The 288,358-nt window shown below is 46.6% G+C and overlaps 2 protein-coding genes across 2 annotated transcripts; both read right to left on the bottom strand.

Annotated features, from left to right (window-relative positions):
* Window positions 1-51,707: 51,707 nt before the first annotated feature.
* Window positions 51,708-77,517, bottom strand: LOC138674771 (olfactory receptor 10P1-like). The gene is made up of 2 exons (XM_069762589.1): window positions 77,412-77,517; window positions 51,708-52,640 (listed from the first exon to the last, which is right to left on the bottom strand). Exons 1-2 carry the CDS (start codon window positions 77,424-77,426, stop codon window positions 51,708-51,710), a joined length of 948 nt encoding a protein of 315 aa, XP_069618690.1. The 5' UTR covers window positions 77,427-77,517.
* A 10,186-nt stretch (window positions 77,518-87,703) lies between these two features.
* LOC138677395 (NXPE family member 3-like) lies at window positions 87,704-264,090 on the bottom strand. The gene is made up of 7 exons (XM_069767487.1): window positions 263,937-264,090; window positions 117,667-117,772; window positions 112,808-113,293; window positions 96,613-96,833; window positions 95,112-95,185; window positions 94,619-94,822; window positions 87,704-88,648 (listed from the first exon to the last, which is right to left on the bottom strand). The coding sequence occupies exons 2-7, from the start codon at window positions 117,724-117,726 to the stop codon at window positions 88,116-88,118; spliced, it is 1,578 nt and encodes a 525-aa protein (XP_069623588.1). The 5' UTR covers window positions 117,727-117,772; window positions 263,937-264,090; the 3' UTR covers window positions 87,704-88,115.
* Between the last annotated feature and the right edge of the window lie 24,268 nt (window positions 264,091-288,358).

Raw genomic sequence — 288,358 nt, 5'->3', positions numbered from 1 at the left:
GCAGACTGGAGGCCATTGTCGAGCCTCTCGTGACTGCAACCAACCAATGTTGCACCATGATCGCACTGTGGAGATGCTGGGTGACTCTGGTGTCATCAACTTCCTCCTTTTTCAAAAAATTTGCGCAGGTGCCATCCTAGCTGTGTGTGGTGTATGTGCAGATTCATCCTCCAGCGGTGTTCAGTAGAATGGCAGTGTTGGTAGAGAAGGTTCAAATTCATGTCCCAGAGGTCTTCAGGAAAATGGCGCCGGTGGTGACCATGCACAGAGTGAGATCCTAGCTTTGGGAAAATGAAGTCAAAGCATTACTGGTATCTTTCTTTTCTCACCTTCTCTTACTCTCCCAGTTAAACGTATATCTGTCACCCCCTGGACGTATCTAACCTTACAGGTACTAGAACAACTAAAATAGTCATACATATATGCCTCAAATCTGAGGTCTTGTATTCAGAAATCCTCGTTTAATCCTTTATATTAATCCAGTCTTCCAGGCTCTGGGGAGCACGATGCCTGGAAGGAAATTCTTAAAATAATAGTAATGTATCTCCAATAAATACATGTAATAATCAATTCAATGAAACACTTAAAGAAGAAATCCAGCCTCGCTCTCCATTTCTGCATCCCACACTTACCTATTGTAATCCGTACTTCTGTTATGTATAGTGGATATACTTCCATTCACTTAACCTCCTTCTTCCTCTTGTCATAATCCTTCTTGTCATATTCCACCCTGCATTTTATTCCTGTATGTTCTGCTGTCAAGCCCACGATGCCTCAGTACAATATCAAAATCAAACATGCAAATGAGCTAACATTTCTTACATTTATAGTCTGGTGGCAAAATGTGTTCAAAAACTGCAAAGAAGTCACTCTGCGACTGCAGACTTGTGAATCCAACCAGAAGCAGTCTGGCGAATGTGGCATCACTCAATACAAGTGTCCTGAGTAAGGTCACACCCTGACTAGAGGGTGTGGCTGTCTAGTGGGCGTGGTCATCTAGTGGGTGTGATTATATAGTGGGCATGGCCTCATTATATACAAGTGTATTGAGTGAAGACACACCCACTAGACGGGTTCTGGCCAGGAGTATGCATATGGAATACTTGACCGTAGTTCCTGGTTCAGACAATGTTGAATCCTCACAGTTCACAGTATGCGCACACAAGTGATTCACAAGTCTACAGTCGCACAGAGTCACAAGTCTGCAGCCACACAGAGTGAAAAGATGAACTTCACTATTGCTGTGAACATTAAAAATAGAACGCTCTCAGTGTAACATTTGTCTGAGGTCACAGACTCAAAGAAAAGCAACCTCGACACTCTGGGCAGCAGCGGAGTAGAAAGGAGAATTAGGAGTGGGACGTGGGCTGCGGCAGTGAGTTAGTCAGCATCCATGCTGAGGAGAGAGAGGCAGCATGCAGGGACCCCGGAAATGCATGCCTAAGCTCCAATGGGTCCGGTTCTTAACCCCTCACCTGAGAGGCAAGGCCCGGGATATCTTTGGCTACAATAATCTAACAGGATATCAAGCAGGCTCTGGTCTAGCGGAACAACTTGACCCCTGAGACATACCGGAATAAGCTCTGAAGTATGCAGTGTGGTACTGCAGAAAGCTGGGCAGATCATATATTGGCCCTACTGAAAGCAGTCGACCAATGGAAAATGGGATTGGAGCTCACATCATAACTGAGCAGTTTTTTTGGAACTGCCATGAGGACATCTAGCAATATCTCCCTGACTGGAAGCTAAAAGGGGCCTCTGAAACAGATACACTTGAAGATCAGTATTGCAACAACAGGACTTTAAAGGCCAAGAAACCTGCCAGCTGGAGAGAGAGCAAGATGAGCATGGTGCCTGTTGTCCCTGCCTAAGGGGCACTGGCCCATGCTTCCCTGTCCATGTTGGTTGAGTAGCTCCAATTATGTCATCTCTGCTAACCGCCGAGACAGTTCAAAGGAATCTGTCCCCAGCTCTCGAAGGGCCCAACCCTTTTCTGGATACTGTCCACTGTTTTGCATTTGGGTGGCCATGGTGGGAGATCTCTTGACAACTTTCAGCCCCTCACCATAGGCCAGGCCCTGGCCATGGGACTGTGAGACACTGACAACGAGATGACTTTTGTGCAGCCTGAGCTGGTACCCCCACAGGATTTATACCTAGGAAAACCCTTGCTGTCTCCAGGAGTGGAGGAGTCAAATTGTCCCTGCCTGTCCCCAAGGTGTATTTGGACTGGGGTGCCGGGAAGCGAGTGCAGGATTTGGGGGTATCCTTGAATATTTCCTTCAGTATTTTGCTTGGGACAAACTTGGGATGGCTAGTTGTTAGGACTGGCGGAACGCACCAAGAAAGATGTAATAGATGCGTTCGCCGTCCGGGGTCCACCGTGCAGGTAAAAACCTGCTGCTAGTAAATGGCAGCGTAATATGGCGGTGGAAGCGAACCCGGTAAAGCCACAGGTCCGCAATACCGCACTAAAGAGTGCAAGCAAGGAGTCAGCGAACACAACCCCAAGACTCAGGATTGAAGTCCGATTAGACCACTTGCTGACACAACACCGCAACTGGGTGTGTTAGGTAACAATAATAATTAGAACACCGAAGTGGGTCAGGAAGCGCACTACTGGCGCGTGGCGCCGCACTGGCGGACACAGCAATAGACGCTGATACATGTGTGACACGTTGAGTGGTTAGTCGGGCGCTAGATAGCAGCCATACACCATACGCGAACAGTCAAACAATAGGGTAGGGGTATTTAATGAACGACTTGCACTCACAACAAACACACGTATACAATTGTACACTAGCGCATGGCCGAGCGGTCATGCGAAGCTTATATAGCTGTAGTACTTTCAGGACCTTCCAATAAAGGACCAATGGGCAGCTGCCACAGAAGTTAGCCCTTTCAGGACCTGCCAGGAGGACCAATGGGAACCACTGCAGCATCTGAGCATGTGACCCTTGATCTCCAACGGGAGATCTCACCCTGAGCATGCTCAGAAGGGAAAAAGGAGGACTTAGTCCCAAAAGCGTCCGCTCGCTGCTGCCCAGCACTGGCTTTAATGGCAAAAGCTGAAGAAGCAACAGCAAGCCTAAGCACAGAGTGAGACTGAGCCAGACGCAAGGACCGACGTCTCCGCTGAGCAGGTTTACCTGCGGCAGGAGAAGAATGGGAGACCGCAGCAGAAGCAGCCCGAGATTCCCCCTGTGCAGAAGCGGGAATTCGACCCCTAACATTACCCCCCTCCTAGGGCCCCCCTCCTTGGGCCTCACTACGTTCGAAGGCAGCAATGAGCTGCGGAGCCCGAATGTGCTCAGCAGGCTCCCAGGATCTATCCTCAGGACCGTAACCCCTCCAGTCCACCAAATAAAATTTTTTGCCACGAACCACCTTGTACCCCAAGATAGCGTTCACCTCGTAATCGTCCGTAGATGAACCCGACGTCCCAGTAGATGACTCAGAAAACCGGGACATGTACACGGGCTTAAGGAGTAGTGTTGAGCGATACCTTCCGATATCGGAAAGTATCGGTATCGGATAGGATCGGCCGATATTCAAAAAATATCGGATATCGCCGATACCGATACCCGATCCCAATGCAAGTCAATGGGACCAAAATATCGGAATTAAAATAAACCCTCTCTTGCCTTGTAGGTTCATTCTACATGAAGGAAAACAACTAAGAATAATGCCGGATGTATTTGGGGAGGTGGCGGAGACATTAAAGTCATAGAGGTTTATCCCAATCAAATAGAATAGCATGTTTTTTGTTTTTTTTTAAGACGTTCGGAGTGACAAAGATATTGACTATGTAAATTTTTTTTTTATTTTGTCAGATATTGATGTTTCACTATTCCACGCCCTTCCCCTTCTTTTTTTTCTTTTTTTTTTTTCTTTTCCCACACTTTCATCTTCATCATCATCAGCATCTTTGACATCAACTTCTTCTTCACCTTATTCATCTTCTTCTTCATCCTTTACCTTTTTTTTTTTTTTTTATTACATTCTTCATATTCATTTTATTCAACTATTATTATTCTTCCTATTCTACATATTCTTTTTATTCCACTGTTATTATTCTTCCTATTCTACTTCTTCATCATATTCTCATTTGTGACAGGCATTCCCGTAGTTGTTATCTATAAAAGTTGGAAGATTACACCTTCTGTTCTGCCAGTCACAAAAGTTACATTTGTCCGCGTTCAGTTTGGCCTGCAGCATCAGACTTTATCCAGGGGCACAACGAGGAGGAACGGACTCACCCCCATACACTGCTTAGTCTTCTTCTGCATATAATTTAGATAATATCTGTTGCTCTGATATTAAGTCTTATGCTAAATGTTCTTCTGCTCTTTGCTCTGCAGCCTCTTGTTCTTCTGCTTCTCGGTCTTCCATGTCGTCGTCTCCAAGGTCGTCGTCTCCAGTGTCGTCATCTCCGCCGTCGTTGTCTCAGCCATCGTCGTCTCCGCCGTCGTCGTCTCCGCCGTCGTCGTCTCCGCCATCGTCGTCGTCGTCATCGGGGTGGTCTTCCGGGTCGTCGTCATCGGGGTGGTCTTCCGGGTCATCGACTTTAGGGTCTTCAACTTGGAAATGTAGCAGAAGGTACAAGAAGGCTGAGAAAATGCCAAGAACCAGCTGATGGAACTGGAACTCGGATGGCTACCCGAAGGTTCAAGAGCCTATGGAACTACCGAGGACCAGCTGACGTTACTGGAACCCGGTTACTAAGCAGGAGGTACCCGTGCTAAAAAGCACTACCAAGGACCGCCTGACGTTGGCGGAACTCGGATACCCAGAAGGAGGCACCTAAGCCAAAGGCTCTGCCCGGAACCAGCTGACGTTACTGGAACCAGGATGGGGAGCAGAAGGTACAAGAGCAAAAGACACTGCCGAGAACCAGCTGACGGTACTGGAACCCGGATGGGTAGCCGAAGGTCCAAGAGCCAATGGAACTACCGAGGACCAGCTGACGTTACTGGAACCCGGTTACTAAGCAGGAGGTACCCGTGCCTGAAAGCACTACCAAGGACCACCTGACGTTGGTGGAACTTGGATACCCAGAAGGAGGCACCTAAGCCAAAGGCTCTGCCCGGAACCAGCTGACGGTACTGGAACCAGGATGGGGAGCAAAAGGTACAAGAGCAAAAGACACTGCCGAGAACCAGCTGACGGTGCTGGAACCAGGTGGTGGACCTGAAGGCCCACAGGAGAGGAGAGAACAGCTAGGCCGCGAGGCAGCCGCATTTACCGAACCCCAACAGTCCTACAGGGGGAGCTGGGCCTACTGGCACTACAGAACCAGCCTTGACTACCAGTTCACGCAGCCCACATAGGAAGCTCCTAAACTGGAGGCACCCTGGAGTTGGCTAACCCGACAGCACCACGACGGGGCAAGCATAGGCGTCTCAGTGAGCTTGACACAACCCGGAAACAGCTGACGGTGCTGAAACCAGGCTTGGCACGAGGGAGTACCTGTGTCAAAAACACTGCCGAGAACCAGCTGCCGTTGCTGGAACCCAGATGCGTTGCCCCAGTGTGCAAGAGCCAATGGCACGACCGAGGACCAGCTGACGGTGCTGGAACCCGGTTACTAAGCTGTAGGTGCCCGCGCTTAAAAGCACTACCAAGGACCGCCTGACGTTGGCGGAACTCGGATACCCAGGAGGAGGCACCTAAGCCAAAGGTTTGGCCCGGAACCAGCTGACGGTGCTGGAACCAGGAGGTGGACCCGAAGGCCCACAGGAGAGGAGAGAACAGCTAGGCCGCGAGGCAGCCGCAGTTACCGAACCCCAACAGTCCTACAGGGGGAGCTGGGCCTACTGGCACTACAGAACCAGCCTTGACTACCAGTTCACGCAGCCCACATAGGAAGCTCCTAAACTGGAGGCACCCTGGAGTTGGCTAGCCCGACAGCACCACGACGGGGCAAGGATAGGCGTCTCAGTGAGCTTGACACAACCCGGAAACAGCTGACGGTGCTGAAACCAGGCTTGGCACGAGGGAGTACATGTGACAAGAACACTGCCGAGAACCAGCTGGCGGTGCTGGAACCCAGATGCGTTGCCCCAGTGTGCAAGAGCCAATGGCACCGAGGACCAGCTGGCGGTGCTGGAACCCGGTTACTAAGCTGTAGGTGCCCGCGCTTAAAAGCACTACCAAGGACCGCCTGGCGTTGGCGGAACTCGGATACCCAGGAGGAGGCACCTAAGCCAAAGGCTCGGCCTGGAACCAGCTGACGGTGCTGGAACCAGGAGGTGGACCCGAAGGCCCACAGGAGAGGAGAGAACAGCTAGGCCGCGAGGCAGCCGCAGTTACCGAACCCCAACAGTCCTACAGGGGGAGCTGGGCCTACTGGCACTACAGAACCAGCCTTGACTACCAGTTCACACAGCCCACATAGGAAGCTCCTAAACTGGAGGCACCCTGGAGTTGGCTAGCCCGACAGCACCACGACGGGGCAAGGATAGGCGTCTCAGTGAGCTTGACACAACCCGGAAACAGCTGACGGTGCTGAAACCAGGCTTGGCACGAGGGAGTACATGTGACAAGAACACTGCCGAGAACCAGCTGGCGGTGCTGGAACCCAGATGCGTTGCCCCAGTGTGCAAGAGCCAATGGCACCGAGGACCAGCTGGCGGTGCTGGAACCCGGTTACTAAGCTGTAGGTGCCCGCGCTTAAAAGCACTACCAAGGACCGCCTGGCGTTGGCGGAACTCGGATACCCAGGAGGAGGCACCTAAGCCAAAGGCTCGGCCCGGAACCAGCTGACGGTGCTGGAACCAGGTGGTGGACCCGAAGGTCCACAGGAGAGGAGAGAACAGCTAGGCCGCGAGGCAGCCGCAGTTACCGAACCCCAACAGTCCTACAGGGGGAGCTGGGCCTACTGGCACTACAGAACCAGCCTTGACTACCAATTCATGCAGCCCACATAGGAAGCTCCTAAACTGGAGGCACCCTGGAGTTGGCTAACCCGACTGCAACACGACGGGGCGAGCATAGGCGTCTCAGCGAGTTTGACACAACCCGGAAACAGCTGACGGTGCTGAAACCAGGTTTGGCACGAGGGAGCACCTGTGACAAAAACACTGCCGAGAACCAGCTGGCGGTGCTGGAACCCGGATGCTTTGCCTATCAAACATGGTCTTCCTACAGCCCCAACTAGCGGTGTTGGAGCAAAGGGTAAGCAGGGGGAGCAGAGTGTAGGCCGAAGCCTGCACTGGAGTCAGCTTTGTGCCTGCGTTGCGTTTGCAGGACACTTTGCCGGCCACACAGTGGGGGAACAGCAGGCGGTGCTGAACCCCACTAACACATTGGCTGGTGTTTTTCTCTGTGCAGCTAGCACGTCCGGGCACAAACTGGCGGTGTTAGAGCCCAGGGTCAGCAGGAGGAGGAGAGGAGCAGAGTGTAGGCCGAAGCCTAGTTGAACCAATTTCAAAGGAAACCTTTAACCCCCCCTCAGGTGTTGCAAGGTACAAGAGCCACACCTTGTGCAGCATTAATGCTGCACAAGTAAAAGGTTGCTCTATTTAGTTTGCTCCTTGCACACGCTGAATAAAACACGTACACTATTTAGCCCATTATACTGTCAAACAGTAGTGGAGGCGTGACTTGTCTTTTTAAGGAGATGCAGCACAGGTGTCAAAATTTACACGTAGGTGCTGGGCGAAGATTCCTGAGTGTAGTTATTTGCTGTACAGGAGTCTGCGCTCTTGTTATCCCTTGGCCATGCGCTGTGAGCGATGCCTGTCTTCTCACCTCATTTCATGTTGGCCGGTGCGGTTAGCGATGGCCATGAAACCCAGACCCGCAGTGTCTTTTAATAAAGTCACACTGCAGAGCTGGGATTCGTGGCCTTGCGCAGTAAATTTTGTCGCCTGTCCCTCATGTCCTTACACCTGCATCAGACTGGGCGGCCTCATCTGATCCCTTCTCGCATGCCGCGGCTATGAGGCCGAATTTTCTTAAGAAGACGGAAGGAGAGGAGTAAAGACAGGCGAAGATATCCACTGCTCGTGCCCATCAATCACACCCTCGCAGTCAAAATAAGCAAGACAACGAGGAGCGTGGTTTCAGGCAGGGCGGACGCACAGCCGCAGCCAGCCAACCAAAGATGTCAGAAGACGGGCAGCGCTAACATGGGGGGTGCTGCGTGTCATTAAAAAGGAAAGTCACACCTCAGGGACATTGTAATGGTCTGTAATGAGACACATTTTTTCCGTGTTTAATTAAACGTGGGCAAGTAGACAAAGTCAGCCACCTTGTACAAAAGCAGCAGTACTGCTGTACAAGGTGGCTGTTATACATAGAAACACCTTGGGGTGGGTGGCAGGGTCCCTTTAATTTCAGTTCATGTGCCTGCTTGGCATTTGCAGGTCACGTTGCCGGCTACACAGCAGGGGAACAGCTAGCGGTGCTGAACCCCACTAACACATTGGCTGGTGTTTTTCTCTGTGCAGCTAGCACGTCCGGGCAAAAACTAGCGGTGTTAGAGCCCAGGGTCAGCAGGAGGAGGAGAGGAGCAGAGTGTAGGCCGAAGCCTAGTTGAACCAATTTCAAAGGTAACCTTTAACCCCCCTCAGGTGTTGCAAGGTACAAGAGCCACACCTCGTGCAGCATTAATGCTGCACAAGTAAAAGGTTGCTCTATTAATTTTGCTCCTTGCACACGCTGAATAAAACACGTACACTATTTAGCTCAGTCTACTGTAAAACAGTAGTGGAGGCGTGACTTGTCTTTTTAAAGAAAAGCAGCACATGTGTCGAAAATAACACCTTGGTGCATGGGCGCAGCTTCCTGAGCGTTGTTATTTGCTGTACAGGAGTCTGCGCTCTTGTTATCCCTTGGCCATGCGCTGTGAGCGCTTCCTGTCTTCTGACCTCATTTCATGTTGGCCGATGCGGTTAGCGGTGGACATGAATCCCAGACCCACAGTGTGTTTGGAAAAAATCACACTGCGTGGCTGGGATTCGTGCCCTTGTGCAGTTAATATGTTTGCAGCTCACACATGTCCTTACACCTACTTCAGACTGGGCGGCCTCATCTGATCCCTTATCGCATGACGCGGCCATGAGGCCGCACAGTCTGAAGAAGGCGGAAGGAGATGAGTTAAGACAGGCAAACATATGCACTGCACATGCCCATCAATAACACCCTCGCTGCCAAAATATATGAGACAACGAGGGGCGTTGTGTTGGGCAGGGCGGACGCACAGGCAGCCAACCATTGATGTCAGAAGACGGGCAGCGCTACCAAGGGTGGTGCTGCGTATCATTAGAAAGGAAAGTCACACCTCAGGGACAGTTGAATGGTCTCAATGAGACACATTTTGTACGTGTTGAGTTCCACGTGGGCAAGGAGAAAAAGTCAGCCACCTTGTACAAATGCAGCAGTACTGCTGTACAAGGTGGCTGTTATACATAGAAACACCTGGGGGTGGGGGGCAGGCTTCCTTCAATTTCAGTTCATGTGCCTGCGTGGCGTTTGCAGGACACGTTGCCAGCTACACAGCAGGGGAACAGCTGGCGGTGCTGAACCCCACTAACACATTGGCTGTTGTTTTTCTCTGTGAAGCTCGCATTTCCGGGCAAAAACTAGCGGTGTTAGAGCCCAGGGTCAGCAGGAGGAGGAGAGGAGCAAAGTGTAGGCCGAAGCCTGCACTGGTGGCAGCTTTTGGTCAGTTGTGCCAGCGTGGCTTGTGCTGGACACGATGCCGGCTACACAGCAGGGGAACAGCTGGCGGTACTGAACCCCACTAACACATTGGCTGTTGTTTTTCTCTGTGAAGCTCGCATTTCCGGGCAAAAACTAGCGGGGTTAGAGCCCAGGGTCAGCAGGAGGAGGAGAGGAGCAGAGTGTAGGCCGAAGCCTGCACTGGTGGCAGCTTTTGTTCTGTTGTGCCTGCGTTGCGTTTGCAGGTCACGTTGCCGGCTACACAGCTGGGGAACACCTGGCGGTGCTGAACCCCACTAACACATTGGCTGGTGTTTTTCTCTGTGCAGCTAGCACATCCGGGCAAAAACTGGCGGTGTTAGAGCCCAGGGTCAGCAGGAGGAGGAGAGGAGCAGAGTGTAGGCCGAAGCCTAGTTGAACCAATTTCAAAGGAAACCTTTAACCCCCCCTCAGGTGTTTCGAGGTACAAGAGCAACACCTTGAACAGCATTAATGCTGCACAAGTCTAAGGTTGCTCTCTTCATTTTGCTCCTTGCACACGCTGAATAAAACACGTACACTATTTAGCCCATTATACTGTCAAACAGTAGTGGAGGCGTGACTTTTCTTTTGAAGAAGACGCAGCACAGGTGTCAAAATTTACACCTAGGTGCTGCGCGCAGACTCCTTACCGTTTTTATTTGCAGTACAGGAGAGTGCGCTCTTGTGTTATCCCTTGGCAATACCCTGTTAGTGCAGGCCGTCTTATGACCTCATTTCATGTTGGCCGGTGCGGTTAACGATGGCCATAAATCCCAGACCCACAGTGCCTTTCCATAAAGTCACACTGCGGTGCTGGGATTCGTGGCCTTGTGCAGTAAATATGTTCGCCGCTCACACATGTCCTTACACCTGCTTCAGACTGGGCGGCCTCAGCTGATCCCTTATTGCCTGCCACGGCCATGAGGCCGCACAGTCTGAAGAAGGCGGAAGGAGGGGAGTGAAGACAGGCGAACATATGCACTGCTCGTGCCCATCAATCACACCCTCGCAGTCAAAATATATGAGACAACGAGGGGCGTTGTGTCGGGCAGGGCGGACGCACAGGCACAGCCAGCCAACCAATGATGTCTGAAGACGGGCAGCGCTAACAATGGGGGTGCTGTGTGTCATTAAAAAGGAAAGTCACACCTCAGGGACATTGTAATGGTCTCTAATGAGACACATTTTGTACGTGTTGAGTTCCACGTGGGCAAGGAGAAAAAGTCAGCCACCTTGTACAAATGCAGCAGTACTGCTGTACAAGGTGGCTGTTATACATAGAAACACCTGGGGGTGGGGGGCAGGCTTCCTTCAATTTCAGTTCATGTACCTGCGTGGCGTTTGCAGGACACGTTGCCAGCTACACAGCAGGGAAACAGCTGGCGTTGCTGAACCCCACTGACACATTGACTGGTGTTTTTCTCTGTGCAGCTCGCATGTCCGGGCAAAAACTGGCGGTGTTAGAGCCCAGGGTCAGCAGGAGGAGGAGAGGAGCAAAGTGTAGGCCGAAGCCTGCACTGGTGGCAGCTTTTGGTCGGTTGTGCCAGCGTGGCTTGTGCTGGACACAATGCCGGCTACACAGCAGGGGAACAGCTGGCGGTGCTGAACCCCACTATCACATTGGCGGGTGTTTTTCTCTGTGCAGCTAGCACTTCCAGGCTACAACTGGCGGTGTTATAGCCCAGGGTCAGCAGGAGGAGGAGAGGAGCAAAGTGTAGGCCGAAGCCTGCACTGGTGGCAGCTTTTGGTCGGTTGTGCCTGCGTGGCTTGTGCTGGACACGTTGCCGACTACACAGCAGGGGAACAGCTGGCGGTGCTGAACCCCACTAACACATTGGCTGTTGTTTTTCTCTGTGAAGCTCGCATTTCCGGGCAAAAACTAGCGGTGTTAGAGCCCAGGGTCAGCAGGAGGAGGAGAGGAGCAGAGTGTAGGCCGAAGCCTAGTTGAACCAATTTCAAAGGTAACCTTTAACCCCCTGTAGGGGGGGGGGACAGGTTCCCTTACATTTAGGTTGTTGTGCCAGCGTGACGGTCGCAGGACACATTGCCGGCTACACAGCTGGGGATCAGCTGACGTTACTGAAACCCAATAACACTGGGTCGTATGTTTTTACTGTGCAGCCTGCACTTCTGAGCCACAACTGGCGGTGTTGGAGCCCAGGAATAGCAGTTCAGGTGGTAGAAAGATGAATACAGCAGGAGACCTGGATGACACCCAATTACTTAATCAGGCAGAGGAGTGGCAAATTCCTGCGAGATCCAGGCCTGGTTCATTTTCAGGAAAGTAAGCCGGTCAACGTTATCGGAGGATAGTCGCATGCGACGGTCTGTTAGTACACCACCTGCGGCACTAAAGACACGTTCCGATAAGACACTAGCCGCAGGGCAAGCCAGCACCTCCAATGCATACTGGCTTAGCTCTGGCCATGTATCCAGCTTAGAGACCCAAAACTTGAACGGGGAAGAGCCGTCTGGGAGTACAGTAAGAGGGCAAGCCATGTAGTCTGTCACCATCTGACGGAACCGTTGCCTCCTGCTGACTGGAGCCGCCGGTGATGGTGTAGACATTTGGGGCGGGCACACAAAAGTGTGCCAGAGTTGTGCCATACTGGGCTTGCCTTGGGCAGAGGCACTGCTTCTGCTCCCTCTTTGGGCAGAGCCTCCCCCACAGCCTCGACGCACTGAGCTGCTTTGTAAAGCACTAGCAGCACTCCTCTCAGTTGGACAGGAGAAGATGATGGAATTAACCAGTGTGTCGTGGTACTCCCGCAATTTACGCTCCCGGGTCAACGCAGGGATGAGGTTTTGGACGTTGTCCCGGTAGCGAGGATCGAGGAGGGTGAACACCCAATAATCAGGCATGTTGAGAATGTGGTCGATGCGGCGGTCGTTTCTCAGGCACTGCAGCATGAAATCCACCATGTGCTGCAGAGTGCCAACTGGCCCAGAAACGCTGTCCCCTGCTTGAGACATGATCTCTGCCCGCTCGTCATCACCCCACCCTCGCTGTACACACTGACCACTGGACAATTGTGTCGCTCCCTCCTCTGGACGGAGCTCTTCCTCCTCCATTGACTCCTCCTCATCCTCCTCACAAATTGGCCCCTGCGTACCCCTTTGTGAGGAACCACGTGGTGCTGACTCTCCAGAAGCTGATGGAAAAGGTGACTCCTCATCCTCCACCTCTTCCACAACATCATCCCTTAACCCTTGCAAAGTTTGCTGAAGCAGGCAGATAAGGGGGACAGTCATGCTGACTAGTGCATCATCTGCACTTGCCATCCGCGTGGAATAATCAAAAGGATGCAAAACCTGGCAGACGTCCTTCATAGTGGCCCACTCTGTGGTTGTGAAGTCTGATCGGCGCTGACTGCGACTTCTTTGCGCCTGATGCACCTGGTACTCCATAACTGCTTGCTGCTGCTCACACAACCGCTCCAACATATGTAACGTGGAATTCCACCGGGTAGGTAGGTCACATATGATGCCGTGTTCCGGAAGGCGGAATCGGCGCTGCAGAGCAGCAATGCGGGATCTGGCCAAGCTGGAACGCCGCAAGTGAGCACACTCTAGGCGGACCTTGTGCAGCAGGGCATCAAGATCCGGATAGTCCCTCAGAAAACTCTGCACAACCAAATTGAGCACATGTGCCAGACATGGGATGTGAGTGAGGTTGCCAAGGGCCAAAGCTGCCACCAGATTTCGGCCATTGTCACACACTACCATGCCTGGCTGGAGATTCGCTGGCAGTAACCACACATCGCTCTCCTGCTTGATGGCATTCCAGAGCTCCTGCGCTGTGTGGCTTCGATGCCCCAATGAAACTAGTTTCAAGACGGCCTGCTGACGTTTGGCCACGGCTGTGCTCATGTCGGTCATAGGTAAACGTTCACGGGTCCATGTGGAGGTGGACTGTGACGGATCCTGCAGAGAGGAATCTGAGGAACTGGTGTAAGAGGAGGAGTCGATGCGTACAGACTGGATTCCTGCAATCCTTGGAGTGGGCAGGACACATCCTGCGCCACTCGCACGATCTGTACCTGGCTCAACAACATTAACCCAATGGGCAGTGAGGGAAACATATCGCCCCTGTCCATGCTGACTGGTCCACGCATCGGTGGTGAGGTGGACCTTGCTACTGACGGCGTTCAGTAGCGCATGTTTTATGTTTGCCTCAACATACCTGTGCAGGGCAGGGACAGCCTGCCTGCTGAAGTAAAAGCGGCTGGGCACCTTGTACTGTGGGACTGCCAATGCCATCAAGTCACGGAAGCTGTCAGTCTCCACCAGCCTGAACGAGAGCATTTCCAGGGACAACAGTTTGGCAATGCCTGCATTCAGAGCCTGTGCTCGGGGGTGGTTGGCCGAGAATGCCCGCCTTTTCTCCCATGCCTGTACTACCGATGGCTGTAGAGTAGACTGGGAGTGTGAGGATGACTGGGAAGGTGGTGCTGTGGGTGGAATTACACATGGTCTCTGGACAACAGTGCCAGAGGTTCTTCCATGGCGATCCTGGGAGGAAGCCAAACCAGCTGTGCGTGAGCTGGAGGAAGAGGCAACACGAGCTGAAGAGGTGGTAGCTGCCGCTGTTGGTTGGCCTACATCTTCAGTCTGTTTCTGTAACTCCACCGCGTGCCTGGTCCGCACATGTTTCCACATATTTGTGGTATTGAGGTTGCTGACATTTTTCCCTCTTTTTACTTTCTGATGACACAGCTTGCATTTGACAAAACAAATGTCATCTGCAACTGTGTCAAAAAAGGACCAGGCACTGCAAGTCTTGGGAGCGCCCTTTTTGGCTTTGGAAAGAGACAGGCTCCTAACGGGTGCCAAAGTGGAGGCTACAGGCTCCGCAGTCTTCCCCCTCCCTCTCCCTCTTTGGCCCGTAAGGGGAAGCTCTTCCTCAGAGCTGCTCCCACCACCTTCCTGTTCCTCACGCCACGATGGGTCAAGGACATCATCATCTCCACTACCCTCTGCCACCAACTGCTCCTCCTGGGTAGTCTCGGCAGCACAATACGCATCAGAAAGCGGCACCTGAGTTTCATCATCAGATGCGTACTGCGCTGTGGTCACCGGAGGCACTGGCCCACCTGCCTCTTCAGAGTCAGAGAGAAAAAGCTGTTGGGCATCACTGCACACTGCCTCTTCTTCCATTTCTCCAATGCTGCTTGGCTGGCCCCCTGTTTCCAAGCCAAGAGATTCAGAGAACAGAAGTAGAGACGGCTCCTGTCCTGGGCTCTCTGACTGCCTGGCCAATTTGGCAGGTGGTGAAGAGACAGATGGCTGCTCTCCAGTGCTCTGTGCCTGAGAGGATGTGGCACTAACTGAAGTCGATGCCGAGGCGTTAGCTGCCGTCCACCCGACAACGGCTTCAATTTGGTCTTCACGCAGCAGCGGTGCACGGCGCTCTCCGACAAAGCTGCGCATGAAGGACTGTTCCCTGGTCAAACTGAGTGACGACGAGTCACCGGCGCCCGCAGCAGGCACAGAATCACCACGTCCTCTCCCTGCTCCTCTCCCTGCTCCGCGCCCACGCCCACGTGCCTTACTCCCTGCCCTCTTCATCTTGGTTGACAGATAAAGATAAGCAGAAAAGTACTAAGGCCTTAGTGTGCTTATTCCTGAAATGCTCCTCCTAACAGGTGTAAGAAACACTAATGTTGTAAAGTGTGGACTAAACTTTATTATTTTTCAAATGTGGCCTACACAAGTGTTAAGTTGTGTTTGGTGAACTTTACTTTTTTTTTTGTGCAGATCAGGCTACAGAGCTAGTTTAAATCACACGGAGACCGTGCAGACAGCCGTAAACGGCGCTGCAAGGCCAAAAAACCCTCCTCTAGGTTATCCTATGTAGTGTTTTTCCACTATTTAGCTGGAGACGGGTGGAAAGACACTAATAGGAATTTTTTTTTTTAAATTTTAAACAGGCTGCACTATTTGAAAAAAAGGAAATTGTTTTTCAAGGTATGAGGCAGTAACGCACCCTGAGCTGAATCCAACCGGCTATAGCTGCACACAGACTACAGGGCGAGCTGCGCTCACACAGAGACCGTGCAGACAGCCGTAAACGGCGCTGCAAGGCCCAATAAACCCCCTCTAGGTTATCCTATGTAGTGTTTTTCCACTATTTAGCTGGAGACGGGTGGAAAAACACTAATAGGGAATTTTTTTAAAAATTTTTAAACAGGCTGCACTATTTGAAAAAAAGGAAAATTTTTTTCAAGGTATGAGCCAGTAACGAACCCTGAGCTGAATCCAACCGGCTATGGCTGCACACAGACTACAGGGCGAGCTGGGCTCACACGGAGACCGTGCAGACAGCCGTAAACGGCGCTGCAAGGCCCAAAAACCCCCCTCTAGGTTATTCTATGTAGTGTTTTTCCACAATTTAGCTGGAGACGGGTGGAAAAACACTAATAGGGAATTTTTTTTTAAATTTTTAAACAGGCTGCACTATTTGAAAAAAAGGAAAATTTTTCTCAAGGTATGAGCCAGTAACGAACCCTGAGCTGAATCCAACCGGCTATGGCTGCACACAGACTACAGGGCGAGCTGGGCTCACACAGAGACCGTGCAGACAGCCGTAAACGGCGCTGCAAGGCCCAAAAACCCCCCTCTAGGTTATCCTATGTAGTGTTTTTCCACAATTTAGCTGGAGACGGGTGGAAAAACACTAATAGGGAATTTTTTTTTACATTTTTAAACATGCTGCACTATTTGAAAGAAAGGAAAATTTTTCTCAAGGTATGAGCCAGTAACGAACCCTGAGCTGAATCCAACCGGCTATGGCTGCACACAGACTACAGAGCGAGCTGGGCTCACACGGAGACCGTGCAGACAGCCGTAAACGGCGCTGCAAGGCCCAAAAACCCCCCTCTAGGTTATCCTATGTAGTGTTTTTCCACAATTTAGCTGGAGACGGGTGGAAAAACACTAATAGGAAATTTGAGAAAAAATGTGCAGCAGGCTGCACTATGAGCAAAAAAGGACAACTGTGTGAGGCAGTGTGAACCCCCCCTGAGCTGAATACAACCGGGTATATGGCTGCACACAGACTACAGAGTGAGCTGCACACACACACACACAGAGAGACCTTGCAGAACACTGTTAAAACAGCGCTGCAAGGCAAGAGCAAGGTGAACAGTGAAGAACACACAGCGTTTTGCTAAATTAGCCTTTGGAAAGGAAAATAAAGCAATTAGCTAGCTCAACTGGCCCTCAGTTAGAACACAGCGTCCTGTCCCTAACTGAAATCACAGCAGAGTGAGCGCAAAATGGCGGCAGCGTTTTTTATAGTGCAGAGTGACATCATTTCAGCAGCCAATCACAGCCTTGCCAGTACTTACATGCCCACCATGCTAAACAGGATGTGCCCACACTTCCAATCATTCCTCATTGGCTGCTGCGTTCAGTTTGAATTCTGGGAACTTCCGATTCCGGTATCCGATACGCGTGAAGTATCGGAATTCGGTATCGCAATTCCGATACCGCAAATATCGGCCGATACCCGATACTTGCGGTATCGGAATGCTCAACACTATTAAGGAGGGACACATGAAAGGTGTCGGTGATACCTAGGCGTGGAGGAAGGGCTAGACGGTAAACCACAGGATTAACCTGTTCGAGGACCTTAAAAGGACCTAAGTAGCGAGGTGCAAACTTGGTAGACTCAACTCGCAGCCTGATGTTACGGGCGGAGAGCCACACTAAGTCGCCAGGAGCAAAGGTTGGAGCGGTGCGCCGATGTGCATCGGCGGAGGACCTCTTTCTCTCCTTGGAAGCCCGAATGGCATCCTGAGTGCGATGCCAAATGTCCTGTGCCTCCACAGCCCAGTCTGCCACCCTGGAATCGGCGGAAGACACGGGCATGGGCACAGGTACCCGCGGATGCTGACCATAGTTAAGGAGGAATGGGGTCTGTCCAGTGGAGTCAGCTACAGCATTGTTAAGAGCAAACTCCGCCCACGGTAGCAAAGATGCCCAGTCATCTTGCCTAGCAGAGACAAAATGTCGCAGATATGTGACCAAGGTCTGGTTGGCTCTCTCCACCAACCCATTCGTCTCGGGATGATATGCCGAAGAGAGATTTAACTCAATACTGAGAAGATGACAAAGCTCTCTCCAGAACCGAGACGCAAACTGGGGACCCCGGTCACTGACAATTTTGTCTGGCATACCGTGAAGGCGGAAGATGTGTTTAATAAACAACGCTGCCAAGGCCCGTGCAGAAGGTAGCTGTTGTGAGTTCTGTTTTTGGGCTCCCTCTGGTGGTTACTGATGGTACTGGGTGATTTGTGTTCTGCTGTCTCTGGTGTCCACCTGTTCTATTAGGATTTGGGAGTTTCCTATTTAACCGGGCTTTCTTGTCATTTCCCCGCCGGCTATCAAGGTTATCAGAGTGTTTTGTTACCTCAGCTTCTGGCTTCAGTAATCTTCAGGACAAGCTAAGTTTTTGATTTTCTTGTTCCACGTTTTGCTTTATTTTTGTCTTGTCCAGCTTGCATATAATTGTTTCTTTGCTGCTGGTTGCTCTAGCGGGCTGTAATTGCTCCTCATGTTCCATGAGTTGGAACATGAGTTCAAGTAATTACAGGATGGGTTTTTGAAGGGTTTTTTGCTGACCGCGCAGTTTACTTTTGTATCCTCTGCTATCTAGTTTTAGCGGGCTTCATTTTGCTGAATCTGTTTTCATACTGTGTATGTGCCTTCCTCTCATTTCACCGTCATTATATGTGGGGGGCTGCTATTTCTGTGGGGTATTTCTCTGGAGGCAAGAGAGGTCTGTGTTTCTTCTAATAGGGGAAGTTAGATCTTCGGCTGGTGCGAGACGTCTAGGATCAACGTAGGCACGTTCCCCGGCTATTGTTATTTGTGTGTTCAGGTTTAGGGTCGCGGTCAGCTTAGGTTCCATCACCCTAGAGCTCGTTGGTGCTTGTCCTTTTGTGATTCCCTGCCATTGGAATCATGACAGTATAGCCGGCCGCTAATGTTTGGGCTGAAGTAGGAGGAAAAGTAGTCTGAGGAAGTTTTTTTTTTTTTTTTCTCCTCAGAGGTTGCTGCCTAGCCCTAATTGCAGCCTGGCTGATTTTTTTTTCCTCCTCTTAATCCTTGAATGGCTCTGACCTTAGCTGTTTATCATGGACGTCCAGAGTTTAGCTTCCAGCTTGAATAATCTTGCTGCTAAGGTTCAAAATATACAAGATTTTGTTGTACATGCTCCTATGTCTGAACCTAGAATTCCTATTCCAGAGTTCTTTGCTGGAGATAGATCTAGTTTTCTGAATTTTAGGAACAATTGCAAGCTGTTCCTTTCTTTGAAATCTCACTCTTCTGGAGACCCTGCTCAGCAGGTTAAGATTATTATATCTTTCCTGCAGGGTGACCCTCAAAATTGGGCATTTGCATTAGCACCAGGGGATCCTGCGTTGCTTAATGTGGATGCGTTTTTTCTGGCATTGGGTTTGCTCTATGAGGAACCTAACCAAGAGATTCAGGCTGAAAAAGCTTTATTAGCTCTCTCTCAGGGACAAGATGAAGCAGAAATATATTGTCAAAAATTTCGGAAATGGTCAGTGCTTACTCAGTGGAATGAGTGCGCCCTGGCTGCAAAGTTCAGAGATGGCCTTTCTGAGGCCATTAAAGATGTTATGGTGGGGTTCCCTGCGCCTACGGGTCTGAATGAGTCTATGACTATGGCTATTCAGATTGATCGGCGTTTACGGGAGCGCAAACCTGTGCACCATTTGGCGGTGTCTTCTGAACAGGCACTTGAGACAATGCAATGTGATAGAGTTCAGTCTAGAAGTGAACGGCAAAACTATAGGCGGAAAAATGGGTTGTGCTTTTATTGTGGTGATTCAGCTCATGTTATATCAGCATGCTCTAAACGCACAAAAAAGGTTGATAAGTCTGTTGCCATTAGTACGTTACAGTCTAAGTTCATTCTGTCTGTGACTCTGATTTGTTCATTATCATCCATTTCCGTCGATGCCTATGTGGATTCAGGCGCTGCCCTGAGTCTTATGGATTGGTCATTTGCCAATCGCTGTGGGTTTAGTCTGGAGCCTCTGGAAGTCCCTATTCCTTTGAAGGGAATTGACTCTACACCTTAAGCTATGAATAAACCTCAGTACTGGACACAAGTGACCATGCGTATGACTCCCGTTCATCAGGAGGTGATTCGCTTCCTGGTATTGTATAATTTACATGATGTTCTAGTACTTGGTCTGCCATGGTTACAAACTCATAATCCAGTCCTTGACTGGAAAACAATGTCTGTGTTAAGCTGGGGATGTCAGGGGGTTCATGATGATGCACCTCCGATTTCTATCGCTTCATCTACTCCTTCTGAGGTTCCTGTATTTTTGTCGGATTATCGGGATGTTTTTGAGGAGCCTAAGCTCAGTTCACTTCCTCCTCACAGGGATTGCGATTGTGCTATAAATTTAATTCCTGGTAGTAAATTTCCTAAAGGTCGTTTGTTCAATCTGTCAGTGCCAGAGCATACTGCTATGCGGGATTATGTTAAGGAGTCCTTGGAAAAGGGACATATCCGTCCATCTTCGTCCCCTTTGGGAGCAGGTTTTTTTTTCGTGGCCAAGAAAGATGGGTCCTTGAGGCCTTGTATAGATTATCGTCTTTTGAATAAGATTACCGTAAAATATCAGTATCCTTTGCCTTTGTTGACTGATTTGTTTGCTCGCATTAAGGGGGCTAAATGGTTCACTAAGATTGATCTCCGGGGTGCGTATAATCTTATACGAATAAAGCAAGGTGATGAGTGGAAAACCGCATTTAATACGCCTGAGGGCCATTTTGAGTATTTGGTAATGCCTTTCGGACTTTCTAATGCTCCTTCAGTCTTCCAGTCCTTTATGCACGATATTTTCCGTGAATATCTGGATCAATTTATGATTGTGTATTTGGATGATATTTTGGTTTTTTCTGATGACTGGGAGTCTCATGTTCAGCAGGTCAGGAAGGTGTTTCAGGTCCTGCGGGCTAATTCCTTGTTTGTAAAGGGCTCAAAGTGTCTCTTTGGAGTCCAGAAGATTTCTTTCTTGGGGTATATTTTTTCCCCTTCTACTATTGAGATGGATCCCGTCAAGGTTCGGGCTATTTGTGACTGGACGCAGCCTGCATCTCTTAAGAGTTTGCAGAAGTTCTTGGGCTTTGCTAATTTCTATCGTCGTTTTATAACTAATTTTTCTAGTGTTGTTAAGCCTTTGACGGATTTGACTAAGAAGGGTGCTGATGTTGCTGATTGGTCTCCTGCGGCTGTGGAGGCCTTTCAGGAACTTAAGCGCCGGTTTTCTTCTGCTCCTGTGTTGCGTCAGCCTGATGTTTCGCTTCCTTTCCAAGTTGAGGTTGATGCTTCCGAGATTGGAGCGGGGGCGGTTTTGTCACAGAGAAGCTCAGATTGCTCGGTGATGAAGCCATGTGCGTTCTTTTCTAGAAAATTTTCGCCCGCTGAGCGGAATTATGATGTGGGTAATCGGGAACTTTTGGCCATGAAGTGGGCATTTGAGGAGTGGCGTCATTGGCTGGAGGGTGCTAGACATCGTGTGGTGGTCTTGACTGATCACAAAAATCTGATTTACCTTGAGTCTGCCAGGCGTCTGAATCCTAGACAGGCTCGTTGGTCACTGTTTTTCTCTCGTTTCAATTTTGTGGTTTCATACCTGCCAGGTTCAAAGAATGTGAAGGCGGATGCTCTTTCTAGGAGTTTTGTGCCTGACTCCCCTGGAAATTCTGAGCCCACTGGTATCCTTAGGGATGGGGTGATTTTGTCGGCCGTCTTCCCAGACTTGCGACGTGCTTTGCAGGAGTTTCAGGTGGGTAAACCTGATCGTTGTCCGCCTGAGAGACTGTTTTTCCGGATAGTTGGACCAGTAGAGTCATCTCCGAGGTCCATTCTTCTGCGTTGGCAGGTCATCCTGGAATATTTGGTACTAGAGACTTGGTGGCCAGGTCTTTTTGGTGGCCTTCCTTGTCGAGGGATGTGCGTTCTTTTGTGCAGTCTTGTGAGGTTTGTGCTCGGGCTAAGCCTTGCTGTTCTCGGGCCAGTGGATTGTTGTCACCTTTGCCTATCCCGAAGAGGCCTTGGACGCACATTTCCATGGACTTTATTTCGGATCTCCCTGTCTCTCAAAAAATGTCTGTCATCTGGGTTGTGTGTGACCGCTTTTCTAAAATGGTTCATCTTGTACCCTTGCCTAAGTTGCCTTCCTCCTCTGAGTTGGTCCCTCTGTTTTTCCAGAACGTGGTTCGTTTGCATGGGATTCCGGAGAACATCGTTTCTGACAGGGGATCCCAGTTTGTGTCTAGATTTTGGCGGACGTTCTGTGCTAAGATGGGCATTGATTTGTCCTTTTCGTCTGCATTCCATCCTCAGACGAATGGCCAGACGGAGCGAACTAATCAGACCTTGGAAACTTATTTGAGGTGTTTTGTTTCTGCTGATCAGGATGACTGGGTTACCTTTTTGCCGCTGGCCGAGTTTGCCCTTAATAATCGGGCTAGTTCTGCTACCTTGGTTTCTCCTTTCTTTTGTAATTCGGGGTTTCATCCTCGTTTTTCCTCTGGTCAGGTGGAGCCTTCTGATTGTCCTGGAGTGGACATGGTGGTGGATAGGTTGCATCAGATTTGGAGTCATGTGGTGGACAATTTGAAGTTGTCCCAGGAGAAGGCTCAGCAGTTTGCTAATCGCCGTCGCCGCGTGGGTCCTCGACTTCGTGTTGGGGACTTGGTGTGGTTGTCTTCTTGTTTTGTTCCTATGAAGGTCTCTTCTCCTAAGTTCAAGCCTCGGTTCATCGGTCCTTATAGGATCTTGGAAATTCTTAACCCTGTGTCGTTTCGTTTGGATCTCCCGACATCGTTTGCTATTCATAATGTGTTCCATCGGTCGTTGTTGCGGAGGTATGAGGTACCTGTTGTTCCTTCGCTTGAGCCTCCTGCTTCGGTGCTGGTGGAGGGTGAATTGGAGTATGTTGTGGAGAAGATCTTGGATTCTCGTGTTTCCAGACGGAAACTCCAATATTTGGTCAAGCGGAAGGGTTATGGTCAGGAGGATAATTCTTGGGTGGTTGCCTCTGATGTTCATGCTGATGATTTGGTCCGCGCTTTTCATAGGGCTCATCCTGGTCGCCCTGGTGGTTCTCGTGAGGGTTCGGTGACCCCTCCTCAAGGGGGGGGTACTGTTGTGAGTTCTGTTTTTGGGCTCCCTCTGGTGGTTACTGATGGTACTGGGTGATTTGTTTTCTGCTGTCTCTGGTGTCCACCTGTTCTATTAGGATTTGGGAGTTTCCTATTTAACCGGGCTTTCTTGTCATTTCCCCGCCGGCTATCAAGGTTATCAGAGTGTTTTGTTACCTCAGCTTCTGGCTTCAGTAATCTTCAGGACAAGCTAAGTTTTTGATTTTCTTGTTCCACGTTTTGCTTTATTTTTGTCTTGTCCAGCTTGCATATAATTGTTTCTTTGCTGCTGGTTGCTCTAGCGGGCTGTAATTGCTCCTCATGTTCCATGAGTTGGAACATGAGTTCAAGTAATTACAGGATGGGTTTTTGAAGGGTTTTTTGCTGACCGCGCAGTTTACTTTTGTATCCTCTGCTATCTAGTTTTAGCGGGCCTCATTTTGCTGAATCTGTTTTCATACTGTGTATGTGCCTTCCTCTCATTTCACCGTCATTATATGTGGGGGGCTGCTATTTCTGTGGGGTATTTCTCTGGAGGCAAGAGAGGTCTGTGTTTCTTCTAATAGGGGAAGTTAGATCTTCGGCTGGTGCGAGACGTCTAGGATCAACGTAGGCACGTTCCCTGGCTATTGTTATTTGTGTGTTCAGGTTTAGGGTCGCGGTCAGCTTAGGTTCCATCACCCTAGAGCTCGTTGGTGCTTGTCCTTTTGTGATTCCCTGCCATTGGAATCATGACAGGTAGCCGAGGAAGCGGCACCAAATGCACCATTTTAGAAAAATGGTCGGTGATTACCCAAATGATGGTACAGCCACGAGACTTGGACAAACCCACCACAAAATCCATCCCGACCATCTCCCAGGGCCTGTCTGCCACCGGCAGAGGGTATAACAAACCAGCTGGCCGTTGACGGAGAGACTTATTTTTGGCACAAGAGACACATGCCCGAACGTAGTCTCCGACGTCACGAACCATATGTGGCCACCAGTACATTCTCGCCAGCAACTCAGATGTCCTCTTTGCCCCAAAGTGTCCACCCACTCTGGACGAATGAGCCCAAGAGAGAACCTCCGGTCGCAAATTGATGGGAACAAAAGTCTTGCCCGGAGGCACAGACTCAAGCGAAACCGGAGCTACGGTTCTCAGACTCTCCGAAGGGACAATAAGCCGAGGCTCATCCTCCTCCTCAGTTGACACAACAGAGCGAGAGAGAGCGTCAGCACAAATGTTCTTCTCCCCGGCGAGATAATGTAGATTGAAGTGGAACCGGGAGAAAAACAAGGACCATCTGGCCTGACGAGAATTCAGCCGCTGGGCTGTACGCAAATAGACCAAATTTTTGTGGTCCGTGAAGACTTGGAATGGAAACCGAGCGCCCTCCAAAAGATGTAAAAAAGAGGGGAGAAGCCAGCGCAGCCTAAGGTTAAGACGCAATACATAAAGTGCAAATGCACATATTAATTTCTAACTGTATTTTCAAAATGAGACATTTAGCAAACAATTGATCAATTCTTTGAGCCACCCCACCTCTTCACGGCAATCTCATATTGGGGGAGTCCTACACTACGTTTTTTATATTCGCTGTGCCATAAAGGCCTCCTAAATGAACTAAATGCAAGACCACATTAAAAACATGCTGTACCTGGAGCATATACTGAGTCACCCCCATGGCGCCAGAGTAGGCAAGCGAGGATAAATGTTGACCAGGTCCAGACAGACATTTCGGATCCAACCTCCACACTGCCCATCCAGTACCACAGATGAAGAGTGAAACAGGCTGAGGCACAGGTGCATAATTAAACAAAGCCGGAGGCAGGGCAGGGCTGCTGTGTGTAGACAGCAGCCTATCAATCACTGAGACACAGAAAGAATGGCGCACATAACCAGGTGCGGCGCACGGCAACAGTGGTGGTCAGCCACTTACCAATAACAGAGCAAAAAAAGGGGAGAAGCCAGCGCAGCCTAAGGTTAAGACGCAATACATAAAGTGCAAATGCACATATTAATTTCTAACTGTATTTTCAAAATGAGACATTTAGCAAACAATTGATCAATTCTTTGAGCCACCCCGCCTCTTCACGGCAATATCATTTTGGGGCAGTCCTACACTACGTTTTTTATCTTCGCTGTGCCATAAAGGCCTCCTAAATGAACTAAATGCAAGACTACATTAAAAACATGCAGTACCTGGAGCATATACTGAGTCACCCCCATGGCGGCAGAGTAGGCAAGCGAGGATAATGGTTGACCAGGTCCAGACAGACATTTCGGATCCAACCTCCACACTGCCCATCCAGTACCACAGATGAAGAGTGAAACAGGCTGAGGCACAGGTGCATAATTAAACAAAGGCGGAGGCAGGGCAGGGCTGCTGTGTGTAGACAGCAGCCTATCAATCACTGAGACACAGAAAGAATGGCGCACATAACCAGGCGCGGCGCACGGCAACAGTGGTGGTCAGCCTGTTTCACTCTTCATCTGTGGCTCTGGATGGGCAGTGTGGAGGTTGGATCCGAAATGTCTGTCTGGACCTGGACAACCTTTATCCTCGCTTGCCTACTCTGGCGCCATGGGGGTGACTCAGTAATGCTACAGGTACAGCATGCTTTTAATGTGGTCTTGCATTTAGTTCATTTAGGAGGCCTTTATGGCACAGCGAATATAAAAAACGTAGTGTAGGACTGCCCCAAAATGATATTGCCGTGAAGAGGCGGGGTGGCTCAAAGAATTGATCAATTGTTTGCTAAATGTCTCATTTTGAAAATACAGTTAGAAATTAATATGTGCATTTGCACTTTATGTATTGCGTCTTAACCTTAGGCTGAGCTGGCTTCTCCCCTTTTTTGCTCTGTTATTGGTAAGTGGCTGACCACCACTGTTGCCGTGCGCCACGCCTGGTTATGTGCGCCATTCTTTCTGTGTCTCAGTGATTGATAGGCTGCTGTCCACACACAGCAGCCTTGCCCTGCCTCAGGCTTTGTTTAATTATGCACCTGTGCCTCAGCCTGTTTCACTCTTCATCTGTGGCTCTGGATGGGCAGTGTGGAGGTTGGACCTGAAATGTCTGTCAGGACCTGGTCAACCTTTATCCTCGCTTGCCTACTCTGGCGCCATGGGGGTGACTCAGTATATGCTCCAGGTACAGCATGTTTTAAATGTGGTCTTGCATTTAGTTCATTTAGGAGGCCTTTATGGCACAGCGAATATAAAAAACGTAGTGTAGGACTGCCCCAATATGAGATTGCCGTGAAGAGGCGGGGTGGCTCAAAGAATTGATCAATTGTTTGCTAAATGTCTCATTTTGAAAACACAGTTAGAAATTAATATGTGCATATGCACTTTATGTATTGCGTCTTAACCTTAGGCTGCGCTGGCTTCTCCCCTTTTTTGCTCTCCAAAAGATGTCTCCACTCCGAAAAGGCCAACTTCATTGCTAGCAACTCCCTATCCCCGATGGAGTAATTTCTCTCCGCTGGTGTGAAGGTCTTTGAGAAGAAGAAGCATGGATGCTTCCGACCTAGAGCATCCTTTTGATAGAGAACTGCTCCAGCACCAACGGATGAGGCATCCACCTCCATAAGGAATGGCTTTTCCACATCGGGACGATGTAAGATGGGAGCGCTAGCAAAATGGGATTTTATAGAAGTGAAGGCCTTGGAGACCTCTTCCGACCACAATTTGGGATTCGCTCCCTTCTTGGTGAGGGCTACCAAGGGAGCTACCAAAGTGGAGAAGTTGGGGATGAACTGGCGATAGTAATTTATGAACCCCATAAAGCGCTGCACCGCTTTAAGAGAATGGGGTTCTTGCCAGTCCATCACAGCCTGTAGTTTGGCAGGATCCATAGCCAATCCCTGGGCCGAGATGATGTAGCCCAGGAAAGGTAAAGACTCCTGCTCAAACACACACTTCTCCAACTTTGCATAAAGAGAATTCGCCCGTAAGAGTTCGAAGACTCTGCCAACATCTCTCCGGTGGGAGTCAATATCTGGAGAGAAGATGAGAATATCATCCAGATAGACTACAACCGAGGTGGAAAGCATATCCCGGAAGATATCGTTGACAAAGTCCTGAAAAACGGCTGGGGCATTACAGAGCCCGAAGGGCATCACCAGGTACTCATAGTGCCCATCCCTGGTATTGAAAGCCGTTTTCCATTCGTCCCCCTCACGGATGCGAATCAGGTTGTAGGCACCCCGCAGATCTAGTTTGGTGAATATCTTAGCTCCCCTTAGCCTGTCAAAGAGCTCCGATATCAGGGGCAACGGGTACTTATTTTTAATGGTGATAGCATTGAGACCCCTGTAATCGATGCAAGGACGTAATTCCCCGTTCTTCTTCTGTACGAAGAAGAATCCCGCCCCTGCAGGAGACACTGACTTCCTAATGAACCCTCTTGCCAAATTCTCCTGGATGTATTGAGACATAGCCTCCGTCTCAGGGAGAGAGAGGGGATATACCCTTCCCCGAGGAGGTTCAGCTCCAGGCAAGAGGTCAATAGGACAGTCATAGGGGCGATGAGGCGGTAGAGTCTCTGCTGCCTTTTTAGAGAATACATCTGCATAGCACCAATAGCACCTTGGAAGAGATGAAAGGTCTGCGGGTACCTCGGTAGTAGAGACCTGAACACACTCACTCACGCACCTGCCCATACAAGACTTACTCCAACCCAATATTCTCCCTGAGGACCACTCAATATGTGGGGAGTGGTAACGAGCCAGGGTATTCCCAGTAAAATCTCATCCATTCCCTCGGGAAGGACTCGAAGGGAACTAATCTCCTGGTGGGAAGGGGACATGGACAACGAGAATGGAACAGTCTGGTGTGTGATTTGTTGTGGAAGTGTCGACCCATTCACAACTCTAACAGTTACAGGTTTGGCGAGCATAACAAGTGGTACAGCGTGGCGCAGAGCAAAAGCAGAGGACATGAAGTTTCCCTCTGCTCCTGAGTCCACACAAAGCTCGACTGTTAGAGTGGATGAGTCAAACAGGATTGTCCCTTTAACCCCTTAGTGACAGAGCCAATTTGGTACTTAATGACCAGGCCAATTTTTGCAATTCTGACCACTGTCACTTTATGAGGTTATAACTCTGGAACGCTTCAACGGATCCCGCTGATTCTGAGATTGTTTTTTCATGACATATTGTACTTCATGTTAGTGGTAACATTTCTTCGATATTACTTGCGATCATTTATGAAAAAAACGGAAATATGGGGAAAATTTTTAAAATTTTGCAATTTTCAAACTTTGTATTTTTATGCCCTTAAATCAGAGAGATATGTCACGAAAAATAGTTAATAAATAACATTTCCCACATGTCTACTTTCCATCAGCACAATTTTGGAAACAAATTTTTTTTTTGTTAGGGAGTTATAAGGGTTAAAAGTTGACCAGCAATTTCTCATTTTTACAACACCATTTTTTTTTAGGGACCACATCACATTTGAAGTCATTTTGAGGGGTCTATATGATAGAAAATAATGAAGTGTGACACCATTATAAAAACTACACCCCTCAAGGTTCTCAAAACCACATTCAAGAAGTTTATTAACCCTTTACGTGCTTCACAGGAACTGAAACAATGTGGAAGGAAAAAATGAACATTTAACTTTTTTTTGCAAATATCTTAATTCAGAACCATTTATTTTATTTTCACAAGTGTAAAAACAGAAATGTAACCATAAATTTTGTTATGCAATTTCTCCTGAATACGCCAATACCCCATATGTGGGGGTAAACCACTGTTAGGGCGCACCGCAGAACTTAGAAGTGAAGGAGCGCCGTTTGACTTTTTCAATGCAGAATTGGCTGGAATTGAGATCGGACGCCATGTCACGTTTAGAGAGCCCCTGATGTGCCTAAACAGTGGAAACTCCCCACAAGTGACACCATTTTGGAAACTAGACCCCTTATGGAACTTATCTAGATGTGTGGTGAGCACTTTGAACCCCCAAGTGCTTCACAGAAGTTTATAACGTAGAGCCGTGAAAATAAAAAATCGCTTTTGTTTACACAAAAATGATCTTTTCGCCCACAAATTCTTATTTTCACAAGGGTAACAGGAGAAATTAGACCACAAAAGTTGTTGTGCGATTTCTCCTGAATACGTTGATACCCCATATGTGAGGGTAAACCACTGTTTGGGCGCACCGCAAAGCTTGGAAGTGAAGGAGCGCCGTTTTACTTTTTCAATGTTGAATTGGCTGGAATTGAGATTGGACGCCATGTCGCGTTTGGAGAGCCCCTGATGTGCCTAAACAGTGGAAACCCCCCACAAGTGACCCCATTTTGGAAACTAGACCCCTTAAGGAACTTATCTAGATGTGTGGCGAGCACTTTGAACCCCCATGTGCTTCACAGAAGTTTATAACGTAGAGCCGTGAAAAAAAAAATTGCATTTTTTCTACAAAAATGATCTTTTTGCCCACAAATTTTTATTTTCACAAGGGTAACAGGAGAAATTAGACCACTAAAGTTGTTGTGCAATTTCTCCTGAGTACGTCGATACCCAATATGTGGAGGTAAACCACTGTTTGGGCGCACCGCAGAGCTTGGAAGAGAAAGAGTGCCGTTTTAGTTTTTCAATGTAGAATTGGCTGGAATTGAGATCGGACGCCATGTCGCGTTTGGAGAGCCCCTGATGTGCCTAAACAGTAGAAATCCCCCACAAGTGACCCCATTTTGGAAACTAGACCCCCCATGGAACTTATCTAGATGTGTGGTGAGCACTTTGAACCCCCAAGTGCTTCACAGAAGTTTATAACGTAGAGCCGTGAAAATAAAAAATCGCTTTTGTTTACACAAAAATGATCTTTTCGCCCACAAATTCTTATTTTCACAAGGGTAACAGGAGAAATTAGACCACAAAAGTTGTTGTGCGATTTCTCCTGAATACGTTGATACCCCATATGTGAGGGTAAACCACTGTTTGGGCGCACCGCAAAGCTTGGAAGTGAAGGAGCGCCGTTTTACTTTTTCAATGTTGAATTGGCTGGAATTGAGATTGGACGCCATGTCGCGTTTGGAGAGCCCCTGATGTGCCTAAACAGTGGAAACCCCCCACAAGTGACCCCATTTTGGAAACTAGACCCCTTAAGGAACTTATCTAGATGTGTGGCGAGCACTTTGAACCCCCATGTGCTTCACAGAAGTTTATAACGTAGAGCCGTGAAAAGAAAAATTGCATTTTTTCTACAAAAATGATCTTTTTGCCCACAAATTTTTATTTTCACAAGGGTAACAGGAGAAATTAGACCACGAAAGTTGTTGTGCAATTTCTCCTGAGTACGTCGATACCCAATATGTGGAGGTAAACCACTGTTTGGGCGCACCGCAGAGCTTGGAAGAGAAAGAGTGCCGTTTTAGTTTTTCAATGTAGAATTGGCTGGAATTGAGATCGGACGCCATGTCGCGTTTGGAGAGCCCCTGATGTGCCTAAACAGTAGAAATCCCCCACAAGTGACCCCATTTTGGAAACTAGACCTCCCATGGAACTTATCTAGATGTGTGGTGAGAACCTTGAATGCCCAAGTGCTTCACAGAAGTTTATAATGCAGAGCCGTGAAAATAAAAAATATTTTTTTTTCCACAAAAAAGATTTTTTAGCCCCCAAGTTTTTATTTTCACAAGGGTAACAAGAGAAATTGGACTGCAATAGTTGTTGTCCAATTTGTCCTGAGTATGCTGGTACCCCATATGTGGGGGTAAACCACTGTTTGGGCGCACGGCAGAGCTCGGAAGGAAGGAGCGCCGTTTTGGAATGCAGACTTTGATAGAATGGTCTGCGGGTATTATGTTGCGTTTGCAGAGCCCCTGATGTACCTAACCAGTAGAAACCCTCCACAAGTGACCCCATTTTGGAAACTAGACCCCCCAAGGAACTTATCTAGATGTGTGGTGAGAACTTTGAATGCCCAAGTGCTTCACAGAAGTTTAGAATGCAGAGTCGTGAAAATAAAAAATATTTTTTTTTTCCACAAAAAAGATATTGTAGCCCCCAAGTTTTTATTTTTACAAGGGTAACAGGAGAAATTGGACTGCAATAGTTGTTGTCCAATTTATCCCGAGTACGCTGATGCGCCATATGTGGGGGTAAACCACTGTTTGGGCGCACGGCAGAGCTCGGAAGGGAAGGAGCGCCTTTTTGGAATGCAGACTTTGATAGAATGGTCTGTGGGCATTATGTTGCGATTGCAGAGCCCCTGATGTACCTAAACTGTAGTAACCCCCCACAAGTGACCCCATTTTGGAAACTAGACCCCCCAAGGAACTTATCTAGATGTGTGATGAGAACTTTGAATGCCCAAGTGCTTCACAGAAGTTTAGAATGCAGAGTCGTGAAAATAAAAAATATTTTTTTTTTTCACAAAAAAGATTTTGTAGCCCCCAAGTTTTTATTTTCACAAGGGTAACAAGAGAAATTGGACCCCAGAAGTTGTTGTCCAATTTATCCCGAGTACGCTGATGCCCCATATGTGGGGGTAATCCACTGTTTGGGCGCACGGCAGAGCTCAGAAGGGAGGGAGCACCATTTGACTTTTTGAGCGCAAAATTGGCTGTCGTGTTTGGAGACCCCCTGATGTACCTAAACAGTGGAAACCCCCCAATTCTAGCTCCAACCCTAACCCCAACACACCCCTAACCCTAATCCCAACCTGATCCATAATCCTAATCACTAACCCTAACCATAATCACAACCCTTACCCCAAAACAACCCTAATGTCAACCCTAACCATAACCCTAATCAAAACCCTAAATCCACAACACACCCCTAATCCTAATCTCAACCCTAACCTCAAACCTAACCCTAATCCCAATACACCCCTAATCACAACCCTAACCTTAACCCTAATCCCAAACCTAACCCTAATCCCAAGCGTAACCCTAATGCCAACCCTAACCCTAATACCAACCCTAATCCAAACCCTAACCCTAATCCCAGCTCTAACCCTAACTTTAGCCCCAACCCTAGCCCTAACTTTAGCCCCAACCCTAACCCTAGCCCTAAGGCTACTTTCACACTTGCGTCGTTTGGCATTCCGTCGCAATCCGTCGTTTTGGACAAGAAACGGATCCTGCAAATGTGCCCGCAGGATGCGTTTTTTGCCCATAGACTTGTATTGCCGACGGATCGTGACGGATGGCCACACGTCGCGTCCGTCGTGCACTGGATCAGTTGTGTTCAATGAAACGTTTTTTTGTACGTCGCATCCGCCATTTCTGACCGCGCATGCATGGCCGTAACTCCGCCCCCTCCTCCCCAGGACATAGATTGGGCAGCGGATGCGTTGAAAAACTACAGCTGCTGCCCACGTTGTGCACAATTTTCACAACGTGCGTCGGTATGTCGGGCCGACGCATTGCGACGGCCCCGTACCGACGTAAGTGTGAAAGAAGCCTAACCCTAAGTTTAGCCCCAACCCTAACCCTAAATTTAGCCCCAACCCTAACCCTAAATTTAGCCCCAACCCTAGCCCTAACCCTAGCCCTACCCCTAACCCTACCCCTAACCCTACCCCTAACCCTACCCCTAACCCTACCCCTTACCCTACCCCTAACCCTACCCCTAACCCTACCCCTAACCCTACCCCTAACCCTACCCCTAACCCTAACCCTAACCCTAACCCTACCCCTAACCCTAATTTTAGCCCCAACTGCTGTTCTCCTGCCGGCCGGCAGATGGAGACAGATGGCGGGCGCACTGGGCATGCGTCCGCCATGTTCTTCTGCCGGCGGCCAGGAGGAGCAGCAAGAGGATCCAGGGACCTAGGTGAGTATGCTAGGGTCCCCGAATCCCCCTATTTCTCTGTCCTCTGATGTGCGATCACATCAGAGGACAGAGAATTACACTTTACTTTTTTTTTTTTTTTTGCGGTCGCCGGTAAACAGTTAATTACCGGCGATCGCAAAACAGGGGTCGGTAATACCGACCCCGATCATGCTCTTTGGGGTCTCGGCTACCACCGGCAGCCGAGACCCCAAAGATTCTCCCGGTGCCGGCCGGCGGGCGCACTGCGCATGCGCCCGCCATTTTGAAGATGGCGGCGCCCACCGGGAGACACGAGGAGCATCGGGGGAGCTAGGTGAGTATTGGGGGGCCACCTGGGACCCCTTTTCTCTGTCCTCCGATGTGCGATCACATCGGAGGACAGAGAAATTAAAAAGAGATCGCTTTTTTTTTTTTTTTTTTGGCGATCGCCGGTAAACGGTTAATTACCGGCGATCGCAAATGCGGGGTGGGTTAAAAACCCCCCGAATCATGTTCTCTGGGGTCTCGGCTACCCTCGGCAGCCGAGACCCCGGAGAAAATCGGCCTCTGGGGGGCGCTATGGACTTTTTTCACAGCGCCGTTAATTAACGGCGCTGTGGTTTAAGTACCCTTAGCGGCCGCCGTTAAAAGGCGTATCGGCGGTCGCTAAGGGGTTAAAGGACAGTTTGGAGGAAAAAGCCGCTGTGTCTAGTGAACCTCCCCCTAAGGTTACTAGACGCGATCGTTTTCCCGACCGCCGTGGACATTTATTAGTGTAATGTCCTCGTTGGTGACAATTTTTACAAACCATGGGTACTCGAGCGGCCTGAGACTTAGGTCCCGCTTGAGAAACCTCCATGGCCTCATGGGAGTCAGACGCCAAAACGGAAGATTCAAGAGGTCTGGCGAAGGTGGGAGCCAGTCTAAACCTCTGCCTACACTGGGTCTGCTCTAACCTTCGTTCGTGAAAACGGAGGTCGATGCGGGTAGATAGAGAAATAAGCTCCTCCAGTGTGGCGGGTATCTCCCTCGTGGCTAAGGCGTCCTTCACGTGGTCTGCCAGTCCCCTCCAGAACACCGGAATTAGAACTTTATCCGACCACTCTAACTCCGAGGCTAGAGTCCGGAACTGGATGGCAAACTGGCTGACCACGGACGAGCCCTGAGTAATTGTCAATAACTGGAGCGCGGTATTGTGTGTAATACGGGGTCCCAAAAAGACCTGCTTCAGAGCGTCCAGAAAGAGCGGAGCACTCTGTAGCACACGGTCATCACGCTCCCAAAGTGGCGTTGCCCACTCCAACGCCCTGCCCGACAAGAGAGATAAAATAAATCCCACTTTCGCCCGTTCCGTAGGGAAACGCGCCGCCAGGAGCTAGAGATGTATGGAGCACTGGCTTACGAATCCGCGACATTGTTTACTGTCACCAGCAAACTTATCAGGAAGCGGGAGACGGGATAAAGTCGGGGCAGAGGTGGCAGCGGACAAACTGGCTGCGGCTACACTTGCAGCCTGAACAGCGACAGCAGTGACATCCACAGCTGAGGTTGAACGCTCTAGAGCCGCCAACCTTCCCTCCAGCTGCTGGATGTACCGCTGTAAACGCTGATCGTCTGCCATTTACTAGCCAGACCCTGGCGCTAGTGTTCTGTTAGGACTGGTGGAACGCACCAAGAAAGATGTAATAGATGCGTTCGCAGTCCGTGGTCCACCGTGCAGGTGAAAACCTGCTGCTAGTAAATGGCAGCGTAATATGGCGGTGGAAGCGAACCCGGTAAAGCCACAGGTCCGCAATACCGCACTAAAGAGTGCAAGCAATGAGTCAGCGAACACAACCCCAAGACTCAGGATTGAAGACCAATTAGACCACTTGCTGACACAACACCGCAACTGGGTGTGTTAGGTAACTATTATAATTAGAGCACCGAAGTGCGAACTGTGCCGTGCTGGCAGACACCACTAAGCACCCAGACGTGGGTCAGGAAGCGCACTACTGGCGCGTGGCACCGCACTGGCGGACACAGCAATAGACGCTGATTCGTGTGTGACACGTTGAGTGGTTAGTCGGGCGCTAGATAGCAGCCATACACCATACGCGAACAGTCATACAATAGGGTAGGGGTATTTAATGAACGACTTGCACTCACAACAAACACACGTATACAATTGTACACTAGCGCATGGCCGTGCGGTCATGCGAAGCTTATATAGCTGTAGTACTTTCAGGACCTTCCAATAAAGGACCAATGGGCAGCTGCCACAGAAGTTAGCCCTTTCAGGACCTGCCAGGAGGACCAATGGGAACCACTGCAGCATCTGAGCATGTGACCCTTGATCTCCAACGGGAGATCTCACCCTGGGCATGCTCAGAAGGGAAAAAGGAGGACTTGGTCCCAAAAGCGTCCGCTCGCTGCTGCCCAGCCCTGGCTTTAATGGCAAAAGCTGGAGAAGCAACAGCAAGCCTAAGCACAGAGTGAGACTGAGCCAGACGCAAGGACCGACGTCTCCGCTGAGCAGGTTTACCTGCGGCAGGAGAAGAATGGGAGACCGCAGCAGAAGCGGCCCGAGATTCCCCCTGTGCAGAAGCGGGAACTCGACCCCTAACAGCTAGTGTCCCAGTATGTGGCCACTGAACTCCCAAGGCGTGATCCTCCAGATAGCATGTCCAAAACTGTTGATGGCAATGTGGTTACAATGCCCACTGATGGAGATGTAGGGGCGAGTGAAGTACTGTGTTCCTCGGTGGGAGGGGGATCAATAAAGCAAACTGTAAAACTGCTAGCTGAGTGTGGCCAGCTGGCATGCTGGAATCATTAGTTCTGTGAGGTTGTCACAGAGGTGACAGACAGAGGGCAGATAGCGGTGGAAGGGGAACAAGCAATTGAGGGCTGAGCTGTTCCAGGAGAGGTAGGGCTCCACGGTAAAGCCTCATTGCAGGATTCCTTCACTACCGGGATGTCAGGGGGCCAGATTAGCCAATCTGGACAGTGACTTGTTCAGAAGCAGAGGGGAAGCCAGCAAAAACCACAGTTACAGCGGTTGTGGTCGCTGCCAAATGCAGTGGTAGAGTCGGGGCCATTGGGTGTCTGACAGCTTACCCCCCTTCAGACTAAGTGGCTCCAGGTTCAGACAGAGGCAAGGAGACAGGTCCCTGGGAACTGACAGAAGATGTTGCAATCTCATCTATGCTGGCCATGTCCATTAAGTGGTTTTAGCTCTCAAAGAGAAGGCAATACAGCCTCCCTCAGACTCAGACCTATGGCGGTCGGCCATACAGCGTAACAATCCTGCAGTGATCACTGGAAGCTTGACATACTGACTGTCAGTTAGTGGTACCCTATCTGTTCAGGGTGGAGTTGTTGTGGATAGCACATGAAATTCTGGTGGCATCTAAGGATTAGAGATGAGCAAACCTTTCAAATTTCAGTTCGATTTGCCGAACTTCCCTATGTTCGCAGAACAGATCGACAAATGTACCCAAATCCCATTAAATTCAATGGCAGGCCAAACTTTCACAGAACTTATGGAGTGACAAAAAACTTCCCAAACAGCTAAAATTAGGGGCAGACACCATTAAAAGTGTCATTAATTGACTCATAAAAGAAATGTGATAATGGCACAGCAACCGTCAGCCATTGGCCATGCATGAGATGTCAGGGTATGAACTTCATTTACAGTTTTGAATTGAAGTTTCAATGAAGACCTGGGGTTCAAGGGAGCAGTGTAAGCTATCTTTGCTGGGAGCCCTGATACCTCATGCAACAGCTCCAAATTTTTTTCCCAGATACTCTTAAATGGAACAAACATCAACTTCATAGAATACAATTGGTTGAAAAATGTAAGGAAAGTAACACAGGTAGTTGTCTGATTGATTGACCCACAATAGAAAATTTAAAATGGCACAGAACATGTCATATAAAGGCCATGCATGGGGTATGACGTCCTGGGCCAGCATTTAGAGCTTTGAATTGAAATTTCAATTAAGACGAGGTGGGTGAAGGAGTGGTGTGAGCCTTCTTTGCTGGGATCCCTGATACCTCATGCAACGGCTCAAACTGTTTTTTTTTCCAAGCCACACTCAGTTGGTACAAATGTCAGCTTGGTAGACCACTAATGTTAGAAAAATGTAAGGATAGTAACACAGGTAGTTGACTGATCAATTGACCCACAGTAGAACATTTTATAAAAGCACAGAAGTCAGTAATGAACCATGCATGAGGTATGAGGGTGTCAGCCAGCCTTAAGAGCTTTAAATTGAAGTTTCAATTAAGTTCTGGTGGTTAAGAGAGTGGTATAAGCCTTCTTTGCTGAGAGCCCTGATACCTCATGCAACAGTTGTTTGCTTTCTTTTCCAGCAACACTCTGATGGCAGAAACATCAGTTTCATAGAGTTGAGTGAAAGTAAGTGAAGGCATACCTGTCTGGGAGGCCTACTTCTACATTGAACACACATTAAGGAGACCTTACTTGGATTCTCCTAATTTCAATAAATTATTGTTACACATCACTAAAGTGGCATGAATTTTCGCAGAGTAGAAACAGTATAATAAGCATCTGACACACCTTCCACTAAAGGCAACCCACCAGATGGAGACTCAAATTCGAGTCTCCAAATTTTAAGAAATTACTGTCACACACCACTAGCATGGCATCAATTTCCACAGAGTCGAAACAATATTATAGTCCTCTGACACACCTTCTACTACAGTTAACAAACCAGATGGAGACCCAGCTTAGAGTCTCCACATTTCAAAAGAATATCGGCACACACTACTAACGTGGCATCAATTTCCACAGAGTAGAAACAGTATAATAGCTATCTGAAACACATTTCACTACAGGACACCCACCAGATGGAGACCCAACTTCGAGTATCCACATTTCAAAAAATTGTTTGTAACATCAGAGGCAGTAGCAACTCTGACTGCAATAACTCTAGATCAATGCATGATATTAAAATGACACCATCGCCTAGTCTGCCCAGTCTTCATCTGGGGCAAAAAAGTTATTGGAGATCTATGACTTGCTCATTTTTATGAAAGTTAGGCAGTCTACACTTTCAGGGGACAGCCGCATGTGTTTGTCCGTTGATCTACTAACAGCTAAATGTAATGGTCACTACTCCATGCTAATTCTCCTATATCTCTCTCCAGTATTCAACACTGTGGATCATCAGCTCCTCCTCACTATGCTCCACTCCATTGGCCTCAAGGACACCTTTCTCTCCTAGCTCTCATCATACCTCTCTGACCGATCCTTCACTGTATCTTTTGCTTTCTCCTTCTCCTCTCATCTTAGGTTCCTCAAGGATCAGATCTAGGCCCCCTCCGCTTCCCTTGAATACTGCCCCATTGAACAAACAATCAGTAGATTTGGTTTCCAGTACCATCTCTATGCTGATGACACCCAATTATACACCTCTGCTCCTGGCATCACGCCTGCATTATTACAAAACACCAGTGAATATTTTCCATGTCCTCCCTCTATATGAAACTGAATCTGTCAAAAACTGAACTCCTTGTGTTTCTTCCCTCTACTAATCTACCTATGCCCGACATTGCCATTTCTGTGTATGGTTCTACCATTGCTCCCCAGCAACATGCCCAATGTCTTGGCGTTATACTTGATTCATAGCTTTCTTTCACCCCCCCACATCCGATCACTGGCTCGCTCTTGTTATATTTGCACCTCAAAAACATTACTAGAATTCTACCTTTTCTTACTTTTGACTCTGCAAAAACTCATACTGTTGCTTTTATTCATTCTCGTCTGGACTATTGTAACTCTCAACCAATTGGTCTCCCTCTTACCAAACTCTCCCCTCTCCAATCTGTCTTGAATGCTGCAGCCAGGATCATATTCCTCACCAACCTCTACACCGATGCCTCTACCTTGTGCCAGTCACTGCACTGGTTACCCATCCATTCCAGAATTCAATATAAACTTGTCATTTTCACCCACAAAGCACTCCATGGTTTGAGCACCACTCTACATCTCCTCCCTGGTCTTAGTCTACCACCCTACCCGTGCCCTCCGCTCCGCTAATGACCTGAGGTTAACATCCTCAATAATCAGAACCTCCCACTCTAGTCTCCAAAGCTTCTCACATGCTACACAAATTTTTGGGAATGCATTACCCAGGATAATTTGATTAATCACCAATACCCACAGTTTTAAGCGTGCCCTAAAACCACATTTCTTCAGACTGGCCTACAGCCTCAACACATTAATCTATCTTTCCCTGTGTGGCCCATTCAAAATTTTTAGCATAATCAGGTTCCTCGTATCATATTCTCACATGTTTTATGCAGTTAATAGCCCTCTGTGTCTGTGCTGTTACATACAACCGGTTCATGCGGCTTTAAATGAACACTCAATTTCTTACATTATGGCCGGTCAGAACATTGAAAGCAAGTGTTATCATCCACTTTTCATGTCTACCCTATTTCATCATAGATTGTAAGCTGTCGAGCAGGGCCCTCATTCATCTTGGTATCTTGATTTATGTGATTATTTTTATGCTGTAATGTCTTTTGTCTGTGTAAGTCCCCTCTACAATGTAAAGTGCTGCGGAATATGTTGGCATTATAGAAGTAAAATTATTATTATTATTATTATTATTATTGTACCACCAGCAGAGCTGAAGACAAGTTCTAAGAGAATTCTGGCTGCGGGGCATGACAAAACCTCCATAGCGTGACAGGCGAGTTCAAGCCACTCTTCCATTTTTGAATACCAAAATGTAAAAGGATCAAAATTCCCCCTGATGGCATTGATTTTGAGCTGAATATACTTCTGCACCATCCTTTCTGTTCATTCGCAATGTGTCAGACTTGTACCCTGTTCTGCTGGTGCACAGACTGGTCTAAAAAAAAGTGTGAAATGACTCACAGAAATTACTTATGCCACTTACACAGCTGCTGCAAATGATTTTGCGATGACGCTTTAATGTCCACTGTGCGCTCAACAGCTGTCTTGGGGAAAACCACTCTTAAGATTGTCTACAAGCGTGTTTTTATATTCCAGCGTACGTGCTTCCCTTTCCAGGGGGTATGGATCTGGCTAAATTAACTCTTGTACCCTGGATTTAACAGAGTGGCAACCCAGTAGTTAGCACTGTTCCTAACCCTAAGAATACAGGCTTAATGTTGAAGATAAGCACTCAGCATGTTACTTCCATGAGGTCCAAGTTAATGGTGTATTGGTGGTGGGGTAACAATCAAGGTTACTTCCTCTGTCCACTCCCACCAACCATGGACAAAATAGAGGAGATCATAATCATCTTCATCTCCTTGCTGTTGTGCGTCCATCACTTTTTCCTCCTCATCCTCATCAGTTTGATCCTCGGCTCCTGCACATTCACTAACAGTTTTTCTGATACCATGAGCCCCACTTGAGAATTGCAATCAAGCTTTCCATGGCACCCGCCTGTGCATCTGGTGTAGTTGATTGGCAGCTCCACCTGGCCGGCTTGATCATTAAGTTAGAAAACTGCCAGCTGAGCAAGAGTGAGGTTCACTAACTGGGACACCGGGTAGGAGGCTGGGCTCTTAAGTTGGAGCCTGGGAATGTTGATGACATTGCATGATGGCCCTCCTGCATGTCAAAAAACAGGTGGTGTCCTTCCTTGGTGCAGCTGGGCACTATAGGAGGTTTTCCCTCTGCTATAGTATCATGGTGAAGCCCCTGATGGACCTTTTGAAGAAGAAGCTGCCCTTCAAAGTTGATTGGATAAACAACTGTGAGACAGCATTCCGAGCACTGAAGATCAATCTTTCCAGCTCCCTGATACTACAAGCCACCGATTTCACACAACTGTTTATAGTACAGAATGGCGCCAGTGACTTTGTCCTTGGTACTGTGCTCAGTCAGGTTGACTCTATGAGCTAGGAACACCCAGTCTTGTCCCTGAACCAGAAGTTTCATCTAAGGGAGGTGGCCTACTCCATGATGGCAATTATGTGGGCCCAATTTATTTCGAACACAAACCACAACCCGCTTATCTGGTTATACACTGTATATGGAATGAAAGAGAGGTTGTTACGCTGGAGCATTGCACTCTAGCTGTACTACTTCATCATTCACCACAAGAAAGGTCATTAACATAGTAATGCTGATGGGTTATCCCAAAGCGGGGAGGTTGTAGATGGTCACACAGAGAAACACCAAAAGTGCAGCCCATAGCTCTCTAAAGGGGACGTGTGAAGAATATGGAGGATATAATGGCAGCTTGCAATCCTACTTTAAGATGTGTAGCTGTATCAGGACACTTGACTCAGCAGGTGTTCCAGCCACACCAGCTAGTATCCAGGCTCATACAGGATGACCACCTGTGAAGCTCACACTGCATGACTGCTTCATTCAAACTTCCTCCAGTCAGATAGAATTTCATAAGGAGATTTAATGTAGAATTATTGTACATCCTAGTCACACATCGGTTACATTTTTGAGATCTGTGGAACGGGCCAAATGCCTTACAGGTGCTTGATCCGTTCTAGCACCTCAGGATGGGAAAATATGCAGAACAGCTAGTAGAATCCAGGAGGTAACGCCATTAGGGTTGAGCGACTTTTACTTTTATAGGATCGGGTCGGGTTTCCCGAAACCCGACTTTTTCAAAAGTCGGGTCGAGTGAAATCGGCCGATCCTATAAAAAAGTCGGGGTCAGGGTCGGCCGAAACTCGAAACCCAATGCAGTGCATTGGGTTTCCAATGGTTCCCAGGGTCTGAAGGAGAGGAAACTCTCCTTCAGGCCCTGCGATCCATATTTAAGTGTAAAATAAAGAATTAAATTAAAAAATATCGCTATACTCACCCTCTGACGTGCCCTGGTACTAACCAGGAACCGCAGGGCGCGTCCGAGGGTGAGTATATACCTAATAGGAATATACTCAGCCTCGGACGCGCCCTGCTTCTTTCCGGCAGCCTTCCTTCCTAAGAATCAACGCTTGCAGGACCTTGCGTGACGTCGCGGTGACGTCGCGGCTTGTGATTGGTCACGCGAGCGGTCACACTTAAATATGGATTCCGATACCGATTTCCGATATTGCAAACATATCGGAACTCGGGATCGGAATTCCGATACCAGATTCAGAAGATTGCCGACTTCATGGCCGACCCCACACAGGGGTCGGGTCAGGTTTCATGAAACCCGACTTTGCCAAAAGTCGGCGACTTCTGAAAATGGCCGACCCGTTTCGCTCAACCCTAAAAGCCATGTTTGGTCTCCAAGCGTAACGGGGGGCCTGGCCGAATACAAGGATGCCATAACCGGCCCCTATTATCTTTTGTTAGGAAGGTCTGATCTTTCCTAGGTTTTGGGAGTTTTAGCTACAAAGCTGAGAAGTCACATAATGTGCAAAAACAGGATTTTTAAGAATATTCAGAGAACACAAGCAGGGTCAAAACAAAGAGCAATTACACAACGAAGCACTAGCAGTACTTAAAAAGAGAAGCACAATACTATATCTGGCAGCTTCCAGCAGTAAGCTGGAAACTTTAGTAGGGTGCAGTGCCTTCCAATAGGCTGAAGTAAGAATCTCATAATTTGAGCTGGACAGCAGACACCTATTCTGTCAGACTAGACCTCATTACTGGTCCCAGTCACTCTAACCTTAGTGGCAGGACAGAGCTTGTACCATCAAGAGCTTCTATTTCTGACATCTCTTCAACCAAAAGCATGGCTGGCTGAGTGATGATAGAAAGACACATTGCAGGAGCAGGTTGTGGTGGAAATATCACAGTTAGTTGACATTTTTAATCAAAAAGTGAAAAAGCCTCTGACCACATCAAGGTATACCTAAGTACCTTTTCATGTGCCAAACCAACTTTAAATGAACTGGAGACGTGAAAAGGAAACAAGGTATCATTCGCAATTAAAAATCTGTATGGTTGAATAAGAGTGCTGGACCCTGAAAGGAGCCAAACTCCCCCAATATGTACTACAAAAAAAGGAAAAAAAAAGAGTAGGAGATTAGACATGAGGATATTAAATAGAGCTAGGACATTAGTGACATGGAGCAAACATTTCTAGGTACACCTTAACATGGTTGACTGGAATTTGCACTTTTTGATAAAAATATGTTAACCCCTTAACCCCCAAGGGTGGTTTGCACGTTATGGACCGGGCCAATTTTTACAATTCTGACCACTGTCCCTTTATTATGTAATAGCTCTGGAATGCTTCCATGGATCCTTGTGATTCTGATATTATTTTCTCGAGACATATTTTACTTCACGTGAGTTGTAAAATTTCTTTGATATTACCTGCGTTTATTTGTGAAAAAAAATTGAAATTTGGCAAAAATTTTAAAAATTTTGCAATTTTCCAACTTTGAATTTTTATGCCCTTAAATCACAGAGATACATCACACAAATTTCTTGATAACTAACATTTCCCACAGGTCTACTTTACATCAGCACAATTTTGGAACCAATTTTTTTTTGTTAGTGAGTTATAAGGGTTAAAAGTTGACCAGCAATTTCTCATTTTTACAACACCATTTTTTTTTTAGGGACCACATCACATTTGAAGTCACTTTGAGGGGTCTATATGATAGAAAATAACCAAAAGTGACACCATTCTAAAAACTGCACCCCTCAAGGTGCTCAAAACCACATTCAAGAAGTTTATTAACCCTTCAGGTGCTTCAGAAGAATTTTTGGAATGTTTAAAAAAAAATGAACATTTAACCTTTTTTCACAAACAATGTATTTCAGATCCATTTTTTTTTTATTTTCCCAAGGGTAACAGGAGAAAATGGACCCTAAGAGTTGTTGTCCAATTAGTCCTAAGTATGCTGATACCCCATATGTGGGGGGGGGTGAACCACTGTATGGGTGCATGGAAGATCTCGGAAGGGAAGGAGCGCTGTTCGATTTTTCAAACTAAAATTGGCTGGAATTGAGATCGGATGCCATGTGTTGTGAATTCTGTGGCTGAATTCACTCCTGTGGTCACAAGTGGTATTGCAGCCTCTGGGCTTCCTCCCTCAGGTGTTTTGGTGAGCTCGTTGGCTGCCTTGCTATTTAACTCCACCTGAGTCTGTCTTCCTTGCTCCTTGTCAATGTTCCAGTGTTGGTTCTGAGCTACTGCATCTTTCCTGTGGCCTGCTGCTCTGCTAGATAAGTGTTACTTTGTTTTTGTTTCCGTTTTTTCTGTCCAGCTGTGCTATTCTCTTTTGCTGGAAGCTCTGAGACGCAAAGGGTGCACCGCCGTGCCGTTAGTTCGGCACGGTGGGTCTTTTTGCCTCCCTTTGCGTGGTTCTGCTTTAGGGTTTTTTGTAGACTGCATAGTTCTCTTTGCTATCCTCGCTCTGTCTAGAATATCGGGCCTCACTTTGCTGAATCTATTTCATTCCTACGTTTTGTCTTTTCATCTTGCTAACAGTCATTATATGTGGGGGGCTGCCTATTCCTTTGGGGTATTTCTCTGAGGCAAGTCAGGCTTGTATTTCTATCTTCAGGCTAGTCAGCTCCTCAGGCAGTGCCGAGTTGCATAGGTAGTGTTAGGCGCAATCCACTGCTGCTTTTAGTTGTGTGAGGATAGGTTCAGGTATTGCAGTCTGCAGAGATTCAACGTCTCAGAGCTTGTTCTATTGTTTTTGGGTTATTGCCATATCACTGTATGTGCGCTGATTACTGCACACTGTGTTGCCTGATAGCACAGCATAACAGTACAAGGAGCCAAACCAATGATTCTCAATAGAGGGAAAAAAGAAGTCCTGACATCATTTTTTTTTTTTTTCCTCAGCTCTGTCTTCAGTTTTTTTTTTTTTTTTTTTTCCCCTAGACATTAGAGTGCTTCAGGACACAGCTGTGGACATGGATATTCAGGCTCTGTGCTCCTCAATGGATAATCTCGTTATAAATGTACAAAAGATTCAAGATACAATTGATCAGAAATCTATGCTAGAACCAAGAATTCCTATTCCTGATTTGTTTTTTGGTGACAGAACTAAGTTCCTGAGCTTCAAAAATAATTGTAAGCTATTTCTGGCCTTGAAACCTCATTCTTCTGGTAATCCTATTCAACAGGTTTTGATTATTATTTCTTTTTTGCGCGGCGACCCACAGGACTGGGCGTTTTCTCTTGCGCCAGGAGACCCTGCATTGAGTAATGTTGATGCGTTTTTCCAGGCGCTTGGATTGCTTTACGATGAGCCTAATTCAGTGGATCAGGCTGAGAAAAATTTGCTGGCTTTATGCCAGGGTCAGGATGATGTAGAAGTATATTGTCAAAAATTTAGGAAATGGTCAGTACTCACTCAGTGGAATGAATCTGCGCTGGCAGCTTTGTTCAGAAAGGGTCTCTCTGAAGCTCTTAAGGATGTCATGGTGGGATTTCCTATGCCTGCTGGTTTGAATGAGTCTATGTCCTTGGCCATTCAGATCGGTCGTCGCTTGCGCGAGCGTAAATCTGTGCACCATCTGGCGGTATTGTCTGAGAGTAAACCTGAGCCTATGCAGTGCGACAGGACTATGACTAAAGTTGAACGGCAAGAACACAGACGTCTGAACAGGCTGTGTTTCTACTGTGGTGATTCCACTCATGCTATTTCTAATTGTCCTAAGCGCACTAGGCGGTTCGATAGCTCTGCCGTCATTGGTACTGTACAGTCCAAATTCCTTCTGTCCATTACCTTGATATGCTCTTTGTCATCGTATTCTGTCATGGCGTTTGTGGATTCAGGCGCTGCCCTGAATCTGATGGATTTGGATTATGCTAAACGTTGTGGATTTTTCTTGGAGCCTTTGCGGTGTCCTATTCCGTTGAGAGGAATTGATGCTACACCTTTGGCCAAGAATAAACCTCAATACTGGGCCCAGCTGACCATGTGCATGGCTCCTGCACATCAGGAAGTTATTCACTTTCTGGTACTGCATAATCTGCATGATGTGGTCGTGTTGGGGTTGCCATGGCTACAAACCCATAATCCAGTATTAGATTGGAACTCTATGTCGGTAACCAGCTGGGGTTGTCAGGGAGTACATGGTGATGTTCCATTTTTGTCTATTTCGTCATCCATTCCTTCTGACATCCCAGAGTTCTTGTCTGACTTTCAGGATGTATTTGAAGAGCCCAAGTCTGATGCCCTACCTCCGCATAGGAATTGTGATTGTGCTATCAATTTGATTCCTGGTAGTAAATTCCCTAAGGGTCGTTTATTTAATTTGTCCGTGCTTGAACACACCGCTATGCGCAGTTATGTGAAAGAATCCCTGGAGAAGGGACATATTCGCCCATCGTCATCACCACTGGGAGCAGGGTTCTTCTTTGTAGCCAAGAAGGATGGTTCGCTAAGACCGTGTATTGATTACCGCCTTCTTAATAAGATCACTGTTAAGTTTCAGTATCCCTTGCCATTGATATCTGACTTGTTTGCTCGGATTAAGGGGGCTAGTTGGTTTACTAAGATTGATCTTCGTGGTGCGTATAATCTGGTGAGAATCAGGCAGGGAGATGAATGGAAAACGGCATTTAATACGCCCGAGGGTCATTTTGAGTATCTGGTGATGCCGTTCGGACTTGCCAATGCTCCATCTGTGTTTCAGTCTTTTATGCATGACATTTTCCGTGAGTATCTGGATAAATTCCTGATTGTTTACTTGGATGACATTTTGATCTTCTCAGATGATTGGGAGTCTCATGTGAAGCAGGTCAGAATGGTTTTTCAGGTCCTGCGTGCTAATTCCTTGTTCGTGAAGGGATCAAAGTGTCTCTTCGGTGTGCAGAAAGTTTCATTTTTGGGGTTCATCTTTTCCCCTTCTACTATCGAGATGGATCCGGTTAAGGTCCAGGCCATCCAGGATTGGACTCAGCCGACATCTCTGAAAAGTCTGCAGAAATTCCTGGGCTTTGCTAATTTTTATCGTCGCTTCATCTGTAATTTTTCTAGCATTGCCAGACCATTGACCGATTTGACCAAGAAGGGTGCTGATTTGGTTAATTGGTCTTCTGCTGCCGTGGAAGCTTTTCAGGAGTTGAAGCGTCGTTTTTGCTGTGCCCCTGTGTTGTGTCAACCAGATGTTTCTCTTCCGTTCCAGGTCGAGGTTGATGCTTCTGAGATTGGAGCAGGGGCGGTTTTGTCACAGAGAGGTTCTGGTTGCTCAGTGTTGAAACCATGTGCTTTCTTTTCCAGGAAATTTTCTGCTGCTGAGCGTAATTATGATGTGGGCAACCGAGAGTTGCTGGCCATGAAGTGGGCATTCGAGGAGTGGCGTCATTGGCTTGAGGGAGCTAAGCATCGCGTGGTGGTATTGACTGATCATAAGAATCTTACTTATCTCGAGTCTGCCAAGCGCTTGAATCCTAGACAGGCCCGTTGGTCGTTATTTTTTGCTCGTTTTGATTTTGTGATTTCGTACCTTCCGGGCTCTAAAAATGTGAAGGCGGATGCTCTGTCTAGGAGTTTTGTGCCCGACTCTCCGGGGTTATCTGAGCCGGCGAGTATCCTCAAGGAAGGAGTCATTGTGTCTGCCATCTCTCCTGATTTGCGGAGAGTGTTGCAGAAATTTCAGGCTAATAAACCTGATCGTTGTCCGGCCGAGAAACTGTTCGTCCCTGATAGGTGGACTAGTAAAGTTATCTCTGAACTTCATTGTTCGGTGCTGGCTGGTCATCCAGGAATCTTTGGTACCAGAGAGTTAGTGGCTAGATCCTTCTGGTGGCCATCTCTGTCACGGGATGTGCGTGCTTTTGTGCAGTCCTGTGGGATTTGTGCTAGGGCTAAGCCCTGCTGTTCACGTGCCAGTGGGTTGCTTTTGCCCTTGCCGGTCCCGAAGAGGCCTTGGACACATATTTCGATGGATTTCATTTCTGACCTTCCCGTTTCTCAAAAGATGTCGGTCATTTGGGTGGTCTGTGATCGCTTTTCTAAAATGGTCCATCTGGTGCCCTTGGTTAAATTGCCTTCCTCCTCTGATTTGGTGCCTTTGTTCTTCCAGCATGTGGTTCGTTTGCATGGCATTCCTGAGAATATTGTTTCTGACAGAGGTTCCCAGTTTGTCTCGAGGTTCTGGTGAGCCTTTTGTGGTAGGATGGGCATTGACCTATCTTTTTCCTCGGCCTTCCATCCTCAGACTAATGGCCAGACCGAACGAACCAATCAGACCTTGGAAACATATCTGAGATGTTTTGTTTCTGCTGACCAGGATGATTGGGTGTCATTTTTGCCGTTGGCTGAGTTCGCCCTTAATAATCGGGCCAGCTCGGCTACCTTGGTCTCTCCATTTTTCTGCAATTCTGGGTTCCATCCTCGTTTCTCTTCAGGACAGGTTGAGTCTTCGGACTGTCCTGGTGTGGATTCTGTGGTGGACAGGTTGCAGCAGATCTGGACTCAGGTAGTGGACAATTTGACCTTGTCCCAGGAGAAGGCTCAGCTTTTCGCTAATCGTAGACGCCGTGTGGGTCCCCGACTTCGTGTTGGGGATCTGGTTTGGTTATCTTCTCGTCATATTCCTATGAAGGTTTCCTCTCCTAAATTTAAACCTCGTTTTATTGGTCCGTAGAGGATTTCTGAGATTCTTAATCCGGTGTCTTTTCGTCTGACCCTCCCAGACTCCTTTTCCATACATAATGTATTCCATAGGTCGTTGTTGAGAAGATACGTGGCACCTATGGTTCCATCTGTGGAGCCTCCTGCCCCTGTTTTGGTGGAGGGGGAATTGGAGTATATTGTGGAGAAAATTTTGGATTCTCGTGTCTCTAGACGGAAACTCCAGTATCTGGTCAAATGGAAGGGTTATGCTCAGGAGGATAATTCCTGGGTTTTTGCCTCTGATGTCCATGCCCCAGATCTTGTTCGTGCCTTTCATGTGGCTCATCCTGGTCGGCCTGGGGGTTCTGGTGAGGGTTCAGTGACCCCTCCTCAAGGGGGGGGTACTGTTGTGAATTCTGTGGCTGAATTCACTCCTGTGGTCACAAGTGGTATTGCAGCCTCTGGGCTTCCTCCCTCAGGTGTTTTGGTGAGCTCGTTGGCTGCCTTGCTATTTAACTCCACCTGAGTCTGTCTTCCTTGCTCCTTGTCAATGTTCCAGTGTTGGTTCTGAGCTACTGCATCTTTCCTGTGGCCTACTGCTCTGCTAGATAAGTGTTACTTTGTTTTTGTTTCCGTTTTTTCTGTCCAGCTGTGCTATTCTCTTTTGCTGGAAGCTCTGAGACGCAAAGGGTGCACCGCCGTGCCGTTAGTTCGGCACGGTGGGTCTTTTTGCCTCCCTTTGCGTGGTTCTGCTTTAGGGTTTTTTGTAGACTGCATAGTTCTCTTTGCTATCCTCGCTCTGTCTAGAATATCGGGCCTCACTTTGCTGAATCTATTTAATTCCTACGTTTTGTCTTTTCATCTTGCTAACAGTCATTATATGTGGGGGGCTGCCTATTCCTTTGGGGTATTTCTCTGAGGCAAGTCAGGCTTGTATTTCTATCTTCAGGCTAGTCAGCTCCTCAGGCAGTGCCGAGTTGCATAGGTAGTGTTAGGCGCAATCCACTGCTGCTTTTAGTTGTGTGAGGATAGGTTCAGGTATTGCAGTCTGCAGAGATTCCACGTCTCAGAGCTTGTTCTATTGTTTTTGGGTTATTGCCATATCACTGTATGTGCGCTGATTACTGCACACTGTGTTGCCTGATAGCACAGCATAACAGCCATGTCACGTTCGGCGAGCCCCTGATGTGCCTAAACAGTGAAAGCCCCCACAAGTGACCCCATTTTGGAAACTAGACCCCTTAAGGAACTTATCTAGATGTGTGGTGAGCACTTTCAACCCCAAGTGCTTCACAGAAGTTTATAACGTAGAGCCGCAAAAATAAAAAATCATATTTTTTTTCACAGAAATGATCTTTTTGCCCCAATTTCTTATTTTCACAAGGGTAAGAGGAGAAACTGGACCCCAAAAGTTGTCCAATTTGTCCCAAGTACACCGATACCCTATATGTGGAGGTAAAACACTGTTTGGGGACACAGCAGAGCTCAGAAGGGAAGGAGCACCTTTTGACTTTTTCAACACAGAATTGGAACTGAGGTCGGACGCCAAGTCGCGTTTAGGAAGCCCCTGATGTGCCTAAACAGTGGAACCCCCCAATTCTAACTCCAACTCTAACCCTCATCCCAATCCTAACCCTAACTTTAGCCCCAATCCTAGTAATAACCCTAATGGGAAAATGGAAATAAATACAAATTTTATTGTATTATTTTTTCCTAAGGGGGTGATGAAGGGGGGTTTGATTTACTTTTATAGTGTTTTTTTAGCGGATTTTTATGATTGGCAGCCGTCACACACTAAAAGATGCTTTTTATTGCAAAAAATTATTTTTGCATCACCAAATTTTGAGAGCTATAATTTTTCCATATTTTGGTCCACAGAGTCATGTTAGGTCTTGTTTTTTGACGGACGAGTTGACGTTTTTATTGGTTGCATTTTCAGGTAAATGACAGTTTTTGATCGCTTTTTATTATGATTTTTGTGAGGCAGAATGAAAAAAAAAACAGCAATTCATGAATTTCTTTTTGGGGGTAAGGCATTTATACCGTTCCACGTTTGGTAAAATTGATAAAGCTGTTTTATTCTGCTGGTCAGTACGATCACAGCGATACCTCATATATATCTTTTTTATGTTTTGGCGCTTTTATACAATAAAAAATATTTTATATTGAAAATAATTGTTTTTGCATCACTTTATTCTGAGAGCTATAACTTTTTTAATATTTTGCAGATGACGCTGTATGGCGGCTCGTTTTTTGCAGGACAAGATGTTGCTTTCAGCGGTACCATGCTTATTTATATCTGTCTTTTTGATCGCGTGTTATTCCACTTTTTATTCTGCAGTATGACAATAAAGTGTTGTTTTTTGCCCTTTTTTTCGGTGTTCACTGAAAGGGTTAACTTGTGGGACAGTTTTATAGGTCGGGTCATTACAGACGTGGTGATGCTAAATATGAGTACTTTTATTGTTTTTTTTTACATACATAAAGAAATCTATTTATTGGAACAATATTTTTTTCTTTATTTAGGAATTTAAAAAATATATCTTTTTACACAGTATAATATTTTTTTTTTTTTACTTTTTTACATAGTTCCAGGGTAGGACATCACTGTATAAAGTCAGATCGCTGATCGGACACTTTGCACAGCAGTGTGTTAGATCAACGATCTGACAGTCAGTGATGGTTGCTTCTCAGGTAATGCTCTCAACAGGCAATGAGAAGTCACCACCCTGCAGGACCCAAAAGGACCCCGAGGCCATTTTGGATCGGGAGTCTGCAGGCAGGGAGAACCTCAAAACGTCTCGATCTTGTTTTATCACAGTGTCCCGGGGGTTAAAATGCTGGGAGTCGGGCGGTACTGTTGTGCATGGGCACTTATTAGATCTCAGTCTATAAAGGCACGGATGATTGACCTCTGCGTTGAGAAACACGTGATGGTGTCTCCGCAGCTCCTCTACATGCATTTGCATATTTGGGGGCAGTGTTCTGGATCACTGCGTTGAGAAACACGTGATGGTGTCTCCACGATGTTGGATGTTTTGGTCTCCACGAGGTCAATCATCCGTACCTTTATAGACTTTCTACTAGGCACTGCTCCTGATAGCCAGTTTCCTACTCCACACTGATGAGGGGCAAAAACCCCGAAACAGCTGTCTGTGGATGGATACCATGCTTGGCATAGGTGGTTTTCCTTTATTGGATATTTTCCTTTATTGGATGATGCAATTCCCTTGGTTGTTCCTTCCCGGGGAAAGGCCTGGCTATTCACTGCCTGCGTTGAGAAACACGTGATGGTGTCTCCGCAGCTCCTCTACATGCATTAGATGTCAGTGTCGGTGAGCTGAGTCCTCTTTGCCAATCAGTTTCCTGTGGTGGGCTTTGGAAAAATAGTTGCCGGAAGTGGCGCATGTTCATATTTAGATCTCGAGATATCCCAATTTTGGAGGAAAAAAGTATGTCTTATGGTCTGAAAAAATGTGGTATTTATTAATATAATAGTTAGAAGATGCTTAATTATGCTATATAATAGGGAAAATGTTGTAAGCATATACGTAGAAAATTTTTTTTTATGTGATTAGCTTTCTGTAGATAAATTATACTACTGTTACTAGTTGCACTTTCATTATTTCTTGTAGAGATTTTTTTATTTCCTTATTTCTCAGACTGTATATAATGGGATTGATCAGTGGAGTAAAGACAGTATATAGCAGTGAAAGGATCTTACTGAGGTTTAAAGTGTGTCCTTCTTTTGGGAAAAAATAAACGATCAAAATAGTGAAGTAGAATATGGAGACTACGGTGAGGTGGGAGCTACAGGTGGAGAAGGCCTTTTGTCTACTGAAACTGGACTGGAACCGTAAGATGGTGACAATAATTTTAACATAAGATACGATGATTGTGATGGGTATAAACATCACTAGGAGACACATGATATAAACCTCTAACTCTATTATGTAGGTACTGGAACAGGCAAGTTCTAACAAAGGAACAAGATCACAGAAAAAATGGTTGATGAAGCTTGGCACACAAAATGTCAGCATCGATAAGGTTAAACAGTAAATCAATGCAACAGAAAAACCAAACACCCAACACATGGTGGTCAATAATACACAACAGGCATTTGTCATGATCGAAGAATAGCGAAGCGGATTGCAGATGGCCACATATCTGTCATAAGACATCACTGTGAGAAGAAGACATTCAAACACTTCTGAGGCACTGAAAAAATAAAACTGAGTGATGCAACCAGTAAAACTTATGCCGGCCCCATCATTCATGAGAACGTGGAGTGTGTTCGGGACGATATCAGTTGTTAACACGATGTCACTGATGGACAGTTGTGAGATGAAGAAGTACATTGGAGTGTGGAGGTTCTTGCTGGTGGACACCAGGGTGATGATCAGGAGATTCCCACATACTGTACCACAGTAAATCATCAGAAGCAGGAAAAACAGGAAAATATTAAAATGCTGGATGCTTTGAAATCCCAAAAGGAAAAAATCTGGATTCACAGTCTCATTTTTCTCCTATAAAAAAATAATAATAACATAGAAAAAAAAAAGAACTTTGAAAAGAGAGATAATGATGCTTCTTATAATATCATACAGTATAAGGCTTTAAAACAACCCACACCAAGTAGTGCTGCACTCTTCACTTGGTTGTATGCTGCGCGGATTTGCCATCACTGTCCGAATTTTTTTCCAAATGGAATGCTGGGTTTGACACGTTTGGCAAAAATTATCGAAATGAAATGAAAGGGTTAATTCTGTGCCGACAGTAGATAAGGGAGGGAAGATGAAATGGTATTGAGAAATGTCTTTATTGGTCATCAAGTTTTGAAAATCAAAACTTCTTCATCAGGAGAACCTCAATGCTCTGATGAAGAAGTTTTGAACTTCGAATGCCGTTGACAAATTGACCGCATTTCTGGATTACCATTTTATCTTCCATCCTTAATCTACTAGAAGCGCAGAATTAACCCTTTCATTCCATTTCTGTTTTTTATCAATTGTGGGTCTGCAGCAGCCACAAGCTTACTAGTTGTTGAGTCCATCGCACCTATGGCAAAAACTGTGTAAATGTAGTCGTGGATGGGTCTGAGGCGGAAAGCGCTTTGGAGCATGTCCTACCATCACAGGCGCTGCTTTGAGTAATCCATCACTACCATGGTAAGCACTGATACTACCATCTTTAGTGCTGCTATCCCACTTCTATGCTTCCTAGAAAAAAAAGCTTAAGGCGATGATTCTTGAGGTGGTGGCAAAAGAGGAAAAGAAGGAGGAACAGGGACCATTCACATCATTATCAGGCAATCGTTTACACATGGCTCAGAGGTTCGGCTCCTGTACCAACAGCCAGGGGACAGTTTTGGAAGATGAGGATAAGGAGGAACTGTGTTCACAGCAGGATTGCACTCAAAGAATCTCATGGGCATCACTGGAGAATGGCTGGGGGATATAAAGGCCCCTGACGATAAGCTTATCACTGAGTATGCAACACCCGCTATGGCTGTGGAGCACTCGGAACCGGGTCACACAGCTCTTAAAGGGGTGGTCACAGCAGCCTTGACCCAGTCTGTCGCCCAGGGCTCGCAGTAAAAGGGATGAGGGAATGTTTGTAGGGGATTGTTCGTGACGCCACCTGTGGTATTCGGCAATAAATGGCTGACGCTGCTTAGGGAGTCCACTGGGGCCGATGGAGATGCAGCTGGGATGGTTCTGTTCCCCACAAGCAGAGAAGGGCTCCAAGGCTACCGGTACAGTTTATGAGGGATGGTGGATGTTGGGGTGCAGGACTAAGGGTGTGGGAAAAGGAGTAGAGGACACAAGGGCTTCAGTTTTCTTTACCTTTAATTCCTGGTCAAAGGTTCAGTCCGGAGCACAGGTAACAGGTGGTGTTGGAGATCCGGAAAGCCTGGTAGCAATTCGGAATTCTCCTAGCCAGGTGGGGATGGAAGCCTCCCTCCTGCACTGTTCTCTGTGTTCCTGATGCTTTATGCTCTATTCAAGTCTCTCTTACTGTCTGTCTATTAAATGGTACACTACCAGCATGGCAGGCAGCTTGAGCCTATTCAGGTGTCACTCCCTTATGGTGACTCTGGGCTCTGATCTGCTGCTGTGCCTTCAGGTGTCAGATGGGATTGGGAGACCTGCAATCTCCGGTCCTCCGGTTTTAGTTGCTGGGCCTGCAGTTCCCAAACAACAATGGACTCCGGTGTCCAATCTTTAGTGCTCAGTCCTGGGGTGAGCTCAGTCGCAGCTCCAATCCCAGGCGCTCTTCACTTGCTTCCTCTTCCTCAGACTAGCTCTGACTAACTAACCCCACCTTCAGCCCAGAACTTAGTAGGGAAGCTCCCCTAAAACTGGGTTTAGAGCTCCCCCTTCTGGCCTGGAGTCAGGAAAGTGTTGCATGCTGATGTTCCTGCTAAGGGAATCCCTTCTTGCTTCCATGCATGACCCCCTGTGAAGGAGGCATTGACAGTGGCATCCAGACTCCTGGGGTGCCACAAGTACAACTTGTTGTTGCTTCAGGGTAGCCAGGCACGTATGATGCAATACATGTTGCTGTGCTTCTGCAAAGACTGCCACATTGCCAAGATTGTTACCAGTGCTGATTATTCAGGGGCTACTCTGCTGGATCCCCATTATAAAGACAAAGTACCATTTTTACTCCTGTTACTGGGGCAAGTGTGGAAAATGCAGAAAATTAAATCACATGCTGATAGACACACCACTAACGGCGTTCCCACCTGACAGTGGGGGCTCAGTGGAAACATGAGGCAAGGTGCAGAAGGAAGTCAGTAATGCAGCTGGAACTCTGACACCACCTCAAAAGGAAGGATTAGCAGGGCCTAAATGTGGAAAACATTCCAGCACATTACAACATCCGGCAACACCATCTGATATTGTCTGTATTAGCAGGAGGCAGTGCTTCAACAATATAGCGGAAGAGTACGTGTTCACATGTCTTCAACATACTGATTGACGGGTCTCCACCATTTAACCCCTGAGTCTTCAAATTGGATATATGACCTGAGTTTGCCCTTACGTTTTTGAGGTGCTGGCCTGCCCTGCTGCAAGTGTTCTGTTGGATCGTGTGTTTAGCGTGGCGAGGAGTGATACCAGAAAGGCACATCTGTTTGTCCACAGCCAACATAAAATGTGACTAGGTGTGAATGACACAGGACTTGTCTGCACCTTTGGGTGACTATCGTTATTATTATTATTATTATTATTTACTTATATAGCACCATTGATTCCATGGTGCTGTACATGAAATTGGGTTACAAACAAATTACAGATATCACTTACAGGAAACAAACTAACAATGACGGACTTGTACAGAGTAGAGAAGAAAGCTATCCGCACCCAGCCATTGTTATACTATGTTGAAGACAAGATTTTCTCTCACTCGAGCCAACCTCAATTATAGCTATTCTTTGGCACTTAGAAATGGGAGAAATAAATCAGACAGACGAGCCATTGTCTTTCTAAGATACTCTGGTCTTTATTTTCAGGGCTGATCTTTTAAAGCCCCAAATCAAAAGGAAATATAGAGTTACATAATAAATTGGCAGACATATAAGTTATATGCAATAGTTTGTTCGTTCTATTTGCCATTCCAAATGTTTTGGGGCCTCCCCCCCATAAAAAAAAAACAGAAAACAGTGTGGGCTACTTATTCCTCTGCCTTTTCTAACTACACCGCCATGTCCACCTCAACCTCCTCAACCTCCTACTCCATAAGACCTTAGACTCGAGGTTCAAGATTATTTTTTTAATTTTTTTAATCTATCTCATTTTAAAGGGGTTGTCCCATGAACAAAGATGATTTTAATCATTGCATCTGGGAATAATAATTTCCAAAATTGAATGAACCCCTTCCTGACATGTGCTGTACTAGTACTGCTCTGCAGGAATTGCATTCACACAGTTCAAGGACTAGTACTAGTATGGCGGCACGATCACACGGCCTCACACTGAGCGCGATGGTGATTATGTGCGGGTGTCAACTGTATGTGACAGCTGACACCCCTGAGCAATGTCCACAATCAGTGCTAGCACCGATCGCGGGCATTGATGCCAATGTCAGTAGTGACAGTGAAATAGAGGGGCATCGCACAGGGAGGGGGCTACCTGCATGCTTCCATCTCCCTCCCTATGCCCTACCATCAGGAGAATGTGATGCAATTGAGACCCCCAGCACCAAGCTGGCCGAGGGGTCCATCCGGGTCCTGCAAGGACGGTGGCTTGTGAGCGCTTGCTGGGATCAGGACCCGAGATGCCTCCTTCCCATCCTGGGACAATGCAAAAAAGTAAAATCAAAAAATTACAAAGTGTAAAAATATTTTTTTTAAATCCCTAAATAAAGAGAAAAATGCATACATATTTTTCCAATAGATACATTTATTTTTAAAAAAAACAATAAAAGTACACATATTTGTTATCGCAGCTTCCATAACTACCCACTCTATAAAACTGTCCCACTAGTTAACCCCTTCAGTGAACAACGTAAAAAATAAATAATAAACAAGGCAAAAAAGCAAAGCTTTATCATCATACCACCGAACACAAAGTGCCATAAAACGCGTTCAAAAAGACAGATGTAAATAAAAATGGTACTGCTGAAAACGTTGTCTTGTCCTGCAAAAAGCAATCCCCCATACAGCTCCATCAGCAGAAAAATTAAAACGTTATAGCTCTCAGAATAAAACAATTGTGTAAAAAGCACCAAATCATAAAAAAATATAAATGAGTTATTACTGTAATCGTTCTGATCCGAAGAATAAAGTTGTCTTAACAATTTTGCCGCACAAGGAATGGTATAAAAAAAGAAAAAAAAGAAAAAGCAATTCCTGAACTGCTGGTTTTTGTTCATTCGCTCTCCCAAAAATCAGAATAGAAAGCAATCAAAAAATGTGATGTGCCCAAAAGTGGTATCAATAAAAATGACAACTTGTCCAGCAAAAAAACAAGCCCTCACATGATCCTGTAGTCAGAAATGTGAAAAAAATTTAGCTCTCAAAAAATGGTAATGCAAAAACTAGTTTTCACAATAAAATGCATCTTTTAGTGTGTGACAGCAACCAAACATAAAAACCCGATATAAATCAGGTATCGCTGTAATCGCACCAAATAAAGTCGCCTAATCACTTATGCTGCTCGAGGGACCGCGTAAAATATAATTAGAACCAATTCTTCACATGCTGTTGATTTTTTAATTTTTCCTCCAAAAGATCGCAGTAAGGCTCAGCGCACATTTATCCTGCTCTCTGCGCTGAGCGCTTACACCGGGGCTCTCACGTAAAGCTCTGAAATACATGATTCAAACAGGACCCCCTGCGGAAGATTCCCTACAATGACACAAATGGAAGTGCTGTGGACGCCTTCTGACCTGTGAGCCGGCGGTGTCCATCTTTTTAGGATTGCACAAAAGTGCTGTCGGCCACACTTGTGCACTTCTGAAAAGGACACCGCTGAACAGAGGCCAGACAGAATCCAGAGTAACTCTGCTGCTTCATTACAGTGAATTGATCCCTCAGGGGTTTCATCTGTCACATCACTCAGAGATTTAGATGGAAACCTCAAAGTAAGTGCTCAGCGTAGAGTGCAAGATAAGTGTGATCCCAAACATTATATCAAATGTTCCAAATAAAAGCTGCAACTCAATCCATAATTTTAACATGTTATATATTAAAGATTTTTGTTTTTTAAATAATGGATGGATCTGTTGCTGGATATCTTTCCTTCTTTGATACTGCGAGTTTGCTGCTAGCATGAACTTCTTTCAGAGCACGGCCATTGGATTCTACTGCAGTAATCTGGATTTTTTCTACAAAGTTTTTTGTTTTTACATCCACACATGGGGTATTTCTACATTTGGCAGAAACTGTGGGACAAATTCTGATGCCATTTTTTACCTAGTTTTCAGCGTGAAAATGTAAAACGTGGTGCTAGGACACAATTTTGTTGGTAAAAATGTAATTGATTTTTCTTCACTACCCAATAGTTTAAGAGTCTGTGACACACCTGTGGTGTCAATGTGATCACTGCACCCCTATATAAATTCATTGAGAGGTTTAATTGGTAAAATGGGGTCACATATGGGGGGGGGGTTCTGCTGTTCTGTCACTTCAGGGGCTCTGTCAATGTAACATGACACCCTCAAAAAAGTGCAGCAAAATCTTCACCGTAATATGGCGCTACTTCCCTTCTGAGCTTTGCACTGCGCTTCAAAAGGAGTTTTCGACCACATATCGGATATCCATCTACTCAGGAGAAATTGCACAACAAACATTGTAATCCATTTTCTCCTTTTGTCCTTGTGAAAATACAAAATTTGGAGCTAAATAAGATTTATCTGGGAAAAATGTGATTTTTTTTATTTTCACGGCTTAACGTTATAAACTCATATGAAGCATCTATGAGTTCAAGGTGCTTAATACACATCTAGGAAAGTTCCCTAAGAGGTCTTCTTTCCAAAATGGTGTCACTTGTGGGGGGTTTCCACTGTTTAGGCACATCAGGGGCTCACAACATATGACATCCCAACCGCTAATTTCGCCAGCAAATTTTACATTCAAAAAGTGAAATGGGGCTCCTTCCCTTCTGAGCACTGCTGTGTGCCCAAACAGTAGGTTTCCCCCACATATTGGGCAACAGCATGCTCAGTAGAAATTGCTCAACAAAATGTATGGTCCAATTTCTCCTGTTACCCTGGCAAAAGAAAAAAAATTAAGTGTGAAGGAAAATTTTTGGCAAAGAAAAGTAAATGTTTTACTTCCTGTGAAGCACCTGATGGGTTAATAAACTTCTTGAGGTTTTGAGTGCCTTGAAAGGTGCAGTTTTTAAATGGTGTAATTTGGGGGTATTTTCTGTCATATAGACCCCTCAAAGTAACTTCAAATGTGAGGTAGTCCCTTTGAAAAATAGTTTTGCACATTTTGTTGTAAAAATGAGAAATCACTGGTCAAATTTTAACCCTTATAAAAAAAGTTTTTCAAAAAATTTCAAAATTTCAAAATTTTCTCCACACTTCTGTTTTTTTTTTCACAAATAAACGCAAGTCATTTAAAATAAATTTTACCATTATCATAAAGTACAGTATGTTGTGAGAAAACATTTTCAGAATCAGCGGGATCCGTTGAAGCGTTCCAGAGTCAAAACCTCATAAATTGACAGTGGTCAGAATTGTAAAAATTTGCCTGGTCAGGAAGGTGAAAGCAAGTTTCGGTGTGAAGGGGTTAAACAAAAAATGTTTCTGTGCTGAGATAGTCTTGTAAATGTGTCCATGCTGTGTAATGTGTAAAACTATTTCTGCAAGGTTTTGCATCTCTTTGCAGGAAAAAGAGGCAGCAAAAACACGTTTTTGTCGTGATTTAGTGACACTCTCGCACCCCTCCAGTCCATCCTTAACTCTGCTGCCGGACTAACTAATCTCTCTCCTCGCTGCACTCCTGCTTCCCCTCTTTGCAAATTCCTTCACTGGCTACAAATTTCCCAGCGTATCCAGTTTAAACTACTAACGCTGACCTACAAAGCCATCCACAACCTTTCTCCTCCGTATATTTCCACACTAATCTCTCAATATCTTCCTCTGTTCCTCCCAAGACCTTCTCCTTTCCTCCACGCTTATTCGCTCCTCACTCAATCGCCGCCAAGACTTCTCCCGAATATCCCCCATCCTCTGGAATTCTCTGCCCCAACACATCCGGCTATCGACTACTTTTGGATCCTTCAAAAGAAACCTGAAAACCCACCTCTTCACGGAAGCTTACAGCCTGTAATGACCACACGGCCACCTCAACACCATCGGAGCTACTACAACCCCCGACCTACTGTCTTCTTCCCCACCATCCAGTAGAATGTAAGCCCGCAAGGGCAGGGTCCTCTTCCCTCTGTATCAGTCTGTCATTGTTAGTTCTGTTTACTGTAAGTGATATTTGTATTTTGATGTAACCCCTTCTCATGTACAGCACCATGGAATTAATGGTACTATATAAATAAATATTAATAATAATACTTTTTGAATGCATTTTTGTATAGCAATGAAGGCTTTTTTGAGCTAAATAAAGATATTTTGAAAAAAGTTTTGTGATGTAATTTCCTCGCTCAATGCCACCTTTTTCATGCTGACACATTGTGGCATCAGGGTAATGGGATTAGGGTAGCTCTAGGCGTAAGCTGGAGTCACACATAACGATTTCGTTAACGATATCGTTGCAACGTCACGCTTTTGGTGACGTAGCAACGATCCCGCTAACAATCTCGTTATGTGTGACAGCGACCAACGATCAGGCCCCTGCTGGGAGATCGTTGGGGAATGATCAGGACCATATTTTAGTGGCTGATCACCCGCTGTCATCGCTGGATCGGCGTGTGTGATGCCGATCCAGCGATGTATTCCCTTGTAAACAGGGTAAATATCGGGTTACTAAGTGCAGCGCCGCGCATAGTAACCCGATATTTACCCTGGTTACCATTGTAAAAGTAAAAAAAAAAAACAGTACATACTCACATTCTGATGTCTGTAACGTCCCCCAGCGTCCACAGGGTTAAAACTGCTTTCGGCAGGAGCGCTGCTAATGTGTCAGTGCCGACCGTAAAGCAGAGCACAGCGGTGACGTCACCGCTGTTACTGCCGGCGCTTACACAGTCAGTGCAGGGAAGCTCTCGGCAGCAGCGTGTGCATTAGCAGCACTCTTGCCGAAAACAGTTTTAACCCTGTGGACGCTGGGGGACGTTACAGACATCAGAATGTGAGTATGTATTGTTTTTTTTTTTACTTTTACAATGGTAACCAGGGTAAATATCAGGTTACTAATTTCGGCCCTGCACTTAGTAACCCGATGTTTACCCTGGTTACCTGGGTGCTGCAGTGGGACTTCGGCATAGTTGAAGACAGTTTCAACGATGCCGAAGTCGTTCCCCTGATCGTTGGTCGCTGGAGTGCTGTCTGTGTGACAGCTCCCCAGCGACCACACAACGACTTACCAACGATCACGGCCAGGTCGTATCGCTGGTTGTGATCATTGGTAAGTCGTTTAGTGTGACTAAAGCTTTAGACACCCTCATTACTAAAAATATAAGTCAACAAAAACACTCACAAACACACACACATTGTCACCAGGGTATGTAGGAGGATTAGCAGAGTGAATGCACATAGGTTGTAACAAGAGAGCAACTGTTAAAAAAAAAAATTTGATTGGGCTACGCGTAATTTTAATAAATAAGAGAGGGAAAGTCGATCACTGGGGGAGATGTTTATAGCCTGGGAAGGTGGTAATACCCATGGAGCTTCCCAGTCTATTATGCTATGCCAACGGAAAATGTGCATGATTTGAATGGAAACATGCATGAGAAAATGGATTCGGAGGCCGGATAAATCATTTCCCATCTCAGTTTCATCCGTTTTTTGCTGGATCCGTCGCTGTGCGTTTTTTCGCAGGACAGAAAAACCGTTCTTCTGTATGTGTTTTCCGTCTGCCGGAATCAGCTTTTTTGATGGATCATGCAAAAAACGGATGAAACGTGTGGCCATCAGGTGCAATCCATCGCTAATACAACTCTTTGAGAAAAAAACGGATCTGGCAGAAAAAACGAATCCTGCAAATGTGCTTGCAGGGTGCGTTTTTTACCCATAGACTTGTATTAGCGACGGATCGCGATGGATGGCCACACGTCACGTCCGTCGTGCAATGGATCCGTCGTGTTTTGGCGGACCGTCGGCACGAAAAAAATGTTCAAGTGAACGTTTTTTTGGCCGTCGCGTCCGACATTTTCTACCACGCATGCGCTGCCGAAACTCCGCTCCCTTCTCCCTGCACTTCAGAATGGGCAGCGGATGCGTTGAAAAACTGCACCTGCTGCCCACGTCGTTCACAAATTTCACAACGTGCGTCGGTACGTCGGCCCGACGCATAGCGATGGACCCGTACCGACGCAAGTGTGAAAGAGGCCTTAAAGAGCAGTTAATAAAAAAAAAAAAAATGAAAAAATTGCGAGGGCTCCCGTGCAATTTTCTGCGCCAGAGGGGGAAAGCCGACGGCCGGGGGCCAATATTTGTAGCCTGCTATGAATATCAGCCCGGAGCTGTCTGCGTAGCTTTTACTAGGGGGACCCTCCTCAAAAAAATGACGTGGGGTCCCCCTTTATTTTATAGCAGAAAGGCTACGCAGACAGCTGCGAGCTGATATTCATAGCCTAGAGAGGGGCCATGGATATTAGCCCCGCCGGCTACAAATACCAGTCCGCAGCTGCCCCAGAAATGGCACATCTGTAAGATGCGCCAATTCCGGCACTTAGCCCCTCTCTTCCCACTCCCGTGTAGTGGTGGGATATGGGGTAATAAGGGGTTAATGTCACCTTGCTATTGTAAGGTCACAATCGGGTTAATAACGGAGAGGCGTCCATAAGATGCCTATCCATTATTAATCCAATGATGTCACTGCTCTATAGGACACTCAGTGACACACTGACAGGAGACAATGGTTCCTGCAGTGTGTCACTGAGGTTACTAAAGTTCAAAGTCTCACTTTATGGCAATTGCTGCATGGGAAAATTTCTCACCCAGCAATGCCATAACTGAGACTAGGGACTATTTTTTTTTTTACAGCGGTGGAGGAATACAGTGAGGAAGGATACCTTCCTCCCATCATTGTGTTCCTGGAGCCCCTATAGAGCGGTCGCATCATCAGATGCTGCTGCTTTCCACGGGAGATCGTCGTGGGACACTTGTGGATTTCTGCGGACAGGGAGTATATTGGTTGTTTGTTATTTTAATCTTTTTTACAGGTTGACACTGGCTTCGGGGAACAAAGTGACAAGTAATGGTGAGTATGTACTCTATGTTATATGTACTGTATGTCTATATATATGTAATATATGTAATGCATGAATGTATTGTATGGAGTATGTATAGAGTATGTATGGAGTATGTATGCACAGAGACCGAGCACTCTGCATAGAGCTCCGGCACGCCGCATACATCCCCGGCAGGCCCACATACAGCCCCAGCACCCACATACAGCCCCGGCATGCCCGCATAGAGCCCCGGCAGGCCCGCATAGAGCCTTGGCAGGCCGAATAGAGCCCTGGTAGGCACGCACAGAGCCCTGGCAGACACGTACAGATCCCCGGTAGACCCGCACAGACCCCGATCGCACACAGAGACACGCACAGTGTCCGCCCACGCACCGCCCACACTCTTCTCCCCTCCGGACCAGGATGTAGAAGGACAGAAAGGGCTTATTTATGTTCCGATATATGTGTCCAATTGACTTGCATGGGTATCGGTATCGGCGATATCCGATATTTTTTGGATATCGGCCGATCCAATCCGATACCGATACTTCTGGATATCGGAAGGTATCGCTCAGCACTAGTTGGAATCGCTTCTTGTCTACCTAAATGCAATAGACTGTTATGAAGTATGTCCCTGCATGGTGGTTAGACATGACCATTACACACTGTACAGAGGGATACATTTTTTAGATTATCTCAGCACAGGAACATTATTTTAAACACATCCAATAGTGGAAATTATTATTATTTCAAGATGTATTGATTAAAATCATGTGGAAAAAAAAAACCTTTAAATCATTTTCTTATCCACATTCTGTTCATCTCCAAAAAATTCAGAGTATTACACGGCCTGCGCACCATGAGAATACCGTATATGGCTAGCAGACTATTACACTGCTTGTTTGGAGAGTGCCCCCACATAGCCTGTTTTCAAAGTACCCCCCCAAAAAATAAACAAAGCATAAACAAACAGCACTGGCTACCTTTTCCATTTACACTGCCATATCCACCTCAAGCTCCCCCCCAGCTTCTTCCTCCAGTTGGATCTCAGCTTCTTCCTCCGGTTGGATCTCTACCTCCTGATTCAAGATTATGATTATTATTACATTTTAGTCTTTGTTATTTTGTTATTTTCCTATCCACATCTGTTTGCAGGGCAATTGTCCTGCTCTTATCCCCATTTATATTCCTTTTGGAGCCCCCTAATCCTTACTATGACCATTTTATTGCCATTTTAAAGTACAGATGTTCAGGTCCCCATTGACTTCTATTGGATTCAGGATCATGTTCATGGTCTGGCTCAGATGCCGAACTAAATTTGAAACAACAGTTTGGCAGAACCAGACATAATCGAACATCAGCAGGTCTGCTCATCCCTAATCGTAAGGAAAAGATCAAAATTTCCATTAAAAATGTATTACTGTACAAGCAAACAAAATGGGAAGGCCGTCAGTTCACAAATGTCTACCTCATACAGACTTGGCACTGGCCACCAGCCTTCAGACTTTAACCTCTTTAACTTCTATTTCCCGATCTGTAGCTATAATTGTGGGTTTAAGTATGATAGGACACTGGCCCACTTGACTGAGCAGGAACTGATTGAAAGGTCTCCAAACCTGGGAGAAGGAAGCCGTACCAAGTCTACAACATCAAACTGCTGAAACTGTGGTGAGAGAGGGATCCAGTGGAAGCAAAATGCCTAGCGGCCCATCCTGGAGCCAAGGTCGAGCATGTCACACTTGGCTGAGACTATGTTGCTGGTCCAGAAAAAACAGTGTCGTGAGCTGTGTTAGCGGAATCAAGACCTATTTTTGGAGTTCCCAGGATGTCCATAGGTGGTGGTGCATGATATCCTAACTGAACCACATGTGAGGGTGAACAAAAGGTTGTGTCAGATTCCCGAATCTCACCGTGAAGTGATCTACCAGGAGGTGAAGAGAATGTTGTGCTTGGGTGTCATCGAGGAGCCAAAGAGCAGCTGGTCCATCCCTATTGTCCTGGTGCCGAAGCCAAATGGAGAGTTGTCTACCTCAGACAGACTTGGCACTAGCCACCAGCCTTCAGTCTTCAGACTTCAACCCCTTTAACTTCTATTTGCCGATCTGTAGCTACAATTCCGAGTTTAAGTTAGATGGGACACTGGCCCACTTGACTCAGTAGTGGTTAGAATTGTTGAGTCGCCAGATTGTGCCTTACCAAGACTCAGCCTTACCAGTTTTCCTAGCTGGACAATACCTTTGATGCCCATACATTTGGCTATGATGGCACACCATGAACAGCATCACTCACAGAATGAATTTCATATTTACATGGTATAGCACTGCAAAGTGTAGCTTTATTTGTGTGTTATGTATTTGGATCGCCCCCAGGTAAGGACAATGGGGTACTCGGTACCGGGTCCTTTAGTTCCCTCAGCGAGAATGTCACTGTGGCCCGACCCGGACCGTGGCCCTATGAGGGGTGCCCAATAATAGGCAGAGTTCGTAGATAACGGTAATGTTTGTGATGCCACCTGTGGTATTCGGTCAGAGTGACCGACACTGCTCAGGGGTCCGCTGGGGTGGTGTTATCGCAGCTAGATGGTGTACCTTCCCACAGGTGAAGTATTTCCCCAGGGCTTCCCAGAAGTGTAGATGATGATGGTGGAGGATGTAAGGCGTAGCAAATAATGAGGACACACTGGTTGCAGTCTCTTTACCTTTACTGAAGGCTTCAACATCCACAGTCCAGAGTGCCGGATGACAGGATAGGCAGGGTCTGGCCATCTGATGGCAATTCCAGAGTCCCCTTATCCAGGTGGAAATCAGTCGCCTTCCCCCTGCGCACAGTAACATAGTAGGTCCCTACTTGCATATGCTACCATAATTATTATTATTATTATTATACATTTTTATAGCGCCATTTATTCCATGGTGCTTTACATGTGAATACGGGGCAAATATAGACAAATACATTAAACATGAGCAGATAACAAGGCACACGAGTACATAAGGAGGGAGGACCCTGCCCGCGAGGGCTCACAGTGTGCAGGGGGTGGGTGAGGATACACTAGGAGAGGGAAGAGCTGGCTGTGCGGCTGTTCAGTAGGTTGAGGATCACTGCAGGCTGTAGGCTTGTCGGAAGAGATGAGTCTTCAGGTTCTTTTTGAAGGTTTCTATGGTAGGCGCAAGTCTGATGTGTTGGGGTAGAGAGTTCCAGAGTATGGGGGAAGCACGGGAGAAGTGTTGGATGCGGTTATGGGAAGAAGAGATGAGAGGGGAGTAGAGAAGGAGGTCTTGAGAGGATCGGAGGTTGCGTGTAGGTAGGTACCGGGAGACCATGTCACAGATGTATGGAGGAGACAGGTTGTGGATGGCTTTGTATGTCAGTGTGAGGGTTTTGAACTGGAGTCTCTGGGCGATAGGAAGCCAGTGAAGGGCTTGACACAGGGGAGAGGCTGGGGAATAGCGGGGGGACAGGTGGATTAGTCGGGCAGCAGAGTGTAGGATGGATTGGAGTGGTGCCAGAGTGCTAGAGGGGAGTCCAGAGAGTAGGAGGTTGCAGTAGTCGAGGCGGGAGATGATAAGGGCATGCACTAGCGTTTTTGCAGTGTTGCGGTCAAGGAAAGCACGGATCCGGGAAATATTTTTGAGTTTGAGACGACAGGAGGAGGCAAGGGCTTGGATATGTGGCTTGAAAGAGAGGGCAGAGTCGAGGATCACCCCGAGGCACCGGGTGAGTGGGACTGGGGATAGTGAGCAGCCATTGACATTGATGGATAGGTCTGGTGGAGGGGTAGAGTGAGATGGGGGAAAGATGATGAATTCTGTTTTGTCCATGTTCAGTTGTAGAAAGCGAGCAGAAAGAAGGCTGAAATGGCAGACAGACAGTGCGGGATTTTGGTAAGCAAGGAGGAGAGGTCAGGTCCGGAGAGGTAGATCTGCGTGTCGTCAGCGTAGAGATGGTACTGCATACCGTGGGATTCTATGAGCTGTCCCAGGCCGAAAGTGTAGATAGAGAAGAGTAGGGGTCCTAGTACAGAGCCTTGAGGAACACCGACTGACAAGGGGCGAAGTGAGGAGGTGGTGTGGGGGAGGGAGACACTGAATGTTCGGTCTGTTAGATATGACGAGATCCAGGAAAGGGCCAAGTCTGTGATGCCAAGGGATGAGAGGATTTGTAGCAAAAGGGAGTGGTCAACAGTGTCAAAGGCAGAAGACAAGTCCAGGAGAAGGAGGACAGAGTAGTGTCGCTTGCTCCTGGCAGTTAATAGGTCATTGGTGACTTTAGTTAGGGCAGTTTCAGTTGAGTGATGGGAACGGAAGCCTGATTGTAACCGATCAAAGAGGGAGCAGGAGGAGAAGTGGGAGGACAGTTCAAGATGGACGTGTTGCTCCAGCAATTTGGAGGCATAAGGGAGAAGAGATATTGGGCGATAGCTAGACACAGAGGATGGGTCGAGGGAGGGCTTTTTGAGGATGGGTGTGATCTTGGCATGCTTGAAGGATGAGGGAAAGACACCTGTTGTGAGTGAGAGGTTGAAGAGGTGCGTTAGGGTTGGAATGAAGACCGTGGAAAGGTTAGGGATGAGATGGGATGGGAGCGGGTCAAGCGTGCAGGTGGTGAGGTGTGATCTTGACAGGAGGGTGGAGAGCTGATCTTCTGTCATGGTGGAGAAGCTGGTTTTGGAGGAGCAGGGTTGAGCAGCTAAGAGGGGCAGTGGGCGCTGTGGGCCAAAGCTTTCTCTGATCGTATCGATCTTCTGTTTAAAGAAAGAGGCAAAGTCATCAGCAGAAATGAGGGGGGAGGGAGGAGGTGCGGGGGGACGGAGTAGAGAATTGAAAGTGTTGAAAAGCTGTTTAGGGTTGTGGGACAGGGAGGATATGAGGGATGAGAAGTAAGTTTGTTTTGCGGCAGTGAGCGCAGACTTGAAGCTGGCGAGGGACTGCTTGTATGCAGTGAAGTGGTCGGCAGAGTGGGATCGCTTCCATCTCCGCTCAGCAATCCTGGAAGCCCGTCTCAATTCTTTGGTCAGGCTGGTCAGCCAGGGCTGCCTGTTAATTGTACGAGTTTTACTATGCATGAGTGGGGCGGCCGAATCGAGTGTTGTTGTTATTGTGGTGTTATAAAAAGTGGCAGCAACATCTGTGTCGTGAAGGGAAGCTATGTCTGTGAGAGGGAGAAGGGACTCAGAGAGTGATTGTAAGTTGAGATGTTTGAGATTTCTGCGAGGGTGAGTGAGTTTGTGGAGTGGGGGTTGCACACTAGGAGAGGAGAGGGACGAGAATGTCAGTAGGTTGTGGTCAGACAGGGGGAGGGGTTTGTTAGTGAGATTAGTAAGGGAGCAGAGGCGGGTGAAGATGAGGTCCAGCGTGTGGCCATCTTTGTGAGTGGCCTCAGAGGACCATTGAGTGAGGCCAAAGGAGGCAGTCAGGGATAAAAGTTTAGAGGTAGCTGAGGTGAAAGTGTCAATGGGGACATTGAAATCACCCATGATGATAGTGGGGATGTCAACAGAGAGGAAATGAAGTAGCCAGGTGGTGAAGTGGTCGAGAAAGGTGGAGATGGCTAGTTCTGGGGGGCGGTAGATGACAGCCAGCTGGAGGTTGGAGGGGGAATAGATGCGGACAGAGTGCACCTCAAACGAGGGAAGAGTAGCGGAGGGTGGTAGCGGGATTGGAGTGAAGGAGCAGGTGTCGGACAGGAGCAAGACAACTCCTCCACCGCGTTTGTTGCTGGGGCGAGGGGTGTGAGAGAGGTGGAATCCGCCATAGGAGAGCGCAGCTGGAGAGGCTGAGTCAGAGGGGGTGAGCCAGGTTTCGGTGAGGCCGAGGAAGGAGAGTTTGTTGGTGATGAAGAGGTCATGGATAAATGTCAGTTTGTTGCAGACGGAGCGTGCGTTCCATAGTGCTCCAAGTAGGGGGAGCGGGGGAGTGGGGGCTGGATGAATGGGTATGAGGTTGTCGTGGTTGGGAAAACGTGCGGAGGATCGTGGCAGGGGGTTAGAAATGAGTGTGGGGATGAATTGGGGAGGGCCGGGATTTGGGGATATGTCACCAGCAATGAGGATTAGCAGACAGAGCATTAGAAGGTCCTCTCTGTTGTTACTTCTCTCTCTCTCTGTCCCCCAGATGGATATGACAAACCCGTATGATGGTGGTGGCCTGAGGCTATTTTATAGGGACCCTAGTGATGCCCCTCCTCCACAATTGCCACCATGTCTGCTTAGGTGTTTAGGTGAGACAGCCAACATGCCGCATGGGTTGCAGGCTGTTATGACCTGGTGGTCAGGACAATAATGGACCTGGTGGTTAAGAGCACACGGAATGACCTGATAGTTACTGATAATAAAGGACGAGCTCTGGGACGTGGGAACTCTGCTGACCGCAATCCCTAATTCTATCAAACACACTAGAAATAGCCGTGGATTGCTCCTAACGCTCCCTATGCAACTCGGCACAGCCTAAGGAACTAGCTAGCCCTGAAGAAAGAAAAATTAAGCCTACCTTGCCTCAGAGAAATTCCCCAAAGGAAAAGGCAGCCCCCCACATATAATGACTGTGAGTAAAGATGAAAATACAAACACAGAGATGAAATAGATTTAGCAAAGTGAGGCCCGACTTACTGAACAGACCGAGGATAGGAAAGGTTACTTTGCAGTCAGCACAAAAACCTACAAAAAGACCACACAGAGGGTGCAAAAAGACCGACTCACGGTGCGGAGGCGCTCCCTCTGCGTCCCAGAGCTTCCAGCAAGCAAGACAACAATAAAAATAGCAAGCTGGACAGAAAAATAGCAAACCAAAGAAATACAAGCTGGAACTTAGCTTCTGCTGGGAAGACAGGTCACAAGAACGATCCAGGAGTGAACTAGACCAATACTGGAACATTGACAGGTGGCATGGAGCAAAGATCTAAGTGGAGTTAAATAGAGCAGCCAGCTAATGAATTAACCTCGTCACCTGTGGAAGGAAACTCAGAAACACCCACCAGAGGAAGTCCATGGACAGAACCAGCCGAAGTACCATTCATGACCACAGGAGGGAGCCCGACAACAGAATTCACAACAGTACCCCCCCCTTGAGGAGGGGTCACCGAACCCTCATCAGAGCCCCCAGGCCGACCAGGATGAGCCAAATGAAAGGCATGAACCAGATCGGCAGCATGAACATCAGAGGCAAAAACCCAGGAATTATCTTCCTGACCATAACCCTTCCACTTGACCAGGTACTGGAGTTTCCGTCTCGAAACATGAGAATCCAAAATCTTCTCCACCACATACTCCAACTCCCCCTCAACCAACACCGGGGCAGGAGGATCAATGGATGGAACCACAGGCGCCACGTATCTCCGCAATAACGACCTATGGAACACATTATGGATGGCAAAAGAAGCAGGAAGGGCCAAACGAAATGACACAGGATTGATAACCTCAGAAATCTTATACAGACCAATGAAACGAGGCTTAAACTTAGGAGAGGAAACCTTCATAGGAACATAACGAGACGACAACCAAACCAAATCCCCAACACGAAGTCGGGGACCCACACAGCGCTGGCGGTTAGCGAAACCTTGAGCCTTCTCCTGGGACAATGTCAAATTGTCCACCACATGAGTCCAAATCTGCTGCAACCTATCCACCACAGTATCTACACCAGGACAGTCTGAAGACTCAACCTGCCCTGAAGAGAAACGAGGATGGAAACCAGAATTGCAGAAAAACGGCGAAACCAAAGTAGCCGAGCTGGCCCGATTATTAAGGGCGAACTCAGCCAACGGCAAAAAGGACACCTAATCATCCTGATCAGCAGAAACAAAGCATCTCAGATATGTTTCCAAAGTTTGATTAGTTTGTTCGGTTTGGCCATTTGTCTGAGGATGGAAAGCCGAGGAAAAAGACAAATCAATGCCCATCCTTGCACAAAAGGATCGCCAAAACCTCGAAACAAACTGGGAACCTCTGTCAGAAACGTTGTTCTCCGGGATACCATGTAAACGAACCACATGCTGGAAAATTAATGGCACCAAATCAGAGGAGGAAGGCAATTTAGACAAAGGTACCAAATGGACCATCTTAAAAAAGCGATCACAAACCACCCAAATGACCGACATCTTTTGAGAGACGGGGAGATCCGAAATAAAATCCATAGAAATATGCGTCCAGGGCCTCTTCGGGACCGGCAAGGGCAAAAGCAACCCACTGGCACGAGAACAGCAGGGCTTAGCCCGAGCACAAGTCCCACAGGACTGCACAAAAGAATGCACATCCCGTGACAAAGACGGCCACCAAAAGGATCTAGCCACCAAATCTCTGGTACCAAAGATTCCAGGATGCCCAGCCAACACTGAACAATGAATCTCAGAGATAACTCTACTAGTCCATCTATCAGGGACAAACAGTTTCTCCGCTGGGCAACGGTCAGGTCTATCAGCCTGAAATTTTTGCAGCACCCACCGCAAATCAGGGGAGATGGCAGACAAAATTATCCCCTCTTTGAGAATACCCGCCGGCTCAGGAACACCCGGAGAGTCAGGCACAAATCTCCTTGACAGGGCATCAGCCTTCACATTCTTAGAGCCCGGAAGGTGCGAAACCACAAAATCAAAACGGGAGAAAAATAATGACCATCGAGCCTGTCTCGGATTCAACCGTTTGGCAGACTCAAGATAAGTCAAATTCTTGTGATCTGTCAAGACCACCACGAGATGCTTGGCTCCTTCAAGCCAATGACGCCACTCCTCGAATGCCCACTTCATGGCCAACAACTCACGATTACCAATATCATAATTACACTCAGCAGGCGAAAACTTTCTAGAAAAGAAAGCACATGGCTTCATCACCGAGCCATCAGAACTTCTTTGCGACAAAACAGCCCCTGCTCCAATCTCAGAAGCATCAACCTCAACCTGAAACGGGAGCAAAACATCTGGCTGGCACAACACAGGGGCAGAAGAAAAACGACGCTTCAACTCCTGAAAAGCCTCTACAGCTGCAGAAGACCAATTGACCACATCAGCACCCTTCTTTGTCAAATCAGTCAACGGTTTAGCAACAGTAGAAAAATTAGCGATGAAGCGCCGATAAAAATTAGCAAAGCCCAGGAACTTTTGCAGGCTCTTCACAGATGTCGGCTGAGTCCAATCGTAAATGGCCTGGACTTTAACGGGGTCCATCTCGATAGTAGAAGGGGAAAAAATTAACCCCAAAAATGAAACCTTCTGAACTCCAAAGAGACACTTTGACCCCTTCACAAACAAGGAATTCGCACGAAGGACCTGGAACACCATTCTGACCTGCTTCACATGAGACTCCCAATCATCCGAAAAGACCAAAATATCATCCAAATACACAATCAGGAACTTATCCAGGTACTCTCGGAAGATGTCATGCATAAAGGACTGAAATACTGATGGAGCATTGGAAAGCCCGAATGGCATAACCAGGCACTCAAAATGGCCCTCGGGCGTATTAAATGCTGTTTTCCATTCATCGCCTTGTTTAATACGCACAAGATTATACACCCCTCGAAGATCTATCTTGGTAAACCAACTAGCCCCTTTAATACGAGCAAACAAATCAGACAGTAACGGCAAAGGATACTGAAATTTGACTGTAATTTTATTAAGAAGGCGGTAATCAATACAAGGTCTCAAAGAGCCATCCTTCTTGGCCACAAAAAAGAACCCTGCTCTTAACGGTGATGATGACGGGCGAATATGGCCTTTCTCCAAGGATTCCTTTATATAACTCCGCATAGTGGCGTGTTCTGGCACAGATAAATTGAACAAACGGCCCTTAGGAAACTTACTACCAGGAATCAAATTAATTGCACAATCGCAATCCCTATGAGGAGGTAGGGCACTGGCTTTGGGCTCATCAAATACATCCCGATAATCCGACAAAAACTCTGGAACTTCAGAAGGAGTGGAAGACGAAATAGACAAAAATGGATCATCATCATGTACCTTCTGGCAACCCCAGCTGGACACAGACATAGATTTCCAGTCCAATACTGGATTATGAACCTGTAGCCATGGCAACCCCAAAACGACCACATCATGCAGATTATGCAACACCAGAAAGCGGATATCCTCCTGATGTGCAGGAGCCATGCACATGGTCAATTGCGTCCAGTACTGAGGATTATTCTTGGCCAAAAGCGTAGCATTAATTCCTCTCAATGGAATAGGATACTGCAAGGGCTCCAAGAAAAAACCACAGCGCCTAGCATACTCCAAGTCCATCAAATTCAGGGCAGCGCCTGAATCCACAAATGCCATAACAGAATAGGATGACAAAGAGCAAATCAGAGTAACGGACAATAGAAATTTAGACTGTACTGTACCAATGGTGGCAGACCTAGCGAACCGCTTAGTGCGCTTAGGACAATCGGAGATAGCATGAGTGGAATCACCACAGTAAAAACATAGCCCATTCCGACGTCTGTGTTCTTGCCGTTCAGCTCTGGTCAAAGTCCTATCACATTGCATAGGCTCAGGCCCATGCTCAGATAGTACCGCCAAATGGTGCACAGTTTTACGCTCACGCAAGCGTCGATCGATCTGAATGGCCAAGGACATAGACTCATTCAGACCAGCAGGCATGGGAAATCCCACCATGACATCCTTAAGGGCTTCAGAGAGACCCTTTCTGAAGATTGCTGCCAGGGCACATTCATTCCACTGAGTGAGCACAGATCACTTTCTAAACTTCTGACAATATATCTCCGCTTCATCCTGACCCTGACACAGAGCCAGCAAGATTTTCTCTGCTTGATCCACTGAATTAGGTTCGTCATAAAGCAATCCAAGCGCCAGGAAAAACGCATCAACATCACGCAATGCCGGATCTCCTGGCGCAAGGGAAAATGCCCAGTCTTGAGGGTCACCACGTAACAAAGAAATAATGATCTTTACTTGTTGAACAGGGTCACCTGAGGAGCGAGGTTTCAAGGCAAGAAACAATTTACAATTATTTTTGAAATTCAAGAACTTAGATCTATCACCAAAAAACAAATCAGGAATTGGAATCCTAGGCTCTGACATCGGATTCTGAACCACAAAATCTTGAATGTTCTGTACCCTTGCAGTGAGATTATCCATCCAAGAGGACAGACCTTGAATGTCCATATCTACACCTGTATCCTGAACCACCCAGAGGTAAAGGGGAAAAGAGAGACAAAACACACTGCAAAGAAAAAAAAATGGTCTCAGAACTTCTCTTATCCCTCTATTGAGATGCATTAGTACTTTGGGCCACCTGTGCTATTATGACCTGGTGGTCAGGACAATAATGGACCTGGTGGTTAAGAGCACACGGAATGACCTGATAGTTACTGATAATAAAGGACGAGCTCTGGGAAGTGGGAACTCTGCTGACCGCAATCCCTATTCCTATCAAACACACTAGAAATAGCCGTGGATTGCTCCTAACGCTCCCTATGCAACTCGGCACAGCCTAAGGAACTAGCTAGCCCTGAAGAAAGAAAAATTAAGCCTACCTTGTCTCAGAGAAATTCCCCAAAGGAAAAGGCAGCCCCCCACATATAATGACTGTGAGTAAAGATGAAAATACAAACACAGAGATGAAATAGATTTAGCAAAGTGAGGCCTGACTTACTGAACAGACCGAGGATAGGAAAGGTTACTTTGCGGTCAGCACAAAAACCTACAAAAAGACCACGCAGAGGGCGCAAAAAGACCCTCCGCACCGACTCACGGTGCGGAGGCGCTCCCTCTGCGTCCCAGAGCTTCCAGCAAGCAAGACAACAATAAAAATAGCAAGCTGGACAGAAAAATAGCAAACCAAAGAAATACAAGCTGGAACTTAGCTTCTGCTGGGAAGACAGGTCACAAGAACGATCCAGGAGTGTACTAGACCAATACTGGAACATTGACAGGTGGCATGAAGCAAAGATCTAAGTGGAGTTAAATACAGCAGCCAGCTAACGAATTAACCTAGTCACATGTGGAAGGAAACTCAGAAACACCCACCAGAGGAAGTCCATGGACAGAACCAGCCGAAGTACCATTCATGACCACAGGAGGGAGCCCGACAACAGAATTCACAACAGCAGGCGCAGCTCCGTGTCCTTCTTTCCTTCCTCCTCAGACTTCAGTCTGGATCTGACCAGGGATCACCCCAGCCAGCTCGACCTGGAGACCTTTCCTCGTCGGTCCCCGGCCAGGAACTCTCCTCTCCTCCTTCTGACTATCTCCTTCTCCCTCCAGTCAGCTTCTGTCTAACTTCTTTCCCAACCCACCAGTTTTACCCTATTTGAGGAGTGGCCTAGTGGATAGAACCCTTAGCTCCCCCTGGTGGACCGGAGTGTGAAGTGTGTGTGTGGCTGTGATACCTGGCAAGGTGAACTCCTTTGGTGCCATCAGACGTAACATCACTCCCCCTGGTGGAAGAATGACATTATTGCAACGACCAGGACTCTGGGGCGCTGCATATTACTAGAGAGACCTACAGTGCTCATATCCAACCTATATTACTAGGAGAATCAAACAGACATCATATTATGACTTTAGTACTGTGATAGACACGCAACTCCCATATTCAGCCACTATTACCAAAAGAGATACACAGACTCAATATTAAGTCAATATTATTTGGACACACAATGACCTCATATCCAGCGTATATTACTAGGAGAGACACACAGACTTCACATGTAGCCAATATTATTAGGGCACACACTGACCTCACATCCAGCCTGTATTACTAGGAGAGGCACACAAACCTCACATCCAGCCTGTATTATTAGGGCACACACTGACCTCACATCCAGCCTATATTATTAGAAGAGACACACAGACCCCACATGTAGCCAATATTATTGGTACACACACTGACCTCACATCCAGCCTATATTACTAGGAGAGACACACAGACCCCACATGTAGCCTATATTATTAGGGCACACACTGACCTCACATCCAGCCTGTATTTTTAAGAGAGACACACAGACCCCACATGTAGCCAATATTATTGGTACACACACTGACCTCACATCCAGCCTGTATTACTAGGAGAGACACACAGACTTCACATGTAGCCAATATTATTAGGGCACACACTGACCTCACATCCAGCCTATATTACTAGGAGAGACACACAGACTTCACATGTAGCCAATATTATTAGGGCACACACTGACCTCACATCCAGCCTGAATTACTAGGAGAGGCACACAAACCTCAAATCCAGCCTATATTATTAAGGCACACACTGACCTCACATCCAGCCTATATTACTAGGAGAGACACACAGACGTCATATGTAGCCAATATTATTGGTACACACACTGACCTCACATCCAGCCTGTATTACTAGGAGAGACACACAGACGTCACATATAGCCAATATTATTAGGGCACACACTGACCTCACATCCAGCCTGTATTACTTGGAGAGACACACAGACCTCACATATAGCCAATATTATTAGGGCACACACTGACCTCACATCCAGCCTGTATTACTTGGAGAGACACACAGACCTCACATATAGCCAATATTATTAGGGCACACACTGACCTCACATCCAGCCTATATTACTAGGAGAGACACACAGACTTCACATGTAGCCAATATTATTAGGGCACACACTGACCTCACATCCAGCCTGAATTACTAGGAGAGGCACACAAACCTCAAATCCAGCCTATATTATTAAGGCACACACTGACCTCACATCCAGCCTATATTACTAGGAGAGACACACAGACGTCATATGTAGCCAATATTATTGGTACACACACTGACCTCACATCCAGCCTGTATTACTAGGAGAGACACACAGACGTCACATATAGCCAATATTATTAGGGCACACACTGACCTCACATCCAGCCTGTATTACTTGGAGAGACACACAGACCTCACATATAGCCAATATTATTTGGACACACACTGACCTCGTATCCAGCCTATATTACTGAGAGAAAAAGTCCCACAAGAAAAGAAAATATATCATACTTTGACCAAACTGCAAAATGAATATCAGAAAGTGTGAAATTAATTAAAAGAATAAAGATTGCAGAGTGATGATTGGTGCAATTAACTAAATGTAGCCAGAAACATGTAAAAAAACATCCATGTCAAAGTGAAGAATAATTTTTAAATACAATTGGATTTTCTGCATAGGCTTTTAAAATGACAGAAGAGTATGGCGGACAGGACATGCTATTATATTACTATGTGTAGATGTGCAGGTTTCTTATGGTTGGATTTATGAAATATCTATTTCTCTCTTTTCTGTCTTGTACTATTGTACTATTGTTCTCAGTTCACACGCAGAATGATCTAAATCTGGATATGTAACCTGTGTAATTTGCCACAGATCTCATTGTAATTTGGGATAAAAAATAATTTATAAATTCTATAAGAGATACATGTTAAAATGCCTAAATTCCAATAATTATTTTATACAATGTATTTAATATGGTTGAATACTGTAGAATGTTAAAGCCTTTTTATGTCAATCCAGTCTTCCTTGTGCCATCACTTACCCCAGTTATATTCATGCTCTATGTCCTACTAATGAAAATGAATGTGTTCTAATATTCGTACGAAAAAAATGAATCTGAAGTTTATAGATGATGACGTCAATAATATGTGAGAACCTGGAATACAAGGAGCTGCCATCAACAATAACCTTAATAAGAAGGAATTGACCAAATACAAGCGAACATATAAGCGGAACGCGAAGACCAAGGAGGAAATCAAATCTGTAGAGAGTTCATTTCCATTGTCTCATGTGAGGGAAAAAAAAGAATCTAACGAAAAAACAACAATGCTGGTAATCAGTGACCGAATACACAGGGCAATTTATTAAGACAGAAATAGAATCGTACTACTAATAATAATAATCATTTTGTCTCTGTAAAATTCATTTGATGCTGACACAGTTGTGTCCATGGTGTTGACCCAAGTGTTTTGTCTGAGCGGAATCAGTTTAACCTCTTTACAACCTCAGGCCTCCTTCACACGTCACTATTTTCTCATCAAGATTTTTACGTCAAAACCAGGAGTGTCTCCAAAACACAGAACTGTCGTCAATCTTTCAGCTATAGTTTTTTTTATACTGTATGTTCTACTCCTGATTTTGGCATATTAACACGGATACTAAAATACTGACTTGTGAACGAGGCCCGAGACGTATCCATAGATCCAGGTCAGCTGGTTCTTACCGAGCTTGAATGAATGGATACGTCATGGTGATTATACGCGCACCAAGGCTGTATGCAAGCGATCGCCACCGGTTGTGGTTGTGCCAGGAGCTGTCCACCATAAAAAAAAAGAAGGCAAAAAACGATGCTTCATCATCCTACTGCATAACGAAAAGTGGAATAAAACGCAATAATAAAAGACTATTGTAAATAAAATTGGTATAGAGGAAAAGATCATTTTGTCCCGCAAAATAAAACTGAAGGGCGTGAATACAAATGCACATCACAGTTTTCAGATTTAGACTTTTATAATATTTAGAGAACCTTGTATTATTTTCTTTACACTTCACAAATGCTTGTTTGTGTTGACATCACATAAAATGATATAAAAACTTTATATAAAAAACTTTAAAGTTCGTGGGTTTAAAATGACAAAATGTGGAAAAGTTCAAATGACACACCCACCGGGGCCGTAGGGTACTCGGAACCGGATCGGACAGTTCTTTGGGGAAGTCACGGGGGCATGACCTGTCTCCGTGGCCCTGGTTGTGCCTTAAAATGGGAAATATGTATATGGAATTTAACGTGATGTCACCTGTGGTGTTCAACAATGGATAGCCGACGCTGCCAAAGGAGACTGCTGGGGAGGATGGTGAGGCAGATGGGATGGTTCTGTTCCCCACGGCTTCGTGTACCGTGTACTTTGTGGTGCAGGACTCCGGATGCAAGATATCACTGAATGACACAAGGGCTGTAGTTTTCTTGTCCTTTACTTGATGGTTGATAGTACAGATCTGGGGTCCTGTAACAGATCGTAATGGAGATCCATGCAGCCTGGAAGCAATTTTTGGATACACCTGGCCAGGTAGTTACGGAGTCCTTCCTTATGCGCTGTCCTCCCTTTTTCCTTGCTGCTTAACAGCTCACCCTCCTGTTGCTGTCTCTCTCTGTTTTTAAAAACTAACCATTGCCCGCATGACAAGCAACTTGAGCCTTTCACAGGTGCCGCTCCTTGTGAGCTGCAGGCTCGGGTATGCTGCTGTGCCGCCGGGTATTAGGTCGGGCCAGGAGACCTGCAGTCCCCTGCCCTCTGGGCACTCAGCTCTGGGGTGAGTTTAATCACAGCTCCACTCACCAGGTTCTGCTCTACTTCTCTCCTACTGACAAATGGTAAGAGGACCCCTCCTTGCTTCCAGGCATGACATTACATCCTGTGAGGGAGGCAATGCCACTGTGGCAACCAGACTCATGGGGTGCCACACATGGGGTATGAAAACTTTTTCAAGGAGCAGTGCAAATAAAGTAAGTCAGCACATACAATACATGAAAACATGTACAGATCTTTTTTTTTAATTTCACGCATGCAGCAGTAAAATAGCCATAACATGCCCAATCACTTATGTGTCCCAATCAGGCAGCGCATTGCAAACTGCAGTTTCAAGTCCACTGGCCTGACTGCTGGACCTGAATCCAACCTTTAAACACACAGTCATCCTTTCATCAAAATTCAGGTCAAAGTTGAGGAGAAGACCAGTGAGCGCTGCCAAGTGCTGTGTCTTCTCCTAAATGGTGGCGGCACTCACTGGTCTCCTCCTCAACTTTGACTTGAATTTTGATGAAAAGCCCAGAACTTGCAGCTGAGCTCAGTTAGCCAATCCGATTCCTGTTATAATCTGGGCTCTGATGCTAATTCATGTAAGAGCTAGCATTTGCTGCATGGCTTCAGGAGGGAGAGGTGTTCATATGAGAAGAAGTGTTGGAGGAGTTATCTGTGACTGTTGCATGATTAGTAAGTGTTGTAACTCCCTCCCTTCCTCTATTTTTGTGTTTTCCCCTAGCTTCACACCCCTGTGCATTCCTCTGTTATATGTGAGTAAATGTTTTGTATGCCTGGAGTTTCCTGTTAGCTCTTATTTGTTTAGCCTTGTTTGTCCGGTTGGTGTACTGCAGTGTATAATAGCGTCCCTCTTCCCTGCATGGGGGAAGAGAACAGACAGAAGGCTAACTCAGGAGACAGGGCAAGGGTGGCGGCCCCGACACCTTCACCTCCAGAAGTATCCTGGAGAATAGGGTGAGCTAGGTTGATCCCTAGACATAGAGACAGAGAAGGAGCCCCTGGTCCTGGTTCATCTCCTAACACAACTAAACAGCTGATGCCAATTATTTCTTTCCCAGGCTAATCAGAAACACACAATAGTCCAGAAAATGTCTTTTTGGGCCTAGAAATTGGGACGAGATGGCTGATGTGATCTATTGATTTGCAAAACTACTAGAAAACACACAGTGGTCGTGAAAAATGATTTATTTGGCCTACTAATGACAATGAGGTGGCTGACACCAATTATTTATTTATCAGACTACTAGAAAACACACAGCGGCTTAAATTAACAGCTCTCAACCAGGAAGAGGGAGCAGAGTACGCACAGCAGCTAAAAAAACAGTACACCCAAAGATGGATTCAGAGCACAAACAGAGGCTTAAAGGACAGTATTCCCAGAGGCAGGGGTGTGCTGAGTACACATGTGAAGGAGAGAGTGGCTAATGAAACCAATTCTTAAACCTTATATAAGCTAGTTCAGATATAGTGTAGCAACATGGTGTCTGTGTCCTGGAACCACCCTGGAAGGAATGTTTGGAATACAGACTTGAAGACACTGAATACCAAATAAGGAGTGACGATGAAATCGACCTATTGTAGACTGGCACCATAGTTGTTCAGAAGTTGCACAACACTCAATTCCTGCCTGTTTCAAGATTCTTTTGCTCTAAGAATAAAGTGCAGTTATGTGCGTGCCTTTGCTGAGTAAGGAGTGTACATCTAAATCTGTGTTCGATATGTCTCTTTTAAGCTAGCACTCGGCTCATATTTTGGTCAGGAACAGGCAATCATAAAAGGACTCACTTTAGGAGATCACCACCCCGACACACAGCTGCTTAAAGGACAGTACTCCCACAAGCGAAGGGTGCAGAGGACACACAGCGGCTTAAACGCCAGGACTCCCAGAAACAGGGGGCTGCTGCGTACACACAGACGCTTATATGATAGTGCTCCCACAGGCAGGTGAGTGCAGAGTAGGCAGAGAGGCTTTTAACCTAGTACTACCACAGATATGGGTTACAAAGTACACACAGAGGCTTTTTTTTGCAGAGCACTTAGTTGCTATCTGTCCTTCACTCCAGCTGCGTACTATCCCTACACAAATGAGAGCATAGTAGCGGTTGCACTTGTGCAGTGCTGGCCACTCACGGTGTTGCTTATACTTAGCATGGCTGTGATGGCTCCAGAAGTGACCACAGTCTAAAAGCTTGTTGATTAACTATGCTGCAGCCTTTCAACAAGCTTTTTTAGACTGGCCTGACAAAGAATGCATGTCCAAAATGCTGCTACACTTCAGCATGCTGTGTAATAATTTTTTGAGATGTGAGGTGAGAAAAAAGTGAAAACCATTAAAACATGGCCTATTTGTGCCATCTCTGATTGGAGATGAGTGGATCGATCTGGAGAATCAATCTTAAGTCAAATTTTCTAAAATTCCTGGTCTCACGTGAATTAGAACATTTTGCGATTTGATTCGCTGTTTGCAAAATAAAAGCTTTGAACAATTTTCCACATTTCTGAATCATCAGAGAGAACACATTTTGTAATGCCTTCCCATAATTCCCTACAAGCTCTTATAGATGATCATACCTTGTATAGAGGGACCAGTACTTGGACCAACATTAATTAACGGCACCCAGTTGAATACAGTTTGTATAACAAAGTCATCTTCCATCTCCAAAATCAGTAAGTTAATCTCTCTCACCTGTAGAGTGTAAGCCCTTATGGTCAGTGGGGTCCACCCCCTCCTGTAGAGTGTAAGCTCTTATGGTCAGTGGGGTCCACCCCGTCCTGTAGAGTGTAAGCTCTTATGGATGGTGAGGTCCTCTCTCTCCTGTAGAGTGTAATTTCTTATGGTCAGTGGGGTCCTCTCTCTCTGTAGAGTGTAAGCTCTTATGGTCAGTGGGGTCCTCTCTCTCCTGTAGAGTGTAAGCTCTTATGGTCAGTGGGGTCCTCTCTCTCCTGTAGAGTGTCAGCTCTTATAGTCAGTGGGATCCTCTCTCCTGTAGAGTGTCAGCTCTTATGGTCAGTGGGGTCCTCTCTCTCCTGTAGAGTGTAAGCTCTTATGGTCAGTGGGATCCTCTCTCTCCTGTAGAGTGTAAGCTCTTATAGTCAGTGGGATCCTCTCTCTCCTGTAGAGTGTCAGCTCTTATGGTCAGTGGGATCCTCTCTGTCCTGTAGAGTGTAAGCTCTTATGGTCAGTGGGGTCCTCGCTCTCCTGTAGAGTGTAAGCTCTTATGGTTAGTGAGGTCCTCTCTCTCTCCTGTAGAGTGTAAAATTCTTATGGTTAGTGAGGTCCTCTCTCTCTCCTGTAGAGTGTAAGCTCTTATGGTCAGTGGTGTCCTCTCTCTCCTGTAGAAAGTAAGCTTTTATGGTCAGTGGTGTCCTCTCTCTCCTGTAGAGTGTAAGCTCTTATGGTCAGTGGGGTCCTCTCTCTCTCCTGTAGAGTGTAAGCTCTTATGGTCAGTGGGGTCCTCTCTCTCCTGTAGAGTGTAAGAACTTATGGTCAGTGGGGTCCTATCTCTCCTGTAGAGTGTAAGCTCTTATGGTCAGTGGGATCCTCTCTCTCCTGTAGAGTGTAAGCTCTTATGGTCAGTGGGGTCCTCTTTCTCCTGTAGAGTGTAAGCTCTTATGGTCAGTGGGGTCCTCTCTCACCTGTAGAGTGTAAGCTCTTATGGTCAGTGGGGTCCTCTCTCTCCTATAGACTGTAAGCTCTTATGGTCAGTGGGATCCTCTCTCTCCTGTAGAGTGTAAGCTCTTATGGTCAGTGGGGTCCTCTTTCTCCTGTAGAGTGTAAGCTCTTATGGTCAGTGGGGTCCTCTCTCACCTGTAGAGTGTAAGCTCTTATGGTCAGTGGGGTCCTATCTCTCCTGTAGAGTGTAAGCTCTTATGGTCAGTGGGGTCCTCTCTCACCTGTAGAGTGTAAGCTCTTATGGTCAGTGGGGTCCTCTCTCACCTGTAGAGTGTAAGCTCTTATGGTCAGTGAGGTCCTATCTCTCCTGTAGAATGTAAGCTCTTATGGTCAGTGGGGTCCTCTTTCTCCTGTAGAGTGTAAGCTCTTATGGTCAGTGGGGTCCTCTCTCACCTGTAGAGTGTAAGCTCTTATGGTCAGTGGGGTCCTCTCTCACCTGTAGAGTGTAAGCTCTTATGGTCAGTGAGGTCCTCTCTCTCTCCTGTAGTGTGTAAGCTCTTATGGTCAGTGGGGTCCTCTCCTGTAGAGTGTAAGCTCTTATGGTCAGCGGGTCCTCTCTCTCCTATAGAGCAAAAGCTTTTATGGTCATTGGGGTCCTCTCTCTCTTCCGTAGGGTGTAAGCTCTTATGGTCAGTGGGGTCCTCTCTCTCCTGTAGAGTGTAAGCTCTTATGGTCAGTGGGGTCCTCTCTCTCCTGTAGAGTGTAAGCTCTTATGATCAGTGGGGTACTCTCTCTCCTGTAGTGTGTAAGCTCTTATGGTCAGCAGGGTCCTCTCTCTTCTGTAGAGTGTAAGCTTTTATGGTCAGTGGGGTCCTCTCTCTCCTGTAGAGTGTAAGCTCTTATGGTCAGTGGGGTCCTCTCTCTCTCCTGTAGAGTGTAAGCTCTTATGGTCAGTGGGGTCCTCTCTCTCCTGTAGAGTGTAAGCTCTTATGGTCAGTGGGGTCCTCTCTCTCTCCTGTAGAGTGTAAGCTTTTTTGGTTAGTGAGGTCCTCTCTCTTCTGTAGAATGTAAGGTCTTATGGTCAGCAAAGCCCTATTTCTTTCTTGTAGGGTGTAAGCTCTTATGGTCAGCTGAGTTCTCTCTCATCTCACCGAAGTATGTATTCCAAGCATCTACAAGCTTTCCACCACTGATAGTCCCTCAAATTTAATCAACGCAAACAATATTTTTGAGAGGCATATGTGATTCGCTTCTGTGGATAAGCACCCAATCTATTTTTTTGCCTATGGGTACAAATCATGTGTAATAGGGCTTAATCAAATATTCAATATATAAATATAGTAATACTGCTAACCTAATACGGTTGTGTGAGAAACAGCACTAATTAGGTTTTGTCAAAGTTTTTCCAGCTACTGTAGGAACACAGATCTAGCTTGAAAATTATGTAGGAGATGTGGATAACCTGTGCTTCTGGTTGTGTGTCCACGAAAAAAATCCAGCACGCATTAAAAAAGATCTCAGTGCGGTTTATTTTCGATGCATTTTGAAGTTACCAATTTTTCTTTACATGCGGCTCTAAGAAGAGGTTTGAGAACTTCATACCCCTGGATATTCTGGTTCGGCGGGTTTGGCCTAACATTTAAAAAAATTGATTTGGGTACCAAAACATTACATGAAACCCAAACCTGGAACCTAAACATATGTTGTTTGCCACAATGTCATCTGAATGACAGTGCAGCAAGCAGTGCTTCTGATCAGCGGTAAGATCATTACAATCAGTCAGAGACCTGTGATTCCCATGCTGTCACATGACAGCGTGAGCCAGCAGCTGTGACCAGCGGTAAAACGTTTACCTCCAATCTCAGGCACCAACTGATGAGAGGGTACTACTCCCATGAGTCTGCTATCGTTGAAAACAGCAAGAGCAGGTGCTGCTGATGGGATTATTTATCGGCTAGCGCATTTGCTATAAATAAATACATTTAAAAAAAGTTGTGGGATTTGTTCTATTTTTCATAACCAGCATGGCAAATCAAACAGCATCAGTTTTCAACCCTTTGCTGTCAGCTTTATCATGCTGCTTGCAATAATCTCTTTGAGGTCAGTACAGTTCATTGTGTCATTCATTTGAATTTCCACAAAAATGTAAAATAGCCAAATAAATTTCGTTCAACTTCACAATTATGTTCCACTTGTTGTTCATTCTTCACCAAAATTTACATTTGGTATCTTTATGTTTGAAACATGAAATGAGAGAAAAGGTTGAAAAGTTCCAGGGAGCCAAATACTTTTGCAAGTCACTGTATGTTAGCTGACTTGATGGGCAAAGACTTCCTCCTAAATCCACTCATTCAAGTCATATTCTCTTCTCTGTGACCTCACTGAGTGGGCTGAACCCTGGAGTGCACACCACTTTTCAAAGCCACTAAAACGTTATTAATTTCATAACTCGGTGGGTGGGAGGGGGCTAGTGGTGTATTGACAAGACTATCATTGATCTTGTTTTAAAATTAGCATTCTATTAAGTCTAAACATGGAGTGCAAGTATGACTCGGTTAAGCAGAAATCTATTTCTCTTATTCTGCTGGTGTAGGAGCTTAGAAAACTAAAGGGTGAGTAGCTATATCGAAGCAAATACCAAAAGTGTAAGTTTCACACCTTTATCACCATTTGGGGTCGAGTTATTTCATCTTGAATAACTATCATGCAACAAAGAAGCACATGTTTCAGACAAAGGACCGAGTTTCCCATATCTACTACGCAGACCTCAACACTCTGGGATATATCCTGTAATTACCCCATTGTTTCTCAAAACCATGTACACATTCTGCCTGGTTGTGTAGGTTTTCAGATGATGTGCATAGGCTTGTGCAGATTGGTCAATGGCCCTCCTGTCTCTTTCCCTTGAGGAGGCTGCTTCCAAGTAAAATGAGGCTTGTACATGTTCCTGACACGGGTTTCGGCCTGACACACTGACCACAATACAAGCCCTCGCTTGTTACACTGGATTCAGAATTTAATTCTATTGCTTTTGGTGTCTGGTGGAATCCATTTTCCTCACATTGATCATACAGCTCCCCCAACTCCTGTATTATATTCACCTTACAGAGGCTTCACCCGCTATGACAGTGGCTCCATTGGGATCTGGTGGCAAAAATGAACCGTGAACTTTACAAACTGCAGGTTTCACAGCACACGGTGGCCCTCTGAAAATGAAAAGCGAAGGCTGCATAATGACATGGCGGTGGACACGGTGATGGAGGTGGGCAAAGCCCAAAATTCAAATCTACATGTTTGAAATGGCATTGTAAAAAGATGGGGAATATGGTTTCCAATCTCTGGCTAACTATATGGCATGATGGAGGGACCTCTCAAATGTAGGAGTGAGAGCCCTCACAAACGTTAAAGGAAAAACTAAAGTCAAAACACTCCATGTGAGCATATGCTAAAGGGCAGGTATAATTTATTTATATATATGTAATTATGAAGGAAAACATGTTTCTCAGCATTTTTCCCTTTAAAAAATGTTTGGCTTGGCTTAAGTCTTTTTAAAAATCAGTAAAACTGGTGCAATAGTCTGACAACATTATCCCCATATGCCATATGTGACTCAGAAAGACATGCAGGCATCTTCTCCATGATGTTCCCATTTAGTTTTAGTTCTTTTCCGTCCATTTCAGCTTATCCCTCAGGCCCCCAGAACTGTTTGTTGGGTCCAGTAGAAAAATATTCGGCTTTCCCATTGACTTGCCTTGGATTCCTTATTCGGTACGAATACACGGATATTATTTGTGCTGATTTTCCCGAATCTGAATAGTTCACTATTCAATTATCACTAATAATCATTCAAAGTTTGAAAATTGCAAATTTTTAGAAATTTGTCAAATTTTTGATACAGGAAAAATATATGTCTTTGTACGGTGTTAGTAGATGAAAAATATTAAAGTTTGAGAGTCTGCAGTGGTTGCCACCTTTTTATGGCTAACTGTAAAGGTCGTAACAAATAGCAAGCTTTCGAGACTACTCAGTTTTAACTTCCATTTAATACCGAACAGATTGATTTTCCCTTTCCTTCGATCACACATTTGCTACATATTGTAGTGCTGTTTTATACTCATGGAAAAACATCTTCAATGGCAAAGCAACAGATTCAGCTAGACGCATAACTTACAGAAGTTGCCCTCTACTTTGGCATTGATGACCTATCTCTAGGATAAGTCACCAATGTCTGATTGGTCGGGGTCTGACGCTCGGAAACCCCAGTGATCAGACATACTCGATATCGGTGACTGCCGGCCTGAAATACTTTTCTTATGGTAGTGGCTGGGTCCTACATGTCCACCTTTTATTGATTTGAATAGGAGGCAGATGTGTAGTACCCTGCCATGGCCATTATCAGAAGACTACCAGTGAGCATCTCCAGCTTTCGGCCACCGCCACTGATAACAGCTGATTGGAGGGGGTGCAATGTGTCAAACCCCGACCAGTCAAACATTGATAACCTACCCTAAGAATTGGTCATCAATAGGGTTAAGCGACCTTTACTTTTATAGGATCGGGTCGGGTTTCACGAAACCCGACTTTTTCAAAAGTCGGGTCGAGTGAAATCGGCCGATCCTATAAAAAAGTCGGGGTCGGGGTCGGCCGAAACTCGAAACCCAATGCAGTGCATTGGGTTTCCATGGTTCCCAGGGTCTGAAGGAGCGGAAACTCTCCTTCAGGCCCTGCGATCCATATTTTAGTGTAAAATAAAGAATTAAAATAAAAAATATCGCAATACTTACCCTCTGACGCGCCCTGGTACTAACCGGCAGTCTTCCTTCCTTAGAATCAGCCTTCCAGGACCTGGCGGTGACGTCGCAGTGACATCGCGGCTTGTGATTAGCCGCGCGGCCGCCCATGTGACCGCTCGCGCGACCAATCACAAGCAGCGACGTCACCGCGACGTCACCAAAGGTCCTGGAAGGGCTGATTCTTAGGAAGGAAGGCTGCCGGAAAGAAGCAGGGCGCGTCCGAGGGTGAGTATATTCCTATTAGGTATCCTATTAGGTATTAAATCTGAATTCCGATACCAATTCCCGATATCTCAAACATATCGGGAATCGGTATCGGAATTCCGATTCTAGATTCAAAAGATCGCCGACTTCATGGCCGACCCCACACAGGGGTCGGGTCGGGTTTCATGAAACCCGACCTTGCCAAAAATCGGCGACTTTTGAAAAATTTCGACCCGTTTCGCTCAACCCTAGTCATCAATGCTAAAGTAGTGTAGAGGACAACATCTTTAATGCCACTTATGTCACTGTACTTCACATTATTTAGGACATATAAAGGACAACATTAGATCCACTTCATTTTTGATAATGACCCTTTTTGGGTGAAGATCCTCTGGTTCTCGATGGCAAGAGGTCATTTGCCAGGTATCTAATACGGTGACAGGCAGCTTGGAAAATATGGCTCTCATCACTGTGTCCAACTGATAGGACAACCAGTCATTAACAAAAGGAAAATTGTATCCAGTGTTGGCTGACTTAATAATAATCTTTGTGTCAGGGCTACGTTCGAAAAGTCTAGCTACAGCTTCGCGAATGTGCCAGAGACGTTGAATGTACAGTCCTAATGGATAGGTGGAAAAATGAGCCCAGCAATTCAGGACGATCACCATTCCTTCCCGAGGTCCCAGTCCATCCAGCTCCGTAGCAATGTAATGTAGCTCTTTAACTCCAGTACGGACAATACGCAGAGGCTTCTGATGTGCTCTCCAGTGTACGAGATAGTTATTCTCTGCATCTGTCGCCAGTAATGGACCTGCATAGTGGGGCACATGGAGGTCTATTTGCTTGAGAGCTGTAGATACATATTTTTAAGATAGACAATTTAGCCATTACTGAATAAAAGAATTACGCTTTTTTTTATAACAGCGAAAAGGATAAAGCATACATTTTGTTATCATACAAAAACTTGAGGGGCACACAAATGTGTTAACTATTATAATGCAGCAAGCTTCTAGAAAGTTAATCGCCTCGCTTCTAAACCGGATCCATTGCATTATTTGAAGTAATGTCCCATGCATCTCTCCACAAAACTTTGACATTGACAAATAAATACCGTTTCAATATCATTATGTTTTTTTTTTTTTAATAATTTTCACATAGACCAATGAGAATATCATTTTAATAAAGTAATGAACTGGGAAGAAATTTGACGGACACTTAAGGTACCGTCACACTTTAGCGACGCTGCAGCGATACCGACAATGATCCGCGTCGCTGTTTGGTCGCTGGAGAGCTGTCACACAGACAGCTCTCCAGCGATCAACGATCCCGAGGTCCCCGGTAACCAGGGTAAACATCGGGTTACTAAGCGCAGGGCCGCACATAGTAACCCGATGTTTACCCTGGTTACCAGAGTAAACGTTAAAAAAACAAACACTACATACTTACCTACCGCTGTCTGTCCCCGGCGCTGGGCTTCTCTGCTCTGGCTGTGAGCACAGCGGCCGGAAAGCAGAGCGGTGACGTCACCGCTCTGCTTTCCGGCTGCCCGCCGCTCACAGCCAGACCGGAGAAGCAGAGCGCCGGGGACAGACAGCGGTAGGTAAGTATGTAGCGTTTGTTTTTTTTACTTTAACCATGGTAACCAGGGTAAACATTGGGTTACTAAGCGCGGCCCTGCGCTTAGTAACCCGATGTTTACCCTGGTTACCAGCGAAGACATCGCTGAATCGGCGTCAAACACGCCGATTCAGCGATGTCAGCGGGACCTCAACGATCAAAAAATGGCCCAGGCCATTCCGACACGAGCAGCGATCTCACGGCAGGGGCCTGATCGCTGCTACGTGTCACACATAGCGAGACCGCTACTGAGATCGCTGTTGCATCACAAAACTTGTGACTCAGCAGCGATCTCGCTAGCGATCTCGCTATGTGTGACGGGGCCTTTACAAATAGAGGTGAATTGGGAGCTTAAAGTGGCCCTAAAAAACATATCAAAAAGTTTCCTCTTAATATGTCTTTCCCCAACAATTGCATTCCTGGACTCTAATGTAATTATGTAAGTAACCTGTCTCCTTTCCACAAGAATTGTGTACCTGGACCTTAATTTAATTCAGGCTTGTGCCAACAGCCAGGGGAGTTCCCTCATTGTTTTCGTAAACAGAATATAACTCTAAATACACATACTTCTAGACACACCGGAGCATACCATTCTAGAAGCTTCTGATGAACCCTCCTCCCCTACACACACATGGGGCACAGACAAGAGACCCATGTGTGATCTAGCCAGTTGTGTGTTGGATACTGGAAGAGAAGGAACTGAAGCTGTCTGAGGAAGCAATCGGTATTCGTGTAATTGTGGTGGATCTGTTGGACTTGTGGAAGGACAATTGTTTCATTTATCGGGTGCGGGATTACTGGAAAGCACCTCCAGATCTGTTTCTTTACTTGGACTTATTGTGGACTTCTCGTGGTCTTGAAGGACATTATGGATATTTAATGTTGTATGTTCCCTGCTTTAATAAATCTCGTTGAATCGTCAAAAAAAACAAAAAAAAATTTCCTCTTGTAGGAGGCGGATCAAAATTGGCAGCAAAAAGGACTCTAAAAAATAGGCAGTTGGGGACAAATCAATTTACAGGGCCAATGTACAAGTAAGCAAAACATTGCATTGATAAAGAGGGGCAGTTCAACACAATGGCAGCAAAGCAAACATGATTAGGAGACATTTCAAATGTATAACTGGTGTATTATTGCAGCTTACGGAGGGAGCAAATTGATAAACATGTCGTAATATCACAGGTCCAGCTATTAACTTCACAAGAGGTTTCACAGTCCGGCACCCACATTCAGACTGGAAAAACCACACCATCTGTAGAAAAATCTTCAAAAAACTTGAAAACTGTAATTTCGTTTCCTGACACTGAACTCGTGAGAGCTGGCGACTGTAAACGTAAGTGACCTCAGTAAGGTTACCGCAGTTCATCGGCTATAAACTGCGGTAACCTTAATGACGTTATTGCTCATCACAGCAGACGGATTCACACGCTACTGTCATTGTGTTACGGCTGCTCATGCTAAGCGGTCACATTACTATTGTCACAGCTCAGCACTGCTTCTGGACGGAGCAGTCAGGGATCACCGTGGGACCTCATCATTGTGGATTAACGTGGACAGGTAAGGATTATTTTTATTTTTTATTTTAATTTTATCTCAATAAATCGGTAAAAGAGGGGATTTGTCAGGGAGTGTTTTGTTCAAATAAAGGACTTTTTTCTGTGTATGCCTTTCCTATTTTTTGACTATAATGTTAGTAATGGGGGTGCCTTATAAACATAAAAACACAATGGAGCAACCATCAGCATACTGAGTTGAGAAATTCCTATAATAGTGGTGCGGTGCACGGAGACTCCAGGCTGGTTTCCTGAGTAAGTGAACTGTGAAAAAAATTGGAAAATCCAGTCACCGCAAAAGTCATAAAACATCACATTTATTAGTAGATTAAAACATGAAAAGGAAAAATGTAATAGTTAGCTAGTGAAGCTCGAAACACGTTGACCGTTATTTTATTTTTTTTTATTTTTTATATTTTAATCTACTAATAAATGTGATGCTTTATGACTTTTGCGCTTGCTGAATTTTCCAATTTTTTTTTTACATGTTTTATAGACGCCTCTCCATTACTAACCCCTGGGCTTGATGTCAGGGGACATAAAACAGTTGTCATCATCCCAAAACCATTACTCCCCTTACCAACGTACTAGGACAAGGAGGTATAGCTGAGAATAAGCGTCCAAAATTTCATCATTTCTAGAGCCGCTTAGGGTTGATGTTATTAATCTGGGATGGGGGCCAATATCCATGGCCCCTTCTCAGGCTATTATCAGCCTAATATTTGCTGTTTATTAAATATAGTAGGGACCCCACGTCAATTTTTTTGGAAGGTCCCCCTTTTAATAACTGTTAAAGCTATGCAGACAGTTATGAGCTGATATTATTAAAATAGAAACTTTTATGGATATTTTACCATTCCCAGTTTAATAAAACCAGCTCAAAGCTGTCTGTTTTCCCTCAGCTGGTTTTAAAAATATGGGAACTGTACATTTTTTAAAACTATTTATTTTACTCAGTCCAGGTCATGTGTTGCGCCATTACTTGATATGGCAGTGGTGTAGTTGGAAGTGCCCACAGCCTTAAACCTTGTTGATTGGCAGCACAGCAGCCTTTTAAGACGCTTTATTAGGATGATGACCCTGAACAGGAAACCTGACTTATATTAAGTAGTCCGTGTTCAGAGTCGGGTACCAGACACTAGAAGTTCGGGACGAACACTGAACTTTCCAGTTCAAGTTCGCTCATCCCTACATATTACTAGTGATGTCTAACCCAAATGATAAAGTTCGGCATCAGAACTGGACACCTAGTGTCCTTGCAAGGACTCTGATTACGGTCTTCTCACAAAAGTCTGTGTTACTGTTTGGGTTCAACAGCCCAAACAATGCTTAAAGAAAGGCTGTAGCGCAGCAAAACAAGCTTTTCCAGTGTGGATACTTCCGGTCCTATCACAGCCATGCCAAATTTTTGCATAGCTGGGATTGGCAGGCGCAGCATGTAAACAAATAAATAAATAACAATAAAAAAAGACATGGGGTACCACCTATTTTGATAACAAGCATAGGAAAAGAAGACAGCTGAGGATTAGCATTTTCATGTTGGGAAGGTCCATGGATATTTAGCACTCCTCAGCCTAAAAATAGCAGCCTACACCTGTCCCAGAAAGGCACATCCATTGGATGCCCAAATTCTGGTGCTTTGTGTGGCTCTTCCCACTTGCCCTGGTGCATTGGCAAGCAGAGTAACATTCTAAGGTTGATGTCAGCTGTGTAATGTCAGCTGACATCAAGCCCTTAGGTTAGTAATGGGCGAGACATCTATCAGACTCCCCATTACTAATCCAGTAAGTGAACAGTTAAAAAAGCACACACACGGGAAAAAATCCATAATTTGAAAAAAGACTCCCCCCATTCTCCCTTGTATACCAATTTGTTAATTTAAAATAAATTCAGAAAGTTCCAACTGTAATCCAAGAGTGTGATATCTCATGATGTCCATCGAATCCTATTGAGCTTCATTTTGAGAAAGCGGTCGATCATTAGCCAGCACTCTCACTGCCCTCGTGAAAATTGGCCACTGTGAACTGAGATAACCTTAACGATGTCACCTCAGTTCACAGCAGTCAGTTTTCACAAGCACCCAAGTGACCAATTCTGATGCTTAGCCTCAGCTCTTCCCAAAATTGGAGCGATTGTTTTTGAGGTTAGTAATGGGGAGTTGTCAGTCAGACACCCTCATTTATAACTCAATAGCAAAAGTAAATACACACAGAAAAAAAAACTTTATTTGAATAAAGACTTCCCCACACTAGCCTGCGTTCACCAATTTATTAATAACATGATCCCACTAAGTAATCCACGTTCATTTTCTTGGTCTCTGGTGCCGGATAGCAATAAAGCTATGAATATGCACAGGTGCCAGCTTATGAATACTCTCATCAGCATCACCTGATCTTGTTGCTATCAGTGACAGCAGGTGATGCTGATAACAGTAGAAGTCATCAGCCATCTCCTAACCGGCGGTAACCTCATCACCGTTGGTCATAGCCATTGGTTAACACACTGTCCTCTGTGTCAAAGATTGGAAACCCACAGCAGTCCATGATAATTAGCAGCTGTTACCGGTGGTGACTTCCATAAGGTTACCACCAGTCAGAGCAACATAGAGGACCATGTTGGAACTACTGGCTGTCTGGGTACCCAAACTGAACTTTTTGTAAAGTTTGGCTGAACCCGACGGACCTGAACATACATGAAACCACCCATACCTACTTATTAAAATGCTGAACTAGGATGACCTGAAAGAGTGGCAAGTACTGTTCCATGCTACGGGTGGTGACAAGGACACTAGCAAAATAGAAGACTAGAGAAAAATCAATTACAAAGTATAAGGCCTTATTCAGAAGTCAGTTGAATACGATTTTCATCAGTATCATCAGAGTTTTGTCAGAGTTGCATTAGTTTTTTTTTCTTGATGAGAAAACAAAATATTTTTTTACCTTCTTCCGTATAACGCACAGTGAACAGAGATGGCATCTGATTGCTGTCAGATTATCGCACAGACCCATAGACTTTCATTGCGGAGTTTCAGATGAATATCGGTCATGTTTCCGCAATTTTACAAAGACGGCTCCTTCTGCATCAAATTATTGAAGTGTGAACAGCTCAAAAGACTATCATAGGAATGAGTGTTCTTTGTGAAAAATATCCCTATCACCTGTACGTGTAAAACTGACATACGAGTGAGCCCTACGGGAGGCAAGATTGTCTGTGGCCACCACCTACGAATAAAACATTCTCCCTTTTTGAGGTCATATTGCCGCTTCCTCTCCAATGCTCCTGGTATCACATTTGTTTGCGGCAAAGTAGACGTCTGACATCCAACATTGATTCACAATCACTTCTGCTTCTGACCTGGACAGATTGAAATCCCCGAAGTATTATTGACATAGTTTTTTATATTGTGATGTGCAAGTGATCATTTAACTTGTTATCGTGATGGCATCAGAAATGTTGGCTTTGCTGGATCTTTCACATGATAGATGGAGTTAGATGGACTTGATTCACATTAAAAACCATAAAATATTTGCCAGTATTTATGATGGAGTCTAAGGTGGAAGCCCTGACACCGTTGTGATCCTTCCTAACCCTTTTGATCGTGACGGTGCTATCTATCAAACTATAGAATGGATCCAACTATAGCTACTTACTTGGTACAAACATCACCAAATAATCCCACCAGCCTCGGATTGTGGAGTCTCCGAACATGTAGACCATCTTTCCAGAAAGACATTGGGCCACATTGTTGGAATCATTGAAATGTTGATTAGAACAGACGAGAGAATTCCAGACGTCCTGGTAATAAAATCCTGATGGGTTTGGATTTTTAAGTTCTGACGTGCACGGTTTTGTGGCTGCAAACATGGGAACAATTTTATTTATTAGATAGATGATAGATAGAGATAGATAGAGATAGATAGATATAGATAACAGATAGATCAATAATACATAGATAAAAGATAGATGATAGATAAATAATATATAGATAATAGATATAATATAAATAATAGATAGATGATAGATAGATGATAGACAATAGATAGAATATAGATAATAAATAGATATTAGATAGTTAATAGATAGATGATAGATAATATATCATAGATGGATAGATAACATACAGATAGATAATAGATACTTTACCATTACTGAGATGTTTTTGGGGAAGTACATTGAAGGGCTTCATACTTGTTGAAATTTCTTGATCAATAAGATCTCTTAAAGAAAATGACAAAACACGATATGATACAATAATACAGTGAGAATGGAATAAGGAGGACAGTGAATGTTCTCTGTCAGACGTTATTTATCCTGTGCATGACTGTGTGGCACACAGTGGTTGAGAATTGAACAGCTGTCTGTCAGAAGATTTCCTGAAAGATCTTAATATTGTAGTAAATGTGTGCAACCTCTTAACCGACATTCATCGTACATGTTCGGCACAAGTAGGTAGCGGGTGTATGACGCAGGCTCAGGGGGTGAGCTCGCCCAATGTTCTGCAGGTGATGGGGGCGTTATCTGTTAAATCCCGATATTAAACTCTAACAGCGGCAATAACAGTATGTCGGCAACAGGGCACATCATACCGTGACGTAATCACCGGTCACCGATGGGTTGCTATACTAGCAGGGGGTGTGCTGAAGACCCCCAAGCTTGTCATTACAGGGCTCCATTGAAAGCTAGCCTGTGGCCGGACTTCAATGGAGATCATGATCTTTCCTATATACAGCAATGCAATGGCATCACTGTTTTTAGCACGAGCGATCAGATGATCACTGATTCTAGACCCTAAGGGGACTAACAAATACAGCGAAAAGTAAAGAAAATGTTCAGATTACTCCTGTTTTAACCCAATTAAAAATAAAGATAAGTAAAACTACGCAGATATGATATCACCGGATTTTGAAAAGTCCAATCTATCAACATAGAAAAACAATTAACCCATTCATTAAATACTATAAGCGGAAAAAAAATCAAGAACGTCAAAATTAAGTTGTCTTGGTCAGTGCAATATCACATAAAATTCTGTAACAAGCGATCAAAATATCATATCTATCCCCAAAAAATATAAATAAAAAGAGATTTAACTCCGCAAAAAATGAGCCATCACTCAGTTCCATTACCCGAAAAATGATTGGGGACACAATCCACCAAAATATATATTTTTTTCAAAATTATGATTTGTTTTTCACCACTAAAATATAATTTTAAAAATGGACATTTTTGGCATGGCCGTAACCGTACTGCTGGGCAGAATCATAATGCAAGGTCGTTTTTGCCATAATTGTACGTCATAAAAATAATTCCCAGAAAACAATGTCAGAATTGTGGGGTTTTTTTTCCGCAATTTCACAGCAGTTGGACTGTTTTTCTCATTTTCCAGTACACTATATGGTGAAATGAATGGTGTCATTGAAAAGTGCAACTCGTTCTTCAAAAGAACGAGTCCTCTTGTGAGTATGTGTATCTTTTATGCTGCAATAAATGGCTCATTTTTTATATCTAAATTGGCCTCATTATATTAATTTGCTTCCTGAGCCTTTTACGTCTTCGCTCACTGTTAGAGGGGAAGATAAGATAACATAGTAAATTCAGTAAATGATGAGCGTTAATTCGAGTCTGATAAGTAATGATGAACAGTTACTTTGCGAAGAACTTTTTCTCTTTTTTACTAAAGACATCCCGGAATCCCCCGGAGGAATGGTCCCGATAGGCGTCACACGGCAGCGTTTTTGGTCTCTGACACACCCATTTTTCTTCATTGTGTTCATCATAATATTCACAAACATCTTGCCCGGGAAGATCGAGGTTACATTCCACCACTTCTTCTGTTCCATTTTTCACGAAAAAGCCATGGAAGAAAAGCTGAACAAAAACAGTCACCGATCAGAAGACCATGACACATGGGGTTAACTTTATTATTCGTGGTGAATTAACCAATAAAAGCAAAACGAATATGTTTATATTGGTGAATTAGGTAAGATGGGAATTACGCGAGTAGCAGACAAGAAATGGCGACTGTATGAATGAGAATTTGGTTTCTATGGAATGTGGGGTAATGACATCACATAGAGGAGTATGCATGAAAATGTCATCAATAGCAAGGAATATATAAGTAACTATGTCTGTCTTAGCCGATTCCTAAGACGCTAAATACAATATAATATCAAAATAGCTGTAAAATTCATTTAGTCCTTCTTTCCTCCCTCATCCCTTATATTTCGTTTTTCTTTTTTCCTTCCTTTTAACTCCATTCATTCATTCTTTCCTTCATCTCTTCCTTCCTAACTACAATTATTCCTTCCTTCTACTCTCCTTTTGTTCCTTTTATCACTTTCATCCTTTTATCATTCCTTTCTTCTTTCCCCCATACACTATTTCCATCCTTTTATTTATAATTCCTTCCTTACTTACTTTCTATTTCTCCATACCTTCCCCTCTAGGGTTGAGCGAAACGGGTCGTTCATTTTCAAAAGTCGCCGACTTTTGGCAAAGTCGGGTTTCATGAAACCCGATCCGACCCCTGTGCGGGGTCGGCCATGCGGTACGCGACTTTCGCGCCAAAGTCGCGTTTCAATGACGCGAAAAGCGCCATTTCTCAGCCAATGAAGGTAAACGCAGAGTGTGGGCAGCGTGATGACATAGGTCCTGGTCCCCACCATCTTACAGAAGGGCATTGCAGTGATTGGCTTGCTGTCTGCGGCGTCACAGGGGCTATAAAGGGGAGTTCCCGCCGACCGCCATCTTACTGCTGCTGATCTGAGCTTAGGGAGAGGTTGCTGCCGCTTCGTCAGAAGCAGGGATAGCGTTAGGCAGGGTCCATTAACCACCAAACCGCTTGTGCTGTAGCGATTTCCACTGCCCAACACCACCTTCGGTGTGCAGGGACAGTGGAAGCTACATTTTTTTTTTCCCCCTCAGCGCTGTAGCTCATTGGGCTGCCCTAGAAGGCTCCCTGATAGCTGCATTGCTGTGTGTACGCCGCTGTGCAAACCAACTGCTTTTTTCAAAGCACAAATCCTCTTGTTCCTTCCTTTCTGCACAGCTATCTTTTTGGTTTGTCCACACTTTTTATTTAATTTGTGCATCAGTCCACTCCTTATTGCTGCCTGCCATACCTGGCTGAGATTACTGCAGGGAGATAGTAATTAAAGGACACTCCCTGTTGTTTTCTTTTTTTTGTGGGAGATTAAGATTGACATTTCTGCTAGAGTGCCATCCCTGTGTGTGCCATCTCTCACTCAGAGGGCCATAGAAAGCCTATTTATTTTTTTGCTTGATTTTGGTTCTAAAATCTACCTGAAAAAATCACTACATCAATCAGTGGGAGAAAAATATTGGCCTCAGGGCTTGTGTGCCACTCCTGACTCCTGTGTGCATCATCACTCACTCAGTGGGCCATAGAAAGCCCATTTTTTTTTTTTTTTGCTTTATTTGGGTTCTAAATTCTACCTGAAAAAATCAATAAATCAATCAGTGGGAGATTAATATTGGCCTTTGGGCTTGTGTGCCAGTCCTAAGCGTGCCATCTCTCTCTCTCAGATAGTGGGCCATAGAAAGCCTATTTATTTATTTATTTTTTTATTGGGTTTATAAATTTTCCCTGGAAAAAAAAAAAAAAGTGGGAGATTAATATTGGCCTCTGGGCTTGTGTGCCAGTCCTGAGCGTGCCATCTCTCTCACAAATAGTGGGCCATAGAAAGCCTATTTATTTTTTTTTTTTTGGTTTTATAAATTCTCCCTTAAAAAAAAAAGGGAGATTAATATTGGCCTTTGGGCTTGTGTGCCAGTCCTAAGCGTGCCATCTCTCTCTGTCTCTCAGATAGTGGGCCATAGAAAGCTTATTTATTATTATTTTTATTGGGTTTATAAATTTTCCCTGGAACAAAAAAAAAAAAGTGGGAGATAAATATTGGCCTCTGGGCTTGTGTGCCACTCCTGACTCCTGTGTGCGTCATCTGTCACTCAGTGGGCCATAGAAAGCCTTTTTTTGTTTTATTTGTTTTCTAAATTCTCCCTGAAAAAATCATTTTATTTTATTTGGTTTCTAAATTCTTCCTGAAAAAATCATTTTATTCTATTTTTTTTTTCCTAAAGTCTCCCTGAAAAAAAAAAAAAAAAAAATCAGTGGGAGATTATTATTGCCCTTTCTGCTTGTGTGCCAGTCTTGACTCCTGGGTGTGCCATCTCTCTCTCTCTCTCCAATTGTGGGCCATAGAAAGCCTATTATTTTTTTAGCTTGATTTGGGTTCCAAAATCTACCTGAAAAAATCACTACATCAATCAGTGGGAGATAAATATTGGCCTCTGGGCTTGTGTGCCACTCCTGACTCCTGTGTGCGTCATCTCTCACTCAGTGGGCCATAGAAAGCCTTTTTTTGTTTTATTTGTTTTCTAAATTCTCCCTGAAAAAATAATTTTATTTTATTTGGTTTCTAAATTCTTCCTGAAAAAATCATTTTATTCTATTTTTTTTCCTAAAGTCTCCCTGAAAAAAAAAAACAAAAAAACAAATCAGTGGGAGATTAATATTGCCCTTTCTGCTTGTGTGCCAGTCTTGACTCCTGGGTGTGCCATCTCTCTCTCTCTCTCCAATTGTGGGCCATAGAAAGCCTATTAATTTTTTTAGCTTGATTTGGGTTCCAAAATCTACCTGAAAAAATCACTACATCAATCAGTGGGAGATAAATATTGGCCTCTGGGCTTGTGTGCCACTCCTGACTCCTGTGTGCGTCATCTCTCACTCAGTGGGCCATAGATAGCCTTTTTTTGTTTTATTTGTTTTCTAAATTCTCCCTGAAAAAATCATTTTATTTTCTTTGGTTTCTAAATTCTTCCTGAAAAAATCATTTTATTCTATTTTTTTTTCCTAAAGTCTCCCTGAAAAAAAAAAAAAAAATCAAATCAGTGGGAGATTAATATTTACATTTGTGCTTCAGTGACAGTCCTGCGTGTGTGGCATCTCTCTCATTTGTTGCCACCAACAACAGAGTGTGTAACATTGTGCCTGATTTTCGTTGTGGTCTCACTCACCTGTAAAGGGGTAGCTAAATCATACTGAAGTTATAGCTCACCGTGTAATTTGTGTGACAGCAACAAATACCGTTAGTTTGTTTACGTTTTTAAAACAATGAGGAAGTATGGTGGAAGAGGTCGTGGCCTGGGGCGTTCATTGTCAGCTGGTAATGAGGGTAGTGGTAGTGGTGGAGCATCAGCTGGTCGTGGGAAAAAAAATATTGCACCTAAGTCTGGAGCTGTGGAGCCAGGTTCGTCGTCTGGCTACACAAGGCCTCGAACGCTCCCTTTTCTGGGAGTAGGAAAACCGCTTTTAAAGCCGGAGCAGCAAGAGCAAGTTTTGTCTTATCTTGCTGACTCAGCCTCTAGCTCTTTTGCCTCCTCTCGTGAAACTGGTAAATGTCAAAGCAGCGCGTCGTTAGTGGATGTTCACGGTCAGGGACAAGTCGCTTCCTTGTCCTCTTCAGCAAAAACAACAACAGAGAAGAATGCAGCAGGCGACACAACGGGTTACTCCATGGAGCTCTTTACACATACCGTCCCTGGCTTAGAAAGTGAAGCAGTTAACAGTCCATGCCCATTACAAGTTGAATCTGACATGGAGTGCACTGATGCACAGCCACAGCCAGACTACTATGCTGGTCCTTTGACTCAGACCATAACATTGCCCTCGCAGGGTGCTGATCAAGAATCAGACCCTGATGAGACTATGTTGCCCCAACACGAACGCTATACCACCGACCGACACGGTGACACAGACAAAGTTGCACACGAGCTACAAGAAGAGGTAATAGATGACCCAGTTCTTGACCCCGATTGGCAGCCATTGGGGGAACAGGGTGCAGGCGGCAGCAGTTCTGAAGCGGAGGAGGAGGGGCCGCAGCAGGCATCAACATCGCAACAGGTTCCATCTGCCGGGCCCGTATCTTGCCCAAAACGCGTGGCAAAGCTAAAACCTGTTGGAGGACAGCGTGGCCATCCGGTTAAAGCTCAGTCTGCAATGCCTGAAAAGGTATCCGATGCTAGAAAGAGTGCAGTCTGGCATTTTTTTAAACAACATCCAATTGATCAGCGCAAAGTCATCTGTCAAAAATGTTCAACTACCTTAAGCAGAGGACAGAATCTGAAAAGTCTCAATACAAGTTGCATGCATAGACATTTAACCACCATGCATTTGCAAGCCTGGACTAACTACCAAACGTCCCTTAAGGTTGTAGCACCCTCGGCCAATGAAGCTAGTCAGCAACGCAACATCCCTTCCGGCAGTGTAGGGCCACCATTTTCCGCACCACCTGCAGTATCTGTGCAGGTTTCTTTGCCAGGCCAAAGCCGTCAGGGTCAGGGAATCACCAGTTTCGTAGTAGGAAACACTGCATCTAGGGCACTGGTGGCAACAATGCCATCTCCCACCGTCTCTCAGTCTGCCATGTCCACCGGCACCCCCGCTAGTTCCACGATCTCCAGCTCTCCAGTCCAGCTCACCCTACATGAGACTATGGTTAGAAAAAGGAAGTACTTAGCCTCGCATCCGCGTACACAGGGTTTGAACGCACACATAGCTAGACTAATCTCGTTAGAGATGATGCCCTACCGGTTAGTTGAAAGCGAAGCTTTCAAAGCCCTGATGGACTACGCTGTACCACGCTACGAGCTACCCAGTCGACACTTTTTTTCCAGAAAAGCCATCCCAGCCCTCCACCAGCATGTTAAAGAGTGCATCGTCCATGCACTCAGGCAATCTGTGAGCACAAAGGTGCACCTGACAACAGATGCATGGACCAGTAGGAATGGCCAGGGACGTTACGTGTCCATCACGGCACACTGGGTAAATGTGGTGGATGCAGGGTCCACAGGGGACAGCAAGTTTGGGACAGTTCTGCCTAGCCCACGGTCTAGGAAACAATTGGCTGTAGCCGTTCGCACCCCCTCCTCCTCCTCTTCGTCCTCCTGCAGAAGCGAGAGCTCGTCCACAGACCGCAGTCGCACAACCACTCCATCCGCAGCTGCCACTGTTGCACACCAGGTCTCCCATTATGGGGCAGCTACTGGCAAACGTCAGCAGGCTGTATTGGCTATGAAGTGTTTGGGCGACAACAGACACACCGCGGAAGTTCTGTCCGAGTTCTTGCAGAATGAAACGCAGTCGTGGCTGGGCACTGTAGATCTTGAGGCAGGCAAGGTAGTGAGTGATAACGGAAGGAATTTCATGGCTGCCATCTCCCTTTCCCAACTGAAACACATTCCTTGCCTGGCTCACACCTTAAACCTGGTGGTGCAGTGCTTCCTGAAAAGTTATCCGGGGTTATCCGACCTGCTCCTCAAAGTGCGTGGACTTTGCTCACATATCCGCCGTTCGCCCGTACACTCCAGCCATATGCAGACCTATCAGCATTCTTTGAACCTTCCCCAGCATCGCCTAATCATAGACGTTGCAACAAGGTGGAACTCAACACTGCACATGCTTCAGAGACTGTGTGAACAGAGGCGGGCTGTTATGTTTTTGTGGGAGGATACACATACACGGGCAGGCAGTAGGATGGCAGACATGGAGTTGTCAGGTGTGCAGTGGTCGAAGATTCAAGACATGTGTCAAGTCCTTCAGTGTTTTGAGGAATGCACACGGCTGGTTAGTGCAGACAACGCCATAATAAGCATGAGCATCCCCCTAATGCGTCTGCTGATGCAAAGTTTGACGCACATAAAGGATCAGGCGTCTGCAGCTGAGGAAGAGGAAAGCCTTGATGACAGTCAGCCATTGTCTGGCCAGGGCAGTGTACAGGACGAGGTAGCAGGCGAAGAGGAGGAGGAGGACGAGGAGGATGATGGGGATGATTATATTTTTAATGAGGAAGCTTTTCCGGGGCCACTGGAAATTGGTGGCGCGGCAATGCCGGGTTCTGGTTTTTGGAGGGACACAAGTGACGTGGATTTGCCTGAAACTGCCCCTCAACCAAGCACAACCGCAGATTTGAGAACTGGAACTTTGGCCCACATGGCGGATTATGCCTTACGTATCCTCAAAAGGGACACACGCATAACTAAAATGATGAATGATGACGATTACTGGTTGGCCTGCCTCCTTGATCCTCGCTATAAAGGCAAATTGCAAAATATAATGCCACATGAGAACTTGGAACTAATATTAGCAACCAAACAATCAACTCTTGTTGACCGTTTGCTTCTGGCATTCCCTGCACACAGCGCCCGTGATCGTTCTCACACGAGCTGCAGGGGCCAGCAGACCAGAGGAGTTAGAGGGGCAGAAATCAGAAGTGGCGTTGGCCAGAGGGGTTTTCTGACCAGGTTGTGGAGTGATTTTGCTATGACCGCAGACAGGACAGGTACTGCAGCATCAATTCAAAGTGACAGGAGACAACATTTGTCCAGTATGGTTACAAACTATTTTTCATCCCTTATCGATGTTCTCCCTCAACCGTCATTCCCATTTGATTACTGGGCATCAAAATTAGACACCTGGCCAGAATTGGCAGAATATGCATTGCAGGAGCTTGCTTGCCCGGCAGCTAGTGTCCTATCAGAAAGAGTATTCAGTGCTGCAGGTTCAATACTAACAGAAAAAAGGACTCGTCTGGCTACCCAAAATGTAGATGATCTAACCTTCATTAAAATGAACCACAACTGGATTTCGAAATCTTTTGCCCCACCTTGCCCGGCTGACACCTAGCTTTCCTATGAAAAGGTCTTGCCTGTGGACTATTCTGAATGCCTTTTCCAATCTCGTAATTTTCTGCACCTGATTGTCCAGCATACGACATGTTTACACCTCACTAAATGGCCAAACTCCCCACACGGGGCCGTGGTATCGCCACTTGGCGACAGCACCCGTGAGAGTGCAGTTTGTCTGAAGAGGTGGGTGAGCCCGCTTTTGGTCGACGGCACTGCCACTGGGTCCCTCCTAGTATAATAAAGTGTCTCTGGCGGTGGTGGTGCGCACCCAACGTCAGACACACCGTTGTAATATGAGGGGCCCTGGGCCTGTACCACAAGACAGTTTCCCCCCACCCCAGCTCAAACAGTGCTCTACCACTTGCAAAATTATCTCACAGCTCCACCAATGTTTAGTCTATGCGCTGACATCCTTCAATGCCTGCCACTGACAATACCATTGTATTGACATTTTTGTTATGTTAGGCCTTCGATGCCTGTCTGTGGTCACTCCTTCCACTAGGCCTCCACTGACCACACCACTGCTGCCCGTGTACCCCTGTAACCAATTTAAAATTGCCTACAGCCATGTGTTATTATTTTAGGCCTTCGATGCCTGTCTGCGGTGACTCCTTCCACTAGGCCTCCACTGACCACACCACTGCTGCCCGTGTACCCCTGGAACCAATTTAAAATTGCCTACAGCCATGTGTTATTATTTTAGGCCTTCGATGCCTGTCTGCGGTCACTCCTTCCACTAGGCCTCCACTGACCACACCACTGCTGCCCTTGTACCCCTGGAACCAATTTAAAATTGCCTACAGCCATGTGTTATTATTTTAGGCCTTCGATGCCTGTCTGCGGTCACTCCTTCCACTAGGCCTCCACTGACCACACCACTGCTGCCCGTGTACCCCTGTAACCAATTTAAAATTGCCTACAGCCATGTGTTATTATTTTAGGCCTTCGATGCCTGTCTGCGGTGACTCCTTTCACTAGGCCTCCACTGACCACACCACTGCTGCCCGTGTACCCCTGGAACCAATTTAAAATTGCCTACAGCCATGTGTTATTATTTTAGGCCTTCGATGCCTGTCTGCGGTGACTCCTTCCACTAGGCCTCCACTGACCACACCACTGCTGCCCGTGTACTCCTGGAACCAATTTAAAATTGCCTACAGCCATGTGTTATTATTTTAGGCCTTCGATGCCTGTCTGCGGTCACTCCTTCCACTAGGCCTCCACTGACCACACCACTGCTGCCCGTGTACCCCTGTAACCAATTTAAAATTGCCTACAGCCATGTGTTATTATTTTAGGCTTTCGATGCCTGTCTGTGGTCACTCCTTCCACTAGGCCTCCACTGACCACACCACTGCTGCCCCTGTACCCTGGAACCAATTTAAAATTGCCTACAGCCATGTGTTATTATTTTAGGCCTTCGATGCCTGTCTGCGGTCACTCCTTCCACTAGGCCTCCACTGACCACACCACTGCTGCCCGTGTACCCCTGTAACCAATTTAAAATTGCCTTCAGCCATGTGTTATTATTTTAGGCCTTCGATGCCTGTCTGCGGTGACTCCTTCCACTAGGCCTCCACTGACCACACCACTGCTGCCCGTGTACCCCTGTAACCAATTTAAAATTGCCTACAGCCATGTGTTATTATTTTAGGCCTTCGATGCCTGTCTGCGGTGACTCCTTCCACTAGGCCTCCACTGACCACACCACTGCTGCCCGTGTACCCCTGGAACCAATTTAAAATTGCCTACAGCCATGTGTTATTATTTTAGGCCTTCGATGCCTGTCTGCGGTCACTCCTTCCACTAGGCCTCCACTGACCACACCACTGCTGCCCGTGTACCCCTGGAACCAATTTAAAATTGCCTACAGCCATGTGTTATTATTTTAGGCCTTCGATGCCTGTCTGCGGTCACTCCTTCCACTAGGCCTCCACTGACCACACCACTGCTGCCCGTGTACCCCTGGAACCAATTTAAAATTGCCTACAGCCATGTGTTATTATTTTAGGCCTTCGATGCCTGTCTGTGGTCACTCCTTCCACTAGGCCTCCACTGACCACACCACTGCTGCCCGTGTACCCCTGGAACCAATTTAAAATTGCCTACAGCCATGTGTTATTATTTTAGGCCTTCGATGCCTGTCTGCGGTCACTCCTTCCACTAGGCCTCCACTGACCACACCACTGCTGCCCGTGTACCCCTGGAACCAACATCAGAAAATATAAAAATAAGTATTTTGCTTATAAAAAAGAAAATACTGGAGAGATATCAAATGCAGACATTTTAACATTAAAAACAAACACATACAACAAAAATCTGGTACAGTACTAACAATGGCCACCAGCTACAAAAACTTTCTCCTGCAAGTAGTTAACTGAAAGGTTTTTTCAATTTTAAACACAGATATGGCATCCACCGAGTGTTGTCCTGTCGCGTCTTCTTTATATTATTGCCAAGAAGATGCAAAACAATGAAACTAATAAAATCATTATTTACCAAAAAAATAGAGTAAGTCAAAACCACATTGCAAATAAACATTCATTACAAATAAAGAAGCAGGGCGCGTCCGAGGGTGAGTATATACCTAATAAGAATATAATCACCCTCGGACGCGCCCTGCTTCTTTCCGACTGCCTTCCTTCCTAAGAATCAGCCCTTCCGTGGTGTAGAGAGAGGGTTTGTTACACTCCAAGGTGTTCCCCAGGTTGCCTTTTCTGAGCTTCGATCTTCCGGCTCTCGTTTAGTAGTTGTTGGAAACTACGCTGCATTGGGCCTACAAATTGGGTATGGGGTGTAGAGAGATGGTGTGTTCCACTCCAAGGTGTTCCCCAGGTTGCCTTTCCTGAGCTTCGATCTTCCGGCTCTCGTTTAGTAGTTGTTGGAAACTACGCTGCATTAGGCCTACAAATTGGGTATGGGGTGTAGAGAGATGGTGTGTTCCACTGTAGAGAGATGGTGTGTTCCACTCCAATGTGTTCCCCAGGTTTCCTCTCCATTGCTTCGATCTTCCGGCTCTCGTTTAGTAGTTGTTGGAAACTACACTGCATTAGGCCTACAAATTGGGTATGGGGTGTAGAGAGATGGTGTGTTACACTCCAAGGTGTTCCCCAGGTTTCCTCTCCATTGCTTCGATCTTCCGGCTCTCGTTTAGTAGTTGTTGGAAACTACGCTGCATTGGGCCTACAAATTGGGTATGGGGTGTAGAGAGATGGTGTGTTCCACTCCAAGGTGTTCTCCAGGTTGCCTTTCCTGAGCTTCGATCTTCCGGCTCTCGTTTAGTAGTTGTTGGAAACTACGCTGCATTAGGCCTACAAATTGGGTATGGGGTGTAGAGAGATGGTGTGTTACACTCCAAGGTGTTCCCCAGGTTTCCTCTCCATTGCTTCGATCTTCCGGCTCTCGTTTAGTAGTTGTTGGAAACTACGCTGCATTAGGCCTACAAATTGGGTATGGGGTGTAGAGAGATGGTGTGTTCCACTGTAGAGAGATGGTATGTTCCACTCCAAGGTGTTCCCCAGGTTTCCTCGCCAATGCTTCGATCATCATGCTCTCGTTTAGTAGTTGTTGGAAACTACGCTGCATTAGGCCTACAAATTGGGTATGGGGTGTAGAGAGATGGTGTGTTCCACTCCAAGGTGTTCTCCAGGTTGCCTTTCCTGAACTTCTATCTTCAGGCTCTCATTAAATTGTGGTTAAATGGAACAACTGCATTTGGCGTACTAGTTGGTTTGGGGCCTACTATCGGTGTCTGCCGCTCCTTGCTGTTCTCCTGGTTTCCTGTCCTGAAATTCCGTTTTCAGGCGCTCGTTAAGTAGTTGTTAATGTTAGACTGCATTTGGCCTACTAGTTGGGTTGGGGCCTACTATCGGTGTCTGCCACTCCTTGCTGTTCTCCTCCACTGAACAAAGCTGTGCCGCCTGTTTACTACTGTTGCCAATTTTGAACTGCATTTCGACTACTTACTGATTTGGGCCTACTCTCTGTGTCAGCCTCTCATTCCAGTTGTCCTCCACTGCAATGCCCCCTGATTAGTCCTGTGTTACCAATTTTGAACTGCATTTAGTCCACTTTTTCTTTGGGCCTATATCTGTGTTTCCTCCTCATCCTGCCCATTGCCCAGCCAGTGATAGATGAGTCTGCTGGTACATTGACCCATAACGCAACATTTCCCGTGCACGCTACACTGCAAGATTGTGACCCTGCTGAAAGTCAGGTCCCCCTTCCCGCATACCATACCACCTTACACGGGGACAAACAGGAAGGTGCAGATGAAAGTGCAGGTTCCTTCATCAGGTGGGGGGAGGAATACTAGTTGGCGACGTCACTGGCACAGGGCCTCTCATGGTACGCAAAAGTGTTGCTGCCGGTGGGAGGCGCCCCCGCCGTGCAAACACACCGCTGTACTTTGAGAGGCCCTGTGCCAGTGCCAATGCCAACGAGTGGGCCCCCCCTGCTTGCTCAGGTTCACAGCACTTGCAAAGTTGAAATACTTACCTCTCCCTGCTCCACTGCCGTGACGTGGTCCAGATTTCCTGGGCCCACTAATTACTTGAACCAGCCCTACCCACCAGAACTTTAGCCAAATGACCCCCAATTTCAAATGCCTTCCAATTATTATAAGGTAAATTACGCTTGACAAGCTTCATTAAGAAGAATGGATGGTTTTGACATTAAAATGGGCACTCTAGGTGTTTTCCTGGCCCCCACTCACTGCCGACTATGCTGCCCCATTGACTTGCATTGGGTTTCGTGTTTCGGTCGATCCCGACTTTACGTCATAATCGGGCGATTTCACTCGACCCGACTTTTGAGATAGTCGGGTTTCGCGAAACCCGGCTCGACTCTAAAAAGGTCAAGGTCGCTCAAATCTATTCCCCTCCCTATCTTTTTAGATTCTTCCTTCCCTTCGTCCTTTCATTTTAATGTGCGCTGCTTCCTTACTATTTTTCTTATTCATTCTTGTTTGCACTACCACAACTCTCTTCTAATCGGTTTCCCTATTCCTAAACTCCCCCTCTCCAATCCATCCTGAATGCATCAGTCAGTATTATATTCCTCTCCAACCTCTACACCGATGTCTCTACCTTTTGCCAGCCATTGCACTGGTTGCCCATCCACTACAGCATCCAGTATAATTCTCTCTCTCTCATCCACAAAGCTCTTCACAGTTCTTCACCGCCCTACATCTCGTCCCTCGACCCATACCCTCCATTCCATTAACGACGCAAGACTAACATCCTCAATAATCTGAACCTCCTACTCCTGTCTCCAAGACTGCTCGCTAGCTGAGCCACTTCTCTTGAAGGTACTACCCAAGATAATTCAATTATTTCACAATACCCACAGTTCTCAGGGTGATCTAAAAATGTAAATTTTTAGACTGGCCTATTGCCTCACCTCATGTAAAGGTACCGTCACACATAGCGACGCTGCAGCGATACCGACAACGATCCGGATCGCTGCAGCGTCGCTGTTTGGACGCTGGAGAGCTGTCACACAGACAGCTCTCCAGCGACCAACGATCCCGAGGTCCCCGGTAACCAGGGTAAACATCGGGTAACTAAGCGCAGGGCCGCGCTTAGTAACCCGATGTTTACCCTGGTTACCATCCTAAAAAGTAAAAAAACAAACGCTACATACTTACCTACCGCTGTCTGTCCTCGGCGCTCTGCTTCTCTGGTCTGGCTGTGAGCGCCGGGCAGCCAGAAAGCAGAGCTGTGACGTCACCGCTCTGCTTTCTGGCTGACCGACGCTCACAGCCAGAGCCGGAGGAGAGCAGAGCACAGCGCTGGAGGACAGACGGCTGTAGGTAAGTATGTAGTGTTTGTTTTTTTACTTTTAGGATGGTAACCAGGGTAAACATCGGGTTACTAAGCGCTGCTCTGCGCTTAGTTACCCGATGTTTACCCTGGTTACCAGCAAAGACATCGCTGAATCGGTGTCGCACACGCCGATTCAGCGATGTCTGCGGGGAGTCCAGCGACCAAATAAAGTTCTGGACTTTCTTCCCCGACCAGCGATCTCCCAGCAGGGGCCTGATCGCTGCTGCCTGTCACACTGGACGATATCGCTAGCGAGGACGCTGCAACGTCACGGATCGCTAGCGATATCGTCCAGTGTGACGGTACCTTTACTATTCCAGTTTTCCTTAAAAATGTTGACCCTGTTCACACACCCTCCATACACTTCTAGCCCTCTGTGTCTGTACTGTACACACACTGGCTGTTGGCCGCTTCATGCAGCTTTATGTGAACTCTCTATTTATTACATTAATGCCTGGATCGTACAATTCCAGAACTTTTTACCGTTTATCTTTTGTACTTTCACTATTTCCTCATAGATTGTAGCTTGTAGTCAGGAACCTCACTTCTCTTAGTATCTGCTATTATGTGTTAGGCCGGGATCACACATGCGAGAAACACGTCCGTGTCTCACATGTGAAACCCAAGCTCTGGTGCCGGCACTTGGGAGCGGAGCGTGTGGCCGCATAGGAAAACATGGAGCTGCACGTTCCGCTCCCAAGTGCCGGCGCCAGAGCTTGGGTTTCACATGTGAGACACGAACGTGTTTCTCGCATGTGTGATCCCGGCCTCACTCTATTATTTCTTTATTCTCTGTACAAGTCCCCTCTGTAACATAAAGTGCTGTAGAATGTGTTGGCGCTATAGAAATAAAAGTAATTAATATTATAAAAACATTATTTTATTACTCCTCACTCTTTCGCCTTTTACTCCCTGCCTTCCTTCTTCCTTCCTTTTTTATCCCTCATTACCTTTCTTCCTTCTTTACCACCTTTCCTGTTTCCTTACCTTCTTTCCTCTCTCCCTTCCTTTTTCACTTTCTCTTCTCCTTTCATCCCTCCTTATTGTCCTTCCTTTCTTAAAACCTTCCTTCTTCTATCATTCCCTGAATGAAACCATGTAGGGTTAAGTAGTGATAAAGGGCTATAATCGGTCATGCCCCCTGAGGAAGCAGCGAAACGTGGCTTGGCGTATCGGAGCAATGCGCCATTTCTGTCATAATGGGTCTGACCTTACTTTCTCCAGCCTCCCTCCTCCGGTGACTTTTTGCATATACCCTATCTTCATTATGGGTTTTGTATATATTCCACATATGGAGTTATGGAGTCTGGTGTTACATATCTGCGGCTCACCCACTGATGTATATGGGTCTCATTGGGTTACTTATAATTATGATCCTGTGGTCTAGGCACATGTATAATTGTGGCTATATATTTGGGAACCCTTTCAATTATAGACAGTTTTGGCACTGCCTGAATGCATTGTCGCATTACTCACCTGTCCTAATTTATTATATGTTTATTTTTTGTGTATGTTTCTGTGTTAATGTTTCAATAAAACTTTGCAATTTTTTATGAAGATTTCTCATGGTATATGTTACATATTTGTATAGGTAATTATACTTGGGATTTTCTTGGCTCCTTGTTTTTTTCGTATGATTACTAATCGGTCATGTTAGTAGTTTGAAAAAATCTCCAATACTCCAAAATAAAAGTACAAACTTGCCTGATTTTACATAAAACTCGGTTCTAGAAATAAAAAAGCCAAATGTTATAAATAATAGGGTCAATAATAATAGCAATGAAACAAAATGATGTCATCAATCTAAACTTTAGCTTCTCCCAAATAGAGATGAGCAAGTATGTTCGGAAACTATTGCCAAATACGAATTTGCCATATTTGTACTCTATTTGTACTGAATTTATGTTTGATGATTGTTTCCGAACATATTCGCTCATTTCTTCTCCCATTCACTCCAATGACGTTCGGCTGTGTTCGGCGAATATAGCAAATACCATATTCGCCAGCGATCGTAATCTGAACCGAATATAGAAAAATTAGATCAACTCTTGTTAGGATTGGCAGAACGCACAAAAATAAAATAAAGATAAGGTGCATTTGCAACTTGGGGTCCACCGTGCAAAGATTGTAACTGCTGCTCATTAATGACAGATGCTATACGGTGGTACAACACCAAGCACACGCAGGTTGACCGTCACCCCGTGTGAACTATGGCAAACTCTGTTGCCTCACAGAGCCCCTGTAAATTAATAAAAGGGCTCCGTACCCTGTTAGCTGTCTCAGGTCGCAGCAGATTAGGTGCAAGTGTAGTTTCTAGACTCAGTCCCTAGAACACGGGGGTAAGAGTCTGTCTAGACCCACTATGCGCAGAGCATCGCCTGGCGATGCCTAAACAGACACTAATTACATAGATTTAGCGCATCAAGTGCACGCAGTGTCGCACTGACGAACGCCACTACCAGATGCTAACTATCGGGTCTTGTGCAAAGTGAGCGCATGGCTTCGCATTGGCGATGCCTCTACTAGGCGCTGTCTCTAACTTCAATCTCCCAGACACATTCACAACACGAGGGTAGGGGAACATTAGGAGCTAGCACCAGAGACAAACACACTTGCACACACACCACAATTTTAGAATATATTAGCGCATGGCCATGCGACCGTGAGATCCTTTTATAGCTGCTGTCTTCCAGGACCTTGCTAATGGACCAATCCGAGCTGCTTGAGGACCTGGCCATGTGACACCTGACCACCAATGAGTGGTCATCTCACGGGCATGCTCAGAAGGCAAAAAACAGGACTTAGTACCGGGAGCGTCCACTCGCCGCTGACTAATGCTGGTTGCTATAGCCGTACCTGGGAAGGCAGCAGCAACCAGAAGCACAGCATTAGCCTGAGCAAGGGACCGATGTCTCTGCTGAGCATGATCTTTTGTGGATGAGAAAGAATGGGAGACCGCGGAAAACATGACTTGAGATTCCCCCTATGCAGCGGTGGGATCTCGAAGCCTAACAACTCTACTCCCGAATCACCTAAAACATTACATCTTACAGGAACTTGGCTATGTCAGTAAGAAAAACTCATTTTTCTAAGTAAAGTAAAGGCTTCACAGTAATTTATTTAATTTTATCCAGCTTAGTCATTATAAGGACAGAAAAAAAATATTTAATTAAAAATGTTGCTAAAATGTGATTCAAAATTCAAGTTTAGGTAAAATTTTCTTTTACATTTTCTACTTTTGAAAATTTTGGCAATAGAAAATCTCATTGGACACCAAAGGAATGATTTCATTAGTTCTCTGTATTACTTTACCTTGTCTGGTCGTGTCTCTCTTTTTTCATGTAAAATTGAAATGGCTTCACTGGAATACATGAGCTTTATGGAGACCATGGTCTCACCCGGCCACTGGAGAATGAAGGAAGCTGTGTAGGAGCCGTTCTTGTTGTCCGTCACAGATCCACTCACTCCAGCTTTCAGTCTTGGGGAATGAAGCTTTGCATGGAAAAAATCCCCACCATAGCTCTTTGCACGACCTTTATGGTCCTTGGCTATGATGAATACCTCCAATTTTTCTCCCTCAACATAGGTAGAGCGGGGATTGAGTAAAGAAAATGATGAAGTTTTTGAGTGGGTAGAAAATTCCAAACTGGGAATGTTAGGTGGCAGTGGCCATTCTGCCAGCTTCAAAAGCGTGTGAAGTTCTTCATCCAGTTGGGTTTTCTTTGGGAATTTTCTAGGTATTGAAAACTGCATGTGAACTTTTGTAGAGTCTGGTCTCCAAAGAAATCTGCAGGTAAACTTGGAAAAAAATAACATGGGGAAAAAAAGTAAGACACATAACTGGAGATATAGCTTTAATAAACCCAAATTCAAAGCATCTATTTAGTTAGTAGAAGCCATGTTGTAACCACAGTTAATACACTTCAGAGATAAGCTGTACAGCTAGGATGAAAATTCTATCGCTCTCTGACCACTTTGGTCTAGTAAATAGTTTTTTGTTGACCCTCATTTGACTTTCTTACTCATAGCTACAAGTTTGCAAATTGATGAGAGAAGAATACACTCCTTGGTCCCTCATCTGTCCTGGAGCTACTATTATGTCACAAAAAGACAAATGCCATGGATTTTATTGAGCAAGCAATGAAGAGAGTTTAAAATGGAAGAGAAGATTGAAACCAGAAGAAAGAAGAAAGCCAGCATAGGACCGAGAGGGAAGCTGCGGCACCGACACAGGTCAAGGTCAAGGTGATCATAATATTACTTAATTATTGACCCCTATTTTCTTAGATTTTGGCATCTGGAGAGACCTTTATAGCACAATAAATGGATTTTACTAGCAGTTCAATTTACATTAAATACATATGAGCAAATCTGGAGAACCAAATTTTGTCAGACTCGTTCATCTTTCCTCATAACCCTCTCCCTTGACACCTGCATCAGTTACGCAAAGACCTGAGTATTAGGATCTGCCACAGTCTCTGATTTGAATTTTTTGTATGCAACAGGCGGCCACGAGAGGTGGTGAGCTCTTCTTCCATGGAAGTCTTCAAACAGAGGCTGGACAGACATTTGTCTGAGATGGTTTAGTGAATCCTGCATTGAGCAGGAAGTTGGACCCATTGACCAAGAAGGACCTTTCCAACTCCAACATTAAATGATTCCATGATTCTATGACCACACTGTTAAGGGTAGGCTCACATCGCGTCAGTGCCATCCGTTTAACGGATCCGTTACTAAGCGGAACTAATGCAATATAATGGATCCGTTAATGCACCCATTGCAATCCATTATCGTAACTCATCCTAACGCATTTCAAAATCGTCATGCGTTAGCGATGGTCCGTTACTTTGTGATGCCCCTTCCAACTTGGTCTACCACATTTTCGGGTACATTAGGTCTAACGCACAGTGAACGGATGCATTCACTGTGCACAGACCTTCATTACTAACGCATGCGATAGCGCATGCGTTAAAGCGATTGTAGAAAAAAAGACATTTTGGACATCAGCGTTAGCGCATCCGTTTAACGGATCCATTAAACGGATGGCACTAACACAATGTGAACCTAGCCTAAGTCTTAAGTATCATAGATCAAAGTTCTTTAGCCCCAACAATTATAGGTGCAACGCACAGGTTGATAGTAGAAATTAAAAGAACAATTGCAGGGTTTACAGATGTTTGGTGGTAATGGCAGGATCATATTTGTGCATTGCTTACCTCACACTAGTGATCAACAACCAACATTAAGTATTAGTATTTCAAGGTTCTTAAACTATCTATGGCCAATGACATATTATGACTGTAATAGGTGTGAACATAGCACATCTTCTCGACAAGCATAGCACAGATGCTCATTTACGTTGTATTTCATTATGCAACTTTTCCTCCCAATGATGGTTCATAGTGTAAAGAAAGTTAATTTGACAAATGCTACATCTGTATTTCATCAGGGTGCATGAAGAATTTAAAGAGGATTTTGAAAAGTTATGGCGTGCTTTTAGAATATGCCAATACTTTATGATGGGTGTCACTTCAACTTTGGTACTCATTACTGGTTCTGAGAATGAGGTTACCCTGTAGCTGTCAAACTTTTCTATGTCCTTTCAAAAACTATCGTGACTCTCAGCTCAAGGATGAAGTTATGGATACAGAAATGACAGAGTAAAATCAAGCACTTAAAAAATGCAGAAAACAACGAACTGCAGTAAATTGGCCAAAAGACGATGCTCGTGACATGGGAGAGGTAAAAGAAGTCTGGAATTTCCATTTAAAATTCATGTAATGCACCATGTGTATTTGAATCTTGGCTGATTCTATTATCTCTATTTAAGACAGAGACATAAATCATGAACCTACTTGACATTAATGAAAGTTAGCCCACAGATGATTGCCCAGTATATACAACTGCACTGGTTTAAGATTGAATTTCCAATATGTTATTTTCACTAACAGCACGCAGCTGTCACAAATCTGTTGTCGGGTATCCGGAACCAGGAGCTCCTTCCCTGTCCCTAACATTAGGGGCGCCCTAGCTCACCCTGTTTCTTGGATCACCTTTGATGGTGAAGACGCCAGAGCCACGTGCCTTGCCTTTGATTCTGAATCCACCCTCAGTCTATACCCTTCCCCCACCTAGGGAAGAGGGGAGTAGTAGTGTGCTGCAATACACCATCCAGACTAACAAGGTAATACAAACAGGGATAAAGGAAAATAATCATACAAATTTACTCACACAAACAACAGAGTTACACACTGGGGAGTGGAAGATTGGGGTCAAGCAAAAGTAGGAGATGGAGGAGAATAAGCACACACCAAAAACCTAGCAACAGTCTTGGATAAATTCATCAAGCTCCTTCTCAAACAACAACCTCCTGCCACCATATATTAACCAAGCAGCATAAGCTATATCTGTCAATGAGTGCTAACCAGGGCTAATGTTATGTAGGAGATGGGAGTAGCTAACTGTGAACAGCAGGTAGCCTTAATGCAGGATGTCACGATATGGTATAAAATATCATATAAGTTTAGTTGCTCTTCAGCTCATGAGGTGGGCTAAACCCCCAGCCCTTCTCTAGCTGACTCTCCTTGTTTCTCTCTGGGCTACGGACTTTATGCTAGAAGGGGGTTTTATTGCCCTGGGGTCATAAATTTCAGGCTCGACGAAAGTCACTCGCCCCTCCCACCTGCACTAGCTGGAACTGGAAAAATGGCTCCAAAATTCATGGAAGTTCTTTGTTTTGTTTTTGTAAGATATTACACAAACCGTTTACATAAAGAACACGACAATATATATTCTTTACATCCCTCGGTGGATCTACTCACCACGGTAAACCTGAGCTTCTAGCTCCATCTAGTAAAGAAGTAGGTATTTCTCTGTAAATATGTATCCCAGATAGGACATATTTGATCTCATTAGAATGCCCACGTTAATCCGAGATGAATGCTGGGTTTGTTATGACTATGACATGTTTTGTAGCAAAGTTATAGAAAGTAGATAAATTTAAGATTGGAAGTACTCAGAATGTAGAGAGAGGAGGGTCTGGATAAGCCAGCCTTTCTGTGATGTCACTAGCTGCAGGTCTTAAGTTTGTGGCAGGCTCTCAGCAGGCACTTCTACTTGACTTCTCGTCTCCTCCTGAAGCCCTGAGCACGTCCAATGAGCTGGGACGTATGGTTGCCTGCCATGCAATGAACTGAGAAATTGTGAGTGTTACCTTTTCTCATTTAATCCCTGTTTATTTTATAATTACCCTTGTACATAATTGCAATTGTCTCATTTGTAACATCTTTATAAAATATTTTTGATAAAGCACTGCCTAATTTTTATGGGATATAATATTTAATATTAGTTCATTCTCCATGCTCTAAACGTACCCTGACTCCCGAAGGGGATTACGCTACTGTGTTGGGTTAGCTTCGGACCCGTTTAATCGAAGCTGGTGGCAGTGACACCGTGTGCTGACTTTTGGGCTATGTTGTAGCGACTGCGGCGTTGATAATTATTGTTCCTGCCTGAGTGGGAGTAGTTTATCATGTCGCTGCAGCGTGCCCAATAGCCAGTACATAGCAGGCAGCCTTTCTGGCGACTAATTACCCAGGGTGCAGTACCTAATCTGACCTGAGAGTAAGGGGGGGCGCCAGAGAGCTGCAAGTGTTAAGTGGAACTGTAAGCCGGATATACATAAATCCCTGCAGTTCGTGGTATATAGAAAAGCAGTGGGATACCTAAAATAAGCCCCTGCTGTAACCTAAGAGGTCAATAGCCTTGTGTGTGTTTTTTCATCGCATTGTTAGCAGTGGAGGGATAACTAAGATAAGCCCCCCTGCACATGTGATAGCCGTCTGTTGGCCTAAAGTCACCCCGACCCGTGACGTAGGGGTGATGGTCACGGTGTGAATCGTGACAAATTGGTGGCAGCGGTCAGGGGAATCCTGACTCAGGAAAACTTCCAAGAGCTCTCAACTGAGGAGATTAATTCCTGCATTGCCAAAAGAAACCTGCACCATTTAATAAGAAGGTGAAGTGCTTCTAATCAGTGCAGGAGTAGCAGAAATTAGATGCTGCAGTCTTCTGGCTTCTGAAAATAAAATACACAATATATCTAGAGTACTTTTCACTATACAGGAATTTATGCTGTAATTTATGTCCACCATCAGTACACTGCCTCTTACCATTGTGATGAAAGAGAAGATGCAGAGTCCAGCAAGGAAGAACAGCTGCATCTTCTTCATGGTCCCTGCGAGTCCTGACAGTATTTATTATGGAGGATGCTGGAATCTGTATGTAGAAAATGAACAGTAAGAAATATTCAGTTATCAGCAAACAGAAAAACAATACTGAAAAAGGTGTAACATAATAAAGATATCAGCTCAAAATTAACAGGAAATCAATGGATTATAGCATCTTCAGAAAATAATATAATACCCTGATTGTCACATGTTCCTGTTATTTGTAGGACCACCATTCGCTGCACTTGCCACTGACAATCTTCTGGGGTCTGTCTCTAATAGCTTAGCACGTCCAGAGGTGACATTTTTGCTCCTTATTCTTTGCTCGCTCACCCTCGCTCAGTGATATTGGATAGATACGTCTGTGACCAACAATTTTCAAGTCTTGTCCCAGATTCTCAGTGGGATTTCGGTCTTGACTGTGATGGCGCCATTCACACCCATAAATATGCTTTGATATAAACCGTGCATTTTATGTTTAGAGTTATTGTCTTGCTGGAAGGTGACCCTACTCCATAGTCTCAAGTCCGGTTTTCTTCCAGGATTGCCCTGTGTTTAGCTCCATTTATCTTCCCATCATCTCTGACCATCTTCCCTATCTGTGCTGAAGAAAAGCATCACCACATCATGATGATGCCACCACCATGAGTGATGGTGGGTAGGGCATTTTCACAGTGATGTGCAGTGTTAGTTTTTCACAACACATAACATTTAGCATTTAGCCCAAAAAGTTCTACTTTAATCTCATCTGAAAATAGAGAACTAATTATGTGACTTTTGGAGGCAATTGGTCACTCAGGATTTTATTTAGGTGTATAAGATGTTATGTTTATATATCACATAATATCCGAATAAAATACAATTAAATTTGTGGGTGTAAAGTAAAACAAATGTTGAAAAGTTCACGAGGTATGAATACATTTTAAGCCAATAAATATATTCAGTGAGTAGCAATTACACACTATTTTGCATTAGCTATATATAGACATTCAGCTAAACCTGTATATCAGAGGATATGGGTCAATGACTTGAGCATTCTCTATGTTGAACCTGTCAAATCTTGGAGAAGGCAATTTGAAGAGCTTTAATCTCGCTCCTCATTGCTCCCAGGTGTGTTAAAGTGTTCAGAAATTATATGGCTGTGCACAAATATATCCATTGTATCAGGCTCAGCTTGATAACAACTTATGCATAAAATACATGTTGCCACCAGCTATTTTTCCCATTTACATTCAGGTCCTGATCACCACGTTACATGAAACATTGTAATTGGGCCCTCCGAGTACAACAACTGCAGACATGGGATTTTTTCCTTCATCACATCCGTTAGCATTTTGTAGTACTCAACACTGGACATGAATGGATTCAGTCTAAAAGATGCCAAAAGTCCACCACTCACTGTGTCCTAAATGCAGTGAGTAACAGCTCAGCCGTCCAATCTAAGACAGGGGCATGCTCAGCTGCCAGTATTGAGAGTGACAGCTCAGCCGTTCAGTCGTAGGTACCGATGTGCTGAGCTTTGTTAGTACTGTGACAGTATAGTAGTCCAATTGGAGCTGGGGTGTGCTGAGTAGAGTTGAGCGACCTTGACCTTTTTAGAGTCGAGCCGGGTTTCGCGAAACCCGACTATCTCAAAAGTCGGGTCGAGTGAAATCGGCCGATTATGACGTAAAGTCGGGATCGACCGAAACACGAAACCCAATGCAAGTCAATGGGGCAGCATAGTCGGCAGTGAGTGGGGGCCAGGAAAACACCTAGAGTGCCCATTTTAATGTCAAAACCATCCATTCTTCTTAATGAAGCTTGTCAAGCGTAATTTACCTTATAATAATTGGAAGGCATTTGAAATTGGGGGTCATTTGGCTAAAGTTGTGGTGGGTAGGGCTGGTTCAAGTAATTAGTGGGCCCAGGAAATCTGGACCACGTCACGGCAGTGGAGCAGGGAGAGGTAAGTATTTCAACTTTGCAAGTGCTGTGATCCTGAGCAAGCAGGGGGGCCACTCGTTGGCATTGGCACAGGCACAGGGCCCCTCAAAGTACAGCGGTGTGTTTGCACGGCGGGGGCGCCTCCCACCGGCAGCAACACTTTTGCGTACTATGAGAGGCCCTGTGCCAGTGACGTCGCCAACTAGTATTCCTCCCCCCACCTGATGAAGGAACCTGCACTTTCATCTGCACCTTCCTCTTTGTCCCCGTGTAAGGTGGTATGGTATGCGGGAAGAGCAACCTGACTTTCAGCAGGGTCACAATGTTGTTGTGTAGCGTGCACGGGGAATGTTGCGTTATGCGTCAATGTACCAGCAGACTCATCTATCACTGGCTGGGCAATGGGCAGGATGAGGAGGAAACACAGATATAGGCCCAAAGAATAAAGTTGGCTAAATGCAGTTCAAAATTGGTAACACAGGAATAACCAGGGGGCATTGCAGTGGAGGACAACTGGAATGAGAGGCTGACACAGAGAGTAGGGCCAAATCAGTAAGTAGTCGAAATGCAGTTCAAAATTGGCAACCGTAGTAAACAGGCGGCACAGCTTTGTTCAGTGGAGGAGAACAGCAAGGAGTGGCAGACACCGATAGTAGGACCCAACCCAACTAGTAGGCCAAATGCAGTCTAACATTAACAACTACTTAACGAGCGCCTGAAAACGGAATTTCAGGACAGGAAACCAGGAGAACAGCAAGGAGCGGCAGACACTGTTAGTAGGCCCCAAACCAACTAGTACGCCAAATGCAGTTGTTCCATTTAACCACAATTTAACAAGAGCCTGAAGATAGAAGCTCAGGAAAGGCAACCTGGAGAACACCTTGGAGTGGAACACACCATCTCTCTCCACCCCATACCCATTTTGTAGGCCTAATGCAGTGTAGTTTTCTACAACTACTAAACGAGAGTCGGAAGACCGAAGCAATGGCAAGGAAACCTGGTGAACACCTTGGAGTGTAACACACCATCTCTCTCCACCCGATACCCATTTTGTAGGCCTAATGCAGTGTAGTTTTCTACAACTACTAAACGAGAGTCGGAAGACCGAAGCAATGGCAAGGAAACCTGGGGAACACCTTGGAGTGTAACACACCATCTCTCTCCACCCGATACCCATTTTGTAGGCCTAAAGCAGTGTAGTTTTCTACAACTACTAAACGAGAGTCTGAAGACCGAAGCAATGGCAAGGAAACCTGGAGAACACCTTGGAGTGTAACACACCATCTCTCTCCACCCGATACCCATTTTGTAGGCCTAATGCAGTGTAGTTTTCTACAACTACTAAACGAGAGTCGGAAGACCGAAGCAATGGCAAGGAAACCTGGGGAACACCTTGGAGTGTAACACACCATCTCTCTCCACCCGATACCCATTTTGTAGGCCTAATGCAGTGTAGTTTTCTACAACTACTAAACGAGAGTCGGAAGACCGAAGCAATGGCAAGGAAACCTGGGGAACACCTTGGAGTGTAACACACCATCTCTCTCCACCCGATACCCATTTTGTAGGCCTAATGCAGTGTAGTTTTCTACAACTACTAAACGAGAGTCGGAAGACCGAAGCAATGGCAAGGAAACCTGGGGAACACCTTGGAGTGTAACACACCATCTCTCTCCACCCGATACCCATTTTGTAGGCCTAATGCAGTGTAGTTTTCTACAACTACTAAACGAGAGTCGGAAGACCGAAGCAATGGCAAGGAAACCTGGGGAACACCTTGGAGTGTAACACACCATCTCTCTCCACCCGATACCCATTTTGTAGGCCTAATGCAGTGTAATTTTCTACAACTACTAAACGAGAGTCTGAAGACCGAAGCAATGGCAAGGAAACCTGGGGAACACCTTGGAGTGTAACACACCATCTCTCTCCACCCGATACCCATTTTGTAGGCCTAATGCAGTGTAGTTTTCTACAACTACTAAACGAGAGTCTGAAGACCGAAGCAATGGCAAGGAAACCTGGGGAACACCTTGGAGTGTAACACACCATCTCTCTCCACCCGATACCCATTTTGTAGGCCTAATGCAGTGTAGTTTTCTACAACTACTAAACGAGAGTCGGAAGACCGAAGCAATGGCAAGGAAACCTGGGGAACACCTTGGAGTGTAACACACCATCTCTCTCCACCCGATACCCATTTTGTAGGCCTAATGCAGTGTAGTTTTCTACAACTACTAAACGAGAGTCGGAAGACCGAAGCAATGGCAAGGAAACCTGGGGAACACCTTGGAGTGTAACACACCATCTCTCTCCACCCGATACCCATTTTGTAGGCCTAATGCAGTGTAGTTTTCTACAACTACTAAACGAGAGTCTGAAGACCCAAGCAATGGCAAGGAAACCTGGAGAACACCTTGGAGTGTAACACACCATCTCTCTCCACCCGATACCCATTTTGTAGGCCTAATGCAGTGTAGTTTTCTACAACTACTAAACGAGAGTCGGAAGACCGAAGCAATGGCAAGGAAACCTGGGGAACACCTTGGAGTGTAACACACCATCTCTCTCCACCCGATACCCATTTTGTAGGCCTAATGCAGTGTAGTTTTCTACAACTACTAAACGAGAGTCGGAAGACCGAAGCAATGGCAAGGAAACCTGGGGAACACCTTGGAGTGTAACACACCATCTCTCTCCACCCGATACCCATTTTGTATGCCTAATGCAGTGTAGTTTTCTACAACTACTAAACGAGAGTCTGAAGACCGAAGCAATGGCAAGGAAACCTGGGGAACACCTTGGAGTGTAACACACCATCTCTCTCCACCCGATACCCATTTTGTAGGCCTAATGCAGTGTAGTTTTCTACAACTACTAAACGAGAGTCTGAAGACCGAAGCAATGGCAAGGAAACCTGGGGAACACCTTGGAGTGTAACACACCATCTCTCTCCACCCGATACCCATTTTGTAGGCCTAATGCAGTGTAGTTTTCTACAACTACTAAACGAGAGTCGGAAGACCGAAGCAATGGCAAGGAAACCTGGGGAACACCTTGGAGTGTAACACACCATCTCTCTCCACCCGATACCCATTTTGTAGGCCTAATGCAGTGTAGTTTTCTACAACTACTAAACGAGAGTCGGAAGACCGAAGCAATGGCAAGGAAACCTGGGGAACACCTTGGAGTGTAACACACCATCTCTCTCCACCCGATACCCATTTTGTAGGCCAAATGCAGCCTACTTTCCGACAACTACTAAACGAGAGCATGAAGATCGAAGCTCAGGAAAGGCAACCTGGGGAACACCTTGAAGTGTAACACACCCTCTCTCTACACCACGGAAGGGCTGATTCTTAGGAAGGAAGGCTGTCGGAAAGAAGCAGGGCGCGTCCGAGGGTGATTATATTCTTATTAGGTATATACTCACCCTCGGACGCGCCCTGCTTCTTTATTTGTAATGAATGTTTATTTGCAATGTGGTTTTGACTTACTCTATTTTTTTGGTAAATAATGATTTTATTATTTTCATTGTTTTGCATCTTCTTGGCAATAATATAAAGAAGACGCGACAGGACAACACTCGGTGGATGCCATATCTGTGTTTTAAATTGAAAAAAACTTTCAGTTAACTACGTGCAGGAGAAAGTTATTGTAGCTGGTGGCCATTTTTAGTACTGTACCAGATTTTTGTTGTATGTGTTTGTTTTTAATGTTAAAATGTCTGCATTTGATATCTCTCCAGTATTTTCTTTTTTATAAGCAAAATACTTATTTTTATATTTTCTGATGTTGGTTCAAGGGGTACACGGGCAGCAGTAGACAGGTCAGTGGAGGCCTAGTGGAAGGAGGGACCGCAGACAGGCTTCGAAGCCCTAACATAATAAATTGGGCTGGCTGTAGGCAATTTAAAATTGGTTCCAGGGGAACACGTGCGGCAGTAGACAGGTCAGTGGAGGCCTAGTGGAAGGAGGGACCGCAGACAGGCTTCGAAGCCCTAACATAATAAATTGGGCTGGCTGTAGGCAATTTAAAATTGGTTCCAGGGGAACACGGGCAGCAGTAGACAGGTCAGTGGAGGCCTAGTGGAAGGAGGGGCCGCAGACAGGCTTCGAAGCCCTAACATAATAAATTGGGCTGGCTGCAGGCAATTTAAAATTGGTTCCAGGGGAACCCGGGCAGCAGTAGACAGGTCAGTGGAGGCCTAGTGGAAGGAGGAACCGCAGACAGGCTTCGAAGCCCTAACATAATAAATTGGGCTGGCTGTAGGCAATTTAAAATTGGTTCCAGGGGAACACGGGCAGCAGTAGACAGGTCAGTGGAGGCCTAGTGGAAGGAGGGACCGCAGACAGGCTTCGAAGCCCTAACATAATAAATTGGGCTGGCTGTAGGCAATTTAAAATTGGTTCCAGGGGAACACGGGCGGCAGTAGACAGGTCAGTGGAGGCCTAGTGGAAGGAGGGACCGCAGACAGGCTTCGAAGCCCTAACATAATAAATTGGGCTGGCTGTATGCAATTTAAAATTGGTTCCAGGGGAACACGGGCAGCAGTAGACAGGTCAGTGGAGGCCTAGTGGAAGGAGGGACCGCAGACAGGCTTTGAAGCCCTAACATAATAAATTGGGCTGGCTGTAGGCAATTTAAAATTGGTTCCAGGGGAACACGGGCAGCAGTAGACAGGTCAGTGGAGGCCTAGTGGAAGGAGGGACCGCAGACAGGCTTCGAAGGCCTAACATAAGAAAAATGTCAATACAATGGTATTGACAGTGCCAGGCATTGAAGGATGTCAGCGCATAGACTAAACATTGGTGGAGCTGTGAGAGAAAATTTTGCAAGTCGTAGAGCACTGTTTGACCTGGGGGGGGGACTGTCTTGTGGCCGGCGGGACAGGCCCAGGGCCCCTCATATTACAACGGTGTGTCTGACGTTGGGTGCGCACCACCACCGCCAGACACTTTATTGTACTATGAGGGACCTAGTGGCAGTGCCGTCGACCAAAAGCGGGCACACCCACCTCTTCAGACAAACAGTACTCTCACGGGTGCTGGCGCCAAGTGGCGATACCACGGCCCCGTGTGGGGACTTTGGCCATTTAGGGAGGTGTTAACATGTCGGATGCTGGACAATCAGGTGCTGCAAATTACGAGATTGGAAAAGTCGTTCAGAATAGTCCAAAGGCAAGACCTTTACATAGGAAAGCTAGGTGTCAGCCGGGCAAGGTGGGGCAAAAGATTTCAAAATCCAGTTGTGGTTCATTTTAATGAAGGTTAGATCATCTACATTTTGGGTAGCCAGACGAGTCCTTTTTTCTGTTAGTATTGAACCTGCAGCACTGAATACTCTTTCTGATAGGACACTAGCTGCCGGGCAAGCAAGCTCCTGCAATGCATATTCTGCCAATTCTGGCCAGGTGTCTAATTTTGATGCCCAGTAATCAAATGGGAATGACGGTTGAGGGAGAACGTCGATAAGGGATGAAAAATAGTTAGTAACCATACTGGACAAATGTTGTCTCCTGTCACTTAGAATTGATGCTGCAGTACCTGTCCTGTCTGCGGTCATAGCAAAATCACTCCACAACCTGGTCAGAAAACCCCTCTGGCCAACGCCACTTCTGATTTCTGCACCTCTAACACCTCTGGTCTGCTGGCCCCTGCAGCTCGTGTTAGAACGATCACGGGCGCTGTGTGCAGGGAATGCCAGAAGCAAACGGTCAATAAGAGTTGATTGTTTGGTTGCTAATATTAGTTCCAAGTTCTCATGTGGCATTATATTTTGCAATTTGCCTTTATAGCGAGGATCAAGGAGGCAGGCCAACCAGTAATCATCATCGTTCATCATTTTTGTTATGCGTGTGTCCCTTTTGAGGATACGTAAGGCATAATCCGCCATGTGGCCCAAAGTTCCAGTTGTCAAATCTGTGGTTGTGCTTGGTTGAGGGGCAGTTTCAGGCAAATCCACGTCACTTGTGTCCCTCCAAAAACCAGAACCCGGCCTTGCCGCGCCAACAATTTCCACTGGCCCCGGAAAAGCTTCCTCATTAAAAATATAATCATCCCCATCATCCTCCTCGTCCTCCTCCTCCTGTTCGCCCGCTACCTCGTCCTGTACACTGCCCTGGCCAGACAATGGCTGACTGTCATCAAGGCTTTCCTCTTCCTCAGCTGCAGACGCCTGATCCTTTATGTGCGTCAAACTTTGCATCAGCAGACGCATTAGGGGGATGCTCATGCTTATTATGGCGTTGTCTGCACTAACCAGCCGTGTGCATTCCTCAAAACACTGAAGGACTTGACACATGTCTTGAATCTTCGACCACTGCACACCTGACAACTCCATGTCTGCCATCCTACTGCCTGCCCGTGTATGTGTATCCTCCCACAAAAACATAACAGCCCGCCTCTGTTCGCACAGTCTCTGAAGCATCTGCAGTGTTGAGTTCCACCTTGTTGCAACGTCTATGATTAGGCGATGCTGGGGAAGGTTCAAAGAACGCTGATAGGTCTGCATACGGCTTGAGTGTACGGGCGAACGGCGGATATGTGAGCAAAGTCCACGCACTTTGTGGAGCAGGTCGGATAACCCCGGATAACTTTTCAGGAAGCACTGCACCACCAGGTTTAAGGTGTGAGCCAGGCAAGGAATGTGTTTCAGTTGGGAAAGGGAGATGGCAGCCATGAAATTCCTTCCGTTATCACTCACTACCTTGCCTGCCTCAAGATCTACAGTGCCCAGCCACGACTGCGTTTCTTTCTGCAAGAACTCGGACAGAACTTCAGCGGTGTGTCTGTTGTCGCCCAAACACTTCATAGCCAATACAGCCTGCTGACGTTTGCCAGTAGCTGCCCCATAATGGGAGACCTGGTGTGCAACAGTGGCAGCTGCGGATGGAGTGGTTGTGCGACTGCGGTCTGTGGACGAGGTCTCGCTTCTGCAGGAGGACGAGGAGGAGGAGGAGGGGGTGCGAACGGCTACAGCCAACTGTTTCCTAGACCGTGGGCTAGGCAGAACTGTCCCAAACTTGCTGTCCCCTGTGGACCCTGCATCCACCACATTTACCCAGTGTGCCGTGATGGACACGTAACGTCCCTGGCCATGCCTACTGGTCCATGCATCTGTTGTCAGGTGCACCTTTGTGCTCACAGATTGCCTGAGTGCATGGACGATGCGCTCTTTAACATGCTGGTGTAGGGCTGGGATGGCTTTTCTGGAAAAAAAGTGTCGACTGGGTAGCTCGTAGCGTGGTACAGCGTAGTCCATCATGGCTTTGAAAGCTTCGCTTTCAATTAACCGGTAGGGCATCATCTCTAACGAGATTAGTCTAGCTATGTGGGCGTTCAAACCCTGTGTACGCGGATGCGAGGCTAAGTACTTCCTTTTTCTAACCATAGTCTCATGTAGGGTGAGCTGGACTGGAGAGCTGGAGATCGTGGAACTAGCGGGGGTGCCGGTGGACATGGCAGACTGAGAGACGGTGGGAGATGGTATTGTTGCCGCCGGTGCCCTAGATGCAGTGTTTCCTACTACGAAACTGGTGATTCCCTGACCCTGACTGCTTTGGCCTGGCAAAGAAACCTGCACAGATACTGCAGGTGGTGCAGAAAATGGTGGCCCTACACTGCCGGAAGGGATGTTGCGTTGATGACTAGCTTCATTGGCCGAGGGTGCTACAACCTTAAGGGACGTTTGGTAGTTAGTCCAAGCTTGCAAATGCATGGTGGTTAAATGTCTATGCATGCAACTTGTATTGAGACTTTTCAGATTCTGCCCTCTGCTTAAGGTAGTTGAACATTTTTGACAGATGACTTTGCGCTGATCAATTGGATGTTGTTTAAAAAAGTGCCAGACTGCACTCTTTCTAGCATCGGATACCTTTTCAGGCATTGCAGACTGAGCTTTAACCAGATGGCCACGCTGTCCTCCAACAGGTTTTGACTTTGCCACGCGTTTTGGGCAAGATACGGGCCCGGCAGATGGAACCTGTTGCGATGTTGATGCCTGCTGCGGCCCCTCCTCCTCCACTTCAGAACTGCTGCCGCCTGCACCCTGTTCCCCCAATGGCTGCCAATCGGGGTCAAGAACTGGGTCATCTATTACCTCTTCTTGTAGCTCGTGTGCAACTTCGTCTGTGTCACCGTGTCGGTCGGTGGTATAGCGTTCGTGATGGGGCAACATAGTCTCATCAGGGTCTGATTCTTGATCAGCACCCTGCGAGGGCAATGTTGTGGTCTGAGTCAAAGGACCAGCATAGTAGTCTGGCTGTGGCTGTGCATCAGTGCACTCCATGTCAGATTCAACTTGTAATGGGCATGGACTGTTAACTGCTTCACTTTCTAAGCCAGGGACGGTATGTGTAAAGAGCTCCATGGAGTAACCCGTTGTGTCGCCTGCTGCATTCTTCTCTGTTGTTGTTTTTGCTGAAGAGGACAAGGAAGCAACTTGTCCCTGACCGTGAACATCCACTAACGACGCGCTGCTTTTACTTTTACCAGTTTCACGAGAGGAGGCAAAAGAGCTAGAGGCTGAGTCAGCAAGATAAGCCAAAACTTGCTCTTGCTGCTCCGGCTTTAAAAGCGGTTTTCCTACTCCCAGAAAAGGGAGCGTTCGAGGCCTTGTGTAGCCAGACGACGAACCTGGCTCCACAGCTCCCGACTTAGGTGCAATATTTTTTTTCCCACGACCACCTGATGCTCCACCACTACCACTACCCTCATTACCAGCTGACAATGAACGCCCCCGGCCACGACCTCTTCCACCAGACTTCCTCATTGTTTTAAAAACGTTACCAAACTAACGGTATTTGTTGCTGTCACATAACTTACACGGTGAGCTATAACTTCAGTATGATTTAGCTACCCCTTTACAGGTGGGTGAGACCACAACGAAAATCAGGCACAATGTTACACACTCTGTTGTTGGTGGCAACAAATGAGAGAGATGCCACACACGCAGGACTGTCACTGAAGCGCAAATGTAAATATTAATCTCCCACTGATTTGTTTTGTTTTTTTTAAAAGGGAGACTTTAGAAAAAAAAAAATAATAAAAAAAAATGATTTTTTAAGGAAGAATTTATAAACCAAATAAAATGAAATGATTGTTTCAGGGAGAATTTAGAAAACAAATTAAAAAAAATAGGCTTTCTATGGCCCACTGAGTGAGAGATGACGCACACAGGAGTCAGGAGTGGCACACAAGCCCAGAGGCCAATATTTATCTCCCACTGATTGATTTAGTGATTTTTTCAGGTAGATTTTGGAACCCAAATCAAGCAAAAAAATTAATAGGCTTTCTATGGCCCACATTTGGAGAGAGAGAGATGGCACACCCAGGAGTCAAGACTGGCACACAAGCAGAAAGGGCAATATTAATCTCCCACTGATTTGATTTTTTTTTTTTTTTCAGGGAGACTTTAGAAAAAAAAAATACAAAAAAATGAATTTATCAGGAAGAATTTAGAAACAAAATAAAATAAAATGATTGTTTCAGGGAGAATTTAGAAAACAAATAAAAAAAAAATAGGCTTTGTAGGGCCCACTGAGTGAGAGAGGAAGAACACAGGAGTCACGAGTGGCACACAAGCCCAGAGGCCAATATTTATCTCCCACTGATTGATTTAGTGATTTTTTCAGGTAGATTTTGGAACCCAAATCAAGCAAAAAAATTAATAGGCTTTCTATGGCCCACAATTGGAGAGAGAGAGAGATGGCACACCCAGGAGTCAAGACTTGCACACAAGCAGAAAGGGCAATATTAATCTCCCACTGATTTGATTTTTTTTTTTTTTCAGGGAGACTTTAGAAAAAAAAATACAAAAAAATGAATTTTTCAGGAAGAATTTAGAAACAAAATAAAATAAAATGATTGTTTCAGGGAGAATTTAGAAAACAAATTAAAAAAAAATAGGCTTTGTAGGGCCCACTGAGTGAGAGAGGACGCACACAGGAGTCAGGAGTGGCACACAAGCCCAGAGGCCAATATTTATCTCCCACTGATTGATTTATTGATTTTTTCAGGTAGAATTTAGAACCCAAATCAACCCAAAAAATAAATAGGCTTTCTATGGCCCACTATTTGTGAGAGAGATGGCACGCTCAGGACTGGCACACAAGCCCAGAGGCCAATATTAATCTACCACTTTTTTTTTTTTTTCCAGGGAAAATTTATAAACCCAATAAAAAAAATAATAAATAGGCTTTCTATGGCCCACTATCTGAGAGAGAGAGATGGCACGCTTAGGACTGGCACACAAGCCCAAAGGCCAATATTAATCTCCCACTGATTGATTTATTGATTTTTTCAGGTAGAATTTAGAACCCAAATTAACCAAAAAAATAAATAGGCTTTCTATGGCCCACTATTTGTGAGAGAGATGGCACGCTCAGGACTGGCACACAAGCCCAGAGGCCAATATTAATCTCCCACTTTTTTTTTTTTTTTCCAGGGAAAATTTATAAACCCAATAAAAAAAATAATAAATAGGCTTTCTATGGCCCACTATCTGAGAGAGAGAGATGGCACGCTTAGGACTGGCACACAAGCCCAAAGGCCAATATTAATCTCCCACTGATTGATTTATTGATTTTTTCAGGTAGAATTTAGAACCCAAATCAAGCAAAAAAATTAATAGGCTTTCTATGGCCCACTGACTGAGAGATGGCACACACAGGAGTAAGGAGTGGCACACAAGCCCTGAGGCCAATATTTTTCTCCCACTGATTGATGTTGTGATTTTTTCAGGTAGATTTTGGAACCCAAATCAAGCAAAAAAATAAATAGGCTTTCTATGGCCCACTGACTGAGAGATGGCACACACAGGAGTAAGGAGTGGCACACAAGCCCTGAGGCCAATATTTTTCTCCCACTGATTGATGTAGTGATTTTTTCAGGTAGATTTTAGAACCCAAATCAAGCAAAAAAATAAATAGGCTTTCTATGGCCCACTGAGTGAGAGATGACACAGACAGGGTTGGCACTCTAGCAGAAATGTCAATCTTAATCTCCCACAAAAAAAAAAAAAAAAAACAGGGAGTGTCATTCAATTACTATCTCCCTGCAGTAATCTCAGCCAGGTATGGCAGGCAGCAATAAGGAGTGGACTGATGCACAAATTAAATAAAAAGTGTGGACAAACAAACAAGATAGCTGTGCAGAAAGGAAGGAACAAGAGGATTTGTGCTTTGAAAAAAGCAGTTGGTTTGCACAGCGGCGTACACACAGCAATGCAGCTATCAGGGAGCCTTCTAGGGCAGCCCAATGAGCTACAGCGCTGAGGGGGGAAAAAAAAATGTAGCTTCCACTGTCCCTGCACACCGAAGGTGGTGTTGGGCAGTGGAAATCGCTACAGCACAAGCGGTTTGGTGGTTAATGGACCCTGCCTAACGCTATCCCTGCTTCTGACGAAGCGGCAGCAACCTCTCCCTAAGCTCAGATCAGCAGCAGTAACATGGCGGTTGGCGGGAACGCCCCTTTATAGCCCCTGTGACGCCGCGGACAGCAAGCCAATCACTGCAATGCCCTTCTCTAAGATGGTGGGGACCAGGACCTATGTCATCACGCTGCCCACACTCTGCGTTTACCTTCATTGGCTGAGAAATGGCGCTTTTCGCATCATTGAAACGCGACTTTGGCGCGAAAGTCGCGTACCGCATGGCCGACCCCGCACAGGGGTCGGATCGGGTTTCATGAAACCCGACTTTGCCAAAAGTCGGCGACTTTTGAAAATGAACGACCCGTTTCGCTCAACCCTAGTGCTGAGTATCTTCCAGGTGTCTCCGATTCTGGTTGATTACCTGTCTATTTAGCTGGCTGTCTGTGTATGATTACTGCAAGTTGTAGCATTAGCTCATTGGGGTGTGTGAGCGTTTTGTTTTCCAGGGCTCTGTTTCTGATATTTTTCTGCCTGACCTTGGACCTTGACTTTGACCATCCATCTGCCAAGCCCCTTTGCCTAGATCCACTACGTTCCTGGAATTCTGACATAGGACTGGGACCGGATTATGCCTTTGTCTTACCCCTCTCTTTATGATGAGCTCTCTTTGTATCTTACCCCGGACTTCTTGAAAACCCTGTCTTGTGACTTGTCCGTGAGTAGTGACACAGCGTCACATTTGTGACTCAGCGTCAGATTTCAACTGGCCGTATACTTTTTTCCCCACCAGCATGAATTCAATTTGCATGTTTTGTGATCAGATGACAAATATGACCCAGCTGATTTAGTATCTGGCCAAGGAACACCAGAATCATCACAGTCCCAGTTGCAGAGTTATTTTAATAGCGTGATGAGTGCTTCCTAGAGCCCTTCGCTGACAGCAGTAGCTTCTGGCATGCAGTTGGCCTCTCCTGAGCCACTAGTGGCCCTTCCTAACAAATTTTCAGGGGAGAAAAAACAGTTTAGGCTGTTTAGGGAGAGCGGTAGGCTATTTTTTACCCTGTGACCCTGATCATCATTGTATGAATCACAGCGATTGGGTATAATAATTTCCCTACTGTGAGTGGGCCCTCAGACTTGGGTATTTTCTTTGTTCCCACAAGACCCACACTGATCTTCTGTTGACACCTTTGGGTTGATCTATGAGGAACTTGACAGTATTCAGGTCACGGAGGCAAGATTCATGATCCTGAGACATGGAGGCTGCCCAGAAGAGGACTATCGTAACAGATTCCAGCAATTATCCATTAAAGTTCTGTGAAATGATGTAGCTCTCAGGTTCCATTTCCGTAGAGGCCTTCCCAAAACAATTAAAGACTCCCTGCCTCTGCATACTCCACCTTGTTCCTTGGGGAGGCCATGAATCAGGACATTCAAATGGATCACAGAATTCGGGAGAAGAGTGGTGAATGCCAGGTTTTTTTGGTAATTTCCCTCAAATCTGTCCACTCACCTGAGGTGGAACTGATAAAAGTTACGGGTCACTGTGACGGAACGTCGGCGCAATCTAAGACTCTACCTATACTGTGGTTACATTTTCTTAAGGACTGCTCGATTACGACACAAGCAAGCAAGTCGTCCTTAAACATCTATGTCTGGGTGATTGTCGAGGGGGTAATCTAGACTAAAAGATACCTTCTTACTTCTCAGATAAAGTACTACTTTTCAAGAGCTAGTTTTTCTAAGAGTTAGATTTCGCTGACTGCTGGTCCAACTTGATTAATTCAGGGCTGGTTCTGAAATTATAATAAAACCATCCCACAATGGACAACAATACTCTTGATCTCTCACACATAGTATTGTGTTAGAAAGATTGCCAAGATCATATATCACTATTGAGGACACTCCAATAACGCATTGAGAAAACCAGAGAATAACACACGGAGTATAAGTCCCATTTTGAAAAAATATAAATACATATCTTTATTCACAGAACAGTCAAATGCAATATTAATGGACAATTAATCATTACAGACATAATGTAAACAGCAAGGAACCTAAGGAAAACACTGAAAAAATCTACAAGGTGGCAGCACCTGTGAGTCCCTGATTATTTACCATCTCAAAGTGCCAATAGTGCATGTTAAGGTAAAAGATGCTACATAGACCAGGTAACTAAAAGTCCATCCATATACTTCCCACAGTGGGGTACCGATCAACGTATTCGGCGAATATCATGCTTAGCCCGGTTCAATAGCTCTTACCCATTGGACAGGTACACAGGGGTCACCGCCGAGGCGGTTACCTGGTCTATGTAGCATCTTTTACCTTAACATGCACTATTGGCACTTTGAGAAGGTAAATAATCAGGGACTCACAGGTGCTGCCGCCTTGTAGATATTGTCAGTGTTTTCCTTTGGTTCCTTGCTGTTTACATGATGTCTGTAATGATTAATTGTACATTAATATTGCATTTGACTGGTTCTTAAATTAGGATTAGGGACAGTTAGGTTGGAAAGACCCATTCAAATTTTAGCCATTGACAGAACTTGTCACTGCGAAATCTTGTCCAGCTGATAACAGAAAGTTTACCCAGCGAATTGGAAAACTTCACTCTGAGTCCATCTCCTGCTTTGTTTTGGATAATTATACTGCTGGGTTAATATTGGGGTTTCCATGGCTGCTTATTCAAATTCCTGTTATTCATTGGTGTTGGAAGGATATTGTTAAATGGAGCTTGAATTGTCATAAGAGATGTCTTAGGTCTGTACACATTTTCTCTGCTGGTCTTAACGGTCTGCCAGGGAACCTGAAAGACTTCAGAGATGAGTTTTCAGAAAAGTGGGAGAGATATTACATCCCCTTTATCTTTATGATTGTTTTATTAATCTTGTCCCTTATGCCAAATAACTTAAAACTCACAAGGACACAAGGATGGGGATAAGGAGCCATGGATACAAGGATGGGAAAAAGGAGCCATGGATACAAGGATGGGAAAAAGGAGCCATGGATACATGGATGGGAAAAAGGAGCCATGGATACAAGGATGGGAAAAAGGAGCCATGGATACATGGATGGGAAAAAGGAGCCATGGATACAAGGATGGGAAAAAGGAGCCATGGATACATGGATGGGAAAAAGGAGCCATGGATACAAGGATGGGAAAAAGGAGCCATGGATACATGGATGGGAAAAAGGAGCCATGGATACAAGGATAGGAAAAAGGAGCCATGGATACATGGATGGGAAAAAGGAGCCATGGATACAAGGATGGGGATAAGGAGCCATGGATACAAGGATGGGAAAAAGGAGCCATGGATACATGGATGGGAAAAAGGAGCCATGGATACAAGGATGGGAAAAAGGAGCCATGGATACATGGATGGGGATAAGGAGCCATGGATACAAGGATGGGAAAAAGGAGCCATGGATACATGGATGGGAAAAAGGAGCCATGGATACAAGGATGGGAAAAAGGAGCCATGGATACAAGGATGGGAAAAAGGAGCCATGGATACATGGATGGGAAAAAGGAGCCATGGATACAAGGATGGGAAAAAGGAGCCATGGATACATGGATGGGAAAAAGGAGCCATGGATACATGGATGGGAAAAAGGAGCCATGGATACAAGGATGGGAAAAAGGAGCCATGGATACATGGATGGGAAAAAGGAGCCTTGGATACAAGGATGGGAAAAAGGAGCCATGGATACATGGATGGGAAAAAGGAGCCATGGATACATGGATGGGAAAAAGGAGCCATGGATACATGGATGGGAAAAAGGAGCCATGGATACATGGATGGGAAAAAGGAGCCATGGATACAAGGATTGGAAAAAGGAGCCATGGATACAAGGATTGGAAAAAGGAGCCATGGATACAAGGATTGGAAAAAGGAGCCATGGATACATGGATGGGAAAAAGGAGCCATGGATACAAGGATGGGAAAAAGGAGCCATGGATACAAGGATGGGAAAAAGGAGCCATGGATACATGGATGGGAAAAAGGAGCCATGGATACAAGGATGGGAAAAAGGAGCCATGGATACATGGATGGGAAAAAGGAGCCATGGATACATGGATGGGAAAAAGGAGCCATGGATACAAGGATGGGAAAAAGGAGCCATGGATACAAGGATGGGAAAAAGGAGCCATGGATATAGGATGGGAAAAAGGAGCCATGGATACATGGATGGGAAAAAGGAGCCATGGATACAAGGATGGGAAAAAGGAGCCATGGATATAGGATGGGAAAAAGGAGCCATGGATACATGGATGGGAAAAAGGAGCCATGGATACAAGGATTGGAAAAAGGAGCCATGGATACATGGATGGGAAAAAGGAGCCATGGATACATGGATGGGAAAAAGGAGCCATGGATACATGGATGGGAAAAAGGAGCCATGGATACAAGGATGGGAAAAAGGAGCCATGGATACATGGATGGGAAAAAGGAGCCATGGATACAAGGATGGGAAAAAGGAGCCATGGATATAGGATGGGAAAAAGGAGCCATGGATATAGGATGGGAATAAGGAGCCATGGATACAAGGATGGGAAAAAGAAGCCATGGATACAAGGATGGGAAAAAGAAGCCATGCTGACAGACAAAGATGGCAATAAGAAGCCATGCATACAAGAATGGGGATGAGGAACCGTGCATTTAAGGATGGGAATAAGGAGCCATGAATAAAAGGATGGGAATAAGAAGCCATGCAGACTAGGATGGGATATGGAGCCATGGATACAAGGATGGAGATGATGAACCACGCTTGAATTGATTAGAATAAGGAGCCATGCAGACAAAGATGGGGATAAGAAGACATGCAGACAAGTATGGGGATAAGGAGCCATGCAGACATGGATGGGGATAAGGGGCCATGCAGACAAAGATGGGGATAAGAAGACATGCAGACATGGATGGGAAAAAGGAGCCATGGATACAAGGATGGGAAAAAGGAGCCATGGATACAAGGGTGACAATAAGGAGCCATGCATACAAGGATGGGAATAAGGAGCCATGCAGACAAGTATGGGGATAAGGGGCCATGCAGACAAGTATGGGGATAAGGGGCCATACAGACAAGGATGGGAATAAGGAGCTATGCATACAAGGATGGGAATAAGGAGCCATGCAGACAAGAATGGGGATAAGGAGCCATGGATACAAGAATGGGGATAAGGAGCCGTACAGACAAGGATGGGAATAAGGAGCTATGCAGACAAGGATGGGAATAAGGAGCCATGCAGACAAGAATGGGGATAAGGAGCCATGGATACAAGAATGGGGATAAGGAGCCGTACAGACAAGGATGGGAATAAGGAGCTATGCAGACAAGGGTTACATAGTTATTAAGGTTGAAGGAAGACTTTAAGTCCATCTAGTTCAACCCATAGCCTAACCTAACTTGCCCTAACATGTTGATCCAGAGGAAGGCAAAAAAAAACCATGTGGCAAATAGTAAGCTCCACATTGGGGAAAAAAATTCCTTCCCGACTCCACATACGGCAATCAGACTAGTTCCCTGGATCAACACCCTATCAAGGAATCTAGTGTATATACCCTGTAACATTATACTTTTCCAGAAATGTATCCAGTCCCCTCTTAAATTTAAGTAATGAATCATTCATTACAACATCATACAGCAGAGAGTTCCATAGTCTCACTGCTCTTACAGTAAAGAACCCGCGTCTGTTATTATGCTATTATGCATGACAAGGGTGACAATCAGGAGCCATGCATGCAAGGATGGGAATAAGGAGCCATGCATACAAGGATGGGAATAAGGGGCCATGCATACAAGGATGGGGATAAGGGGCCATGCATACAAGGATGGGGATAAGGAGCTATGCAGACAGGCAACGATTGGGATAAGGAGCCATGCTTAGAAGGATGTGAATAAGGAGGCACGGATACAAGGATGGCAATAAGGAGCCATACAGACAAGGATTGAAATAAGCCCTCCATGTGCTTGCCAGAAGTAGCCTGACTACCATGGGGTACCGATATGAGATCCTCAGACCCCTTGTGAGTCCATATGCTGGTGCAGTTGGCCACGGGTTCTTCCAAATGCAGGACAAAGCCAGACCTCATGTGGCTGGAGTGTCAGCAGTTCCTGTAAGATGAAGGCATTGAAGATATGGACTGGCCGGCCCATTCCCCAGACCTGAATCCGATTGATCACATCTGGAACATCATGTCTTGTACCATCCACCAATGTCACGTTGCACCACAGACTGTCCAGGAGTTGGTGGATGCTTTAGTCCAGGTCTTGGAGGAGATCCCTCAGGAGACAATCCACCACCTCAACAGGAGCATGCCCAGGCACTGTAAGGAGATCATACAGGCATGTGGAAGCCACATACACTACTGAGCATCATTTTCTTGTCTTGAGGCATTTCCACTGAAGTTGCATCAGCCTGTAACCTCATTTTTCACTTTGATTTTGAGCATCATTCTAACTCCAGACCTCCGTGGGATATTAGTTGTGATTTATGTTGATCATTTTTAGGTTTTCTTGTTCTTAACACATTCCACTATGTAATGAATAAAGATTTACAACTGGAATATTTCATTCAGTGATATCCAGGATGTGGGATTTTAGTGTTCCATTTATTTTTTTGAGCAGTGTATATTGAGAAATAATCATATATACTGTATATATACAGTACAGACCAAAAGTTTAGACACACCTTCTCATTTATAGATTTTTCTGTGTTTTCATGACTATGAAAATTGTAAATTCACACTGAAGGCATCAAAACTATGAATTAACACATGTGGAATTATATACTTAAGCCTGGTTAATAATGGAGAGGTGTCAATAAGACACCTCTCCATTAGGGTTGAGCGACCTTGACATTTTTTAGAGTCGAGTCGGGTTTCGCAAAACCCGACTATCTCAAAAGTCGGGTCGAGTGAAATCGGCCGATTATGACATAAAGTCGGGATCGACCGAAACACGAAACCCAATGCAAGTCAATGGGGCAGCATAGTCGGCAGTGAGTGGGGGCCAGGAAAACACCTACACTGCCCATTTTAATGTCAAAACCATCCATTCTTCTTAATGAAGCTTGTCAATCTTAATTTCCCTTATAATAATAGTTAGGCATTGGAAATTGGGGGTCATTTGGCTAAAGTTGTGGGGGGTAGGGCTGGTTCAAGTATTTAGTGGGCCCAGGTAATCTGGACCACCTCAGGGCAGTGGAGCAGGGAGAGGTAAGTATTTAAACTGTGATCCTGAGCAAGCAGGGGGGGCCCACTAGTTGGCATTGGCACTGGCACAGGCCCCTCAAAGTACGGCGGTGTGTTAGCACGGCGGGGGCGCCTCCCACCGGCAGCGACACTTTTGTGTACTATGAGGGGCCCTGTGCCAGTGACGTCGCCAATGAGTATTCCTCCCCCCACCTGATGAAGGAACCTGCATCTTCATCTGCACCTTCCTCTTTGTCCCCGTGTAAGGTGGTATGGTATGCGGGAAGGGGAACCTGACTTTCAGCAGGGTCACAATCTTGCAGTGTAGCGTGCACGGGGAATGTTGCGTTATGGGTCAATGTACCAGCAGACTCATTTATCACTGGCTGGGCAATGTGCAGGATGAGGAGGAAACACAGATATAGGCCCAAAGAATAAAGTGGGTTAAATGCAGTTCAAAATTGGTAACAGGACTAACCAGGGGGCATTGCTTTGTTCAGTGGAGGACAACTGTAATGAGAGGCTGACACAGAGAGTAGGCCCAAATTAGTAAGTAGTCTAAATGCAGTTCAAAATTGGCAACAGTAGTAAACAGGCGGCACAGCTTTGTTCAGTGGAGGAGAACAGCAAGGAGCGGCAGACACCGATAGTAGGCCCCAACCCAACTAGTAGGCCAAATGCAGTCTAACATTAACAACTACTTAACGAGAGCCTGAAAATGGAATTTCAGGACAGGAAACCAGGAGAACAGCAAGGAACGGCAGACACTGTTAGTAGGCCCCAACCCAACTAGTAGGCCAAATGCAGTTGTTCCATTTAACAACTATTTAACAGAGCCTGAAGATAGAAGCTCAGAAAAGGCAACCTGGAGAACATCTTGGAGCGGAAGACACCGTCTCTACAACCCAGACCCAACTTGTAGGCCTAATGCAGTGTTGTTTTCAACAACTACTAAACGAGAGCTAGAAGCTCGAAGCTATGGAGAGGAAACCTGGGGAACACCTTGGAGCGGCAGACACTGGTAGTAGGCCCCAACCCAAGTACTAGCCCCACTGCAGTTATATTAAAAAAACTACTAAACGAGAGCCTGAAGATCAAAGCTTAGGAAAGGCAACCCGGAGAACACCTTGGAGCAGCAGACACTGGTAGTAGGCCCCAACCCAAGTACTATCCCCACTGCAGTTATATTAAAAAAACTACTAAACGAGAGCCTGAAGATCAAAGCTCAGGAAAGGCAACCCGGAGAACACCTTGGAGCAGCAGACACTTGTAGTAGGCCCCAACCCAAGTACTAGCCCCACTGCAGTTAGATGAAAAAAACTACTAAACGAGAGCCTGAAGATCAAAGCTCAGGAATGGCAACCCAGAGAACACCTTGGAGCGGCAGACACTGGTAGGAGGCCCCAACCCAAGTACTAGCCCCACTGCAGTTAGATTAAAAAAAACTACTAAACGAGAGCCTAAAGATCAAAGCTCAGGAATGGCAACCCGGAGAACACCTTGGAGCGGCAGACACCGGTAGTAGGCCCCAACCCACGTACTAGCCCCACTGCAGTTAGATTAAAAAAACTACTAAACGAGAGCCTGAAGATCAAAGTTCAGGAAAGGCAACCCGGAGAACACCTTGGAGCGGCAGACACCGGTAGTAGGCCCCAACCCAAGTACTAGCCCCACTGCAGTTAGATTAAAAAAACTACTAAACGAGAGCCTGAAGATCAAAGCTCAGGAATGGCAACCCGGAGAACACCTTGGAGCGGCAGACACCGGTAGTAGGCCCCAACCCAAGTACTAGCCCCACTGCAGTTAGATTAAAAAAACTACTAAACGAGAGCCTGAAGATCAAAGCTCAGGAATGGCAACCCGGAGAACACCTTGGAGCGGCAGACACTGGTAGTAGGCCCCAACCCAAGTACTAGCCCCACTGCAGTTAGATTAAAAAAACTACTAAACAAGAGCCTGAAGATCAAAGCTCAGGAAAGGCAACCCGGAGAACACCTTGGAGCGGCAGACACCGGTAGTAGGCCCCAACCCAAGTATTAGCCCCACTGCAGTTAGATTAAAAAAACTACTAAGCAAGAGCCTGAAGATCAAAGCTCAGGAAAGGCAACCCGAGGAACACCTTGAAGCGGAAGACACTGTCTCTACACCCCAGACCCAACTTGTAGGCCTAATGCAGTGTTGTTTTCAACAACTACTAAACAAGAGCTTTAAGATTGAAGCAATGGAGAGGCAACCTGGGGAACACCTTGGAGTGTAACACACCGTCTCTACACCCCAGACCCAACTTGTAGGCCAAATGCAGTGTTGTTTTCAACAACTACTAAACAAGAGCTTTAAGATTGAAGCAATGGAGAGGCAACCTGGGGAACACCTTTGGAGTGTAACACACCGTCTCTACACCCCAGACCCAACTTGTAGGCCGAATGCAGTGTTGTTTTCAACAACTACTTAAGAAGAGCCAGAAGATCGAAGCAATGGAGAGGCAACCTGGGGAACACCTTGGAGCGGAAGACACCGTCTCTACACCCCAGACCCAACTTGTAGGCCTAATGCAGTGTTGTTTTCAACAACTACTAAACAAGAGCTTTAAGATTGAAGCAATGGAGAGGCAACCTGGGGAACACCTTTGGAGTGTAACACACCGTCCCTACACCCCAGACCCAACTTGTAGGCCAAATGCAGTGTTGTTTTCAACAACTACTAAACAAGAGCTTTAAGATTGAAGCAATGGAGAGGCAACCTGGGGAACACCTTGGAGTGTAACACACCGTCTCTACACCCCAGACCCAACTTGTAGGCCAAATGCAGTGTTGTTTTCAACAACTACTAAACAAGAGCTTTAAGATTGAAGCAATGGAGAGGCAACCTGGGGAACACCTTGGAGTGTAACACACCGTCTCTACACCCCAGACCCAACTTGTAGGCCGAATGCAGTGTTGTTTTCAACAACTACTTAACCCCTCTGTGACCTTAGACGTACTATCCCGTCGAGGTGCCCTGGGCTTATCTGACCCTGGACGGGATAGTACGTCATAGCCGATCGGCCGCGCTCACGGGGGGAGCGCGGCCGATCGCGGCCGGGTGTCAGCTGCTTATCGCAGCTGACATCCGGCACTATGTGCCAGGAGCGGTCACGGACCGCCCCCGGCACATTAACCCCTGGCACACCGCGATCAAAGATGATCGCGATGTGCCGGCGGTGCAGGGAAGCACCGCGCAGGGAGGGGGCTCCCTGCGGGCTTCCCTGAGCCCCCCGCAGCAACGCGATGTGATCGCGTTGCTGCGAGGGTCTCCTCACCTCCCTCCCTGCTCGAGCCCCGGATCCAAGATGGCCGCGGATCCGGGTCCTGCAGGGAGGGAGGTGGCTTCACAGAGCCTGCTCAGAGCAGGCACTGTGAAGCCTGCAGCGCTGCATGTCAGATCAGTGATCTGACAGAGTGCTGTGCAAACTGTCAGATCACTGATCTGTGATGTCCCCCCCTGGGACAAAGTAAAAAAGTAAAAAAAAAATTTTCCAAATGTGTAAAAAAAATAAAAAAAAATATTCCAAAATAATGAAAAAAAAAAAAAATATATTATTCCCATAAATACATTTCTTCATCTAAATAAAAAAAAAAAACAATAAAAGTACACATATTTAGTATCGCCGCGTCCGTAACGACCCGACCTATAAAACTGTCCCACTAGTTAACCCCTTCAGTAAACACCGTAAGAAAAAAAAAAAAAACGAGGCAAAAAACAACGCTTTATTATCATACCGCTGAACAAAAAGTGGAATAACACGCGATCAAAAGGACAGATATAAATAACCATGGTACCGCTGAAAGCGTCATATTGTCCCGCAAAAAAAGAGCCGCCATACAGCATCATCAGCAAAAAAATAAAAAAGTTATAGTCCTGAGAATAAAGCGATGCAAAAATAATTATTTTTTCTGTAAAATAGTTTTTATCGTATAAAAGCACCAAACCATAAAAAAATGATATAAATGAGGTATCGCTGTAATCGTACTGACCCGAAGAATAAAACTGATTTATGAATTTTACCAAACGCGGAACGGTATAAACGCCTCCCCCAATAGAAATTCATGAATAGCTGGCTTTTGGTCATTCTTCCTCACAAAAATCGGAATAAAAAGCGATAAAAAAAGTCACGTGCCCAAAAATGTTTTCAATAAAAACGTCAACTCGTCCCGCAAAAAACAAGACCTCACATGACTCTGTGGACCAAAATATGGAAAAATTATAGCTCTCAAAATGTGGTATTGCAAAAAATATTTTTTGCAATAAAAAGGGTCTTTCAGTGTGTGACGGCTGCCAATCGTAAAAATCCGCTAAAAAACTCGCTATAAAAGTAAATCAAACCCCCCTTCATCACCCCCTTAGTTAGGGAAAAATAAAAAAAATGTATTTATTTCCATTTTCCCATTAGGGCTAGGGTTAGGGCTAGGGCTAGGGTTAGGGCTAGGGTTAGGGCTAGGGTTAGGGCTAGGGTTAGGGCTAGGGTTAGGGCTAGGGCTAGGGTTAGGGTTTGGGCTAGGGTTAGGGCTAGGGTTAGGGCTAGGGTTAGGGTTAGGGTTAGGGCTAGGGTTAGGGCTAGGGTTAGGGCTAGGGTTAGGGTTAGGGCTAGGGTTAGGGCTAGGGTTAGGGCTAGGGTTAGGGTTGGGGCTACAGTTAGGATTGGGGCTAAAGTTAGGGTTAGGGTTTAGATTACATTTACAGTTGGGAATAGGGTTGGGATTAGGGTTAGGGGTGTGTCAGGGTTAGAGGTGTGGTTAGGGTTACCGTTGGAATTAGGGTTAGGGGTGTGTTTAGATTAGGGTTTCAGTTATAATTGGGGGGTTTCCACTGTTTCGGCACATCAGGGGCTCTCCAAACACGACATGGCGTCCGATCTCAATTCCAGCCAATTCTGCGTTGAAAAAGTAAAATAGTGCTCCTTCCCTTCCGAGCTCTCCTGTGTGCCCAAACAGGGGTTTACCCCAACATATGGGGTATCAGCGTACTCAGGACAAATTGGACAACAACTTTTGTGGACCAATTTCTCCTGTTACCCTTGGGAAAATACAAAACTGGGGGCTAAAAAATAATTTTTGTGGGAAAACAAAAAGATTTTTTATTTTCACGGCTCTGCGTTATAAACTGTAGTGAAACACTTGGGGGTTCAAAGTTCTCACAACACATCTAGATAAGTTCATTGAGGGGTCTAGTTTCCAATATGGGGTCACTTGTGGGGGGTTTCTACTGTTTAGGTACATTAGGGGCTCTGCAAACGCAATGTGACGCCTGCAGACCAATCCATCTAAGTCTGCATTCCAAATGATGCTCCTTCCCTTCCGAGCCCTCCCATGCGCCCAAACGGTGGTTCCCCCCCACATATCGGGTATCAGCGTACTCAGGACAAATTGGACAACAACATTTAGGGTCCAATTTCTCCTGTTAACCTTGGAAAAATACAAAACTGGGGGCTAAAATATAATTTTTGTGGAAAAAAAAATATTTTTTATTTGCATGGCTCTGCGTTATAAACTGTAGTGAAATACTTGGGGGTTCAAAGCTCTCACAACACATCAAGATGAGTTCCTTAGGGGGTCTACTTTCCAAAATGGTGTCACTTGTGGGGGGTTTCTACTGTTTAGGTACATTAGGGGCTCTGCAAACGCAATGTGACGCCTGCAGACCATTCCATCTAAGTCTGCATTCCAAATGGCGCTCCTTCCCTTCCGAACCCTCCCATGCGCCCAAACGGTGGTTCCCCCCCACATATGGGGTATCAGCGTACTCAGGACAAATTGGACAACAACTTTTGGGGTCCAATTTCTCCTGTTACCCTAGGGAAAATACAAAACTGGGGGCTAAAAAATAATTTTTGTGGGAAAAAAATTTTGTTTTATTTTTATGGCTCTGCATTATAAACTTCTGTGAAGCCCTTGGTGGGTCAAAGTGCTCACCACACATCCAGATAAGTTCCTTAGGGGTCTACTTTCCAAAATGGTGTCACTTGTGGGGGGTTTCAATGTTTAGGCACATCAGTGGCTCTCCAAACGCAACATGGCGTCCCATCTCAATTCCTGCCAATTTTGCATTGAAAAGTCAAACGGCGCTCCTTCCCTTCCGAGCTCTCCCATGCGCCCAAACAGTGGTTTACTGCCACATATGGGGTATCAGCGTACTCAGGACAAATTGGACAACAACTTTTGAGGTCCAATTTCTTCTCTTACCCTTGGAAAAATAAAAAATTGGGGGCAAAAATATAATTTTTGTGAAAAAATATGATTTTTTATTTTTACGGTTCTGCATTATAAACTTCTGTGAAGCACTTGGTGGGTCAAAGTGCTCACCACACATCCAGATAAGTTCCTTAGGGGGTCTACTTTCCAAAATGGTGTCACTTGTGGGGGGTTTCAATGTTTAGGCACATCAGTGGCTCTCCAAACGCAACATGGCGTCCCATCTCAATTTCTGTCAATTTTGCATTGAAAAGTCAAACTGCGCTCCTTCCCTTCCGAGCTCTCCCATGCGCCCAAACAGTGGTTTACTGCCACATATGGGGTATCAGCGTACTCAGGACAAATTGGACAACAACTTTTGAGGTCCAATTTCTTCTCTTACCCTTGGAAAAATAAAAAATTGGGGGCAAAAATATAATTTTTGTGAAAAAATATGATTTTTTATTTTTACGGTTCTGCATTATAAACTTCTGTGAAGCACTTGGTGGGTCAAAGTGCTCACCACACATCCAGATAAGTTCCTTAGGGGGTCTACTTTCCAAAATGGTGTCACTTGTGGGGGGTTTCAATGTTTAGGCACATCAGTGGCTCTCCAAACGCAACATGGCGTCCCATCTCAATTCCTGTCAATTTTGCATTGAAAAGTCAAATAGCGCTCCTTCCCTTCCGAGCTCTCCCATGCGCCCAAACAGTGGTTTACTGCCACATATGGGGTATCAGCGTACTCAGGACAAATTGGACAACAACTTTTTGGGTCCAATCTCTCCTGTTACCCTTGGTAAAATAAAACAAATTGGAGCTGAAGTAAATTTTTTGTGTAAAAAAGTTAAATGTTCATTTTTATTTAAACATTCCAAAAATTCCTATTAAACACCTGAAGGGTTAATAAACTTCTTGAATGTGGTTTTGAGCACCTTGAGGGGTGCAGTTTTTAGAATGGTGTCACACTTGGGCATTTTCTATCATATAGACCCCTCAAAATGACTTCAAATGAGACGTGGTCCTTAAAAAAAAATGGTGTTGTAAAAATGAGAAATTGCTGGTCAACTTTTAACCCTTATAACTCCCTAACAAAAAAAAAAATTGGTTCCAAAATTATGCTGATGTAAAGGAGACATGTGGGAAATGTTACTTATTAAGTATTTTGTGTGACATATCTCTGTGATTTAATTGCATAAAAATTCAAAGTTTGAAAATTGCGAAATTTTCAAAATTTTCGCCAAATTTCCGTTTTTTTCACAAATAAACGCAGGTACTATCAAAGAAATTTTACCACTATCATGAAGTACAATATGTCACGAGAAAACAATGTCAGAATCACCAGGATCCGTTGAAGCGTTTCGGAGTTATAACCTCATAAAGGGACAGTGGTCAGAATTGTAAAAATTGGCCTAGTCATTAACGTGCAAACCACCCTTGGGGGTAAAGGGGTTAAGAAGAGCCAGAAGATCGAAGCAATGGAGAGGCAACCTGGGGAACACATTGGAGCAGAAGACACCGTCTCTACACCCCAGACCCAACTTGTAGGCCTAATGCAGTGTTGTTTTCAACAACTACTAAACAAGAGCTTTAAGATTGAAGAAATGGAGAGGCAACCTGGGGAACACCTTGGAGTGTAACACACCGTCTCTACACCCCAGATCCAACTTGTAGGCCGAATGCAGTGTTGTTTTCAACAACTACTTAAGAAGAGCCAGAAGATAGAAGCAATGGAGAGGCAACCTGGAGAACACCTTGGAGCGGAAGACACCGTCTCTACACCCCAGACCCAACTTGTAGGCCTAATGCAGTGTTGTTTTCAACAACTACTAAACAAGAGCTTTAAGATTGAAGCAATGGAGAGGCAACCTGGGGGACACCTTGGAGTGTAACACACTGTCTCTACACCCCAGACCCAACTTGTAGGCCTAATGCAGTGTTGTTTTCAACAACTACTAAACGAGAGCTAGAAGCTAGAAGCTCAGGAAAGACAACCTGCAGAACACCTTGGAGCGGCAGACACTGGTAGTAGGCCCCAACCAAAGTACTAGCCCCACTGCAGTTTGATTTAAAAACTATTTAACGAGAGCCTGAAGATCAAAGCTCAGGAAAGGCAACCCGGAGAACAACTTGGAGCGGCAGACACTGGTAGTAGGCCCCAACCCAAGTACTCACCCCACTGCAGTTTGATTAAAAAAACTACTAAACGAGAGCCTGAAGATCAAAGCTCAGGAAAGGCAACCCGGGGAACACCTTGGAGCGGCAGACACTGGTAGTAGGCTTTAAACCAAAAATTTAGGTCAATGGAGTTTATTAAATGTTCCAGGGGTACACAGGCAGCATTGGTGTGGTAAGCGGAGGACAATTTCTATTTGGGACTGCAGAGAGACTTAGTAGGCTGTCCCCTGTGGACCATGCATCCACAACATTAACCCAGTGCGCAGTAATGGACATGTAACCTTTCGTGGACATGCCTACTGGTCCATGCATCTGTTTTCAGGTGCACCTTTCTACTATTAGATAGCCTGAGAGCATGGACAATGCAGATTTTTACATGATGGTGGAGGGCTGGGATGGCTTTTCTCGCAAAAGAAGTGACGACTGGGTAGCTCTTACCGTGGTACAGCGTAGTCCATCTGGGCTTTATAATTATAAAATAAAGAAAAAAGTAGGCTGTATGCACTTTAAAATAGGTTCCAGGGGTACACGGGCAGCAGTGGTCTGGTCAGTGGAGGACTAGTGGAAGGAGGGACCGCAGACAAGCGTAGTAGGCCTAACATAACAAAAGTTGGCTGTAGGCACTTTAAAATTGGTTCCAGGGGTACACGGGCGGCAGTGGGCAGGTCAGTGGAGGACTAGTGGAAGGAGGGACCGCAGACAGGCGTAGTAGGCCTAACTTTTATGGACCTGATGGTTAGGAGCACCTGAAATGACCTGATGGTTAAACCGAAACAGGACAAGCTCTGGGAAGTGGGAACTCTGTTGACCGCAACCCCTGATCCTATCACACACACTAGAAATAGCCGTGGAGCGTACCTAACAGGCCTAGACGCCTCGACACAGCCTAAGATCTAGCTAGCCCTTGAGATAGAAAATAAAGCCTACCTTGCCTCAGAGAAATTCCCCAAAGGATAAGGCAGCCCCCCACATATATTAACTGTGAGTAAGATGAAAGTCACAAACACAGAAATGAAACAGGTTTCAGCAAAGGGAGGCCAGACTAACTAAATAGACAGAGGATAGGAAAGGTATCTTTGCGGTCAGCACAAAAACTACAATAGACCACGCAGAGTGATCAAAAAGACCCCCGCACCGACTCACGGTGCGGCGGTGCCACTCTGCAACCCAGAGCTTCCAGCTAGCAAGGCACAATGATGAAAGCAAGCTGGACAAGAAAAACAATGAACAGAAAATAACAATCAGGGACTTAGCTTCTTGCTGAGAAGACAGGTAACCAGAAAGATCCAGGAGTGAACAGAGCCAGTACTGAAACATTGACAGGTGGCATGGAGTAACGATCAAGGTGGAGTTAAGTAGAACAGCCAGCCAAAGAACAAACCAGGTCACCTGTGGAAGGAATCCCAGAACCAGCAGCTCCACCCACAGCCACCAGAGGAAGCCCATGGACAGAACTCGCCGAAGTACCATCCATGACCACAGGAGGGAGCTCCAAAACAGAACTCACAACAGTACCCCCTCCTTGAGGAGGGGTCACCGAACCCTCACCATAACCCCCAGGCCGAACAGGACGAGCCAAATGAAAGGCACGAACCAGATCAGCAGCATGAACATCAGAGGCAACAACCCAGGAATTATCCTCCTGACCATAACCCTTCCACTTGACCAGGTACTGGAGTTTCCATCTCGAAATACGAGAATCTAAAATCTTCTCCACCACATACTCCAACTCCCCCTCGACCAACACCGGGGCAGGAGGGTCGACGGAGGGAACAATAGGCGCCACGTATCTCCGCAACAACGACCTATGGAACACATTATGGATGGTAAAAGAAGCTGGAAGGGCCAAACGAAATGACACAGGATTAAGAATTTCAGAAATCTTATCAGGACCAATGAAACGAGGCTTAAACTTAGGAGAGGAAACCTTCATAGGAACATAACGAGACGACAACCAAACCAAATCCCCAACACAAAGTCGGGGACCAACACGGCGACGGCGGTTGGCGAAACATTGAGCCTTCTCCTGAGACAATGTCAAATTGTCCACTACGTGAGTCCAAATTTGCTGTAACCTGTCCACCACAGAATCCACACCAGGACAGTCCGAAGGCTCAACCTGCCCTGAAGAAAAACGAGGATGGAAACCAGAATTACAGCAAAAAGGTGAAACCAAAGTAGCCGAGCTGGCCCGATTATTAAGGGCGAACTCAGCCAAAGGCAAGAAAGACACCCAATCATCCTGATCAGCAGAAACAAAGCATCTCAGATATGTTTCTAAAGTCTGATTGGTTTGTTCTGTTTGGCCATTTGTCTGAGGATGGAAAGCCGAAGAAAAAGACAAATCAATGCCCATCTTAGCACAAAATGACCGCCAAAACCTCGAAACAAACTGGGAACCTCTGTCCGAGACGATGTTCTCCGGAATGCCATGCAAACGAACCACATGCTGGAAAAATAATGGCACCAAATCGGAGGAGGAAGGCAATTTAGACAAAGGTACCAAATGGACCATCTTTGAGAAGCGATCACAAACCACCCAAATGACCGACATCTTTTGAGAGACAGGGAGATCTGAAATAAAATCCATGGAAATATGCGTCCAGGGCCTCTTCGGGAGTGGCAAGGGCAAAAGCAATCCACTGGCATGAGAACAGCAGGCCTTAGCCCGAGCACAAGTCCCACAGTTCTGCACAAAAGAGCGCACATCCCGTGACAAGGAAGGCCCCCAGAAGGATCTAGCCACCAAATCTCTGGTACAAAAGATTCCAGGATGACCAGCTAACACCGAAAAATGAACTTCAGAGATAACTCTACTAGTCCATCTATCAGGGACAAAGCGCTTCTCTGCTGGACAACGGTCAGGTCTATCAGCCTGAAACTTCTGCAGCACCCGCCGCAAATCAGGGGAGATGGCAGACAAAATTACCCCCTCTTTGAGAAGGCAGACAAAATTACCCCCTCTTTGAGAATACCAGCCGGCTCAGGAACATCCGGAGAGTCAGGCACAAAACGTCTTGAAAGGGCATCAGCCTTCACATTCTTAGAGCCCGGAAGGTATGAAACCACAAAATCGAAACGGGGGAAAAACAGCGACCATCGAGCCTGTCTAGGATACAACCGTTTGGCAGACTCGAGATAAGTCAAATTCTTGTGATCCGTCAAGACCACCACGGGATGCTTGGCTCCCTCAAGCCAATGTCGCCACTCCTCGAATGCCCACTTCATAGCCAACAACTCTCGGTTGCCAACATCATAATTGCGCTTGGCATGCGGAAACTTTCTAGAAAAGAAAGCACATGGTTTCATCACCGAGCCATCAGAACTTCTCTGAGACAAAACAGCCCCTGCTCCAATCTCGGAAGCATCAACCTCGACCTGAATCGGGAGCGAAACATCTGGCTGGCACAACACAGGGGCAGAAGCAAAACGACGCTTCAACTCCTGAAAAGCCTCAACGGCCGCAGAGGACCAATTGACCACATCAGCACCTTTCTTGGTCAAATCAGTCAACGGTTTAACAACACTAGAAAAATTAGTGATGAAGCAACGCTAAAAATTAGCAAAGCCCAGGAACTTCTGCAGACTCTTCACAGATGTAGGCTGAGTCCAATCAAAAATGGCCTGAACTTTAACAGGGTCCATCTCGATAGTAGAAGGGGAAAAAATGAAACCCAAAAATGAAACCTTCTGAACTCCAAAGAGACATTTAGACCCCTTCACAAACAAGGAATTCACATGAAGGACCTGGAACACCATTCTGACCTGCTTCACATGAGACTCCCAATCATCCGAAAAGACCAAAATATCATCCAAATATACAATCATGAATCTATCCAGGTACTCTCGGAAGATATCATGCATAAAGGACTGAAACACAGATGGAGCATTAGAAAGCCCGAATGGCATCACCAGGTACTCAAAATGGCCCTCGGGCGTATTAAATGCTGTTTTCCATTCATCGCCCCGCTTAATACGCACAAGATTATACGCCCCTCGAAGATCTATCTTGGTGAACCAACTAGCCCCCTTAATACGAGCGAACAAATCAGTCAGTAGCGGCAATGGGTACTGAAATTTGACCGTGATCTTATTAAGAAGGCGGTAATCTATACAAGGTCTCAAAGAACCATCATTCTTGGCCACAAAAAAGAAGCCTGCTCCCAAACGGTGACGACGGGCGAATATGCCCTTTCTACAAGGACTCTTTTATATAACTCCGCATAGCGGCATGTTCTGGCACTGATAAATTGAACAGTCGGCCCTTAGGAAACTTACTACCAGGAATTAAATCAATAGCACAATCACAATTCCTATGAGGAGGTAGAGCACCGGACTTGTGCTCATTAGGGTTGAGCGAAACGGGTCGAACATTTTCAAAAGTCGCCGACTTTTGGCTAAGTCTGGGTTTCATGAAACCCGATCCGACCCCTGTGTGGGGTCGGCCATGCGGTACGCGACTTTCGCGCCAAAGTCGCGTTTCAATGACGCGAAAAGCGCCATTTCTCAGCCAATGAAGGTAAACGCAGAGTGTGGGCAGCGTGATGACATAGGTCCTGGTCCCCACCATCTTAGAGAAGGGCATTGCAGTGATTGGCTTGCTGTCTGCGACGTCACAGGGGCTATAAAGAGGCGTTCCCGCTGACCGCCATCTTACTGCTGCTGATCTGAGCTTAGGGAGAGGTTGCTGCCGCTTTGTCAGAAGCAGGGATAGCGTTAGGCAGGGTCCATTAACCACAAAACCGCTTGTGCTGCAGCGATTTGCACTGTCCAACACCACCCTCGGTGTGCAGGGACAGTGGAAGTTTTTTTTTTTTTTTTTCCCCTCAGCGCTGTAGCTCATTGGGCTGCCCTAGAAGGCTCCCTGATAGCTGCATTGCTGTGTGTACGCCGCTGTGCAAACCAACTGCTTTTTTCAAAGCACAAATCCTCTTGTTCCTTCCTTTCTGCACAGCTATCTTTTTTGTTTGTCCACACTTTTTATTTGATTTGTGCATCAGTCCACTCCTTATTGCTGCCTGCCATACCTGGCTGAGATTACTGCAGGCAGGGAGATAGTAGCTGCCTGCCATACCTGGCTGAGATTACTGCAGGCAGGGAGATAGTAATTGTAGGACATTCCCTGTTTTTTTTTTTTTTTTCTTTTGGTGGGAGATTAAGATTGGCAATTTGGCATTTCTGCTAGAGTGCCATCCCTGTGTGTGCCATCTCTCTCACATAGTGGGCCATAGAAAGCCTTTTCATTTTTCTGTATTTTTTTTTGTGGGGTGTATAAATTCTCCCTGATAAAAATACAGTGGGAGATTAATATTGGCCTTTGGGCTTGTGTGCCAGTCCTGAGTGTGCCATCTCTCTCACAAATAGTGGGCCATAGAAAGCCTATTTTATTTTTTTTTGGGTTTTATAAATTCTCCCTGAAAAAAAGGGAGATTAATATTGGCCTCTGGGGTTGTGTGCCAGTTGTGAGCGTGCCATCTGTGCCAGTCCTGAGCGTGCCATCTCTCTCACAAATAGTGGGCCATAGAAAGCCTATTTAATTTTTTTTTTGGTTTTATAAATTTTCCCTGAAAAAAGGGAGATTAATATTGGCCTCTGGGCTTGTGTGCCAGTTGTGAGCGTGCCATCTGTGCCAGTCCTGAGCGTGCCATCTCTCTCACAAATAGTGGGCCATAGAAAGCCTATTTAATTTTTTTTTTGGTTTTATAAATTTTCCCTGAAAAAAGGGAGATTAATATTGGCCTCTGGGCTTGTGTGCCAGTTGTGAGCGTGCCATCTGTGCCAGTCCTGAGCGTGCCATCTCTCTCACAAATAGTGGGCCATAGAAAGCCTATTTAATTTTTTTTTTGGTTTTATAAATTCTCCCTGAAAAAAAGGGAGATTAATATTGGCCTCTGGGCTTGTGTGCCAGTTGTGAGTGTGCCATCTGTGCCAGTCCTGAGCGTGCTATCTCTCTCACAAATAGTGGGCCATAGAAAGCCTATTTAAATATTTTTTTGGTTTTATAAATTCTCCCAGAAAAAAAGGGAGATTAATATTGGCCTCTGGGCTTCTGTGCCAGTCCTGAGCGTGCCATCTGTGCCAGTCCTGAGCGTCCCATCTCTCTCACAAATAGTGGGCCATAGAAAGCCTATTTTTTTTTTTTTTGGGGTTTTAGAAATTCTCCCTGAAAAAAAAAGGGAGATTAATATTGCCCTTTGGGCTTGTGTGCCAGTACTAAGCGTGCCATCTCTCTCTCTCTCTCAGTCAGTGGGCCATAGAACGCCTATTTTTGGTTTTATTTGTTTTCTAAATTCTCCCTGAAAAAATCATTTTATTTTATTTGGTTTCTAAATTCTTCCTGATAAAATCATATTTTTTTTATTATTTTTTTTTCTAAAGTCTCCCTGAAAAAAACAAAACAAAAAAAAAAACAAACAAAAAAAACAGTGGGGGATTAATATTGGCCTTTCTGCTTGTGTGCCAGTCTTGACTCCTGTGTGCGTCATCTCTCACTCAGTGGGCCATAGAACGCCTATTTTTTGTTTTATTAGTTTTATAAATTCTCCCTGAAAAAATCATTTTATTTTATTTGGTTTCTAAATTCTTCCTGATAAAATCATATTTTTTTTATTATTTTTTTTTCTAAAGTCTCCCTGAAAAAAAAAAAAAAAAAAAAAAAACAGTGGGAGATTAATATTGGCCTTTCTGCTTGTGTGCCAGTCTTGACTCCTGTGTGCGTCATCTCTCAGTCAGTGGGCCATAGAACGCCTATTTTTGGTTTTATTTGTTTTATAAATTCTCCCTGAAAAAATCATTTTATTTTATTTGGTTTCTAAATTCTTCCTGATAAAATCATATTTTTTTTATTATTTTTTTTTCTAAAGTCTCCCTGAAAAAAAAAAAAAAAAAACAACCAAAAAAAACAGTGGGAGATTAATATTGGCCTTTCTGCTTGTGTGCCAGTCTTGACTCCTGGGTGTGCCATCTCTCTCTCTCTCTCTCTCTCTCTCCAATTGTGGTCCATAGAAAGCCTATATTTTTTTTCCTTGATTTGGGTTCCAAAATCTACCAGAGAAAATAACTACATCAATCATTGGTAGAAAAATATTGGCCTCTGGGCTTGTGTGCCACTCCTGACTCCTGTGTGCGTCATCTCTCAGTCAGTGGGCCATAGAACGCCTATTTTTGTTTTTATTTGTTTTATAAATTCTCCCTGAAAAAATCATTTTATTTTATTTGGTTTCTAAATTCTTCCTGATAAAATCATATTTTTTTTATTATTTTTTTTTCTAAAGTCTCCCTGAAAAAAAAAAAAAAAAAAAAAAAAAAAAAAACAAACCCAAAAAATAAATGGGAGATTAATATTGGCCTTTCTGCTTGTGTGCCAGTCTTGACTCCTGGGTGTGCCATCTCTCTCTCTCTCTCTCTCTCTCTCTCCAATTGTGGTCCATAGAAAGCCTATATTTTTTTTCCTTGATTTGGGTTCCAAAATCTACCAGAGAAAATAACTCCATCAATCATTGGTAGAAAAATATTGGCCTCTGGGCTTGTGTGCCACTCCTGATTCCTGTGTGCGTCATCTCTCACTCAGTGGCCCATAGAAAGCATATAGTTTGTTACATTTGTTTTCTAAATTCTCCCTGCAAAAATCAATTTTTTTTTTTTGGGGGGGTTTCTAAAGTGTTCCTGAAAAAAATTAAAAAAAAAAATAAATAATAGTGTGACATTAATATTAACATTTGTGCTTCAGTGACAGTCCTGCGTGTGGGGCATCTCTCTAATTTGCAGCCACCAAAAACAGAGTGTGTAACATTGGGCCTGATTTTCGCTGTGGTCTCACCAACCTGTAAAGGGGTAGCTAAATCATACTGAAGTTATAGCTCACCGTGTAAGTTGTGTGACTGCAACAAATAACGTTAGTTTAGTTACGTTTTTAAAACAATGAGGAAGTCTAGTGGAAGAGGTCGTGGCCGGGGGCGTTCATTGTCAGCTGGTAATGAGGGTAGTGGTAGTGGTGGAGCATCAGGTGGTCGTGGGGAAAAAAATATTGCACCTAAGTCTGGAGCTGTGGAGCCAGGTTCGTCGTCCGGCTACACAAGGCCTCGAACGCTCCCTTTTCTGGGATTAGGAAAACCGCTTTTAAAGCCGGAGCAGCAAGAGCAAGTTTTGGCTTATCTTGCTGACTCAGCCTCTAGCTCTTTTGCCTCCTCTCGTGAAACTGGTAAAAGTAAAAGCAGCGCGTCGTTAGTGGATGTTCACGGTCAGGGACAAGTCACTTCCTTGTCCTCTTCAGCAAAAACAACAACAGAGAAGAATGCAGCAGGCGACACAACGGGTTACTCCATGGAGCTCTTTACACATACCGTCCCTGGCTTAGAAAGTGAAGCAGTTAACAGTCCATGCCCATTACAAGTTGAATCTGACATGGAGTGCACTGACGCACAGCCACAGCCAGAGTACTATGCTGGTCCTTTGACTCAGACCACAACATTGCCCTCGCAGGGTGCTGATCAAGAATCAGACCCTGATGAGACTATGTTGCCCCATCACGAACGCTATACCACCGAACGACACGGTGACACAGACGAAGTTGCGCAGGAGGTTCAAGAAGAGTTATTAGATTACCCAGTTCTTGACCCCGATTGGCAGCCATTGGGGGAACAGGGTGCAGGCGGCAGCAGTTCTGAAGCAGAGGAGGAGGAGGGGCCGCAGCAGGCATCAACATCGCCACAGGTTCCATCTGCCGGGCCCGTATCTTGCCCAAAACGCGTGGCAAAGCCAAAACCTGGTGGAGGACAGCGTGGCCATCCGGTTAAAGCTCAGTCTGCAATGCCTGAAAAGGTATCCGATGCTAGAAAGAGTGCAGTCTGGCATTTTTTTAAACAACATCCAATTGATCAGCGCAAAGTCATCTGTCAAAAATGTTCTACTTCCTTAAGCAGAGGTCAGAATCTGAAAAGTCTCAATACTAGTTGCATGCATAGACATTTAACCACCATGCATTTGAAAGCTTGGACTAACTACCAAACGTCCCTTAAGGTTGTTGCACCCTCGGCCAATGAAGCTAGTCATCAACGCAACATCCCTTCCGGCAGTGTAGGACCACCATTTAGCGCACCACCTGCTGTATCTGTGCAGGTATCTTTGCCAGGCCAAAGCAGTCAGGGTCAGGGAATCACCAGTTTCGTAGTAGGAAACACTGCATCTAGGGCACCGGCGGCAACAATACCATCTCCCACCGTCTCTCAGTCTGCCATGTCCACCGGCACCCCCGCTAGTTCCACGATCTCCAGCTCTCCAGTCCAGCTCACCCTACATGAGACTATGGTTAGAAAAAGGAAATACTTAGCCTCGCATCCGCGTACACAGGGTTTTAACGCCCACATAGCTAGACTAATCTCGTTAGAGATGATGCCCTACCGGTTAGTTGAAAGCGAAGCTTTCAAAGACCTGATGGACTACGCTGTACCACGCTACGAGCTACCCAGTCGACACTTTTTTTCCAGAAAAGCCATCCCAGCCCTCCACCAGCATGTTAAAGAGCGCATCGTCCATGCACTCACGCAATCTGTGAGCACAAAGGTGCACCTGACAACAGATGCATGGACCAGTAGGCATGGCCAGGGACGTTACGTGTCCATCACGGCACACTGGGTAAATGTGGTGGATTCAGGGTCCACAGGGGACAGCAAGTTTGGGACAGTTCTGCCTAGCCCACGGTCTAGTAAACAGTTGTCTGTAGCCGTTCGCACCCCCTCCTCCTCCTCCTCCTCCTCGTCCTCCTGCAGAAGCAAGAGCTCGTCCACAGACCGCAGTCGCACAAACACTCCATCCGCACCTGCCACTGTTGCACACCAGGTCTCCCATTATGGGGCAGCTACTGGCAAACGTCAGCAGGCTGTATTGGCTATGAAGTGTTTGGGCGACAATAGACACACCGCGGAAGTTCTGTCAGAGTTCTTGCAGCAAGAAACGCAGTCGTGGCTGGGCACTGTAGATCTTGAGGCAGGCAAGGTAGTGAGTGATAACGGAAGGAATTTCATGGCTGCCATCTCCCTTTCCCAACTGAAACACATTCCTTGCCTGGCTCACACCTTAAACCTGGTGGTGCAGTGCTTCCTGAAAAGTTATCCGGGGTTATCCGACCTGCTCCTCAAAGTGCGTGGACTTTGCGCACATATCCGCCGTTCGCCTGTACACTCCAGCCGTATGCAGACCTATCAGCGTTCTTTGAACCTTCCCCAGCATCGCCTAATCATAGACGTTGCAACAAGGTGGAACTCAACACTGCACATGCTTCAGAGACTGTGCGAACAGAGGCGGGCTGTTATGTTTTTGTGGGAGGATACACATACACGGGCAGGCAGTAGGATGGCAGACATGGAGTTGTCAGGTGTGCAGTGGTCGAAGATTCAAGACATGTGTCAAGTCCTTCAGTGTTTTGAGGAATGCACACGGCTGGTTAGTGCAGACAACGCCATAATAAGCATGAGCATCCCCCTAATGCGTCTGCTGATGCAAAGTTTGACGCACATAAAGGATCAGGCGTCTGCACCAGAGGAAGAGGAAAGCCTTGATGACAGTCAGCGATTGTCTGGTCAGGGCAGTGTACATGACGAGGTACCGGGCGAAGAGGAGGTGGAGGATGAGGAGGATGATGGGGATGAGTATATTTTTAATGAGGAAGCTTTCCCGGGGGCACGGGAAATTGGTGGCGTGGCAAGGCCGGGTTCTGGTTTTTTGAGGGACACAAGTGACGTAGATTTGCCTGCAACTGCCCCTCAACCAAGCACAACCGCAGATTTGACAACGGGAACTTTGGCCCACATGGCGGATTATGCCTTGCGTATCCTCAAAAGGGACACACGCATTACAAAAATGATGAACGATGACGATTACTGGTTGGCCTGCCTCCTTGATCCTCGCTATAAAGGCAAATTGCAAAATATTATGCCACATGAGAACTTGGAACTAATATTAGCAACAAAACAATCAACTCTTGTTGACCGTTTGCTTCTGGCATTCCCTGCACACAGCGCCCGTGATCGTTCTCACACGAGCTCCAGGGGCCAGCAGACCAGAGGTGTTAGAGGGGCAGAAATCAGAAGTGGCGTTGGCCAGAGGGGTTTTCTGACCAGGTTGTGGAGTGATTTTTCTATGACCGCAGACAGGACAGGTACTGCAGCATCAATTCAAAGTGACAGGAGACAACATTTGTCCAGTATGGTTACAAACTATTTTTCATCCCTTATCGACGTTCTCCCTCAACCGTCATTCCCATTTGATTACTGGGCATCCAAATTAGACACCTGGCCAGAATTGGCAGAATATGCATTGCAGGAGCTTGCTTGCCCGGCAGCTAGTGTCCTATCAGAAAGAGTATTCAGTGCTGCAGGTTCAATACTAACAGAAAAAAGGACTCGTCTGGCTACCCAAAATGTAGATGATCTAACCTTCATTAAAATGAACCACAACTGGATTTCAAAATCTTTTGCCCCACCCTGCCCGGCTGACACCTAGCTTTCCTATGAAAAGGTCTTGCCTGTGGACTATTCTGAATGACTTTTCCAATCTCGTAATTTTCTTCACCTGATTGTCCAGCATACGACATGTTTCCACCTCACGAAATGGCCAAACTCCCCACACGGGGCCGTGCTATCGCCACTTTGCGCTTGGACCCTTGAGAGTGCTGTTTGTCTGAAGAGGTGGGTGTGGCCGCTTTTGGTCGACGGCACTGCCACTGGGTCCCTCATAGTACAATAAAGTGTCTCTGGCGGTGGTGGTGCGCACCCAACGTCAGACACACCGTTGTAATATGAGGGGCCCTGTGCCTGTACCGCCGGCCACAAGACAGTTCCCCCCCCAGCTCAAACAGTGCTCTACCACTAGCAAAATTATCTCTCACAGCTTCACCAATGTGTAGTCTAGGCGCTGACATCCTTCAATGCCTGGCACTGACAATACCATTGTTTTGACATTTTTGTTATGTTAGGCCTTCGAAGCCTGTCTGCGGTCCCTTCTTTCTACAACTACTACACTGACCAGGCCACTGCTGGCCGTGTTACCCTGGAACCAATTTAAAAGTGCCTACAGTCAGCCCAATTTTGTTATGTTAGGCCTTCGAAGACTGTCTGCCGTCACTCCTTCCACTAGACTTCCACTGACCATACACTGCTGCCCATGTACCCCTGGAACCAATTTAAAAGTGCCTACAGCCAGCCCAATTTTGTTATGTTAGGCCTTCGAAGCCTGTCTGCGGTCACTCCTTCCACTAGACTTCCACTGACCAGACCACTGCTTCCCGTGTACCCCTGCAACCAATTTAAAAGTGCCTACAGCCAGCCCAAGTTTGTTATGTTAGGCCTTCGAAGCCTGTCTGCGGTCACTCCTTCCACTAGACTTCCACTGACCAGACCACTGCTGCCCGTGTACCCCTGGAACCAATTTAAAAGTGCCTACAGCCAGCCCAAGTTTGTTATGTTAGGCCTTCGAAGCCTGTCTGCGGTCACTCCTTCCACTAGACTTCCACAGACCAGACCACTGCTGCCCGTGTACCCCTGGAACCAATTTAAAAGTGCCTACAGCCAGCCCAAGTTTGTTATGTTAGGCCTTGGAAGCCTGTCTGCGGTCACTCCTTCCACTAGACTTCCACTGACCAGACCACTGCTGCCCGTGTACCCCTGGAACCAATTTAAAAGTGCCTACAGCCAGCCCAAGTTTGTTATGTTAGGCCTTCGAAGCCTGTCTGCGGTCACTCCTTCCACTAGACTTCCACAGACCAGACCACTGCTGCCCGTGTACCCCTGGAACCAATTTAAAAGTGCCTACAGCCAGCCCAAGTTTGTTATGTTAGGCCTTGGAAGCCTGTCTGCAGTCACTCCTTCCACTAGACTTCCACTGACCAGACCACTGCTGCCCGTGTACCCCTGGAACCAATTTAAAAGTGCCTACAGCCAGCCCAAGTTTGTTATGTTAGGCCTTGGAAGCCTGTCTGCGGTCACTCCTTCCACTAGACTTCCACTGACCATACACTGCTGCCCATGTACCCCTGGAACAAATTTAAAAGTGCCTACAGCCAGCCCAAGTTTGTTATGTTAGGCCTTCGAAGCCTGTCTGCGTCCCGTTCTTTCAACTACAACTACACTGACCAGGCCACTGATGGCCGTGTTCCCCTGGAACCAATTTTAACTTGCCTACAGCCAGCCCTATGTTATTATGTTAGGCCTTCGAAGCCTGTCTGCGTCCCGTTCTTTCAACGACAACTACACTGACCAGGCCACTGATGGCCGTGTTCCCCTGGAACCAATTTTAACTTGCCTACAGCCAGCCCAATGTTAGGCCTTTGATGCCTGTCTGCCGTCACTCCTTCCACTAGGCCTCCACTGACCTGTCTATTGCTGCCCGTGTACCCCTTGAACCAACATCATTAAATATAAAAAAAATTAATTTGATTATAAAAAATAAGATCGTGTTGAGATCTCAAATGCAGACATTTTAACAATCAAAACAAACACACAACAAATATCTGGAACTGTACTACAAAGGTCCAACAGCTACAATTTCTTTCTCCTGCAAGAAGTTAACTGAAAGTTTTTTGGAGTTGTTAACACAGATATGGCATCCACCGAGTGTTGTCCTGTCGCGTCTCCTTTAAATTATTTCCAATAAGATGTTAAACTATTAATTTAATAAAATCAATAATTAAAAAAATAATTGAGTAAGTCAAAAGCACATTGCAAATAAACATTAATTACAAATCAAGAAGCATGGCGCGTCCGAGGGTGAGTAGATACCGAATAAGAATATAATCACCCTCGGACGCGCAATGCTTATTTACAACAGCCTTCCTTCCTAAGAATCAGCCCTTCCGTGGTGTAGAGAGAGGTTGTGTTACACTCCAAGGTGTTCCCCAGGTTGCCTTTCCTGAGCTTCGATCTTCCGGCTCTCGTTTAGTAGCTGTTGGAAACTACGCTGCATTAGGCCTACTAATTGTGTATGGGTGAAACAGTGGCGCATCTGCGGTCCCTCCTTCCACTAGGCCTCCACTGACCTGTCTACTGCGGCCCGTGTACCCCTTGAACCAACCTAATAAAATATTTAAAAAATTAATTTGATTATAAAAAATAAGATCGTGTTGAGATCTCAAATGCAGACATTTTAACAATCAAAACAAACACACAACAAATATCTGGAACTGTACTACAAAGGTCCAACAGCTACAATTTCTTTCTCCTGCAAGAAGTTAACTGAAAGTTTTTTGGAGTTGTTAACACAGATATGGCATCCACCGAGTGTTGTCCTGTCGCGTCTCCTTTAAATTATTTCCAATAAGATGTTAAACTATTAATTTAATAAAATCAATAATTAAAAAAATAATTGAGTAAGTCAAAAGCACATTGCAAATAAACATTAATTACAAATCAAGAAGCATGGCGCGTCCGAGGGTGAGTAGATACCGAATAAGAATATAATCACCCTCGGACGCGCAATGCTTATTTACAACAGCCTTCCTTCCTAAGAATCAGCCCTTTCGTGGTGTAGAGAGAGGTTGTGTTACACTCCAAGGTGTTCCCCGGGTTGCCTTTCATGAGCTTCGATCTTCCGGCTCTCGTTTAGTAGTTGGTGGAAACTACGCTGCATTAGGCCTACAAATTTGGTATGGGGTGTAGAGACAGGTTGTGATACACTCCAAGGTTTTCACCAGGTTGCCTTTCCTGAGCTTCTATCTTCAGGCTCTCATTAAATTGTGGTTAAATGGAACAACTGCATTTGGCGTACTAGTTGGTTTGGGGCCTACTATCGGTGTCTGCCACTCCTTGCTGTTCTCCTGGTTTCCTGTCCTGAAATTCCATTTTCAGCCTCTCGTTAAGTAGTTGTTAATGTTAGACTGCATTTGGCCTACTAGTTGGGTTGGGGCCTACTATCGGTGTCTGCCACTCCTTGCTGTTCTCCTCCACTGAACAAAGCTGTGCCGCCTGTTTACTACGGTTGCCAATTTTGAACTGCATTTCGACTACTTACTGATTTGGCCCTACTCTCTGTGTCAGCCTCTCATTCCAGTTGTCCTCCACTGCAATGCCCCCTGGTTATTCCTGTGTTACCAATTTTGAACTGCATTTAGCCCACTTTCTTCTTTGGGCCTATATCTGTGTTTCCACTTCATCGTGCCCATTGCCCAGCCAGTGATAGATGAGTCTGCTGGTACATTGACCCATAACGCAACATTCCCCGTGCACGCTACACAACAACATTGTGACCCTGCTGAAAGTCAGGTTGCTCTTCCCGCATACCATACCACCTTACACGGGGACAAAGAGGAAGGTGCAGATGAAAGTGCAGGTTCCTTCATCAGGTTGGGGGGAGGAATACTAGTTGGCGACGTCACTGGCACAGGGCCTCTCATAGTACGCAAAAGTGTTGCTGCCGGTGGGAGGCGCCCCCGCCGTGCAAACACACCGCTGTACTTTGAGGGGCCCTGTGCCAGTGCCAATGCCAACGAGTGGGCCCCCCCTGCTTGCTCAGGTTCACAGCACTTGCAAAGTTGAAATACTTACCTCTCCCTGCTCCACTGCCGTGACGTGGTCCAGATTTCCTGGGCCCACTAATTACTTGAACCAGCCCTACCCCCCACAACTTTAGCCAAATGACCCCCAATTTCAAATGCCTTCCAATTATTATAAGGTAAATTACGCTTGACAAGCTTCATTAAGAAGAATGGATGGTTTTGACATTAAAATGGGCACTCTAGGTGTTTTCCTGGCCCCCACTCACTGCCGACTATGCTGCCCCATTGACTTGCATTGGGTTTCGTGTTTCGGTCGATCCCGACTTTACGTCATAATCGGCCGATTTCACTCGACCCGACTTTGGACATAGTCGGGTTTCGCAAAACCCGGCTCGACTCTAAAAAGGTCAAGGTCGCTCAACTCTAGTGCTCATCAAATACATCCAGGTAATCCGACAAAAACTCAGGAACTTCAGAAGGAGAGGAAGACGAAATTGACAGCAATGGAACATCACCATGTACCCCTTGACAACCCCAGCTGGACACAGACATAGATTTCCAATCCAATACTGGATTATGGACCTGTAGCCATGGCAACCCCAAAACGACCACATCATGTAGATTATGCAACACCAAAAACGAATGTCCTCCTGATGAGCAGGAGCCATGCACATGGTCAATTGGGTCCAGTACTGAGGCTTATTCTTGGCCAAAGGAGTAGCATCAATTCCTCTCAATGGAATAGGACACTGCAATGGCTCCAAGAAAAAACCACAGCGCCTGGCAAACTCCAAGTCCATCAAATTCAGGGCAGCGCCTGAATCCACAAACGCCATAACAGAATAGGATGACAAAGAGCAAATCAGAGTAATGGACAAAAGAAATTTAGGCTGTACCGTACCAATGGTGGCAGACCTAGCGAACCGCTTAGTGCGCTTAGGACAATCAGAGATAGCATGAGTGGAGTCACCACAGTAAAAACACAGCCCATTCTGACGTCTATGCTCCTGCCGTTCGGCTCTGGTCAAAGTCCTATCACATTGCATAGGCTCAGACCTATGCTCAGAGAATACCGCCAAATGGTGCACAGCTTTGCGCTCACGCAAGCGCCGATCGATCTGAATAGCCAAGGACATAGACTCTGTTATGAAAGGCAATTCAGTATCACAATGGACATGGAGGTCAGAGCACATACAGTGATCTGACAATAACCCAAAATAATAGAATGAGCTCTGAGACGTGGGAACTCTGCAGACCGCAATCCCTGATCCTCTCCAAACACAACTAGAGGCAGCCGTGGATTGCGCCTAAAGCTCCCTATGCAACTCGGCACAGCCTGAGAAACTAAATAGCCTGAAGATAGAAAAAATAAGCCTAGCTTGCCTCAGAGAAATACCCCAAAGGAAAAGGCAGCCCCCCACATATAATGACTTTGAGTAAGATGAAAAGACAAACGTAGGGATGAAATAGATTCAGCAAAGTGAGGCCCGATATTCTAGACAGAACGAGGATAGGAAAGATAACTTTGCGGTCTACACAAAACCCTAAAGAGAACCACGCAAAGGGGCAAAAAGACCCTCCGTACCGAACTAACGGCACGGAGGTACACTCTTTGCGTCCCAGAGCTTCCAGCAAAACAAATAGACAAGCTGGACAGAAAAAATAGCAACAAATAGCAAAGAAGCACTTAGCTATGCAGAGCAGCAGGCCACAGGAATGATCCAGAGAAACACAAGTCCAACACTGGAACATTGACAGGAAGCATGAATCAAAGCATTAGGTGGGGTTAAGTAGAGAAGCACCTAACGACCTCACCAGATCACCTGAGGAAGGAAACTCAGAAGCAGCAGTACCAGTTTCCTCCACAAACGGAAGCCATGGCAACCCCAACACGACCACATCATGCAGATTATGCAACACCAGAAAGCGAATATCCTCCTGATGTGCAGGAGCCATGCACATGGTCAGCTGGGTCCAGTATTGAGGCTTATTCTTGGCCAAAGGCGTAGCATCAATACCTCTCAATGGAATAGGACACTGCAAGGGCTCCAAGAAAAACCCACAACGCTTAGCATATTCCAAGTCCATCAAATTCAGAGCAGCGCCTGAATCCACAAACGCCGTGACAGAATATGATGACAAAGAGCAGATCAAGGTAACGGACAGAAGAAATTTTGACTGTACCGTACCAATGGTGGCAGACCTAGCGAACCGCTTAGTGCGCTTAGGACAATCAGAGATAGCATGAGTGGAATCACCACAGCAGAAACACAGCCCATTCAGACGTCTGTGTTCTTGCCGTTCAACTCTGGTCAAAGTCCTATCGCACTACATAGGCTCAGGTTTAAGCTCAGGTAATGCCGCCAAATGGTGCACAGATTTACGCTCACGCAAGCGTCGACCGATCTGAATAGCCAAAGACATAGACTCATTCAAACCAGCAGGCATAGGAAATCCCACCATGACATCCTTAAGGGCTTCAGAGAGACCCTTTCTGAACATAGCTGCCAGCGCAGATTCATTCCATTGAGTGAGCACTGACCATTTTCTAAATATCTGGCAATATACCTCTATCTCATCCTGACCCTGACAAAGAGCCAGCAAATTCTTTTCTGCCTGATCCACTGAATTAGGCTCATCGTACAGCAATCCGAGCGCCAGGAAAAACGCATTGATATTACTTAATGCAGGATCTCCTGGCGCAAGAGAAAATGCCCAGTCCTGAGGGTCGCCGCGCAAAAAAGAAATAATAATCAAAACCTGTTGAACTGGATCACCAGAGGAACGAGGTTTCAAGGCCAGAAATAACTTACAATTATTTTTGAAACTCAGAAACTTAGTTCTATCTCCAAAAAAACAAATCAGGAATAGGAATTCTTGGTTCTAACATAGATTTCTGATCAATAGTGTCTTGAATCTTTTATACTCTTGCCGAGAGCTGATCCACAAATGAAGACAGACTTCTAATGTCCATCGCTACACCTGTGTCCTGAACCACCCAAATGTCTAGGGGAAAAAAAAGACAAAATACAAAGCCAAGAAAACAAAAATGGTCTCAGAACTTCTTTTTTCCCTCTATTGAGAATCATTAGTACTTCTGGCTTCCTGTACTGTTATGAAAGGCAATTGAGTATCACAATGGACATGGAGGTCAGAGCACATACAGTGATCTGACAATAACCCAAAATAATAGAACGAGCTCTGAGACGTGGGAACTCTGCAGACCGCAATCCCTGATCCTCTCCAAACACAACTAGAGGCAGCCGTGGATTGCGCCTAAAGCTCCCTATGCAACTCGGCACAGCCTGAGAAACTAACTAGCCTGAAGATATAAAAAATAAGCCTACCTTGCCTCAGAGAAATACCCCAAAGGAAAAGGCAGCCCCCCACATATAATGACTGTGAGTAAGATGAAAAGACAAACGTAGGGATGAAATAGATTCAGCAAAGTGAGGCCCGATATTCTAGACAGAACGAGGATAGGAAAGATAACTTTGCGGTCTACACAAAACCCTAAAGAAAACCACGCAAAGGGGCAAAAAGACCCTCCGTACCGAACTAACGGCACGGAGGTACACCCTTTGCGTCCCAGAGCTTCCAGCAAAACAAATAGACAAGCTGGACAGAAAAAATAGCAACAAATAGCAAAGAAGCACTTAGCTATGCAGAGCAGCAGGCCACAGGAATGATCCAGAGAAACACAAGTCCAACACTGGAACATTGACAGGAAGCATGAATCAAAGCATTAGGTGGGATTAAGTAGAGAAGCACCTAACGACCTCACCAGATCACCTGAGGAAGGAAACTCAGAAGCAGCAGTACCAGTTTCCTCCACAAACGGAAGCTCCCAGAGAGAATCAGCCGAAGTACCACTTGTGACCACAGGAGGGAGCTCTGCCACAGAATTCACAACAAGACTCATTCAGACCAGCAGGCGTGGGAAATCCCACCATAGCATCCTTAAGGGTTTCAGAAAGACCTTTTCTGAAAATTGCCGCCAGGGCGCACTCATTCCACTGAGTAAGCACAGACCACTTTCTAAACTTCTGACAATATACCTCTGCTTCATCCTGACCCTGACACAAAGCCAGCAAGTTTTTCTCTGCCTGATCCACTAAATTTGGTTCACCATAAAGCAATCCAAGCGCCAGAAAAAACGCATGTACATCACGCAATGCAGGATCTCCTGGCGCAAGGGAAAATGCCCAGTCTTGAGGATCACCACGTAACAAAGAAATTATGATTTTTACTTGTTGAACTGGGTCACCAGAGGAGCGGGGTTTCAAAGCAAGAAACAATTTACAATTATTTTTGAAATTCAAGAACTTAGATCTATCCCCAGAAAACAAATCAGGAATTGGAATTCTAGGCTCTAACATTGGATTCCGAACTACAAAATCTTGAATGCTTTGTACCCTTGTAGTGAGATGATCCACACAAGAGGATAGACCTTGCATGTCCATCTCTACACCTGTGTCCCGAACCACCCAGAGGTAAAGGGGAAAAGAAAGACAAAACACACTGCAGAGAAAAAAAAATGGTCTCAGAACTTCTCTTATCCCTCTATTGAGAAGCATTAATACTTTGGGCCACCTGTACTGTTATGGACCTGATGGTTAGGAGCACCTGAAATGACCTGATGGTTAAACCGAAACAGGACAAGCTCTGGGAAGTGGGAACTCTGCTGACCGCAATCCCTAATCCTATCACACACACTAGAAATAGCCGTGGAGCGTACCTAACAGGCCTAGATGCCTCGACACAGCCTAAGATCTAGCTAGCCCTAGAGATAGAAAATAAAGCCTACCTTGCCTCAGAGAAATTCCCCAAAGGAAAAGGCAGCCCCCCACATATATATTAACTGTGAGTAAGATGAAAGTCACAAACACAGAAATGAAACAGGTTTCAGCAAAGGGAGGCCAGACTAACTAAATAGACAGAGGATAGGAAAGGTATCTTTGCGGTCAGCACAAAAACTACAAAAGACGACGCAGAGTGATCAAAAAGACCCCCGCACCGACTCACAGTGCGGCGGTGCCACTCTGCAACCCAGAGCTTCCAGCTAGCAAGGCACAATGATGAAAGCAAGCTGGACAAGAAAAACAATGAACAGAAAATAACAATCAGGTACTTAGCTTCTTGCTGAGAAGACAGGTAACCAGAAAGATCCAGGAGCGAACAGAGCCAGTACTGAAACATTGACAGGTGGCATGGAGTAACGATCAAGGTGGAGTTAAGTAGAACAGCCAGCCAAAGAACAAACCAGGTCACCTGTGGAAGGAATCCCAGAACCAGCAGCTCCACCCACAGCCACCAGAGGAAGCCCATGGACAGAACTCGCCGAAGTACCATCCATGACCACAGGAGGGAGCTCCAAAACAGAAATCACAACACCTAACGTAACAAAATTTGGCTGTAGGCACTTTTAAATTGGTTCCAGGGGTACACGGGCAGCTGTGGTCTGGTCAGTGGAGGACTAGTGGAAATAGGGACCGCAGAAAGGCGTAGTAGGCCTAACATAACAAAATTTGGCTGTAGGCACTTTAAAATTGATTCCAGGGGTACACGGGCGGCAGTGGACAGGTCAGTGGAGTGGAGGACTATTGGAAGGAGGGACCGCAGACAGGCGTAGTAGGCCTAACATAACAAAATTTGGCTGTAGGCACTTTTAAATTGGTTCCAGGGGTACACGGGCGGCAGTAGACAGGTCAGTGGAGGACTAGTGGAAGGAGGGACCGCAGACAGGCGTAGTAGGCCTAACATAACAAGATTCGGCTGTAGGCACTTTTAAATTGGTTCCAGGGGTACACGGGCAGCTGTGGTCTGGTCAGTGGAGGACTAGTGGAAGGAGGGACCGCAGACAGGCGTAGTAGGCCTAACATAACAAAATTTGGCTGTAGGCACTTTAAAATTGGTTCCAGGGGTACACGGGCGGCAGTGGACAGGTCACTGGAGGACTAGTGAAAGGAGGGACCGCAGACAGGCGTAGTATGCCTAACATAACAAAATTTGGCTGTAGGCACTTTTAAATTGGTTCCAGGGGTACACGGGGGTGGCAGTGGACAGGTCAGTGGAGGACTAGTGGAAGGAGGGACCGCAGACAGGCGTAGTAGGCCTAACATAACAAAATTTGGCTGTAGGCACTTTTAAATTGGTTCCAGGGGGACACGGGCAGCTGTGTTCTGGTCAGTGGAGGACTAGTGGAAGGAGGGACCGCAGACAGGCTTAGTAGGCCTAACATAACAAAATTTGGCTGTAGGCACTTTAAAATTGGTTCCAGGGGTACACGGGCGGCAGTGGACAGGTCACTGGAGGACTAGTGGAAGGAGGGACCGCAGACAGGCGTAGTAGGCCTAACATAACAAAATTTGGCTGTAGGCACTTTTAAATTGGTTCCAGGGGTACACGGGCGGCAGTGGACAGGTCAGTGGAGGACTAGTGGAAGGAGGGACCGCAGACAGGCGTAGTAGGCCTAACATAACAAGATTCGGCTGTAGGCACTTTAAAATTGGTTCCAGGGGTACACGGGCAGCTGTGGTCTGGTCAGTGGAGGACTAGTGGAAGGAGGGACCGCAGACAGGCGTAGTAGACCTAACAACAAAATTTGGCTGTAGGCACTTTAAAATTGGTTCCAGGGGTACATGGGCGGCAGTGGACAGGTCAGTGGAGGACTAGTGGAAGGAGGGACCGCAGACAGGTGTAGTAGGCCTAACATAACAAGATTCGGCTGTAGGCACTTTTAAATTGGTTCCAGGGGTACACGGGCAGCTGTGGTCTGGTCAGTGGAGGACTAGTGGAAGGAGGGACCGCAGACAGGCGTAGTAGGCCTAACATAACAAAATTTGGCTGTAGGCACTTTAAAATTGGTTCCATGGGTACACGGCGGCAGTGGACAGGTTACTGGAGGACTAGTGGAAGGAGGGACCGCAGACAGGCGTAGTAGGCCTAACATAACAAAATTTGGCTGTAGGCACTTTTAAATTGGTTCCAGGGGTACACGGGCAGCTGTGGTCTGGTCAGTGGAGGAATAGTGGAAGGAGGGACCGCAGACAGGCGTAGTAGGCCTAACATAACAAAATTTGGCTGTAGGCACTTTTAAATTGGTTCCAGGGGTACACGGGCGGCAGTGGACAGGTCAGTGGAGGACTAGTGGAAGGAGGGACCGCAGACAGGCGTAGTAGGCCTAACATAACAAAATTTGGCTGTAGACACTTTTAAATTGGTTCCAGGGGTACACGGGCGGCAGTGGACAGGTCAGTGGAGGACTAGTGGAAGGAGGGACCGCAGACAGGCGTAGTAGGCCTAACATAACAAGATTCGGCTGTAGGCACTTGCAATTCTCTTGCAGGGGTATACAGGCAGCATTGGTGTTGTCAGCGGAGGCCGATTGTAATGAGTATCTGCCAGTTAGTACTCCAAAAAAATAAATAGATGTTAATGTCTCACATTACAACAAAACCAAAACACAAAAGGGTGGAATACTTAGGTACAGGGGTGGGCTCCTCTACTGAGTTTTAGACCTACTAATTTGCCGCTAATTATTGAATGGTGTAAATTTAGGACACTGCCCCTGACTATGTTAAGTGATTTGCATAGCTCCACCTACTGCAAAGGATTCTGGGTAAACCTGCTATTCTTTGTATTTTGCTGCTTGCAAGTACTTTCCGTTTCAGGAAAGCATCCACTATGTATTTCCTTTAAGTAGAGGGCTTTTCGGTCTCTTTCGTCCCGCTACATTTAGCCCAACTTGGGTCTCTCCCTAAGGTGGCTAGCATGTATGTATGTTAAGTACCATCATACATGTCAACACAATGGTATTGTCAGTGCCAGGCATTGAATGATGTCAGCGCATAGACTAAACATTGGTGGAACTGTGAGAGATAATTGTGCAAGTGTTAGAGCAATGTTTGAGCAGGGGGGGAAACTCTCTTGTGGCCGGCGGTACAGGCCCAGGGCCCCTCATGTTACAACATTGTGTCTGACGTTGGGTGCGCACCACCACCGCCAGAGACACAATTTAATGTACTATGAGGGACCCAGTGGCAGTGCCGTCGACCAAAAGCGGGCACACCCACCTCTTCACACAAACGGCACTCTCACGGGTGCTTGCGCCAAGTGGCGAGACCACGGCGCTGTGTGGGGAGAGTTTGGCCATTTAGGGAGGTGTAAACATGTCGTATGCTGGACAATCAGCTGCTGCAAATTATGCGATTTGAAAAGTCAGTCAGAGTAGTCCACAAGCAAGACCTTTTCATAGGAAAGCTAGGTGTCAGCCGGGCAAGGTGGGGCAAAAGAATTCGAAATCCAGTCGTGGTTCATTTTAATGAAGGTTAGATCATCAACATTTTGGGTAGCCAGACGAGTCCTTTTTTCGGTTAATATTGAACCTGCAGCACTGAATACTCTTTCTGATAGGACACTAGCTGCCGGGCAAGCAAGCTCCTGCAATGCATATTCTGCCAATTCTGGCCAGGTGTCTAATTTGGATGCCCAGTAATCAAATGGGAATGATGGTTGAGGGAGAACATCGATAAGGGATGAAAAATAGTTAGTAACCATACTGGACAAATGTTGTCTCCTGTCACTTTGAATTGATGCTGCAGTACCTGTCCAGTCTGCGGTCATAGCAAAATCACTCCACAACCTGGTCAGAAACCCCCTCTGTCCAACGCCACTTCTGATTTCTGCACCTCTAACACCTCTGGTCTGCTGCCCCCTGCAGCTCGTGTGAGAACGATCACGGGCGCTGTGTGCTGGGAATGCCTGAAGCAAACGGTGAACAAGAGTTGATTGTTTGGTTGCTAATATTAGTTCCAAGTTCTCATGTGGCATAATATTTTGCAATTTGCCTTTATAGCGAGGATCAAGGAGGCAGGCCAACCAGTAATCGTCATCGTTCATCATTTTAGTAATGCGTGTGCCCCTTTTGAGGATACACAAGGCATAATCCGCCATGTGGGCCAAAGTTCCAGTTGTCAAATCTGCGGTTGTGCTTGGTTGAGGTGCAGTTGCAGGCAAATCTACGTCACTTGTGTCCCTCAAAAAACCAGAACCCGGCCTTGCCACGCCACCAATTTCCAGTGCCCCGGGAAAGCTTCCTCATTAAAAATATACTCATCCCCATCATCCTCCTCGTCCTCCACCTCCTCTTCACCCGCTACCTCGTCCTGTACACTGCCCTGACCAGACAATGGCTGACTGTCATCAAGGCTTTCCTCTTCCTCTGCTGCAGACGCCTGCTCCTTTATGTGCGTCAAACTTTGCATCAGCAGATGCATTAGGGGGATGCTCATGCTTATTATGGCGTTGTCTGCACTAACCAGCCGTGTGCATTCCTCAAAACACTGAAGGACTTGACACATGTCTTGTATCTTCGACCACTGCACACCTGACAACTCGATGTCTGCCATCCTACTGCCTGCCCGTGTATGTGTATCCTCCCACAAATACATAGCAGCACGCCTCTGTTCGCACAGTCTCTGAAGCATGTGCAGTGTTGAGTTCCACCTTGTTGCAACGTCGATGATTAGGCGATGCTGGGGAAGGTTCAAAGACCTCTGATAGGTCTGCATACGGCTGGAGTGTACGGGCGAATGGCGGATATGCGAGCAAAGTCCGCGCACTTTGAGGAGCAGGTCGGATAACCTCGGATAACTTTTCAGGATGCACTGCACCACCAGGTTTAAGGTGTGAGCCAGACAAGGAATGTGTTTCAGTTGGGAAAGGGAGATGGCAGCCATGAAATTCCTTCCGTTATCACTCACTACCTTGCCTGCCTCAAGATCTACAGTGCCCAGCCACGACTGCGTTTCTTTCTGCAAGAACTCAGACAGAACTTCTGCGGTGTGTCTGTTGTCGCCCAAACACTTCATAGCCAATACAGCCTGCTGCGCTTGCCAGTAGCTGCCCCATAATGGGACACCTGGTGTGCAACAGTGGCAGCTGTGGATGGAGTGGTTGTGCGACTGCGGTCTGTGGACGAGCTCTCGCTTCTGCAGGAGGACGAGGAGGAGGAGGAGGGGGTGCGAACGGCTACAGCCAACTGTTTCCTAGACCGTGGGCTAGGCAGAACTGTCCCAAAATTGCTGTCCCCTGTGGACCCTGCATCCACCACATTCACCCAGTGTGCCGTGATGGACACGTAACGTCCCTGGCCATGCCTACTGGTCCATGCATCTGTTGTCAGGTGCACCTTTGTACTCACAGACTGCCTGAGTGCATGGACGATGCGCTCTTTAACATGCTGGTGGAGGGCTGGGATGGCTTTTCTGGAAAAGAAGTGTCAACTGGGTAGCTCGTAGCGTGGTACAGCATAGTCCATCAGGGCTATGAAAGCTTCGCTTTCAACTAACCGGTAGGGCATCATCTCTAACGAAATTAGTCTAGCTATGTGGGCGTTCAAACCCTGTGTACGCGGATGCGAGGCTAAGTACTTCCTTTTTCTAACCATAGTCTCAAGTAGGGTGAGCTGGACAGGAGAGCTGGAGATCGTGGAACTAGCGGGGGTGCCGGTGGACATGGCAGACTGAGAGACGGTGGGAGACGGTATTGTTGCCGCCAGTGCCCCAGATGTAGTGTTTCCTACTACGAAACTGGTGATTCCCTGACCCTGACTGCTTTGGCCTGGCAAAGAAACCTGCACAGATACTGCAGGTGGTGCGGAAAATGGTGGCCTTACACTGCCGGAAGGGATGTAACGTTGCTGACTAGCTTCATTGGCCGAGGGTGCTACAACCTTAAGGGACGTTTGGTAGTTAGTCCAAGCTTGCAAATGCATGGTGGTTAAATGTCTATGCATGCAACTTGTATTGAGACTTTTTAGATTCTGCCCTCTGCTTAAGGTAGTTGAACATTTTTGACAGATGACTTTGCGCTGATCAATTGGATGTTGTTTAAAAAAATGCCAGACTGCACTCTTTCTAGCATCGGATCCCTTTTCAGGCATTGCAGACTGAGCTTTAACCGGATGGCCACGCTGTCCTCCAACAGGTTTTGGCTTTGCCACGCTTTTTGGGCCAGATACGGGCCCGGCAGATGGAACCTGTTGCGATGTTGATGCCTGCTGTGGCCCCTCCTCCTCCGCTCGAGAACTACTGCCGCCTGCACCCTGTTCCCCCAATGGCTGCCAATCGGGGTCAACAACTGGGTCATCTATAACCTCCTCTTCTAGCTCGTGTGCAACTTTGTCTGTGTCAACGTGTAAGTCGGTGGTATAGCGTTCGTGACGGGGCACCATAGTCTCGTCAGGGTCTGATTCTGGATCAGTACCCTGCAAGGGCAATGTTGTGGTCTGAGTCAAAGAACCAGCATAGTAGTCTGGCTGTGGCTGTGCATCAGTGCACTCCATGTCAGATTCAACTTGTAATGGGCATGGCCTGTTAACTGTTTCACTTTCTAAGCCAGGGACGGTATGTGTAAAGAGCTCCATGGAGTAACCCGTTGTGTCGCCTGCTGCATCCTTCTCTGTTGCTGTTTTTGCTGAAGAGGACAAGGAAGCGACTTGTCCCTGACCGTGAACATCCACTAATGACGCGCTGCTTTTACATTTACCAGTTTCAGAAGAGGAGGCAAAAAAGCTAGAGGCTGAGTCAGCAAGGTAAGCCAAAACTTGCTCTTGCTGCTCCGGTTTTAAAAGCGGTTTTCCTACTCCCAGAAAAGAGAGCGTTCGAGGCCTTGTGTAGCCAGACGACGAACCAGGCTCCACAGCTCGAGACTTAGGTGCTATATTGTTTTTCCCACGACCACCCGATGCTCCACTACCACTACCATCATTACCAGCTGGCAATGAACGCCCACGGCCCCGACCTCTTCCACCAGACTTCCTCATTGTTGTAAAAACGTCACCAAACTAACGGTATTTGTTACTGTCAAAAAACTTACAAGGTCAACTCTAACTTCTGTATGATTTAGATATCCCTTTATAGGTGGGTGAGACCGCAAGGAAAATCAGGCACGATGTTACACACTCTGTTTTCTGTGGCACCTGTTGTGAATTCTGTGGCAGAGCTCCCTCCTGTGGTCACAAGTGGTACTTCGGCTGATTCTCTCTGTGAGCTTCCGTTGGTGGAGGAAAGTGGTACTGCGGCTTCTGAGTTTCCTTCCTCAGGTGATGTGGTGAAGTCGTTAGGTGCTGCTCTATTTAACTCCACCTAGTGCTTTGATCCTGGCCTCCAGTCAATGTTCTAGTATTGGACCTGTTTCCTCCTGGATCGTTCCTGTGGCCTGCTGCTCTGCATAGCTAAGTTCTGCTTTGCTATTTTGTTTGCTGTATTTTCTGTCCAGCTTGTCTATTTGTTTGCTGGAAGCTCTGGGACGCAGAGGGTGTACCTCCGTGCCATTAGTTCGGTACGGAGGGTCTTTTTGCCCCCTTTGCGTGGTTTTTGTAGGGTTTTGTGTTGACCGCAAAGTTACCTTTCCTATCCTCGCTCTGTTCAGAAAGTCGGGCCACACTTTGCTAAATCTATTTCATCTCTACGTTTGTCTTTTCATCTTAACTCACAGTCATTATATGGGGGGGCTGCCTTTTCCTTTGGGGTATTTCTCTGAGGCAAGGTAGGCTTATTTTCTATCTTCAGGCTAGCTAGTTTCTCAGGCTGTGCCGAGTTGCATAGGGAGCGTTAGGCGCAATCCACGGCTGCCTCTAGTGTTGTTGGAGAGGATTAGGGATTGCGGTCAGCAGAGTTCCCACGTCTCAGAGCTCGTTCTCTGTTTTCGGGTTATTGTCAGGTCACTGTATGTGCTCTGACCTCTATGTCCATTGTGGTACTGAATTACCTAATCATAACAGTACTGGAGGCCTAAAGTACTAATGATTCTCAATAGAGGGAAAAAAGAAGTTCTGAGACCATTTTCTTTTCTCTGCACTGTGTTTTGCCTTTTTTTTCCCCTAGACATTTGGGTGGTTCAGGACACAGGTGTAGCGATGGACATTAATGGTCTGTCTTCATGTGTGGATCAGCTCACGGCAAGAGTACAAAATATTAAAGACTTTGTGGTTCAGAATTCTATGTTAGAACCGAGAATTCCTATTCCTGATTTGTTTTTTGGAGATAGAACTAAATTTCTGAGTTTCAAAAATAATTGTAAACTATTTTTGGCTTTGAAACCTCGCTCCTCTGGTGACCCAGTTCAACAAGTTAGGATCATTATTTCTTTTTTACGTGGCAATCCTCAGGACTGGGCATTTTCTCTTGCGTCAGAAGATCCTGCATTAAGTAATATCGATGCGTTTTTCCTGGCGCTCGGATTGCTGTACGATGAGCCTAATTCAGTGGATCAGGCAGAGAAGAATTTGCTGGCTCTATGTCAGGGTCAGGATGAGATAGAGGTATATTGTCAGAAATTTAGAAAGTGGTCCATACTCACTCAATGGAATGAATCTGCGCTGGCAGCTATGTTCAGAAAGGGTCTCTCTGAAGCCCTTAAGGATGTCATGGTGGGATTTCCTATGCGTGCTGGTCTGAATGAGTCTATGTATTTGGCCATTCAGATCGGTCGACGCTTGCATGAGCGTAAATCTGTGCACCATTTGGCGGTATTACCTGAGCTTAAACCTGAGCCTATGCAGTGTGATAGGACTTTGACCAGAGTTGAACGGCAAGAACACAGACGTCTGAATGGTCTGTGTTTCTACTGTGGTGATTCCACTCATGCTATCTCTGATTGTCCTAAGCGCACTAAGCGGTTCGCTAGGTCTGCCACCATTGGTACGGTACAGTCAAAATTTCTTCTGTCCGTTACCTTGATCTGCTCTTTGTCATCGTATTCTGTCATGGCATTTGTGGATTCAGGCGCTGCCCTGAATTTGATGGACTTGGAGAATGCTAGGCGTTGTGGGTTTTTCTTGGAGCCTTTGCAGTGTCCTATTCCATTGAGAGGAATTGATGCTACGCCTTTGGCCAAGAATAAGCCTCAGTACTGGACCCAGCTGACCATGTGCATGGCTCCTGCACATCAGGAGGTTATTCGCTTTCTGGTGTTGCATAATCTGCATGATGTGGTCGTGTTGGGGTTGCCATGGCTACAAGTCCATAATCCAGTATTAGATTGGAAATCCATGTCTGTGTCCAGCTGGGGTTGTCAGGGGGTTCATGGTGATGTCCCATTTCTGACTATTTCGTCGTCCACCCCTTCTGAGGTTCCAGAGTTCTTGTCTGATTACCGGGATGTATTTGATGAGCCCAATTCCGATACCCTACCTCCGCATAGGGATTGTGATTGTGCTATCGATTTGATTCCTGGTAGTAAATTCCCAAAAGGTCGACTGTTTAATTTATCTGTGCCTGAGCACGCCGCTATGCGGAGTTATGTGAAGGAGTCCTTGGAGAAGGGGCATATTCGCCCGTCATCGTCGCCATTAGGAGCAGGGTTCTTTTTTGTAGCCAAGAAGGATGGTTCTCTGAGACCTTGTATAGATTACCGCCTTCTAAATAAGATCACGGTGAAATTTCAGTACCCCTTGCCGTTGTTATCTGATTTGTTTGCTCGGATTAAGGGGGCTAGTTGGTTCACCAAGATAGATCTTCGTGGTGCGTATAATCTTGTGTGTATTAAGCGAGGCGATGAATGGAATACTGCATTTAATACGCCCGATAGCCATTTTGAGTATCTAGTAATGCCATTCGGACTTGCCAATGCTCCATCAGTGTTTCAGTCCTTTATGCATGACATCTTCCGAGAGTACCTGGATAAATTCCTGATTGTGTACTTGGATGACATTTTGATCTTCTCGGATGATTGGGAGTCTCATGTGAAGCAGGTCAGAACGGTGTTTCAGGTTCTGCGTGCTAATTCTTTGTTTGTGAAGGGATCAAAGTGTCTCTTTGGTGTTCAGAAGGTTCCATTTTTGGGGTTCATCTTTTCCCCTTCTACTATCGAGATGGACCCTGTTAAGGTCCAAGCCATCCATAATTGGACTCAGCCGACATCTCTGAAAAGTCTGCAAAAGTTCCTGGGCTTTGCTAATTTTTATCGTCGCTTCATCTGCAATTTTTCTAGTATTGCTAAACCATTGACCGATTTGACCAAGAAGGGTGCTGATGTGGTCAATTGGTCTTCTGCTGCTGTGGAAGCTTTTCAAGAGTTGAAGCATCGTTTTTCTTCTGCCCCTGTGTTGTGTCAGCCAGATGTTTCGCTTCCGTTCCAAGTCAAGGTTGATGCTTCTGAGATTGGAGCAGGGGCTGTTTTGTCGCAGATAAGTTCTGATTGCTCGGTGATGAAACCATGCGCCTTCTTTTCCAGGAAGTTTTCGCCTGCTGAGCGAAATTATGATGTGGGCAATCGAGAGTTGTTGGCCATGAAGTGGGCATTCGAGGAGTGGCGTCATTGGCTTGTAGGAGCTAAGCATCGCGTGGGGGTCTTGACTGATCATAAGAACTTGACTTATCTCGAGTCCGCCAAGCGGTTGAATCCTAGACAGGCTCGTTGGTCGCTGTTTTTTGCCCGTTTTGACTTTGTGATTTCGTACCTTCCGGGCTCTAAAAATGTGAAGGCGGATGCTCTGTCTAGGAGTTTTGTGCCCGACCCTCCGGGTTTATCTGAGCCGGCGGGTATCCTCAAAGAGGGAGTAATTGTGTCTGCCATCTACTCTGATTTGCGGCGGGTGCTGCAAAAATTTCAGGCTAATAAACCTGATCGTTGCCCAGCGGAGAAACTGTTTGTCCCTGATAGGTGGACGAATAAAGTTATCTCTGAGGTTCATTGTTCGGTGTTGGCTGGTCATCCTGGAATCTTTGGTACCAGAGAGTTAGTGGCTAGATCCTTTTGGTGGCCGTCTCTGTCGCGGGATGTGCGTACTTTTGTGCAGTCCTGTGGGATTTGTGCTCGGGCTAAGCCCTGCTGTTCTCGTGGCAGTGGGTTGCTTTTGGCCTTGCCGGTCCCGAAGAGGCCTTGGACACATATTGTTAGGAGTCGAGTTTCCTCTGCTGCACAGGGGGAATCTCGATCCGTCTCCACTGTGGTCTCCCATTCTTCTCCAGCCGCAGTGGAGTCTGCTCAGCGGGGACGTCGATCCCAGCGTCTCGCTCAGTCTGACTCTGTGCAAAGAGTTACTGCTGCTTCTCCTGCTTCTGCCATTGAAGCCAGTGCTGGGCAGCGGCGAGTGGACGTTTCTGGATCTAAGTCCTGCTTTTCTCTGTCTGAGCATGCCCAGGGCAGGGTCTCCCATTGGAGGTCGAGGGCCACATGTTCGGTCACATGCTCAGGTGCTGCAGTACATTCCATTGGTCCTTCTGGAAGGTCCTGAAAGGGCAAAAACTTCAGTAGCAGCTTCCTGTGCTGCAACTATATAAACTGCGCATGACCGCACGGCCATGCGCTAGTATTGTCTTGATATTATGTGTGTGTGTAGATGTATGTATGTCGATGGATGAAAGCTCCTAAGTATCCCTCCCTAGAGTTGTTGACTGCTCACGGATGATGGTAGCTATCTAGCGCCCGACTAACCATCTGCACGTAACACACATCACAGCGTCCTGTTGCTGTGTCCGCCAGTACGGCGCCGTGCGCTTCCTCTGCGCTTTCCTTATTCAAGCCTGGGTGGTTAGTGGCGTCCGTCAGTGCGGCACCGCACGCACTCTCGTGCCTATTGATTCTATTTTATAAGTTTCCTTACACACCCAGTTGCGGTGTTGTGCCAGCAAGTGTCTAATCGGACTTCAATCCTGTGTAGGGGTTGAGTTCGCTGACTTCTTGCTCGCGCTCTATGTGCGGTACTTCGCTCCTGTGACGCAACAGGATCGCTTCCTTCACGCAGGGTGAAGTTAACCCATGTGTGTATTCTTAGTACCGCCATATAGTCCGTCTTACTAGCAGCAGGGTCTTTTACCTGCACGGTGGACCTCGGACTGCGAACGCACCTAGTGTCATATCATCTATACTTGGTGCGTTCCGCCGGTCCTTAACATAATACTAGCGCCAAGGTCTGGCTAGTAAATGGCGGACGGTCAGCGTCTACAGCGGTACATCCAGCAGTTGGAGGGTAGGTTGGCGGCTCTAGAGCGTGCAACGTCAGCTGTGGACGTTACTGCTGTCGCTGTTCAGGCTGCTAGTGCAGCTGCAGCCAGTTTGTCCACTGCCACCCCTGCTCCGACCTTATCCCGTCTCCTGCTTCCAGACAAGTTTGCTGGTGACAGTAAGCTATGTCGGGGATTCGTGAGCCAGTGCTCCATACATCTCGAGCTGCTGGCTGCACGTTTTCCTACGGAACGGGCGAAAGTGGGATTCATTTTATCTCTTTTGTCGGGCAGGGCGTTGGAGTGGGCAACGCCGCTTTGGGAACGTGGTGATCGTGTGGTACAGAGTGCTCCTATCTTCCTGGACGCTCTGAGGCAGGTCTTTTTGGGACCCCGGGTCACCCATGATACCGCGCTCCAATTGTTGGCAATTACTCAGGCTTCGTCCATGGTCAGCCAGTTCGCCATCCTATTCCGGACTCTAGCTTCTGAGCTGGAATGGCCGGATAAAGTTCTTATTCCGGTGTTCTGGAAAGGACTGGCAGATCATGTAAAGGACGCCTTGGCCACCAGGGAGATTCCCGCCACACTGGAGGAGCTTATTACTATTGCTACCCGCATCGATCTCTGTTTTACCGAACGGAGGTTGGAGCGGACCCAGTGTAGGCAGAGGTTTCGGCTGGCTCCCACCTTTGCCAAACCTCTAGAATCTCCTGTAATGGCGTCCGACTCCCATGAGGCCATGGAGGTTTCTCGAGTGGGACCTAGGTCTCAGACCGCTCGAGTACCTGTGGTGTGTAAAAATTGCCAGCAACCGGGACATTACGCTAATAAATGTCCACGGCGGTCGGGAGAACGGTCGCGTCCAGTGTCCATTGGAGGAGGTTCACTGGACACAGCGGCATTTTCCTCCAAATTGTCCTATAAAGGGACAATCCTGTTAGGCTCTTCCACTCTTACAGTAGAGCTTTGTGTGGATTCAGGAGCAGAGGGAAATTTTATGTCTTCTGCTTTTGCTCTGCGCCACGCAATACCTCTGGTTATGCTTGCCAAACCAGTAACCGTTAGAGTGGTGAATGGGTCGACACTTCCGTTACAGATCACACATCAGACTGTCCCTTTCACGTTAGCCATGTCCCCATCCCACCAGGAGATTATTTCCCTTCTTGTCCTTCCCGAGGGAATGGATGAGATTCTGCTGGGAATACCCTGGCTCCGTTTCCACTCCCCACATATTGAGTGGACCTCTGGGAGGATATTGGGTTGGAGTGAATCTTGTAAGGGCAGATGTGTGAAAGAGTGCGTTCAGGTTTCCACCACTGAGATACCCACAGATCTCTCTACTCTCCCCAAATACTATTGGTCCTATGCAGACGTCTTTTCCAAAAAGGCCGCGGAGACCCTTCCGCCTCACCGTCCCTATGACTGTCCTATAGATCTCTTGCCTGGAGCAGAACCTCCTCGGGGACGTGTCTATCCCCTCTCTCTCCCGGAAACGGAGGCTATGTCCCAATACATCCAGGAGAATTTGGCAAGAGGGTTTATTAGGAAGTCAGTGTCACCAGCAGGGGCAGGGTTCTTCTTCGTACAGAAGAAGAATGGAGAATTGCGTCCTTGCATAGACTACAGGGGTCTTAACGCCATCACCGTTAAGAATAAGCACCCGCTGCCCCTGATTTCTGAGCTTTTTGATAGGCTACGGGGAGCTAAGGTATTTACCAAATTAGACCTGCGGGGAGCTTATAACCTGATTCGCATCCGTGAGGGGGACGAATGGAAGATGGCTTTTAACACCAGAGATGGGCACTATGAGTATCTGGTGATGCCCTTCGGGCTTTGTAATGCCCCAGCCGTTTTCCAAGACTTTGTCAACGACATCTTCCGGGATATGCTTTCCACCTCGGTTGTAGTCTATCTGGATGATATTCTCATCTTCTCTCCAGATATTGACTCCCAACGGAGAGATGTTGGCAGAGTCTTCGACCTCTTACGGGCAAACTCTCTTTACGCAAAGTTGGAGAAGTGTGTGTTTGAGCAGGAGTCTTTACCTTTCCTGGGTTATATCGTCTCTGCCCAGGGATTGGCTATGGATCCTGCCAAACTACAGGCTGTGATGGACTGGCAAGAACCCCATTCACTTAAAGCGGTGCAGCGCTTTATGGGGTTCATTAATTATTACCGCCAGTTCATTCCCCATTTCTCAACTTTGGTAGCTCCCTTGGTAGCCCTCACCAAGAAGGGAGCAAATCCCAAAGTGTGGTCTGAAGAGGTCTCCAGGGCCTTTTCTTCTACTAAGTCTCATTTTGCTAGCGCTCCCATCCTACATCGTCCCGATGTCGATAAGCCGTTTATAATGGAGGTGGATGCCTCTTCCGTTGGTGCTGGAGCAGTCCTCTTCCAAAAGGATGCTCAAGGTCGGAAGCATCCATGCTTCTTCTTCTCCAAGACCTTCACACCAGCGGAGAGGAATTATTCCATCGGGGACAGGGAGTTGCTAGCGATGAAATTGGCTTTCTCAGAGTGGAGACATCTCTTGGAGGGAGCTCGTTTTCCCTTTCAAGTTTTTACAGACCACAAAAATTTGCTATATTTGCAAACAGCCCAGCGGCTAAATTCTCGCCAGGCCAGATGGTCCTTATTCTTCTCCCGATTCCACTTCACCCTCCATTATCTCGCTGGGGAGAAGAACATTCGAGCTGATGCTCTTTCTCGCTCTGTTGTGTCATCTGAGGAGGAGGAAGGAGAGCCTCGGCTTATTGTTCCTTCTGAGAGCTTAAGAACCGTGGCTCCGGTGTCGCTTGAGTCTGTGCCTCCGGGCAAGACTTTTGTGCCCATAAATTTGCGACCGGAGGTTCTCTCTTGGGCTCATTCCTCCAGGATGGGTGGACACTTTGGGACAAAAAGGACATCTGAGCTGCTGGCGAGGACGTACTGGTGGCCGCATATGCTCCGAGATGTCAGAGATTACGTTCTGGCGTGTGTCTCATGCGCCAAAAATAAGTCTCCTCGACAACGGCCATCTGGGTTACTCTATCCCTTGCCGGTCGCAGACAGGCCCTGGGAGATAGTCGGGATGGACTTTGTGGTGGGTTTGCCCAAGTCTCGCGCCTGTACCGTCATTTGGGTCGTTACCGATCATTTCTCGAAAATGGTGCATTTGGTGCCGCTCCCACGGTTGCCTTCTGCACGGGCCTTGGCAGCGTTGTTCATAAGACACGTCTTCCGCCTACACGGCATGCCAGTCAAAATTGTCAGTGACCGGGGTCCCCAGTTTGTGTCTCGGTTTTGGAGAGAGCTTTGTCGTCTTCTCAGCATTGAGTTAAATCTCTCTTCCGCATATCATCCCGAGACGAATGGGTTGGTGGAGAGGGCCAATCAGACTCTGGTCACATATCTGCGACATTTTGTTTCTGCCAGGCAGGATGACTGGGCATCTTTATTACCATGGGCAGAGTTCGCCCTTAATAACGCTGTAGCTGACTCCACCGGTCAGACTCCTTTCCTCCTTAATTACGGCCAGCATCCGCGGGTTCCTGTGCCTATGCCCGTGTCCTCTGCTGACTCCAGGGTGGCAGACTGGGCAGTGGAGGCACGGGACATTTGGGACCGCACTCAGGATGCCATTCGGGCCTCGAAGGAGAGAATGAGGTCCTCCGCCGATGCACATAGGCGCCCTGCCCCGACCTTTGCTCCTGGCGATTTAGTGTGGCTCTCCGCCCGTAACATCAGGCTGCGTGTAGAGTCCACTAAGTTTGCAGCTCGCTACTTGGGTCCCTTCAAGGTCCTCGAACAGGTTAATCCTGTGGTCTACCGTCTGGCCCTTCCGCCACGCCTGGGTATCACCGACACATTTCATGTGTCCCTCTTGAAACCCGTGTATATGTCCCGGTTTTCCGAGTCATCTGCTGGGACATCGGGTTCATCTACGGACGATTATGAGGTGAATGCTATTTTGGGGTTCAAGGTGGTACGTGGCAAAAAATTTTATTTGGTAGACTGGAAGGGTTATGGCCCCGAGGACAGGTCCTGGGAGCCTGTTGAGCACATTCGGGCCCCGCAGCTCATTGCTGCCTTCGAACATAGCGAGGCCCAAGGAGGGGGGGGGCCCTAGGAGGGGGGGTAATGTTAGGAGTCGAGTTTCCTCTGCTGCACAGGGGGAATCTCGATCCGTCTCCACTGCGGTTTCCCATTCTTCTCCAGCCGCAGTGGAGTCTGCTCAGCGGGGACGTCGATCCCAGCGTCTTGCTCAGTCTGACTCTGTGCAAAGAGTTACTGCTGCTTCTCCTGCTTCTGCCATTGAAGCCAGTGCTGGGCAGCGGCGAGTGGACGTTTCTGGATCTAAGTCCTGCTTTTCTCTGTCTGAGCATGCCCAGGGCAGGGTCTCCCATTGGAGGTCGAGGGCCACATGTTCGGTCACATGCTCAGGTGCTGCATTACATTCCATTGGTCCTTCTGGAAGGTCCTGAAAGGGCAAAAACTTCAGTAGCAGCTTCCTGTGCTGCAACTATATAAACTGCGCATGACCGCATGGCCATGCGCTAGTATTGTCTTGGTATCATGCGTGTGTGTAGATGTATGTATGTCGATGGATGAAAGCTCCTAATTATCCCTCCCTAGAGTTGTTGACTGCTCGCGGATGATGGTAGCTATCTAGCGCCCGACTAACTATCTGCACGTAACACACATCACAGCGTCCTGTTGCTGTGTCCGCCAGTACGGCGCCGTGCGCTTCCTCTGCGCTTTCCTTACCCAAGCCTGGGTGGTTAGTGGCGTCCGTCAGTGTGGCACCACACGCACTCTCATGCCTATTGATTCTATTTTATAAGTTTCCTTACACACCCAGTTGCGGTGTTGTGCCAGCAAGTGTCTAATCGGACTTCAATCCTGTGTAGGGGTTGAGTTCGCTGACTTCTTGCTCGCGCTCTATGTGCGGTACTTCGCTCCTGTGACGCAACAGGATCGCTTCCTTCACGCAGGGTGAAGTTAACCCATGTGTGTATTCTTAGTACCGCCATATAGTCCGTCTTACTAGCAGCAGGGTCTTTTACCTGCACGGTGGACCTCGGACTGCGAACGCACCTAGTGTCATATCATCTATACTTGGTGCGTTCCGCCGGTCCTTAACACATATCTCTATGGATTTTATTTCAGATCTTCCCGTCTCTCAAAAGATGTCAGTCATTTGGGTGGTCTGTGATCGCTTCTCTAAAATGTTCCATTTGGTACCCTTGTCTAAATTACCTTCCTCCTCTGATTTGGTGCCATTGTTCTTCCAGCATGTGGTTCGTTTACATGGCATTCCAGAGAATATCGTTTCTGACAGAGGTTCCCCTTTTGTGGTAGGATGGGCATTGACTTGTCTTTTTCCTCGGCTTTCCATCCTCAGACTAATGGCCAGACTGAACGAACCAATCAGACCTTGGAAACATATCTGAGATGCTTTGTTTCTGCTGATCAGGATGACTGGGTGTCCTTTTTGCCTTTGGCTGAGTTCGCCCTTAATAATCGGGCCAGCTCGGCTACCTTGGTTTCGCCGTTTTTCTGCAACTCTGGGTTCCATCCTCGTTTCTCTTCAGGGCAGGTTGAGTCTTCGGACTGTCCTGGTGTGGATACTGTGGTGGACAGGTTGCAGCAGATTTGGACTCATGTAGTGGACAATTTGACCTTGTCCCAGGAGAAGGCTCAACGTTTCGCTAATCGCAGACGCTGTGTGGGTCCCCGACTTCGTGTTGGGGATTTGGTTTGGTTATCTTCTCGTCATATTCCTATGAAGGTTTCCTCTCCTAAGTTTAAACCTCGTTTCATTGGTCCGTATAGGATTTCTGAGGTTCTTAATCCTGTGTCTTTTCGTCTGACCCTTCCAGATTCTTTTTCCATACATAACGTATTCCATAGGTCATTGTTGCGGAGATACGTGGCACCTATGGTTCCATCTGTTGATCCTCCTGCCCCGGTTTTGGTGGAGGGGGAGTTGGAGTTTATTGTGGAGAAGATTTTGGATTCTCGTGTTTCAAGACGGAAACTCCAGTATCTGGTTAAGTGGAAGGGTTATGCTCAGGAAGATAATTCCTGGGTCTTTGCCTCTGATGTCCATGCTCCTGATCTTGTTCGTGCCTTTCATATGGCTCATCCTGGTCGTCCTGGGGGCTCTGGTGAGGGTTCGGTGACCCCTCCTCAAGGGGGGTACTGTTGTGAATTCTGTGGCAGAGCTCCCTCCTGTGGTCACAAGTGGTACTTCGGCTGATTCTCTCTGTGAGCTTCCGTTGGTGGAGGAAAGTGGTACTGCGGCTTCTGAGTTTCCTTCCTCAGGTGATGTGCTGAAGTCGTTAGGTGCTGCTCTGTTTAACTCCACCTAGTGCTTTGATCCTGGCCTCCAGTCAATGTTCTAGTATTGGACCTGTTTCCTCCTGGATCGTTCCTGTGGCCTGCTGCTCTGCATAGCTAAGTTCTACTTTGCTATTTTGTTTGCTGTATTTTCTGTCCAGCTTGTCTATTTGTTTGCTGGAAGCTCTGGGACGCAGAGGGTGTACCTCCGTGCCGTTAGTTCGGTACGGAGGGTCTTTTTGCCCCCTTTGCGTGGTTTTTGTAGGGTTTTGTGTTGACCGCAAAGTTACCTTTCCTATCCTCGCTCTGTTCAGAAAGTCGGGCCTCACTTTGCTAAATCTATTTCATCTCTACGTTTGTCTTTTCATCTTAACTCACAGTCATTATATGTGGGGGCTGCCTTTTCCTTTGGGGTATTTCTCTGAGGCAAGGTAGGCTTATTTTCTATCTTCAGGCTAGCTAGTTTCTCAGGCTGTGCCGAGTTGCATAGGGAGCGTTAGGTGCAATCCACGGCTGCCTCTAGTGTTGTTGGAGAGGATTAGGGATTGCGGTCAGCAGAGTTCCCACGTCTCAGAGCTTGTTCTATGTTTTTGGGTTATTGTCAGGTCACTGTATGTGCTCTGACCTCTATGTCCATTGTGGTACTGAATTGCCTAATCATAACAGGCACCAAATGAGAGAGATGCCACACACGCAGGACTGTCACTCAAGCAGAATGGCCAATATTAATCTCCCACTGATTTTTTTATTTTTCATGGAGAATTTAGATACCAAATTTAAAAAAAAAACACTAGGCTTTCTATGGCCCACTATTTAAGAGAGATGGCACGCTCAGGACTGGCACACAAGCAGAAAGGCCAATATTAATCTCCCACTGTTTTTTTTTTTTCAGGGAGAATTTAGATACCAAATTTAAAATAAAAAAACACTAGGCTTTCTATGGCCCACTATTTAAGAGAGATGGCACACTCAGGACTGGCACTCTAGCAGAAATGCCAATATTAATCTCCCACTGTTTTTTTTTTCAGGGAGAATTTAGATACCAAATTTAAAATAAAAAAACACTAGGCTTTCTATAGCCCACTATTTAAGAGAGATGGCACACTCAGGACTGGCACTCTAGCAGAAATGCCAATATTAATCTCCCACTGTTTTTTTTTTTTTAAGGGAGAATTTAGATACCAAATTAAAAAAAATATATATAGGCTTTCTATGGCCCACTATTTAAGAGAGATGGCACACTCAGGACTGGCACTCTAGCAGAAATGCCAATATTAATCTCCCACTGTTTTTTTTTTTTCAGGGAGAATTTAGATACCAAATTTAAAAAAAAAAAAAAAAAAGGCTTTCTATGGCCCACTATTTAAGAGAGATGGCACGCTCAGGACTGGCACACAAGCAGAAAGGCCAATATTAATCTCCCACTGTTTTTTTTTTTTCAGGGAGAATTTAGATACCAAATTAAAAAAAAATATATATATATAGGCTTTCTATGGCCCACTATTTAAGAGAGATGGCACGCTCAGGACTGGCACACAAGCAGAAAGGCCAATATTAATCTCCCACTGTTTTTTTTTTTTTCAGGGAGAAATTAGATACCAAATTTAAAATAAAAAAACACTAGGCTTTCTATGGCCCACTACTTAAGAGAGATGGCACACTCAGGACTGGCACACAAGCAGAAAGGCCAATGTTAATCTCTCACTGTTTTTTATTTTTCAGGGAGAATTTAGATACCAAATTTAAAAAAAACAAAACACTAGGCTTTCTATGGCCCACTATTTAAGAGAGATGGCACGCTCAGGACTGGCACACAAGCAGAAAGGCCAATATTTATCTCCCTCTGTTTTTTTTTTTCAGGGAGAATTTAGATACCAAATTTAAAAAAAAATATATATATATAGGCTTTCTATGGCCCACTATTTAAGAGAGATGGCACACTCAGGACTGGCACTCTAGCAGAAATGCCAATATTAATCTCCCACTGTTTTTTTTTTCAGGGAGAATTTAGATACCAAATAAAAAAAAAAAATAAAAAAAAAAAAAAGGATTTCTATGGCCCACTATTTAAGAGAGATGGCACACTCAGGACTGGCACTCTAGCAGAAATGCCAATCTTAATCTCCCACAACTTATTTTTTTAGGGAGAATTAAAAAAAAAAAAAAAAAAAAAAGGGACTGGCCTACAATTACTATCTCCCTGCAGTAATCTCAGCCAGGTATGGCAGACAGCAATAAGGAGTGGACTGCTGCACAAATTAAATAAAAAGTGTGGACAAACAAAAAAGATAGCTGTGCAGAAAGGAAGGAACAACAGGATTTGTGGCATTGAAAAAAGCAGTTGGTTTGCACAGCGGCGTACACACAGCAATGCAGCTATCAGGGAGCCTTCTAGGGCAGCCCAATGAGCTACAGCGCTGAGGGAAAAAAAATGTAGCTTCCACTGTCCCTGCAAACAAAAGGTGGTGTTGGACAGTGGAAATCGCTACAGCACAAGCGGTTTGGTGGTTATTAGTGTTGAGTAGAGTTGAGCGACCTTGACCTTTTTAGAGTCGAGCCGGGTTTTGCGAAACCCGACTATGTCCAAAGTCGGGTCGAGTGAAATCGGCCGATTATGACGTAAAGTCGGGATCGACCGAAACACGAAACCCAATGCAAGTCAATGGGGCAGCATAGTCGGCAGTGAGTGGGGGCCAGGAAAACACCTAGAGTGCCCATTTTAATGTCAAAACCATCCATTCTTCTTAATGAAGCTTGTCAAGCGTAATTTACCTTAAAATAATTGGAAGGCATTTGAAATTGGGGGTCATTTGGCTAAAGTTGTGGGGGGTAGGGCTGGTTCAAGTAATTAGTGGGCCCAGTAAATCTGGACCACGTCACGGCAGTGGAGCAGGGAGAGGTAAGTATTTCAACTTTGCAAGTGCTGTGATCCTGAGCAAGCAGGGGGGGCCCACTCGTTGGCATTGGCACTGGCACAGGGCCCCTCAAAGTACAGCGGTGTGTTTGCACGGCGGGGGCGCCTCCCACCGGCAGCAACACTTTTGCGTACTATGAGAGGCCCTGTGCCAGTGACGTCGCCAACTAGTATTCCTCCCCCCACCTGATGAAGGAACCTGCACTTTCATCTGCACCTTCCTCTTTGTCCCCGTGTAAGGTGGTATGGTATGCGGGAAGAGCAACCTGACTTTCAGCAGGGTCACAATGTTGTTGTGTAGCGTGCACGGGGAATGTTGCGTTATGGGTCAATGTACCAGCAGACTCATCTATCACTGGCTGGGCAATGGGCACGATGAAGTGGAAACACAGATATAGGCCCAAAGAAGAAAGTGGGCTAAATGCAGTTCAAAATTGGTAACACAGGAATAACCAGGGGGCATTGCAGTGGAGGACAACTGGAATGAGAGGCTGACACAGAGAGTAGGGCCAAATCAGTAAGTAGTCGAAATGCAGTTCAAAATTGGCAACCGTAGTAAACAGGCGGCACAGCTTTGTTCAGTGGAGGAGAACAGCAAGGAGTGGCAGACACCGATAGTAGGCCCCAACCCAACTAGTAGGCCAAATGCAGTCTAACATTAACAACTACTTAACGAGAGGCTGAAAATGGAATTTCAGGACAGGAAACCAGGAGAACAGCAAGGAGTGGCAGACACCGATAGTAGGCCCCAAACCAACTAGTACGCCAAATGCAGTTGTTCCATTTAACCACAATTTAATGAGAGCCTGAAGATAGAAGCTCAGGAAAGGCAACCTGGGGAACACCTTGGAGTGTAACACACCATCTCTCTCCACCCCATACCCATTTTGTAGACCTAATGCTGTGTACTTTTCTACAACTACTAAACGAGAGTCGGAAGACCGAAGCAATGGCAAGGAAACCTGGGGAACACCTTGGAGTGTAACACACCATCTCTCTCCACCCCATACCCAATTTGTAGGCCTAATGCAGCCTACTTTCCGACACCTACTAAACGAGAGCATGAAGATCGAAGCTCAGGAAAGGCAACCTGGGGAACACCTTGGAGTGTAACACAACCTCTCTCTACACCACGGAAGGGCTGATTCTTAGGAAGGAAGGCTGTTGTAAATAAGCATTGCGCGTCCGAGGGTGATTATATTCTTATTCGGTATCTACTCACCCTCGGACGCGCCATGCTTCTTGATTTGTAATTAATGTTTATTTGCAATGTGCTTTTGACTTACTCAATTATTTTTTTAATTATTGATTTTATTAAATTAATAGTTTAACATCTTATTGGAAATAATTTAAAGGAGACGCGACAGGACAACACTCGGTGGATGCCATATCTGTGTTAACAACTCCAAAAAACTTTCAGTTAACTTCTTGCAGGAGAAAGAAATTGTAGCTGTTGGACCTTTGTAGTACAGTTCCAGATATTTGTTGTGTGTTTGTTTTGATTGTTAAAATGTCTGCATTTGAGATCTCAACACGATCTTATTTTTTATAATCAAATTAATTTTTTAAATATTTTATTAGGTTGGTTCAAGGGGTACACGGGCCGCAGTAGACAGGTCAGTGGAGGCCTAGTGGAAGGAGGGACCGCAGATGCGCCACTGTTTCACCCATACACAATTAGTAGGCCTAATGCAGCGTAGTTTCCAACAGCTACTAAACGAGAGCCGGAAGATCGAAGCTCAGGAAAGGCAACCTGGGGAACACCTTGGAGTGTAACAACAACCTCTCTCTACACCACGGAAGGGCTGATTCTTAGGAAGGAAGGCTGTTGTAAATAAGCATTGCGCGTCCGAGGGTGATTATATTCTTATTCGGTATCTACTCACCCTCGGACGCGCCATGCTTCTTGATTTGTAATTAATGTTTATTTGCAATGTGCTTTTGACTTACTCAATTATTTTTTTAATTATTGATTTTATTAAATTAATAGTTTAACATCTTATTGGAAATAATTTAAAGGAGACGCGACAGGACAACACTCGGTGGATGCCATATCTGTGTTAACAACTCCAAAAAACTTTCAGTTAACTTCTTGCAGGAGAAAGAAATTGTAGCTGTTGGACCTTTGTAGTACAGTTCCAGATATTTGTTGTGTGTTTGTTTTGATTGTTAAAATGTCTGCATTTGAGATCTCAACACGATCTTATTTTTTATAATCAAATTAATTTTTTAAATATTTTATTAGGTTGGTTCAAGGGGTACACGGGCCGCAGTAGACAGGTCAGTGGAGGCCTAGTGGAAGGAGGGACCGCAGATGCGCCACTGTTTCACCCATACACAATTAGTAGGCCTAATGCAGCGTAGTTTCCAACAGCTACTAAACGAGAGCCGGAAGATCGAAGCTCAGGAAAGGCAACCTGGGGAACACCTTGGAGTGTAACAACAACCTCTCTCTACACCACGGAAGGGCTGATTCTTAGGAAGGAAGGCTGTTGTAAATAAGCATTGCGCGTCCGAGGGTGATTATATTCTTATTCGGTATCTACTCACCCTCGGACGCGCCATGCTTCTTGATTTGTAATTAATGTTTATTTGCAATGTGCTTTTGACTTACTCAATTATTTTTTTAATTATTGATTTTATTAAATTAATAGTTTAACATCTTATTGGAAATAATTTAAAGGAGACGCGACAGGACAACACTCGGTGGATGCCATATCTGTGTTAACAACTCCAAAAAACTTTCAGTTAACTTCTTGCAGGAGAAAGAAATTGTAGCTGTTGGACCTTTGTAGTACAGTTCCAGATATTTGTTGTGTGTTTGTTTTGATTGTTAAAATGTCTGCATTTGAGATCTCAACACGATCTTATTTTTTATAATCAAATTAATTTTTTAAATATTTTATTAGGTTGGTTCAAGGGGTACACGGGCCGCAGTAGACAGGTCAGTGGAGGCCTAGTGGAAGGAGGGACCACAGACAGGCATCGAAGGCCTAAAATAATAACACATGGCTGTAGGCAATTTTAAATTGGTTCCAGGGGTACACGGGCAGCAGTGCCCTGGTCAGTGTAGTAGTAGTTGAAAGAATGGACCGCAGACAGGCATCGAAGGCCTAAAATAAAAAAATTGGGCTGGCTGTAGGCAATTTTAAATTGGTTCCAGGGGTACACGGGCAGCAGTGGTGTGGTCAGTGGAGGCCTAGTGGAAGGAGTGACCGCAGACAGGCATCGAAGGCCTAAAATATTAACACATGGCTGTAGTCAATTTTAAATTGGTTCCAGGGGTACTTGGGCAGCAGTGCCCTGGTCAGTGTAGTAGTAGTTGAAAGAATGGACCGCAGACAGGCATCGAAGGCCTAAAATAAAAAAATTGGGCTGGCTGTAGGCAATTTTAAATTGGTTCCAGGGGTACACGGGCAGCAGTGGTGTGGTCAGTGGAGGCCTAGTGGAAGGAGTGACCGCAGACAGGCATCGAAGGCCTAAAATAATAACACATGGCTGTAGGCAATTTTAAATTGGTTCCAGGGGTACACGGGCAGCAGTGCCCTGGTCAGTGTAGTAGTAGTTGAAAGAATGGACCGCAGACAGGCATCGAAGGCCTAAAATAAAAAAATTGGGCTGGCTGTAGGCAATTTTAAATTGGTTCCAGGGGTACACGGGCAGCAGTGGTGTGGTCAGTGGAGGCCTAGTGGAAGGAGTGACCGCAGACAGGCATCGAAGGCCTAAAATAATCACACATGGCTGTAGGCAATTTTAAATTGGTTCCAGGGGTACACGGGCAGCAGTGGTGTGGTCAGTGGAGGCCTAGTGGAAGGAGTGACCACAGACAGGCATCGAAGGCCTAAAATATTAACACATGGCTGTAGTCAATTTTAAATTGGTTCCAGGGGTACTTGGGCAGCAGTGCCCTGGTCAGTGTAGTAGTAGTTGAAAGAATGGACCGCAGACAGGCATCGAAGGCCTAAAATAAAAAAATTGGGCTGGCTGTATGCAATTTTAAATTGGTTCCAGGGGTACACGGGCAGCAGTGGTGTGGTCAGTGGAGGCCTAGTGGAAGGAGTGACCGCAGACAGGCATCGAAGGCCTAAAATAATCACACATGGCTGTAGGCAATTTTAAATTGGTTCCAGGGGTACACGGGCAGCAGTGGTGTGGTCAGTGGAGGCCTAGTGGAAGGAGTGACCGCAGACAGGCATCGAAGGCCTAAAATAATAACACATGGCTGTAGGCAATTTTAAATTGGTTCCAGGGGTACACGGGCAGCAGTGCCCTGGTCAGTGTAATAGTAGTTGAAAGAATGGACCGCAGACAGGCATCGAAGGCCTAAAATAAAAAAATTGGGCTGGCTGTAGGCAATTTTAAATTGGTTCCAGGGGTACACGGGCAGCAGTGGTGTGGTCAGTGGAGGCCTAGTGGAAGGAGTGACCACAGACAGGCATCGAAGGCCTAAAATATTAACACATGGCTGTAGTCAATTTTAAATTGGTTCCAGGGGTACTTGGGCAGCAGTGCCCTGGTCAGTGTAGTAGTAGTTGAAAGAATGGACCGCAGACAGGCATCGAAGGCCTAAAATAAAAAAATTGGGCTGGCTGTAGGCAATTTTAAATTGGTTCCAGGGGTACACGGGCAGCAGTGGTGTGGTCAGTGGAGGCCTAGTGGAAGGAGTGACCGCAGACAGGCATCGAAGGCCTAAAATAATAACACATGGCTGTAGGCAATTTTAAATTGGTTCCAGGGTTACACGGGCAGCAGTGGTGTGGTCAGTGGAGGCCTAGTGGAAGGAGTGACCGCAGACAGGCATCGAAGGCCTAAAATAATCACACATGGCTGTAGGCAATTTTAAATTGGTTCCAGGGGTACACGGGCAGCAGTGGTGTGGTCAGTGGAGGCCTAGTGGAAGGAGTGACCACAGACAGGCATCGAAGGCCTAAAATATTAACACATGGCTGTAGGCAATTTTAAATTGGTTCCAGGGGTACTTGGGCAGCAGTGCCCTGGTCAGTGTAGTAGTAGTTGAAAGAATGGACCGCAGACAGGCATCGAAGGCCTAAAATAAAAAAATTGGGCTGGCTGTATGCAATTTTAAATTGGTTCCAGGGGTACACGGGCAGCAGTGGTGTGGTCAGTGGAGGCCTAGTGGAAGGAGTGACCGCAGACAGGCATCGAAGGCCTAAAATAATCACACATGGCTGTAGGCAATTTTAAATTGGTTCCAGGGGTACACGGGCAGCAGTAGTGTGGTCAGTGGAGGCCTAGTGGAAGGAGTGACCGCAGACAGGCATCGAAGGCCTAAAATAATAACACATGGCTGTAGGCAATTTTAAATTGGTTCCAGGGGTACACGGGCAGCAGTGCCCTGGTCAGTGTAATAGTAGTTGAAAGAATGGACCGCAGACAGGCATCGAAGGCCTAAAATAAAAAAATTGGGCTGGCTGTAGGCAATTTTAAATTGGTTCCAGGGGTACACGGGCAGCAGTGGTGTGGTCAGTGGAGGCCTAGTGGAAGGAGTGACCGCAGACAGGCATCGAAGGCCTAAAATAATAACACATGGCTGTAGGCAATTTTAAATTGGTTCCAGGGTTACACGGGCAGCAGTGGTGTGGTCAGTGGAGGCCTAGTGGAAGGAGTGACCGCAGACAGGCATCGAAGGCCTAAAATAATCACACATGGCTGTAGGCAATTTTAAATTGGTTCCAGGGGTACACGGGCAGCAGTGGTGTGGTCAGTGGAGGCCTAGTGGAAGGAGTGACCACAGACAGGCATCGAAGGCCTAAAATATTAACACATGGCTGTAGGCAATTTTAAATTGGTTCCAGGGGTACTTGGGCAGCAGTGCCCTGGTCAGTGTAGTAGTAGTTGAAAGAATGGACCGCAGACAGGCATCGAAGGCCTAAAATGAAAAAATTGGGCTGGCTGTAGGCAATTTTAAATTGGTTCCAGGGGTACACGGGCAGCAGTGGTGTGGTCAGTGGAGGCCTAGTGGAAGGAGTGACCGCAGACAGGCATCGAAGGCCTAAAATAATAACACATGGCTGTAGGCAATTTTAAATTGGTTCCAGGGTTACACGGGCAGCAGTGGTGTGGTCAGTGGAGGCCTAGTGGAAGGAGTGACCGCAGACAGGCATCGAAGGCCTAAAATAATCACACATGGCTGTAGGCAATTTTAAATTGGTTCCAGGGGTACACGGGCAGCAGTGGTGTGGTCAGTGGAGGCCTAGTGGAAGGAGTGACCACAGACAGGCATCGAAGGCCTAAAATATTAACACATGGCTGTAGTCAATTTTAAATTGGTTCCAGGGGTACTTGGGCAGCAGTGCCCTGGTCAGTGTAGTAGTAGTTGAAAGAATGGACCGCAGACAGGCATCGAAGGCCTAAAATAAAAAAATTGGGCTGGCTGTATGCAATTTTAAATTGGTTCCAGGGGTACACGGGCAGCAGTGGTGTGGTCAGTGGAGGCCTAGTGGAAGGAGTGACCGCAGACAGGCATCGAAGGCCTAAAATAATCACACATGGCTGTAGGCAATTTTAAATTGGTTCCAGGGGTACACGGGCAGCAGTGGTGTGGTCAGTGGAGGCCTAGTGGAAGGAGTGACCGCAGACAGGCATCGAAGGCCTAAAATAATAACACATGGCTGTAGGCAATTTTAAATTGGTTCCAGGGGTACACGGGCAGCAGTGCCCTGGTCAGTGTAATAGTAGTTGAAAGAATGGACCGCAGACAGGCATCGAAGGCCTAAAATAAAAAAATTGGGCTGGCTGTAGGCAATTTTAAATTGGTTCCAGGGGTACACGGGCAGCAGTGGTGTGGTCAGTGGAGGCCTAGTGGAAGGAGTGACCGCAGACAGGCATCGAAGGCCTAAAATAATAACACATGGCTGTAGGCAATTTTAAATTGGTTCCAGGGTTACACGGGCAGCAGTGGTGTGGTCAGTGGAGGCCTAGTGGAAGGAGTGACCGCAGACAGGCATCGAAGGCCTAAAATAATCACACATGGCTGTAGGCAATTTTAAATTGGTTCCAGGGGTACACGGGCAGCAGTGGTGTGGTCAGTGGAGGCCTAGTGGAAGGAGTGACCACAGACAGGCATCGAAGGCCTAAAATATTAACACATGGCTGTAGGCAATTTTAAATTGGTTCCAGGGGTACTTGGGCAGCAGTGCCCTGGTCAGTGTAGTAGTAGTTGAAAGAATGGACCGCAGACAGGCATCGAAGGCCTAAAATAAAAAAATTGGGCTGGCTGTATGCAATTTTAAATTGGTTCCAGGGGTACACGGGCAGCAGTGGTGTGGTCAGTGGAGGCCTAGTGGAAGGAGTGACCGCAGACAGGCATCGAAGGCCTAAAATAATCACACATGGCTGTAGGCAATTTTAAATTGGTTCCAGGGGTACACGGGCAGCAGTGGTGTGGTCAGTGGAGGCCTAGTGGAAGGAGTGACCGCAGACAGGCATCGAAGGCCTAAAATAATAACACATGGCTGTAGGCAATTTTAAATTGGTTCCAGGGGTACACGGGCAGCAGTGCCCTGGTCAGTGTAATAGTAGTTGAAAGAATGGACCGCAGACAGGCATCGAAGGCCTAAAATAAAAAAATTGGGCTGGCTGTAGGCAATTTTAAATTGGTTCCAGGGGTACACGGGCAGCAGTGGTGTGGTCAGTGGAGGCCTAGTGGAAGGAGTGACCGCAGACAGGCATCGAAGGCCTAAAATAATAACACATGGCTGTAGGCAATTTTAAATTGGTTCCAGGGTTACACGGGCAGCAGTGGTGTGGTCAGTGGAGGCCTAGTGGAAGGAGTGACCGCAGACAGGCATCGAAGGCCTAAAATAATCACACATGGCTGTAGGCAATTTTAAATTGGTTCCAGGGGTACACGGGCAGCAGTGGTGTGGTCAGTGGAGGCCTAGTGGAAGGAGTGACCACAGACAGGCATCGAAGGCCTAAAATATTAACACATGGCTGTAGGCAATTTTAAATTGGTTCCAGGGGTACTTGGGCAGCAGTGCCCTGGTCAGTGTAGTAGTAGTTGAAAGAATGGACCGCAGACAGGCATCGAAGGCCTAAAATGAAAAAATTGGGCTGGCTGTAGGCAATTTTAAATTGGTTCCAGGGGTACACGGGCAGCAGTGGTGTGGTCAGTGGAGGCCTAGTGGAAGGAGTGACCGCAGACAGGCATCGAAGGCCTAAAATAATAACACATGGCTGTAGGCAATTTTAAATTGGTTCCAGGGTTACACGGGCAGCAGTGGTGTGGTCAGTGGAGGCCTAGTGGAAGGAGTGACCGCAGACAGGCATCGAAGGCCTAAAATAATCACACATGGCTGTAGGCAATTTTAAATTGGTTCCAGGGGTACACGGGCAGCAGTGGTGTGGTCAGTGGAGGCCTAGTGGAAGGAGTGACCACAGACAGGCATCGAAGGCCTAAAATATTAACACATGGCTGTAGTCAATTTTAAATTGGTTCCAGGGGTACTTGGGCAGCAGTGCCCTGGTCAGTGTAGTAGTAGTTGAAAGAATGGACCGCAGACAGGCATCGAAGGCCTAAAATAAAAAAATTGGGCTGGCTGTAGGCAATTTTAAATTGGTTCCAGGGGTACATGGGCAGCAGTGTATGGTCAGTGGAAGTCTAGTGGAAGGAGTGACGGCAGACAGTCTTCGAAGGCCTAACATAACAAAATTGGGCTGACTGTAGGCACTTTTAAATTGGTTCCAGGGTAACACGGCCAGCAGTGGCCTGGTCATTGTAGTAGTTGTAGAAAGAAGGGACCGCAGACAGGCTTCGAAGGCCTAACATAACAAAAATGTCAAAACAATGGTATTGTCAGTGCCAGGCATTGAAGGATGTCAGCGCCTAGACTACACATTGGTGAAGCTGTGAGAGATAATTTTGCTAGTGGTAGAGCACTGTTTGAGCTGGGGGGGGGGAACTGGCTTGTGGCCGGCGGTACAGGCACAGGGCCCCTCATATTACAACGGTGTGTCTGACGTTGGGTGCGCACCACCACCGCCAGAGACACTTTATTGTACTATGAGGGACCCAGTGGCAGTGCCGTCGACCAAAAGCGGCCACACCCACCTCTTCAGACAAACAGCACTCTCAAGGGTCCAAGCGCAAAGTGGCGATAGCACGGCCCCGTGTGGGGAGTTTGGCCATTTCGTGAGGTGGAAACATGTCGTATGCTGGACAATCAGGTGAAGAAAATTACGAGATTGGAAAAGTCATTCAGAATAGTCCACAGGCAAGACCTTTTCATAGGAAAGCTAGGTGTCAGCCGGGCAGGGTGGGGCAAAAGATTTTGAAATCCAGTTGTGGTTCATTTTAATGAAGGTTAGATCATCTACATTTTGGGTAGCCAGACGAGTCCTTTTTTCTGTTAGTATTGAACCTGCAGCACTGAATACTCTTTCTGATAGGACACTAGCTGCCGGGCAAGCAAGCTCCTGCAATGCATATTCTGCCAATTCTGGCCAGGTGTCTAATTTGGATGCCCAGTAATCAAATGGGAATGACGGTTGAGGGAGAACGTCGATAAGGGATGAAAAATAGTTTGTAACCATACTGGACAAATGTTGTCTCCTGTCACTTTGAATTGATGCTGCAGTACCTGTCCTGTCTGCGGTCATAGAAAAATCACTCCACAACCTGGTCAGAAAACCCCTCTGGCCAACGCCACTTCTGATTTCTGCCCCTCTAACACCTCTGGTCTGCTGGCCCCTGGAGCTCGTGTGAGAACGATCACGGGCGCTGTGTGCAGGGAATGCCAGAAGCAAACGGTCAACAAGAGTTGATTGTTTTGTTGCTAATATTAGTTCCAAGTTCTCATGTGGCATAATATTTTGCAATTTGCCTTTATAGCGAGGATCAAGGAGGCAGGCCAACCAGTAATCGTCATCGTTCATCATTTTTGTAATGCGTGTGTCCCTTTTGAGGATACGCAAGGCATAATCCGCCATGTGGGCCAAAGTTCCCGTTGTCAAATCTGCGGTTGTGCTTGGTTGAGGGGCAGTTGCAGGCAAATCTACGTCACTTGTGTCCCTCAAAAAACCAGAACCCGGCCTTGCCACGCCACCAATTTCCCGTGCCCCCGGGAAAGCTTCCTCATTAAAAATATACTCATCCCCATCATCCTCCTCATCCTCCACCTCCTCTTCGCCCGGTACCTCGTCATGTACACTGCCCTGACCAGACAATCGCTGACTGTCATCAAGGCTTTCCTCTTCCTCTGGTGCAGACGCCTGATCCTTTATGTGCGTCAAACTTTGCATCAGCAGACGCATTAGGGGGATGCTCATGCTTATTATGGCGTTGTCTGCACAAACCAGCCGTGTGCATTCCTCAAAACACTGAAGGACTTGACACATGTCTTGAATCTTCGACCACTGCACACCTGACAACTCCATGTCTGCCATCCTACTGCCTGCCCGTGTATGTGTATCCTCCCACAAAAACATAACAGCCCGCCTCTGTTCGCACAGTCTCTGAAGCATGTGCAGTGTTGAGTTCCACCTTGTTGCAACGTCTATGATTAGGCGATGCTGGGGAAGGTTCAAAGAACGCTGATAGGTCTGCATACGGCTGGAGTGTACAGGCGAACGGCGGATATGTGCGCAAAGTCCACGCACTTTGAGGAGCAGGTCGGATAACCCCGGATAACTTTTCAGGAAGCACTGCACCACCAGGTTTAAGGTGTGAGCCAGGCAAGGAATGTGTTTCAGTTGGGAAAGGGAGATGGCAGCCATGAAATTCCTTCCGTTATCACTCACTACCTTGCCTGCCTCAAGATCTACAGTGCCCAGCCACGACTGCGTTTCTTGCTGCAAGAACTCGGACAGAACTTCCGCGGTGTGTCTATTGTCGCCCAAACACTTCATAGCCAATACAGCCTGCTGACGTATGCCAGTAGCTGCCCCATAATGGGAGACCTGGTGTGCAACAGTGGCAGGTGCGGATGGAGTGTTTGTGCGACTGCGGTCTGTGGACGAGCTCTTGCTTCTGCAGGAGGACGAGGAGGAGGAGGAGGAGGAGGGGGTGCGAACGGCTACAGACAACTGTTTACTAGACCGTGGGCTAGGCAGAACTGTCCCAAACTTGCTGTCCCCTGTGGACCCTGAATCCACCACATTTACCCAGTGTGCCGTGATGGACACGTAACGTCCCTGGCCATGCCTACTGGTCCATGCATCTGTTGTCAGGTGCACCTTTGTGCTCACAGATTGCCTGAGTGCATGGACGATGCGCTCTTTAACATGCTGGTGGAGGGCTGGGATGGCTTTTCTGGAAAAAAAGTGTCGACTGGGTAGCTCGTAGCGTGGTACAGCGTAGTCCATCAGGTCTTTGAAAGCTTCGCTTTCAACTAACCGGTAGGGCATCATCTCTAACGAGATTAGTCTAGCTATGTGGGCGTTCAAACCCTGTGTACGCGGATGCGAGGCTAAGTACTTCCTTTTTCTAACCATAGTCTCATGTAGGGTGAGCTGGACTGGAGAGATGGAGATCGTGGAACTAGCGGGGGTGCCGGTGGACATGGCAGACTGAGAGACGGTGGGAGATGGTATTGTTGCCGCCGGTGCCCTAGATGCAGTGTTTCCTACTACGAAACTGGTGATTCCCTGACCCTGACTGCTTTGGCCTGGCAAAGATACCTGCACAGATACAGCAGGTGGTGCGCTAAATGGTGGTCCTACACTGCCGGAAGGGATGTTGCGTTGATGACTAGCTTCATTGGCCGAGGGTGCAACAACCTTAAGGGACGTTTGGTAGTTAGTCCAAGCTTTCAAATGCATGGTGGTTAAATGTCTATGCATGCAACTAGTATTGAGACTTTTCAGATTCTGACCTCTGCTTAAGGAAGTAGAACATTTTTGACAGATGACTTTGCGCTGATCAATTGGATGTTGTTTAAAAAAATGCCAGACTGCACTCTTTCTAGCATCGGATACCTTTTCAGGCATTGCAGACTGAGCTTTAACCGGATGGCCACGCTGTCCTCCACCAGGTTTTGGCTTTGCCACGCGTTTTGGGCAAGATACGGGCCCGGCAGATGGAACCTGTGGCGATGTTGATGCCTGCTGCGGCCCCTCCTCCTCCTCTGCTTCAGAACTGCTGCCGCCTGCACCCTGTTCCCCCAATGGCTGCCAATCGGGGTCAAGAACTGGGTCATCTAATAACTCTCCTTGTACCTCCTGCGCAACTTCGTCTGTGTCACCGTGTCGTTCGGTGGTATAGCGTTCGTGATGGGGCAACATAGTCTCATCAGGGTCTGATTCTTGATCAGCACCCTGCGAGGGCAATGTTGTGGTCTGAGTCAAAGGACCAGCATAGTAGTCTGGCTGTGGCTGTGCGTCAGTGCACTCCATGTCAGATTCAATTTGTAATGGGCATGGACTGTTAACTGCTTCACTTTCTAAGCCAGGGACGGTATGTGTAAAGAGCTCCATGGAGTAACCCGTTGTGTCGCCTGCTGCATTCTTCTCTGTTGTTGTTTTTGCTGAAGAGGACAAGGAAGTGACTTGTCCCTGACCGTGAACATCCACTAACGACGCGCTGCTTTTACTTTTACCAGTTTCACGAGAGGAGGCAAAAGAGCTAGAGGCTGAGTCAGCAAGATAAGCCAAAACTTGCTCTTGCTGCTCCGGCTTTAAAAGCGGTTTTCCTAATCCCAGAAAAGGGAGCGTTCGAGGCCTTGTGTAGCCGGACGACGAACCTGGCTCCACAGCTCCAGACTTAGGTGCAATATTTTTTTCCCCACGACCACCTGATGCTCCACCACTACCACTACCCTCATTACCAGCTGACAATGAACGCCCCCGGCCACGACCTCTTCCACTAGACTTCCTCATTGTTTTAAAAACGTAACCAAACTAACGTTATTTGTTGCAGTCACACAACTTACACGGTGAGCTATAACTTCAGTATGATTTAGCTACCCCTTTACAGGTTGGTGAGACCACAGCGAAAATCAGGCCCAATGTTACACACTCTTTTTTTGGTGGCTGCAAATTAGAGAGATGCCCCACACGCAGGACTGTCACTGAAGCACAAATGTTAATATTAATGTCACACTATTATTTTTTTTTTATTTTTATTTTTTTCAGGAACACTTTAGAAACCCCCCCAAAAAAAAAAATTTGATTTTTGCAGGGAGAATTTAGAAAACAAATGTAACAAACTATATGCTTTCTATGGGCCACTGAGTGAGAGATGACGCACACAGGAATCAGGAGTGGCACACAAGCCCAGAGGCCAATATTTTTCTACCAATGATTGATGGAGTTATTTTCTCTGGTAGATTTTGGAACCCAAATCAAGGAAAAAAAATATAGGCTTTCTATGGACCACAATTGGAGAGAGAGAGAGAGAGAGAGAGAGAGAGATGGCACACCCAGGAGTCAAGACTGGCACACAAGCAGAAAGGCCAATATTAATCTCCCACTGTTTTTTTTGGTTGTTTTTTTTTTTTTTTTTCAGGGAGACTTTAGAAAAAAAAATAATAAAAAAAATATGATTTTATCAGGAAGAATTTAGAAACCAAATAAAATAAAATGATTTTTTCAGGGAGAATTTATAAAACAAATAAAACCAAAAATAGGCGTTCTATGGCCCACTGACTGAGAGATGACGCACACAGGAATCAGGAGTGGCACACAAGCCCAGAGGCCAATATTTTTCTACCAATGATTGATGGAGTTATTTTCTCTGGTAGATTTTGGAACCCAAATCAAGGAAAAAAAATATAGGCTTTCTATGGACCACAATTGGAGAGAGAGAGAGAGAGAGAGAGAGAGAGAGATGGCACACCCAGGAGTCAAGACTGGCACACAAGCAGAAAGGCCAATATTAATCTCCCACTGTTTTTTTTGGTTGTTTTTTTTTTTTTTTTTCAGGGAGACTTTAGAAAAAAAAATAATAAAAAAAATATGATTTTATCAGGAAGAATTTAGAAACCAAATAAAATAAAATGATTTTTTCAGGGAGAATTTATAAAACAAATAAAACCAAAAATAGGCGTTCTATGGCCCACTGACTGAGAGATGACGCACACAGGAATCAGGAGTGGCACACAAGCCCAGAGGCCAATATTTTTCTACCAATGATTGATGGAGTTATTTTCTCTGGTAGATTTTGGAACCCAAATCAAGGAAAAAAAATATAGGCTTTCTATGGACCACAATTGGAGAGAGAGAGAGAGAGAGAGAGAGAGAGAGATGGCACACCCAGGAGTCAAGACTGGCACACAAGCAGAAAGGCCAATATTAATCTCCCACTGTTTTTTTTGGTTGTTTTTTTTTTTTTTTTTTCAGGGAGACTTTAGAAAAAAAAATAATAAAAAAAATATGATTTTATCAGGAAGAATTTAGAAACCAAATAAAATAAAATGATTTTTTCAGGGAGAATTTAGAAAACAAATAAAACCAAAAATAGGCGTTCTATGGCCCACTGACTAAGAGAGAGAGAGAGAGATGGAACGCTTAGTACTGGCACACAAGCCCAAAGGGCAATATTAATCTCCCTTTTTTTTTCCAGGGAGAATTTCTAAAACCCCCCCAAAAAAAAAAATATGCTTTCTATGGCCCACTATTTGTGAGAGAGATGGGACGCTCAGGACTGGCACAGATGGCACGCTCAGGACTGGCACAGAAGCCCAGAGGCCAATATTAATCTCCCTTTTTTTCTGGGAGAATTTATAAAACCAAAAAAATATTTAAATAGGCTTTCTATGGCCCACTATTTGTGAGAGAGATGGCACGCTCAGGACTGGCACAGATGGCACGCTCACAACTGGCACACAAGCCCAGAGGCCAATATTAATCTCCCTTTTTTCAGGGAAAATTTATAAAACCAAAAAAAAAATTAAATAGGCTTTCTATGGCCCACTATTTGTGAGAGAGATGGCACGCTCAGGACTGGCACAGATGGCACGCTCACAACTGGCACACAAGCCCAGAGGCCAATATTAATCTCCCTTTTTTCAGGGAAAATTTATAAAACCAAAAAAAAAATTAAATAGGCTTTCTATGGCCCACTATTTGTGAGAGAGATGGGACGCTCAGGACTGGCACAGATGGCACGCTCAGGACTGGCACAGAAGCCCAGAGGCCAATATTAATCTCCCTTTTTTTCTGGGAGAATTTATAAAACCAAAAAAATATTTAAATAGGCTTTCTATGGCCCACTATTTGTGAGAGAGATGGCACGCTCAGGACTGGCACAGATGGCACGCTCACAACTGGCACACAAGCCCAGAGGCCAATATTAATCTCCCTTTTTTCAGGGAAAATTTATAAAACCAAAAAAAAAATTAAATAGGCTTTCTATGGCCCACTATTTGTGAGAGAGATGGGACGCTCAGGACTGGCACAGATGGCACGCTCAGGACTGGCACAGAAGCCCAGAGGCCAATATTAATCTCCCTTTTTTTCTGGGAGAATTTATAAAACCAAAAAAATATTTAAATAGGCTTTCTATGGCCCACTATTTGTGAGAGAGATGGCACGCTCAGGACTGGCACAGATGGCACGCTCACAACTGGCACACAAGCCCAGAGGCCAATATTAATCTCCCTTTTTTCAGGGAAAATTTATAAAACCAAAAAAAAAATTAAATAGGCTTTCTATGGCCCACTATTTGTGAGAGAGATGGCACGCTCAGGACTGGCACAGATGGCACGCTCACAACTGGCACACAAGCCCAGAGGCCAATATTAATCTCCCTTTTTTTCAGGGAGAATTTATAAAACCAAAAAAAAAATTAAATAGGCTTTCTATGGCCCACTATTTGTGAGAGAGATGGCACGCTCAGGGCTGGCACAGATGGCACGCTCAGGACTGGCACACAAGCCCAGAGGCCAATATTAATCTCCCTTTTTTTCAGGGAGAATTTATAAAACCCAAAAAAAAATAAAATAGGCTTTCTATGGCCCACTATTTGTGAGAGAGATGGCACACTCAGGACTGGCACACAAGCCCAAAGGCCAATATTAATCTCCCACTGTATTTTTATCAGGGAGAATTTATACACCCCACAAAAAAAAATACAGAAAAATGAAAAGGCTTTCTATGGCCCACTATGTGAGAGAGATGGCACACACAGGGATGGCACTCTAGCAGAAATGCCAAATTGCCAATCTTAATCTCCCACCAAAAAAAAAAAAAAAAAAAAAAACAGGGAATGTCCTACAATTACTATCTCCCTGCCTGCAGTAATCTCAGCCAGGTATGGCAGGCAGCTACTATCTCCCTGCCTGCAGTAATCTCAGCCAGGTATGGCAGGCAGCAATAAGGAGTGGACTGATGCACAAATGAAATAAAAAGTGTGGACAAACAAAAAAGATAGCTGTGCAGAAAGGAAGGAACAAGAGGATTTGTGCTTTGAAAAAAGCAGTTGGTTTGCACAGCGGCGTACACACAGCAATGCAGCTATCAGGGAGCCTTCTAGGGCAGCCCAATGAGCTACAGCGCTGAGGGGAAAAAAAAAAAAAAAAAACTTCCACTGTCCCTGCACACCGAGGGTGGTGTTGGACAGTGCAAATCGCTGCAGCACAAGCGGTTTTGTGGTTAATGGACCCTGCCTAACGCTATCCCTGCTTCTGACAAAGCGGCAGCAACCTCTCCCTAAGCTCAGATCAGCAGCAGTAAGATGGCGGTCGGCGGGAACGCCTCTTTATAGCCCCTGTGACGTTGCAGACAGCAAGCCAATCACTGCAATGCCCTTCTCTAAGATGGTGGGGACCAGGACCTATGTCATCACGCTGCCCACACTCTGCGTTTACCTTCATTGGCTGAGAAATGGCGCTTTTCGCGTCATTGAAACGCGACTTTGGCGCGAAAGTCGCGTACCGCATGGCCGACCCCGCACAGGGGTCGGATCGGGTTTCATGAAACCCCGACTTAGCCAAAAGTCGGCGACTTTTGAAAATGTTCGACCCGTTTCGCTCAACCCTAGTGTTGAGCATTCCGATACCGCAATTATCGGGTATCGGCCGATATTTGCGGTATCGGAATTCCGATACCGAATTCCGATACTTCCCGCGTATCGGATACCGGAATCGGAAGTTCCCAGAATTCAAACTGCACGCAGCAGCCAATGAGGAATGATTGGAAGTGTGGGCACATCCTGTTTAGCATGGTGGGCATGTAAGTACTGGCAAGGCTGTGATTGGCTGCTGAAATGATGTCACTCTGCACTATAAAAAACGCTGCCGCCATTTTGCGCTCACTCTGCTGTGATTTCAGTTAGGGACAGGACGCTGTGTTCTAACTGAGGGCCAGTTGAGCTAGCTAATTGCTTTATTTTCCTTTCCAAAGGCTAATTTAGCAAAACGCTGTGTGTTCTTCACTGTTCACCTTGCTCTTGCCTTGCAGCGCTGTTTTAACAGCGTTCTGCAAGGTCTCTGTGTGTGTGTGTGCAGCTCACTCTGTAGTCTGTGTGCAGCCATATACCCGGTTGTATTCAGCTCAGGGGGGGTTCACACTGCCTCACACAGTTGTCCTTTTTTGCTCATAGTGCAGCCTGCTGCACATTTTTTCTCAAATTTCCTATTAGTGTTTTTCCACCCGTCTCCAGCTAAATTGTGGAAAAACACTACATAGGATAACCTAGAGGGGGGTTTTTGGGCCTTGCAGCGCCGTTTACGGCTGTCTGCACGGTCTCCGTGTGAGCCCAGCTCGCCCTGTAGTCTGTGTGCAGCCATAGCCGGTTGGATTCAGCTCAGGGTTCGTTACTGGCTCATACCTTGAGAAAAATTTTCCTTTTTTTCAAATAGTGCAGCCTGTTTAAAAATTTTAAAAAAAATTCCCTATTAGTGTTTTTCCACCCGTCTCCAGCTAAATAGTGGAAAAACACTACATAGGATAACCTAGAGGGGGTTTATTGGGCCTTGCAGCGCCGTTTACGGCTGTCTGCACGGTCTCTGTGTGAGCGCAGCTCGCCCTGTAGTCTGTGTGCAGCTCTAGCCGGTTGGATTCAGCTCAGGGTGCGTTACTGCCTCATACCTTGAAAAACAATTTCCTTTTTTTTCAAATAGTGCAGCCTGTTTAAAATTTAAAAAAAAAATTCCTATTAGTGTCTTTCCACCCGTCTCCAGCTAAATAGTGGAAAAATACTACATAGGATAACCTAGAGGAGGGTTTTTTGGCCTTGCAGCGCCGTTTACGGCTGTCTGCACGGTCTCTGTGTGAGCGCAGCTCGCCCTGTAGTCTGTGTGCAGCTATAGCCGGTTGGATTCAGCTCAGGGTGCGTTACTGCCTCATACCTTGAAAAACAATTTCCTTTTTTTCAAATAGTGCAGCCTGTTTAAAATTTAAAAAAAAAAGTTCCTATTAGTGTCTTTCCACCCGTCTCCAGCTAAATAGTGGAAAAACACTACATAGGATAACCTAGAGGAGGGTTTTTTGGCCTTGCAGCGCCGTTTACGGCTGTCTGCACGGTCTCCGTGTGATTTAAACTAGCTCTGTAGCCCGATCTGCACAAAAAAAAAAGTAAAGTTCACCAAACACAACTTAACACTTGTGTAGGCCACATTTGAAAAATAATAAAGTTTAGTCCACACTTTACAACATTAGTGTTTCTTACACCTGTTAGGAGGAGCATTTCAGGAATAAGCACACTAAGGCCTTAGTACTTTTCTGCTTATCTTTATCTGTCAACCAAGATGAAGAGGGCAGGGAGTAAGGCACGTGGGCGTGGGCGCGGAGCAGGGAGAGGAGCAGGGAGAGGACGTGGTGATTCTGTGCCTGCTGCGGGCGCCGGTGACTCGCCGTCACTCAGTTTCAGCAGGGAACAGTCCTTCATGCGCAGCTTTGTCGGAGAGCGCCGTGCACCGCTGCTGCGTGAAGACCAAATTGAAGCCGTTGTCGGGTGGATGGCAGCTAACGCCTCGGCATTGACTTCAGTTAGTGCCACATCCTCTCAGGCACAGAGCACTGGAGAGCAGCCATCTGTCTCTTCACCACCTGCCAAATTGGCCAGGCAGTCAGAGAGCCCAGGACAGGAGCCGTCTCTACTTCTGTTCTCTGAATCTCTTGGCTTGGAAACAGGGGGCCAGCCAAGCAGCATTGGAGAAATGGAAGAAGAGGCAGTGTGCAGTGATGCCCAACAGCTTTTTCTCTCTGACTCTGAAGAGGCAGGTGGGCCAGTGCCTCCGGTGACCACAGCGCAGTACGCATCTGATGATGAAACTCAGGTGCCGCTTTCTGATGCGTACTGTGCTGCCGAGACTACCCAGGAGGAGCAGCTGGTGGCAGAGGGTAGTGGAGATGATGAGGTCCTTGACCCATCGTGGCGTGAGGAACAGGAAGGTGGTGGGAGCAGCTCTGAGGAAGAGCTTCCCCTTACGGGCCAAAGAGGGAGAGGGAGGGGGAAGACTGCGGAGCCTGTAGCCTCCACTTTGGCACCCGTTAGGAGCCTGTCTCTTTCCAAAGCCAAAAAGGGCGCTCCCAAGACTTGCAGTGCCTGGTCCTTTTTTGACACAGTTGCAGATGACATTTGTTTTGTCAAATGCAAGCTGTGTCATCAGAAAGTAAAAAGAGGTAAAAGTGTCAGCAACCTCAATACCACAAATATGTGGAAACATGTGCGGACCAGGCACGCGGTGGAGTTACAGAAACACAGTGAAGACGTAGGCCAACCAACAGCGGCAGCTATCACCTCTTCATCTCGTGTTGCCTCTTCCTCCACTGTTGTCCAGAGACCTAGTGTAATTCCACCCACAGCACCACCTTCCCAGTCATCCTCACACTCCCAGTCTACTCTACAGCCATCGGTAGTACAGGCATGGGAGAAAAGGCGGGCATTCTCGGCCAACCACCCCCGAGCACAGGCTCTGAATGCAGGCATTGCCAAACTGTTGTCCCTGGAAATGCTCTCGTTCAGGCTGGTGGAGACTGACAGCTTCCGTGACTTGATGGCATTGGCAGTCCCACAGTACAAGGTGCCCAGCCGCTTTTACTTCAGCAGGCAGGCTGTCCCTGCCCTGCACAGGCATGTTGAGGCAAACATAAAACATGCGCTACTGAACGCCGTCAGTAGCAAGGTCCACCTCACCACCGATGCGTGGACCAGTCAGCATGGACAGGGGCGATATGTTTCCCTCACTGCCCATTGGGTTAATGTTGTTGAGCCAGGTACAGATCGTGCGAGTGGCGCAGGACGTGTCCTGCCCACTCCAAGGATTGCAGGAATCCAGTCTGCACGCATCGACTCCTCCTCTTACACCAGTTCCTCAGATTCTTCTCTGCAGGATCCGTCACAGTCCACCTCCACATGGACCCGTGAACGTTTACCTATGACCGACATGAGCACAGCCGTGGCCAAACGTCAGCAGGCCGTCTTGAAACTAGTTTCATTGGGGCATCGAAGCCACACAGCGCAGGAGCTCTGGAATGCCATCAAGCAGGAGAGCGATGTGTGGTTACTGCCAGCGAATCTCCAGCCAGGCATGGTAGTGTGTGACAATGGCCGAAATCTGGTGGCAGCTTTGGCCCTTGGCAACCTCACTCACATCCCATGTCTGGCACATGTGCTCAATTTGGTTGTGCAGAGTTTTCTGAGGGACTATCCGGATCTTGATGCCCTGCTGCACAAGGTCCGCCTAGAGTGTGCTCACTTGCGGCGTTCCAGCTTGGCCAGATCCCGCATTGCTGCTCTGCAGCGCCGATTCCGCCTTCCGGAACACCGCATCATATGTGACCTACCTACCCGGTGGAATTCCACGTTACATATGTTGGAGCGGTTGTGTGAGCAGCAGCAAGCAGTTATGGAGTACCAGCTGCATCAGGCGCAAAGAAGTCGCAGTCAGCGCCGATCAGACTTCACAACCACAGAGTGGGCCACTATGAAGGACGTCTGCCAGGTTTTGCGTCCTTTTGATTATTCCACGCGGATGGCAAGTGCAGATGATGCACTAGTCAGCATGACTGTCCCCCTTATCTGCCTGCTTCAGCAAACTTTGCAAGGGTTAAGGGATGATGTTGTGGAAGAGGTGGAGGATGAGGAGTCACCTTTTCCATCAGCTTCTGGAGAGTCAGTGCCACATGGTTCCTCACAAAGGGGTACGCAGGGGCCAATTTGTGAGGAGGATGAGGAGGAGTCAATGGAGGAGGAAGAGCTCCGTCCAGAGGAGGGAGCGACACAATTGTCCAGTGGTCAGTGTGTACAGCGAGGGTGGGGTGATGACGAGCGGGCAGAGATCATGTCTCAAGCAGGGGACAGCGTTTCTGGGCCAGTTGGCACTCTGCAGCACATGGTGGATTTCATGCTGCAGTGCCTGAGAAACGACCGCCGCATCGACCACATTCTCAACATGCCTGATTATTGGGTGTTCACCCTCCTCGATCCTCGCTACTGGGACAACGTCCAAAACCTCATCCCTGCGTTGACCCGGGAGCGTAAATTGCGGGAGTACCACGACACACTGGTGAATTCCATCATCTTCTCCTGTCCAACTGAGAGGAGTGCTGCTAGTGCTTTACAAAGCAGCTCAGTGCGTCGAGGCAGTGGGGGAGGCTCTGCCCAAAGAGGGAGCAGAAGCAGTGCCTCTGCCCAAGGCAAGCCCAGTATGGCACAACTCTGGCACACTTTTGTGTGCCCGCCCCAAATGTCTACACCATCACCGGCGGCTCCAGTCAGCAGGAGGCAACGGTTCCGTCAGATGGTGACAGACTACATGGCTTGCCCTCTTACTGTACTCCCAGACGGCTCTTCCCCTTCAAGTTTTGGGTCTCTAAGCTGGATACATGGCCAGAGCTAAGCCAGTATGCATTGGAGGTGCTGGCTTGCCCTGCGGCTAGTGTCTTATCGGAACGTGTCTTTAGTGCCGCAGGTGGTGTACTAACAGACCGTCGCATGCGACTATCCTCCGATAACGTTGACCGGCTTACTTTCCCGAAAATGAACCAGGCCTGGATCTCGCAGGAATTTGCCACTCCTCTGCCTGATTAAGTAATTGGGTGTCATCCAGGTCTCCTGCTGTGTTCATCTTTCTACCACCTGAACTGCTATTCCTGGGCTCCAACACCGCCAGTTGCGGCTCAAAAGTGCAGGCTGCACAGTAAAAACATACGACCCAGTGTTATTGGGTTTCAGTAACGTCAGCTGATCCCCAGCTGTGTAGCCGGCAATGAGTCCTGCGACCGCCACGCTGGCACAACAACCTAAATGTAAGGGAACCTGTCCCCCCCCCCCCCCCCGTCGTTTGTTACTGAAAGAGCCATCTTGTGCAGCAGTAATGCTGCACAAGGAAAAGGTAGCTCTTTTTTTTTAGCTCCTTGCACACGCAGAACTTAACACTTATTAATAGAGTTGAGCGACCTTGACCTTTTTAGAGTCGAGCCGGGTTTCGCGAAACCCGACTATCTCAAAAGTCGGGTCGAGTGAAATCGGCCGATTATGACGTAAAGTCGGGATCGACCGAAACACGAAACCCAATGCAAGTCAATGGGGCAGCATAGTCGGCAGTGAGTGGGGGCCAGGAAAACACCTAGAGTGCCCATTTTAATGTCAAAACCATCCATTCTTCTTAATGAAGCTTGTCAAGCGTAATTTACCTTATAATAATTGGAAGGCATTTGAAATTGGGGGTCATTTGGCTAAAGTTGTGGTGGGTAGGGCTGGTTCAAGTAATTAGTGGGCCCAGGAAATCTGGACCACGTCACGGCAGTGGAGCAGGGAGAGGTAAGTATTTCAACTTTGCAAGTGCTGTGAACCTGAGCAAGCAGGGGGGGCCCACTCGTTGGCATTGGCACTGGCACAGGGCCCCTCAAAGTACAGCGGTGTGTTTGCACGGCGGGGGCGCCTCCCACCGGCAGCAACACTTTTGCGTACCATGAGAGGCCCTGTGCCAGTGACGTCGCCAACTAGTATTCCTCCCCCCACCTGATGAAGGAACCTGCACTTTCATCTGCACCTTCCTGTTTGTCCCCGTGTAAGGTGGTATGGTATGCGGGAAGGGGGACCTGACTTTCAGCAGGGTCACAATCTTGCAGTGTAGCGTGCACGGGAAATGTTGCGTTATGGGTCAATGTACCAGCAGACTCATCTATCACTGGCTGGGCAATGGGGAGGATGAGGAGGAAACACAGATATAGGCCCAAAGAATAAAGTGGGCTAAATGCAGTTCAAAATTGGTAACACAGGACTAATCAGGGGGCATTGCAGTGGAGGACAACTGGAATGAGAGGCTGACACAGAGAGTAGGCCCAAATCAGTAAGTAGTCGAAATGCAGTTCAAAATTGGTAACAGTAGAAAACAGGCGGCACAGCTTTGTTCAGTGGAGGAGAACAGCAAGGAGTGGCAGACACCGATAGTAGGCCCCAACCCAACTAGTAGGCCAAATGCAGTCTAACATTAACAACTACTTAATGAGCGCCTGAAAACAGAATTTCAGGACAGGAAACCAGGAGAACAGCAAGGAGCGGCAGACACCGATAGTAGGCCCCAAACCAACTAGTACGCCAAATGCAGTTGTTCCGTTTAACCACAATTTAATGAGAGCCTGAAGATAGAAGTTCAGGAAAGGCAACCCGGAGAACACCTTGGAGTGGAACACACCATCTCTCTACACCCCATACCCAATTTGTAGGTCTAATGCAGCGTAGTTTCCAACAACTACTAAATGAGAGCATGATGATCGAAGCATTGGCGAGGAAACCTGGGGAACACCTTGGAGTGGAACACACCATCTCTCTACACCCCATACCCAATTTGTAGGCCTAATGCAGCGTAGTTTCCAACAACTACTAAACGAGAGCATGATGATCGAAGCATTGGCGAGGAAACCTGGGGAACACCTTGGAGTGGAACACACCATCTCTCTACAGTGGAACACACCATCTCTCTACACCCCATACCCAATTTGTAGGCCTAATGCAGCGTAGTTTCCAACAACTACTAAACGAGAGCCGGAAGATCGAAGCTCAGGAAAGGCAACCTGGAGAACACCTTGGAGTGGAACACACCATCTCTCTACACCCCATACCCAATTTGTAGGCCCAATGCAGCGTAGTTTCCAACAACTACTAAACGAGAGCCGGAAGATCGAAGCAATGGAGAGGAAACCTGGGGAACACCTTGGAGTGTAACACACCATCTCTCTACACCCCATATCCAATTTGTAGGCCTAATGCAGCGTAGTTTCCAACAACTACTAAACGAGAGCATGAAGATCGAAGCAATGGAGAGGAAACCTGGGGAACACCTTGGAGTGGAACACACCATCTCTCTACACCCCATACCCAATTTGTAGGCCCAATGCAGCGTAGTTTCCAACAACTACTAAACGAGAGCATGATGATCGAAGCATTGGCGAGGAAACCTGGGGAACACCTTGGAGTGGAACACACCATCTCTCTACAGTGGAACACACCATCTCTCTACACCCCATACACAATTTGTAGGCCTAATGCAGCGTAGTTTCCAACAACTACTAAATGAGAGCCGGAAGATCGAAGCTCAGGAAAGGCAACCTGGGGAACACCTTGGAGTGGAACACACCATCTCTCTACACCCCATACCCAATTTGTAGGCCCAATGCAGCGTAGTTTCCAACAACTACTAAACGAGAGCCGGAAGATCGAAGCTCAGGAAAGGCAACCTGGGGAACACCTTGGAGTGTAACAAACCCTCTCTCTACACCACGGAAGGGCTGATTCTTAGGAAGGAGGGCTGTCGGAAAGAAGCAGGACGCGTCCGAGGGTGATTATATTCGTATTAGGTATATACTCACCCTCGGACGCGCCCTGCTTCTTTATTTGTAATGAATGTTTATTTGCAATGTGGTTTTGACTTACTCTATTTTTTTGGTAAATAATGATTTTATTATTTTCATTGTTTTGCATCTTCTTGGCAATAATATAAAGAAGACGCGACAGGACAACACTCGGTGGATGCCATATCTGTGTTTAAAATTGAAAAAACCTTTCAGTTAACTACTTGCAGGAGAAAGTTATTGTAGCTGGTGGCCATTATTAGTACTGTACCAGATTTTTGTTGTATGTGTTTGTTTTTAATGTTAAAATGTCTGCATTTGATATCTCTCCAGTATTTTCTTTTTTATAAGCAAAATACTTATTTTTATATTTTCTGATGTTGGTTCCAGGGGTACACGGGCAGCAGTGGTGTGGTCAGTGGAGGCCTAGTGGAAGGAGTGACCGCAGACAGGCATCGAAGGCCTAAAATAATAACACATGGCTGTAGGCAATTTTAAATTGGTTCCAGGGGTACACGGGCAGCAGTGGTGTGGTCAGTGGAGGCCTAGTGGAAGGAGTGACCGCAGACAGGCATCGAAGGCCTAAAATAATAACACATGGCTGTAGGCAATTTTAAATTGGTTCCAGGGGTACACGGGCAGCAGTGGTGTGGTCAGTGGAGGCCTAGTGGAAGGAGTCACCGCAGACAGGCATCGAAGGCCTAAAATAATAACACATGGCTGTAGGCAATTTTAAATTGGTTACAGGGGTACACGGGCAGCAGTGGTGTGGTCAGTGGAGGCCTAGTGGAAGGAGTGACCGCAGACAGGCATCGAAGGCCTAAAATAATAACACATGGCTGTAGGCAATATTAAATTGGTTACAGGGGTACACGGGCAGCAGTGGTGTGGTCAGTGGAGGCCTAGTGGAAGGAGTGACCGCAGACAGGCATCGAAGGCCTAAAATAATAACACATGGCTGTAGGCAATTTTAAATTGGTTCCAGGGGTACACGGGCAGCAGTGGTGTGGTCAGTGGAGGCCTAGTGGAAGGAGGGACCACAGACAGGCTTCGAAGGCCTAAAATAATAACACATGGCTGTAGGCAATTTTAAATTGGTTACAGGGGTACACGGGCAGCAGTGGTGTGGTCAGTGGAGGCCTAGTGGAAGGAGTGACCGCAGACAGGCATCGAAGGCCTAAAATAATAACACATGGCTGTAGGCAATTTTAAATTGGTTCCAGGGGTACACGGGCAGCAGTGGTGTGGTCAGTGGAGGCCTAGTGGAAGGAGTGACCGCAGACAGGCATCGAAGGCCTAAAATAATAACACATGGCCGTAGGCAATTTTAAATTGGTTCCAGGGGTACACGGGCAGCAGTGGTGTGGTCAGTGGAGGCCTAGTGGAAGGAGTCACCGCAGACAGGCATCGAAGGCCTAAAATAATAACACATGGCTGTAGGCAATTTTAAATTGGTTACAGGGGTACACGGGCAGCAGTGGTGTGGTCAGTGGAGGCCTAGTGGAAGGAGTGACCGCAGACAGGCATCGAAGGCCTAAAATAATAACACATGGCTGTAGGCAATTTTAAATTGGTTCCAGGGGTACACGGGCAGCAGTGGTGTGGTCAGTGGAGGCCTAGTGGAAGGAGTGACCGCAGACAGGCATCGAAGGCCTAAAAAAATAACACATGGCTGTAGGCAATTTTAAATTGGTTCCAGGGGTACACGGGCAGCAGTGGTGTGGTCAGTGGAGGCCTAGTGGAAGGAGTGATCGCAGACAGGCATCGAAGGCCTAAAATAATAACACATGGCTGTAGGCAATTTTAAATTGGTTCCAGGGGTACACGGGCAGCAGTGGTGTGGTCAGTGGAGGCCTAGTGGAAGGAGTCACCGCAGACAGGCATCGAAGGCCTAAAATAATAACACATGGCTGTAGGCAATTTTAAATTGGTTACAGGGGTACACGGGCAGCAGTGGTGTGGTCAGTGGAGGCCTAGTGGAAGGAGTCACCGCAGACAGGCATCGAAGGCCTAAAATAATAACACATGGCTGTAGGCAATTTTAAATTGGTTACAGGGGTACACGGGAAGCAGTGGTGTGGTCAGTGGAGGCCTAGTGGAAGGAGTGACCGCAGACAGGCATCGAAGGCCTAAAATAATAACACATGGCTGTAGGCAATTTTAAATTGGTTCCAGGGGTACACGGGCAGCAGTGGTGTGGTCAGTGGAGGCCTAGTGGAAGGAGTGACCGCAGACAGGCATCGAAGGCCTAAAATAATAACACATGGCGGTAGGCAATTTTAAATTGGTTCCAGGGGTACACGGGCAGCAGTGGTGTGGTCAGTGGAGGCCTAGTGGAAGGAGTGACCGCAGACAGGCATCGAAGGCCTAAAATAATAACACATGGCTGTAGGCAATTTTAAATTGGTTCCAGGGGTACACGGGCAGCAGTGGTGTGGTCAGTGGAGGCCTAGTGGAAGGAGTCACCGCAGACAGGCATCGAAGGCCTAAAATAATAACACATGGCTGTAGGCAATTTTAAATTGGTTACAGGGGTACACGGGCAGCAGTGGTGTGGTCAGTGGAGGCCTAGTGGAAGCAGTCACCGCAGACAGGCATCGAAGGCCTAAAATAATAACACATGGCTGTAGGCAATTTTAAATTGGTTACAGGGGTACACGGGCAGCAGTGGTGTGGTCAGTGGAGGCCTAGTGGAAGGAGTCACCGCAGACAGGCATCGAAGGCCTAAAATAATAACACATGGCTGTAGGCAATTTTAAATTGGTTACAGGGGTACACGGGAAGCAGTGGTGTGGTCAGTGGAGGCCTAGTGGAAGGAGTGACCGCAGACAGGCATCGAAGGCCTAAAATAATAACACATGGCTGTAGGCATTTTTAAATTGGTTCCAGGGGTACACGGGCAGCAGTGGTGTGGTCAGTGGAGGCCTAGTGGAAGGAGTGACCGCAGACAGGCATCGAAGGCCTAAAATAATAACACATGGCGGTAGGCAATTTTAAATTGGTTCCAGGGGTACACGGGCAGCAGTGGTGTGGTCAGTGGAGGCCTAGTGGAAGGAGTGACCGCAGACAGGCATCGAAGGCCTAAAATAATAACACATGGCTGTAGGCAATTTTAAATTGGTTCCAGGGGTACACGGGCAGCAGTGGTGTGGTCAGTGGAGGCCTAGTGGAAGGAGTCTGTTGTGAATTCTGTGGCTGAATTCACTTCTGTGGTCACAGGTGGTATTGCAGTCTCTGGGCTTCCTCCCTCAGGTGTTTTGGTGAGCTCGTTGGCTGCCTTGCTATTTGGCTCCACCTGAGTCTGTCTTCCTTGCTCCTTGTCAATGTTCCAGTGTTGGATCTGAGCTACTGCATCTTTCCTTGGGCCTGCTGCTCTGCTAGATAAGTGCTTCTAGTTTGTTTTCTGTTTTTTCTGTCCAGCTTGCTATTACCTTTTGCTGGAAGCTCTGAGAAGCAAAGGAGTGCACCGCCGTGCTGTTAGTTTGGCACGGTGGGTCTTTTTGCCCCTTTGCGTGGTTTTCGTTTTAGGGTTTTTTGTAGACTGCATAGTTCTCTTTGCTATCCTCGCTCTGTCTAGAATATCGGGCCTCACTTTGCTGAATCTATTTCATTCCTACGTTTGTCTTTTCATCTTGCTAACAGTCATTATATGTGGGGGGCTGCCTATTCCTTTGGGGTATTTCTCTGAGGTAAGTCAGGCTTGTATTTCTATCTTCAGGCTAGTCAGCTCCTCAGGCAGTGTCGAGTTGCATAGGTAGTGATAGGCGCAATCCACTGCTGCTTATAGTTGTGTTAGGATAGATCAGGTACTGCAGTCTACAGAGATTCCACGTCTCAGAGCTCGTCCTATTGTTTTTGGTTATTGCCAGATCTCTGTATGTGCGCTGATTACTGCACGCTGTGTTGCCTGATTGCCAGCCATAACAGTACAAGGAGCCAAACCAATGATTCCCAATAGAGGGAAAAAAGAAATCCTGACAGCATTTTTTTTTCTTAGCTCTGTCTTCAGTCTTTTTTTTCCCCTAGACATTAGAGTGCTTCAGGACACAGCTGTGGACATGGATATTCAGGCTCTGTGCTCCTCAATGGATAATCTCGTTGTAAATGTACAAAAGATTCAAGATACTATTGATCAGAAATTGATGCTAGAACCAAGAATTCCGATTCCTGATTTGTTTTTTGGTGACAGAACTAAGTTCCTGAGCTTCAGAAATAATTGTAAGCTATTTTTGGCCTTGAAACCTCATTCTTCTGGTAATCCTATTCAACAGGTTTTGATTATTATTTCTTTTTTGCGCGGCGACCCACAGGACTGGGCGTTTTCTCTTGCACCAGGAGATTCTGCATTGAGTAATGTTGATGCATTTTTCCAGGCGCTGGGATTGCTTTACGATGAGCCTAATTCAGTGGATCAGGCTGAGAAAAATCTGCTGGCTTTATGCCAGGGTCAGGATGATGTAGAAGTATATTGTCAGAAATTTAGGAAATGGTCAGTACTCACTCAGTGGAATGAATCTGCACTAGCGGCTTTGTTCAGAAAGGGTCTCTCTGAAGCTCTTAAGGATGTAATGGTGGGATTTCCTATGCCTGCTGGTTTGAATGAGTCTATGTCCTTGGCCATTCAGATCGGTCGTCGCTTGCGCGAGCGTAAATCTGTGCACCATCTGGCGGTATTGTCTGAGAGTAAACCTGAGCCTATGCAGTGCGACAGGACTATGACTAAAGTAGAACGGCAAGAACACAGACGTCTGAACAGACTGTGTTTCTATTGTGGTGATTCTACTCATGCTATTTCTAATTGTCCTAAACGCACTAGGCGGTTCGATAGCTCTGCCGTTATTGGTACTGTACAGTCCAAATTCCTTTTGTCCATTACCTTAATGTGCTCTTTGTCATCGTATTCTGTCATGGCGTTTGTGGATTCAGGCGCTGCCCTGAATCTGATGGATTTGGATTATGCTAAACGTTGTGGATTTTTCTTGGAGCCTTTGCGGTGTCCTATTCCGTTGAGAGGAATTGATGCTACACCTTTGGCCAAGAATAAGCCTCAGTACTGGGCCCAGCTGACCATGTGCATTGCTCCTGCACATCAGGAAGTTATTCGCTTTCTGGTACTGCATAATTTGCATGATGTGGTCGTGTTGGGGTTGCCATGGCTACAAACCCATAATCCAGTATTGGATTGGAACTCTATGTCGGTAACCAGCTGGGGTTGTCAGGGAGTACATGGTGATGTTCCATTTTTGTCTATTTCGTCATCCATTCCTTCTGACATCCCAGAGTTCTTGTCGGACTTTCAGGATGTATTTGAAGAGTCCAAGTCTGATGCCCTACCTCCGCATAGGAATTGTGATTGTGCTATCGATTTGATTCCTGGTAGTAAATTCCCTAAGGGTCGTTTATTTAATTTGTCCGTACCTGAACACACCGCTATGCGCAGTTATGTGAAGGAGTCCCTGGAGAAGGGACATATTCGCCCATCGTCGTCACCATTGGGAGCAGGGTTCTTTTTTGTAGCCAAGAAGGATGGTTCGCTAAGACCGTGTATTGATTACCGCCTTCTTAATAAGATCACTGTTAAGTTTCAGTATCCCTTGCCATTGATTTCTGACTTGTTTGCTCGGATTAAGGGGGCTAGTTGGTTTACTAAGATTGATCTTCGTGGTGCGTATAATCTGGTGAGAATCAGGCAGGGAGATGAATGGAAAACGGCATTTAATACGCCCGAGGGTCATTTTGAGTATCTGGTGATGCCGTTCGGACTTGCCAATGCTCCATCTGTTTTTCAGTCTTTTATGCATGACATTTTCCGTGAGTATCTGGATAAATTCTTGATTGTTTACTTGGATGACATTTTGATCTTCTCAGATGATTGGGAGTCTCATGTGAAGCAAGTCAGAATGGTTTTCCAGGTACTGCGTGCTAATTCCTTGTTCGTGAAGGGATCAAAGTGTCTCTTCGGTGTGCAGAAAGTTTCATTTTTGGGGTTCATCTTTTCCCCTTCTACTATCGAGATGGATCCGGTTAAGGTTCAGGCCATCCAGGATTGGACTCAGCCGACATCTCTAAAAAGTCTGCAGAAATTCCTGGGCTTTGCTAATTTTTATCGTCGCTTCATCTGTAATTTTTCTAGCATTGCCAGACCATTGACCGATTTGACCAAGAAGGGTGCTGATTTGGTTAATTGGTCTTCTGCTGCCGTGGAAGCTTTTTAGGAGTTGAAGCGTCGTTTTTGCTGTGCCCCTGTGTTGTGTCAACCTGATGTTTCTCTTCCGTTCCAGGTCGAGGTTGATGCTTCTGAGATTGGTGCAGGGGCGGTTTTGTCACAGAGAGGTTCTGGTTGCTCAGTGTTCAAACCATGTGCTTTCTTTTCCAGGAAATTTTCTGCTGCTGAGCGTAATTATGATGTGGGCAACCGAGAGTTGCTGGCCATGAAGTGGGCATTCGAGGAGTGGCGTCATTGGCTTGAGGGTGCTAAGCATCGCGTGGTGGTTTTGACTGATCATAAGAACCTTACTTATCTTGAGTCTGCCAAGCGCTTGAATCCTAGACAGGCCCGTTGGTCGTTATTTTTTGCTCGTTTTGATTTTGTGATTTCATACCTTCCGGGCTCTAAAAATGTGAAGGCGGATGCTCTGTCTAGGAGTTTTGTGCCCGACTCTCCGGGGTTATCTGAGCCGGCGAGTATCCTCAAGGAAGGAGTCATTGTGTCTGCCATCTCCCCTGATTTGCGGAGAGTGTTGCAGAAATTTCAGGCTAATAAACCTGATCGTTGTCCGGCCGAGAAACTGTTCGTCCCTGATAGGTGGACTAGTAAAGTTATCTCTGAACTTCATTGTTCGGTGCTGGCCGGTCATCCAGGAATCTTTGGTACCAGGGAGTTGGTTGCTAGATCCTTCTGGTGGCCATCTCTGTCGCGGGATGTGCGTGCTTTTGTGCAGTCCTGTGGAATTTGTGCTAGGGCTAAGCCCTGCTGTTCACGTGCCAGTGGGTTGCTTTTGCCCTTGCCGGTCCCGAAGAGGCCTTGGACACATATTTCGATGGATTTCATTTCTGACCTTCCCGTTTCTCAAAAAATGTCGGTCATTTGGGTGGTCTGTGATCGCTTTTCTAAAATGGTCCATCTGGTGGCCTTGGTTAAATTGCCTTCCTCCTCTGATTTGGTGCCTTTGTTCTTCCAGCATATGGTTCGTTTACATGGCATTCCTGAGAATATTGTTTCTGACAGAGGTTCCCAGTTTGTCTCGAGGTTCTGGCGAGCCTTTTGTGGTAGGATGGGCATTGACCTGTCTTTCTCCTCGGCCTTCCATCCTCAGACTAATGGCCAGACCGAACGAACCAATCAGACCTTGGAAACATATCTGAGATGTTTTGTTTCCGCTGACCAGGATGATTGGGTGTCATTTTTGCCGTTGGCTGAGTTCGCCCTTAATAATCGGGCCAGCTCGGCTACCTTGGTCTCTCCATTTTTCTGCAATTCTGGGTTCCATCCTCGTTTCTCTTCAGGACAGGTTGAGTCTTCGGACTGTCCTGGTGTGGATTCTGTGGTGGACAGGTTGCAGCAGATCTGGACTCAGGTAGTGGACAATTTGACCTTGTCCCAGGAGAAGGCTCAGCTTTTCGCTAATCGCAGACGCCGTGTGGGACCCCGACTTCGTGTTGGGGATCTGGTTTGGTTATCTTCTCGTCATATTCCTATGAAGGTTTCCTCTCCTAAATTTAAACCTCGTTTTATTGATCCGTATAGGATTTCTGAGATTCTCAATCCGGTGTCTTTTCGTCTGATCCTCCCAGACTCCTTTTCCATACATAATGTATTCCATAGGTCGTTGTTGAGGAGATACGTGGCACCTATGGTTCCATCTGTGGAGCCTCCTGCCCCTGTTTTGGTGGAGGGGGAATTGGAGTATATTGTGGAGAAGATTTTGGATTCTCGTGTCTCTAGACGGAAACTCCAGTATCTGGTCAAATGGAAGGGTTATGCTCAGGAAGATAATTCCTGGGTTTTTGCCTCTGATGTCCATGCCCCAGATCTTGTTCGTGCCTTTCATGTGGCTCATCCTGGTCGGCCTGGGGGTTCTGGTGAGGGTTAGGTGACCCCTCCTCAAGGGGGGGGTACTGTTGTGAATTCTGTGGCTGAATTCACTTCTGTGGTCACAGGTGGTATTGCAGTCTCTGGGCTTCCTCCCTCAGGTGTTTTGGTGAGCTCGTTGGCTGCCTTGCTATTTGGCTCCACCTGAGTCTGTCTTCCTTGCTCCTTGTCAATGTTCCAATGTTGGATCTGAGCTACTGCATCTTTCCTTGGGCCTGCTGCTCTGCTAGATAAGTGCTTCTAGTTTGTTTTCTGTTTTTTCTGTCCAGCTTGCTATTAACTTTTGCTGGAAGCTCTGAGAAGCAAAGGAGTGCACCGCCGTGCTGTTAGTTCGGCACGGTGGGTCTTTTTGCCCCTTTGCGTGGTTTTCGTTTTAGGGTTTTTTGTAGACTGCATAGTTCTCTTTGCTATCCTCGCTCTGTCTAGAATATCGGGCCTCACTTTGCTGAATCTATTTCATTCCTACGTTTGTCTTTTCATCTTGCTAACAGTCATTATATGTGGGGGGCTGCCTATTCCTTTGGGGTATTTCTCTGAGGTAAGTCAGGCTTGTATTTCTATCTTCAGGCTAGTCAGCTCCTCAGGCAGTGTCGAGTTGCATAGGTAGTGATAGGCGCAATCCACTGCTGCTTATAGTTGTGTTAGGATAGATCAGGTACTGCAGTCTACAGAGATTCCACGTCTCAGAGCTCGTCCTATTGTTTTTGGTTATTGCCAGATCTCTGTATGTGCGCTGATTACTGCACGCTGTGTTGCCTGATTGCCAGCCATAACAGGAGTCATCGCAGACAGGCATCGAAGGCCTAAAATAATAACACATGGCTGTAGGCAATTTTAAATTGGTTCCAGGGGTACACGGGCAGCAGTGGTGTGGTCAGTGGAGGCATAGTGGAAGGAGTGACCGCAGACAGGCATCGAAGGCCTAAAATAATAACACATGGCTGTAGGCAATTTTAAATTGGTTCCAGGGGTACACGGGCAGCAGTGGTGTGGTCAGTGGAGGCCTAGTGGAAGGAGTCACCGCAGACAGGCATCGAAGGCCTAAAATAATAACACATGGCTGTAGGCAATTTTAAATTGGTTACAGGGGTACACGGGCAGCAGTGGTGTGGTCAGTGGAGGCCTAGTGGAAGGAGTGACCGCAGACAGGCATCGAAGGCCTAAAATAATAACACATGGCTGTAGGCAATTTTAAATTGGTTCCAGGGGTACACGGGCAGCAGTGGTGTGGTCAGTGGAGGCCTAGTGGAAGGAGTCATCGCAGACAGGCATCGAAGGCCTAAAATAATAACACATGGCTGTAGGCAATTTTAAATTGGTTCCAGGGGTACACGGGCAGCAGTGGTGTGGTCAGTGGAGGCCTATTGGAAGGAGTGACCGCAGACAGGCATCGAAGGCCTAAAATAATAACACATGGCTGTAAGCAATTTTAAATTGGTTCCAGGGGTACACGGGCAGCAGTGGTGTGGTCAGTGGAGGCCTAGTGGAAGGAGTGACCGCAGACAGGCATCGAAGGCCTAAAATAATAACACATGGCTGTAGGCAATTTTAAATTGGTTCCAGGGGTACACGGGCAGCAGTGGTGTGGTCAGTGGAGGCCTAGTGGAAGGAGTCACCGCAGACAGGCATCGAAGGCCTAAAATAATAACACATGGCTGTAGGCAATTTTAAATTGGTTACAGGGGTACACGGGCAGCAGTGGTGTGGTCAGTGGAGGCCTAGTGGAAGGAGTGACCGCAGACAGGCATCGAAGGCCTAAAATAATAACACATGGCTGTAGGCAATTTTAAATTGGTTCCAGGGGTACACGGGCAGCAGTGGTGTGGTCAGTGGAGGCCTAGTGGAAGGAGTGACCACAGACAGGCATCGAAGGCCTAACATAACAAAAATGTCAATACAATGGTATTGTCAGTGGCAGGCATTGAAGGATGTCAGCGCATAGACTAAACATTGGTGGAGCTGTGAGATAATTTTGCAAGTGGTAGAGCACTGTTTGAGCTGGGGTGGGGGGAAACTGTCTTGTGGCCGGCGGTACAGGCCCAGGGCCCCTCATATTACAACGGTGTGTCTGACGTTGGGTGCGCACCACCACCGCCAGAGACACTTTATTGTACTAGGAGGGACCCAGTGGCAGTGCCGTCGACCAAAAGCGGGCTCACCCACCTCTTCAGACAAACTGCACTCTCACGGGTGCTGTCGCCAAGTGTCGATACCACGGCCCCGTGTGGGGAGTTTGGCCATTTAGTGAGGTGTAAACATGTCGTATGCTGGACAATCAGGTGCAGAAAATTACGAGATTGGAAAAGGCATTCAGAATAGTCCACAGGCAAGACCTTTTCATAGGAAAGCTAGGTGTCAGCCGGGCAAGGTGGGGCAAAAGATTTCGAAATCCAGTTGTGGTTCATTTTAATGAAGGTTAGATCATCTACATTTTGGGTAGCCAGACGAGTCCTTTTTTCTGTTAGTATTGAACCTGCAGCACTGAATACTCTTTCTGATAGGACACTAGCTGCCGGGCAAGCAAGCTCCTGCAATGCATATTCTGCCAATTCTGGCCAGGTGTCTAATTTTGATACCCAGTAATCAAATGGGAATGACGGTTGAGGGAGAACATCGATAAGGGATGAAAAATAGTTTGTAACCATACTGGACAAATGTTGTCTCCTGTCACTTTGAATTGATGCTGCAGTACATGTCCTGTCTGCGGTCATAGCAAAATCACTCCACAACCTGGTCAGAAAACCCCTCTGGCCAACGCCACTTCTGATTTCTGCCCCTCTAACTCCTCTGGTCTGCTGGCCCCTGCAGCTCGTGTGAGAACGATCACGGGCGCTGTGTGCAGGGAATGCCAGAAGCAAACGGTCAACAAGAGTTGATTGTTTGGTTGCTAATATTAGTTCCAAGTTCTCATGTGGCAATATATTTTGCAATTTGCCTTTATAGCGAGGATCAAGGAGGCAGGCCAACCAGTAATCCATTCATCATTTTAGTTATGCGTGTGTCCCTTTTGAGGATACGTAAGGCATAATCCGCCATGTGGGCCAAAGTTCCAGTTCTCAAATCTGCGGTTGTGCTTGGTTGAGGGGCAGTTTCAGGCAAATCCACGTCATTTGTGTCCCTCAAAAAACCAGAACCCGGCCTTGCCGCGCCACCAATTTCCAGTGGCCCCGGAAAAGCTTCCTCATTAAAAATATAATCATCCCCATCATCCTCCTCGTCCTCCTCCTCCTCTTCGCCCGCTACCTCGTCCTGTACACTGCCCTGGCCAGACAATGGCTGACTGTCATCAAGGCTTTCCTCTTCCTCAGCTGCAGACGCCTGATCCTTTATGTGCGTCAAACTTTGCATCAGCAGACGCATTAGGGGGATGCTCATGCTTATTATGGCGTTGTCTGCACTAACCAGCCGTGTGCATTCCTCAAAACACTGAAGGACTTGACACATGTCTTGAATCTTCGACCACTGCACACCTGACAACTCCATGTCTGCCATCCTACTGCCTGCCCGTGTATGTGTATCCTCCCACAAAAACATAACAGCCCGCCTCTGTTCACACAGTCTCTGAAGCATGTGCAGTGTTGACTTCCACCTTGTTGCAACGTCTATGATTAGGCGATGCTGGGGAAGGTTCAAAGAACGCTGATAGGTCTGCATACGGCTGGAGTGTACGGGCGAACGGCGGATATGTGAGCAAAGTCCACGCACTTTGAGGAGCAGGTCGGATAACCCCGGATAACTTTTCAGGAAGCACTGCACCACCAGGTTTAAGGTGTGAGCCAGGCAAGGAATGTGTTTCAGTTGGGAAAGGGAGATGGCAGCCATGAAATTCCTTCCGTTATCACTCACTACCTTGCCTGCCTCAAGATCTACAGTGCCCAGCCACGACTGCGTTTCTTTCTGCAAGAACTCGGACAGAACTTCCGCGGTGTGTCTGTTGTCGCCCAAACACTTCATAGCCAATACAGCCTGCTGACGTTTGCCAGTAGCTGCCCCATAATGGGAGACCTGGTGTGCAACAGTGGCAGCTGCAGATGGAGTGGTTGTGCGACTGCGGTCTGTGGACGAGCTCTCGCTTCTGCAGGAGGACGAAGAGGAGGAGGAGGGGGTGCGAACGGCTACAGCCAATTGTTTCCTAGACCGTGGGCTAGGCAGAACTGTCCCAAACTTGCTGTCCCCTGTGGACCCTGCATCCACCACATTTAGCCAGTGTGCCGTGATGGACACGTAACGTCCCTGGCCATGCCTACTGGTCCATGCATCTGTTGTCAGGTGCACCTTTGTGCTCACAGATTGCCTGAGTGCATGGACGATGCGCTCTTTAACATGCTGGTGGAGGGCTGGGATGGCTTTTCTGGAAAAAAAGTGTCGACTGGGTAGCTCGTAGCGTGGTACAGCGTAGTCCATCAGGGCTTTGAAAGCTTCGCTTTCAACTAACCGGTAGGGCATCATCTCTAACGAGATTAGTCTAGCTATGTGTGCGTTCAAACCCTGTGTACGCGGATGCGAGGCTAAGTACTTCCTTTTTCTAACCATAGTCTCATGTAGGGTGAGCTGGACTGGAGAGCTGGAGATCGTGGAACTAGCGGGGGTGCCGGTGGACATGGCAGACTGAGAGACGGTGGGAGATGGTATTGTTGCCACCGGTGCCCTAGATGCAGTGTTTCCTACTACGAAACTGGTGATTCCCTGACCCTGACTGCTTTGGCCTGGCAAAGAAACCTGCACAGATACTGCAGGTGGTGCGGAAAATGGTGGCCCTACACTGCCGGAAGGGATGTTGCGTTGCTGACTAGCTTCATTGGCCGAGGGTGCTACAACCTTAAGGGACGTTTGGTAGTTAGTCCAGGCTTGCAAATGCATGGTGGTTAAATGTCTATGCATGCAATTGTATTGAGACTTTTCAGATTCTGTCCTCTGCTTAAGGTAGTTGAACATTTTTGACAGATGACTTTGCGCTGATCAATTGGATGTTGTTTAAAAAAAATGCCAGACTGCACTCTTTCTAGCATCGGATACATTTTCAGGCATTGCAGACTGAGCTTTAACCGGATGGCCACGCTGTCCTCCAACAGGTTTTGGCGTTGCCACGCGTTTTGGGCAAGATACGGGCCCGGCAGATGGAACCTGTTGCGATGTTGATGCCTGCTGCGGCCCCTCCTCCTCCGCTTCAGAACTGCTGCCGCCTGCACCCTGTTCCCCCAATGGCTGCCAATCGGGGTCAAGAACTGGGTCATCTATTACCTCTTCTTGTAGCTTGTGTGCAACTTCGTCTGTGTCACCGTGTCGGTCGGTGGTATAGCGTTCGTGATGGGGCAACATAGTATCATCAGGGTCTGATTCTTGATCAGCACCCTGCGAGGGCAATGTTGTGGTCTGAGTCAAAGGACCAGCATAGTAGTCTGGCTGTGGCTGTGCATCAGTGCACTCCATGTCAGATTCAACTTGTAATGGGCATGGACTGTTAATTGCTTCACTTTCTAAGCCAGGGACGGTATGTGTAAAGAGCTCCATGGAGTAACCCGTTGTGTCGCCTGCTGCATTCTTCTCTGTTGTTGTTTTTGCTGAAGAGGACAAGGAAGCGACTTGTCCCTGACCGTGAACATCCACTAACGACGCGCTGCTTTGACATTTACCAGTTTCACGAGAGGAGGCAAAAGAGCTAGAGGCTGAGTCAGCAAGATAAGCCAAAACTTGCTCTTGCTGCTCCGGCTTTAAAAGTGGTTTTCCTACTCCCAGAAAAGGGAGCGTTCGAGGCCTTGTGTAGCCAGACGACGAACCTGGCTCCACAGCTCCAGACTTAGGTGCAATATTTTTTTTCCCACGACCAGCTGATGCTCCACCACTACCACTACCCTCATTACCAGCTGACAATGAACGCCCCCGGCCACGACCTCTTCCACCAGACTTCCTCATTGTTTTAAAAACGTTACCAAACGAACGGTATTTGTTGCTGTCAAACAACTTACACGGTGAGCTATAACTTCAGTATGATTTAGCTACCCCTTTGCAGGTGGGTGAGACCACAATGAAAATCAGGCACAATGTTACACACTCTGTTGTTGTTGGCAACAAATGAGATGGCACACACGCAGGACTGTCACTGAAGCACAAATGTAAATATTAATCTCCCACTGATTTTATTTTTTTTTTTTTTTAAGGGAGACTTTAGGAAAAAAAAATAATAGAATAAAATGATTTTTTCAGGAAGAATTTAGAAAACAAATAAAATAAAATGATTTTTTCAGGGAGAATTTAGAAAACAAATAAAACAAAAAAAGGCTTTCTATGGCCCACTGAGTGAGAGATGACGCACACAGGAGTCAGGAGTGGCACACAAGCCCAGAGGCCAATATTTATCTCCCACTGATTGATGTAGTGATTTTTTCAGGTAGATTTTGGAACCCAAATCAAGCTAAAAAAAATAATAGGCTTTCTATGGCCCACAATTGGAGAGAGAGAGAGAGATGGCACACCCAGGAGTCAAGACTGGCACACAAGCAGAAAGGGCAATATTAATCTCCCACTGATTTGTTTTTTTTGTTTTTTTTCAGGGAGACTTTAGGAAAAAAAAAATAGAATAAAATGATTTTTTCAGGAAGAATTTAGAAACCAAATAAAATAAAATGATTTTTTCAGGGAGAATTTAGAAAACAAATAAAACAAAGAAAGGCTTTCTATGGCCCACTGAGTGAGAGATGACGCACACAGGAGTCAGGAGTGGCACACAAGCCCAGAGGCCAATATTTATCTCCCACTGATTGATGTAGTGATTTTTTCAGGTAGATTTTGGAACCCAAATCAAGCTAAAAAAATAATAGGCTTTCTATGGCCCACAATTGGAGAGAGAGAGAGAGATGGCACACCCAGGAGTCAAGACTGGCACACAAGCAGAAAGGGCAATATTAATCTCCCACTGATTTGTTTTTTTTTGTTTTTTTTTCAGGGAGACTTTAGGAAAAAAAAATAATAGAATAAAATGATTTTTTCAGGAAGAATTTAGAAACCAAAGAAAATAAAATGATTTTTTCAGGGAGAATTTAGAAAACAAATAAAACAAAAAAAGGCTTTCTATGGCCCACTGAGTGAGAGATGACGCACACAGGAGTCAGGAGTGGCACACAAGCCCAGAGGCCAATATTTATCTCCCACTGATTGATGTAGTGATTTTTTCAGGTAGATTTTGGAACCCAAATCAAGCTAAAAAAAATAATAGGCTTTCTATGGCCCACAATTGGAGAGAGAGAGAGAGAGATGGCACACCCAGGAGTCAAGACTGGCACACAAGTAGAAAGGGCAATATTAATCTCCCACTGATTTGTTTGTTTTTTTTTTTTTTTTCAGAGAGACTTTAGGAAAAAAAAATAGAATAAAATGATTTTTTCAGGAAGAATTTAGAAACCAAATAAAATAAAATGATTTTTTCAGGGAGAATTTAGAAAACAAATAAAACAAAAAAAGGCTTTCTATGGCCCACTGAGTGAGAGATGACGCACACAGGAGTCAGGAGTGGCACACAAGCCCAGAGGCCAATATTTATCTCCCACTGATTGATGTAGTGATTTTTTCAGGTAGATTTTGGAACCCAAATCAAGCTAAAAAAATAATAGGCTTTCTGTGGCCCACAATTGGAGAGAGAGAGAGAGATGGCACACCCAGGAGTCAAGACTGGCACACAAGCAGAAAGGGCAATATTAATCTCCCACTGATTTGTTTTTTTTTTTATTTTTTTCAGGGAGACTTTAGGAAAAAAAAATAGAATAAAATGATTTTTTTCAGGAAGAATTTAGAAACCAAAGAAAATAAAATGATTTTTTCAGGGAGAATTTAGAAAACAAATAAAACAAAAAATGTCTTTCTATGGCCCACTGAGTGAGAGATGACGCACACCGGAGTCAGGAGTGGCACACAAGCCCAGAGGCCAATATTTATCTCCCACTTTTTTTTTTTTGTTCCAGGGAAAATTTATAAACCCAATAAAAAAAATAATAAATAGGCTTTCTATGGCCCACTATCTGAGAGACAGAGAGAGATGGCACGCTTAGGACTGGCACACAAGCCCAAAGGCCAATATTAATCTCCCTTTTTTTTTTAAGGGAGAATTTATAAAACCAAAAAAAAATAAATAAATAGGCTTTCTATGGCCCACTATTTGTGAGAGAGATGGCACGCTCAGGACTGGCACACAAGCCCAAAGGCCAATATTAATCTCCCTTTTTTTTTTAAGGGAGAATTTATAAAACCAAAAAAAAATAAATAAATAGGCTTTCTATGGCCCACTATTTGTGAGAGAGATGGCATGCTCAGGACTGGCACACAAGCCCAGAGGCCAATATTAATCTCCCACTGATTGATTTATTGATTTTTTCAGGTAGAATTTAGAACCCAAATAAAGCAAAAAAAAAAAAAATGGCCTTTCTATGGCCCACTGAGTGAGTGATGATGCACACAGGAGTCAGGAGTGGCACACAAGCCCTGAGGCCAATATTTTTCTGCCACTGATTGATGTAGTGATTTTTTCAGGTAGATTTTAGAACCAAAATCAAGCAAAAAAATAAATAGGCTTTCTATGGCCCACTGAGTGAGTGATGCTGCACACAGGAGTCAAGAGTGGCACACAAGCCCTGAGGCCAATATTTTTCTCCCACTGATTGATGTAGTGATTTTTTCAGGTAGATTTTATAACCCAAATCAAGCAAAAAAATAAATAGGCTTTCTATGGCCCACTGAGTGAGAGATGACACAGACAGGGATGGCACTCTAGCAGAAATGTCAATCTTAATCTCCCACAAAAAAAAAAAAACAGGGAGTGTCCTTCAATTACTATCTCCCTGCAGTAATCTCAGCCAGGTATGGCAGGCAGCAATAAGGAGTGGACTGATGCACAAATTAAATAAAAAGTGTGGACAAACCAAAAAGATAGCTGTGCAGAAAGGAAGGAACAAGAGGATTTGTGCTTTGAAAAAAGCAGTTGGTTTGCACAGCGGCGTACACACAGCAATGCAGCTATCAGGGAGCCTTCTAGGGCAGCCCAATGAGCTACAGCGCTGAGGAGGAAAAAAAAAAAATGTAGCTTCCACTGTCCCTGCACACCGAAGGTGGTGTTGGGCAGTGGAAATCGCTACAGCACAAGCGGTTTGGTGGTTAATGGACCCTGCCTAACGCTATCCCTGCTTCTGACGAAGCGGCAGCAACCTCTCCCTAAGCTCAGATCAGCAGCAGTAACATGGCGGTCGGCGGGAACGCCTCTTTATAGCCCCTGTGACGCCGCAGACAGCAAGCCAATCACTGCAATGCCCTTCTCTAAGATGGTGGGGACCAGGACCTATGTCATCACGCTGCCCACACTCTGCGTTTACCTTCATTGGCTGAGAAATGGCGCTTTTCGCGTCATTGAAACGCGACTTTGGCGCGAAAGTCGCGTACCGCATGGCCGACCCCGCACAGGGGTCGGATCGGGTTTCATGAAACCCGACTTTGCCAAAAGTCGGCGACTTTTGAAAATGAACGACCCGTTTCGCTCAACCCTACTTATAAAATGTGTTCACTGATACCGTTATACTGTCCCGGAGCTGGGATTTTCCTTCGCAATGTGACGCAGCACAGCCGTCATTCCTACCCCCTTGGTGCCATGCGCTGCCTCCTCAGCCTTGTTTTAAGCTGTCACGGAGCCTGCGCTGTTCTGTTATCCCTTGGGCATGCCCTATTTGCGCTGCCTGTCTTCTGACATAATTTGGTGTCAGGCTGGCTGCACCTGTGCGGCCGCGCTGCCCGAGATCCCGCCTCGCTGTGTCTTCTGATTGAGTCACACTGCGGGCCTGGGATCCATGGCCATGCGCAGTGCATATCTTCCCCTCGGGCTCTCGCTCATTTCCCTCCGCCTTCTTTAGACTGTGCGCCGTCAGCTGATCCCTAATAGCATGCCACGGCCATGACACCGCACAGTCTGAAGAAGAGGGAAGGAGGGGAGTGAGAGTCGAGGATATGCACTGTGCATGTCCATGGTTCCAAGGCCCAGAGTGGGATTACGTTGGACGAGACTGCGAGGTGGGATCTGGAGCAGCGTGGACGCACAGGCAGTAACAGCCTGACACCAAATTATGTCAGAAGACAGGCAGCGCTAATTGGGCATGGCCAAGGGCTAACAGAACAGCGCAAGCTCCGTGACAGCTTAAATCAACGCTGAGGAGGCAGCGCACGGCACCAAGGGGATAGGAATGTCAGCTGTGCTGTGTCCCATTACGAAGGAAATTCGCACCTCCGGGACGGTTTAACGGTATAAGGGGACACATTTTTAGTGTTTACTTCGGTGTTTGCAAGGAGCATAATTAAAAGAACCACCTTTTCCTTTTGCATCGTTAGTGATGCACAAGATGGCTCTTTCAGCTACAAACGTCTTGGGGTGGGGTTAAAGGTTCCCTTTCAACTTGCTACAATCAGGCTTCGGCCTACACTCTGTTCCTCTGCTCCTCCTGCTGTCCCTGGGCTCTAACACCGCCAGTTGGTGCCTGGAAGTGCTGTGTGCACAGTCAACAGTCGCTCCTCTGTTATTGGGGTTCAGTAACGTCAGCTGATCCCCAGCTGTGTGTGCGGCAATACCTCCAATCTGCTCCTCCTGCTGTCCCTGGGCTCTAACACCGCCAGTTGGTGCCTGGAAGTGCTGTGTGCACAGTCAACAGTCGCTCCTCTGTTTTTGGGGTTCAGTAACGTCAGCTGATCCCCAGCTGTGTGTGCGGCAATACCTCCAATCTGCTCCTCCTGCTGTCCCTGGGCTCTAACACCGCCAGTTGGTGCCTGGAAGTGCTGTGTGCACAGTCAACAGTCGCTCCTCTGTTATTGGGGTTCAGTAACGTCAGCTGATCCCCAGCTGTGTATCCGGCAACGTGTCATGCGACCGCCACGCTGGCACAACTAAAATGTAAGGGGACCTGTCCCCCCCCCCCTAGGCGTTTGTTACTGAAAGAGCCACCATGTGCAGCACTAATACTGCACAAGGGAAAGGTCGCTCTTGAAATTATGCTCCTTGCAAACGCTGAACTACACACTCATGTAATGTGTCCCCTCACACCGTCCAACCGTCCCGGAGGTGGGACTTTCCTTTGTAATGTGACGCAGCACAGCCGTCATTGCTACCCCCTTGGCACCGTGCGCTGCCTCCTTAGCGTTGTTTGATTCCGTCATGGACCCTGCGCTGTTATGTTATCCCTTGGCCATGCACAGTTTGCGCTGCCCGTCCTCTGACATCATTTGTTGTCATCCTGGCTGCGCCTGTGCGTCCACGCTGCCCGAAATCACACCTCGCAGTGTCGTCTAATGTGATCCCACAGTGGGCCTGGTATCCATGGCCATGCGCAGTGCATCTACTAGCCTCTCACTCCCCTTCTTCACGCTTCTTCAGACTAGGCGGCGTCAGCTGATCCCTAATAGCATGCCACGGCCGTGACGCCGCACAGTCTGAAGAAGCAGGAAGGAGGTGAGTGAGAGGCGATGATATGCACTGCGAATGCCCATGGATCCCTGGCCCGCAGTGGGACTACATTAGATGACACTGCAAGGTTTGATCTCGGGCAGCTTGGACGCACAGGCACTGCCAGCCTGACACCTACATGATGTCAGAAGACGGCCACCGCTAACTGTGCATGGCCAAGGGATAACATTACAGCGCGGGCTCCGTGACAGAACCAAACAACGTTGAGGAGGTGGCGCCCGGCACCAAGGGGGTTGGAATGACAGCTGTGCTGTGTCACATTACAAAGGAAAGTCCCACTTCCGGGATGGTTTGACGGTGTGAGGGGACACATTATATGAGTGTGTACTTCAGAGTTTGCAAGGAGCATAATTTTCGGAGCCACCATTTTCCATGTGCAGTATTACTGCTGTACAAGATGGCTCTTTCAGCAACAAATGCCTGGGGGGGGGTTAAAGGTTCCCTTTCAACTTGCTCCACTGCAGGCTTCGGCCTACACTCTGCTCCTCTTTGATTCCCTGGGTTTCAACACTGTCAGTTGCCACCTGGAAGTGTTGTCTACACAGAAAAAACACTAGGTGATGTGTCAGTGGGGTTCAGCACCGCCAGCTGTTCCCCTGCTGTGTAGCCGGCAACGTGACCTGCAAACGCCACGCAGGCACATGAACTGAAATTAAAGGGAACCTGGCCCCACCCCCCCAGGTGTTTCTATGTATAACAGCCACCTAGTACAGCAGTACTGCTGCATTTGTACAAGGTGGCTGACTTTTTCTCCTTGCCCACGTTGAACTCAACACGTACAAAATGTGTCTCATTGAGACCATTCCACTGTCCCTGAGGTGTGACTTTCCTTTCTAATGATACGCAGCACACCCCTTGGTAGCGTTTCCCGTCTTTTGTCATCATGGTTAGCTGGCTGCGCCTGTGCATCCGCCCTGCTAAAAACAACGCCCCTCGTTGTCATATTTATTTTGTCAGCGAGGGTGTGGTTTATGGGCACGAGCAGTGCATATGTTCGCCTGTCTTAACTCATCTCCTTCCGCCTTCTTCAGACTGTGCGGCCTCCTGGCCGTGGTAGGCGATAAGGGATCAGCTGAGGCCGCCCAGTCTGAAGCAGGTGTAAGGACATGTGTGAGCGGCAAACCTATTTACTGCACAAGGCCACGAATCCCAGCCACGCAGTGTGATTTTTTGAAAACACACTGTGGGTCTGGGATTCATGTCCATCGCTAACGGCCGACATGAAATGAGGTCAGAAGACAGGAAGCGCTCACAGCGCATGGCCAAGGGATCACAATAGTGCAGACTCCTGTACAGCAAATAACAATGCTCAGGAATCTGCGCCCAGCAGCTAGGTGTAAATTTTGACACCTGTGCTGCATCTCCTTAAAAAGACAAGTCACGCCTCCACTACTGTTTGACAGTATAGTGGGCTAAATTGTGTACGTGTTTTATTCAGCGTGTGCAAGGAGCAAATTAAATAGAGCAACCTTTTACTTGTGCAGCATTAATGCTGCACAAGGTGTGGCTCTTGTACCTTGCAACACCTGAGTGGGGGTTAAAGGTAACCTTTGAAATTGGTTCAACTAGGCTTCGGCCTACACTCTGCTCCTCTCCTGCTGACCCTGGGCTCAAACACCGCTAGTTTTTGCCCGGAACTGCTAGCTGCACAGAGAAAAACACCAGTCAATGTGCTAGTGGGGTTCAGCACCGCCAGCTGTTCCCCTGCTGTGTAGTCGGCATCGTGTCCAGCACAAGCCACGCTGGCACAACTGACCAAAAGCTGCCACCAGTGCAGGCTTCGGCCTACACTCTGCTCCTCTCCTCCTCCTGCTGACCCTGGGCTCAAACACCTCCAGTTTCTGCCCGGAAGTGCTAGCTGCACAGAGAAAAATACCCACCATTGTGTCAGTGGGGTTCAGCACCGCCAGCTGTTCCCCCGCTGTGTAGCCGGCATCGTGTCCAGCACAAGCCACGCTGGCACAACTGACCAAAAGCTGCCACCAGTGCAGGCTTCGGCCTACACTCTGCTCCTCTCCTCCTCCTGCTGACCCTGGGCTCAAACACCTCCAGTTTCTGCCCGGAAGTGCTAGCTGCACAGAGAAAAACACCAGTCAATGTGTTAGTGGGGTTCAGCAACGCCAGCTGTTCCCCTGCTGTGTAGCTTGCATCGTGTCCAGCACAAGCCACGCTGGCACAACCGACCAAAAGCTGCCACCAGTGCAGGCTTCAGCCTACACTCTGCTCCCCTCCTCCTCCTGCTGACCCTGGGCTCTAACACCGCCAGTTTTTGCCTGGACATGCGAGCTGCACAGAGAAAAACACCAGTCAATGTGTCAGTGGGGTTCAGCAACGCCAGCTGTTCCCCTGCTGTGTAGCTTGCAACGTGACCTGCAAACGCCACCCAGGCACATGAACTGAAATTGAAGGGAGCCTGCCCCCCACCCCCAGGTGTTTCTATGTATAACAGCCACCTTGTACAGCAGTACTGCTGCATTTGTACAAGGTGGCTGACTTTTTCTCCTTGCCCACGTGGAACTCAACACGTACAAAATGTGTCTCATTGAGACCATTCCACTGTCCCTGAGGTGTGACTTTCCTTTCTAATGATACGCAGCACCACCCTTGTTAGCGCTGCCCGTCTTTTGACATCATTGGTTAGCTGGCTGCGCCTGTGCGTCTGCCCTGCTCGAAACAACGCCCCTCGGTGTCTTATTTTTTTGGACAGCGAGGGTGTGATTGATGGGCATGTGCAGTGCATATGTTTGCCTGTGTTCACTCATCTCCTTCCGCCTTCTTCAGACTGGGTGTCCTCATGGCCGCGGCAGGCGATAAGGGATCAGATGAGGCCGCCCAGTCTGAAGCAGGTGTAAGGACATGTGTGAGCGGCAAACCTATTTACTGCACAAGGCCACGAATCCCAGCCACGCAGTGTGATTTTTTGAAAACACACAGTGGGTCTGGGATTCATGTCCATCGCTAATCGCAACGGCCGACATGAAATGAGGTCAGAAGACAGGAAGCGCTCAGTCACAGCACATGGCCAAGGGATCACAATAGCGCAGACTCCTGTACAGCAAATAACAACGCTCAGGAATCTGCGCCCAGCAGCTAGGAGTAAATTTTGACACCTGTGCTGCATCTCCTTAAAAAGACAAGTCACGCCTCCACTACTGTTTGACAGTATAGTGGGCTAAATAGTGTACGTGTTTTATTCAGCGTGTGCAAGGAGCAAATTAAATAGAGCAACCTTTTACTTGTGCAGCATTAATGCTGCACAAGGTGTGGTTCTTGTACCTTGCAACACCTGAGGGGGGTTAAAGGTAACCATTGAAATTGGTTCAACTAGGCTTCGGCCTACACTCTGCTCCTCTCCTGCTGACCCTGGGCTCAAACACCGCTACTTATTGCCCGGAACTGCTAGCTGCACAGAGAAAAACACCAGTCAATGTGTTAGTGGGGTTCAGCACCGCCAGCTGTTCCCCCGCTGTGTAGCCGGCATCGTGTCCAGCACAAGCCACGCTGGCACAACTGACCAAAAGCTGCCACCAGTGCAGGCTTCGGCCTACACTCTGCTCCTCTCCTCCTCCTGCTGACCCTGGGCTCAAACACCTCCAGTTTCTGCCCGGAAGTGCTAGCTGCACAGAGAAAAACACCAGCCAATGCGTTAGTGGGGTTCAGCACCGCCAGCTGTTCCCCTGCTGTGTAGCTGGCATCGTGTCCAGCACAAGCCACGCTGGCACAACCGACCAAAAGCTGCCACCAGTGCAGGCTTCGGCCTACACTCTGCTCCTCTCCTCCTCCTGCTGACCCTGGGCTCAAACACCGCTAGTTTTTGCCCGGAACTGCTAGCTGCACAGAGAAAAACACCAGCCAATGTGTTAGTGGGGTTCAGCACCGCCAGCTGTTCCCCTGCTGTGTAGCCGTCAACGTGTCCTGCAAACGCCACGCAGGCACATGAACTGAAATTGAAGGGAGCCTGCCCCCCACCCCCAGGTGTTTCTATGTATAACAGCCACCTTGTACAGCAGTACTGCTGCATTTGTACAAGGTGGCTGACTTTTTTCTCCTTGCCCACGTGGAACTCAACACGTACAAAATGTGTCTCATTAGAGACCATTCCACTGTCCCTGAGGTGTGACTTTCCTTTCTAATGACACGCAGCACCCCCATTGTTAGCGCTGCCCGTCTTCTGACATCATTGGTTGGCTGGCTGTGCCTGTGCGTCCGCCCTGCCCGACACAACGCCCCTCGTTGTCTCATATATTTTGACTGCGAGGGTGTGATTGATGGGCACGAGCAGTGCATATGTTCCCCTGTCTTCACTCCCCTCCTTCCGCCTTCTTCTGACTGTGCGCCTCATGGCCGCGGCATGCGATAAGGGATCAGCTGAGGCCGCCCAGTCTGAAGCAGGTGTAAGGACATGTGTGAGCGGCGAACATATTTACTGCACAAGGCCACGAATCCCAGCACCGCAGTGTGACTTTAGGAAAAGGCACTGTGGGTCTGGGATTTATGGCCATCGTTAACCGCACCGGCCAACATGAAATGAGGTCATGAGACGGCCTGCACTAACCGGGTATTGCCAAGGGATAACACAAGAGCGCAGTTTCCTGTACTGCAAATAACAACGGTAAGGAGTTTGCGCCCAGCACCTAGGTGTAAATTTGTACACCTGTGCTGCGTCTCCTTAAAAAGACAAGTCACGCCTCCACTACTGTTTGACAGTATAATGGGCTAAATAGTGTACGTGTTTTATTCAGCGTGTGCAAGGAGCAAAATTAAGAGAGCAACCTTTGACTTGTGCATCATTAATGCAGTTCAAGGTGTGGCTCTTGTACCTTGCAACACCTGAGGGGGGGTTAAAGGTTACCTTTGAAATTGGTTCAACTAGGCTTCGGCCTACACTCTGCTCCTCTCCTCCTCCTGCTGACCCTGGGCTATAACACCGCCAGTTGTAGCCTGGAAGTGCTAGCTGCACAGAGAAAAACACCAGCCAATGTGTTAGTGGGGTTCAGCACCGCCAGCTGTTCCCCTGCTGTGTAGCCGGCATCGTGTCCAGCACAAGCCACGCTGGCACAACCGACCAAAAGCTGCCACCAGTGCAGGCTTCGGCCTACACTCTGCTCCTCTCCTCCTCCTGCTGACCCTGGGCTCAAACACCGCTAGTTTTTGCCCGGAACTGCTAGCTGCACAGAGAAAAACACCAGTCAATGTGTTAGTGGGGTTCAGCACCGCCAGCTGTTCCCCTGCTGTGTAGTCGGCAACGTGTCCTGCAAACGCCACGCAGGCACATGAAGTGAAATTGAAGGGAGCCTGCCCCCCACCCCCCAGGTGTTTCTATGTATAACAGCCACCTTGTACAGCAGTACTGCTGCATTTGTGCAAGGTGGCTGACTTTTTTCTCCTTGCCCACGTGGAACTCAACACGTACAAAATGTGTCTCATTAGAGACAATTCCACTGTCCCTGAGGTGTGACTTTCCTTTCTAATGACACGCAGCACCCCCATTGTTAGCGCTGCCCGTCTTCTGACATCATTGGTTGGCTGGCTGTGCCTGTGCGTCCGCCCTGCCCGACACAACGCCCCTCGTTGTCTCATATATTTTGACTGCGAGGGTGTGATTGATGGGAACGAGCAGTGCATATGTTCCCCTGTCTTCACTCCCCTCCTTCCGCCTTCTTCTGACTGTGCGGCCTCATGGCCGCGGCATGCGATAAGGGATCAGCTGAGGCCGCCCAGTCTGAAGCAGGTGTAAGGACATGTGTGAGCGGCGAACATATTTACTGCACAAGGCCACGAATCCCAGCACCGCAGTGTGACTTTAGGAAAAGGCACTGTGGGTCTGGGATTTATGGCCATCGTTAACCGCACCGGCCAACATGAAATGAGGTCATGAGACGGCCTGCACTAACAGGATATTGCCAAGGGATAACACAAGAGCGCAGTTTCCTGTACTGCAAATAACAACGGTAAGGAATCTGCGCCCAGCACCTAGGTGTAAATTTGTACACCTGTGCTGCGTCTCCTTAAAAAGACTAGTCACGCCTCCACTACTGTTTGACAGTATAATGGGCTAAATAGTGTACGTGTTTTATTCAGCGTGTGCAAGGAGCAAAATTAAGAGAGCAACCTTTGACTTGTGCATCATTAATGCAGTTCAAGGTGTGGCTCTTGTACCTTGCAACACCTGAGGGGGGGTTAAAGGTTACCTTTGAAATTGGTTCAACTAGGCTTCGGCCTACACTCTGCTCCTCTCCTCCTCCTGCTGACCCTGGGCTATAACACCGCCAGTTGTAGCCTGGAAGTGCTAGCTGCACAGAGAAAAACACCAGCCAATGTGTTAGTGGGGTTCAGCACCGCCAGCTGTTCCCCTGCTGTGTAGCCGGCATCGTGTCTAGCACAAGCCACGCTGGCACAACCGACCAAAAGCTGCCACCAGTGCAGGCTTCGGCCTACACTCTGCTCCTCTCCTCCTCCTGCTGACCCTGGGCTCAAACACCGCTAGTTTTTGCCCGGAACTGCTAGCTGCTCAGAGAAAAACACCAGTCAATGTGTTAGTGGGGTTCAGCACCGCCAGCTGTTCCCCTGCTGTGTAGTCGGCATCGTGTCCAGCACAAGCCACGCTGGCACAACCGACCAAAAGCTGCCACCAGTGCAGGCTTCGGCCTACACTCTGCTCCTCTCCTCCTCCTGCTGACCCTGGGCTCAAACACCGCTAGTTTTTGCCCGGAACTGCTAGCTGCACAGAGAAAAACACCAGCCAATGTGTTAGTGGGGTTCAGCACCGCCAGCTGTTCCCCTGCTGTGTAGCCGTCAACGTGTCCTGCAAACGCCACGCAGGCACATGAACTGAAATTGAAGGGAGCCTGCCCCCCACCCCCAGGTGTTTCTATGTATAACAGCCACCTTGTACAGCAGTACTGCTGCATTTGTACAAGGTGGCTGACTTTTTTCTCCTTGCCCACGTGGAACTCAACACGTACAAAATGTGTCTCATTAGAGACCATTCCACTGTCCCTGAGGTGTGACTTTCCTTTCTAATGACACGCAGCACCCCCATTGTTAGCGCTGCCCGTCTTCTGACATCATTGGTTGGCTGGCTGTGCCTGTGCGTCCGCCCTGCCCGACACAACGCCCCTCGTTGTCTCATATATTTTGACTGCGAGGGTGTGATTGATGGGCACGAGCAGTGCATATGTTCCCCTGTCTTCACTCCCCTCCTTCCGCCTTCTTCTGACTGTGCGCCTCATGGCCGCGGCATGCGATAAGGGATCAGCTGAGGCCGCCCAGTCTGAAGCAGGTGTAAGGACATGTGTGAGCGGCGAACATATTTACTGCACAAGGCCACGAATCCCAGCACCGCAGTGTGACTTTAGGAAAAGGCACTGTGGGTCTGGGATTTATGGCCATCGTTAACCGCACCGGCCAACATGAAATGAGGTCATGAGACGGCCTGCACTAACCGGGTATTGCCAAGGGATAACACAAGAGCGCAGTTTCCTGTACTGCAAATAACAACGGTAAGGAGTTTGCGCCCAGCACCTAGGTGTAAATTTGTACACCTGTGCTGCGTCTCCTTAAAAAGACAAGTCACGCCTCCACTACTGTTTGACAGTATAATGGGCTAAATAGTGTACGTGTTTTATTCAGCGTGTGCAAGGAGCAAAATTAAGAGAGCAACCTTTGACTTGTGCATCATTAATGCAGTTCAAGGTGTGGCTCTTGTACCTTGCAACACCTGAGGGGGGGTTAAAGGTTACCTTTGAAATTGGTTCAACTAGGCTTCGGCCTACACTCTGCTCCTCTCCTCCTCCTGCTGACCCTGGGCTATAACACCGCCAGTTGTAGCCTGGAAGTGCTAGCTGCACAGAGAAAAACACCAGCCAATGTGTTAGTGGGGTTCAGCACCGCCAGCTGTTCCCCTGCTGTGTAGCCGGCATCGTGTCCAGCACAAGCCACGCTGGCACAACCGACCAAAAGCTGCCACCAGTGCAGGCTTCGGCCTACACTCTGCTCCTCTCCTCCTCCTGCTGACCCTGGGCTCAAACACCGCTAGTTTTTGCCCGGAACTGCTAGCTGCACAGAGAAAAACACCAGTCAATGTGTTAGTGGGGTTCAGCACCGCCAGCTGTTCCCCTGCTGTGTAGTCGGCAACGTGTCCTGCAAACGCCACGCAGGCACATGAAGTGAAATTGAAGGGAGCCTGCCCCCCACCCCCCAGGTGTTTCTATGTATAACAGCCACCTTGTACAGCAGTACTGCTGCATTTGTGCAAGGTGGCTGACTTTTTTCTCCTTGCCCACGTGGAACTCAACACGTACAAAATGTGTCTCATTAGAGACAATTCCACTGTCCCTGAGGTGTGACTTTCCTTTCTAATGACACGCAGCACCCCCATTGTTAGCGCTGCCCGTCTTCTGACATCATTGGTTGGCTGGCTGTGCCTGTGCGTCCGCCCTGCCCGACACAACGCCCCTCGTTGTCTCATATATTTTGACTGCGAGGGTGTGATTGATGGGAACGAGCAGTGCATATGTTCCCCTGTCTTCACTCCCCTCCTTCCGCCTTCTTCTGACTGTGCGGCCTCATGGCCGCGGCATGCGATAAGGGATCAGCTGAGGCCGCCCAGTCTGAAGCAGGTGTAAGGACATGTGTGAGCGGCGAACATATTTACTGCACAAGGCCACGAATCCCAGCACCGCAGTGTGACTTTAGGAAAAGGCACTGTGGGTCTGGGATTTATGGCCATCGTTAACCGCACCGGCCAACATGAAATGAGGTCATGAGACGGCCTGCACTAACAGGATATTGCCAAGGGATAACACAAGAGCGCAGTTTCCTGTACTGCAAATAACAACGGTAAGGAATCTGCGCCCAGCACCTAGGTGTAAATTTGTACACCTGTGCTGCGTCTCCTTAAAAAGACTAGTCACGCCTCCACTACTGTTTGACAGTATAATGGGCTAAATAGTGTACGTGTTTTATTCAGCGTGTGCAAGGAGCAAAATTAAGAGAGCAACCTTTGACTTGTGCATCATTAATGCAGTTCAAGGTGTGGCTCTTGTACCTTGCAACACCTGAGGGGGGGTTAAAGGTTACCTTTGAAATTGGTTCAACTAGGCTTCGGCCTACACTCTGCTCCTCTCCTCCTCCTGCTGACCCTGGGCTATAACACCGCCAGTTGTAGCCTGGAAGTGCTAGCTGCACAGAGAAAAACACCAGCCAATGTGTTAGTGGGGTTCAGCACCGCCAGCTGTTCCCCTGCTGTGTAGCCGGCATCGTGTCTAGCACAAGCCACGCTGGCACAACCGACCAAAAGCTGCCACCAGTGCAGGCTTCGGCCTACACTCTGCTCCTCTCCTCCTCCTGCTGACCCTGGGCTCAAACACCGCTAGTTTTTGCCCGGAACTGCTAGCTGCTCAGAGAAAAACACCAGTCAATGTGTTAGTGGGGTTCAGCACCGCCAGCTGTTCCCCTGCTGTGTAGTCGGCATCGTGTCCAGCACAAGCCACGCTGGCACAACCGACCAAAAGCTGCCACCAGTGCAGGCTTCGGCCTACACTCTGCTCCTCTCCTCCTCCTGCTGACCCTGGGCTCAAACACCGCTAGTTTTTGCCCGGAACTGCTAGCTGCACAGAGAAAAACACCAGCCAATGTGTTAGTGGGGTTCAGCACCGCCAGCTGTTCCCCTGCTGTGTAGCCGTCAACGTGTCCTGCAAACGCCACGCAGGCACATGAACTGAAATTGAAGGGAGCCTGCCCCCCACCCCCAGGTGTTTCTATGTATAACAGCCACCTTGTACAGCAGTACTGCTGCATTTGTACAAGGTGGCTGACTTTTTTCTCCTTGCCCACGTGGAACTCAACACGTACAAAATGTGTCTCATTAGAGACCATTCCACTGTCCCTGAGGTGTGACTTTCCTTTCTAATGACACGCAGCACCCCCATTGTTAGCGCTGCCCGTCTTCTGACATCATTGGTTGGCTGGCTGTGCCTGTGCGTCCGCCCTGCCCGACACAACGCCCCTCGTTGTCTCATATATTTTGACTGCGAGGGTGTGATTGATGGGCACGAGCAGTGCATATGTTCCCCTGTCTTCACTCCCCTCCTTCCGCCTTCTTCTGACTGTGCGCCTCATGGCCGCGGCATGCGATAAGGGATCAGCTGAGGCCGCCCAGTCTGAAGCAGGTGTAAGGACATGTGTGAGCGGCGAACATATTTACTGCACAAGGCCACGAATCCCAGCACCGCAGTGTGACTTTAGGAAAAGGCACTGTGGGTCTGGGATTTATGGCCATCGTTAACCGCACCGGCCAACATGAAATGAGGTCATGAGACGGCCTGCACTAACCGGGTATTGCCAAGGGATAACACAAGAGCGCAGTTTCCTGTACTGCAAATAACAACGGTAAGGAGTTTGCGCCCAGCACCTAGGTGTAAATTTGTACACCTGTGCTGCGTCTCCTTAAAAAGACAAGTCACGCCTCCACTACTGTTTGACAGTATAATGGGCTAAATAGTGTACGTGTTTTATTCAGCGTGTGCAAGGAGCAAAATTAAGAGAGCAACCTTTGACTTGTGCATCATTAATGCAGTTCAAGGTGTGGCTCTTGTACCTTGCAACACCTGAGGGGGGGTTAAAGGTTACCTTTGAAATTGGTTCAACTAGGCTTCGGCCTACACTCTGCTCCTCTCCTCCTCCTGCTGACCCTGGGCTATAACACCGCCAGTTGTAGCCTGGAAGTGCTAGCTGCACAGAGAAAAACACCAGCCAATGTGTTAGTGGGGTTCAGCACCGCCAGCTGTTCCCCTGCTGTGTAGCCGGCATCGTGTCCAGCACAAGCCACGCTGGCACAACCGACCAAAAGCTGCCACCAGTGCAGGCTTCGGCCTACACTCTGCTCCTCTCCTCCTCCTGCTGACCCTGGGCTCAAACACCGCTAGTTTTTGCCCGGAACTGCTAGCTGCACAGAGAAAAACACCAGTCAATGTGTTAGTGGGGTTCAGCACCGCCAGCTGTTCCCCTGCTGTGTAGTCGGCAACGTGTCCTGCAAACGCCACGCAGGCACATGAAGTGAAATTGAAGGGAGCCTGCCCCCCACCCCCCAGGTGTTTCTATGTATAACAGCCACCTTGTACAGCAGTACTGCTGCATTTGTGCAAGGTGGCTGACTTTTTTCTCCTTGCCCACGTGGAACTCAACACGTACAAAATGTGTCTCATTAGAGACCATTCCACTGTCCCTGAGGTGTGACTTTCCTTTCTAATGACACGCAGCACCCCCATTGTTAGCGCTGCCCGTCTTCTGACATCATTGGTTGGCTGGCTGTGCCTGTGCGTCCGCCCTGCCCGACACAACGCCCCTCGTTGTCTCATATGTTTTGACTGCGAGGGTGTGATTGATGGGCACGAGCAGTGCATATGTTCCCCTGTCTTCACTCCCCTCCTTCCGCCTTCTTCTGACTGTGCGGCCTCATGGCCGCGGCATGCGATAAGGGATCAGCTGAGGCCGCCCAGTCTGAAGCAGGTGTAAGGACATGTGTGAGCGGCGAACATATTTACTGCACAAGGCCACGAATCCCAGCACCGCAGTGTGACATTAGGAAAAGGCACTGTGGGTCTGGGATTTATGGCCATCGTTAACCGCACAGGCCAACATGAAATGAGGTCATAAGACGGGCAGCTCTAACAGGGCATTGCCAAGGGATAACACAAGAGTGCTGACTCCTGTACAGCAAATAACAACGCTCAAGAAGCTGCGCCAAGCACCAAGGCGTTATTTGGGACACCTGTGCTGCGTCTCCTTAAAAAGCCAAGTCACGCATCCACTACAGTTTGACTGTAGAATGGGCAAAATTGTGTACGTCTTTCATTCAGCGTGTGCAAGTAGACAAATTAATAGAGCAACCTTTCACTTGTGCAGCATTAATACTGCACAAGGTGTGTCTCTTGTACTTTGTAACACCTGAGGGGGGGTTAAAGGTTTCCTTTGAAATTGGTTCAACTAGGCTTCGGCCTACACTCTGCTCCTCTCCTCCTCCTCCTCCTGCTTCACCACGGGCTCTAACATCGCTAGTTTTTGCCCGCAAGTGCTAGCTGCACAGAGAAAAACACCCGCCTTTGTGTTAGTGGGGTTCAGCAACGCCAGCTGTTCCCACACTGTGTAGCCGGCAAAGTGTCCTGCAAACGCAACGCTGACACAAAGCTGCCTCCAGTGCAGGCTTCGGCCTACACTCTGCTCCCCCTGCTTACCCTTTGCTCCAGCACCGCTAGTTGGGGCTCTAGGAAGACAATCTTTAATAGGCAACGCATCTGGGTTCCAGCACCGCCAGCTGGTTCTCGGCAGTGTTCTTGACACAGGTACTCCCTCGTGCCAAGCCTGGTTTCAGCACCGTCAGCTGTTTCCGGGTAGTGTCAAGCTCACTGAGACGCCTATGCTTGCCCCGTCGTGGTGCGGTCGGGTTAGCCAACTCCAGGGTGCCTCCAGTTTAGGAGCTTCCTATGTGGGCTGCGTGAACTGGTAGTCAAGGCTGGTTCTGTAGTGCCAGTAGGCCCAGCTCCCCCTGTAGGACTGTTGGGGTTCGGTAACTGCGGCTGCCTCGCGGCCTAGCTGTTCTCTCCTCTCCTGTGGGCCTTCGGGTCCACCACCTGGTTCCAGCACCGTCAGCTGGTTCCAGGCCGAGCCTTTGGCTTAGGTGCCTCCTCCTGGGTATCCGAGTTCCGCCAACGTCAGGCGGTCCTTGCTAGTGCTTTTAAGCGCGGGCACCTACAGCTTAGTAACCGGGTTCCAGCACCGCCAGCTGGTCCTCGGTCGTGCCATTGGCTCTTGCACACTGGGGCAACGCATCTGGGTTCCAGCACCGCCAGCTGGTTCTCGGCAGTGTTCTTGACACAGGTACTCCCTCGTGCCAAGCCTGGTTTCAGCACCGTCAGCTGTTTCCGGGTTGTGTCAAGCTCACTGAGACGCCTATGCTTGCCCCGTCGTGGTGCGGTCGGGTTAGCCAACTCCATGGTGCCTCCAGTTTAGGAGCTTCCTATGTGGGCTGCGTGAACTGGTAGTCAAGGCTGGTTCTGTAGTGCCAGTAGGCCCAGCTCCCCCTGTAGGACTGTTGGGGTTCGGTAACTGCGGCTGCCTCGCGGCCTAGCTGTTCTCTCCTCTCCTGTGGGCCTTCGGGTCCACCACCTGGTTCCAGCACCGTCAGCTGGTTCCGGGCCGAGCCTTTGGCTTAGGTGCCTCCTCCTGGGTATCCGAGTTCCGCCAACGTCAGGCGGTCCTTGCTAGTGCTTTTAAGCGCGGGCACCTACAGCTTAGTAACCGGGTTCCAGCACCGCCAGCTGGTCCTCGGTCATGCCATTGGCTCTTGCACACTGGGGCAACGCATCTGGGTTCCAGCACCGCCAGCTGGTTCTCGGCAGTGTTCTTGACACAGGTACTCCCTCGTGCCAAGCCTGGTTTCAGCACCGTCAGCTGTTTCCGGGTTGTGTCAAGCTCACTGAGACGCCTATGCTTGCCCCGTCGTGGTGCGGTCGGGTTAGCCAACTCCAGTGTGCCTCCAGTTTAGGAGCTTCCTATGAGGGCTGCGTGAACTGGTAGTCAAGGCTGGTTCTGTAGTGCCAGTAGGCCCAGCTCCCCCTGTAGGACTGTTGGGGTTCGGTAACTGCGGCTGCCTCGCGGCCTAGCTGTTCTCTCCTCTCCTGTGGGCCTTCAGGTCCACCACCTGGTTCCAGCACCGTCAGCTGGTTCTCGGCAGTGTCTTTTGCTCTTGTACCTTCTGCTCCCCATCCTAGTTCCAGTACCGTCAGCTGGTTCAGGGCAGAGCCTTTGGCTTAGGTGCCTTCTTCTGGGTATCCAAGTTCCACCAACGTCAGGTGGTCCTTGGTAGTGCTTTCAGGCACGGGTACCTCCTGCTTAGTAACCGGGTTCCAGTAACGTCAGCTGGTCCTCGGTAGTTCCATTGGCTCTTGGACCTTCGGCTACCCATCCGGGTTCCAGTACCGTCAGCTGGTTCTCGGCAGTGTCTTTTGCTCTTGTACCTTCTGCTCCCCATCCTGGTTCCAGTACCATCAGCTGGTTCCGGGCAGAGCCTTTGGCTTAGGTGCCTCCTTCTGGGTATCCGAGTTCCGCCAACGTCAGGCGGTCCTTGGTAGTGCTTTTTAGCACGGGTACCTCCTGCTTAGTAACCGGGTTCCAGTAACGTCAGCTGGTCCTCGGTAGTTCCATAGGCTCTTGAACCTTCGGGTAGCCATCCGAGTTCCAGTTCCATCAGCTGGTTCTTGGCATTTTCTCAGCCTTCTTGTACCTTCTGCTACATTTCCAAGTTGAAGACCCTAAAGTCGACGACCCGGAAGACCACCCCGATGCCGACGACGACGACCCGGAAGACCACCCCGATGACGACGACGGCGGAGACGACGACGGCGGAGACGACGACGGCGGAGACAACGACGGCTGAGACGACGACGGCGGAGATGACGACACTGGAGACGACGACCCTGGAGACGATGACATGGAAGACCGAGAAGCCGAAGAACAAGAGGCTGCAGAACAAAGAGCAGAAGAACATTAAGCATAAGACTTAATATCAGAGCAAAAGATATTATCTAAATTATATGCAGAAGAAGACTAAGCAGTGTATGGGGGTGAGTCCGTTCCTCCTCGTGGTGCCCCTGGATAAAGCCTGATGCTGCCGGCCAAACTGAACGCGGACAAATGTAACTTTTGTGACTGGCAGAACAGAAGGTGTAATCTTCCAACTTTTATAGATAACAACTACGGGAATGCCTGTCACAAATGAGAATATGATGAAGAAGTAGAATAGGAAGAATAATAACAGTGGAATAAAAAGAATATGTAGAATAGGAAGAATAATAATAGTTGAATAAAATGAATATGAAGAATGTAATCAAAAAAAAAAAAAAAGGTAAAGGATGAAGAAGAAGATGAATAAGGTGAAGAAGAAGTTGATGTCAAAGATGCTGATGATGATGAAGATGAAAGTGTGGGAAAAGAAAAAAAAAAAAGAAAAAAAAGAAGGGGAAGGGCGTGGAATAGTGAAACATCAATATCTGACAAAATAAAAAAAAAAATGTACATAGTCAATATCTTTGTCACTCCGAACGTCTTAAAAAAATACAAAAAACATGCTATTCTATTTGATTGGGATAAACCTCTATGACTTTAATGTCTCCGCCACCTCCCCAAATACATCCGGCATTATTCTTAGTTGTTTTCCTTCATGTAGAATGAACCTACAAGGAAAGAAAGGGTTTATTTTAATTCCGATATTTTGGTCCCATTGACTTGCATTGGGATCGGGTATCAGTATCGGCGATATCCGATATTTTTTGAATATCGGCCGATCCAATCCGATACCGATACTTTCCGATATCGGAAGGTATCGCTCAACACTAGTGGTTAATGGACCCTGCCTAACACTATCCCTGCTTCTGACGAAGCGTCAGCAACCTCTCCCTATGCTCAGATCAGCAGCAGTAAGATGGTGGTCGGCGGGAACGCCCCTTTATAGCCCCTGTGACGCCGCAGACAGCAAGCCAATCACTGCAATGCCCTTCTCTAAGATGGTGGGTACCAGGACCTATGTCATCACGCTGCCCACACTCTGCGTCCACCTTCAATGGCTGAGAAATGGCGCTTTTCGCGTCATTGAAACGTGACTTTGGCGTGAAAGTCGCGTACCGCATGGCCGACCCCACACAGGGATCGGGTCGGGTTTCGTGAAACCCGACTGTGCCAAAAGTCGGCGACTTTTGAAAATGAACGATCCGTTTCGCTCAACCCTACTCTCCATTATTAATCCAATAGTCTTAAACGGTTAAAAATACATACACAAATTAACAATAAAGTATTTTAATGAAAGCAACACACAGGTTTTAAGTACATCTTTATTGTACACTCAATCCAACCGAAGCCCTCGTTCTTCTGTAAAAAATCCAAAATAAAAAAGCAACAATATCCCATAGCAATAATGTCTTTTTATCAATTAAAAAAATGGAAAGTACATGAGCAAAAGAGAAATCAAAATCAAATCAATCATTTAGTGAAACTGTCCATTATCTTAAAGGAAACATGTCATGTAGATAAATGTGATAACCCGGCAAATATGGTGTTAATTTGCAGGTTAATAGCGTCTCGTTCCATTCAACAATTTCACATTACACCACAGAATGTTAAGGAATTGACTGATGCTTTAATTCAGGTCTGGGAGGAGATCCCTTAGGAGAACATCTGCACCCTCATCAGGAGCATGCCCAGGCATTGTAGAGAGGTCATACAGACACGTGGAGGCCACACACACTACTGAGCATTATTTCCTGGTCTTGAGGCATTTCCACTGAAGTTGGATCAGCCTGTAACTTCATTTTCCAATTTGATTTTGAGTATTTTCATTAATTATGTTTATGCTTTATTGTTCTCAACACATTTCACTATGTAATGAGTAAAGATTTTCAACTGGAATATTTCATTCAGTGATATCTAGGATGTGGGATTTTAGTGTTCCCTTTATTTTTTTGAGCAGTGCGTTTTGGCAAATCTGACAGACACTAAACCACTAAACCAGCAGGTGCTCATGCAGTTCTAAAAAGCTGCTTGAAGAAAAATTCACATGACCCTCTGTCTCCTGGCCATTTTTGCCCCTGTAGAAGTTGTTCTTCCATTTTCCTTTGTTGACCCTCTGTCTCCTGGCCATTTTTGCCCCTGTAGAAGTTGTTCTTCCATTTTCCTTTGTTGAATTTTTGTGAGCATTTTAATATGTATTGGGTGTGGGAGATGGTGGGATTGTTGTCATTGATACCATACTTGTCCCTACTTATACATTTATGATCCTTTTTTGAAGAACTTCAGTAGGTGACACTCGTCTTTCGTCAGCTACCAATGATTGATTTCAAATCAACCCATGCTCCAGTTTGACAGCAACATTATATAATTAATCGCTGCTCCATGCTGATCATACAAACGCTCCAACATATGGTGAGCTGAATTTCATCTCATGGCGGAATCGCACATAAAGCATTGCTCAGGTAGTCTACAGTCTTCTGTGTATGTAAAGCCTGGAAGGCAATCTACTTCACAAACTGCAGCAACATTCTCTGGCCAGGGGAACACCTTCTTGAAGCATGTATATTTCTTAAAAAAAACATTCTTGACCATGATTAAAATGTGAGCCACGAAGGAAACATGAGTTACTTTGCCAAAAGGGCCCAGGGCACCCACAAGCTTCCTGGTATTGTGACGTACTGCATTGCAGGGTTAAAGTTGACGTGTCATTTAGCGTGACATTTGCTGCCCATTGCAGAGGAGCAACTCCTCTACTGTATGATCCTTGTAGTCCATGTTCATAAGTTATAAGACAGCTGGGAAAAACTTCAGCTGAGAATAACAGAAAATGCCTGGGGTGGGAATGGATGCAGCCATCTGTTACTATTGCATATGGAGCAATGTCCATAGAAGATGATGCAATGTATAAATGTGGAGCTGTCAACACCTGGCCTGGTACATCATGGTTAGAAAGGCCGAAAAAAGATATTTGTCTAGTCCATGCCCTCATCATCTCTTGCCTTGACTACTGCAACCTCCTGCTCTGTGGCCTCCCCTCTAACACTCTCGCACCCCTCCAATCTATTCTAAACTCTGCTGCCCAACTAATCCACCTGTCCCCCCGCTATTCCCCGGCCTCTCCCCTCTGTCAATCCCTTCACTGGCTCCCCATTGCCCAGAGACTCCACTACAAAACCCTAACCATGACATACAAAGCCATCCACAACCTGTCTCCTCCATACATCTGTGACCTCGTCTCCCGGTACTTACCTACACGCAACCTCCGATCCTCACAAGATCTCCTTCTCTACTCCCCTCTTATCTCCTCTTCCCACAATCGTATACAAGATTTCTCTCGCGTATCACCCCTACTCTGGAACCCTCTACCCCAACATATCAGACTCTCACCTACCATCGAAACCTTCAAAAAGAACCTGAAGACCCACCTCTTCCGACAAGCCTACAACCTGCAGTAACCACTGATCGACCAAACTACTGAACGACAAGCTCTATCCTCACCTACTGTATCCTCACCCATCCCTTGTAGATTGTGAGCCTTCGCGGGCAGGGTCCTCTCTCCTCCTGTACCAGTTATGACTTGTATTGTTTAAGATTATTGTACTTGTTTTTATTATGTATACCCCTCCTTACATGTAAAGCGCCATGGAATAAATGGCGATATAACAATAAATAATAATAATAATAATAATAATAATTTGTCCATCCAGTTCAGCCTAAATTCTATAACAATAAATCCCCAGATCTACATCCATCTAAAGAACCTAATAACTGTAAGATACAATATTGTTTGAATAAATATATCATGGTTGTTTTCAAGTTGATAACTTTGTACGGTCCCCCAATGATGGTATACATATCCAAATGGCCAATGGCAGAAATAAGATTTAACAACCCTGCCTTAAATGGTTGAAAACTATTGTTTGTGATGACGGCAGAGCTAAGGGAGGTAGGAGAGCTATTGGACTTTTGGAGTACAGATTTACCTGAAAAGTTTGAAGTTGTCATTTGCAGAGCTCATTAGGATGGAAAAACAGCAGAAATTCCCCGTAATTGACCTTCTAGGAGTTTATCTTTGGGTACATTGACTATTTTGACTACAATGATGTTTTCCAGAAATAAGCACCCTTTTATGTCGCAGAGTGAAAATTGCAAATATGTCACTTTAGTACCTAATATATTGTGCTCATTTTGAGCTTCAGGGAACACGGGGGGCGGAGGTACATTTGGATTATGTAACTCAGGTGTCCCTGTGTTGTTTTTTTGAAGGAGCCATGTCACTTTTATAGAGCTTTGCGCTAGCAGTAACATGGAAACCCCCAATATTTCCATTGACTGGTGATGGATCTGAATGGAGACTTGTTTAAAGTGGGTTGAGTTGGTGTTATAATTTTATAATTTTGGGTACATAACATTTTTTTGCCACCCGAATATTGGAATAAGGCCCAGATCACATTTATCTCGCTCTCTACTCTGAGCACTTACATCAGGGTTGACATCAGATGCAAGCAGAGCCCATAATCTAGCAGAAATGGGGAGTACCAAAATAATAGTGAGTGCACGTTGTATAGTAGAAAAGCATAACAATTGGAAGAGCAAAAAGAAATCATCATCTGTAGAAGACCCTTGCGCCTGTCATTTTTACTCTCCTGTAAATGCCGGCTAATGGCTGGCGTTCATAGGAGATCATGATTTCTGCTATACATAGAAGAGCTGAAGAGCTGCTACAGATAGCACAGGCAATCAGATGATAACCGCTTCAAGTTTCCTTAAGGGACTCTTAAATAGAGTAAAAAAAAAAGATTTATAAAAATATGAAAAAAAAAGAAAAGAAACACAAGTTCAAATCACCCTCCTTTTGCTCCATTAAACATAAATCAATAATAACCCCCCCACACATATTTGGTGTAATAATAATCTTTATTCCGCAGCGCTTTGCAGTTTGCACACATTATTATCGCTGTCCTTGATGGGGCTCACAATCGAAATTCCCTATCAGTATCTTTGGAATGTGGGAGGAAACCGGAGATCCCGGAGGAAACCCACGCAAACACGGGGAGAACATACAAACGCCTTGCAGATGTCGTCCAAAGTGGGATTTGAACCCAGGACCCCAGCGCTGCAGTGCTAACCACTGAGCCACCGTGTGCTAACCACTGAGCCGCGATGCTGCACCTATCGCTGCTTTCAGAAATGTCCGATTCAACTAAAATAATAAACTATACATGTTTGCTATGTGTGTTATCATACTGATTTGGGGAATCATATTTCTCAAGTCCGTTTTGCCATATAGTGAACGTGGTAAATTAAAAAGCCGAAAAAAATGGTGGAATTCCACTTATTTCGCAATTTCACAGCACTTGGAATGATCTCTGTCTCTCTTTCTACCTCAGTACTGGATTATCTCTGATAATTTTACTGTCAGATCAAAGTTCTACTGCTCTGCAATACTTCTGAACTTCACTCTGACAACTGGCCGGTCAGGTCTAACAGGCCACCGCACCTGGCAGACCTGGATGGAAGTGATGACTTCTAATCACCATGAAAACCCCTTACTGCATCTAGAAAGTTGTTATCATTAGTGACTGCAGCATTTACAGGGTTTATCAGCCTGGGGCAGTGCTGGCAATGCTGAGAAGGGATTACATTTGTTTTGTTAAACAACAATTCTCTCGAAGGTGATATATGTTCTTCACAAACACTGAATGCTTCAGGCTCGACACATTTTGCTCTCCTAAATATAACAACTCATCAAGAAATAACATATAAAGTTATGTTCCAAAAGGATGAAGACTATAACCCATACATTCAGTATTGAATGAGTGTACAATATAGACACCACCTAGCAGCAGCTCGTAAAAGGGATTGAATTCCAAGTGTCGTAGCGTTGGGATGGGGCAGATCACATCTCATCTCCTGTTTATATGAATGTGTGCATGGCTTTTCTTAGCATGTAGAGAATGTGTCCAATCTGAAGGCAAACTGGACAAAATTTTTGGAGAAAAACCCCAAATTTAGCAGGACAACATTTTTGGAGCTTTTACAAAATTGTGGGTAAACAACTTTGTTTCAAGCATATGATGCTCATTTCAACTGATATGTGAGAAGTATCAGGGGTGGACAATATGAAAATCACACCTGAAACCAGATGAAAAGGTAAAAAGAGAAGTTAAATCAGTCTTTGCATTGTGTGTCTGTCTGTGTCTCACTAAGAATAGAGAACAGAAAGAGGAGGAGAGAACTGTCTGAGGATCTACGAGCCAAAATGGCTGAACAATATCAGCAATCTCAAGGTTACAAGTTAATCTCCCGAGATCTTGCTTTTCCTTTGTCCAAGATGTGCAACATAGTCAAAAAGTTTACCACCCATGACACTGTAGCTAATCTCCCTGGACATGAACAATAGAAAAATCATTGATGAAAGGTTGCAATGCAGGGTGGTCCAGATGGTGGATAAGCAGCCCCAATCAAGTTCCCAAAAATTCAAGCTGTCCTACAAGCTCAGGGTGCATCAGTGTCAGCTCGAGCTATCCTTTGACATTTGAATAAACTCAAACACTATTGCAGGGGAACTCCACTGCTGACACAGAGACATAAAAAAGCTAGACTGTAGTTTGCCAAAATATGCATGGGTAAGTAAAAATCCTTCTGGGAAACTAACTTATCTTATGGACAGGTGAGACTGAGGTAGCTTTTTGATAAAGCACATAATTCTTCTGTTTACTGAAAATGAAATGAGCCCTACAAAAAAACACAGCACCTACAGTAAAATATGGTGGAGGCTCAAATATGTTTTGGGGCTGTATCCCTGCCTCTGGCACTAGGTATCCTGGCTGTGCAAGGCATCATGAAATCTGAAGATTATCAAAGAATTTTAGGTGGCAGTGTAGTGCTCATTGTCATTAAGATGGAATTGCATCCTAGGTTATGGATCTTCCAGCAGGACAACGACCCCAAACATACATCCAGAAGCACCCAGAAATAGATGGAAAGGAAGCCCTGGAGAGATCTAAAGTGAAAGCAATGAGTCCAGATCTAAATTCCATTGATCACATGTGGAGAGACCTTAAAATTGCTGGTGGGAGAAGGCGGCTTCACAAATGAGAGACGTGGAGCAGTTTGAAAAGGAAGAGCGGTTCAAAATTCAAGTTCGGTAGTGTGAAAAGCTTGTTGATGGTTATAGGAAGCGATTGATTGCAGTTATTTATTTGAAAGGGTGTGTAACCAAATATTAGGTTGTGTGCCAATAATTTTGTCCATCCAATTTTGAGGTTTTGTGTGAAATTTTTTCTTATAAGTCTGACAAGACGTCAGTCTGCCCAGTGTATCACATAAGTGTATCATAGAAGTGTAATGCTCAGAATTAATTCCAGAATGATGAATAGAGATTGTACCCTGCCATCTGACATCATCACACTTTAATTAGCATGTATATTTATCTACAGTTAGGGCCAGAAATATTTGGACAGTGACACAAGTTTTGTTATTTTAGCTGTTTACAAAAACATGTTCAGAAATACAATTATATATATAATATGTGCTGAAAGTGCACACTCCCAGCTGCAATATGATAGTTTCCACATCCAAATCGGAGAAAGGGTTTAGGAATCATAGCTCTGTAATGCATAGCGTCCTCTTTTTCAAGGGACCAAAAGTAATTGGACAATGGACTCTAAAGGCTGCAATTAACTCTGAAGGCGTCTCCCTCGTTAACCTGTAATCAATGAAGTAGTTAAAAGGTCAGGGGTGGATTCCAGGTGTGTGGTTTTGCATTTGGAAGCTGTTGCTGTGAGCAGACAACATGCGGTCAAAGGAACTCTCAATTGAGGTGAAGCAGAACATCCTGAGGCTGAAAAAAAAGAAAAAATCCATCAGAGAGATAGCAGACATGCTTGGAGTAGCAAAATCAACAGTTGGGTACATTCTGAGAAAAAAGGAATTGACTGGTGAGCTTGGAAACTCAAAAAGGCCTGGGCGTCCACGGATGACAACAGTGGTGAATGATCGCCGCATACTTAATTTGGTGAAGAAGAACCCGTTCACAACATCAACTGAAGTCCAGAACACTCTCAGTGAAGTAGGTGTATCTGTCTCTAAGTCAACAGTAAAGAGAAGACTCCATGACAGTAAATACAAAGGGTTCACATCTAGATGCAAACCATTCATCAATACCAAAAATAGACAGAAAAACACCTCAAGAAGCCAGCTCAGTTCTGGAAAAGTATTCTATGGACAGATGAGACAAAGATCAACCTGTACCAGAATGATGGGAAGAAAAAAGTTTGGAGAATAAAGGGAACGGCACATGATCCAAGGCACACCACATCCTCTGTAAAACATGGTGGAGGCAACGTGATGGCATGGACATGCATGGCTTTCAATGGCACTGGGTCACTTGTGTTTATTGATAACATAAGAGCAGACAAGAGTAGCCGGATGAATTCTGAAGTGTACCGGGATATACTTTCAGCCCCGATTCAGCCAAATGCTGCAAAGTTGATTGGACGGCGCTTCATAGTACAGATGGACAATGACCCCAAGCATACAGCCAAAGCTACCCAGGAGTTCATGAGTGCCAAAAAGTGGAACATTCTGCAATGGCCAAGTCAATCTCCAGATCTAAACCCAATTGAGCATGCATTTCACTTGCTCAAATCCAGACTTAAGACGCAAAGACCCACAAACAAGCAAGACCTGAAGGCTGCGGCTGTAAAGGCCTGGCAAAGCATTAAGAAGGAGGAAACCCAGCGTTTGGTGATGTCCATGGGTTCCAGACTTAAGGCAGTGATTGCCTACAAAGGATTTGCAACAAAATATTGAAAATAAAAATATTTTGTTTGGGTTATGTTTATTTGTCCAATTACTTTTGACCTCCTAAAATGTGGAGTGTTTGTAAAGAAATGTGTACAATTCCTACATTTTCTATCAGATATTTTTGTTCAACCCTTCAAATTAAACGTTACAATCTGCACTTGAATTCTGTTGTAGAGGTTTCATTTCAAATCCAATGTGGTGGCATGCAGAGCCCAACTCGCGAAAATTGTGTCACTGTCCAAATATTTCTGGCCCTAACTGTATTATCCCAGCAGGTATGTCATCCAGCTTTTCCAAACTGGACTTTATTATCTTGGCCTGTAACAAAACTGGGTATGCTTTTCAAGTGAACTCTGCAATATTTACTCTGCATTGATTGTATACATCTAACTTTCTTAATTATCTGACCAAGAGGAGCACAGACCACTCCCCTCTGCTTCACACCTGAATACATTTTGTTGCACATATATTGTATAGCATAAGTCTAAAAAGATGTCAGTCTGCCCCAGTCTGCCCCGTGTATCACATAAGTGTATCATAGAAGTGTAATGCTCAGAATTAATTATAGAATTGAACCAGAAGGGAACTGAAGGGAACTGGATACAGTCACTGTATACAATGTATCTGTTTGTTTTCATTCTCACCCCTGTATTCCTTCACTTTCTACTAACCTCCTTAATTTCTACAACTAGTAAGGAACTGGTCATCTTTTCTTTAAACCTCCCCATCTATCTCACCTGCTCTGAACTTTTCCTCAACATACAATTCTCTGTCTCCAAACACAGACAGTCCCCTCATGCTCTCTCCTGCTCCCAGCTGCTAACACTTTTCCTGCTCCTCTTTGCTGGTGATATTGCTCCAAATCCTGGTCCTCTTCACCACATTCCCACAGTCATTTCTACCTCCCATCCATGCTCAATCACAACTTTCCGTAACATCTCTAACCTTATACCCATTCGCCAAGCCCCCGCTTCCCCAGTGCCACTAACAGAAACTCTATGGAACGCTCGCTCTGTCTGCATCAAACTTTCCTACATCCATGATCTTTTCATTACTCACAAACTTTCCTTCCTCGCCATCACCGAAACCAGGCTTACCCCCTCTGACACAGCCTCTCCTGCTGCACTCTCATATGGTGGATTCCACCTTTCCCACATCCCCCGCCCCAGCAGCAAGCATGGTGGAGTTGTTTTTTTCCTGTCAGATAACTGCTCCTTCACCCCAAGTCAATCACCACCCTCTCTTACCCTCTCTTCCTTTGAGGTGCACTCTGTGCGCATCTACTCCCCCTCCAACCTCCAACTGGCTATCATTTACCACCCCCCAGGGCCAGCCACCACCTTCTTTGACCACTTTACCCCCTGGCTACTTCATTTCCATTCCGCGGACATCCCCACTATCATCATCGGCAACTTGAACATTCCCATTGACACTTCCCTCTCAGATGCCACTAAGCTTCTATCTCTCACTTACTCCTTCAACCTCACACAATGGTCTTCTGCAGCTACTCACAAAGATGGCCACACACTGGACCTCATCTTCACACGCCTCTGCTCCCTATCTAACCTCTCTAACTCGCCTCTCCCTCTTTCGAACCACAACCTACTCACATTCTCTTCCCTCTCCACTCTTTGTCCACAATCCCCACCCCACAAACTTGCACAAACTTGCAGAAATCTTAAACACCTCGATCTACACTCACTGTGGCTGCTATGTACATACATACATACATACATAGGTATTCTAGAATACCCAATGCGTTAGAATCGGGCCACCATCTAGTACTTTATAGAGGTTATGAAAGTACTAACATAGCGTGTAAAAACACAAAGAGGCTTCAGCAATGGCAAAACTACTTTGAAGGTGCTTCAATACATGCCTTTAAAAGTAGAGAATTAGCTCTATATCTTCCAGCAAATATTTTTCCAACTTTCTTTTTGTTTTGGTGGAGACCAAATTAGAACATCTGCTTTGGGGGCCCCATAATTTCTATGTACACTGCAGATGTGGCATGGAAGTATATAAAATTGGATTATTAGAATCTGTACTCTACATTTTATGAGGAAGTCAGAGTTTAATTTGTTTTATCTGGTAGCAATATTGGGGCCTTGCTTCTGCATAAGTACAAAAAAAAGAAAAGCCTGTGTGATTGAATTGCAGCAGTTCAATAAGCAATTTTTCCTGTCCCTGTCTAACAGAAGTGCGGGGCCATATTTCTAAAACTAAACATGCCAGAAAATCTTCCTCATATGTGTGATAAAGACCTGTGTTTCATTACTTGCACAGTACTTTTGGTTTTAGACACTTCTTGTACCTTGTCCAAGAAAACAAGCAAATGCTTTTCAGCAAATCTTCAGTATAAATTATGCCAAATAAGAGGTGGTGTAAATGTAGATCGGGCTACCCTAGAATTTGACAGATTTATGAAACTGCCTGAACCACTGTGATAAATTTCATACATTGTAAGACTGTCTAGTCTAAGGGTACCGTCACACTATACGATTTACCAACGATCACGACCAGCGATACGACCTGGCCGTGATCGTTGGTAAGTCATAGTGTGGTCGCTGGGGAGCTGTCACACAGACAGCTCTCCAGCGACCAACGATGCCGAGGTCCCTGGGTAACCAGGGTAAACATCGGGTTACTAAGCGCAGGACCGCGCTTAGTAACCCGATGTTTACCCTGGTTACCAGCGTAAAAAAAAACAAACAGTAAATACTTACATTCCGGTGTCTGTCCCTTGCCGTCTGCTTCCCGCACTCACTGACTGCCGGCCGTAAAGTGAAAGCACAGCACAGCGGTGACGTCACCGCTGTGTTCTGCTTTCACTTTACGGCCGGCAATCAGTGAGTGCGGGAAGCAGACGGCAAGGGACCTGACGGACACCGGAATGTAAGTATGTAATGTTTTTTTTTTTTTACATTTACGCTGGTAACCAGGGTAAACATTGGGTTACTAAGCGCGGTCCTGCGCTTAGTAACCCGATGTTTACCCTGGTTACAAGCGAACGCATCGCTAGATCGGTGTCACACACACCGATCCAGCGATGACAGCGGGAGATCCAGCGACGAAAGAATGTTCCAAACGATCTGCTACGACGTACGATTCTCAGCAGGATCCCTGATCGCTGCTGCGTGTCAGACACAGCGATATCGTAACGATATCGCTGGAACGTCACGAATCGTACCGTCGTAGCGATCAAAATGGCACTGTGTGACGGTACCCTTAGTTTGCACTTTCTGTGATAAAGATAGCATTGATTAATATTCTTCATTGCCTCTCCTAGCTTTAGATTTTGGACAGCTTTCTCAATGTCCTGGGTGGTCAGGAGTTATGTCCTCCTGACTTGACCTCTATCTGTGTACAAATATTCAGTTGAGTAAAATGGCGGAGCAGGGAGCCTTCAGGTACTTGACCTACCATTCCATCTTGGTAGAGATTAAAGGACAGAAAGAACCTTCAGTTCATATGAAATTCTCAACTGATAAGACTGAACAGTAAAGCATGGCTGAGTGGCTGAGCAAAGAACCAGGAAAAGCAGGTAAGGTAGAAACTTGTGTGGAGGCCACTTTCGTGAATTCATACTGTATGGTCGGGTCTGTGAGGAATTCTTACTGTGTGGGTGGGACTGATAGGATTTTATGCTTTGGAGGCCACTGTAGAAAATTTGTACTTTGGTGACATTATATTGTGCGAGACTCATTGTATGGAATTTATAATGTGGTGGAATTAAAATATGTTGTCACAAAAGGAGAGTTCATACCGCAGTTGCATTACACTATATGTAGTGAACTATGTGGGAAGGCAGGCAGCCGATAGATCATAAATGTTTGAGGGAACTGAGAGCATCATACTATGTGGGGTACTGTGCAGGGAAATGATTGGGAACCATACAGTCCGTGGGATACTGGGGGGAATACATTTTTTGACGTGAGGGACTGTGGGGAATTCATACAGAATGGTGGGACTGTGTGAAACTCATGTTGTGTGGAGTAGGGTGGAACTAGTGGGGAATTCATATCGTGGGGGTATTATATTGTGTGTGGAGGACTATGGTGATATCACAATGTATGGAGAACAGCCAAGGGCATCACAGTGTGCGAATGGACTAGTAAAAAATGAAGTGCACCATATGGTGTACTTGTGCATGGAATACTGTGGCGAATACTTACCATGCGGGAAGCGGGAGGGGCTGTAATTAATTAAAACTTTCGCTGTAACTGAGAATTAATACACTGTGGTGGCGATGTTGTGGAAGTGGGGAGCTCAAGTTGTGTTGGAGCCACTGTAGAGTATTCTTACTATTTGTGTTTGGAAAGGGGGAGTTCTGTGTAGTATGTTATACTGTGTAGGAGACACTGTGGTGAATCAAACCATGAGGAAATTATAATATTTGTCGCTCTCTGGAGAATTTACACTGTAGGAGTATTACACTGTATGGAAGGTGCCTCTGGGGGCTTCGGACCTTTGGAGGGACTTCATGGGCATCATACTTTTTGGTGCACTTTGGGCATTACACTGTTTAAGGAAACTATAGAATCATTATACTTTCTGTGGGAGGCACTGTGGTAGGCCTGTGATTCTTCCACTGTTCTGCCTCACAGTATGATACACTCCTACACGGAATAATGCCCCCACAGTCCCCATGCACATAATTTAATTATGTGCATGGGGACTGTGGGGGCATTATTCCGTGTAGGAGTGTATCATACTGTGAGGCAGAATAGTGGAAGCATCATATTGTGTGTTAGGAGGCAATGCGGGGGCACCGTACTGTATGTTGGGGGTAACATAAGGTCATCATACAATGGAGGGACTGTGGGCATCATATTATATGTAGGGCAACTGGATACACAAAACGGTGTGTTGAGAATATCAAACTGTGTGTTGGGGCATTTTAATGCATTTTGCATGAGGGGATTCAGATGGTTATGATAATGTGGGGGGATTGTGGGTGCGTCATTCTCTGTGTAGGGACCACTGTTGGCATCATAATGTGCGTGATGGGCACTGTGATTGCATCATATAATGTGTGATGGACACTGTGAGAGATTCACACTGTGTGTGGTAGGCACTCGGGGAATATCATACTTGGTGGCGTGGTGGCCACTCTGAGAGTCATGAAATGGGTACAATATTGTTGGAATACTATTTGGCTTTATTAAGACCTTTTTTCTATGTGGGCACAAAGTTAACAAAATGTCAATGTAAAATAAAAACTCTTTCCTAACTTTTAAAGTTGGAAGATATCTGTACAGTTTGTTGAAAATAGTATGGCTTTCCATACCTTATCTATAGTCTCTCACTATACAGTTTCTGGAATGACTGCTGCATTCCGTCCCTTGACTTTTATACTGGTTAACATAGTCCTTCTTGATTGTCTGTGCTACACCATGTGACTTAATAGCTGCACTGCATTCTAGGCCAGCCCAGTGATGCCTGATTGTTAACAGGTTGATGCAAAAGTATAATGTTCAAATATGCCCGCTTCAGTAAATTTCTATAAATACAATAGAAATTTGATGCGATTCACTTGCATCAATTTGCTCATCTCTACTGCAGAGAGTGTTCTGCTTTACTCATCACATGTACAACTCTGGCAAAAAATAAGAGACCACTGCAAAATGTTCAGTTTGTCTGATTCTAGGGTTGAGTGAAACGGGTCGGCCACTTTCAGAAGTCGCCGACTTTTGGCAAAGTCGGGTTTCATGAAACCCTACCTGACCCCTGTGTGGGGTCGGCCATGAAGTCGGCGATCTTCTGATATGTGGTATCGGAATTCCGATCCCGATTTCCGATATGTTTGCAATATCGGAAATCGGTATCAGAATCCATATTTAATGTAAAATAAAGAATTAAAATAAAAAATATCGCTATACTTACCCTCTGACGCGCCCTGGTACTAACCGGGAACCTTCCTTCCTTCGAATCAGCGCTTCAAGGACCTTGCGTGACGTCGCGGTGACGTCGCGGCTTGTGATTGGTCGCGCGGCCGCCCATGTGACCACTCGCGCGACCAATCACAAGCCGCGACGTCACGCAAGGTCCTGCAAGCGCTGATTCTTAGGAAGGAAGGCTGCCGGAAAGAAGCAGGGCGCGTCCGAGGGTGAGTATATTCCTATTAGGTATATACTCATCCTCGGACGCACCCTGCTTCTTTCCGGCAGCCCTCCTTCCTAAGAATCAGCGCTTGCAGGACCTTGCGTGACGTCGCGGCTTGTGATTGGTCGCGCGAGCGGTAACATGGGCGGCCGCGCGACCAATCACAAGCCGCGACGTCACCGCGACGTCACCGCGACGTCACGCAAGGTCCTGGAAGCGCTGATTCGAAGGAAGGAAGGTTCCCGGTTAGTACCAGGGCGCGTCAGAGGGTAAGTATAGCGATATTTTTTATTTTAATTCTTTATTTTACACTTAAATATGGATCCCAGGGCCTGAAGGAGAGTTTCCGCTCCTTCAGACCCTGGGAACCATTGGAAACCCAATGCACTGCATTGGGTTTCGAGTTTCGGCCGACCCCGACCCCGACTTTTTTATAGGATCGGCCGATTTCACTCGATCCGACTTTTGAAAAAGTCGGGTTTCGTGAAACCCGACCCGATCCTATAAAAGTAAAGGTCGCTCAACCCTATCTGATTCTTCTCTTTATAGGTATATTTTTGAGTAAAATGTAAATTGTTATTTTATTCTATAAACTACTGACAACATGTCTCCGAAGTTGTAAGCAATACATTTTGTATTTTTTTTTTCTGAAAATGAGAAATGGTCAAAATAACAAATGCATTGCCGCAGATCTCAAATAATGCAAAAAAAAAAAACAAGTTCATAATCATTTAGAAACAACAATACTAAAGTTTTAACTCAGGAAGAGTTCAGAAGTCAATATTTTGTGGAATAACCATGATTTGTAATCACAGCTTTCATGCGTCTTGGCAGCTTTCCACCAGCCTTTCACACTGTTCCTGGCACAATAATGTAACTAGTTCTTTGGTTGATGGCTTGTGACTATACATCATCCTCTTGATTAAATTCCAGAGGTTTTCAGTGGGGTTCAGGTCTGGAGATTGGGCTGCCCATGACAGGGATTTGATGGTCTCTTAATTTTTGACAGAGCTGTAATTTTATTTTGGAGACAATTTTGTGTCTAATTAATAAATAATAGCCCCCAAGGAAAGAAAATAATTATTAGTATACATAATAAATGTGAAACTGTACAGAAAAAGAAATGCCAACTCGCCCAACTTGTAGGTACTGTTTCTACAGGTGCACAATGACTTGAGAAAGCCAAGATCAAAAGAAAATTGAAGAAAATCCAGCTTGACCGGTTACATTTTAGAAAAAGAATTACAGTCTTGAAATCGAACTTTGTGTTAAGAACACGTTGCATTTTGGGATGCAGGTTAACACGATCTTTTATCTCATTTATGATGCTGAATTACCTTCAATGCTCCTGTGATCATATCAATAACTCTATAAATCCTTGGCTTTGATGACAGTATTTTCTTATTGTCAATGTATCTGCCGGAAAAGCTACCAGCACTTGTCAACCCTAATCACAGACCTCGAAAAAGACTAAAGGAGCATCCATTTAGCTTAAAAAATGCACATCATGTTCTATACTTTTTCAATATTGATGCATTTTTCGGACATAGAACACTTCTTCGCTGATATGAAGTCACTCAGATTGTGGGCAGCTGTCTAGATGTCCTGAGAGGTCATGGTTATGTCCTCCTGACGTGAACTGTATCTGTGTACAAATATTCCGTTGAATAAAATGGCGGCGCAGGGAGCCTTCCGGAACCTGATCTACCATTCCATCCTGCATGGTGACACATATATAGGGATCTTAATGCGGAAGAATAATCCTAATATTCAGTATATGTGTGTGTGACGGGAGGTTCAACTGTGATGTGAGCTGTTCTATCAGAACAAAAGATCACAAATGACAAAGCATTGCAAACGTATCACAAATTGTTAGGAACTTTTTGTGGAACTGAAGTCTCTTTACCTTTAAATGCATGATAAATGTTTCCTCCTCTCTGAAGTCCACACTCATCGTGCTTTTACTATTCCATCTTCTTCACCTGAACGTCTCAATATTCTAAGCTCCTTGTCTTCTCCTGTGCTGCTGCCTCTCGAGCTGAGCGCACATGAAGTGTCCTCTACTGGGAGGTCCTACATCTGAGTAATCAAAGCTCAAGACTTCATTTTAAAGGAGAAGGCGTAGTCAAGTTCTTGACAAATACCTTTTATTTTTATTGATTTATTTTTAATAACTAAAGAGTTTTATTTTTTCAAAACTATGTGTTCCTGCATTTCAGAATTTTGCAACCTGCTATTATGTGGAGGCAAACACTAGAAAGATTGCAGCAGTACAGACTTGCTGGAGGACATCTGGCTATAAGTTATACTTATTTATTTATAACACTAGTAGCTTCATCATAACCCCTAATGATGGTTTTTATGGCAAAACATGTCGGCGAGGCTAGGATTTAATTGTTGGAACATTACTAAGTATTATACCAGGAATCAGAGTAAGGCCCCTTTCACACATCAGTTTTTTGCCATCAGTGGCAATCCGTCGAATTTTGAAAAAAAACGGATCCAGTGACTGATGCCGCCGGATCCGTTTTTTCTCATAGACTTGTATTAGCAATGGATTGTGACGGATGGCCTCACGTTTCATCTGTTATTCGCCGGATCCATTGAAAATTGTTTGTATGGCGGCCAGAGACACCGTCGTTTGCTCGAATGGAAGCCTATGAGCGCCGGATCCGTCAAATGATGGAATCTGGCGATTGGATTCTGTTTATTTTAACTGAGCATGCTCCAATTTTTTAGGATCCAAAGTAGATAGATCCGCTAGTCAGATCCATTGAAAAAACTGATCCGTCGCATAAGTTTTTCACAATCTGCGACGGATCCGTCGATCCGTTGAGCCAACGGATTGTGTCTGACGGCAAAAAACTGATGTGTGAAAGGGGCCGAATACATTTTTAGTCCAATAGTGGATCAAAGAAAAAAAGTAAAAAAAAATCAGTGTCTAAAAAATGGAAAAAAATATATACCCATAAATACTTTTCACTATGTAAAAAAATAAAAAATAACGTACACATATTTGGTATCACTGCATCCAGAACTACCTGATCTAAAAAACCATGACACTTGTTATCCCCTTCAGTGAACACTAAAAAAAAATTAAAAAAAAGTGGCAGAAAATATGCTTTTTCATCATGCTGCAAAAAAATGTTAAATATAATGTGATCAAAAAGTTTAAATAAAAAATGGTATCTCTGAATCATCATGTTGTCTGGCAGAAGACAAGCTGCAAGTGTGTGACAGCAGCCAAGCATAAAAAAATGATATAATTCTGGTATCACAGCAATTGCACTGACCCGAGAACCAAAATAGTTTAGTCACTTATACTACACAATGAACAATGTAAAAAAATAAATAAAATCAAGTCTTTACCTGCTGTTCATTGGATCATTCTGCTTTTCAAAGATGACGGTAAGGCTGAGTTCACAGTTATCATGCGCTCTACACTGAGCTCTTGCATTGGGGTTTTTGTATAAATCTCTGAAAAATGTGATTCGGAAAGAATTCCCCAGTGGAAGATTCCCTATAAAGAGGTAGATAGACGCACTGTGGATGCTGTCTGGGCTATGATCCTGCTATATTCGTCTTCTTAGGCGTGCATAAAAGGACGGTCAACCTCAGTTAGTGCACTTCTGAAATGAAGGACACCGTTGAACAGAGGCCAGACTGGGGCCAGAATAACTCTGCTGCCTTCTTATAGAGATTGGATCCATTAGGAGTATCATCTGAATCACAGCATTTAGTCATTTAGATGGAAACTTCATCGTATGGTAAGTGCACAGCGTAGTGCACAGGATAAGTGAGATCCTAAATGTTATGCAAAATCTTCCCAATGAAAGCTTCAACTCAATCCATAAGAAAAGTCCCCACTCAAATTCTTCACCTGTCTATGGAAATATAGGGGACTTACACGAAACTGGCAACACAAAGGCTGTAGAAAAATGGTCTCCAAAAGTTATCCAGCAAATTCAATGCAAATTTCAAAAGCCTTTCTCTTGTCTGAATCCCACGGTGTGCATACTCTACATCTAGAATCCACATATCTGAAATTTCTGTAGTGATGAAAGCCCGCTTAATTTGCATGTTCATGTTTCTAGAACCAATATCTGGGCATAATGTACTGGGAACTACAATGTACTGAACACTACAAAGTGCGGGCACTACAATGTACTGGGCACTACAACGTACAGGCGCTACAATGTACTGGGTACTACTTTGTACTGGCACGAAAATGGCAGATTTGCAATTTTTACTTACCGATTTCCATTGCTGCTTGTGTTAGGACTGACGGAACGCACCAAGACAGATGATAAAGGTGCGTTCGCAGTCCGGGGTCCACCGTGCAGGTGAGAACCTGCTGCTAGCAATTAGCAGACAATATGGCGGTACACTAAAGTATACACGCGTGGGTTAAACCTCACCCAGCGTGAAGAAAGCGATCCTGTTAATTCACAGGACCGCAGTACCGCACTAGTGCGCGAGCAAGTGGTCAGCGGACTTAACCCCAGAAGGGATTGGAGCCCGATTAGACCCTTGCTGGCGTAACACCGCAACTGGGTGTGTAGAGAACCTTAAGCAATCTGTGCACAAGAGTGCGAGCGATGCCGCACTAACGGACGCCACTAACCACCCAGACTCGGGTATGGAAAGCGCAAGGCAGGCGCACGGCGCCGTACTGGCAGGCACAGCTACAGGACGCTGTGATGTGTGTTAGTGCTGTAGGCTAAGTCGGGCGCTAGGTAGCAGCCATACACCTTCCGCGAACAGACATTCAATAGGGTAGGGGTTTCCAAGGACGACTTGCACTCACAACATACACACATAAGCAATTGTAAAACAATACTAGCGCATGGCCGTGCGGTCATGCGCAGTTTATATAACAGCAGCACAGGAAGTGGCCACAGCACTTTTGCCCTTCTAGGACCTGCCAAGAGGACCAATGGAATGTGCTGCAGAGCCCGAGCACATGACCCTCGATCTCCAACGGGAGACCTTACGCTGGGCATGCTCAGTACATGCAGACAAGGACTTAGTCCCAGAGAAGTCCGCTCGCTGCTGACCAGCACTGACTTTAAAGGCAGAGACTGGAGAAGCAGCACTAACTCTCAGAACAGAGTGAGAATGAGCAAGACGCTGGGACCGACGTCCTTGCTGAGCAGGCTCCACTGCGGCTGGACAAGAATGGGAGACCGCAGCGGAAGTGGCTCGAGATTCCCCCTGTGCAGAAGCGGGAACTCGACCCCTAACATTACCCCCCCTCCTAGGGCCCCCCCCTCCTTGGGCCTCGCTACGTTCGAAGGCAGCAATGAGCTGCGGGGCCCGAATGTGCTCAACAGGTTCCCAGGACCTGTCCTCGGGGCCATAACCCTTCCAGTCCACCAAAAAAAATTTTTTACCACGCACCACCTTGCACCCCAAAATAGCGTTCACCTCATAATCGTCCGTAGACGAACCCGATGTCCCAGCAGATGACTCGGAAAAGCGGGACATATACACGGGTTTCAAGAGGGACACATGAAAGGTGTCGGTGATACCCAGGCGTGGCGGAAGGGCCAAACGATAGACCACAGGATTAACCTGCTCGAGGACCTTGAATGGACCCAAGTAGCGAGGAGCAAATTTAGTGGACTCAACTCGCAGCCTGATGTTACGGGCGGAGAGCCACACCAAGTCGCCAGGAGCAAAGGTCGGGGCGGGGCGCCGATGAGCATCAGCGGAGGACCTCATTCTCTCCTTAGAGGCCCGAATGGCATCCTGAGTGCGGTCCCAAATATCCCGTGCCTCCACAGCCCAGTCTGCCACCCTGGAGTCGGCGGAAGACACGGGCATAGGCACAGGTACCCGTGGATGCTGACCATAGTTGAGAAGGAATGGGGTTTGTCCAGTGGAGTCGGCAACGGCGTTGTTCAGTGCAAACTCTGCCCATGATAGCAAGGATGCCCAGTCATCCTGCCTGGCTGAAACAAAATGTCGCAGGTATGTGACCAAGGTCTGGTTGGCCCTCTCTACCAACCCATTCGTCTCGGGATGATAAGCGGAAGAGAGATTCAACTCAATACTGAGAAGACGACAGAGCTCTCTCCAGAACCGAGACGCAAACTGGGGACCCCGGTCACTGACAATTTTGTCTGGCATACCATGTAGGCGGAAGATATGTCTGATGAACAACGCTGCCAAGGCCCGTGCAGAAGGTAACCGCGGCAGCGGCACCAAATGCACCATTTTTGAGAAATGATCGGTGATGACCCAAATGATGGTACAGCCGCGAGACTTGGGCAAACCCACAACAAAGTCCATCCCGACCATCTCCCAGGGCCTATCTGCCACCGGCAAGGGATAGAGCAAACCAGCTGGCCTTTGACGCGGAGATTTATTTTTGGCGCAGGAGACACACGCCAGAACGTAATCCCTGACATCCCGGACCATATGCGGCCACCAGTACGTCCTCGCCAGTAGCTCAGATGTCCTCTTTGTCCCAAAGTGTCCACCCACCCTGGACGAATGAGCCCAAGAGAGAACCTCCGGTCGCAAATTAATGGGCACAAAAGTCTTGCCCGGAGGCACAGACTCTAGCGATACCGGCGCCACGGTTCTCAGGCTCTCGGAAGGGACAATAAGCCGAGGCTCCTCTTCCTCCTCCTCAGTTGACATAAGGGAGCGAGAGAGAGCGTCAGCACGGATATTCTTCTCCCCGGCGAGATAATGCAGGGAAAAGTGGAACCGGGAGAAGAACAGGGACCATCTGGCCTGGCGAGAATTTAGCCGCTGGGCTGTCTGCAAATAGACCAAATTTTTGTGGTCCGTGTAAACTTGGAAGGGAAACCGCGCACCTTCCAGAAGGTGTCTCCACTCCGAAAAGGCCAACTTCATTGCTAGCAACTCCCTGTCCCCGATGGAGTAGTTCCTCTCCGCTGGCGTGAAGGTCTTGGAGAAGAAGAAGCATGGATGCTTCCGACCTTGAGCATCCTTTTGGTAGAGGACTGCTCCAGCACCAACGGACGAGGCATCCACCTCCAGTAGGAATGGCTTATCCACATCGGGACGATGTAAGATGGGAGCGCTAGCAAAGTGGGACTTAATAGAAGTGAAGGCCTTGGAGACCTCTTCCGACCACAATTTGGGATTCGCTCCCTTCTTGGTGAGGGCTACCAAGGGAGCCACCAGAGTTGAGAAGTGGGGAATGAACTGGCGGTAATAGTTTATGAACCCCATAAAGCGCTGCACCGCTTTAAGAGAATGGGGCTCTTGCCAGTCTATCACAGCCTGTAGTTTGGCAGGATCCATAGCCAATCCCTGGGCGGAGATGATATAGCCCAGGAAAGGTAAGGACTCCTGCTCAAACACACACTTCTCCAACTTTGCGTAAAGAGAGTTTGCCCGTAGGAGGTCGAAGACTCTGCCAACATCTCTCCGGTGGGAGTCAATATCTGGAGAAAAGATGAGAATATCATCCAGATAGACTACAACCGAGGTGGAAAGCATATCCCGGAAGATGTCGTTGACAAAGTCTTGAAAAACGGCAGGTGCATTACAGAGCCCGAAGGGCATCACCAGATACTGCCCATCTCTGGTGTTAAATGCCGTTTTCCACTCGTCCCCCTCACGGATGCGAATCAGGTTGTAAGCACCCCGCAGATCTAGTTTCGTAAACACTCTAGCTCCCCGAAGCCTATCGAAAAGCTCAGATATCAATGGCAAAGGGTACTTGTTCTTGACTGTGATAGCATTAAGACCCCTGTAGTCTATGCATGGACGTAGTTCTCCATTCTTCTTCTGCACGAAGAAGAACCCTGCCCCAGCAGGTGACACTGACTTCCTAATGAACCCTCTTGCCAGATTCTCTTGTATGTACTGAGACATTGCCTCCGTTTCCGGGAGAGATAATGGGTAGACTCGACCCCGGGGAGGCTCAGCACCAGGCAAGAGATCGATAGGACAGTCATAGGGGCGATGGGGCGGAAGGGTCTCCGCCGCCTTCTTGGAGAACACGTCTGCATAAGACCAATATTGCTTGGGGAGAGAGGATAGATCTGCGGGTACCTCAGTAGTAGCAACCTGAACGCACTCTCGGTGACACCTACCCCCACATGATTCACCCCATCCCAGAATTCTGCCTGAGGACCACTCGATGTGAGGAGAGTGGTACCGTAGCCAAGGTATCCCCAACAGGACCTCATCAATACCCTCAGGAATGACGAGTAGAGAAATAATCTCCTGATGGGATGGCGACAGGGACAGAGTAACAGGGATGGTCTGATGTGTTATCTGTGCGGGGAGTGTCGACCCATTCACCACTCGTACCGTTACTGGTTGGGATAGCATAACCAGGGGTATTGCGTGACGTTGGGCGAAGGCAGAAGACATAAAATTGCCCTCCGCCCCAGAATCCACGCAGAGGTCTACCGAGTGGGAGGATGAGCCAAAGGTAATTGTCCCCTTAAAGGACAATTTGGAGGCAAACGTCGCAGTGTCTAGTGCACCTCCACCTACTACCACTAGACGCTGACGTTTCCTCGACCGCTGATGACATCTGGTGGCAAGATGTCCTGACTGTTGGCAAACCTGGCAACCCTGGAGTGCACGAGCAGTCTGGGACTTAGATCCCGCTCGTGACACCACCTTAGGTTCCTGAACCTCAGGAGCCTGAACTGGAGATTCCAAAGGTTTGCGAAGGTGGGAGCCAGCCGAAACCTCTGCCTACACTGGGCTCGCTCTAACCTCCGCTCGTGAAAACGGCGGTCAATGCGAGTAGATACTGCTATTAACTCCTCCAGTGTGGCGGGAATCTCCCTAGTGGCCAGAGCGTCCTTAACGTGGTCAGCCAGCCCCCTCCAAAATATAGGGATAAGGGCTTTATCCGACCACTCCAGCTCAGATGCCAGAGTGCGGAAATGGACGGCAAAAAGGCTGACCAAGGACGAGCCCTGAGTCAGTGCCAACAGTTGGAGCGCCGTGTCATGGGTGACACGAGGTCCAAGAAAGACCTGTTTCAGAGTGCTCAGGAATAACGGAGCACTCTGCACCACATGATCGCCACGCTCCCACAGCGGCGTAGCCCACTGCAACGCCCTGTCCGACAATAAGGAAATTATAAAGCCCACCTTAGCCCGCTCTGTAGGGAAACGAGAGGCCAGAAGCTCGAGATGTATTGAGCACTGACTCACGAAACCCCTACAGGATTTACTGTCACCAGAAAATTTCTCTGGTAGCGGGAGGCGAGATAGCGTCGGTACAGGAGCGGCAGTGGACAAGGTAGCTGCAGCCACACTTGCAGCCTGAACAGCGACAGCAGTAACATCCACAGCTGAGGTTGAACGCTCAAAAGCCGCCAACCTTCCCTCCAGCTGCTGGATGTACCGCTGTAAACGCTGATCGTCCGCCATTTTACTAGCCAGACCCTGGCGCTAGTATTCTGTTAGGACTGGCGGAACGCACCAAGACAGATGATAAAGGTGCGTTCGCAGTCCGGGGTCCACCGTGCAGGTGAGAACCTGCTGCTAGCAATTAGCAGACAATATGGCGGTACACTAAAGTATACACGCGTGGGTTAAACCTCACCCAGCGTGAAGAAAGCGATCCTGTTAATTCACAGGACCGCAGTACCGCACTAGTGCGCGAGCAAGTGGTCAGCGGACTTAACCCCAGAAGGGATTGGAGCCCGATTAGACCCTTGCTGGCGTAACACCGCAACTGGGTGTGTAGAGAACCTTAAGCAATCTGTGCACAAGAGTGCGAGCGATGCCGCACTAACGGACGCCACTAACCACCCAGACTCGGGTATGGAAAGCGCAAGGCAGGCGCACGGCGCCGTACTGGCAGGCACAGCTACAGGACGCTGTGATGTGTGTTAGTGCTGTAGGCTAAGTCGGGCGCTAGGTAGCAGCCATACACCTTCCGCGAACAGACATTCAATAGGGTAGGGGTTTCCAAGGACGACTTGCACTCACAACATACACACATAAGCAATTGTAAAACAATACTAGCGCATGGCCGTGCGGTCATGCGCAGTTTATATAACAGCAGCACAGGAAGTGGCCACAGCACTTTTGCCCTTCTAGGACCTGCCAAGAGGACCAATGGAATGTGCTGCAGAGCCCGAGCACATGACCCTCGATCTCCAACGGGAGACCTTACGCTGGGCATGCTCAGTACATGCAGACAAGGACTTAGTCCCAGAGAAGTCCGCTCGCTGCTGACCAGCACTGACTTTAAAGGCAGAGACTGGAGAAGCAGCACTAACTCTCAGAACAGAGTGAGAATGAGCAAGACGCTGGGACCGACGTCCTTGCTGAGCAGGCTCCACTGCGGCTGGACAAGAATGGGAGACCGCAGCGGAAGTGGCTCGAGATTCCCCCTGTGCAGAAGCGGGAACTCGACCCCTAACAGCTTGTTTCTGGAAAACACTCATGGAGTCAAAATCATCACTATATCTGTAGATAAATTCCGAAAGGGATGTAAGTTCAAAAAAGGGTCACTTGAGGGGCAATTATGGTCTTCTGGCAGTTGGGGGCTCTATGTATGGATTCCACAAACTATTCTAGTACAATATGTTCTCCAGGAGGGAAATAGCGCTCTTACCCTACCGAGTCTTGTCGTGCGGCTAAGCAGTACAGTGCAGCCACATGTGGGGTATTTCCACTTTCAGCAGAAGTTCTGTGGCAAAAGTTTTTTGATATTTTTCCCCATATCCCAGTGTGAAAATGCAAAATCTGGGGCTAAAGTAAAATTTTTGTGGCAAAAATCGATTATTTTTTCTTCACTGCCAAGTGGTATTAAATTCTGTGACACACCTGTGGCGTCAATATGATCATTGAACCCCTAGATGAATTCATTGAGAAGTGTAAAATAGGGTCAATAATAAAAGTTCTATTGTTTTTGCATCTCAGGGGCTTTTCCAGTTGGTCATTTCACCTGCAACACAAAAAAGCAAAATATGCACTATAATATAGCCCTCCTTCCATTCTGGGATAAGTACTGTGCCTGAAAAGTATTTACTGATTAAATGTAAGATATTGGAGCACTCAGGACTAGGGTTGAGCGAAACGGGTCGTTCATTTTCAAAAGTCGCTGACTTTTGGCAAAGTCGGGTTTCATGAAACCCGATCCGACCCCTGTGCGGGGTCGGCCATGCGGTACGCGACTTTCGCGCCAAAGTCGCGTTTCAATGACGCGAAAAGCGCCATTTCTCAGCCAATGAAGGTAAACGCAGAGTGTGGGCAGCGTGATGACATAGGTCCTGGTCCCCACCATCTTAGAGAAGGGCATTGCAGTGATTGGCTTGCTGTCTGCGGCATCACAGGGGCTATAAAGGGGCGTTCCCGCCGACCGCCATGTTACTGCTGCTGATCTGAGCTTAGGGAGAGGTTGCTGCCGCTTCGTCAGAAGCAGGGACAGCGTTAGGCAGGGTCCATTAACCACCAAACCGCTTGTGCTGTAGTGATTTCCACTGCCCAACAGCACCTTCGGTGTGCAGGGACAGTGGAAGCTACATTTTTTTTTTTTTTCCCCTCAGCGCCGTAGCTCATTGGGCTGCCCTAGAAGGCTCCCTGATAGCTGCATTGCTGTGTGTACGCCGCTGTGCAAACCAACTGCTTTTTTCAAAGCACAAATCCTCTTGTTCCTTCCTTTCTGCACAGCTATCTTTTTTGTTTGTCCACACTTTTTATTTAATTTGTGCATCAGTCCACTCCTTATTGCTGCCTGCCATACCTGGCTGAGATTACTGCAGGGAGATAGTAATTGTTGGACACTCCCTTTTTTTTTGTGGGAGATTAAGATTGACATTTCTGCTAGAGTGCCATCCCTGTGTGTGCCATCTTTAACTCAGTGGGCCATAGAAAGCCTATTTATTTTTTTGCTTGATTTGGGTTATAAAATCTACCTACATCAATCAGTGGGAGATTAATATTGGCCTTTGGGCTTGTGTGCCAGTCCTAAGCGTGCCATCTCTCTCACAAATAGTGGGCCATAGAAAGCCTATTTATTTTTTTTTTTTTGGTTTTATAAATTCTCCCTGAAAAAAAAAAGGGAAATTAATATTGGCCTTTGGGCTTGTGTGCCAGTCCAAAGCGTGCCATCTCTCTCTCTCAGATAGTGGGCCATAGAAAGCCAATTTATTATTTTTTTTATTGGGTTTATAAATTTTCCCTGAAAAAAAATAAAAAGTGGGAGATTAATATTGGCCTCTGGGCTTGTGTGCCAGTCCTGAGCGTGCCATCTCTCTCACAAATAGTGGGCCATAGAAAGCCTATTTATGTTTTTGGTTGATTTGGGTTCTAAATTCTACCAAAAAAAATCAATAAATCAATCAATGGGAGATAAATATTGGCCTCTGGGCTTTTGTGCCACTCCTGACTCCTGTGTGCGTCATCTCTCACTCAGTGGGCCATAGAAAGCCTATTTTTGTTTTATTTGTTTTATAAATTCTCCCTGAAAAAATCATTTTTATTTTATTTGGTTTCTAAATTCTTCCTGAAAAAATCATTTTTTTTTTTATTATTTTTTTTTTCTAAAGTCTCCCTGGAAAAAAAAAAAAATCAAATCAGTGGGAGATTAATATTGCCCTTTCTGCTTGTGTGCCAGTCTTGACTCCTGGGTGTGCCATCTCTCTCTCTCTCTCCAATTGTGGGCCATAGAAAGCCTATTATTTTTTTAGCTTGATTTGGGTTCCAAAATCTACCTGAAAAAATCACTACATCAATCATTGGGAGAACAATATTGGCCTCTGGGCTTTTGTGCCACTCCTGACTCCTGTGAGCGTCATCTCTCACTCAGTGGGCCATAGAAAGCCTTTTTTTGTTTTATTTGTTTTCTAAATTCTCCCTGAAAAAATCATTTTATTTTATTTGGTTTCTAAATTCTTCCTGAAAGAATCATTTTATTCTATTATTTTTTTTTCCTAAAGTCTCCCTGAAAAAAAAACAAAAAAACAAATCAGTGGGAGATTAATATTGCCCTTTCTGCTTGTGTGCCAGTCTTGACTCCTGGGTGTGCCATCTCTCTCTCACTCTCCAATTGTGGGCCATAGAAAGCCTATTATTTTTTAGCTTGATTTGGGTTCCAAAATCTACCTGAAAAAATCACTACATCAATCAGTGGGAGATAAATATTGGCCTCTGGGCTTGTGTGCCACTCCTGACTCCTGTGTGCGTCATCTCTCACTCAGTGGGCCATAGAAAGCCTTTTTTTGTTTTATTTGTTTTCTAAATTCTCCCAGAAAAAATCATTTTATTTTATTTGGTTTCTAAATTCTTCCTGAAAAAATCATTTTATTCTATTATTTTTTTTTCCTAAAGTCTCCCTGAAAAAAAAAAAAAAATCAAATCAGTGGGAGATTAATATTGCCCTTTCTGCTTGTGTGCCAGTCTTGACTCCTGGGTGTGCCATCTCTCTCTCTCTCTCCAATTGTGGGCCATAGAAAGCCTATTATTTTTTTTGCTTGATTTGGGTTCCAAAATCTACCTGAAAAAATCACTACATCAATCAGTGGGAGATAAATATTGGCCTCTGGGCTTGTGTGCCACTCCTGACTCCTGTGTGCGTCATCTCTCACTCAGTGGGCCATAGAAAGCCTTTTTTTGTTTTATTTGTTTTCTAAATTCTCCCTGAAAAAATCATTTTATTTTATTTGGTTTCTAAATTCTTCCTGAAAAAATCATTTTATTCTATTATTTTTTTTTCCTAAAGTCTCCCTGAAAAAAAAAAAAAATCAAATCAGTGGGAGATTAATATTGCCCTTTCTGCTTGTGTGCCAGTCTTGACTCCTGGGTGTGCCATCTCTCTCTCTCTCTCCAATTGTGGGCCATAGAAAGCCTATTATTTTTTTAGCTTGATTTGGGTTCCAAAATCTACCTGAAAAAATCACTACATCAATCAGTGGGAGATAAATATTGGCCTCTGGGCTTGTGTGCCACTCCTGACTCCTGTGTGCGTCATCTCTCACTCAGTGGGCCATAGAAAGCCTTTTTTTGTTTTATTTGTTTTCTAAATTCTCCCAGAAAAAATCATTTTATTTTATTTGGTTTCTAAATTCTTCCTGAAAAAATCATTTTATTCTATTATTTTTTTTTCCTAAAGTCTCCCTGAAAAAAAAAAAAATCAAATCAGTGGGAGATTAATATTTACATTTGTGCTTCAGTGACAGTCCTGCGTGTGTGGCATCTCTCTCATTTGTTGCCACCAACAACACAGTGTGTAACATTGTGCCTGATTTTCGTTGTGGTCTCACTCACCTGTAAAGGGGTAGCTAAATCATACTGAAGTTATAGCTCACTGTGTAAGTTGTGTGACAGCAACAAATACCGTTAGTTTGGTTACGTTTTTAAAACAATGAGGAAGTCTGGTGGAAGAGGTCGTGGCCGGGGGCGTTCATTGTCAGCTGGTAATGAGGGTACTTTTAGTGGTGGAGCATCAGCTGGTCGTGGGAAAAAAAATATTGCACCTAAGTCTGGAGCTGAGGAGCCAGGTTCGTCGTCTGGCTACACAAGGCCTCGAACGCTCCCTTTTCTGGGAGTAGGAAAACCGCTTTTAAAGCCGGAGCAGCAAGAGCAAGTTTTGGCTTATCTTGCTGACTCAGCCTCTAGCTCTTTTGCCTCCTCTCGTGAAACTGGTAAATGTCAAAGCAGCGCATCGTTAGTGGATGTTCACGGTCAGGGACAAGTCGCTTCCTTGTCCTCTTCAGCAAAAACAACAACAGAGAAGAATGCAGCAGGCGACACAACGGGTTACTCCATGGAGCTCTTTACACATACCGTCCCTGGCTTAGAAAGTGAAGCAGTTAACAGTCCATGCCCATTACAAGTTGAATCTGACATGGAGTGCACTGATGCACAGCCACAGCCAGACTACTATGCTGGTCCTTTGACTCAGACCACAACATTGCCCTCGCAGGGTAATGATCAAGAATCAGACCCTGATGAGACTATGTTGCCCCATCACGAACGCTATACCACCGACCGACACGGTGACACAGACGAAGTTGCACACGAGCTACAAGAAGAGGTAATAGATGACCCAGTTCTTGACCCCGATTGGCAGCCATTGGGGGAACAGGGTGCAGGCGGCAGCAGTTCTGAAGCGGAGGAGGAGGGGCCGCAGCAGGCATCAACATCGCAACAGGTTCCATCTGCCGGGCCCGTATCTTGCCCAAAACGCGTGGCAAAGCCAAAACCTGTTGGAGGACAGCGTGGCCATCCGGTTAAAGCTCAGTCTGCAATGCCTGAAAAGGTATCCGATGCTAGAAAGAGTGCAGTCTGGCATTTTTTTAAACAACATCCAATTGATCAGTGCAAAGTCATCTGTCAAAAATGTTCAACTACCTTAAGCAGAGGACAGAATCTGAAAAGTCTCAATACAAGTTGCATGCATAGACATTTAACCACCATGCATTTGCAAGCCTGGACTAACTACCAAACGTCCCTTAAGGTTATAGCACCCTCGGCCAATGAAGCTAGTCAGCAACGCAACATCCCTTCCGGCAGTGTAGAGCCACCATTTTCCGCACCACCTGCAGTATCTGTGCCGGTTTCTTTGCCAGGCCAAAGCAGTCAGGGTCAGGGAATCACCAGTTTCGTAGTAGGAAACACTGCATCTAGGGCACCGGCGGCAACAATACCATCTCCCACCGTCTCTCAGTCTGCCATGTCCACCGGCACCCCCGCTAGTTCCACGATCTCCAGCTCTCCAGTCCAGCTCACCCTACATGAGACTATGGTTAGAAAAAGGAAGTACTTAGCCTCGCATCCGCGTACACAGGGTTTGAACGCCCACATAGCTAGACTAATCTCGTTAGAGATGATGCCCTACCGGTTAGTTGAAAGCGAAGCTTTCAAAGCCCTGATGGACTACGCTGTACCACGCTACGAGCTACCCAGTCGACCCTTTTTTTCCAGAAAAGCCATCCCAGCCCTCCACCAGCATGTTAAAGAGTGCATCGTCCATGCACTCACGCAATCTGTGAGCACAAAGGTGCACCTGACAACAGATGCATGGACCAGTAGGCATGGCCAGGGACGTTACGTGTCCATCATGGCACACTGGGTGAATGTTGTGGATGCAGGGTCCACAGGGGACAGCAAGTTTGGGACAGTTCTGCTTAGCCCACGGTCTAGGAAACAGTTGGCTGTAGCCGTTCGCACCCCCTCCTCCTCCTCTTCGTCCTCCTGCAGAAGCGAGAGCTCGTCCACAGACCGCAGTCGCACAACCACTCCATCCGCAGCTGCCACTGTTGCACACCAGGTCTCCCATTATGGGGCAGCTACTGGCAAACGTCAGCAGGCTGTATTGGCTATGAAGTGTTTGGGCGACAACAGACACACCGCGGAAGTTCTGTCCGAGTTCTTGCAGAAAGAAACGCAGTCGTGGCTGGGCACTGTAGATCTTGAGGCAGGCAAGGTAGTGAGTGATAACGGAAGGAATTTCATGGCTGCCATCTCCCTTTCCCAACTGAAACACATTCCTTGCCTGGCTCACACCTTAAACCTGGTGGTGCAGTGCTTCCTGAAAAGTTATCCGGGGTTATCCGACCTGCTCCTCAAAGTGCGTGGACTTTGCTCACATATCCGCCGTTCGCCCGTACACTCCAGCCGTATGCAGACCTATCAGCGTTCTTTGAACCTTCCCCAGCATCGCCTAATCATAGACGTTGCAACAAGGTGGAACTCAACACTGCACATGCTTCAGAGACTGTGCGAACAGAGGCGGGCTGTTATGTTTTTGTGGGAGGATACACATACACGGGCAGGCAGTAGGATGGCAGACATGGAGTTGTCAGGTGTGCAGTGGTCGAAGATTCAAGACATGTGTCAAGTCCTTCAGTGTTTTGAGGAATGCACACGGCTGGTTAGTGCAGACAACGCCATAATAAGCATGAGCATCCCCCTAATGCGTCTGCTGATGCAAAGTTTGACGCACATAAAGGATCAGGCGTCTGCAGCTGAGGAAGAGGAAAGCCTTGATGACAGTCATCCATTGTCTGGCCAGGGCAGTGTACAGGACGAGTTAGCGGGCGAAGAGGAGGAGGAGGACGAGGAGGATGATGGGGATGATTATATTTTTAATGAGGAAGCTTTTCCGGGGCCACTGGAAATTGGTGGCGCGGCAAGGCCGGGTTCTGGTTTTTGGAGGGACACAAGTGACGTGGATTTGCCTGAAACTGCCCCTCAACCAAGCACAACCGCAGATTTGAGAACTGGAACTTTGGCCCACATGGCGGATTATGCCTTACGTATCCTCAAAAGGGACACACGCATAACTAAAATGATGAACGATGACGATTACTGGTTGGCCTGCCTCCTTGATCCTCGCTATAAAGGCAAATTGCAAAATATAATGCCACATGAGAACTTGGAACTAATATTAGCAACCAAACAATCAACTCTTGTTGACCGTTTGCTTCTGGCATTCCCTGCACACAGCGCCCGTGATCGTTCTCATACGAGCTGCAGGGGCCAGCAGACCAGAGGAGTTAGAGGGGCAGAAATCAGAAGTGGCGTTGGCCAGAGGGGTTTTCTGACCAGGTTGTGGAGTGATTTTGCTATGACCGCAGACAGGACAGGTACTGCAGCATCAATTCAAAGTGACAGGAGACAACATTTGTCCAGTATGGTTACAAACTATTTTTCATCCCTTATCGATGTTCTCCCTCAACCGTCATTCCCATTTGATTACTGGGCATCAAAATTAGACACCTGGCCAGAATTGGCAGAATATGCATTGCAGGAGCTTGCTTGCCCAGCAGCTAGTGTCCTATCAGAAAGAGTATTCAGTGCTGCAGGTTCAATACTAACAGAAAAAAGGACTCGTCTGGCTACCCAAAATGTAGATGATCTAACCTTCATTAACATGAACCACAACTGGATTTCGAAATCTTTTGCCCCACCTTGCCCGGCTGACACCTAGCTTTCCTATGAAAAGGTCTTGCCTGTGGACTGTTCTGAATGCCTTTTCCAATCTCGTAATTTTCTGCACCTGATTGTCCAGCATACGACATGTTTACACCTCACTAAATGGCCAAACTCCCCACACGGGGCCGTGGTATCGACACTTGGCGACAGCACCCGTGAGAGTGCTGTTTGTCTGAAGAGGTGGGTTTGCCCGCTTTTGGTCGACGGCACTGCCACTGGGTCCCTCCTAGTACAATAAAGTGTCTCTGGCGGTGGTGGTGCGCACCCAACGTCAGACACACCGTTGTAATATGAGGGGCCCTGGGCCTGTACCGCCGGCCACAAGACAGTTTCCCCCCACCCCAGCTCAAACAGTGCTCTACCACTTGCAAAATTATCTCACAGCTCCACAAATGTTTAGTCTATGCGCTGACATCCTTCAATGCCTGCCACTGACAATACCATTGTATTGATATTTTTGTTATGTTAGGCCTTCGAAGCCTGTCTGCGGTCACTCCTTCCACTATGCCTCCACTGACCACACCACTGCTGCCCGTGTACCCCTGGAACCAATTTAAAATTGCCTACAACCATGTGTTATTATTTTAGGCCTTTGATGCCTGTCTGCGGTCACTCCTTACAATATGCCTCCACTGACCACACCACTGCTGCCTGTGTACCCCTGGAACCAATTTAAAATTGCCTACAGCCAGCCCAATTTTTTTATTTTAGGCCTTCGATGCCTGTCTGCGGTCCGTTCTTTCTACTACTACTACACTGACCAGGCCACTGCTGCCCGTGTACCCCTGGAACCAATTTAAAATTGCCTACAGCCATGTGTTATTATTTTAGGCCTTCGATGCCTGTCTGCGGTCACTCCTTACAATATGCCTCCACTGACCACACCACTGCTGCCCGTGTACCCCTGGAACCAATTTAAAATTGCCTACAGCCAGCCCAATTTTTTTATTTTAGGCCTTCGATGCCTGTCTGCGGTCACTCCTTCCACTAGGCCTCCACTGACCACACCACTGCTGTCCGTGTACCCCTGGAACCAATTTAAAATTGCCTACAGCCATGTGTTATTATTTTAGGCCTTCGATGCCTGTCTGCGGTCACTCCTTACAATATGCCTCCACTGACCACACCACTGCTGCCCGTGTACCCCTGGAACCAATTTAAAATTGCCTACAGCCAGCCCAATTTTTTTATTTTAGGCCTTCGATGCCTGTCTGCGGTCCGTTCTTTCTACTACTACTACACTGACCAGGCCACTGCTGCCCGTGTACCCCTGGAACCAATTAAAAATTGCCTACAGCCATGTGTTATTATTTTAGGCCTTCGATGCCTGTCTGCGTTCACTCCTTCCACTAGGCCTCCACTGACCACACCACTGCTGCCCGTGTACCCATAGAACCTATTTATAATTGCATAGAGCATCCTTTTTTTAATAGTAGGCGTACAAAGTCTGTCTGCGGTTCACTATTGAAATTGTCCTCCACTGCCCAGAGCACTGCAGCTTGTGTACCCCTGTAACTTTTTTCTGCTGCAGTGAGCCACATTTTTGGTTTGAGTCCTACTACCTGTGTCTGTCTGCGCCACTCAATTCAGCTGTGTTCCTTTGAAAAAAGCTGAGCGTCAATAGTCTTGTTTTCAGCCTCTAGGAATTTTAAAACTGCATTGGGTGTACAACTTTGGTAGGGCCTACTAACGGTGTCTGCCTCCCCAAGGTGTTCCCCAGGTTTCCTCTCCATTGCTTCAATCTTCATGCTCTCGTTTAGTAGTTGTTGGAAACTACGCTGCATTAGGCCTACAAATTGGGTATGGGGTGTAGAGAGATGGTGTGTTCCACTCCAAGGTGTTCTCCAGGTTGCCTTTCCTGAGCTTCAATCTTCATGCTCTCGTTTAGTAGTTGTTGGAAACTACGCTGCATTAGGCATACAAATTGGGTATGGGGTGTAGAGAGATGGTGTGTTCCACTCCAAGGTGTTCTCCAGGTTGCCTTTCCTGAGCTTCAATCTTCATGCTCTCGTTTAGTAGTTGTTGGAAACTACGCTGCATTAGGCATACAAATTGGGTATGGGGTGTAGAGAGATGGTGTGTTCCACTCCAAGGTGTTCTCCAGGTTGCCTTTCCTGAGCTTCAATCTTCATGCTCTCGTTTAGTAGTTGTTGGAAACTACGCTGCATTAGGCCTACAAATTGGGTATGGGGTGTAGAGAGATGGTGTGTTCCACTCCAAGGTGTTCTCCAGGTTGCCTTTCCTGAGCTTCAATCTTCATGCTCTCGTTTAGTAGTTGTTGGAAACTACGCTGCATTAGGCCTACAAATTGGGTATGGGGTGTAGAGAGATGGTGTGTTCCACTCCAAGGTGTTCCCCAGGTTTCATCGCCATTGGTTCGATCTTCATGCTCTCGTTTAGTAGTTGTTGGAAACTACGCTGCATTAGGCCTACAAATTGGGTATGGGGTGTAGAGAGATGGTGTGTTCCACTCCAAGGTGTTCCCCAGGTTTCATCGCCATTGGTTCGATCTTCATGCTCTCGTTTAGTAGTTGTTGGAAACTACGCTGCATTAGGCCTACAAATTGGGTATGGGGTGTAGAGAGATGGTGTGTTCCACTCCAAGGTGTTCCCCAGGTTTCCTCTCCATTGCTTCGATCTTCATGCTCTCGTTTAGTAGTTGTTGGAAACTACGCTGCATTAGGCCTACAAATTGGGTATGGGGTGTAGAGAGATGGTGTGTTCCACTCCAAGGTGTTCTCCAGGTTGCCTTTCCTGAGCTTCAATCTTCATGCTCTCGTTTAGTAGTTGTTGGAAACTACGCTGCATTAGGCCTACAAATTGGGTATGGGGTGTAGAGAGATGGTGTGTTCCACTCCAAGGTGTTCTCCAGGTTGCCTTTCCTGAGCTTCAATCTTCATGCTCTCGTTTAGTAGTTGTTGGAAACTACGCTGCATTAGGCCTACAAATTGGGTATGGGGTGTAGAGAGATGGTGTGTTCCACTCCAAGGTGTTCTCCAGGTTGCCTTTCCTGAGCTTCAATCTTCATGCTCTCGTTTAGTAGTTGTTGGAAACTACGCTGCATTAGGCCTACAAATTGGGTATGGGGTGTAGAGAGATGGTGTGTTCCACTCCAAGGTGTTCCCCAGGTTTCATCGCCATTGGTTCGATCTTCATGCTCTCGTTTAGTAGTTGTTGGAAACTACGCTGCATTAGGCCTACAAATTGGGTATGGGGTGTACAGAGATGGTGTGTTCCACTCCAAGGTGTTCCCCAGGTTTCCTCTCCATTGCTTCGATCTTCATGCTCTCGTTTAGTAGTTGTTGGAAACTACGCTGCATTAGGCCTACAAATTGGGTATGGGGTGTAGAGAGATGGTGTGTTCCACTCCAAGGTGTTCTCCAGGTTGCCTTTCCTGAGCTTCGATCTTCATGCTCTCGTTTAGTAGTTGTTGGAAACTACGCTGCATTAGGCCTACAAATTGGGTATGGGGTGTAGAGAGATGGTGTGTTCCACTCCAAGGTGTTCCCCAGGTTTCCTCTCCATTGCTTCGATCTTCATGCTCTCGTTTAGTAGTTGTAGAAAACTACACTGCATTAGGCCTACAAATTGGGTATGGGGTGTAGAGAGACGGTGTGTTACACTCCAAGGTGTTCCCCATGTTACGTCCACATTGCTTCGATCTTCCGACTCTCGTTTAGTAGTTGTTGAAAACTACACTGCATTAGGCCTACAAATTGGGTATGGGGTGTAGAGAGATGGTGTGTTCCACTCCAAGGTGTTCTCCAGGTTGCCTTTCCTGAACTTCTATCTTCAGGCTCTCATTAAATTGTAGTTAAATGGAACAACTGCATTTGGCGTACTAGTTGGTTTGGGGCCTACTATCGGTGTCTGCCACTCCTTGCTGTTCTCCTGGTTTCCTGTCCTGAAATTCCATTTTCAGGCTCTTGTTAAGTAGTTGTTAATGTTAGACTGCATTTGGCCTACTAGTTGGGTTGGGGCCTACTATCGGTGTCTGCCACTCCTTGCTGTTCTCCTCAACTGAACAAAGCTGGGCCGCCTGTTTACTACGGTTGCCAATTTTGAACTGCATGTCGACTACTTACTGATTTGGGCCTACTCTCTGTGTCAGCCTCTCATTCCAGTTGTCCTCCACTGCAATGCCCCCTGGTTAGTCCTGTGTTACCAATTTTGAACTGCATTTAGCCCACTTTATTCTTTGGGCCTATATCTGTGTTTCCTCCTCATCCTGCCCATTGCCCAGCCAGTGATAGATGAGTCTGCTGGTACATTGACCCACAACGCAAAATTCCCCGTGCACGCTACACAGCAAGATTGTGACCCTGCTGAAAGTCAGGTTCCTCTTCCCGCATACCATACCACCTTACACGGGGACAAAGAGGAAGGTGCAGATGAAAGTGCAGGTTCCTTCATCAGGTGGGGGGAGGAATACTAGTTGGCGACGTCACTGGCACAGGGCCTCTCATAGTACGCAAAAGTGTTGCTGCCGGTGGGAGGCGCCCCCGCCGTGCAAACACACCGCTGTACTTTGAGGGGCCCTGTGCCAGTGCCAATGCCAACGAGTGGGCCCCCCCTGCTTGCTCAGGATCACAGCACTTGCAAAGTTTAAATACTTACCTCTCCCTGCTCCACTGCCGTGACGTGGTCCAGATTTACTGGGCCCACTAATTACTTGAACCAGCCCTACCCCCCACAACTTTAGCCAAATGACCCCCAATTTCAAATGCCTTCCAATTATTATAAGGTAAATTACGATTGACAAGCTTCTTTAACAAGAATGGATGTTTTTGCCATTAAAATGGGCAGTGTAGGTGTTTTCCTGGCCTCCACTCACTGCCGACTATGCTCCCCCATTGACTTGCATTGGGTTTCGTGTTTCGGGCGATACCCGACTTTTCGCGATAATCGGCCGATTCCACTCGACTCGACTTCTAAGATAGTCGGGTTTCGCGAAACACGGCTCGACTCTAAAAAGGTCAAGGTCGCTCAACCCTACTCAGGACAAATTGTAAAATAAACTGCGAGGTCCATTTTTTGTTAGAACTTAAAAGCCCTTTTAAAAATTAAAATTTTGGTGCCAAATCGACATTTTAGTGGTAAAATATAATTATTCTTTCTTGTTTGCCCAATGGTATAACATTCTGTGAAGCACATGTAGTGTCAACATGCTCAATGCAGCCCTAGGTGAATTCATTGGGGAATGTAGTTTTTAAAATGGGGTCATTTATGGGGGGATCCATTGTTGTAGCACCTGAGGGACTCTTAGCACCCTCAAACCGTTCTAACAAAATGTTAACTCTAATCTGTCACATTTATACCCTTCTGAACTTTGCACTGTGCCTCAAAAGTAGTGTTTAACCACATAGGATGTTTTGCCATACTCAGGAGATATAGTGTAAAAAACTAAACTTTAATTTTCTTTTATTATCATTTCTGAATAATAAATACTTGCATCCAAAGCAATATTTTCATGGAATAAATTTATGTTTTCCTTTGACTCGAGAAGAGGTATAGTTTCCAAAATGGGGTCACTTGTGGGGGTTTCAAACGTGAAATGGCATCAGTATTCTCTTCCAGCCAAAATTATGCTCCGGAATTTAATTGGCCCTCTTCCCTTCCAAGCCCTGCCATGTGCCCTAACATTAGTTTATAACCCAATCATGGGTATCAGCAAACTAAGAAGAAATTTCCCAACAAATTGTATAAACCATTTTTCCTGCTACTCTTGTGGACCTGAAAAATTTGGGGCTGAAGTAACATGTTTGCGGGAAAAATGTATTTTTTCACTTTCACAGCTCAACATTATAAAATTCTGTGATGCAATTATGGGTTCAAGGTGCTCACCACATTTCTACATAAGTTCCTTGAGGGGTGTATTATCTAACATGGGGTTACAAGTGGGGGGGGGTTTCAACTATTTAGGCACATCAGGGGCTCTGCAAACGTAATACAGCATCTGCTTTCTATTACAGCCAATTTTGTGCTCCAAAAGACAAACAACACTCCTTCCCTTCCAAGTCCTGCCATGCACCCAAACAGTAGTTTCCCACCACAAATAGAGTAAAAGCACAAATGGAGTACCAGCATACTCAGGAGAAATTGCACAACAAATTCTATGGTCTAAGTAAGTACTTACATGGTGACGATCTATAGATGACATCGTGGTACTTTGGATTTGCTCCATGAAAGAATGTAAAAGTTTTATTGAAGATCTTAGTCAGAACAACTTTAATATCAGACTTACCTCTACTCTTTCAGAAACATCCATCAAGTTTTTAGACATCAAGTTGTCAATCACAGGACAACAGATTCCCTCGTTTCTCTATCGGAAGCCCACAGCATCAAACAGCTTGCTGCATTATACCAGTTTCCACCCGCCACACCTGAGGAACGCAATCCCAAAAGGTCAGTTTTTAAGACTACTCAGAAATTGCAGCTCTACAGTACAAATGAATTTCAACTCTTGTCAAGAGATCTAACAACTTGTTTCACCAACTGAAAATATCCACGAAGGGTTGTATCTAGTGATGAGCGAAAGTGCTTGCCGCTACTTGTTACTCGCCCGAGTATCGGGATACTTGGGGTACTCGCCGAGCAGCGAGCATTTCCGGAATTATTCAGCTGTAACTGCAGTCTCCACCCAGCGTTTTTGGCAGACTTTAGAGACCCACTCATGGGGCAGGGATTTTCTGCCAGGCCATGACACACCGCAGCATCTTTGTTGTGGTCGTGCAGTGATTGGCTGGGCAGTACAACATCATCCCGAGTATAAGAGACCTGGCGCCGCCCTGCTCGCCGCATTCTGTTCCTGTTTCAGCAAGAGTAGGGAGAGCTGCTGCCGAGATAGGGTCAGAATCGTGGTTTTAGAGTTAGTGTAGGTCTGCAACTCCTGAGAAACCAACAGTCCTTTTTAGGGTTAATTCGTGGGTCCTGATATTGCAGCGCTAGGTAGGCAGGGCACAGCATATCTACATCAGTGCAAGGCCTGCAGGCACTGTATGTGCGCCCATTGCTCCCACTGCATCCTTCCCAAAAGCTTCATAACTGTCTGCTGCTGCTGCAGCTTATTTACTGTTTATATACCTATTATTTATTCATTTATTTCCACAAATCTCCCCACCCCCCAAAAAAAATATCTATACAGTCTGTTCTGTCAGACTGAGGCCTTTTGAAAAGTTATAGTTTGTCAGGCATACATAGCATAGTTGTGTGTGCAACCCTTGTGTCCCTTTTTTTTTTTTTGGTGTTTCAAATTCACCGAAAAAGGCCTCAAATATCTCTGTGCTCTAAGTTTTGGCATTGGAGGCCAGTGTACTTACATTGTGGCTGTGTGATACTCAAATTCTATACAGCGTTATTTTGCCTAAACATTTTTTTAAAGGCCACAGATTTCCCAATGTGGTATTTCTGTTACAGCCGTCATATATCTCTGCTCCAAGTTTTGGCATTGGAGGCCGGTGTACTTATTTTTTGGCTGTGTGAAACTCAAATTCTATACAGCGTTATTTAACCCCCCCAAAAATTTGAAAGGCCACAGATTTGCCAGCGTGGTATTTCTGTTACAGCTGTCATATATCTCTGCTCCAAGTTTTGGCATTGGAGGCCGGTGTACTTATTTTTTGGCTGTGAGATACTCAAATCCTATACAGCGCTATTTCGCATAAATTAACTTTAAAAAAAGAACAAACAAAAATTGAATACAGTCTGTTAGGTCAGGCTGAGGCCTACCTGGTGTTTAGGTTAGAAAAATCATAAATTTGCAGGCATACTGATCACATATTATTTCGCTACTAATAAAGACATTTGTGTTGAGCATTTGAAATAGTGCAGTAGTCCATTTAAAATGGGCAAGGCAAGGGGCAAGGGATGGGGAAGTGGAAGTGATGCTGATGGTGCATCCAGAGGACAAGGCCATGTGCAAGGTGAAAATGGGCAACAACAAAGGCCCACATCTTCTCGCTCAACCTCTCTGTCCCAGTTTCTAGGGGACCGCAGCACACCATAATTGAAATAGCAGATAATGCTTCCAGTCACTTAGCCACTACCACCACCTTGTCTTCCACATGGTCAAGTCTGAGTAGCCGTGAGTGTGGCCAGGATATTCCTCACCCTGATCCTCATTCCTCCCACCATGCCGAGTGCCCTAAGAAAACTGATCCCACACTTGGACACTCTAAAGAGCTGTTCAGTTTTCCATTTCAAGATTCAGAAATCTCTGCCGGTCAACTTGAAGTGGGGAAAGATGAGATCGCATGTAGAGCTGCCCAAAGCTTTGAACAGCCCCGGTCACGCGAAGGCGATAGTGGGAAAGTGTCAGAAGAGGTGGATGATGATGAGGCACAATTGCCAGAAAGTCAGGAGAGGAGCAGGGTGCGGATGTGGAAGACGAGGTGGTGGATGACATAGTGACTGACCCAAGCTGGCAGGA

The sequence above is a fragment of the Ranitomeya imitator genome, chromosome 4 (genome assembly GCF_032444005.1).
Source record: "Ranitomeya imitator isolate aRanImi1 chromosome 4, aRanImi1.pri, whole genome shotgun sequence".
Lineage (NCBI taxonomy): Eukaryota > Metazoa > Chordata > Amphibia > Anura > Dendrobatidae > Ranitomeya > Ranitomeya imitator.
This window is presented reverse-complemented; position numbering and strand designations above follow the sequence as displayed.

What these genes read in the sequence shown, in the direction of transcription:
- LOC138677395 (XM_069767487.1), bottom strand. Translation starts at nt 117,726, where the DNA reads ATGAAGAAGATGCAGCTGTTCTTCCTTGCTGGACTCTGCATCTTCTCT. An exon ending in GAGAGACACGACCAGACAAG is followed by an intron (nt 96,834 to 112,807) that starts GTAAAGTAATAC and finishes GTTTTTGTTCAG; the next exon opens with CTTTTCTTCCATGGCTTTTT. An exon ending in CCAAAAACATCTCAGTAATG is followed by an intron (nt 94,823 to 95,111) that starts GTAAAGTATCTA and finishes CCATGTTTGCAG; the next exon opens with CCACAAAACCGTGCACGTCA.